Here is a 288,358-nt window from a genome sequence, read left to right as displayed (position 1 = left end):
ATGGTAGTAGCATAGGTATATATAAATATTCATGACATGCTCTTCATGGAGGTTGTAACTCCAGAACACCATGAAGATTGTAATTCCACAACAGGCTTTGCCTATATGTGAAGGGAAGAGGAGTGTGGTGAAATAGGAAAATTTCTTGGTTGAGGCAAATGCATTCAAAGGGTGTTGCCTTTCTCTCCCAATTTACTGGAAAAAGGTTTCCAAGGCCCCATTTTTTCTTATTGCCAAACACTATAAAGTGCAGATGTCTATTATCTTATAAAAGAAAATGACTTGTCATATAATAAAGATTCCATTTCTGGTCTGCTGATTGAAAGTTGCTTTCCAGGTATAATCTTTCAGATCCTCTCTCCTGCTTGCCTTCCTTCTTTGTGCCTTTTACCTTTGATGAGGAGCTGTGCTGTGTTCCTGCGATGGAAATTTCCTCGATACTGGAAACATGGTAGAAGCCCTTCAGTAAACCACTGTTAGATGACTGGTTAAACACTGGCATTGCAGACCACAGTTGAGTTACGGTTTGGATCTACAGAATTATATAAAGCAAAGGAGTGAACAAGTGGAAGAAATATTATAGGGTCTATAAGTCCTTTTCATCATGGTCCTGAGGAACCAAGTGAACCAAACATATGGTGCCTTAGAAAATGAAGAGGAATCAGCTTTAAACTAAGTCATTTTGGTACAGAAATTTCTCAAGAACAGAGGTCGGTTTCATTTTATGGAGCTTCTCAGCATACTGTGGTCAATATAAGACAGTGTAAATGAGATTAAAGGGGACACCAGGGCCAAGAATATGGCTCAGTGGCAGAGCACTCACCTGGCAAGTGCCTTGTGTTGTATTCACATCAGGACAAAAAAAATGTAAATAAAAAGCAAAATAGAACCCAAATGTTTCCACAATAATTTCATGCAGAAGCTGACTTTTTACTTGGAAAGGTGTTGATGTTAGTGGATACTTTTTTCTATAACTTTTAGGAATGTAAGTTCTTATTTTTCTGTACTTTATGAATTCTAAAAGAAAGAAAGAAAGAAAGAAATGAGCAGCTTAACAGCTTGTCTTGTTGTTCAACTTCTTTCTCATGTAAGACTCTAAAAGACCTTTTATCAGAGAAAACATGAATTTTTAGGTATCCTGGTTAACATTCAGAAATCTGAAGTCATAGGGGAGGGGAATAGAGTGAAAGTGGGAGGGAGGGCAGAATGAGAGTATACAAGGGATAGGATAACAATTAAGATGTAATATAAATGAATTAATTTTTAAAATTCTAAAAAAAAGAAATCTGAATGTCTTATACCTCTTTGATATTACTAAACAAACACACAGAGAATATAATCTAGGTAAATTATTAAGACTATTAAATATCAAAAAAAAAAAATTATTCAGCTATCAAAAGTCCACTAAACCTGGTAACACATACCTGGTACTGTGGCATTTGAAAGGTGAAGGCAGTAAGATCAGGAATTCAAAATCACCCTCTTCTACATAGCAAGTGCAAGGCTAACCTTCTACCTCAAAGAAACCTAAACAAAACCTAAAATAAATAGTTACAGTCATTGTTAAAGCAAAGTTGTACTTTGTGATGATTGTAGAATTTTATTTTTTAATAGTGTCGGGTTTCGTAGAAAAGTCTCTATATCAGCAGAAATATAGAGACACACTGACTTGTGAAGGGAATGGCAATGCTCTAGAAGCAGATATCCATTTGACCCCTTTCCCCGAATATGTTGACTAGGTTTACAGACAGGTGTACATGCATCATCATGTCAACAATAATGACTGAGCATGTGTGTACACAATTAAAGGGAGTACTTAACACATCAGGCATCATGCTTCTTTCTTTATGTTCAATTGATTATAAGACACTTGAGTAAATATAAAGTTATCAAAATCAAAATCCTGGGCTTCTCCTTTTCTGAAAAAAAATCATTTGTAAACTCTTCTGTGCAACACCTTATACTTTTTCAAATACATACTCGTCAGGTAATACTTCGGCCAATGATTTGTTTTCCCTTACTTCAAACCAATCTAAACTGACCAATCATAAGAAAACAAGTCAAGTTTCAAATAACAAGAATTATTTTCTTCCTAGTCTTTGTTGACTACCCTTTTAAAAATCATAAAATAGCTTTGAAATATAATGTGCTCAAGGTATAAATATGTCATATTGTAACAATCATTCTTAGCATAAAAATAACTATAGCATTCTCTTTGGTTCAAATAATTTTTCCCAGAGGTGGTGTTAATCAGTACCTCTATGCTGGTGATATATCTGCAGCACTGAAGGAACAATGTTGTCTCACAAGTATGCAGCATCGTCTGTTGGTTAAATGAAATAGTGCTCAAATCATGTACATAGTATCTGCAAACTTAAAAAAATGTAGTTTCTCCGTAAATAGAGCTATAACATTGGATCTATAAAAAAAAGAAAGAGAGAGGAGAAAGAAAAGAAAAGAAAAGAAAAGAAGAGAAAAGAAAAGAAAACCACAAGGTCCTTGGAATTCTTCCAAGACTGAGTTAGAATCCAGATCCTTCCTGGATTCAGTTCCTTTTTACATTGCACATTAGACCTTTAGTTGATGTTGTTTCCCTAAAGATAGAAGCTTTGTTTTTATAATTCATTCCCAGTTTGGCCTGGAATAAGAAAATTTACCTCCACATTCCTGGCAAGAAACACTTCTTTGCTGAAAGAAATGTTCACCTCTTAACTGAATATTTGGCTGAAGATCAGGGGAAAATAAGCTCAGATTTCTTTTCCATGTGACTTCCTTTTCCATGTGAGCCTTGTGTAGAATTGTCTTTATTCTTTACCCTGTCAGCTGGAATATGATAAATTATGCCAGTGTCTGTTGATGTACACCATTGGGAATTCTTCATGCAGTCCCTAACTAATGTAACTTTCAACTTATTGAAATCTAGCTATTGGAGTATTCATTTGCCTGCGACAAAGGATGTGCATTGTGCCTTCCTCACTTCCTTAGAGTCCCAGTGGCTGAGTGTAGCGGTTAGTTTTCCAGGCTTCTTGATAACAGCAGCCCTTGCTCTGGAGAGTATTGCTGAGTTCTGAGTTTTCAGTTCTAGCCTCTTTTGCCTGCTAAGCACACAGTTTTTTCTTCCAGTTTTCAGATTGCTGTTGCTTTGCTTATACAAATGAATTTTCCTGCCTGCTCTTCTTCCTTTCCCAATGCCCACTGCCATAGCCTGAGCAACAGAAAGTGGCAAGGATAAAGGAAGGAGACAGAGCTCTGCTTCCTGAGTACACTTGAGTGAAGAGAATACGATATTCCAGTCAGTGCAACAGTAAGCGTTTACTGTGAGAGTATACAAGTGATAAATAACTGCTCAAATAAACAAAGATGACACTCATATTTATAGATTAAATGAAGACTATATCATTTTTATCTTATGATTAAATAAAAAAGCATACTATGAAGGAAAGGGATAACATTTACTAATTGTGAAATGATATAAGTGGTTTGTTGGTTGAGAGTGTAAAATACTAAAGCATATGTTATATGGTTATCATATACTCAGGTTGAGGGGGTAAAGAAGAAACACTTCTTACCACTAGACCCATTATGTGTGCCCTATGCTAGCTATATCTAGTGTTCTATTGAACATAGCAGTCTCTCCGGTAGTAATTTATTTTATTTGAGATGAGTTTTTATCTGAGGAAAATTCCAACAAGCCAAAAAGATTTTTTGCCTTTACAAAGCCATGGCATTTAGCTCAAACTTGTTCTAGATATTCTTTTTTTTTTAATTGTTGAAAATAGATTTTATATAAAATATTCTGATGACAGTTTCTCCTCCCAGATCATCTCTACTTCCCCATCTGCCCAAATCTACACCCTTTCTTTCTTTCATTCATTAGGATATAAACAGGCATCTAAAAAAAATAATATGAATAATATAAAATGAGGTAAAATGAACACAAACAAACCAGAATTGGAGTAAACAAACAAACAAACAAAAGAGTAAGAACCAAGGAAGAAGTACAAGGAGCACATATGGATGCTGAGACACACACATTTGCACAAACAGAAAGCCTACAAAAGCAAAATTGGAAACCATAGTATATACATATATGCCCAGAAATAATATTGTGAGCCAACAAATTTCCAAATATACAATTGAACTTATTTTGTCTTGGCCATGGGGGTTCATATGTGCATCGGTCCTATTGGTCTAGAAGACCTTGTTTTCTTGTGTTCTCCATTCCCTCCTGCTCTTACAATTGTTCAGCTTCTTTTCTACAGAGTTCCTTGTGCCTGATCTTAAAGGTGCTTTCTTCTAGAAAAGTCATCAATGGCCTACCCACAGTCAGAAATTCAAGTGCTAGGCTCTCCTGTCCACACCCTTCATTATACAGCTCCGTCTTTTATTTCCCACCTTTCCTTATCTGCTTCAGAAATATATTGTCTAGTAGCTATATACCACTATTTGCCTGGATGTTAAACCTAGGGATACTTGCAGTACATTTATCACTTCTCTGGCCAATACTCTCTAATCTGTCATTGAAAACAGAAGTAAATTGTGCCTTGCAAATGTCTATCAAAGATGGCCAGTTCAGACTCAATATCTTAAGTTGTTCTCTGAAAACTGACAGCAGAGCCCCATTGCCAAGGAAAATATCTGTATAGCTCAGTGAACATAGGAGTTCGAGCAGGTCCCTGCATGGGACTTCAACCATATGTTCTAGTCTCTTTGGTGTGGGTAGGTACTCCATGGGCTACAGAAAGAGAAACCTGGATGCAAACCCAGCCACAAAAACTCTCAACATACAGTCTGTCCTTCCTGTAAGATGTGCTGGGGTAATGATGGCATAGAACCTGTGGGAATGACCAACCAATGTTTGGTTTAATTTGACACCCAAAGAATAAGAAGGAGGTCATGCCCAACACTGCCTGAATGGGCAAGATCCAGAGACTACATATCTCAGAGACCTATGGTAAAGTAAAACAAAGCTGCAGAAGAAGAAGAAGAAGAAGAAGAAGAAGAAGAAGGAGGAGGAGGAGGAGGAGGAGGAGGAGGAGGAGGAGGAAAGAAAGAAAGGGAAGGAGGACTCTTAATGATATGCTGCTATACTCACAGATTAGTGCCTCAGCTAGCTGTCATCAGAGAGGCTTCCTCTGGCAGCAGATGAGAGCAGATGCAGAGAGCCATAGCCAGACATTATGTGGCCTAAATTGCCAGTCTTCATTGGGTTCCTCCCCTCAGAGATCCAGGAACCCAAGGAAGAGGAAGATGATTGTAGCAAGTAGAGGTATGGAAGATATCAGGAGGACATGGGCTTACAGAGACTGAAAAGGAAAGCATGGGGCCTGCATGGGTGTGTACCAGGTCCACTGTGCATATGCTATGGCTGTTTGCTTGGTCTTTTTGTAGGACTGTAAGAGTGTGATCTGGTGTGTCTTTAACACTTTTGCCTGCTCTTGACAATCTTCTTCTCTTATTGGGCTCCCCTGTCCAGTCTCAATATGAGGGCTTTTGCCTTCTTTTATTGTTTTGTCCTGTTCAAGAATCATCTCTTGGAGACCTTTTCTGAAGAGCAAAGAGCTGGTGAGTGGATCTGGCAGGGAGGAGGAAAGGTAACGGGGGAGCTGGGAGGAGTAGAGGGAAGAGAAACTGTAGTCAAGATGTATTGTGCTAGAGAAAAATCTAATTTCAATAAAAAATAAAAAACTATTGATAGAAAACAGGATGAAATAAATCTATAAATTCAAATGATCATTATCATAACTAAATAGTTAAAGTTATATCCTGCCTGTATGTCATTTATGCAGTCTTTATGCTCTGTACTGCTTTACTTTGGTTGCTCTCACATCTGTAATAGTGTAATTATTATATAATACTTTGCTATATATTATTTCTGTTTCCTTCATCTATTTAAGTTCACTGCTTAGGAGAATGATAAAAGTTTCTGAAGCATCAGATGTAAAAGCATCTCAGCAGTATTTATGTGAGATGTTACATTGTCTATGAATAAATTCTTCCTTAAGAATAAGAAACAGAGACTGCAAGATGGTGGCACCCAGTGCATAGGGTATCTGGGAAGTAGGACCATGGTAACTAAGAAGCAAGCCAGTGGCTGTGCTGCAGACTCAAAAAAAAAAGACAGAATCTGTGGGTGTTTTTGTTTGTTTGTTTTGCTGAGAGGAAAGCTCCTGGGTTCTGAGGGTGTGTGGTTCTAGCCAAGCAACTCTTTCAGCCTCCCAGAGGATGGTTGCCAGGAACCATGAAAATGGCCCAGGCTCCAGTCCACAGCTGTACTCATCTCCTTGAGGAGACCTTCCAGACCTCATGGCAGTGCCCAGAACACACTGTGTCTCAATAGCAGGAGCTCACTGACTGAGGAAGGAGGTAGTGACAGGGATGTTGACTGTGAAAATTCCCCTAAATGAAGAGCACTCGAGGTTCCTTAGGTCCTTACGACCCTATATGTAAGACACTGCCACACAAGTTCCCTGGCTGAGACATAGCCACCAGAGAAGAGCTGTGGGATATACTCTAAATCCAGGCACCAGTCCATGACCCTACTCACCCTCACGAGGAGGGCTGCCAGCATCCAGGAACATACAGCCTCCAGTCCAGGCCTCTTCCTGAACTCTGGAGAAATCCAGTGGGTACCAGGAACAACCAAACTACACTGGGGACAACTGGATGGCTAAAGGCCAATATAAGAACACAAGCAACAAAAGATAGGGCAGCATGGTACCACCAGAACCCAGTTATCCTAAAGCAAGCAGCCCCAGATACCCTAACACTTTAGAGTTACTTTATAGAGAATTTAATAGAGAACTTTATAGATTATAGAGAACTTTAAAGAGGAAATGAATAAGTTACTTGAAGAAATATAGACTAATACAATCAAACAGATAGAGGTCTTTAAAGGGGAAATGAATTAATCACTTAAAGAAATATGGAAAAATACAAACAAATGGTTGTAGGAAATGAACAAAACAGCTCAAGAGCTGAAAATGGAAATAGAAACAATAAAGAAAATGTAAACTGAAGCAATTCTGGGATGAAAAACTTAGGGAAGAAAACAGGAACTACAGAGATAAGTATTACCAACAGAATACAAGGCATGGAGGAAAGAATCTCAGGTGTAGGAAACATAATTGAAGAAATATATATCTGTGTATGTGTCAAAAATGTTAAATATAAGAAGGTACTGACACAAAACATGCAAGAAATTAAGGACACTATGAAAATATGAAGCCTGAGAATAATAGTAATAGAAGAAAGAGAAGATTCCAGGCTCCAAGACCCACAAAAGATTTTCAAGAAAATCATAGAAGAAAACTTTCTCAATCTAAAGAGATGGCTATAAACATACAAGAGGCTTACAGAACACTAAATAGATTAGACCAGAAAAGAAAATCCTCCCACCACATAATAATAAAAACACTAAATGTACAGAATAAAGAAAAATATTAAAAGCTACAAGGGAAAACAGCCAAGTAACATATAAAGGCAAACCAATCAGAATTCTCAGTACATCCTCTAAAAGCCAGAAGGACCTGGGCAGACATACTACACACCCTAAGAGACCACAGTAGTATGCACAGACTACAATACCCATCAAAAATTTCAATTACCATAGATAAAAAAAACAAGATATTTTGTGACAAAACCAATTTTTTAAAAATTTATGCACAAAATCAGGCATACAGAAAATACTAGAAGGAAAATCCCAACCAAAAGAGGTTACTACGCCCAAGAAAACACAGAAAACAAATAACTTCACCACAGCAAAACCAAAAGAAGAGAAATATAGAAACACAGGACAACTACCAACACCAAAATAACCAGAACTAACAATCATTGGTCATTAACATCTCTCAAAATAAATAGAGTTAATTCCCTAATAAAAAAACAGTCTAACAAAATGGGTGCATAAACAGGACACATTATTCAGCTGCATACAAGAAACTCACCTCCACAGCTGAGATAGACATTATCTCAGAGTAAAGGACTATGAAAACTTTTCCAAGCAAACAGACTGAAGAAGAAAGATGAAGTAGCCATGCTAATGTCTAACAAAATAGATGTTCATCCAAAATGAATCAAAAGAGATTAGGAAGGACACTTCTCATCACAGCAAAAAAAAATTCACCAAAATGACTTCTATTAACTGCTGAGCCTTCTGTAGAGTGCTCAAGATGACATCTCAATTTGGTACCTCCATGTCCCAAATAAAAGAGTACCCACATTTGTAAAATAAATATTATTAAAGCTTAAATTACACATTGATCCTCACACATTAATAGTGGGAGACTTCAACACTCCACTCTCACCAAAGGACAGGTCATTGAGACAGAAACAAAACAAAGAAACATGAGACTAACAGATGCCATAAATGAAATTGACCTAAGAGATATCACTTCACAAAACCTTCTCCAAAATTGACAATATAGTCAGTCACAAATAAAGCCTCAACCAATACAAGAAAATTGAAATAACCCCATGTATTTTATCAGATCACCACAGATTTAAGCTAGACTTCAACAAAAGCAGATATACCAACAACAACAATCATAGTAATAATAATAACAACAAAAACCCTGCACTTTTATGGAAACGTAATAACTATTCAATGATCACTGGCTCAGGGAACAAATAAAGAAATAAATTAAATATTTCCTAAAATTCAATGAAAATGAAGACACAACATACCCAGACATATGAGACACAATGGAAGTTGTGCTAAGAGGAAAGTTCATAGCACTGAGTTCCTTCGTAAAGAAATTGGAGAGATTTCATACTAGCAACCTAACAGTACACTTTAAATCCCTAGAGAGAAAAGAAGCAGACACACCCAAGAGGAGTAGATGGCTGGAAATAATAATTAAACTCAGGGCTGAAGTTAATAAGTTAGAAAAAGGGAACAATACAAAAATTCAGTGAAATCAAGAGTCGGTTCTCTGAGAACATCAATAAGATAGACAAACCTTTAGCTAAACTAACTAAAAGGCAGAGAGACAATATCTAAGTCAATAAAATCAGAAATGGAAAGAGGAACATAACAACAGATAATGAAGAAATCCAAAGAATCATTAAGTCTTACTTCAGAAAAGCCTGTACTCAACAAAATTGGAAAATCAAAATAAAGTTAACAATTGTCTTGATAGAGGCTCACTTAACAATATTAAATCACGATGAGGTCAAATACGTTAAATAGTCCCATAACCCCTCAACAATGTTTTATAAACAAGTCAGAATGAAGACAACATCAGCTGGCATGTCAGCATGAATGATCCAAGATTGCTGTGTCACGGGACCACAACTCACACAAGCTTAAAGAGAAAGGTCACCTTTTCCTTCCAGTCTTCTCTTTCTCTTACACACATGAAATCTTTTTCTAACTGAATGATAGCTGGGGATTCAGCTCAGTCAGTAAAAAGCTTACAATGTAAGCATGAAGATGTGAGTTTAATCTCTTGCACCCATGTCAAATGCCAGGTATGGTGATGCACCTGTAACCCAGCATGGGGAAGTAGAGACGAGAAGATGGATGGAGCTCAGTGACAGCCTGAATTTTCCCACTAGGTGATCTCCTGGCCAAAAAGGCATAGTCCTTAAACTGAAGTGGTGGACCCAGAAAGACACATATAGTATACACTCACTTCTAAGTGTATATTAGCCTAATGTAAATGCTTTCTGAGAGACTTCACCCAGTGAGAGCTCAGGACAGATGCTGGAACTCCCTGATAGATTCCTGATGGAGTGATGAAAGATGTATGGAGGAATGAAGGCCATGGAAGGTCTCAGAGGATTCAGGATCCCCACAAGGAGATCATTAGGGCAGGACCCATGGCTCTGGACCCAGAGGGGTCTGCACAAATTGTTGCATCAAGGACAATGCATGCAGTAAATCTGTTCAGCTATAGCTAATGAACAGCTCCTTCTCCATGGTGTGGGTGTGGGAGAACAGGTATTGCCTCTAATATGAACTCTGGTGCCCCCGATTTGATCACTTCCCCGCCTTGGTGGGGAGGCTTGGTTGCACACAGAAGAAGGGAAAGCAGGCGATCCAGATGAGACTTGATAGGCTGTCATCATATAGTCCAGGAGGAGGTCCCCTTCTGTCAGAAGTCAAGGGGAAGGAAACAGAGCAGAAGAAGGAGAAATTGTAGTAATGGGAAAACACAACCAAGGGGATAACATTCAAGATGTAATCTAAATAAATTATAATAATTTTTAAAAATGAGATGGATTGCTCCTGTGACACCTGACATTACCTTCTGGAACACACACACACAAACACTCGCACTTGCACATGCACGTACACATGTACACATGTGCACACATGTCTTTGTTCAAATATGAGTACACAGACAAAAGATACCCAGAATGCCCCCATGTGTACCTAAACGTTGATTCTCTGAGTAAATTTCACCATGATACCTCTAAAAAACTGCCAGCATAAACAAGTAAAGCTTACCACCCAGCAGAAAGTAAATAAGGCTTCTGTTAAATCCTCAGCTTTGGGTAAAAAAAAAAAAAAAAACTGCAAAACAATTTTCAGGTCACTTGAGAATTGATGGTCTGTAACTTGAAGCTGAATAAAGACCTGTTGTGTTTCTGCCTTCCCTGAGTAACAAGGCTGGTTTGCATAAAGGCACACACTTCATTTGGCCTAGCATAAACTAACATTCTTACACCCCAGTTTAAATCACTTTTACATTTTTTAATTTTTTAATGAAAATAGATTCTTTTCTCATACAATATATCCTGATTACAGCTTCCCTGCCATCTACTCCTTCCAGTCTCTTCCCCACCTCCCCTCCAGATTCATTTCCTTTCTGTCTTTCATTAGAAAAGAAAGAACTTCTAAGAGATAACAACCAAACATGGCCAAATAAAATATATGATAAAACAAAAACCCATTACTTTGAGGCTGGTCAAGGCAACCCAACAGAAAGAAAAATGCCCCAAAGCAGGCACAACAAGAATCAGAGACCAACTTATTCATACTCTCAGGAGCCCCATAAAAATACTAAGCTGAAAGATATAATGTATATGAATAGGACCTGGTGTAGACCCACTCAGGCCCCATGCTTGCTGCTTACATCTCTGTGAGTTTGTATGAGCTTTGCTCAGTTGATCAGATAGACTTGTTCTCTTGGTGTCCTCCATCTTCTCTGGCTCTTATACTTTTTCTCCCTCCTCTTCTGATAATTCCATAATCTCTGAAAAGGGAAGGGCTGGATTTGATAAAGACATTTCATTCAGAACTGTGTGATCCAAGGTCTTACTCTCAGCCTAATAGCTGGCTTTGGGTATTGTATTTGTTCCCATCCACTGCAGGAGGAAGCTACTCTGAAGATGGCGAAATAAGACACCAACATATTAGTGTAGCAGAATATCGCTAGGAGTCATTTTACTGGTTTTGGTTTTGTTTTGTTTTAGATTAGTAGTTTTTGGTGTTACCCTAGATCTCTGAACTATCAAGTGTCTGGTTCTTGGTCACCCGAACAGAATTAGATATGAGTTCCATCTCATGGAGTGGGCTTCAAGTCATGTCAGACAATGGTTGGGTACTCCCACAAGTTCTGTGCCATCATGTAGTGGATATAAACATGTTTTTGTTTGATCCCTAGTGTGATAGGTATTGAATGTAAACATGTTTTTGTTTTGATGCCAAGTATGGGATGGAGAACAGACTTCTGAGAGGGCAGTGATGTTTATCCACTTAAAAGTCGAACCACTTCGTGGGTGGGGGTAGGGGGCTTGGGTTTTGCCAGCTGAAAAACATCCTAGAACAGACTCTGAGAGGTGATACACACACACACACACACACACACACACACACACACACACACACACACACACACACACACACGTCCCAAAACAGGAAGCTGGGCTTTTTGGGTCTTTGTATTGGTTGGCTGTTCATTGCTCCACTTCAAGACACCCAAAGAGAGAACCATTCCTGTGAGGGCTTCAAGGCTTTAGGCTCTGGCTGAGGCTCAGGGTTCCAGTTGCTCCAGGTTCCAGCAAAAACTTTGGTGGAATTGCCTGTCTGCTGAAATCCTGCCAACTATGCCAGGGAAATCGTTCCCAGGAACTGAACCCAACAAGGTCTACTTCCCCTGTTTCTATAAGCCTCCCTTCTGTAGAGTAGGTAGGTTGGAAGGGAGGTATAAGCATTAAAGAACCTCAAATAAAGTAAGTTTGGAAAAGTTGGAGCCTACACCATCACTACCCTATCATATCTTTTACAGAGGATATATTGTAGGTCAAAGATTTTGTGGCTGGCTTGGTGTTTGTTTCTCTTTTTGGTAGCCTGCCGAGTACCTTCCAACACCAAATGCAATAGAACACAGGTTGAATGATATAGCTCAACTTCTCCATGTTCAGGGAGTTTTGTGGGTATTGTCCTGGGCAATAGGCCCTTTACAGAGAAAATCCATTATCTTAGCAACACCCTGGGTTGTTTGGTGATTTCCTTGGAACTCTCTTTTTTAATATTTTATTAATTTATTCATATTACATCTCAATTGTTATCACATCCCTTGTATCCTCCCCTTCCTCCCTCCATCCTGCTTTCCCCCTACTCCCCTCACCTATATCTGTAACTGCGGGGGACCCTCTCCCCCTGTATATGTTCATAGGGTATCAAGTCTCTTCTTGGTATCCTTCCTCTGAGTGCCACCAGGCCTCCCCATCAACGGGATGTGGCCAAAAATGGGGCACCAGAGTTTGCATGAAAGTCAGACCCCACTCTCCATTCAACTGTGAAGAATGTCCTTCCATTGGCTAGATCTGGGTAGGGGTTCGAAGTTTACTGCACATATTGTCCTTGGCTGGTGCCATAGTTTGAGCAGGACCCCTGGACCCAGATCCGCACATCAAAATGTTCTTCTTGTAGGTTTCTAGGACCATCTGAATTCTTCTATTTCCCTATTCTCCCATGCTTCTCTCACCTAAAGACCCAATAGGATGTCATCCCTTCTGACCCACTTTCCTGGTAAGTGAAGACTTTCATGGGACATGCCCCTTGGGCTAGCGTCTGGATATAAGTGAGTATATACCATTTGACCCTTTTTGTTTCTGGGTGAACTCACTCATTATGATAATTTCTAGTTCAATCCATTTGTCCACAAATTTAGGGAAATCATTGTTTTTAATAGCTGAGTAGTATCCCATAGTGTAAACGTACCACAGTTTCTTTATCCATTCTTCTACTGAGGGACACTTAGGCTGTTTCCATGTTCTGGCTATTATGAATAAGGCCACTATAAACATGGTTGAGCATATGTCCCTGTTGTGTGGTGGAATATTTTCTGGGTATATCCCAAGGAGTGGAATAGCTGGGTCTTGAGGAAGCCCTATTCCCATTTTTCTGAGAAAATGCCAGATAGATTTCCAAAGTGGTTGGAACTCTCTTGACTATAACTAAGTTGAATGAAGCGCAGTCCCAGTACTAGAAGGCAATTTTGGTGACAAGAGATGGCCAATTGGGGGCTCTGTCAACCTATTATTATGAGACCAAATTAGAATTATATATTTTAGGGCATTTCCACTGAAATTGGTTTCCATATCATCTCTCAAATTCCCCACAATTCTGTCTGCCTCTCCTCACATTCTCTCCCTCAACCCTATCTTCTCTCCCACTCCTGAACTGGTCCCATCCTGCCCACAGCTCACCCATAAAGTCCATTCTATTTCCTCCAAGGGAGATCCATATGTCCTCATTTAGGCCCTTCCACGCTAACTATCCTCTCTGGTTCTATTGACTGTACTTTTGTCATCATTTACTTAAGGGCCAATATCCACTTATAAGTGAATACATGACCTAGCTCTCTTTCTGAGTTTGGGTTACATCACTCAGGGTGAGATTTTTTCATGTTCTATACATTTGCCTGCAAATTTCATGATGTCACTGTTTTTAACAGTTGAGTAATACTCCATTGTGTAAATGTACCATGTTTTCTTTATCTATTCTTCTGTCAAGGAACATCTAGATTTTTTCTGATTTCTGGCTATTATGAATAGAGTAGCAATGAACATGGTTTGTGGTACAATGAAACATCCTTTGATGTTCCCAAATTTCTGAATTTCTCAGAAATTCAGATGTTCCCAAATTTCTGAGGAACTACTGCTCTATTGTACAGTGGTTGTACAAGTTTGCATTCCCACCAGCAATGGAGGAGTGATCCCCTTGCTCTACATCCTAGCCAGCATGAACCTTCACTTTTGTTAGCCATTCTGACAAATATTATATGGAATTTCAAATTAGTTTTGCCTTGCATTTCTCTGATTACTAAGGACATTGAACATTTTTAAAGGTTTTTCAATATTTAAGATTCTTCAATTGAGAATACTCTGTTTTGATCTGTTCTCCATTTTCAATTAGTTTATGTATTTTTTTGATATCTAGTTTCTTGGATTCTTTATATATTTTGGATATTAGTCCTCTGTTGGATGTGGAGTTGGTAAAAAAAAAAATCTTTTCTCATTCTGTATGTTTCTGTTTTGTCCTTTGCCTTACAGAAGCTTTTCAGGTTCATGAATTTTTTGTCTTAATGGCTGAACTATTGGTGTTCTGTTCAGAAAATAGTCTCCTGTGCCAATACATTCAAAGTTATTCCCCTCTTTCTCTTCTATAAAGTTCAGTGTATGTGGTGTTTTCTTCAAATCTTTGATCAACTTGGACTTAAGTATCGTGCAGGATGAGAGACATAGATCTATTGCGTTCTTCTACATTACCACCATTCCTATTGATGAGCACCATTTGTTGAAGATACTGTCAGTCTCCAGTGTGTATTTCTGTCTTTTTTTAATAAAAATTCAGGTGTTTATATGTGTGTGGATTTATGTCTTGAGTTTTCAATTTAATTCTATTTATCAATGTGTCAGTTTTTATGCCATTATCATGTGGTTTTTACTACTATAGCTCTATAGTACAAAAAGAAGTCAAGGATAGTGATATAGCCAGAGTTCCTTCATTGTTCAAGGTTGTTTTAAATATCCTGAGATTTTTTTTCCATATGAGTTGATAATTGTCCGCTCAACCTCTGTAATGAACTTTTTGCTTCATTGATTTTTTTTGTGTTGTTCTCTTTGTTTCTGTTTTATTGATTTCAGCCCTCAGTTTGATTATTTCTCGTTGCCTATTCCTCTTGGGAATGCTTACTTATTTTTGTTCTAGAGCTTTCAGGTGTGCTCTTAAGTTGCTAGTATGAGACCTTTCCAACTTTTTCATAAAAACTCTTACTGTTTTGACCCTCCTCTTGCATTGTTTCCATTGAGTCCCATAAGTATGGGTATAATGTGTGTTCATTTTCACTGAATTCTGGAAAGTATTTAATTCTTTCTTTATTTTGTTCCTTATGCATTTTTATATTAAGTGGAGAGTTGTTCAGTTTCCATGTGTGTGTAAGCTTTCTGTTGTTTGTTTATGTTGTAGTTGATATCCAGCTTTAGTACATATTGGTCTGATAGCATGAAAGGAGTTGTAATTTTCTTGTATCTGTTGACACTTGCTCTGTAACCAAGAATGTGTCAATTTTGCAGAAAGTTCCATGAGGTGTAGAGAAGAAGGTATATTCTTTTGTGTTGGGGAAAAATGTTCTACAAATGCCTGTTAGGTACATTTGGTTGATAATGTCTGTTAGGTTCAGCAATTCCCTGTGTATTTTTTGTTTAGATGACAGGTCTGTTGGTGAGATTGGGATACTGAGGTCTCCCATTGTCAGTGTGTGAGGGTCAGTATGTGGTTTGAGCTATAGTAGTATGTCTTTTACCAACTTGGTGTCCTTGTGTCTGGATCATCGATGCTAAGACTTTTTGAAATTTCTTTCTCAGGAATTTCTCATAATAGTTTACAGTATTAGTTGTGTGTGTGTGTGTGTGTGTGTTCATGTGTGTGTATACCTATGTGTGTTTATATGTATAACATGTATTATGTAGGCATCTGCAAAGGCCAGAAGAGCACACCAAATCCTCTAAAACTGGAATTATAGGCAGTTAAAAGCTGGCTGGTGTGGGTACTATAAACTAAATACAGGTCCTCTGCAGAAAAAGTTAAGTACTCTTTGTCACCGAGCCACCTCTCTAGGGCTTGGTGTTCTTTTCTTCTTCCTTGTGTCACTTCTGAGACATTGGATATATTGTGACCTTCATGCTTCTTTGGGGTAAGTCCTCTTCTGGCCTTTCCTTCACATTTCACTGTCTGCAGTGCTGCTTTGATAAGCATAAGTGCAGTGTGTTTGGCTTTGTCCTGCTTGCTGTCATCTGAACTGCCTGCAGCTGAGCTTTGCTTTCTGTTGTTAGTTTGAGAAAGTTCTGAGTTGTTGTCTCAAATATCTCCTCTCTGTCTCTCTGTCTCTGTCTGTCTCTCTCTCTCTCTGTGTCTCTCTGTCTCTGTCTCTCTCTCTCTCTCTCTCTCTGTCTCTCTCTGTCTCTCTCTCTCTCCCCCCATGCTACCCTCTCTCCCTCCCTCTTTGTTTTGTTTGTCTAGTTTTCTCTTCATTCCTATTTTATCGCCTTTGTAAAGTTTCTATAGTTTCTGGATATCCTGTTCCTCTCCCTTTTCCCCCTCTTTTTTTCTTTTTCCATTTTAGAAGATCCTAGCATCACATCCTCTGCTGAGAGATTCTCAGAAGTGAACTACTTACTGACGATCATCTCAAACCCTTTTTTTATTTTTATATATTGAATTTCCTCTAGCATTTTATAAAGATTTTCCAAAAAATGGGGAAAAAGTCAGGTATTGATAGAAGAGAAAGTGTGGAGTAGCCGTGAAGTTATTGACACTGGAAAAGACCTTCTGAACTGAATACTGAGAGTACAATGAACGAGAACTCATAAAACTGAAAAAGGTCAGCCTGGTCTACAGAGTAAGTTCTAAGACAGCCAAGGCTACACCGAGAAACCCTGTATAAACAAACAAACAAAATACCTGAAAAACTTTTATGTGGCAAAAGACATTGCTTTCGGACAAAGAAGCAGCCTACAGAATGGGAAGTGATTTTTTTTTTATCAGTTACATATGTGATAGAAGGCTAATGTACAAATTTTATGAAGAATTTGAAAAACAGTATATCAAGAAAACTTCCCCACAGAAATGTAAGGCAGTATATTTTTAATTATTCCTTTATTATTTTTTATTATTTATTTATTTATTTATTTATTTATTTATTTATTTATTTTGGTTTTTTGAGACAGGGTTTCTCTGTGTAGCCTTGGCTGTCCTGGACTCGCTTTGTAGACCAGGCTGGCCTTGAACTCACAGCGATTCGCCTGCCTCTGCCTCCCAAGTGCTGGGATTAAAGGCATATTTTATAACTGTTGTTACTTTTCAGACATGCAGGCTCTTTTATAGGGCTGTTTTGCCCTATACTGCCAAAAGTATATTTAAGAAAGCCATTAAGCTATCACATAAATAGTGCTATAACTTCACTTTAGGCCTTCACTCTGTACAATTGTTTCTTCTAACATGAAAGAACTTTTATACTAAGGTCTAACTTCATCTTGATTACATTGAAAATAAAGATATGTGTGTGCCTTTACACACAGAAAGGTAAGAAATGTCTTTTTATTTCAAAATTATCATGATATCAAAAGAAAGAGATACAAATGATTGTAGAAATGTGTCCGAAAACTACAGGAAGAGCTGACATAGTAGCACTTTTGTCAATAGATGAACATCTTCACCACAATGATGGAATTGTGTGAGTGCATGATGCAATAAATTAAATAATATGTCAAGTAAGTAGCATTAAATCACATTTAAATATACTACCCTTGATTGCTAGAGTGGAGCTCCAAGTGTACGCCTGGGAAATCAAGTTGTTTTGAACTTAGTTATCTGGCCCTTAAGTCAATTATGCTTTGGTAATGCATTTGCTTTTGAACAAATTTCAGTCTAGACAAAAGAGGATACTAATATAAATCTCCTATGTAAAATAAGATTACCAAGATTTGTCCTTATCATAATGAGAAATGTAACCATCTTCTAGGTCGGAAACATGATCTTGATAGTATTCAATTAATAAGAGGAGAATAGTTGGGGTAAAAATGGCATCACATTTTATTACAAAAAATAAATTATAGAGTGGTCTTGGCCATTAATGTGACTTTGGGCTAATCGGATATGTTTTCCAGACTTCGGTTTCCCAATGCCATAAATGACAGCGTTGTCACTAATTCTAAGATGTCTGATCTTCATATTAAGTACTGTCTAGAAAGAGCTCATATGGGCTAAACAATGTAGTAGCCTTCTGATATTTTCTACCACAACCGTTAGTAATAGAAGTGTCATCATCATCTACAGATGGAAAGGCAGAAGTTGAAGTGGTTAAGGACTGTATTTATAGCTGACGGTTAGTTGATATGTAGGCAGAGTAAGAGACCTTCTGGCAGAATTCTTGTTGCATAGTGAAAGCTGAATATAACCTAATTCATTCTGTAGAAGACCCTGTGACTCTTCTCCACTTCCAGTCACCTCTTTCAGTACAGAGACATATGCCATTGGCTTTAAAGGATCAATATATCTCCATGAAAAATAAAGGAAATAGCTGTTAACATTTTTAATGCATTACTTCCTCACAGTTCCGTGTATGGGAATACAATATGCCCTCATAACAGGCCATTCCTGGGACCCTCTTACACCTTTCTAGTGAAATGATATTTCCATTTGTGAGACCAAATATTTCTCTACATTTAGCCCTCTTTTTTTTTTCTTTAGTCTTTAACTCCTTCCTCTGTGTATTGTCCTCATTTTCCAATAGTTCCTCACAGGTTCGTAAATGCTGCTTTAAAATAATTACTTCCATGCTACCGCTTATTCTCGGCTCCCCTCAGCCAGCTATGAGCTTGAGCATTCTGCCTCTCACTGTAGCATTTGTTTGGCTTGTGAAAGCCAGGAACAAAGGAGGCTGGCTGGTAAGCTGTGTGTGCAAGGAAACGAAATCCTCTTTGATGAGCATCTCAACCTCCCTCAGACTGGTATAAAATATCAGTCAATTGTTGGAGGTGTCATAACCATTCTTCCAGATGTCCCTTGTTTTCCTTAACAGGTACTCCTACCTTTTAATGTACTTTCCTGACTAACCCACAGAATGCTCCCGCCTCCAAAATTATATCGTAGTGTGGTGACGCCACTCTGCTTCCTGTCCTCCCTACCATTCCAACTTCCAGTGTCAAGACCGAGACCCAACTGCACATCTTCACAAAGAAGATTCGCCAAAAGTTGTTCTTACCTTTTCCTTTGACTCAAGCACTTGTAGCAACTGTGATAAAATATAAACAAATAAAGGAAAATGCTTTGACTGTGTACTGCTTTAAGCCAGACACTGAACTTAACTATTGGCATATATTTTTAGTAATCCATATATAACCTCAAAAAATGAATAATACTGCAACTTTCTAGTACACACAGGGGAGGGAAATAAGACAGTACAAATGTAAGTAGCGTGCTGTGTTTATACATACATTTTAAAATTGTTGCTACAGGATTTTATAACTAGAAAATACCTTAAACTTTAGAGACACTGTGGTGTCCATGAAAGCACATGGAAGATTATCTTTGCATATGCAAATATAGATGCAAATATAGTTCTTTCCAGTTAAAAGATCTATATCTGTACAGAAGGGTTTTTTTTTTTAATGTTGTTCTCTAAAAACAGTTACAAAAGAACGGTTGTTTTCTTCTCATCAATAACTGTGTTGATCAGATTTTTAACTCTTTACAGTATACATGAAGGTGTAAGTGGTGGTAAGTGAGATAACCCAGAAGAAATTAATGAAATTACTGTGCACTCATTACTCACGTCTGTATAGTGGTGTATGGGGTGTGGAAATCCAAAGGCATACAGCAGTATTTCTCTCAAGGCAATGATGAGATTGTATTTCTCAAAGGATAAATGATAGTAAAACAATGATCAAGGTCACTCTACGGAATCAGCATTGTAAAAATTGGCATATGGAAATGTAAGGGTCACTCTTCACCTTTAAAATTGAAATGTTTTTAATAATTTCTACAGAATACATATAATAATGGTTATATATTTGTTTGGAGTTATTTTAAAAGGCATTTAAGTGCCTTCTGTAATAATATTTGAGCTCTTTTTCTTATAATATTGCTTTGGCTCAAGGTTGGCACCTCAACAACTGTCCTTTAGATTCTTGAGGTCCTAAGAGCTCTACTACAGACTCGTATACACTTTTAAAACTTCTAATTTGTCACCACTTCTCAGTTCTGGCGTTACAAGCGTGCGCAGTCATGCACCAAGAATTCACACTCAGGGCCTCATGCTTAGAAAACAAGAACTCTTATGCACTGAGCCACCACCCAAGCCCCTCAAAAGACACACTAGTGGCTGATAAATATTAAATAAGCATTCTATGATGATGCTATCTTTCCAATAATATTCCCAATATTGATATTCATTTACTTTGCAAATGACTTATCTGATAACATGTCTGTCTTAGAGTATCTGGAAATCTGAAGCGGATCCTTTAAAACAAAGAAGGCCCCAGGTGTGAAACCTGTAGGGAAAGATTATAGTCCTCAGAGGGCATTGGACATAGTTTATGTTTTGAGTTCAAGGCACATTTGCCTTGAAAATCACCTGTTTGCAGCCCTCTGCCATTTTCCAGTCCTGTGTCATCATGATAAAAAGGCAAGAGGATTTTAACATTCATTATAACTGAAATGCAGTGTCCTGCAAAGACCTGTAGGCTCCTAAAATATTTGCTGCTTGTGTTTACGTGTACTCTTACTTCTTAGGGCATTGCCTGCTCAGTGATCAGTGAGTATTACATCTGAGGTCTGAAACATGGCTGGCTCTTTGGAAATTTAGTGGGTATCTGGCCCCCAGTCTCACCTTCATCTTAGAGATGTAGAAAGAATTTCTTCTAAATTTGGAAATGCTCCAAAGTTTATTCTGTAAACACAGGAAATTCATGCATAGAATAAGAAAAAGCCTAAACATAAATACTTCATTTTTGCAAATAAACCCAAAAATTTCCTCTTGGCCCTGTCCCTCTAAAGTCTTCTCATGAATTATTGCTCAGGGCAGCTAGGACCTGCTTCTTCTGTGTCAGGTGATGTCACAGCCAGTCTGAGTTGGACTGAGTCTCATACATGATAGAAATACCACCTGAATAAGAGAAAATAGTTGGAATAAAGTATTCTATGTTTTTTAAAGCAAGAATGAGGAGAAGTTGTATTTTAAAACCTTAGGAAGTATCACAAAGATCAAAAAGATGAACTTGCATCTTTCAGTGTGTTGGAATGATTAGGATCTGGGACTAGAAAAATGGCAAGAATTAAGAAAAGTTAGGAAAATTATAGGCAATTGAAAAGCTCTTTCAAAGCATCAGCATAAATTAATGTCAGCATAAAACAACCAGTAAATTTAATTAGGAGCAAAGTGATCTGTAGTTTGTCATAAAACACAGTAAGTGCTCATCATTTTGTTGTGTTCCACACAATATAGTCAGATTCCCAAGAACAACCGCCACATTTGTACTACAAGATTAATCTCAAGCCTTGGACAGTGTTCAGCACATGGTGGCTGTGAATTAAACATCTGCAAAATTAAGTTATATTTGTCATTCTTGCCCAGAAATAAAACCAAGGAAAAACTGAAGAGACAATTATATTTCATTAGAGTAAAATAATCTCTTGTTATGGTTTTGGCCACCTGAAAAAGGCTGCAGAATGAAAATATAAAGTATAAATATTACATAAAATGAAAACAGGAAGTGTTGATGAGTTGTTAGAGAGCCCTACATTATAGCCGCAGTGTCTCCTCCCCGCTTAATATTAATTTGAAGGTGATTTAAATACATAGCTATATCCTTACCACAAATTTTCTTCTTGCTACTATATCTTTTATTTTCATGTCACAAAACAAATACATTTTAATTCATTACACAGTCAACACTGAACATGGAACAGAATGTTACAAGTCACCAATTACAAATATATTTATATTTGTAATGTAATTACAGCGTTCCAAATTTCTGGAATATTTATTCACACAGCAAGTAATTCTCCCGCCACTACCAAGTGGCTATCTTAACTCAGCTGAACTCTATCATTAGCAGCTGATAGTTAAAGTCACATCCCACAGGTTAAGGGCTCAATACCCTAGAAATGTCTCCCTCTTCAGATTCTACCTGCAAATAGTGGATTGCTACCTCTACTTCTGATAGGGTGAATGTAAATTGGAGTTGCCATGACAACCTTCTCAAATTTGATTAATATGCTAGCACAGATCAGAGAGCATGGGTAGTCACATACTGGTTTATTGTATCGGTCAATGCTGTAGTAAAGGAGATAGCCGTGCAGCCACGTGAAAAGACTTATGGAGGGAGGTTAAGTTCCATCAGAGTGAACCTACATGCTCACCTCCACTCAAGGCACTTGATTCAAAACAACGCAATTGTCATGAGTCTCCCGATTCAAAGAATACTGTTGAACACTTAAATTCATCTCTGAAGTACTTTGTGACCCTAGTTAGTCAACAGTTGCAAAAGCGTATGCTGATTGTCTGCTATGTGCCCAGCCCATGCCGGTCCTTAAAATCCTAATGGGCACAAGCAGGGCCTTTCATTTATACACAGGACCTGGATATGAAAAGTTTAATTCTGACAGTAGAGTTTTAGCTTTTATAATTATTAAGTTAACACTTCAATTAGGTATCTTCTTTAAATGTCTGAGTCTTCTGACTTTATCAGCAGATGATATTTGGCATACATAAAATGCTAGCCATCACCATTGATGTAAGCACCATTGAAGGCTCTGACATAATTGCAGCACTCAGCTTGCTTGATAAATAGAAACAGGCCTTACTCATTTATATACACTTAAGTAAGCAAAAGTACTTTTAGATAAAATCTCTTTATTATCATAAGCCCACTAATTAAAAAAATCACTCAACTAGATTAAGGTAACCCCTTGAACACTTCAGAACAGCCATTCTGAGGCAAGGAAGCTTTGCTTAGGGTTTTACACGTTCGCTATCAAGCTATACACAAATATTGGGAAAAAAGATTGGGAACAAAGAATAATCTCCCGATACTATAATGACAGCTGAGATGCTGTGGGGTTTCATCAGCTCCTCTTACTACCGATGTCTTTTTCAGGTTTGGGACATAGCTTAGTAGCATGTGTATGTCCTTGAGTTGGTTAACCAGTCAAAGGAAAAAGGAATTCTTTCCTTTTAGCTATCAGCTCTTGTATCTAGATTAAGAGTTTGGCTACCAAGAAGAGACTTGATACCCTATGAGCATATAAAGGGGGAGGAAGTCCTCCTCAGGCACAGTCATAGGGGAGGGGAGTAAGGGGAAAATGGGAGGGAGGGAGGAATGGGAGGATACAAGGGATGGGATAACCATTGATATGTAACAAGAATAAATTAATAAAAAAAAGAAACTATTGAAAAAAAAGAGTTTGGTAGATTCTATTTTTTTCTGCACTTTTATAAAAACCCCCTTATCTAAATGTTTATTCTAATATTCTGTATAGAAGAGTAAACAAATAGTTTTAATTTTGTTTCAATTGGGGTTGGATTTTTCCAGTAGCTAAAGTTTGCTGACATGGTGGTTTTAGTTCTCTTTTGGCTTTTAAAATCTTTATAAATCATCCTGATCTCTAAATGTCTGATATATAAGACAAATATAACATCTCAATGTGGCATGTATGTACTTAAGCTGTGTGACTATGTGAAGTGTTTTTTGGTACAGATTTTTCAATACATTTAGTTCAAAGCTGAGGAAAGTCTCTGCAGGGGTAGAAACAATTCAGATTCAACAGTTATTCTGCTTCTAGTAACTCCCCTTCATTCTTCAGTGTACTAGGGAGAGCTTGAATAGATATTTAATCAAAAGCAATTCAGACAGCAGGAAACATTAAGCAGATGCAGCTCAGATACAAAGGCACAATTCAGGTGGGTCGGAGACACTTCCTGAACTCAGAAAAGTGTTTTGATTGGGAGTGAGGTTACAAGATGGGAAACAGATGTCAGTGCAGACACGAGCGATGGAAATGTGGTGAATCTAAGTGGCAAAGGCCATGGAAGATTTCACTTGCTCTCTGGAGGTTGTTCGTTAGGGCGATGCCTCTTACACAGCAGTATGTTTCAACATCGCCCTCTATCTCATTAAAAACTGTACCTGCAGCTTTATTCCAAATCGAGAACCATTGGATTAGAAAATAAGGTGTAAGAGCAAAGGACAAATAGAAAAATAATCAAGAGTATCATTGAAAAGAAAGGGATTAGGAGCTGCTGACATGGCTCAATAGGCAAGAACATTGGCAGTGCATGTTTGATAACATGAGTTTGATCCGTAGATCACGCAGCGGAATGAGAAAGCTTTTGAGACTCTTTTTTTGTTTTGTTTCTATACACTTGCTGTTGCATGCATGCTCCCATATGTACATATATACACATAGACATACAATAATAATAATAGTAATAATAATAGTAAATAACAACAACAACAACAACAATAATAATAATAATAATAAAATAATAAATTTAAAAGGAATCAACTGAAGAAGAGAATTGATATATTGAGATGTATATGAAAGCCAAATCTACAAAATAACATACTAAAAAGTATTGGCTTCAGCCTCCCTGACATACAAAAAGGCTCAGAGTGCAACTCAAAATTTTAAGAAGAAGAACAACAGAATGTGTAAGAAATATCTATACCAACTTTCCATGGTTTGTACCTCGGAAGGAGGATGTTTGTAATGGCTTTTGTGAACTGATATTAATTTATGAATTTATTTATAAAACAATAATATGTTTATATATAGTTATTATTAAAGTAATTCACTTTATATTTTAAAATAACTTTGAGATATCTAGGCTTTAGTAAAATTTACTACAAATTTATTAAAAGGCAGGAATGTCACAGTCTTAAAATTACTTAATTTCTTTTAGCTTTAGGGATGCAGCCGTCCTCTTCCAATGCTCCATAACTTTCCACAAGAACTGAGAGCAGGCATCAGAAAAAGCAAGTGCCAACAAAACAAAAAGCAAGTGCCATCACTTCTTTCCCTGTGAAAGCTCAGGCTTTCCTTTGTTCTTTCTTGAGCTTACCTGGCTTCCAGATATTGAGTATCCCTCGGGCATTTAAGCACAAGCACAGGTTCAGTGTGAGCAGAAGCACGTGTGTCCATTACCTCTTCCCCACAGCATGCCATCATTTTCCAATGATGATATTGAGAATCTCTGGTTAGCACGCAAGAAATGGCACATGTAAGCAACCACCCTCGTCAAACTCAAACTAACATGTTGTCTTGGGTTTCTAAATATCCAATAAGTACAAGTAAGACACAGTTCTAAATGAGTGACATGTTCACACCCAAAGAGAAAATTAAATATGTACAAAGAATTTGTAATGGCAAATTCTTCTTGAATGTATTACTATCCATCCTCTATAGTTTAGTAGCACAATCTTGATCAGCATATGCCTCCTGATCTCACTTATCAACAAAGAGAGATTAAACATAGTCCCAGTTTGCTTTTTATCATTGTGATAAAGACCATGATGTAAACAAGCTTAGTAGAAAAGGGTTTATTTGTCTTACATATCACAATCGTGTCCATCAGTAGTGAAAGCCAGGGAAGCAACTCAAGGTAGAAACCCAGTAGCAGGAACTGAAAAAGCAGCAGCCATAGAAGGATGCTGCTTGCTGGCTTGCTCCCCTCCCCCCATGGATTGTTCAACTTGCTTTAAAAAAAAAAAAAAAAAAAAAAACCTGGAACTCCCAGTCCAGGAATGGTACATCCTACAGTAGGCTACATCAATCAACATCAAGAAAATGCTCCATGAACTTGCCAATAGACAATGGAATGGAGGTAATCTGCCTGACTTTCCCTCTTTCTGTTTAAGTCTTGCTTGTGTCAAGCTGACAAAATAACCATGTCAAACCAAGTTAAAAGGAAACAAGATAAAAATTAATAAAAAATCATATAAGTTATGAATGACTATGGGCACCTTAGCCATGTAAATAAGGTACATTATAAAGAACTCCATCAGCAGAGAACTCAAGTAAGAGAAGGCTCAGTGAGTCTTTTTCAAGAGGTAATTACGAACAATGCAGATCTCTATATTGCTCACCATGTTACTACCTAATTATGAAATTAAAATGGACAACTCTTTTTTTTTTTTTAAGTCTGCAAAATGGTTATACCTTTAGAACTTTAGTTTGGTGTTTGGGATGGTATTGGAATTCCTTTTGTTAACTTGTAACTGCATGCTTTTCAATATTCACATTGTTTGAAATCCCTACCTAAATAAATAGAACTTTAGTGTAGCTGTAGTTCCATATGTGAAGTTACAGGGTAAACTCAGGCTTTCTCAAATGTTCCTTAACGAAACATAAATACTCAACTTTCCAACTTTTGTAAAATGGGTAAAAATTAAACTTCAAGAGTAAGATGTTTCCTTAATGTTTCCTTAAATGAACTGTTGACATGACTTTGGAACATTGCAAGATTAAATTTGGCTTCCCTCACAATAAACCTTCTTCTGTCTGGATTGTTAAAACCTAGTCACTGCACAACCATAGCTCCAGAATTCTCATTCTTGTTCCAAAATGTCACTGGAAAGGATTTTTTGTCCTTGCGAAGTGCATAAAATTTACAATAGCATATTTGTAAAAGCGGCATGCTGAAATAGATCTGCTCTGATTCCTTGGTAAAGAGAAAGGAAGGGCAGAAATCCACAGCTTCTATTTACCCTGGCATTAGCTCAAGATAAGCCTGAAAATTACTTTTTGGTGTACAAACAGTGTGGTTTTTCCATCAAAAGGTTATTTTTTTATAAAAGGGCTTTACTCTGTAAGACATTGGGTACATTCACTTTTTAATTAGAGCTGCCCAGCCTCAGGCCAGTGTGAGGTCAAAATCATGTCTTTTTGTGATACACTTTTTCCTGATTATAAAGTTAGAACAAGTACAAAAGAACCAATTCCTTTCTCTGAGGAGGATTCTCCCAAGTTAACTTTGCCAAGTTAACTGTGCCATATGTATACACACACACACACACACACACACACACACACACCCTCATCCTGTACTTTCAATGTCCTCAAACCTTTTTACAGGAGGATGTATTAGAGAGTCTGGCTTAAGGAAGAGATTATGCTGCCATTGTTATTGCTGTAGCTCTGTTTATGTTCACCTAACCTGCATGGATGAGTAAATGAATAAATAAGCGAATGAGGTTCTATATGAGACAGGAGGTGTTGCTTTCCTCTGCTTGGCCAAATGAGCAAGCAAAAGACAGCAGAGGTAATCAAATACCAATTGTATGCTGCTTTAGTGTTCACTGCTGAGAGTGGTGGTGCCATAGCAAAACTCAGTGACTAACTGTGGGAGGCTTTCCATTCAGTGTTAATAATGAGCTTTGATTGTCTACCTGCTATAATTTCAAGTTTCCATGCTTCTCCATCTATTTATTTCTTTAATTCTTTCTTCCACTTACGAAAGGTGAATATTTTCAAATAAGTGATTATTATTTAAATTTTAGATTCAAATGCTTCCACTGAGAAATGAAAGTTTGGAACATTAGGTAATGTTCAGAGACAATCTTGTTTTCAGTTCACAACTGAAGTAATTCTATTGGCCAGCAGGCAGAGTTTTCCTAAAGGAGCTGCAGGAGAGAGAAGGTAAATAAAGTTGTGTAATTCAAATGGAAATGACCAACTTTGAGCATCATGATGGATGCAAGTTCCTCCTCCCCAGTACTCAGGGAATGATGAAAGAGAAGACTGTACATTCTGGTGTAGGTGTACACTGATAAAACAGAGGGAAGACCAAGTAGGCTTACACCAAGGCCCTGTTCCTGCCTGAATGCTTAGTATCAAGTGTCCCTCCACAATACCATCATGATTCAGCTGAAGCTGCAGGTGAGGGTTCAAGCTATCAGACAGAAGTCAGTTTGTCTTTACATATGTGGCACACTGAGTGTGTGTATGGGGGGGGTGGTTCTAGATAACAGAACAAGAGGACATGGAGATGATGAGAAGTCTGGCAGGCCCAGATCATCTGAGTGACCTAATTTTTATTGCTAGTGACACGAAGGCTTCAGAAACAACTCCATGGAGAAAAGTCAGTGCACCCTGTGTAAAAAGCAACACCCTGGTAGCCTTTCTACCCTAGAAGAGAGTGTAAGAGTTGATGCCTTGATTGTATAGTACCATGCTGTCATGGAAAGGATCCTTGCAGGCAACATGAAGTTTGAAATGACTAACAACAGAAATAAGTATTGGTTAAGACATGAAGGTCTTATATTTCCCTTTTCCTTTACTTAATCACTGGGAAAATGTGTTTGAGATCAAAGTGAAATCAGTTATAGAAAACAAATCATTGACATATTAATGTATCTCAGTTATAGTGTATAAACTCAGACCATAGGGAAGTGATTCCATCACACACACACACACACACACACACACACACACACACACACAGCCTCCATTTATTGCCTAGAAATTTCAGTAAGGTAACATTACCAACCTTGGATTAATGGTCAATTTGGGACAGGAAAAATACAGTTTGTTCATTGTGAATAAAACCTCTGAGTTGTAAAAATACACAACATTTCCTCACATATAAAAAAGCATATGGTCCAATTTATTCCAGTAATATTGATTATAATTTTAATAACAGTTTTATAAAAGTAAACTAAAAGCAATTTCCTAAAATGTATAAGTGTACATATTTGGAAATAGTTCAGAAGACTATAAAAATTAATATTTTTACAATGGAATTTTAACTTAAAATACATTATAAAAACATCTTCAAACACACATTACATAAAACAATGGTATTAGAATTCCTTCGTTTCATACTTGAAGCCCAAAGCAGAGGTAACATGAGCTGGTTCTCAAGAGAGTTAATTCTTCATGTCTTTGTAGTCAGTATCCTCCAGGGGGTGAGAGTGCCATGCACTTGTTTTTGACACCATACAGGCAGCTTTAGATGGTGTCCTTTGAGAAGTCAACATATTTCTGAGTCCCAAAGCAGCCCAAGTAGTACTTTGAAACATTCTAATCTGTATAGCTTGCACACACTTTTCAGTGCTCAGGAGAGGATGGCTGTTTCAAGGCAATCCATTCTTTACTGAACAAAGAAAGCAAAGGCCCTTGTATGAGGGACAAACCCTGCACTGCTATCAGCTATGTGTGGAAGAGCAAAAAGATGCTGATGATCTTCAGTGAGCATGTCTACCACCAGCATCTGTATTCCCAGCACCATGTCCTCATTTTCCAGTGAAGCAGGTGCTTAATTTTGGCTATTACTTATGTATTAATCAGAGAGTAGAGATGTGGTGCAGAAGGAAAGGGATAGATAAGATTGTTTTGCTTAAAACTGCAGCCTTATTGGGCAAAAGAAGAACCAATGAAGAGAACAAATAGCCAACGATTTGATTTTATTTCTAGAATATTTTACGTTTTCAAAAGTTTTCATAGCACTATACGTGAGGACTGGAAGAGACTGCTTTAAATGCTGTTTGTGCTTAAAACATACAGCAAAAGCCAGACGTGGTGGCGCACGCCTTTAATCCCAGTACTTGGGAAGCAGAGGCAGGCAGATCGCTGTGAGTTCGAGGCTAGCCTGGTCTACAAAGCGAGTCCAGGATAGTCAAGGCTACACAGAGAAACCCTGTCTCAAAAAAACAAACCAAAACAAACAAACAAACAAAAAACGTACAGCCAAGGTGTTCCCTATCTAGTCTTAAGAGGACAAGGTCAGTTTCTAGCTTCCCAAAGCTTCCATTGAAGAGCTGCAAACTGACCGAAGAGGGATATGTCTTTCCTTGGAAAGACTATAAAGGAAGACCATTCTGCCTTAGAGGTGCTAATTCTTCAAGTTAGAGAACTATCCTTTTCCAATTATAAAGTCAATATAAATATAAATGCTTCTATTAAAGGCACTGACTCAGTTATTGTTGGAAGGGCTAAGGAGGCATGAGAGATGGGAAAGAAGGGCCTATGCTCTCAGAGTGGAAACTTCTAAGGTTTTTGTTGGTTGGTTGGCTGGTTTTTAATTTTGTTTTTGTTTGTTTGCTTTTCAACCATGAGTTCTCAGACTTCTAGTAGCAGCGTTCAGGCACTGACAATACAACTTTCATTGAGTTAGTTCAAGGTTGAATGACTTCAAAAGCCCCAGACTCAAGAGAGATCAGCCTTCATATTGACATAGTGGTTCACCTGAAATCACGAGATCTTCAGATTAACAGAAGTCCAAAATGCTCTGTCTTCAATCATGAGATTCTTGATATACTTGAGGCTACATCTCGATCTAGATCTACACTGTAAAATCTTTATCCATGTGTGAAATGTCCACAAATGTTATTGAAATGGAAACTTTATGCCATACTGTTTTTACTTGTTTGCTTTTTGGTCTTAAAAGGAAGCCTACTTTAAAAAAAAAAAAAAAGCAGCACTGGAGAGAGTTGTGATACTCTTATTTTGGTTACTTCTTATGGTAGCATGAAAATAATATATTTAAGTCTATTATGTTCCAGAGGAAAATACACTGTTAAAATGTAAACAACAAAAATGTTTCAGACTTGTTTTACTGATTGTCCTTATAAATATACTATTGGAATAAAGGCAGAGTGTATGGCGTGACTTCTGGAATAATGTAAGAGAGTGACATTTTTATTTGGGGGGACAGTGTTACTGGTCCTTTGGTGCCCTTTTTCTAGTATGTCTGAACTCTCTTGATAATGCTCTTTAACTTTGCCAGGGAAAATACCAAATAGTAGAACAGGGCACATATTTCAGATGTCATGTTCTTATCATGCAAAGTTAGGAGTGTAGACAAAATTACAGGTACAAATGTCAAGGTTTCAAAGTTCTTTTGATTGGGGATTATTTAAAATTCATCCATGCTGATTTTATTATCTACAACAAAATCAGTAGAAATAGTAATGCACACACTAGTCCTGTCTGTTTTGTATTCATATTTAGTTATTTCGAGTTTCTGTAAAAATGTATAAAGAATTACTTAAGTCTTCTTTAAGGGGAAAGAGAAGAATAACCAAAAACCTAAATTAAACTCCTCAATGAAGACAGGGCCCATATAGCCACCTGGTGGCTACTTAGAAAAATGCACTCATGCATTTTGATACAAATCACAAAAAGGTGTATTTGAAAAAGAAACCTATTCCCACCCTAATATAGCATTTGTTTGTTTCCAAAAAGCATGTCAGATATTTTAATTCCTCATACATGTATATTTGCTATTAGAAATTTTTAAATGTAAGGACTGTGTACGTGTTTGTGCAGCATGTCACTAGGAAACACGCGGTGTGTTTGACAGCCTCTGTAAAGGGTGTCATCATCATGGCTCAAAGGTAATAGCCTTTAGGTAAACGCCAGACATGAATTTGTATATTCATAGGTGGGTGTTTCTGAGTGTTCACATTATGTCTGTGTGTTTGAATGTATGTGTTGTGTATAACTGAAGTGAGTTAATACTCATCACCATGCACTGATGACGTCTCTATTCAGTCAGTGAGCATTTGTATTATATACCTATATAGATATATCATAAACAAAATCAGCATAAAGATCTTACACATGCCATACTGGAATATGTGCATGGCTTTTTCTCTAAAACCACACTTTAGATATAGCAATACAGCTGCATATTAAATAGCACTGTCATTGAATTGTTTGCTAAAGCTATGAAGAGGACATCAAGAAGAAAATCTTCAGGTTACAAACCATTATCAAAAATAAATTTTAAAATCGCTTTTTCCTAAATTGATTAAGTTGAACATCTTTGATGACTGTGCATGGTGATCCCTAAGACACACATCCAGGAGCATGACTGATGGGTTGCACATACCTTGTATATAAGTTCCACTTCTAGAAGGGAGAATTTTTCTTCCAAGGTAGTTATTACAATGTACAGTTACCTCTGTAGTTAAAAGTGCTTCTTTCACTTCAAACCATTTCAAATGCTTTATAATTGAAATTTACAAGTCTTATCTATTATCCAATGACACCACATTAATGCTGTATTATACATTCTTGATTACAAATAGCCTCAATTGTCCTTTTACTTGTATGTTGCCATTTGTATTTCTCATTTTATAAAGTGTATGTTCAAGACTTGATACCCTATGAGCATATACAGGGGGGAGGAAGTCCCCCTCAGTCACAGTCATAGGGGAGAGGAGTAAGGGGAAAATGAGAGGGAGGAAGGAATGGGAGGATACAAGGAATGGGATAACCATTGAGATGTAATATGAATAAATTAATAAAATAAAATTAAAAAAATAAAGTGTATCTTCAATTCTTAGTGGTAGATTGTTTATATAGTTAAATACTGCAGTTGTATAGGGTACTGGCATGGCAGTACTTGCCTTTGATGATTCTCTTCAGTGTCTCTTACCAAACAAAAATTTAGTTTTATTCAGATGTAATGCATATATGGTGAAGTGCTCCTTTTCTTTATTCTTCAGGAGAATTTACACACATTGAATATTGTACTAGTTACATTGCCCCTGTGACCAAATTAGTGGAAAAAAAAATCTTTTGTTTTATTTAGTATGTGTAATCTATTAGTTTAATGGAATTGTTGCCATTACTTAATCTTGGTCTTCATTTCTTTTCCTTTTCCGGTGGATCACTTGGTTTTTGCTTCCTTTTTATCTTTTTAAAAATTACTATCCGTAAAGAAAGAAAAATTTTGTTGGGCAGAAATTCAAATGACACTTTTGTCCTCACTAGGTTTCTATTGCTGTCATAAAATACAATGATCAAAAGCAACTTTGGCGGGGAAGAATTTATTTTGCCTCACTGCTTATAGTTTACCACCAAGGGAATTCAGGATAGGAAGCTGCAGGCAGGACCTGATAGGAAGGCCACAGAGGAGTGTTTCTTACTGGTTCGCTTCTTCATGACTTTCCCAGCCTGCTTTCTTACAGAACCATCACTCCAGGTGTGGTACCACCCAGAATGGACTGAAATCTCATACGTTAGTTATCAATCAAGACTGTGCACCACAAGATTGCCTACAGGCCTATTTTATGGAAGTTTCTACCTAAATGAGAGTCTCTCTTCCCAAATGACGATAGCCTGTGTTACATTAGCATAAAACTAGGCAGCACACTCTTGTTACTGACTATTACAACTTTAGGTATAATAGTTATGTCATTAGCATCATGTAAATGTTATGTGTGTGAGTGGGAAAGGGAAATATTAAGGCCTAGACATCAAGGCCAACATTTCAAGGGCTTTAGGACCTACTGCTGCTTCTTGAAGACTGCTTCCCTGCCTATTCAGATTCATCCTTCTCAGATCTTAGGACTGAGCTAGTCAAGTGAGAGACAGAACACTTGGTCTCTGTATATACAAATGCCACGCTCTACCAAAAGGAAGACTGGGAGCAACACAGGTGAAAATGCAACATCTGTGCTGAAGAGTCCACATTCTAATTGACTGGTTAGAATTTTGTGACTTTGGAAAATTGGAATGTTGCAAGTTGAAAGGCAAAATTATCTTGAGCTACATTATAAACCCTTTTCAACTTTCTGGTTTGCTCTAGGATACTTTTGAATATCGGTTTATAGCTTTCGATGGTCCTGACTTAACCATGAACTCCTATCAAACCCAAAGCTCAGAATATCATCAGGTAGCACCTGAAGCTAGAAATGTCCCTGCCTTGTTGGAAGCCACCCCTGGGATGTTCCCAGCAAGGAATTATGTAACTGCAGGTATTCGTGGCTTTTAACTTGATGACTATAAAAAATCATTTTTATGCAGAATTTTCCATGTACTTAAATTACTGTTATAGGCTGCACTTTTGAGAGGTTCCAGATTTCATGGATCTGAGGCAGAGCTATTCTGCATCATTTTCAGGACCTTGAACCACCAATGTGACTACACGTTGGCTGACGTTAAAGCAGAAAGCAGCACAGCAGACAGCCTCTTAGAGTGTGCAGGGTTAACAGCCCCAAACTCCACAGGCAAGCAAACTGACAAAACCAAGAGTCACACGAAAGGTCTCTAAGCATCAACTGAGGAAGAGAAGCAGCCGAGCAGATGATTGGATCAGTGTTTCTCTCCACATCTAGACATTTTTGTTCGTGTGCACACTAGCCAGTGGTTGTGGACAACCATATACTTGGTGTAAAGAACTTAATATCAGTATAAACTGGCATTGTTGATCCTGAGCTGTAGCCTCTATAATAATGAACATTAACTGAGGGAGTGAAACATCAAAGTTAACTAAATGTCTGAGAAGCAAATTGGTGGAGAAATAGTGCATGTGCCGGTTTTGTTGTTGTTGTTGTTTTGTTTTATTTTGTTTTTTGTTAAAACTTTTTGTTTTGAACTATAATGCTTTGAGATCTCATTTCAGAAGAACAACGTGGTTGTAAATATTCACAACTGTGTTTTCTTAGGACTTTCCATTACTGCAGTTTACAAGTTCTTAACTTAACCCTTTATGTGGCTGGCTTCTTGTATACAAGCCAGCTGCTATGGTAGCAACCGAAGATTCCAGCGTTTGAGCATGTGAAGACTCAGCCTGCTTACCTATGCTAAAAATAACAGCTTCTAAAGTGAAGACAGAAGCAAACACACAGTGACTCCTAGATTATCCTTAGTACACTGCATTAACTCTATAATGTTCTTGCTATAAAATAAATTTTATGTCATGGGAATTCAGCTACCCTCTTTCAACTGAGCATGGATGTGTGTTGCTTAGCTAAATGTAATCATTGTAAACATTTATCTGATCTGGGACTTCGTTTTTATTTTGAAATAGGAGCTTTTTGTTTACTAGTTAATAAAAAACTAAAAACTGAGAGAACACTTCATAAGGCCTCTTTCACAGTAGGGCACATCATTCCAGAGATTGTGAATCCAGTTCTCCAGGCCATAAGTACTCATGCTTGGCTCAAATGAAAACCCCTTTGGGGAAAGTGGGTGAGAATGTACAAAACAGCTGTCTTATCACTTCATTTTTTGTCTCTTTACTGGATTTTTGACTATACTTATCTATCTTCAGTGAGCTTTCCAAGGATGACAGTGTTCATGCCTAATAAACTTCTTTGAGTTATGATCTTACACATTAACTCAACTTTGAAAACTTAAAACACTGTAAACCTTTTTTTTTAATCCTGCCTTCACCTTCTGTTAATATTGTACATATTTTGCTTCTATCCATAACATATGTCAATATAAAGCCTAAAGTTCAAATCTATCTGTTGAGTCAGAAGGAGGTCACATAGAATAGGCATCATGGAAGGGACATCCTTCGGGGCACACAGTTCCGTGTAGAATCCTAGCACCTCATCAGACAGATCACTGTCTTTTATTTCTTTATTATTCTTTGTCTTAAGGTGTCCTGGGTTTTAATGATGGCTGTTGGGAAAATGTATAGTAATTCTGAGATTTGGTGAACATCACAAACAAGTTTGCCAGAAGAAATTAGAAGTCTAATTTCTCTTTGTTCGCACAGTGCACTGTAGCTACACCCTACTCTAAAACCTCTAATGAGGGTCTATATAAATCCTAGACATTTTTCTGTAGCTAAGGCTATGAGTTCTGTGATTTGAGCTGATGTAGTCCCAGGAAAATGAGCTCTACAGGCTGGATCAAGAGTGAAAGTAAATGCCTAGCCTCCGTGGACACATCCTTGTTCAACATATCCAGACATGTGAGGACATGAAAGCAAAAGCAGCTCATGAGTTGAGTCTGCCAGTACACTGTGTAATGCTGCCTGTGGTGTGGGTGTAGCAGTTCCACAGAGTGGGGTCATGCATGCTGAGAGGAGACCCTAAGGTTCACCTCTCATCTGTCCTTAGCAGTGCAGTAATGGCAAAGATGGTCCTTAAGCAGAGTGGATGTCCTCTGGCTGTTGAGTCTAATAGCTGACAGTGCTCAGAGTCCATGGCTTCCTATCATTAAGTCTCTACTCCTAATGCATTTCTTCCTCCTCTTGAACAAAAGGAAAAAGGAGAGATTTTAAGTAGGAGCCCCTAAAGTCAGAATTTTGTTTACTACTGTGCTGAAAGGGTTAGTCACTGTTTCTTCTTCTAGGATTGGCTGTACAGTCTCTGGTAAGTTTTCTTTTAGTTTATTGTATAATGGTGGGATACTAGCACATAATTTGGCTTCCAACTTCAACAATAACCAGTTAGAACTAGAAATGCTGCTTTCCTGGAACATGTAGGAGAATGGGAGCTAAGAACATTCCTAATGGCTGATGTAAGCTCACCATTCACTGACAGTACAGAGGAGTCACCATGGAATCTGCCACTTAAGTTCCTGGTGACAAAGCTGCAGTTTTTGTCCTTGGATCCTTTGATACTTCCTGGTCCTTCTTGGCTAGACATAATAAGGAAATCGTGCTGTGGGTGTCCTGGGGAGTTTCCTCTAGGAGGCAGAGAATTTCTAGCTACAGGGGCCAAGTTTGCACTAACCAAGCAAAAGAGACAGAAAAGTGGGAGGAACACATAGCATGTTCCCAAAGGAAATAAGCAACAGTTGCTTCTGAGCCAAATAAGTGACCATCTCCAGAGCCAAAAACAATTTTGGTGCCTTGAATGACATCTTCCACTACGAATGAGGTGCCAGGCCTATTCTAGTCACAGAAGATGCAAACGTCATAAATCAGTACATTTACCAAACAGCTTGACAAAGACAACATGTAAACGAGGTGCAGCAAGCACACAGAAATCTCTGCCATAGGTTTCTGATATTGCCTAATGGAATTAACTTGGGAATTATTGAAAGCCACTGAGTGGTCTCCTAAATTAAAGCATTACAAAGAGTTGACTTGCTAAGCAAAAGAATATCATGTTAGATCCAGAGGTTTGGGTAAGTTGTCACCGTCTATATAACCCTCAGGGTGATGAGGGTAAGTTAGAGGAAACATGCAGCCAAGACCAAAGTTAAGATCAAAGAACAAAGAAACCACAATTGGTTAAATCAAAGATCACAAATACTGTAGCAGTGGGCACATCTCAGGAGAAGCACATGTGAACCCTTCGCTGCTCAGTGTTTGGACACAGAAATACTGGAAAGGTGAAGGGAGTGGAGGTGGGCAGGATTCTGATTAAGAAATTTATCCTTAATTGACTAAGGTTAACTTTCTGTCACAGAAAGCATTAGAGAGTCAACACTGGCAATAACTTGAGTCTCAGAAAATCAATTTGCAACTGATGTTGTAAACAGAGCCATAATTGACCATTTTGAAAAGCAAAATTGTTTAAGAATCAGCTAAAAAGATAGTTAGGTTTCTGAACCTTGAGAGGTTTTATTATTCTGAGAATGACTTGGAACACAGGGAATACACTGCAGCGCTTCCTCAGAAAGGGGCTCAGATCTTCATGTGATGCAGACATGCCTAGGTCTGCATGGCTGTTGGGGAGCCCGAAACTTCTGCCTGGGAAGATGCCTTACTCATCATATCCTGGAGTGTGGAAGGGAACGATGGAAAAGGCCCCTCAAAAGTTCACCCTGAAGAAAACAGAGTCACAATCTTCCTTGAAGAAACAGGTTGCTGGAGAAGTCTGATGACCTTCTGCATAGGATATTTTTTTTGGCTCAGGATGGATACAAGAGGCTGAAAGGAGGTGATACTGTCTGGTCTGGCTGGTGGGGGAGAATGTCCTTCCTCATGACCACATGTTGTTCCAGCCTCTGTTTCAAAGAACAATGACCATTACGGCCAGTAAAAAAAAAAAACACAGTGACTTATGGGAGAGTTCTACAGGGAAAAGAAAGTGAAAACTAGCCGTTATGACACATGCTACAGATATTCTTTTACAATAAACACTTTGGGCAAGAAAATGAAAATGGACATATAGAAAAAATGTAATGGAAGCTGGGTGTGGTGGCACGTGCCTTTAATCCCAGCACTCAGGAGACAGAGGCAGGTGGATTGCTGTGAGTTCGAGGCCAGCCTGGTCTATAAAGTGAGTCCAGGACAACCAAGGCTACATAGAGAAACCCTGTCTTGGAAAATCAAAAATGAATAAATAAATAAACAAACAAACAAATGGAAAATGCATTTTGAATGTTCAAGCTATGTGTTGATTTCTGCCACCTGTTATGGGGAGAGGGAGGGTACCATGTCGTCACTGATCCACTCACTGAAAGGCTAAAGAAATAGACCTGTGAAGAAATGTCAGCAATGCTTCCAGAGAGCAGTAGCTAGTTACAGAGACCATGCCTATAGACAAAGATTGAGCAAGAGCTGAAGGCACACTTAGCCTTTCCATGGTGATGCATCACTTTTCCTATACTTCAGATAACTGTCTCTGTGAATTAATTTTATTCATTTTAATTCCATGGCCTTTCATGGAATTGTGAAATGATTATTATTTGTAGGTTGGATTCATTAGCAAAAGAAACGGACAGAGGTAAATGATGTGCATTTTATATCAGGGAGCTCAAATGCTGAAAGAAGTCAGCATCTAAATGTAGTTTAATAATGACTCAAGGATTTCTTTATACACTTTATGAAATCAATGCAATCTTGAATTTTATTTTTTCTAAAGTGAAACATTGGATGTTACTGTGAATGTGACTGTGAATTCAATTAACAAGGTCAAAATTAAATACAACATTTGTATTGATAATTGAAAATACCATATTTTTGTGAGTCTCAACATCCTGACAATATAATGTAATTTCAAATTGGAAAACTAATGAACCACAGATAGACTTTGAATAACTGTAGTGTAAACATGATTCATAACTGCACCTACATTCATTTCCATCTTGGCTATATCAAATTGCCACAAACTTAGTGACTTCAGATACACATGCTATCATAGATTTCAGCAGGTCAGAACTGCAACCTCGTTTCTCTCATTCACTGCAGTCCAAATACATAAGCCATATACACATTCAAACATAGCAGAAACACACTTACACACACAATATGCACCACACATGCATACATCATGCACATTCCAGCACCCAAGAAACATACACACAACACATGTTTCCGTAAACACACCTCCTTCCATATTCCACAACACAAATACCTCCTGCACATATACACATATACTTCTATACAACACCACACATATATTGCACAACAAAAACCACCGTACATACAAACACATCTCCTGTCACATATAGACAAATACCACACACATACCTGCACCACCATACTACACACATACATATCGCATAGCATACTGTACATGTTCCAACCCATAACCATTAACACACACTCTTTCTCTCTCTTTTACACACACACACACAGCCAACTGCACATACAAACACTGCCTGTGAGCCTCACCACTGCACTGTTTCCTCCGGCGCCTGATGGTTTTCTGTTTCCAGAGACCCCCTCAACCCCAAGCTCCATCAGTCTCTATCTCTTTTTTCAGGTACTTTGCTTAGTGTCTCTGTGCAGAATGTTTCTCTCTGTCTGGTTCTAGTTCAACCACAGATAAAGAAATATTTCTTCAAGAAAATGCCTTTCCATTTGTTAACTTCCTTGGTTGTTCCCAAACCCAGATGAAGCTGATTGCACTTCCCCAATTCTAAGCATAATCTAGTTTAAGAGTTCTGTCACTACTGTCTCACAGATGGAAACAGCTACATCACCAAACAGGTAATGGTTTCAGGCTTATTCTCAACAAGATCATAAACCTAAATAATAATACCATCTAAAGAAGGATGAATATCAATATATTTTCTTTAAACATGATTCAGTGTAAGTGGTTATTGGTTATCCTCCACGTAGACAGTTGATAGATGAAAATTCATAATCAGAATTTCCAAAGCATAGGCAGTGCTCCCATGAAGACATGCCACGTATACAAGTGAATGTCTGGGAACAAGGAAATGGGTGACCCTGTGACTGTGGAAGACTGGAAGGACTCTTACAAGCTGTACTCTCATGGGAAAAATCACAACACAGTTAGTAAGTGTGTGTATGGGAGTGTGTGTGTTATTTTTGCAACATTACACCTTAACAGGCAAAAGAAGATGTTCTCATAAGGCCAAACTTCTGCTCTTGAAGAAGGAAGGTGGGGTGTTTTACTGAGGCAGCTTACAGGACTTTGAGTTCACTTTTCAAACCCTGTGATGTATTAAAAAGCAAAAAAGCCCAGTTTGCAAAGCTCTCACTCTATCAGCCTTCATACCACTAAAGTCAGTTTTTCTTTTCCACTTTAACAGCTAGGGATGTTACCACTTACACTGAAGTCACACAAAGGGGAATGGTGAGCTTGGTGATGCCAATGCAAAGGTACACTGGTGACAAGCGTTAGCTGCATAGTCACCACACAATGACCAATGTCTGCTCTACTGATACTGCCAGAGAATGGAGGCGAGAGAGCCAGCATTCTGTGCATTGTGTACGGCAGGGGATGGCTGTGTAATGGCTATAACACTACAATATGAGCAATGCTGTGTAGTGGGTGACATTTGCATGACTGTTTTGGCCATAAATAAAGAGGAATTAAAAAAAAAAAAAAAAAACAAGAAAAGCTTTCTGAACTTAGCTTATCTAGGTCCTGCTTGAAAAGAGACCCTATAACAACAACCAGTTTAAAGAGCTTTAAACTTATTTTGTATATTTGCACTTCAAAACCTTGGACCCTGCATTGTTTTATTACTTTATGTTATTTTATTTTGAGACATATAAATCAGGCTAGCCAGGGATTAGCCAAGCCCAATCCTCCTGCCTCTACCTCCCAAGTGCTGGCTTTACAGATATCCATTATTGTGTTCCATGTTGGCTGGTAGCTATTTTTACTCGACTGAATTTAACATTACAAAGTAAGAATAGTTACATTACTTCTAAGCACAAGCATCAATTTGACTTTATTTGTCTGTCGGTATATAACTGCATTCTAAAGCTTATCCTCATACTTTCAGATAATATAAGCTCTTACCTCTCATCAAAAAAGCTTCTCTTTACGAAGGAGACCATATGGAAAGCCCAATAGCTGATAATGCAAAGATCAATAGATTGCGTGAGTCCAGCCCAAAATGATACATCACAACACATAGTATGCACCCAACCCTTGTGGAACATCTTGAAAGGGGGGGTGAACAGGTGATAAGAATAAATGGACCAGAAAACCTGAATAGGGAAACTCCACCTGTGATACCTCAGCATTATGGCTGCATAGTTAAGACTTAGAAATGGTACTATCAAGAGCCATGCTAACACAGTAGGAGGAACTCTCACAGGGGCCCACCTCTAGACAAAGAAACTACAGGCAACTAAGGACTGCTAAAAGAAAAATTTAGCCTCATATTCCTTTCTCCCGCCATGGCTTCCTGAGTGCTGGGGTCCTGAATGGCTGCCCTTCCCCTCAGCTCTGTATTGTACTTTATAACCCTCAGCATAGTAGATTCTTTATGTCAGCATTGCCTTAAACATGTGAGCTACCTGTTATGACTCTAGGTCAAATATAAGGTCTCCAGGGAAGGGGATATATCATGTCACTTCCGGTGTCATTCTCTGTGACCACCCTATCCACCATGATGGCTTATACTGTCTGACCTAAATGTCATTATGCAGTACATGGCTGTTTTCATTGATGGTTAACAGCCTGTCCTCTCTCATTGTCCTTCCACAGGGTGAATATGACCTAATGGTAGTGAGTGAACTCACATAAGTTTCTGGTCACATGTTCTTCAACTACATGTACCATTCACCTATCTTCCATAACATTGTCCTTCATGAGGTCACTTCCCAGGTCACATCTGTTAAAAACTTTAGCAGTCATTCTGCCGCTACCATACCCCTGCACTGGGATAGAGGCCAGTTCACAGGCTGGGTAGGAAATATATATTTTTAGATTCTGGAGTTAAGTTCTATAATCTTCTAACTTAACAAGTCCCTTAAATGTTCTAATTCTCTGTCCTCTCAAATTATATATCGCCATTTTCTTTCTTGTAGTTTTCTTGTCAAAGAAAGGCAGTAACAAAAATCAATGTTGCTGATGTCTGAATTTTAAGTGTGTTTCCTAGAGCTGAGCTTACCTAGCTATGGAATACAGACAGTACTATCAGCAGTTTACCAAGCAGTCCCTTGACACTCTATTCCATAAACTCTGCCTTGAGGATACAGCTTTCCTAAGCACACATGCATATCAATGTCCTTTACCCCTTGTCACATGCTTTAAAGGGTTTAGTGTCCTTTAAGGAGGATCCAACTTCCCTCTTATGCTGAAACTCGATAGCTTAACCTGGCAGTGGTGGCTCATACCTCTAATCCTAGCACTCTTGCAACTGAGGCAGGAAATTTTTCATGTGTCTAAGGTCAACCTGGACTAACTAGGGAGTTTGAGGCCAGCCTCTACTATCTAGTGAAATTCTGTCTCAAAAACAAAACAAAACAGAATAGCTGTGTTATGTAACATTATCAAACAAAGTCACACATTTCAGCTTTGAAATTGCTTTTCTTTTCCTCTCTCATGAAAATATCCCTAGCAGTACAGGTGGAAACTCTTCTATACTCTCCTCTCTACGTTCTCCTCACTTTTGCAAGCCAAGTTAATGACCACTTTCTGGATCACGAGTATATGGACCAACTTCTTGCATATCCAATAGCCAATTCCTCCTAGGCTCCACCAGCCACCATCAAGATGACCAGGTGTAAATACAACTTATCCTAGTTGATACACCATCATTGTTTTGCCTCCCCAGATAACAATCGAGCTTCTAATTTTTCCTGTGGCCCTAAGTCCTCAGTAACACAGTGTGCTCAAAGACTCTCAAAGGGAATAGAAAACATTAAATATGTGTTGAGAAGTAATTGACTATGAACAAAATATTGGAAAAAATTTAAAAAGTGGTTAGTTAGGTGTGTAGTTCAGTGGTAGAGCACTAGGGTTGCCTGCACTAGGACACTGGATTTCATTACCCAGTTATGTAAAAGAAAAAAATAAGTTTTGATAGAAGAGGGTTTTTGAAAATGGTGACTGTAAATTACTTGTAAAAATAGAGACTAGTATTTAGAAGACAATTAGTAGCCAAAATTTGTGTAATAATGACACTTAGGAGAAAGCTTTAAGTTTGAAAATAAAAGAGAACCAACTGGCAATTTTTTTTGGTAAGAATGCATGGAATTGCCAGAAAGAATGAAAAAAAAAAAAAAAATTAGGCAGTGCCAGTTGTTATGAGTTGGCTGGAGGCAAGAAGAAGTAAGGAACACAGACAAAAGATGGTTAGGAAAGCTAAACATCCACTCGGGGGAGCTTAATAGGAGGATTGCACATGTCCTTGTTGGATTTACCAATGAGGAGCCACTCAGGCCTTTTCGGAGAGCAGACAGAGTCTGTGGAGTGGAACTAGCTAAATCCGGATTATGGTGGGTAGAGGAGTGAATGGGAGGTGCCGATAAGGAGAACAGACTGAGCCTTGCCTTGTGACTCTTGGCTGCTGAGGATGACACAAAACAAGGTAACACGAGAGGGGTGCCTCAGCAGAGACAGCAAATTTTATTCCTGCTTTTTAAACACTTTTGGGGTTGTTGGTAAGACTTGAACTTATTTATAGCCTTCAGGGAAGATGCTATTGAAGAGAGAGCATTTGAAGATATAAGAAAAAGAAATAATTGATAGAACAGGGCCAAGCATGGCAGGAAGAGGCAGGATCAAGAACACAGGTGGAGGGATTAACCTTAAACAGGCGTTGAATCTCCTCTTCCTGTGAAAGCGTCAATATTTCTTCCTGCAAAGGGGAAGGTACACTTAGATCTACATGGATACACAGGAGAGATACAAAGAGCCTGACTGCTGTAGTCTTTGCTTTTATCTGCTGTCTGATCTTGATTGGAGGGAGGGAGGAGATCCGGAAGGCAGAACTGGTAGGTTCACCCAGGAATATTAAACCATGGCAGGAATCCTAAGGCAGCTACAGGCTCTACTCTTAAATCAATTCCAACAAAGCACAGTGCTTCCTAACAGCAAATGTGTTTAATGCGTGTTGAAACAAAGGGAAGCAAACAAACAAACAAACAAACAAACAAACAAAAGACCTTTTGTTATTGACCAATCCCTCACCTTCTATTTCAAAACTTATCAGTGTCCCAGGTGGAGGGCACTGCCTCCCAAGGCAAAGAAAGTAAAATCAAATTCATGGAGTGTTAATTATAGTTAAGTTTTTAAAATGTCTAACTTACTTATATTTATAAAGTAATTGTTCTTTTAAAAGGAGTATATCTTGTACATAGAATAGAAAACTGTTTACAACATACACACATCTTGAAAATGAAGCCTGAAATTAGAATGAAAGGATAAGAGGAAGTAATTGAGCTGAATTCAAGAAAAAACCTTTGAGATCTCAGAATTTTCAAGATCTATGTAAATAAATTCATTGTAATGGAAGCAAAAGTGGGTATGGACTATAGGAGTAATCTATGATAAAAAAAAAAAATTACACTGCGTTTGCCAAAACTTGTACTGACACACAGGCTGACTGAAGATGTCTTCCAATATGTGTGATTGGTACTGGATTTTAAGAACTTGGATTAGCTTTAGTTTTAGTTAGGTAGCTAATAGCTTGCAAGCGGTGTGCCTTTAAGCAAATCAAAAGTTACTGTTGGAGCATCGAGTCTCTGTTTCCTCCCATAACATGAAAGGAATGGGTGTCCCCCCCCCTGCCCCCCCCCCTGCCTTTACTCTGTGGGAAGCGGCATCAATAGAAGAGTCTTGCATGCCTTGATCTGGAAGCTCATCAGCTCTGAGCTTCCCAGCTTCAGCTCTCAGGATCTTCACCTAATAAATGGTGTTAATGATGCAAATTTTCTAGGGGTGTTGTAACTACTTAACGTGTTAGCTAATTAAAACCTCAGGAGCAAGCCTTTGCATATGGCGCCTCACTAATGGGAGATGAAGAGGTGAGCTATCACTAACATGGAGTAGATTTTAAAAAGCTGTTGAATTCTGCAAACCTTCCTACATGTGCCAATGGGAACTTAAGAAAAATCACGTTGCCATACCACCTAGGTTTGAACCTGCTTTTGCTATTTAAGCCGGTTAAATTAGGGAGGAAAAGAATACAACAAGACTCCAGAAGTCATTGGGTTTGCAGGCTCACACCTGTAATCTTAGGCACCTGAGAAGTTGGCATAAGGAGAACTGCCAAGCTCTGTTTCAGTCTTGGCTATAGGGAAAATTCAAGATCAGCTTTCTGTCTCAAACAGCAAACAGGCTAGTGTGTTTCTGCTTTGTGCCTATTGTCAGAGCACATGAGAGACTGAGGCAGGTGGATCACAATGAGTTCCAGCTCAGTCTTAGCTACAAGTATCAAGACCAAGCCCAAACAAACAACAAGAAAAATGAAAGAAAAGGGGGAAAAAAGTTTGTAAGTGAATGGAACTAATTCTCTTCTGAAAGTAGGGGTGGTGATGGTGTGGTGTGGTGTGCTTAATTTCTCAGTTCAAGCAGAAAGAACAAATCAGCTTCCCTTTAAAAATTCCATGGTGGGCTGGAGAGATGGCTCAGTCTGCTCTTCTAAAGGACCCGGGTTCAATCCCCAACATACACATGGCAGCTTACAACTGTCAGGAACTTCCGTTCCAGGTGATCTGACACCCTCACACTAATAATGCACATATGATTAAATAAATTACTTTTTTAAAATTCCATGGCAACAGGACTGAAACTGAATTTAATCTAAAAGAAGCTAAACAGGACAAAATGTATACATTGAGGCTTATGCAGAAGAAAAAGTAGTGTAATAGCAAATGGATTATCTGAGTGAAGATGGACCATTAGTGTTTTCTAAACACAGAAGGAAAAATGACAACTCATTGTAAAAACCTTTCACATCTATATTTAGTTCCTTTGTCTTAGCTTTAAATGTTTTTTTGTTTTGTTTTGTTTTAAATATTATTTCTTAGATTGATTGATAAAAAGGAAGACAGCTGGATGCACGCTTGATGTCTGGCGTGGGCGTTTCCTCTTGTGCCCACTAGATGGCAGGAGGAGGATTTGGAATACCTCGCTGCAGCTGCAGCTGCAGCTGCCTTGGTCCCATCTGCAGTAGCCCCTGGTGAGCAGCAAATCCACTAGGGCGAAAACAGGAAATGTTAGAAGCAGTCCTTTTCCTTTTCCTCATCATCTATCCCCTCCTCTTATGCATAGTTGTTTATTTTTCTTTTAGAGAAAAAATAAAGGAAAGAAAACCCATTAAAACTGGTAAAAGCATGAAAGGTTTCAAGCAAGGTATTTCGGTTCTATGTAGAACTATACTGCAAAAGAGGAACTGTGCCTTCACTGTCCCTGTTTTGTTTTGCTTTGTTTTGTTTTTAAGAAAAAGGTGAAACTACAATCCTGAAACAAAACCTTAAATAGTCACGTGTTCTCCTGGGAAACATTTCAGGTGTTTCCTTCCTTCCTTCTTTTCCTCTGAACATATATAGCCCAAAAATAGCGTGTTGCCTCAGTGTAAAATCAGTGATTTTATTTTCTCACAGTTGAAGGCAAAGGAACTGGGTTTTCTGTTTCGAAGGGTGTGTCCCTTTCCAATAAGGGGCCAAGGCTCTGGAAATGTAAAGGGCCAATCTTTGTTACAGAGGGGCTCATTGCAGAGAAGGGTGTGTTCTGTAAAGACAAACAGGTCTTGCAGATAGTTGCCAAGGGCACCAAATACATCTTTGCATTACACCTTGAACTAGCGTGCTCATATCACCTCTTTTATTGCAGGCACCATAAATGACTGTAAAAGTTTGCAAATCTTGCAGAGACCTTGGAAATCAATACTTCATAGGAAATTTACAAAGAGGAGGGGGAGGGGTCCATCCCAGTAATTTGCTTTTTTGGCACAAGAACCATGTGCTGACATTGAGAATTATTAAGTGTTCGATTTTCACAGGGTCTCTGTCAGACACATAGCATAGTCAGAGTGGTTTCCATTTAGATGCTCAATTTGAAATCTTGCCTTTGCATTTTTATGAACAGGTAGGAGAGCTTGGAAACTGGCTGGTGGTCTTCCTCATATAAACTGGTCCTCCTGAGCTGTGACTTGAGTTCCAAACATAAAGCCATTTTAATCTGGGTCAGAGCTGAGCTAAGTTGGATCGTAGCCTGGTCCCTAATGTGATGGCTACAGCTTTAATGTGTTTAAGTGTCTGATCCATCCTGCCACCCAAACGACTAGGAAAATACCTGGATCCTTTTTATTTTCGGTAGGATGATGAGAGAGAACTAATCAGTCAGTGTGCTGAGATTCGACCTGTCTGCTGGACTGATTTTCTTTTCTTACTTAGACTCTCTCTTCTTTTTATTCTGTTCCGTTTCTTTCTTGTCTTGTTGTACCACTTTAAATTGTGGAAAGATGGGGACCAAGTGGAAGCTCAACTAGACAAACATCCCAGCCGGTGAGGGTGCCAGAGATGAAACATTTGTTCGCTACTGCCTCAGGCCCAGGGACCTACCTCTTCGCAGGTTACTACCCAGAGTCAGCAGAAATGAATAGGCCTCATGCTGGCAGGCTGTGGGCTAGCTTTAGGCTGCACTAGGGAACTAAAGGATCGTGAATTCCCTAAGAGTTATGGGATCACATAAGAGAGTGTGATGTATGGGACCTGCAATTCAGACTGTTGGGCCTGTATTTACCCTTATCTTCACCCTGTAGCTCCGCCCTTCTCTTTCCCTCAGGCCTTGTGACCTGAATCTTGGTTTTTTTCCTACCAATGCATAAAACATTCAAGGGTCTCCACAGAGGTTTAGAAATATCAGTGGAGGCTGTTTTATCCCGATGCTTTGCCCTGGGGTCAAACACAACAGCTTCCTCAGTCCTCAGTCGAATGTCCTCATAAACCTAGCACAGCTCAGGACTAATTTCAGAGAGGTCTTTTACAGGCAAGTGGCTTTTAAGATGTTACTAGGCTTTGCCAAATCTAGAAGGTGGAGGGGTGTGTGTGTGTGTGTGTGTGTGTGTATGTGTGTAAGTGTTTAAGCTTCATACTTTTCATTTTATGTCCTCTTCCTGCAGGTAAACACAAGTGACCTTGGGTTGTTACTCCCCTCCACTGAGCCCCGCAGCAGCGATGGCCAACTGAAGCCTGGGTACCACAGAAAGCGCTCAAAGAAGAATCACCGTTTTACCAGGGTTAGCAAAGGTGGCTGCAGTGTCAGCTGGCATTGGTGAGGATCGTGTTTTCTGCCCATCACATGGTAAGAGGTGTTTAAGCTCCCCTGCAAGAAAGGCAGGATTGCCCCCCCCCCCCCCCCCCCCCCAACAACCAGCTTTGGTCCTGGGGACAACTCATGGTTTGGTGCGCACAAGGAGACCGCATTCCCCCCCCCCCCCCAAGCTTCCTCACTTCAGCGCGTTCCACAAGTCATCAACTCTGTGAATAGCAGCATCTGAATTCTTTCTGGGATAACTGATCTTTGGGAATCACAATGGTATAAAGAAGGAAGAGTGCGTTCAGACTGAAGGAGACCTTCGATAAGAAAGAGAAGGGACAAGGGTTTTGAAGCCACGTTTTTTGAGCGTTCAATGTTAGTAGGTTAAAGGGGCAGAGGAGACCATAAACACGCGTGTACCATTTTCCGTCTCCCAGGAGCTAGCGGAAAAGAAGCTTTACATATCTTCCAAAGCCTTTCCCTGAAAAAGTCTCCCGATCTCTTCCTGTCCTTCTTGGGCCCACGCCCCACCCCATGCATCAGGAAACAGCATAACGGGTATTTTTCATCTTAAGCAACTAAACCAGGTTCAGTAACAATATACATGAGCCTCCATCCTTCGGCTTACCTGGTAAAACTGCTAAGCTCCGGAGCTAGGGCGACCTCTTCATGTCATCTCTTAATAGTTGCATTCATACATTTATCTAAAACCACACCCTTCCGGTTCTTGACCCAAAAGGTCGTCCGTTCAGTGAGTTTTCCACTGAACAAAATCCAATAATTCTCTCTCATGGTTTCTAAGACCTCACACTCTTTTCCTGAGTATTCATATTGGCTGTTCATTAGCCACAAAGCTGGTGATTAAATTCTGTGTCCAAGGTTCTACAATTTGTCCGTACACTTTTGAACAAGATCCCAAAATTATTTCTTGGTAGATCGGAGACTTTCCCACACAGCCAGCAGACATTGATCACGCAGAACCAAACCTACCTACTGATATTGTGGGTCCACAGCGAGATAGAGTCTTTTCAAGGCAAATATGATTTCATTGCTGGCAACAAGTGTCCGGCCTTTGTGATCAGAAATGGGGAAGCTCATCCGCAACATTGCAGGGTTTTATATTTACACCTAGCGTCTTACCAGACAGTCTGCGCTATCTGAAAACTTTGTACACAGGAAGCTGTAAACAACAAACCTGTGGGCGATTTGCATAATAAATGTTACCCATTGACTCTAACTCTATGACCATCCCTGACTGGTTGGTATTCTGAGATGGCCTGGATAGAAGCCACTTTCCTCACACTGTTTGTAAGGTCTCGTGGGCAGTGAGCACCTAAAGAATGTGTTTTGCTCTAAAAACTCCGTTTAAAGAAAATTATATGTGATCTGTCTCCTTTGTTCTGATTTCTAAAACAGCTAACTCCTTGTTTTTAAAGGACCCATTCAACGAGCTATTCAAAAGAGGAAACTGAGAAACTTTAGTAAATCCTATCTAAAAAGAAAAAAGAAACACACACACACACACACACACACACACCCGTAGCTCTTTGATCTCTCTGGCATTATTACAGTACTGAAGTAACAGCCAACCCCCTCATTAGAAAAAAAAAAAAATCCTGTGGATTAAGTAACTGTTTATCTCCTGAGCATAATTACTTGCTGGACCTGAAGCCTTTCATTCCTGTGAACGTGATGTTAAACCGATGAGATTAAAAAAGAATATCACAGCTCTGACTGTTCCTGTCACAAACTCCTGGCAAAAATGACCAGCTGTAGCAGGGATGTGTCAGGTATCATTTCATAAGGAAGAAGGTTCTGGGAGGCGCCGATATGTAAAAAGGTTTTTTTTTTTTTGTTTTTTTTTTTTTTTTGTTTTTTTGTTTTTTTTTTTTATTGACTAGAAACCACCGGCATCTGGAAGGGAAATGCCTTCTGCCTTCCTTGCCCAGAACTCTTGCAGAACAGAGCAACCACTCACAGGCCCAAGGCGCAATTTTAAGAAGTAGCCTTTGGGTCCTCTAGCGGTGTGGCTGCAGTCCTGCTCTCAGCAACCCATTTAATTCCCTTTAATGATACTTCCGCCCCTTTTCTGAACCTCTTGGGCAATGAATTAGATTCGCATCCTAGGATCACAGGCTTCTTCCTGTCACTTGTTCTGAAGCACTTCCTAGCCTGAGTAAATGCAGCCCCCAAGAGGTGATGAGGTGTTGCTCCGAGGGGAGGGGAAGGTGCCTGGTTTCAGATGGGACGTGCACCTCGACTCAACCTGGCTGGGCTGGTGGTGCCAGGGAGATGCAAGAGTTGCTAGCTCCAGTTGGAGGCATCAAGCCACAGGGGTCCTTGCCCTGCTGATCTCAGAATGCGGCCTGTGGCAGTCACTGAGGGATGGCTGCTAAGGCCCGACGGTCGCAGCGGTCCAGCCAGAAAGCTCTGGGACTCGCTGGCCCGCAAGCCACACGGCCTGGGAACCGGGAAATTGCTCCCAGGCGGAGGCTCTCTCGCTGCTTTCAGTTTTCATTGAGACTCGCTGGTTACTGTTTAACATCCCCACCCACGATTCAGTTTGTTTAGTAAATCGATCTCACTGTGAGAGTCTGGTCCCGGCCCCGTCGCCATTGAGCAAAGCTAATATTCTCCCGGCATATGGTCCCCAAAAATCTTTGCTAGAGATCCAGGAAAAAAACAAACAAACAAACAAACAAACAAAACAACAAAATCCCAGTGCTACCTTTCCTGGAGCCCCACCCCATCTCCTGGCTGGCTGCAAACTTCCTGGCCCCCGGGGACGGTGCACCGCGGGACACCGCTGTCAGGGCCGGTGGGGACCTGCCGATGAGATGCAGCGCAAACCGCGCAGCTGAGTGCTTCGCGGGAGCTCCGGAGCTGCTGGCCTGGGTGAGTCGCTCCGCCCGCGCCTGGTGCCAGGGGAATGATCGGCTCCACGCCTCCCCCACCCCCGCTGTCCTGCACCGGGAGTCTCAGTTCCCCTAAGTAGGAGGTTGAGAGGCTGAGCACCCTGATCCCTAGGCCTGATATTAAGAGGCAGATCACCCCCAGGCCTCCTCCAGCCCAGGTGGGCTGAAGAAAGGGTGGAGGCTGCTGGAGTTTGAGATTGTTCAAGCCCTTTCTTCTTCTCCCTGGAAAAAGAGAACAGAAACTGCATTTGTTTGAGTGTCTTGGAAAGCTTTGGGGGCTGTTGTCGCTGGTCACGTGATTCTAAGATTTCTTGGTGTTGGGGGGGTTCCCTGGAAGTTGGGGGGGTGGGTCCAAGCTAGGACACGTGACTGAATATTAAGGGACAATAGAAGTGTGAGGGTTGGTGCTTGGTGCAGAAGCATCCCCGCTATGGCCTATAGTCAAATGTGATCCATATATTTTTCAGACATTTGGGGCTTAGGTGCCTTCTGGTGATGCTGTTGGAGGCAATTGTGAAAATTGTGTATTTTAGTAAAAGGACTTTGTGAAGAAGATTTGGCCTATTGGATGTTGAGGTAATCCACATTTGGATTAAATGACAGTCATGCAGTGTCTAAGAGGAATAAACGAGTAGGTGATAAGATCTAAGAAGTGCCTATGATGATCCCTACCTTAGGGGATGTGTTTTTAAGGGTGTCTGCAAATGGAACTAAAGTTTGCAAAACAACCTTAGTTTTCATTTGAGGACGAGGGCTGGAAAAATATAAGCACAGGAGCCCTAAACGTTGTGGGATAGCCTGCAAATAGGGAAGCTCAGTGATGGTAGCATTTCCTGTTCGCGCTTTAGTTACTTTATCTCACTTATTTTACACATGACTTGTTTCTTGTCACAGGCAGGTACTATTCCTCCACTTTGACTATCACCATTCATAGTCATCTTCCTGCCCCTCCCCTTAGCAGCCTCCCTCAGATCTCACACTTCTGACTCAGGCCACCTGATCTTCGGTGTCTGAAGGAAACCCTTGACCAAGTCAATGTGGAAATTGACAGCAATTGGCTTTCTCCTTGCTAGTCCCTTTCTCTTCACTTATAAGTCTGCAAATACGGGAATGTCAGCAAGCTTTAGGAAGGCACCCTTAACTAAAACATCCCTGTAAAGATTTCAAGAGACGTTTTATTCTGCAATTTTGGCTATAAGCTTATGGGACAACACAAATTAATTTTAGGGATTTTTAAAATACTCACCATGGAAATAATAACTATAGTCTCAGTGCTCCATTTTTAAACTTCAAAACCGACAAGGAGATTTTCAACAAGAAGTTGACAACATTTTAAACACTGGCCTACATACCATGTTGCAAGCTCAGTAAGTATATATTCATTAGAATGCTTCATTACTTTCAAAATCCTTGTTATTTCTATAAGTTCCAGAAGTAATTCTAGTTTGTAAAGAAACATGCAAATTTTAGTACAAACGTAAAGAAAATGGCGGTCTACTTGTGTGTAAAGCCTTTGTTGAAATTTGGGTTTGTATCTTCACAATCTTCAAGTGTATAGCTCATGAGGGTTCAATGGCTTCAAAAGCTGAATAATGACTCATATTATATCAAAGTATCCACTCTAAACTAACTATGCTTATGCCAGACACACTGAATGCCAATTTTTAAAATATTGCCACTCTAAGGAGCCTTGCTAGTGCAGTAGGTAGTGTGTCAGTCTCATAAAATGTTGCTACTCTCTAGTTGAACAGTGCTGTCCAGTTTGGAGAGCACTATGTGAGGATTGTACAAGTCATCCCTGGGCGAGTGAGTTTGGGTAGCTGAGAGTTTTGCTTTGCAGGTGTTAACAAATCTTTGGAATGCTATCAAAGGGCTGGGGATGTAGCAATTGCCTAGCATGTACTGTGCTCCCAACATCACCATAAAAGATGTTCCTGTATTTATTACCACTTGTCCAGGGATGGCTGCAGATACTGGTTCCTGGTGAGAATTTCAATATTCTAAGTGTCACTGGTGGCCTCACAGTAGTTGTGATCTGTGTAGCTATTGATTAATATGGTTGTCATCTTCCTAAAGTAGGATTCTCATCCTAGGGCCAAGATCAGCTTGAAAGAAAGAGTTATCGTTATGGGCTGTGGATCCTTTATCTTTGTCTTCTTTGTCTACTTTGCCATCACCATTTTCTTTCTTTCTTTTTCCTTTACCAGTTCTTCCCTCTCCTTCTCCCCCGTCCTCCTTCTCCTCCTTCTTCTCCTTCAAGAAGGGTTCTTTTTTGTCCTACACTGGCCTGGCTTTGAGATTGCTATGACTTAATGGACGATCTTGACTTTATTACCTCTTCTACCTCTCCAGTTCTGAGATTACAGGTACGCATCTGTCATACCTGACTTAGGTGATGATAGAGAAAAACCTCAGGGGTTTGGACATGGTAGATAAACACTCTCCAGAGTGAGCTGTATTCTCAGCTCTCTCTTTTTTTTTTTTTTTTTTTCACACAGGGTAGACCAGGTTCACAGGGATTTTCCTGTGATGGGATGCAGGGGTTAGCCACCATACCCTGCTGGGTTCTTTACAGTTATCCAATTTTCCAAATAAGGAAGTCTCACATCTGGCATATTGAATGTCTGTGAAAACCGTATTCCAGGAGGTAGTGGTAAGAGGAGCTAAGCCCTAGGCTTACTCCCCCAACCAACCATGGAATACCATCTCTGATGACCTCAGCAGAACATATATATTGACATTATTTTTACCTTTTCTATAAATTGCACCACAACATCTACTTAAGTTATCGAATTTGTACCATTCCTTTAAATAAATAAATGTGGGGGTTTAGGAGACAGCTCCATTGGTAAAGGGCTTGCCACACAAGCATAAGAATATGAATTTGCTCTCTAGAACCAATCTTGGAAAACCAGGCGCAGACTCTTATAAGCTCAAGACATGAAGGCAAACATGGATACCTTGCATTTATGTGCTAGCCAGTCAATCCTAATCTATGAGCCCCAGGCTGAAGAGACACCCTGTCTCAAAATCTCAAGGTGGATTGTGCCTGAGGTGCAACACCCGTGTTTCTCCTCTTACCTCCACTCACTCACATGTGTGGATACACACATTCATATACATGAACTTCTGTATATAATAAGCACACAAAGAAATTCAGTACAAAAGATAAGACTTACTTTCATACCTATGCCAGTGTGTACAAACTCTCTCTCTCTCTCTCTCTCTCTCTCTCTCTCTCTCTCTCTCTCTCTCTATCTCTCTCATACACACACACACACACACACACACACTTAATATGTAGTTGTATTATCCTAAGCAATTTTCAAGTCTTTATAATAGTTCTACATAGTATTAAGCTCTTTATTTTACAAATAGCACAAATGAAACAGAAAGAAAGAAATTATGAGCAACATTCACAAGAGTCAAAGCTGGGGATTCCAGGACTGCCATGTGGCTCTGAGACAGAAAAGAAACCATGGATGCCTCGTGCATACAGTTATTCAAGCCACAGCTGTCCCCAAATGAGGGGGTGTGAGGGCTGAGACCTTGGCACTGCAGGCAAAGCCATGTTCCTTTGCTGTTGGTCTGGAGAGGTATTTCTAGGTCACAAAGTGGATGTGGGAACTAGTTCCTGATGTGTCCTGTGCAGAGTTCCATTCTCACGGATCTGGCACTGATGCAAGTATCTTAATAGTCTCTTGCCCATTCACTTTAAGGGCACCTTAAAGAGTAGCTATGCCTAGCCCTCCCAGCCTGTAGCTTAAGACGTTGGGGTAGACTGTGTTGTTTAGGTGGTAGAATCAGCCGATGGCATGGAATGCCACACTCTTGTTCCTACCCTTCATTCATAGTGGTTTTCTGTAAAATGCACAAGTAGTTCAAAATGTATTACAAATGTATCTTAATATGTAGGATGAAATGATTATTTGTAATTTATTTTCTGAGACAAGGTTTCTCTGGTTTGGCCTGGTTGTCTTGGAACTTGCTCTGTTTGCCAGGCTGGCCTGGAACTCAAGAGATCCTCCTGCTTCTGCCTCCCAAACACTAAGATTCAAAGTGTGTGACACTGTTGCCTGGCAATTTGTAATACTTTTTAAAATATTTGTTTTTAGTTTTGGCTATACATATTCGTGCATGTGGAAGCCAGAAAAGGGTATGAGATTCCCTGGAGAAGGAGGTACTGGTGTTGTGAGCCTACTTATACGGGTGATAGTTTTATTTGCTCTTACGTCAAAGATTGTCATATGCATGCAATCAAACAAAGGGCATATGACTTTTAAGAATCTATGAACACCATAGCAACCTGGCCTAAGCCTGTGACTGGCCCTGGGTCCCCATTGATGCCTCCGTAGACTGTCCCAGTTTTCACAGAATCTTTGGCTTTTGTGTGTGAAAGAAACTCATCCCAGCTTGCTCATTGGCTTAGTACATTGTTTGGGCTTTGGCAAGACTCATGTGTCAATCTCAGTTTTGTTGAGAGCAAGCGCATCAGTTTAATCAGCTATTAGGTGAAGACCATATTCCCACATACTACAAACGATGTGGGACTTCTTACATTCTTTATATGAGACACACTCGTTGTTGAGGAGCCATACTTAGATATGACATACTGAAATATGACAGCAAAAGTTGGCACAAACATCTAGATAGTGTATATCTCCATCTTCTCTGTGTTGGCTGAGATCACTTGGACCTGGTGGCTTAACTTTTAAAAGCATTTGACAACTTCTGTGTTTACATACGTCTTAGGGTTTTATTACTGTGAAGAGACACAATGGCCAACTCTTATAAGAGAACTCTTATAAGGCAACTTTTATAAGGGAAAACATTTAATTGGGGTTGGCCTATAGTTTCATAGGTTTAGTTCATTATTATGGCAGGAAACAGGACAGAGTGTAGGCAGACATGGTGCTGGAGAAGGGGCTGAGAGTTCTACATCTTGATGTAAGGGCAGCAGAAGGAACCTATGTACCACATCGGGTGTAGCTTGAGCATAGGAGACCTCAAAGCCCTCCCCTAGAACGACACACTTCCTTCAACAAAGCCACACCTCCTAACAGTACCTCCCTCTGTGCCAAGCATTCAAACACATGAGTCTATGACAGCCATCCCTATTCAAAACACACGCATACTATACTGGACTTTGTAGGTTCTGGTCTTTTTTGTTTGAGATTTGTAGAATCTGTAACTTAAAAATATTATATTTCTTGAGCTGGAAAGATAGCTTGGTGATTAAGAGCACTGCTTGCTCTTACAAATGACCTGGGTTTAATTTCCTGCACCCACTTGGCAGCTGACAACTCTCTGTAACTCCAGCTCCAGGGGATTTGACACCCTCATACAGACATACAAGTAGGCAAAACACCAATGCACATAAAATAACAATAAATAAGTCAAACTATTTAGAAAGTATTATACTTTTTATTTCAGATACCATGGTTATAGCTTGCAAATGAAGACAATTTATATTAACTTAGAAATAAGTTATAAGGATAGTACTAATGCATAGAAGTGCCTAGAAAGCAAACAGAATTCAGAATCCCCACCTTCAAACATAAATAATCTACTGGGAAGACAAACACACACAGTAGTCAGGACGGAATACAGGGTTTGTAATTGCCATAATGCTGTGGAGAAACGGAAGCACAAAAGTGCATTTAGCTTAGATCACCCAGAGAGATTTCACGGAAGAATTAATTCTGTTCTGATTAGGATGTGTTGGGGAGACTCAGAAGGATGTTAGAAGCAGTTGGAGTTCACCTGGAGGAGGAGTCCTGGCAGGAAGCGAAGTAGGGAGGAGCCCAGGACCACAAGGTGGCTACAGTGGATGTAGGTGACAACAGTTGCAACTAGTTGGCTAGTCAAAAGGAAGGCATCCAACCCTAAGTAGACTGACCTATGACTAGTTTTTAGATTTACAGAATTTTGGGCTATGGACTTAAAAGGGTGAGATAAGCAACAGAGTAAAGGGTAGGCAGCTTCACCCAGATGTAAAATGGTATATTCATGATGAAGAGCTAAGGATGGAATTTAGACAGTGAGAGAGTAGGAGAGGCTGAAGCCCACTGGTATCCCATTCTCTAAGCTTATGTAGGGATAGGACACCATTTGCTTTCTAGGCACCTAGTCTTTTTGCTTCCCTTCTGTGCTGTTCTGTGGCTACAACTTAATGGTTCCTAAATTGGAATGGGCCTGTCTCCAGTGCAATGAAACCTTTGATTTGGTCACAGTTATGATTTTGAGTTTTTTCAACTATTGTCTTTCTACATGGGTTCATGTTAAAATTTGATCTGTTCGGTAGAGCTAAAATTTATTAGGTCATTCAGGAAAACTGTTTTATAAATACAAAGAATACTGTTACCTACTTTTGGTTAATTTCCAGCTGGGTAATTTTTTATTTCCAACAAGAGTTGTTATAACTGACAATATTCTTTTTTCTTAACCTCAGCAGCCCAATCTCTTGTAAGGCAAGAGAGCCTTATGCAGGAATGAAATGTGATCATATGTTAATTTTCTAATGTGCTCCCTGAAAAGGCTGTTCTTTTACTAACAGAGCCCTCGTAATGTGACATATGACCACCACAAGCTTAACCCTCTCTGTGTGATATCACTTGGCTGAGGAGAAATGCCATGTGTAGTTCCTCAAATGCACTATGCTAGCTCTATGCCATCAGATATGACATTTCCACCAGTTGGAACACTCTTCGTCAGAGTCATCACTGCTTTCACCTGCTTCAACCTTCCAAGCCAATTTCTACTTATGCTGCAAACCTTCACTTACATGCCACTTATATTTTTTCCCAACCTTTTATCCCTACATGTCATTTTAATTGAGTTTTGTTCTTTCTCTGTGAATTTTTAACTTCATCAAACATGGTGGTTAAAGACTTGATGACGGTCAACCAAATATTAAGGTCTATTAATAGTAAGGTCTATTAGGAGTGCCTACGCTCTGGGATAACTTCAGGAGCATGTGTCTACCTGCTGAATATGTAACTGTAATGGCGAGTGAAGGGACATGCTGATAGCAGGATTATGCCATGTATTAAGAGCCTTATTTTAAAGTTCTGCCTTCTCTGTTGCAAATTAAGCCATGCTATGGTCTTAAGTTTCTCATGTTTGAGGGAGATGGATTTAAGAGAATTACTGTTCACTGAGATGCACTTAGCTACTGAGTACTGGAAAAGTATTATAGATATCTGGAGAGAGGCCCATTAATTTTTCTTAAATGAACTCAAGAAGATAACATCATTTTTATTAACATATTCCTTTTGGTTTTGTTTTGTTTTGTTTTGTTTTAGATTTTTAACAATTTATGGTGTCAGCAAACCTATATTTCCTTAATATTTTACAGTCATTCATTGAAAATAATGGGCTGCTCCTCTTTGTTTTTTAAAAGCCTTTTTTTATTAATTTATTCATATTACATCTCAATGGTTATCCCATCCCTGTATCCTCCCATTCCTCCCTCCCTCCCATTTTCCCCTTACTCCCCTCCCCTATGTCACTTACCAGGAAATTGGGACAGAGGGGAGGATATCCTATTGGGACTCTAGATGAGAGAAGCATGGGAGAATAGCAAAGTAGAAGGATCCAGAGGGTCCTAGAAACCTACAAGAACATTATGATAGGCAGATTTAGGCCCAGGGGTCCCGCTCAAATTATGGCACGAGCCAAGGACAATACAAGCTGTAAACTTCAAACCCCTACCTAGATCTAGCCAATGGACAGGACATTCTCCACAGTTGAGTGGAGAGTGGGGTATGACTTTCACACGTACTCTGGTGCCTCATATTTGACTACGTCCCCTGGATGGGGAGACCTGGTGGCACTCAGAGGAAGAATAGCAGGCTACCAAGAAGAGACTTGATACCCTATGAGCATATAAAGGGAGGAAGTTCCCCTCAGTCATAGTCTTTTTTTTTTTTTTTTTTTTTTTTTTTTTTTTTGAGACATAGCTTCTTTGTGTAGCCTTGGCTGTCCTGGAACTCACTTTGTAGACCAGGATTGCCTCAAATTCACAGAGAACCTCTTGTTTCTGCCTCTGTGAGTGCTGGAATTAAAGCTGTGTGCCACCTCCACCTGGCTTATAAACACATACATTTCTATGACTGTGACAAATATACACAGCTGTGTAACCACTCATACAAGGAAGGTAACAAAGATTTCTTCATCCATACCCTTCATATCTGTTCCCTGGGCTCCACGGCAGTCAGCTTCCTCTGCCACTCCCAGGCAAACTAATCTGACCTCAGCCCACAGTGCCACCTATTCCAGACTACCAGAGAAAGGGAACCAAACAGTCTGTAGACTTCTGTGGTTGTCTGTTTGAATTTTGTACAATTTCTTTGAGATTCATTCATGTTGTTAAACCTGGCAATATTTTCTTCCTTTGGGGGGGAAATCCCAGATTTATGGGGTATAATTGAGATGTAAAAAGGATATATATTTAAAGTACGTAACTTGAAAAACCTCGTCACTTATACGTATACATCCAAAACAACCCTTACAATAAAGATAATATACCTAACACACTGAAAGCTTCTTCATACCATTTCTTACATAAATTTTCACTGCTGTTCCTTTCCTGGTTGATCTACTTTCTGTCCCTTAAACTGGTTTGCGTGGGCGAGGACCTCACACTCATGGGACACTACAGCATTGCCTGTACCTTGCTTCCTTCATTCACTTCAGCAGGCTTACTACTACTTTATTACAGATGTGAACAGTTCACTTTTAAATGTTTTGCTGAAGAGTAGGACAGCCTGTGGAAATGTCACAATTTGTTTACTCTCCTGCTGATGGACCTTGGCTCCTTTCCAGTAATTGGTTACTTCAAATAAAGCCACTATAAACATTCTTGTACAAAGTCTTTGTGTGCACAAATGCTGTTGTTTGTCTCATAAAACTAGCCAGGAGTAGAATGGTGGTTGGGACAGAGCAAATCATTCACCGGGCGTTAGAGTGCATGCACTGTTTTATGTTTCAAAGGGCAGTGGGGAGGATTTACACTTTTTTCATATCCTTACCAAGCATGAGTGTGGGAAGCCTTGCTTGTAGATGTTCTAAAAGCATGGGGTGATGCCAAATGCAGTCTTAATTGTTGTTTCCCATGTGGCTAATGAGTCTGGGAATCTCTTCAAGAGTTGGTCTCAAAACTGAATTTCTCTGGTACAACTGTTCTTCAAATTTGATGCATCCTCTCCACTTTTTAAATTGAGTTGTCTTGTTAAGTTGTAAAAAAAATCTGTCTATCTATCTATCTATCTATCTATCTATCTATCTATCTATCTATCTACCTACCTACCTATTTTGCAGATAGGCCACTTGTAAGATAGAGCTTCTGAAAATATTTTCTGTTCACATGGATTTATTCCTATACAAATGTAGAATTTCACCTAAACAAAAGAGAGCAGAGAGTATTAACATCAGGAGTGTGAATAACACATACAAGTGGAAAAAATAAAGTCTGATCTATGAAGCTATAAGATGCAGTAAAGTGAGAAATAGTAACAGGTGGCATGTTTACAAATATATGAACACTGAATACCAAGACCTTTGTATGTCATCCTGTAGAGTCTAGACTTGTTTTAGTGGGTAGTGATACAAAAACAAATCAATATTATAGTAATGATGGCAGTAATTGAGCTTGAAACTACAGAAGTCTTTCAAATGCTCAGTCAATATTAAACAGGTTTTTGATCCAGTGTTCTCTCTGTCTCTGTTTGTCCCTCTATCTGTCTGTGTCTCTGTCTTTCTGTGTTTCACTATGTCTCTGTCTGCCTCCCCATGTGTGTGTGTGTGTGTGTCTGTCTGTCTGTCTCTGTCTCTGTCTCTCTCTGTCTCTCTGTCTCTCTCTCTCTCTCTCTCTCTCTCTGTGTGTGTGTTTGTGTGTGTGTGTGTGTGTGTGTGTGTGTGTGTGTGTGCGTGTGTCTTTAAACATTTAAGAATATGTGAGGAAGAATGACATGGCTTAGTTTGCCCATGCTCTAGAATTTGCACTGCTGTATTTGGAAAATGAAAACTCACAGTTATAGAATGGTTAGAAAAAAAAGTCCCCAAACACCAGAGATGTTCTCTGTGTGTGCTGTGAATTTTCTTTTTGTTGTTCTTTGTTAACTGACCATTGATGAACAAAGTGAAATTAAATGTTTGTTAATTGGTGAAGAGGAAAAAAGCATCAGCAGGACCACATCTTTTGTTCATAGAGCACTATTCATATGAGCATCTCACAGAGAATTTGAAGAGCTCACTTTTTCAAACAGTTTGAATCAATTCATTTTGTTGATACTTTGCTGCTTGGGGACCCGAGTTCTTTTTCATAATGGGCTACTATTCAACTTGTACCTCATACGGATGACTTCATAAACATGAAAATGTATATGCAGTTTGGAAACCAGCTTCTCCTTTCTCTCTCTCTCTCTCTCTCTCTCTCTCTCTCTCTCTCTCTCTCTCTCTCTCTCTCTCTCTCTCTCTCTCTCTCTCATTCCTCCCTCCTTTTCTCCCCCATTCTTCCCTCTTCTTTCCATCCCCCTCTGCTGTTATCTCCTTGGAAGTTTTGAAGGCTTCTTCTCATTTGCTACTTAACTTTTTTTTTTCTTCATGCTTTTTCCATAGATTCTTTTCATAGTAAAGTAACAAGGAGGTTGTAATCTAGAATATATGAAGTAATTGCTCTCAAGTGCAGGAGTTACACAATCAAAATAGATTAGAGAGATGCCTAGTCTTTAAGAGCACTGCCTGTTCTTCAAAAAGACCTGGGTTAGAGTCCCAGCACTCACATGGCAGTTCACAGCTGTCTGTAACTCCAGGTTCAGGGGGGTCAGATACCCTTTCTGGCCTCTCAAGGCTTCAAGGACAGAAGTACTGGCCAGGCATACATGCAGGCAAAATACTCATACCTGTAAAAAGGGCCAGAAATGGTAATGCGCACCTCTAATCCCAGCACTCAGGAGGCAGAGGCAGAGGCAGGCAGAGTGCTGTGAGTTTGAGGCCAGCCTGGTTAATAAAGCGAGTCCAGGACAGCCAAAGCTAACACAGAAAGACTGCGTCTGGGGAAGAAGGAGGAGGAGGAGGGGGAGGAGAAGGAGGAGAAGAAGACATTAATGTTATTTTGCTACCAAAAATATAATAATTATATAATTGATATGTACAGTATGTCGGCTGTGTTATACTAAATTTTGGGGGGAGGTAAAATCATTTAGTGTACACATGTTAAATCTGGTCACGGATTAAATTCATATTACTTAGATGGTTTGGGACCATGTAGACAATAGAATCAACTAGACTTGATTTAGACTTGATTTAGACTGTGCTCAACAACTGATTTACCTGAACACAGTGTGATGAGATGTACCAGGCATTTAGAACACCTAGTATGTCTTGGCTCAAAGAAAACACACTCAACCAGTATTGAGACTGTTTGCTATCTTGATTCCTCATATTAATATTCCCATATACGTGTACCTCTATTTCCATTGACTGGATATACAAACACACTACTGTAATTAGCAACTACTGTGACTAATTACTTTCTGTATGTCATGCAGTAAAACCTGTACTTATGTGCTCTCATGTAATCCTTAGGTCAAGTTTACATGGAATAAATGGTTACTTTCTCCATTTTACAAATATGGAAACTGAGTCAGAGATAGGCTCAGTTGCCTTTTGAGACCTCTTACCGAGTATCAGTATAAACATGAGTGAGGACCCTTCAGCTCCAGGTCTCATGAAATTCTTCTGATGATTTTATAACCTAAGATGTTCTGAATTGTTAAGCTACTTTCACTTTTCAACAGTATCTTTTAAAGCTAAGAATGAAATAAGCTAATTTCATTTTCTGACTCTCTGTGTCCTATCACTATTTATTTAAAATATAAATGATTTTACTGTTCCCATTTGAAAGTACATTATTTTTATGTCTCTCCCTTTATACAGGATCTTGCTATGTTCGAACTTACTGCAATCCACAATCTTTTTGCCCCAACCTCCCAAGTGTTGGCACTTATGGCAAGATCATCCATGCATGGACTTTCAATTTCATTTACAAAAAAAAATTGTGTAAGACTGACTTCCGAGATGTGTTACATGGACTGCACACATCACAGTTAAGATTTCAGTAGAGGATGCTGGGCATGGTGGCACTGCCTATAATCCTAGCACTCTGGGAAGCAAAGGCAGATAGATCTCTGTGAGTTTGAGGCCAGTCTGGTCTACAAAGTGAGTCCAGGACAGCCAAGGCTACATAGAGAAACCATATGTTGAAAAACAAACAGCAACATTAACAATGAAGAGATCTTAATGGAAACTAATTTATTATATTAAGAATAAAAGTTATACTAGTTGTGTGCTTGATGAAATAAAACTTGATGCTTATGGTATTAAAACTTGCCTATTAATAGTTTTATACAATGAGTTGAAACATTTTGAATATTCATTTAATTATAAATGTGTACACACTGTGATCACCTCCTCAGGGATCACAATGATTAGTTTAAATTTTCTTTGATTAGTAACTACTTAATCAAGAAACTTCTTGGGAAACAATTTAAGATGTCTATGTATATTGAAAGCTGTTTTATTTTCTTCATTTGGGTAGTCAGCTCCTTTCCAGACAAAGAATACAGCTATCTGAACTATTGTCATTATTCAGACACAGTGAGAAACATGAATGTCTTTGTGTGCACTGAACACACAAGGGTTACAGAGTCACCTTTTATTACCAGGTAGAGAATGGCATAAACTCAATCTCTTCACAGTCCTGGAATCTGGAGGTTCAAGGTCAAGGCAACTGTGGGTTTAATTTATGCTTTTTGTGAGGCCCCCACTCCTGGCCTTGAAGATAACTCCCTTACTTTGTGTCTTCACAAGGTTGCCCCTGGATCTGTGTGTCTGTGTCCTAATCTTTTATAAAGACAACAGGACCCACTCGAATTACCTCCTCTTACCTTAGTTTCCTCTTTAAAGCTCCTATCTCCACAGACAGCCATTATCTAAAGAAAGAGGCCATGACTTCAGCATATGAATGCTGCCCAATCACCCTCAGGTGTCCCACCCTCAGGTGACTCAGGAGAGAAGAAATTCTACCTATACCCACAGGACCACCACATGTGAGTTAGTCTTTGTGTGACTTCAGATATTTTAGCACTTCTTAGGCTGTATGCACTATTTGTTTTAGAATATAAATTAAATCAACCTAATCTAAATATTTAAATCCCAAATCAGTTATATTGACCTCTGGAAGGTTTTCCTGTGCTTCTATCCCCTCCCAGACCCTCTTCTTTCACTGCTTGAACTCTGTACCCTCCTTTTTGTTTTGTTGTTCTATGGGTTTTTGAGACAGGGTTTCTCTGTGTAGCCTTGGCTATCCTGGACTCGCTTTGTAGGAACGCAACAGAGATCTGCCTATGCCTCACAGAGTTCTGGGATTACAGGCACGTACTCTCCTTTTGGGACAGTACCTCTGGCTAGGTCTTAGGGCAGACCTAACTAAGTAGCTTAAGGATGGCACGCAAAGTTGGTCATTATTAAGATATAAAACAAAAACCCTCCAGTGAACAACCCACCGGCATCTGCTACCTTTACCTAAACTAGTTCTCCTGACTGCTACTTCTGTGTAGCAACTCTTCGCCATGCTGGCCTCCGTGTGGAGGGTGCAGTGTTTAATCAAGAGGTGGCAGAAGGAAGTTCTGTAGTAGGTGTGTTTGTGTCACTGACCAGAAACCAAGCTGAATGCCAACTCAGGGTTGGCAGGCTGCTTCTTGAAAAGCAGATTAAATGTGTCTTTCTTTCAGGCTCCGGTCCTTAGACAGGCCTTTAATCATCTCCTCAATCTAAAGAGATGTGCTTAAGTAAGAAATATTGGATTAAAGTATGCAAAAATTTCCAGACTGCTATACTGTCTTACTCTTGAGTTAATGAGAAGTAGACCCACAGCAGACCATCATCTGTGGTGAGAGAAGAGGCAAGGTGACACACTCATTGGAAGAGGAAGGTCCCATAGTGGCCATACTTCTGTTCTGGTTAAAAGAGATAAAGGAATAAAGTTATAACAGTACACAAGATATTTTCTGTACTCAAAGTTGGGGGTGAAACAGCTTGCTCCAGGGTTTTCAAGTAGGATTCTGACAGCTCAGGTAGCGTGACAACTCCCCAACTCACAAGTCATTCAACACTTTAATGTTGTTAAAAGTAAATGTAACTGCAAATCCCATGTGTTTGGAACCCTGTGCTCACTCTTATGAGTGTGTTTGAAAGGCAGATGATGACTTGGGTAAGTGTGTCTTTAGGGAGCTTGAAAGAAATGGTTATGAACACTAGTTAATATATCTAGAGCTAAGTGTCAAGTCTTAACCTATTGCTTTTACTTTTGTCTTAACTGAAGATTTTCTTTTGTAAGGTGAGACTAAAATCCAGAGCCTTGTACTTGTAAGTACATGGATATCACCAAGCTATCCCCCAACTCTACATTTAAAGAAAAATACATTCGTGTGTGTGTGTGTGTGTGTACACATAAGTGTGGGTCTTCACAGAGATCAGAAAAAGGCACTAGATCTCTTAGAATTGGAATTAAAGGTGTTTTCATATTGCCCATACTGTCAGACACAAGAACAACCTGTGCTCTTAACCATTGACCTGTCTCTTATGCTCCTAAATGAAAATGTTTTACAATTGAACTATGTGGGCTGGAGAGATGGCTCAGTGGTTAAGAGCACTGTCTGCTCTTCCAGAGGTTCTGAGTTCGATTCCCAGCAACTACATGGAGGCTCACAACCATCTGTAATGAGATCTGGTGCCCTCTTTTGGTGTTCAGGTGTACATACAAGCAGAACACTGTATGTGTAATAAATAAATCTTTAGAAAAGAGTAGAACTATGTCAAATATTTTAGACACTAATATTTCACCCATGGATATAACTCATATTGACATATTGCACCAAATGCCCTCTTCTTCTTCTTCTTCTTCTTCTTCTTCTTCTTCTTCTTCTTCTTCTTCTTCTTTTTCTTTTTCTTCTTCTCTCTCTTTTGTTTTTTTTTTGTTTTTTTTTTTGTTTGTTTGTTTTGTTTTAGGTTTTTCGAGACAGGGTTTCTCTGTGTAGCCCTGGCTCTCCTAGACTCACTTTGTAGACCAGGCTAGCCTTCAACTCAGAGTGATCCACCAGCTTCTGCCTCCTGAGTGCTGGGATTAAAGGGATGTGCCACCATACCTAGCCAAATGCCCAATTTCTAAGAGATGCCACTGGGCTAGTGTCCAGACAGATTAGCCAGTTGTACTATGTATTACAGCTTCTTAATTTTCCTTGTTCTGTGACTATATAAGAGATAATTTACCAAACCCACTGTTGATGATCATTGATGTTGTTATAAATAAAACTGTCCTGAACATAAATTACCGTATTTCAATAGACCAAGGCTCATTATGTTTTGAAGAGTAGAATTTCTAGGTCCTACTGAGATACATATATTTAGTCAATGTTAATTTGTTAAGATTTAAGAGCAAATATGAAGTATGTTTCTATTTTGTGAGCTAGTAAGAATATTATGCCATCATTCAAAAGGGGCGAAAGTTATTTAGGAAGGTGATGCTGAAGTTAAGTTTGGAAACTCAAGACTAATTTTAAACATGAATGTAAATATTTTGTTTTATGAATTTATAACAAACATACTACTGACCAATGGAGACTGAAGGGTTAAGGAGGGAGAACCAGAGTTGAGCCTAGAAAAAGAAAGAATGTACTTTTCATGTTTTGATAGTGATATTTTAATTTTTGTTGGAATTTACTATGCAACCTAACTATGTAATATGTACTCACATAACTCTATTCCTGAAGTGCTTGATTTCTGTTATCATATCCCTATTTTGGCTGTTGGTGCCTTTCACCTGCATTTCTCATGCCTTTCTTTATAACACTGTTTCTGCCTGAAATCATGTTCTTTGCTGGTTTCTTTCCTTAACTTCCCACCCCAGCTCTGTACCATTTCTCACTTAGTGACCGCTGAGCACACATGACTCATTGACAAATAGGCATTTATACTAAGAAAGGAAGTTAGAACATGCCCTGCCAAGATGGTTACTATCCCATTCATGCCAATATCCAACTAAGCACACTATGCTAATCCTGTGCATGATTCTTTTTTAAAAATCAGTTACCAAGAAGAGTAAATGTTAAGGAATTTGAGCTGTTCCTGTAAGGTCATCTTTCAGATCATCCTAGTATAATTTTCTTTACACTAATCTGATGCTTCTTTCATATCCTGTCCTGTGCTTCTGAACCAGGAAGTGAGTTCAAAATAAATTCCTTCAGCAGGCTGTCATGCATAGTCATTAAGCAGCTTTTATTTGTCAAGGTGTGTCAGCATTTCACTGGGATACCTACATTATAGTGAAGGTGTGAAACATAAGAGTATACCGGAAAGGTAGAAGGGACAGTGTTTCCATTATTGCAGCTCTTATTGAGTGGAGGATAGAAGGCCTTTTTAGTGGAGAGTAGGTGAGCAGAGAATGTTTGACTGTGTTTTGGGGAACTCCCTGGCTGCTAGAACCCCCATAGTGTTTATCATAGTCCTTGAGGGCCTTAGAGGAAAGTTAGCAGCATGCTTTTTCCAGGGATCATGGGAGAAAGAAGCAGAATGATTTATGTTCTCAATGTTAGACAATGATCACATTTTAGAAATGTAATATTATTGTTTTAGAGATTATATTTTATAATTTTAAAATTATTTTTTATGTGTATGGGTACTTAGCCTAAGTTTATCTCTGTACATCGCGTGTGTGCCTGGTGCCCATGGAAGCCAGAAGAGGGCACCGAGTCCTTTGTAATTATAGAGAGTTGTGAGCTGCCATATGAGTGCTGGGAATGGAAACTGGCTTTTTCAAAATTGGACAGTTTAATTGTATTGAATTTCAGTCCTGGAGATTAGGGAGCCAATGACCTTATATCCTGGGCAGGCACTCTACTACTAAACTATATCCCCCCACTATTCCATCTGGATTTTTGTTTTTAAAATATTCAGATAGTTTTCAGTTTTTGAAGATTATTAGGTGAGCTTTGATGTTGAACATCTAGCATTCATCTGAACTCTAATCAACTGTTGGAGTAAAGGTATATGAAACTGAACATATTTTGGTACTCAGTATAGCTCCTAACGCACATATGATTATTTGATAAGGAGTTGTTGAGTGAATATATGCATTAAGGAAGTAGGTTGAATGGTTAAAGTGTACACTTTTTTGCATAGGTAATGGCAAGGTGTATGAATAAAAGTGGAAAATAATGATATATAGTAGTTCAGTAATTATAAACACAGATGTTTATAATAATACTATAGCTTCTACTTTAATAATTTAACTGATCTATAAGAGTTTGCACCTTTTAAGTGAGCAGTTCTTTTGCAAAGTGTGTTCTCTAGGTAGGGTCTGGAACATGAATGGGAGGAGACGTGTTCTGTGCATCAGCCAGGGTGTGAGTATTTATAACAGGAAACTGGCAGACTTCAGCATTGTCCATCAGCTGTTGGAAGAGGAAAATATTTTTCTACAGAAATGCACTGGAGTAAATCCTTGAAGCAAAAAGAAGTGAGTTGACAGTATAGTCACCAACACTGCTGAAGCTCAGAGAAACTATCAGATGACAGGAATGAATCATAGAAAGAAGTAGTCAGTGTGAGGAGTGAGACTGCTTTCATACAATTTAAATAGCTAGGAAGTAGAGATACTTTGTTTATGTAATTAGTAAATATTATGTGCTTTAAAATCTATTGATTTATTTACTTATTTAGTGTGCGTGCATGCCCATGTGTGTGTACACACATGAAGCCAGAAGACAACCTTTCTCTCCTTCTACTACCTGTGTTCTGGCAGAGGAACTCAGAACAGTGGAACTCTTAAAGGCAAGTTCCTTTACCTGATGACTAATCTGGTCAGCCCTATTATTTACATTTTATAAAGGGAAGAGGAGATACAGCCCAGCATGATGGTTCAGTGGATAAAAGTGCTTGTCACTTGCCATAAAAGCCTCGTGTTCTGAGTTTGTGCTTCAGAGTCCATGTAAGGGTGTAAGGCGATGACTAACAAAAACAAACTTGTGCTATGCCAAATCAACACTGCCACCACCACACATGGCAAATACACAGTTTTACTAAATAAATAGATAGATGGAGAGATATATAAATAAGTAAATAAATAAAGATTGATAGATATAGATGATAGATAGATAGATAGATAGAGAGATAGAGAGACAGACAGATAGACAGACAGACAGACAGACAGACAGACCGAAATACAGACAGAGCAAGAGGCTAGAGAGATGCCCTACGGGCTAAGAATACTTGCTGCTCTTATAGAGGACTATAGCTAAGTTTCATGAACCTAAGTTAGGCAGCACCCACACAGAAACTTCACCCCCTTCTGCCCATTGCAAATACCTGCATCTGTGTGTGTGTGAGTGAGTGAGTGTGTGTGTGTGTGTGTGTGTGTGTGTGCAAGCATGTGCATACATACACCACACATGCATACATACACATAATTAAAAACAAAGTACAAAATTGAAAAATAAAGAGTAAGAATAATAAAGATAGCAACTTTATACTAATGCTGCATGTTTTGATACACTCTTGGCATGTGTATGTAGTTGGAAAAATACATAAATGGGGCTTGCATCACTTGCATTGATCTTTCTTCACTTGGGTAAGGCTCCGTGGTGTTTCATTTATTGTGCAACATGCATATGCTTCCATGTTTACAGTTAGAATGTTAATAAGGTATTTATTAGGACACATATAGATGTCTTAGGGAATAACCTTGTGTTCATGGAGACTTCAGCGAGGGTAAATCCTGTCAGTAACTGCAATTACCCCAGCCTACTGAATGGAACGTCTGTGATGCCATGAGACTAGCATCAGGTGATCCGATCTGACTCAGACAGGGCAGAGGAGCATCACCTAGAATGTTAGACCTGAGCTGCTATCCAAGTGAAAGGCTGGAAATCAGTGTGGGAAATAAGAAGTGAGGAGGAACATGCCACCAGGGAACCTGATATCCCCATGGCCTTCGGTACGTGAACAGGGACAGAAGAAAAGAAAGCAAGACAACATAGCTGTGAAAAGACAAGAAGAAATGCTTTGAAAAGCACTACCTGAGACATAGCAGAGGTCAAAATGTGAATCTTACAGATAATATTCTGGCTGTGTCTTCCCAGAGACTAATCAGAAGTTCCTGAGATAGTGTAAGGAGGGATGTGTTGTGAGCAGGTTCTGTCCTCAGGGTTGGGAAGGAAGGTCTGGGCAGTGTTTTTGACAGTCAAGGAAGCGTAATGGGAGCTCAGATGAAGGTGCAGTTAGAGGAGCTGAGAAGAGGGAGACTGGCAACTGAAAATTTAAAGGGAGAATGACAGGGATTTGGTAGTATAAAAGATACAATGAAAGTTAAAAATATTCCTCAGGAGTGACTTTGGGGACAGAGTGATGGCTAAACATGTAGAGGTGCTGTTACCAAACATGAGTTCAGTTCCCAGAACCAACATGGTGAAAGGAGAGAACTAATTCTGAAAATTGTCCTCTGACCTTCATATTCACACCATGAGACACACATGTTCATACACATGGCAAGAGGACAGTTTGAGGTTCTTTTTAAAGTCAAGGGATATTGTGAGATCACAGGTCAAAGGTTTTGACTGAGTATGTTGCCTATTTGATTCAGACAGTGATCATTTGTATATTTCAGGTTTATGAGAGCACACACTGACTTGTATCAATTTTTTGCCTCTATCTATCTATCTATCTATCTATCTATCTATCTATGTATGTATCTATCCTCTCTCTCTCTCTCCCTCCCTCCCTCTCTCCTTGCAGCTAACTACCTATCTATCCATTCATCTAACTATGTATCTATCCTTCTCTGAATGTGGTATGCAGCTGTGTTTGGCCTTGACATTCTGATCCTCCTGCCTCTAAGTGTTAGGATTAGGTATGTAGCACCACCCAGCCCTGGCTCTTCAAAGCTTTGTTTTAGTAGTTGTTTGTATTGTTTATCTCGAACTGAGTCACTCATAGAATATGAAACCATGGTTTCCATTATATTGTTTTTGGACAACAGGCTGTAAAGGCAGCCTTTTCTGTCTCTTTAATTTTCTTTTTCATTTTAGTTTCTCATGTTCATCTTTTCCATCCACCAAAGAAATCTATAGCTTAAAATCAACATGTCAGATGAGGACTGGCTCTTTACTCTCCATGGTTAAAATATTAATCTCATAATGACGAGACATAACTGTTAAAGTTGTTGCAAGATTCATGAAGGGTTCTCTTTGTTTTGTGTTCTTTAAGGAGGGGAGACTGACGAAGGCCAACATCTGAAGTCTTAGAATAAAATCTAGAAGTTTGGCATTGTATTGGCTTACTCCAGTTAGGCCCATGACTAACTCTGCCTCTGATGGCATAACAGGGTTACATCTAAAGAAGCCTCCTGTGTGTGAGCAAGACCCTAAAAAGACAGGATGGAACGCGTTCATTTAAAGGTTAATTCCCTTGCTGACTTGGCAGGAAAACAAAAGATTCCAGAGTTTGTCTTCAGCATAACATCACTCCAAGGAAGTAAGCTTCCTTCTCACTGGAGAGACCTGGCCGTTCTTCGTGGCACACAGTCTAGAATTTTAGACACATTTATTTTTAAACAGAGCTTTTGGCTGGCTATGAGACCCATCATGAAAACAAGATCCTTGCAAGGGATCAGAGAAATAGGAGTGAGGAGAAGAGAAAGAGGAGAAGGAGGAGGAATGTTGCCGAGAAGATGAATGCTGGCAGGTTAGCTGCCTAGTTGTAGTCACCTTAACATAAACTGGAGTCATCTCACAGGAGGGGACCTCCAAAAGGCAGGACAGTAGCTAAGTCTGCAGGGCAGTTTCTCCAGTCGAACACTCACAGCTGAGCTATTTAGGACTTTTAATGAGCTATCTTAATAAGTGATTGATGTAGGAGAACCCAGGCTGCGGTGGGTGGGGCCACTTGCAGACTGATGGCCGGCAGGCCTAGCAAGCAGTGAGTACAAATCAGTGAGCAGCACTCCTTCATGACCTGTGCCATCAGCTCCTACCTAACAGTTGCTACCCTGCTGGAGCTCCTACTCTGACCTCCCTCAGTGATAAGCTGTAACCTAGAAGTGTAAACACAATAAAAACCTTTCTTCCCTGACTTGCCTTGGGTCATGGTGTTTTGTCACAGCAGTGAAAACCCTGTTATGCTTCTCCAGATGTATAGGTTCACCCTATGAGAAGAGCTTAAAAACATCCAAATGGTAAAAGTTCAATTTTAAGTGAAATCTGCTTGATAATTTTACCAAATACCCTGCGAAGAAAAAAACCCTACAAAGGCATTGCTTTCATTCTTGCCCTTGTCCTTTATTTATTCATTTTGGGTGGCTCTATCATCTGAACCCAAGGCTAGTTGGCATTCTACCACTTAGCTACATTTCTAGCTCCCAAGAAGAACACTTTAAGTTAAAATCTTATGTAATTTTCAAAAGACATTGCTTGAAGCCAACATATCTTGAAGCCATTTGTTATACAGTATCTAACGAGTACACTGAAGGCAGATTTTCAAATCAACTAGAAAATACAATTTTATATAATTATGCACATTTCAAAATGTGCTATGCAATTTTAGGATTTTTTTCTTTCTTTCTTTTTTCTTTTTCTTTCTTTTTTTTTTTTTTTTTTTTTTGGTTGGTTTATTGGTTTGTTTTCTTCAAGACAGGGTTTCTCTGTACAGCGTGGGTGTCCTGGGCTTCCTTTGTACACCAGGCTGCCTGATCACAGAGATCTGCCTGGTTCTGCCTCTCTGAGTGCTGGAGCTACAAGTACGTGCCATCATGCCTGGTCATTTTAAGAAAATTTAATATATCATTTTATTAGATAAGTATATCAGCAAATCTGTTATTAATCTTCAAAAATCCAAGTAGATGTAAAGATAGAGATGATCTTATAAAATTTGAATGCTTAATTAGTGTACAACCATATTTCCTGACCATCTCATTTCAAATAGAATTCAGTTATAAAATAAAGAAGGAAAATCAAAAATTCACTTAAGTAAGTAATGTTTTATGAAGAAATCAAAACAGAAATTAAAAATATTTAAAAACGAATTATGAAAATGCCACACCCTAAAACTAGAATCTAGAATGTAGCTGAGAAAAACAAAGGGGAAGGGTTGAAGAGATAGCTCACCAGTTAAGAGCACTTACAGTTCTTGTAAAGGACTGCTAGCACCCACGTGGTGGCTCATAACCTATAAATCTAGTTCCAGGAAATCCAACTTTTCTAACCTCTGAGGATTCCTGCACGCATGTAGTGTAGATATATATAGTATATACATACCTATTCAGGCAATGCACATACATATGAAATATAATAGGTAAATTTCTTAAAATTTTAAAGGGAAATTTAATATAATATGCTTACAGCAAATAAGTAAATACAGTGACAGAGGTGAAATTAAATATCCACGTAAGGACTAAGAAATAGAACACAAAATAAATTAAGATAAAAGAAAAAAGACTTAAGAAATTAATGAAGAAGGAATAATTATAACATAACATAAAGAACACAATGAAAAATAAAGCTTAGGAAATTGAAATCTCCCAACCAAATGCCTCAAGGAAGTGAATAATGTCATCATTACATACACATATGCATACATAAAAGTTCACATACACAATAAAAGTCGAATATAATGATGTTGCCTCAGATCAATGGGAAAATACATTTTTTAAAATGTGGAAAATAAACTTATTTTGAAAAACTCAGATAGACAAATAAATTGATAGCCCTAATATAGCCAAGCAGACATTTTAAAAAGAACTTTTTGTTTCTCAAGTGGCTCATGACTGTATCTATTAAATCTCCTGAAGAAGATTCCAAAAGGACAATTGGCTCATTTTAACAGCATCTTACAGGTCAAGTGCATGAGAATTTAACTCCTGGGGGACGAGGGGGTGGAATAAAGTCTTCTTGCCTGGGCATGTACTGAGATGTGCTTTAAGCTCATTCTTCTCATTACGGAGGTTGTTAGTGTTGAACCAGCGGGCATGCGGTGGCTGAGCCTGCAATCTCAAAGCTTGGGAGGCTGAAACAGTAGAGCTTCTTGGAACAGATCTTCACTATGTAGGCCAGGTTGGTCTGGAATTCCATGTGTAGAGCAGGCTGGGCCACATAGTGAAGATCTGCTCCCAGAAACAAAAACAAGTGACAGATTGCTGGGACAAAATACTTAGCTTATAAGGTATACATGTTCTCTCAAGCAGTCTGGAAGGAAGATGGGGAAGATATGGGTTCCTTGGATGAAAGGTGTTGGGGACACTGAAAATAAAGAAAAGATGGGGAAACTGAACCTTACTTCAGATTTATCATTTGTCTGGGAACAGTGACTGAGAGCAAATCCTGGTTTTCAAACATGTCAGTCAAATGTTGCCTACACTGACCACATTCTCTAGCTCAACATGAGAGTCAAAGAAAATTGAATTTATAAATCAATACAATAAATAGAAGAGGACATAAGAAATATATCTTTCTGATTTCTCCATGAAGGGATTTCTTTTCAAAAAGAAGTATCACCACAAGGAGATAGGTTGGTTGATACTTCATTAAAATGAAGATTTTCCTTCATGGAAAGTCACCATAATAAGAGTAAATGGTAAGCCCAAGGCTGGGAAAGAAAGTTTCTTGGAGTCACTAAGCAGAACAGCCAACCAATAGAAAGGCATAACAGCTCTCTCCTAGAGATGAAATTAGTCAAAACCACTCGCAAGCACCTTGCACTAATCTGTAGTAAGTATAAGATAAACTTAGGCTACAATAAATATTGGATGGTGTTCATCATATTTAAGCATTAAGTATGAGAGTTCTCAGAGGAATTCATCCAACAGAATACTGCAGTCCAAGGCTGATGGCATCTACATTCAGAGCTTGCAGAGTCTGGAGTGTGGGGGTTCTAAACAACAGCAACAAGAAAGTGTAGCTTAGTTAAGAACTGACCTTGCATGCTCTATTCCACCTGCATCAGGATCACTCTGTTCAGTTCAGGGTAGGTCTTTCTATGGTTTGTATAATCATCAATGTATCTTTGGCAGGTTGGCTAGTTGACAAGGATTACACATAATTTTCTATACAGTGAACCATGCACATTTAAGGAATGAGTCTCAGTAACTCTCCCTATTCCCCTCTTGGTGGAGTCTCTCAGAGGACATCTATGTTGAGCTAAAATCCACATGTAAGTGAGTATATAGCATGCGTGTCTTTTTGGGTCTGGGTTATCTCACTTAAGATGATCATTTCTAGTTCCATCCATTTGCCTGCAAAATTCAAGATTTCGTTGTTTTTAAATAGCCAAATAGCATTCCATTGTGTAGATGTACCAGGATTTCTTTATCCATTCTTAAGTTGAGGGACATCCTTGTTGTTTCCAGATTCTGGAATAAAGCTGCTATGGACATAGTTAAGTAAATGTCCTTGTTGTTTAGTGGAGCATCTTTTGGGTATATTCTCAGAAGTGGTATGGCTGGGTCCTGAGGTAGAATTATTCCCAATTCCCTGAGAAAGCACCAGATTGATTTCCAAAGTGGTTGAACACATTTTCATTTCCACCAGCAATGGAGTAGTATTCCCCTTTCTCCACATCCTTGACAGCATGTATTGTCACCTGAGTTTTTGGTCTTAGCCATTCAGACAGGTGTAAGATGGAATCTCAGAGCCATTTTAATTTGCATTTCCCTGATAACAAGAGATGTTGAACATTTGTTTAAGTGTTTTTTGGCCATTAAATATTTCTCTGTTGAAAATTCTGTTTAGTTCTGTACTCCACTTCTTAATTGGGTTATTTGGTTTTATGGTGTTTAATTTCTTGAGTTCTTTATATATTTTGGATATTAACCCTTTGTCAGATGTAGGGTTGGTGAAGATCTTTTCCCAGTCTATATGTTGTCATTTTCTTCTGTTGACAGTGTCCTTCATCTTATCAATGCTTTTCAGTTTCATAAGGTCCCATTTATTAATGATTAATCCTAGGTCATGAGCTGTTGGTGTTCTGGTCCAGAAGTTGTCTCCTGTGCCAATGAGTTCAAGACTCTTCCCCAATTTTTCTTCTAACATATTTAGTGTGTCTCATTTTATTTTGAGGTCTTTGATCCGTTTGGACTTCAGTTTTGTGCAGGGTGATAAATACAGATCTATTTTCATTTTTCTACGTGTAACCATCCAGTTAGACTAGCACCATTTGTTGAAGATATTATCTTTTTTCCATTATACGGATTTGGCTTCTTTGTCAACAATCAAGTGTCCATAGGTATGTGGGTTTATTTCTGGGTCTTCAATTTACTTTCGTTGATCAACCAGCCTATCTCTATGCCAGTACCATGCTGTTTTTATTACTGTTGCTTTATAGTACAGTTTGAGATCAAGGATGGAGATTTCTCTACAAGACGAGATAGTTTAGTTTTACAATCAAGATTTTTTGGTTAGGAGATAAGATCTTTTTAGATCAAAATAAAGGATTTAAGTGAACAGATATTGAATTTCATTCAGAAATTTAGACCCAACAAGATAGCAAAGATGTGTACTTCAAGTTTGACAAATACAAGTAGCCAAATCACTATAAATGTAACATTTATATAACTAATGATTATCTCATGGTTCTCTCTGATGTATGTAGTTTGTTTTATTCATGTGTAATAAAATAAATGTATATGTTTTTTAAAAAGGAATGAGTCTTCTCTCATGGCCATTCTCTCAAGGATCTTACTTCCCTTACCCATCCCTTTCTTTCTTCTTTAACCAGAACCCCGACTCCAGCATCTCAAACCATTCATTCATTCATTCATTCATTCATTCATTCATTCATTCATGTAGACCTATGTTAACATTAAAATTGCATCTGAATGGCTCCCAAACAATGTTCCACTGTTTTATCATGCCCCCGAATTTATCTGCTCATTTGTTGATGGATAACTAGGTTAGTTCCCATCCTGCCTATTGTAAATCATGCCTTAATGATACACATAGGGTGTGGGTGTCTCTTTAGTACACTGGTCACATCTTGCAACTACATATTTGACATTTGACATGGGATAAAGCTGTTTCATATGTGCATCCACTTCTCAGGGGGGGGGAGATTCTTCCTGGTTTTTCAGTGGCTATAAAAATTTGCATTCCTGTCAGCAGTGTACAAGAAGTTCAATGACTGTATCTTGTAACCTTCCTACAGTGTATTTTGTTTGGTTGTTTCTTCTTCTTCCTCTTCTTTCTCTTCTTCCTCATCCTCCTCTTCCTCCTCCTCCTCCTCCTCCTCCTCCTCTTCTTCTTCTTCTTCTTCTTCTTCTTCTTCTTCTTCTTCTTCTTCTTCTTCTTCTTCTTCCTCTTTAGTAATTTGCTTCCTATTATAATGGTAGTTATTTTTTCTGCTTCTGACTCTCAGATTGTTTCCATAGATATATTATGTTTTCAAAATTAAATGTTATATACAGAATTACAGTAGATATAGCACTGCAACTCTTCCATTCTATAACTCTTTCATTTGTTTAATTAATTTCCCAGGAAATGTTCTGCAGTGATGATTAGCCATAAATATATTAATAAGTGTGTTAAATGTATATATTTATAGCCATAAATATATGTACTTACTCTTATTTCTTTACCTAGATAGGAGTTATTCTGGGTATACTTTCTTCACCTTGGTTTTCCTTATTTTGTTCGTAGCTCCTAGAATTATGTCATACCAGTTTAAAAGCACTGACACTGTGCTTCCTGAGGTTACATAGTATTCTATGTATGTGTACATATAATAATGCATTTCAATCACCATGCCAGGCTCAGATGCTTGTGAAGTTTCAATAATTCATCATTGAAAAGTAATCCTTTCAGGGGCCAATGAGATGTCTCAGAGTGTACAAGCTCTTGTCACTAAGAAATTATCATTTGCTTTGGATTCTTGAAGTCCACAACAGAAGAAAAGAGATTGTGGCTAAAGGTGCCCTCTTACTGCCATACATGCACTGCTGTGGCACGTGTACACCCCACAATAACAGTAATAGTAGCAACAATAATAACTCCCACAATGATAATAATAGTAATAGTAGTAGTAATATAGTTTCTAAAAGTAATCCTTTCATTAACAACATCATATACGTAATGGAGATGTATCCTCAGAATAAATTCACAAAAGCCTAAGTAGAAAATGAAAGTATACTCATTAGCTTTTATATAAATTGAACCCAGTCCCTTAGCACTACGGAATTTATTTCAAATCATCAGTTCATTTTATGATTTATTGCTGCTGTTGCTGATGCTTCTTCTTCCTCCTCCTTTTCTTCTTCCTTCTTCACATGGTTTTGTCCTCTTCCCCAGAAGTGAGAACTGAATTCTCTTGCATTTCTGAGTTCTGCCTTAAGTGTGAGACACTATGCCTAACCTTTGTCAGCCCCTCTATTTCGTGTGTGTGTGTGTGTGTGTGTGTGTGTGTTGTTGTTGTTGTTGTTGTTGTTGTTGTTGTTGTTGTTGTTTGACAAAATATCACTCATCTGGTTTTACCAATGAAGACTTGGGAGCCAGATGCTGAGGTGAAAGCCTGCTTTGTCAGAGAAGCAGACTAAGTACCCAGCTGACCTTTCTTCTTAGCCAACTTCTCAAAAGGAAGCTCTTCTTCATGATGTCTCAAAATCCCTGAAACTTAATGTCCCTCCCTTCTACTTCCTATCCATTCTCCTGACTTCCTCTTATCTCTTTATGTTTTTTTCCTATGTTCACTCCCTGTCAACTGGTTGCTTGCTCAACCTCTTAAGCTATGGTTGATTTTATTTAATCCTGTCTTGGATTAAGGGTGTGTTCTAAGGCTGAGCCACGCCACAACTAGGGGCAGGTTTTTCCAGTAAATAATATAATCTTGGGGTTTACAGTATGATCACATATCTTGCAAGATACCCTTATCTATCTATCTATCTATCTATCTATCTATCTAACTATCTATCTATGTGTAAATGATCTATTTTTAAATTATGTGTCTTTTTCTGTGTTGGAATATGTGCATGTGTGTGCAGGTGCCAGTGTAAGCCCAAGGAGGGCTTCTGTTTGAGTTATGGTTATTTGGTGGTGGTGAGCTGTCTATTGTGCTATGAACTGAGGAAGAGCAGTGCCAGCTGAGCAATCTCTCCAGCATTGGTAGCTGTATATTTTTGATGGAAAGCAAATTGTAAAGTATTATTTTTAACTCTTTGGACTCAGTGATAATGTGTCATTGTAATATCCAGATTTTTTTCTTCTTTGCTGATAGTGGATTTAAAGTATAGAAAATCAAAGGTTTTACTTTAGCATTTCTGGCATCATGATAACCACGGCTGATTCTTCAGCCCCAGCCAACCAGAACCACAAACTATTAACTCAAAATAGCAAATGGCCCCTACAGAATCTTTAAGCTTACCTCTGAAATTTCACAAGGTAGACTCCCATCTTCTAAGTTGTCATCAATATTCTTATCTTCCATGTTCTTACAGGAAAGCTCACCAAGCATTGATCACCCAATGGCTTTTCCTGCACAAAGTTGCAAAGTCCGTCTTCCACAATCCTCCCCAAAACACATGGCTGGGTCTTTCACATCAATACACCACCAACTTGTCTTCCTTAGGTAGGGTTTCTACTGCTGCAAGGAAACACCATGACAAAAAAGCAAGTTGGGGAGGAAAGGGTGTACTTGTCTTATATTTCCATCTATCATTAATTAAAGAAAATGCCCTACAAGCTGGCCTACAACCCTATCTTCGGAAGGCATTTTTAAACTGAGATTCCCTCTTCTTAGATGACTTTAGCTTGTGTCAACTTGACAAAACTATCCAGCCCACCTGCTTGCTCCTTTTTGATTCAGACATTTTACATTACAATAAATTTTCAGCTATTGTTTATAGTCTATAAATCTTACAGCATAGAATATTTCTTTTAAAAGTCAGTGAACTGCTGAGAACATGGTGCCCAGGCCAGTTAAGGTTGTATGCTAAGACATATCTTTTAACAGTTTGAAATATTAATAATTAAGTTAAAAACATTTAATATGTGTAGTTTCATAAGTCACCACCAATTATAGCTAAAGACTTAAGTCAAATAAGTGAGAAGCAGTAAGTCTGAGTAAAACTTAAAAGACTGGGTCTTCATTTATTTAAAATTGTCTTACTTTCATTATTTGGCTTCTTGTCACTATAATTCTGAAAGTGTATGTTCTATGTTTATACACTATAAAATACTGTGACCACTAGAATCTACTCAGCGATTTCAGAGTGAGCAATAAAGCAGTTTAAGTAGCTTTAAGTATAAATAGAAAACTACAGATAGACCAGTTTTAAAACTTATTCAGGTACAGCCGGATATTTTTATTTTTTAGTGCATACAATATATGTGGAAGGTAACCCACGACTTCATAGAGTACTCATTGTTGAGGAAGAACACAGCATTCACTTCATTTTTATTACAGCATAGTTACAGGGTATGGTGACTCAGATCTGCAGTCCTAGAGCTTGGGAGGAAGAGGCAGTAAGTTCAAATTCAAGTGGCTTCATAATAAGTTTCAGCCTGGGCTATCCTGACTGTGACTCTCAAGGAAAAAAAAAAAAAAAAAAGAACAAACAATCCAGCAACATATTATCATTAATTATAGTCACCATATAAGATATTAACCCATACAAATCATATAGAGTCTTCGACACTTACATGTACACCTACCTGTAGTTTTATATTTTGGGGTACAGCCACTGTCTGGTTTGAGAAATATCCCAGGATGCTATAGCACATGCCTTGTGTGTGCTTTCTGCTTGGTTTCACTTTGCAACAGGCTCCACTCTGTCTTTTAGTCGGCTGTGCTCCTCCTTTCTCAGCTCCTGGAGTGCTGGGATTATATCCATGTACCTGGCCTATTATTTCTATAATTTCTTTCTTATGGTAAGATTGCCTAGATGAGACTGACAAGTAGGTTGCACATTCCAAGAGTTTAACTCAGTATTATTAACTGCGCAAACCACTTATACTGTACACCTTGAGACCTGGAGATTGTCATAGTGTGACTCACCACAAGTTTGCCACCACCAACCAAACTTGTAAATACTTCACAAGTGAAGCAACTGACAGGCTCTGTGAAGAACAAAATCATTGTCAAAACCTCTAAGTCTATAGCCTCCAACTTTCTACTCAAGCCATGACAAATCTATAATTAACAGCTTAGGAACTGGTTGAAATACGCAGACGGTGTGTTGTTACGAATACCTGGAATATACACAATTCTACTTGCAGAAACATCATTTGTAAAATCAGAATCTGGAAATGCTCCAAATATACATTGATAGGAGAATATATAAAGAAATTATTGTGGTATATTCGTGGGATGCCTTACTATAGCACACATAAAAGGAATAAACATTCTATATGCATTAGTTATAGATTAATCTTCTAAACACAATATTCAGAAAGAAAATATCACTATAGTATGTTTATTTATATCAAGATGCCCCCCGAAACAATTGAATGACACATATTATGTAGTAGTATTCAAAGAAGTAAAAATCATTGCTGTTATATGATAACTCTAAGAGTGGGGATTCAGACACGAAAACATCCTCATCACCTTCAGCAATGATTTCTTATGTTATACTCCATAAATCAGGAGTAGCTACTACTAGTGATTGTTGCATTGTTAGTAAATTGAAAAGATAGTATGCCGATTTTGATTATGCAATTCAGTGGATAGCAAAGTTACTGAATTATATATAGACAGGATTTAAAAGCTTAAGAATTTTTGAAAAGCCAGGTGTGGTGCCTCATGCCTGAGGATCGCTGTGAGTTTGAGGCCAGGCCAGCCTGGTCTACAAAGTGAGTCCAGGACAGCCAAGGTACACAGAAAAATCTTGTCTCAAAACAAAACAAAACAAAACAAAACACCCAAAAAACAAAACAAATAAATGAACCCAGAATTTAAAAGCCTTATAATAATTTTGAATGAACTGATTTTTTGTGTGTGATATAGCACAGAATTATAAAGCTGTGAGTTCATGCAAACAGATATATTTTATATAGTTTCAGTAATAGAAATAATAAAGAAAATTTAAAAAATTAACTCCCATAAATATTCCCAAGATTTTCAAAAAGTACAGTCATTCTACATTGGCTTCCAATGTAAGTGTTTGATCATAACAGCATGTAACATTCACTACTATACATAGCAGAATGCACATGATGCCAGGGACATTTCACAACCAACACCTGAATGACGGTGCTTGGATGGAATGAAGAGAAGAAGGACCCAGTGTTAGTGTCTGCTTCTTCTTCTATATGCGACCTTGTGCCCATTGTACGTTCTAATGCTGAATCTTAACACCAAACAAACAAACAAACAAACAAACCGAAAGGTGCTAGGAGGTCACTATCCCTGGGACATGATTCAGTGGTGAGTTTTTGTACCTCATGAATGGGATTGGCTCCTTGATAAGAAAAGCCCAGTGTTTACTGCACTAAAGGCAGTGGGACGTGGGAGAGGGAAACCTAAAAATGAGGCGGAGTAAGGTAAGTAAAGTAAGGTGTCATGCAGTAGTCAACTTTATTTAAAGCACTGAAGGTGAAGAGGAGTCACCTGAATAAAGTGTATAATCACAAAGGCAAGCTGCACAATGCACAGCAATGCTTTTACACAGTCATATAAACAGATAGTAATATTCAGTAAGGAGCAATCTGTAGTAAACCCATTGCTGTCTGCTATACCTGGGAGGACCACTAAAACATATTCCAAGATGTTTTGAAAAAACTGAAGTGACAAGACTCTTATCTTGTTTTTTTGTTTTGTTTTGGTTTGCTTTGCTTTTTGTTTTTCTTTTGCTCTCTTGTTAGTTCGTTCGTTCGATTTTTGTGGTTGTGTGTGTGTGTATGTGTGTGTGTGTGAATTTTCTTACAAGTACTCAGAATTCTTCTCACAGAATTTCATTTTGGACTGTGTTCCAATAGCTCAGGGAGCTAGAGAATAAATTCTTAATCCAGGGGAGGCCATTGAAGGTACCGTTAGGAACCAAACCTTGGCCAAACACAAGATGGCTCAGGTCTGTAATCCCAGCACTCAGGGAGGCAGCAGCAGGAGGATCTCTGTGAGTTTGAGACCAGCCTCATCTACAAAGCAAATCCAGGACAGCCAAGGATACACCAAGAAACCCTGTCTGGAAACAACAAAAACCAAAAGTTGACTTTACTACCCATTGAATTTGCCAGTGCTTTCATCAACGACTTCCCAGTCCTTAGAATTGTGAATAAAAAGAAAATTTTCCTTGTTTTTTTTTTTTTATTAATTTATTCTTGTTACATCTCAATGGTTATCCCATCACCTTGTATCCTCCCATTCTTTCCCTCCCTCCACATTTTCCCCTTATTCCCCTCCCCTATGACTGTTCCTGAGGGGGATTACCTCCCCCTGTATATGCTCATAGGGTATCAAGTCTCTTCTTGTAACCTGCTGTCCTTCCTCTGAGTGCCACCAGGTCTCCCCCTCCAGGGGACATGGTCAAATGTGAGGCACCAGAGTACATGAGAAAGTCATATCCCACTCTCCACTCAACTGTGGAGAATGTTCTGACCATTGGCTAGATCTGGGTAGGGGTTTAAAGTTTACCACCTGCATTGTCCTTGGCTGGTGCCTTAGTTTGAGCGGGACCCCTGGGCCCAAATCTGCCTATCATAATGTTCTACTTGTAGGTTTCTAGGACCCTCTGGATCCTTCTACTTTGCTATTCTCCCATGCTTCTCTCATCTAGAGTCCCAATAGGATGTCCTCCCCTCTGTCCCAGTTTCCTGGTAAGTGAAAGCTTTCGTGGGACATGCCTCTTGGGCTAGTATGCAGATATAAGTGAGTATATACCATTTGATTCTTTCTGCTTCTGGGTTAACTCACTCATCATGATCATTTCTAGCTCAATCATTTATCCACAAATTTTGGGAATTCCTTGTTTTTAATAGCTGAGTAGTATTCCATAGTGTATATGTACCACAGTTTCTTTATCCATTCTTCTACTGATGGACACTTAGGCTGTTTCCATGTTCTGGCAATTATGAATAAGGCTGCTATGAACATGGTTGAGCAAATTTTCTTGTTGTGTGCTGGAGCATCTTCTGGGTATATTCCTAGGAGTGGAATAGCTGGGTCTTGAGGAAGCCCTATTCCCATTTTTCTGAGATAGCACCAGATAGATTTCCAAAGTGGCTGTACTAGTTTGCATTCCCACCAGCAATGAAGGAGAGTTCCTTTCTCCCCACATCCTTGTTTTTTTATAGGTTGCTTTATGGTGTTTTCTTGATAATGTCAAAAATCAAGGGTCTGACTTTTTTGTGATTATAATCAAGAAACTTAATTGTATTATCTAATTTTTCAGCCTGAAAAACCACAAAAGTATAAATAATTGTATGAGAGTGTATATTTAAAATACCACTTATGTGAAAACAATACATATTAAACGTGTAGTAACTCCTGCATTACATCATGACAATTGCACATTATATTATTGTAACTAAGAAGTTCTACAGTTTTTTCTGGTTTCCTATGGAAATTGGAACTGAATTGTATCGCCAATTTGTCTTGCTTACTGTGTATCAGAAATGTCTGTCATAGAACATGTCAGTCTTCCTTTGTAATTATGATAAATTCAACAAATAATTTTGACTCATATGTTTAACTCGATTTATACAACATGTATTAGTCCCTTAAAAGTAAGCTGTAAGTATGGATGGAATGATAAGTCACAGTGGATAAGAGTCTTGAATTCTAAACTACACTCTTGGTACAGCTGGATAATACTCATTTGTAAAACAAAGAATAGATTAAATGGAATACTCTGAAAGCTATGAAATAGATATAAATGTTTATATATTTATAATATGTGATTATGTGCTATTAATGTGAACATATTCATGAGTGTTATAATTTATATCACATTAATGAAAAAATAGTAAGAAATGAATTTATGGAATATTCATTTAGAATAAAAGATTGAGTGAGATATAAAGAATTTAAAAAACAAATATTTCATTTGAACTATGGGAATCATTTAAAATCAGTGTAATAATTATAAGAAGTAATGACAAGTTCTATTGGAAGATGCAACAAAAATATAATTTAAACAAGTTATGGACATTTTTTTCCATGTATATTTCAGACATGTTCAAATATCAAGCAAAATTAATAAAAAATACATTTGCAGGCCACATTAAAAATAACAAGAATGGAGTGCCAGGGTCTGCACTGAAAGATGGCAGAGGTTGGGTATAAGGCAGTACACCTTGTGTGTCTTCACAACATTTGCTGGTCACCCATTGCAGAAGAAGTTTACAGAAGATTGGTACTGATGAATACGTTTAAATAGTTGGAGGATAGACAAGAAGCTGCTTCCACCCCCTCCCTGACTATCGACAGCAGAGGCACATAAGAACTCATGGCATCACCATGTATCATGTTGCATGACAGATTGCAAGAGGAGACTTTACCATATGTGATTATATACTATATGTGAATAAAAGCAATCTTAGAGATTTTAATAGAAAAGGTAATTCACTTAAAAACTGCAAAGCTAAAATTGAATTACTTGGGAGCTGTGATCCACAGAAACAACCCAATTATGGTGGATAGTTCCACTGTATTGTATGATAATCTTTAGTTTTTGATGCTTCTCCACACTATTTTCCATAGTGGCTGTGCTAATTTCCATGCCCAGCAACAATGTACAATGTACAAGAGTTCCTTTTCTCCACATCCTGGTCAATGCTTACTTTTCTTCCTTTCGTCGTGGTGTTTTACTGTGTTCCCTTGATAATTTGTGAAGTTGGAAATTCATATGCCTAAATTCACATGTCTGCTGATGGTTTTCATTTTTTCTTTAGAGCAATGTCTATTCAGGTCCTTGGTCTATTTTTAAATTAAGTTACTGCAATATTTGAATTTCTTATCTAGATCTGATAATATCCTTTCCTAAGATGTTTACAGTTTACAATGTGTGCTCCCATCCTATGGGATTCTGTCTTTTCTGTGGTCAATTCTTTACAGCTAGAAACCTTCTGCATAGATATCATCCCACTTGTCTATTTTTGGGTTTTGTTAGCCATGATTTCAGGCCATATACTAAAATTATTATTAGACTTATACTATGAAGCTTTTTTCCCAACAAAATGCTTTTAGAAGGTTTATAATTGAAGATTTTATATTTATGTCTATAGTCCAGGTTGAGTGAGTTTTAGCATATGCTGTCAGCTGAGGGGCTAATTTTTTCTTCTGCATGAATATCTAGGCTCCCATGACTGTTTTTCTGAAGAGATCATCATTTCCTCATGTGTCTTCTTGGAACCTCTGTCAAAAAATCAACACCTCTCAATGGTGTAGACTAATTTCTGAGTTCTTCATGTATTCTTCTTCTGTATTATTTTTTAAATTCAAGTCCCTGCTATTTTGATTATGGTGGCTTTCTAGTAAATGTTGAAATGATTTCATATGTTTTCAGATTAATATTCATCCATATCAGCTGGCAGATCTAATCCTAGGATTAGGTCCTTAGTTGACATCTATTATTCTGGATATCTGCTCTTATTATTATTATTAATTTTGCATCATTTTTATGTGAAGAAAGAGGTATCAGATAGAATAATTGTTATAGACTGCCCTGGTCCCAACATGCTAGATTTAGAGATGGTATATAGGAGGTAATTAGGATTGGATTGGGTGGTAAGAAAAGAGCTCGCAGAAGACAGAAGAGGCCTTTAGAGGAGGGCAGAATCCTTGCTTCCTCTCTGCTTCTCCAGATCTCCCTAACAGGCACCGATGGTTTTCAACCTAAGGGTTTTGACCCTCTGGGCTTGAATATCAGACATCCTGCATATCAGACATTTACATTACAATTTATAACAGTAGTAAAATTACAATTATGAAAGAGCAACCAAATAATTTTATGAGGAGTTGGATTAAGGGGAGGGCAGCATTAGGAGAGCTGACAACCATTGCAATATATTATATCCATCTAATTCTGGAGAAAGGTGTTTTAAGAAACCAGCTAGAAAACAGGTATCTGCAGCCTGGTAGCCCACTCCACAGGAATGCAGGCATGGTAGCACCTTGACCTCAGACTTGTAGTCTCTGGAATACAGAAAACTGTCACTTCAGTCGTATCCATCCAAGCCGATAAGATGGGTGCTCAAATAATCTAATTACTTAATGTCAACGTAAGTAAATCAAGATAATTATAAAATGTCTAGTAGATTTCCATGTACATAATGAGTGCTAAATACATGATTATGTCCTGTTATTATTGTATATGTTAGAGCATATACTTCATAGTGTACACATGGCTGTTATAGCACAGCTTGTGGAGTTGGTTCTCTTCTTCCACTTTTTAAAAATTTTATTAATTTATTCAGATTACAACTCAATTGTTATTCCATTACTTGTATCCTCCCATTCTTCCCTCCCTCCCGCTTTCACCCTATTCCCCACCCCTAGGTCTATGACCGTGGGGGACCTCCTCCCCCGCTATAAGGTCATAGGCTATTAAGTCTCATCTTGGTATCCTGCTTATTCCTTCTTTGAGTGCCATCAGGCCTCCCCACAAAGAGGAGGTGGTCAAATATGGAGCACCAGAGTTCATGTCAAAGTCAGGACATTCTCTACAGTTATGTGGAGAGTGGGGACTGTCTACTTCCACTTTTATCTGGGTTCACAGAAGAGACCAAGATCAGAATGCCAGGTTGGCACAGAAACAGCTCTGACCTGCTGATGCATCTTGCCCATCCCTTATTTTTTGAGGCAGACTCTTTTTATGTAGATCAATCTGGTCTCCATTGTTTGGTCACTACATACGATTATGGCATATATGACCATACCATCATATGTATAAGCCATATGCAGTTTAAATGTATGTGCTTATTATCTGTAGAGTCTCCTAGAAACACATAGTGGGCCATTTGTTACTGTTCTGCCTCATCTGCAGAGCAAAGTGGAAGCCTAAACTACTTACAAGTATATTCATAGAAGTGTAAATGTCCCCATTTTGTTTTGTATTTGCTTTTTTTTTTTTTTTTGTTTGTTTGTTTTTGATGAAGGATCTCACTGTGTGGCTTTGGCTGGCTTGAAACTTGCTGCATAGATGGACTGGCCTTGAACTAACAGAGAACTATGTGCCTCTCCCTCTTGAGTCCTGAAATTAAAGGCATGAGTCACTATGTCCCACTGACATAGCTTTTAGATGTTTTACATCTAGAGAGGTTTTACTGATTTTCAATGATTTAATTACATGTCTTTTTGGACAGCTAGGAAATGACTAATGATCCAAAGTTTAGTATCATAAGGTGTTAATATCTTTATTTATACATTTGTTCAACAATGGTAATCAATATTGAATTCTATCTATGCTCCAGAAAGCAACTAGATCAGTTACTGGAACCTGCTTCTTTCTGTCTTGCATAAATATAGGTAATTATATATTTCTGGAACATTCAACCTGGTAGTGGTGGTGCTTCTTTTCAATTTCAATCCCAGCACTTACAAGGCAGAGGCAGGTGTTTGAGGCCATCCTTGTCTACAGAAAGAGTGTTCCAGGGCAACCAGGGCTACACAGAGAGACTGGAAAAAAATTCTGGAAGACTCAAACTTAAGCTAAGTGAAGTGTACAAAAAAAAATGACAATTTACTTTTTGCTAATACTTAGCCTGATGAGCTGTGTCTGCTGATTTTTTTAGACATCTTCAAATTTTTCTTGAAGCAAAATATCTCTGAAATAATGCACAGAAGTGACAATTCCCCCATATGTTTAATAGGATGTCAAAAAATACGAAAACAAAATTCACCAACAGTAAGGTGCTATGAACATAATGTCTTTTATAAATTACCTTTGCCGTCTTTAAAATAAAGGAAGATGCAATGTTTTTATACATTATATATGAAGGAGAGTGATTCTGTCTCATCCTTTTCAGATAAAAGCAAACTTAATCAATCAAACAAACAAAAACAAGTGCTTCCAGAACAAATCAACCAAAGCTAATCTAAAGGTTTTACCTACATACAATAATCATCCTATGAAATTAGTTTTTTTAACTTGTTTGAACTTTGCTGTTATCAGGAATTACTAAGTCATCATGAGAGCTATAAAATATATTCCTTATCTAAATATTGCTGGGAACGTCTTTATTCAGAAGTGTGCACCATTGTATAAGCCTCTCTAGAGCTTCATATAGCTGAAAGGTTCATTACCACTTATCTGAGGCCTTGTTCTCTGTCTGAAACTGTAACTGAATCATTCAAAACCCAAGGCATTTGTTGTATTGCTACAGAAGCAAACCAAGAAGTAGAGGATGGATTTCAAAACATTTGAAGGTCACGTGGGGGTTGAGATACAAAGAGAGCGTCATGAAAATGTGACACCCTCTAGCTGATTTGGACACTTGGGACAATATAAGCAATCCCTACTGTATTTTTCAGAAAATACAGTCCTTAAAAAATTTGAATCTTTTTCTGAGTGTGGGTTTAGTTATTTAGTTTTTATTTTGAGTTCATATATAACGTATCTTGTCTAAGCAAATATTGCCTAAGTCCTCTTATTTTTAAAAGTTGAATGTAATAAATGTACTCAGCAATAGCTCCTTAGGAAGTGGATTACTTACTTCTTTCTGTCTGTGACAAAATTCTATGAGCAAAAGCAACGTAAGAAAAAGAGTGTTTATTTTAACTTATGTTTCTGAGTGATAAGGTTCATCATAGTGGGGCCGTGGGGAAGGCATGGCATAACAGCAGAAGCCGGGTGCTGACTGACCACATTTTAACTCCATTCAGGAAGCAGAGACCTGAAACAAGAAGTGGAGCAAAACTGTAAATCCTCAAAGGCAACCCCCAAGTGAAATACTTCCTCCAGTAAGGCTGTACCTCCCCAAAGTGTGCCTACAGCTCAGGACCAAGTGTTCATGTACATGAGTCGCCCGTGCCGTGGGGGGTGGGGGTTGAGAGTGGGGTAGGGGGTGTTTCTCATTTAAACAACCACAGGAAGTATACAAAGGATGGTAACTAAAATCTATTGTTAGTTCACAGACGTCCATACAAAAGCCTGTCTATATAAAAACATCAGAGTATTCTAATATTCTGATTAGATAATATTCTAATCATCTGATTTGCTTACATATTTGCCGAGTCCCTGATGTGCCTAGAGCGCACCTGCTGACATATTGATTCAGTATCTTACTAGTCATCAGAAGCCTTCAGAGCACGGCTGAAGGCTCTGTGTTGTGGCCATGTGTCGGGCTGCAGGCCTGTGGTAAAGACAACTTGTGTTCATTGGTTTTCGTGATGAAATAAAGTCAGCTGCCACCACCACCACGAAGAGCATGTGAGGATGTGGGTATTGATGCTCTGGATCCTTGCTTACTTACTTGGCACCATGAGGTGCTTCCTGGTCAAGTAGCTGTGTTTTTCCTCTATCTTGGCCTTAAACCAGAGACGTCACGTCTTGGCCATCAGTCACATAGCGGACATTTCATGTTTGCCAGCTGTACGACCCTGAGGTAAATCTTCTTATAATCATTGTTCACATTAATGGAATGCTGCGATCCAGAATGGAACAGGAGATAGCAGAGCCAGAATTCAAACTTTAATTTTAGTATGAGCTATTTGAGAAATGATGAAGTGATGTAATAATTTCCTAAGTGCCACATCTATTGATTGACTCTTTTGTTAGATGTCGTAGAAAAAAACATCTGAAAAGACAAGTGGGCCAGAATGAGGCAGTATTAGTCATTATTTAGAATTAAATGAAGACGATAAAATCTTGCTACTCATTAGAATTATAAAATTAGAGAATATGTGGTATAGCATACACAATGAAATAATGATTGTACTTTAAAACACATGCACATATAAATGTAAATATGCACATAATCTTTATACGTCTAAGTACACATGCATGTGTATAATGCATACGTACATGTAAATAGTGATCAGCTTTTGCAGTAGAATATAAAGAAAATGCCTAATTAGAAGAAAATATATGACATTAAATTATGTTTTAAGACCAGTTGTCTCTGGGTTGCACAGATAAATCAGTATGTAATACGCTTGCTGGGAGACTGAGAACCCCTGTGTGGTTTACATCTGTAGTACCCTTGCTGGAGGGGCTGAGACAGGAGGATCCCTGCAGTCAGCCCTAATAGCCGAATCAGTGAGCCCCAAGTTCAGTAAGAGACACTGTACCAAACAGGGTAGAATGCAACTGAGGAAGATACCCAACATCAGCCTCTTCTTACCTTAGCATACATTTGTACACACATGCAGGGGCATCCACATATACACAGGCACATACCTGTGCCTGCACAACAGATGAATCTGTTCATTAGTAGGTGAGTAAGTAATATGACTTAAATCTCCTATGGGCTAGAAGATGCCTGAGTTTGAGTTTTTATAAGTAACTGAGGTAGTTAGACACCAAGGTTTACAGTAAGGATGGCAAGAAACCTGAAGTCCACTAAGGAGAAAGGAAAGGAAGAAAGCAATCAAGAGAAAGATACCAACTCTGCATTCATACTTAAGACTTCAAACTTTCATTTATGTAGCACAGAAGAAAAGTTGTCAAAAAGAAGGAAACTCTGAGCAAGCACAGAGGTTGATTTTTAAAGGCTTCCTAACTCCCCATAAAGCAGAGATTTCATAATTTTCCCTCAAACAATAATACCAAATAAGCAGAAACCTCTGAGCATGTAAAACAAAAAAAGAACATATGACCCTTCTGTCTTGTGAGCTCCTGGGAAACAGGTACTATGTTATTTTCTCTGTTTCTTACGTGCCCAATACACGTGGCCTGTTTACGGAATTGATCTGACACCTATGGGAAGGAGCCGTAATCTTCACTTGCGTGTTGGCTTTCAGGGCAGAGTTCATGTTGCTTCAGCACTGGAAATAGGTCAAAGTTAAGAACTCTGTTTTCATCTCCTGCAGGCTTTCTAAATAAAAAGCAAAAACCGTGGACTCTAACAGCCCCCTCTGCTCTTTCATGTTTTGCTAAGGATCTGTTGGGATTGTAACTATTATTTTTGTAGGTAGAATAGTAAGGAACACGTGGCATTTTTCATTAAGTATAAATATTCTTAAGGGCAACAATGGCTTTTTTTCCAATGCTAAGAGTCATAAAACAAACTTTTATAAATGCACTCAAAATGATGTTATAAAATCTTAGGGACTTTATGATTTACTTGTCTTCATATACAGTGAAGGAATTCACCATGTCTGCATTGAGAAAATCTGTTTCTCTCTGTCTTTCCTTCTAGCTATCTATCTCACCCTTCAAAACAGGGAAGGCTAATATAAAATATAGGACTCCAAGAGAGAGTTTCCTACCCTGGGAGATTTACACATGTGGAACTGAATAGAATATGGTACACAGTATCCCCAAATGTGCCTGGAGCAGGGAATGACTGCCTTGAGGCAACATAGTATTCAATGTCATGAGTTCCTAGAAAGAAGACACCACCACAACCTGACAGGCACAAGAGGTGAATTTTAAAGTTACAGCAGAAATTTCCCATTACATAAAAAACTCCTTTTAATTTCCATGCAAAATAAACTACATATTTCCATGAGATAAAGAGCCTGAAAAAAAGAACAGGAACTTTCTGAGTAATGAGCTACTGGACTTTTCAAGACTTTACCTCTTATGTTGCTTGTAAATTGCTATTCATAAATACCATGTATACTGTCTTGGTTCTCCTGTGAAACACAGGTAAACACACACATATACACATGAGCACGTAGGTACATTTTGGAAATGTTTGTTCTCTTAGGCATTTCACCATAGAGCCATCTGTCCACTCCTCCTAGTGCTGGTCATAGGTCATGGAGGTCCACTTGACTGTTGAAGAGTTGCCACTTAAGTCACTGTCCATTTGTAAATTGTTCCCAGGGTCCAAAAAAAAAAAAAAAAAAAAAAAAAAGGCGATTTTCAATAACAAAAGTTGTGTTTCAAAAGCAATTCACAGAGGGAGAATTACATAGTAGATCCTTTCCTTTCTTAGTCGTGTGTGTGTGTGTGTGTGTGTGTGTGTGTGTGTGTGTGTGTGTGTGTGAGAGAGAGACACAATCAAGTATATCCCAGACTGGGCTTGAACTACATATCTTCCTTCCTCTGGCTCCCAAATGCTGGGATTATGCATGTGTACCACTATGCCTGGCTTTTCCTTTGTCAAATTTTAAACCATGTAATGAAACTTCATGGGTTATAATTGATACATTCTGTGCTGTGATCCTGCATACAGAAAATATAAGTCAATATATAGATTCTCAATAAGAAGAATATGTACTAAAAAACAATATACTCAAAGAGTTTTTGAAAACATCTAGTAACTAAATGCTTTCAAGGTGCTAATTAGTCCCCCACAGGCCTAAATAATGAAGACAGGAACTACTTCTGCAGTGAAAAAGAACATTTACAGTCCTGTTTCATGTCACTTCACGTGGAGACACGGGTGACAGAAACGCTGATTTTAATTTACTTTGCCATTTAATCTATAAGTGAAAACTATGTTAGTTTAAAGATGCATGGAAAACAGATAAACCTGAGAGTAAACATTACTATCTCAAAGCAGCTGAAGGGACTTAAAAGACACAAAAGGCAAAATTTCATTATGTATGCTTCAGGTGGGATTTTTCGAAAACCCGTAGCCTTTCCAACTAAAATGATGAATGCTTCTCTGATTCTAATTGACAAGTGTTATATATAAAAGAGTTCTGGCCTTAGTTCTTATCAAAACTGTGGGGATTTCCAATGATAGGGCAATGTTATGTGGGTGGAAACTTCTCAGAAGAATAGGGAACTTATCAGTATTTACTTAGGTTCTATTACATTCAGAGCCATAAAAGCAACTACACTCATAAATTTATAGCCAGTCAAGGATATTGCCTCTTCCCCCAAAGAGGCTCGATATTAAAGGAGTGCAGTGAATAAGCTCAAATCATGAAGTGCTTTCAATACTGGAACCATTTCCCTTCATATTTCAACTTGTAGACAATACGTTATAAAGAATCACTGGCTAGCCTTTAAGTTGGAGAAGCAAAAATAATAAAAATAGTGATAAGCATTAGTAGTTTTTCTTACAGATGTTATCCTATTTTGCTTTTCATTATTAAAGCACCTCATGATAATAATACCTACCGTTAATGAGCTTGGCTGCAGGTTAATGATCACCACAGTTGTGTCAATAGATAATTTTATGATTTCACCTTTGTAGATAAAGAAACAGAAACTAGTGGAGGTCATGAATCCTCGCCTAAATCATACAGCAGAAATAAGACTTAAGTTTATATCATTCCAATTCCAAAGGAGATTTTTGTACTAGTTTGCTATTTCAGCTGTGACAAATTGCACCACAACTGAGTTGTCCTGAAATCACAGAAATTCATCATTTTATAGCTCTGGAGGTCAAAAGTCCAAAAGGGGTCTCCCTGGGCTAAAATCACTGTCAGCAGGGCTGCCTTTTTGTGTAGATGAGGGGAAAAACCTTCTCTGTTTTGTTTTTGCTTTTGTTTTTTCTGGCTACATGAGCCTTTCTTCCTTCTATCCTCAACTTGGACTCCAACATCTCATTCCCCTTCCTGACTCTTCTGCCTCTCCTCCAGATGTTAAGTGTTCTCATCATTATGCGGAGCATGCCCAGATAAAAGAACATCCTTAATCACAGCTGTAAAATCACTTTTGACATATAAAGTCACCAATCATAGGATGTCTTTGGAAGCCTTTATTCTACTGACCTAGACATTAAAGATCTGGCTTAATAAAATGTAGCTAGTTGTGTATGTATTTCAATACTAATACTGATAATTTTGTGGACTGAAAAATATAAACACTATGATTAAGCATTAATAAAGTGATAACAGTAAAATTAAGAAAATTTCTTGCTCGCTGAATATGGATGGCTATCTATGTAAAGAGATACATCTCTCACCATGATCTCTTTTGAGTGGACACTGGCGTGAGTTATATCAAATCTTGAATCGTACAAGTGGGACCATATGCACTTAACAAACACTATTCACTAAATGCATGTTTCTTTTTATTCATATTTTTAATGGTCTTTCTTTTGAAAATATTTTATTAATTTATTCATATTACATCTCAATTGTTATCCCATTCCTTGTATCCTCCCCTTCTTCCCTCCCTCCTGCTTTCACCCTATCCCCTCCCCTATGACTGTGACTGAGGGGAACCTCCTCCTACTGTATTTACTCACTTTTCTTTCATATTTTATAAAATACAAGAAAAGCTTGATAAAGTAGTGTAGAGTGCATTGAATTAGTACTGCCGACAAAGTTTCTAAAGTGTTTTTTAAATATGGGAAATACTCTGTAGGTCTTGCTTTTATTTTCCACATTATATACATTATATATATAATGTCTTATTTGTTGATCAAGCTAGCTTCAAACTCTTCAGTTCTCCTCCCTCAGCTCCTGAGACCTAGGGCTATGCGTGTGTACCACTGGTTATACAATCGCTTATGCTTAAGCATTTTGATAATTCATTAGTCTGATGAAGGCCTTTGCCATTTGGCGGCCCTCATGTTTCATTTAGTGTTATATGTTATTTTTAATAACATCGGTGTACACCTATTTTACTTTTTAATGACAAACTGATTTTATAGGAAAGGTGTGCTGTACTGTAGGATGAATTTCTGCCTCATTTTACACTACTCTTACCCCATGGTCAGAGGCAACTTGCCACTGTAATTTAAAAATTTTTAAATCTCTTTCCCTGGGAATGTTCCTCTGCAATTCCGGTCACATGCCTGTCTACTTGGTCTTGTGTTCATGTCATAAAGTTTTGTTTTTATCTTGAAATTTTAAACTGCTTTATTTGTTTGTGTCCTGACTAAATTTGTCTGTACAGTCATCTCCTCTTGTTCTTTCTCTTGCTGAGTATTACATTATGTGTAAATAGGAAGAAAAGAACTGGGTGGGAAAGAAAAAGGAATTCTATACAGATATGTACGGAGTTTATCTTCTAATCCCTGGCTGGGCTAGGGAACAAGAGGACAGTCCAGTTTCCCAATGTTTTCCAAGAAATCTGAGAATAAAAAAGACAGCTCCTTTACTTATCCTAAGTAGGATTTTAGTATTTGATATACCTTAGATCACATGGTATATGTGCAGTTGTGCAGGTATGTATATGTTGACATGTGTGTGGTTCATATACATGCGTATTAACTATTAAAAATCTCAAAACTAAATAAAGATGGTGTCAACAGGCAAACACACAAACACACATCATGGTAATGAATTAGATTGCTCAATATCTCAAGGTCATCAGCTTTTTACAGATCAGTCAACCAAAAGGGAATATTTCCAATGAAAACCAAATAGCTTAGTTGACGCTGGTAAACTCTTCCAAACACCTTTTAAAATAGCCAAAGGATAAAAATAGCAAAGAAGCATTGTGGAGATGGCCGATCTGGTAAAGTTGCAGCCATGACATCATGAAGACCTGAGTTTGGACACTCAGAACCCACACAAAAAACTGGGCCTAACTGGGTGTGCTTGTAGGCCTGGTGCTGGTGGTGGTGGTGGGTGGCAGAGCCTAGGTAAATCCATGGGCTTCAGGTCCAGTAAGAGACACTGTTTCAAAAAACAAACACAGAAAGAGACTGAGGAGACATTCTCCATGTAAATCTCTGCCTCCACAAATACAAACCCACTTGTGCACCAACATGAGCACACACCAATGCTTAGAAGTACACATATGACACACAAACATCATAACACACACACACCCCAAAACCAAAATTAGCCCAAGAAGTTTTCATGATAATATTGAATAATGTATACTGTGTTTGATAGCTTTTATAACTTTTAAACAAATAAGTATAGAACTAGAATGTATTAGCACCTAAAAATGTAATAACCAGAATAAAACCCACTGGGAAGTCTGAAAACTAAGCAATGAAAATACTTCCTTTGTGAGAAAAACAGAATGAGAATGAAACCATGATTAACGACCAAAGGTAAAGACAGCTGTCCAGGAGCTTCAGCAAACCAGACTGTAAAAGTGAAGGAAGGAAAGAGACTGGAAAACACCACGCCCCAAACAAAGCAGGACTCAGGTGTGAAACAGACTTTTCCTTTCTAGCACTGACTTTGCTCCTATCCCCTTCGGGATGCCCCATCTTAGTGGGACCAGAGAAAGAAGCCCAAGACAGCTGAGGCAGGTTGCCTGCGTTCTTGTCCCTTCCCGGCCAGCGTGTGCAGCACGTGCTGCCCAGGAAGTAGTGTAGTGCGCGCAGAATGAGCTTGCTCACAGATCACAGAACAGCCAGTGTGCATTGGCTAATTTCATCTTTTGCTGGGTTTAAAAAGTTCATTATGTAGTAAATTTAAAGAGATTTCAAGTGACACTTATATTAAATAGTTAAATAGGTTCTTAAGATTTTTTTTATGTTCTAGTATCATTTTCTACCCAGGTTTCAAGCCCAAGCTAGACTTCTGTGTGACAATAGCGTAGCTTGGTTCTTTACTTAATTTTTTTTTTTTTTTTAATAACAAGAGTGTCGGTCTGTCTGCCTGTCTGTCTGTCTGTCTCTGTCTCTCTGCCTCTCTCTGTGTGTCTCTGTCTCTGTCTCTCTGTCTCTCTCTCTCTCTCTCTCTCTCTCTGTGTGTGTGTGTGTGTGTGTGTGTGTGTGTGTGTGTGTGTGTGTGTGTTGAGATTTTAAATACTAAACTAACTCTTCTTTGCTAGATTTTAGATATATGGTCCTTTATACTTAAGTCAACATTTTCTTTTTACAGGAATTGTGTTCCTACTGTCTCTCTTCTGTATATCTTCCAAGAAACAACTATTTTTTTTGTTTGTTTTTTTGTTTTGTTTGTTCTATTAACTCCTTTTTTCTGAGTCAAGTGGTTTTCAGCTTAACTATCTCCTAATAAAATCAGATACACACAATTGTATTTAGTCACTCACTTTACTAGGCTGTAGACCCTTCAGGTGAACTTTACCTAGAATGGAATTCTTTTGGTGAAAATATGCTCTTTTTCTTTTTTTGGGTGAGGAGTATCATCACAGTGCCATCTTTTGTTTTCACTGAGCATGAATGTTACCTTGGGTATACATACATGAGATTGCATTTGTTTCTTTAGGTTGCTTATTTTACACACACACACACACACACACACACACACACACACACGCACACACACAAACACAAACACAAATACACATAGATTTCATATATTTAATGTGTATATTCTTACTTCTATGATTACTTTGTCTTATCTTTCTTTACAAAAATTTGTTTGCATATGAGTCTAAATATAATCATATGCTTCTATATGGCCTGGAAGATACTTTACATATTTATGTGAATGTATGTTATACAGTTTATATTTATATATACTTAATATTTATGTTTATTTATAAATACCGTAGAGTACTGCCGTTAGATGAGGTCATCATTCATAATTAGCCCAACACTGAAAATAAAAGAAGCTTCATTTCTCACACATTAGAATGTTCAGGCCCTGTGCCTAGCTTGCTGCCTGTCTTCTCTATTGTCTCTTGTTGTGGTATGTATATTTTGTGTCACACACACATACTGTTCCAGAACATTATTCTCTATGTTTTCATTAAGATGGTCCTTAGAAGAAAACATTTTCAGAGTTCCTAGTCTTAGCTTAACAAGCCTCTTGGAGCCATGGCCAGATATCTCTTATACTTACTCATAAAATGCATCTCAGTGCTTCTTATGTAGTAAATGTCTTAATAAAGACATAGTCTCCATTCCATTTTTTTTTTTTTTAAACAAGGTTTTTCTATGTTATCCTGAGCGTGGCTTTGTAGACTAGGCAGGCCTTGAGCTCACATTGATCCTCCCAAATGCTGGGATTAGAAGCAGCATGAGCTGCCAAGCCAGGCTATCTTCCACACTCTTAATCCATTACCTTCCTTGGTTGTATTGGGACAGTCAGGTCACATCCTGGCCTATGGTCACTCAGTGCTTACTGGGACTTTTTTCAACAATGTTTAATTAGGAAACAGCAATTGTTATGATAATCTTTTCTCCTCATATGTTCTCCCTCTTTCATTTCTTCCTCTCTCCCTCTTTCACCCCACCTCTCCCTCCCTTCCTTCCTTCTTTCTTTTCTTCTTCTTCTTTCTTTTTATCCCCAATATTGAAGATTGAATCAAAAGAAGGGTTATCTCATATAGTTACTATGTGTATGATATGAAATATATATCATAAAGAGAAAGGGAACAAAAAACCTTAAGGCAATGATATGGACACAGGATCTTCTATCTGCTGGGGGAGACTTTGGGAGGTTTCTCCTATTGAGTTATAACCCTAGCCTCCTTCCCTCTTCTTGAGTAGGAGGAGAGACAAATTAGGAAGACAAAAGTGATCAAGGGCACGAGAGATGGAACTGGGGAGTTACAAATGGCCCAAATGTACATGTATGAAAATGTCACAATAAATTCAATAATATATAATTGGTATATATCATAATAGAGAAGACCAAAAATATCAATGTTTTTTGAAATGGGTCACCTTCATTTACTTTTGTTAGATCCATGCCTGTGTGCCATAAGAATTCAGCTAAACAGAAAGTAAAAACAATGATAGCTCTTCTAAAGGATCTTGATTTGATCCCCAGCACCCGCAAGGCAGTTCACAGACATCAGTAATTCCAGTTCCAGGTGGTCTGACGCCCTCTTCTGCCCTCCGTAGGTAGTGCACATATACGTAGTGCACATGCATAATGATCTAATGAAGACAAAACATCCACATATATTAAAAAAGAAATTGAGCTGGGAGTCTAACTGAGCAGTGAGTGCCTGTTGCCTAGTGTATGTGCAGCTCCAGGTTCAACTCTCAGCCCTGGGGAAGAAAACAGAACAAAGAAAATGAAAAGCATAGCCAATTTTTTGAGTCACATTCTACTAAATTTGGGTTGCTAGAAAAATTTTTAGAATCCATATTAATAATGAATGCTTGAGAGGATGTACATTCACACTATGCTTGGAATACCTTGCTATTGGGTAGTTTCTTTTCTTGAAATAAAAATGCTGTTATATATATTTCTATGTGAGTATGCATACAATAATCTATAATGTTTAATAGTCATGTCATTTACAATATAGTATAATAATAAAATTATATTAATATTGTATATAACTATATGTTAAAATAGTGCATATTATATAGTATAATAAATATCTTTTTGCTAGTGATAATTAAGTCTTTGGTCAGGTTCCTGGGGTGGGATAGTTTAGAATAGCATTTACTATTCCACCTGTTTACTTCATTCTCTTAAATATTCTGTACATTTAATTATATAATAAACTGAGGATTCCTTGGTTGTGCTGGCATTCCTTGTGACCACTTCTCTTCCACCTTATACACTGGCTCCTTTCCTACAAACTGGTTATTGCTGTTGTCTTCTCTGAAGGGTCCCTCTTGCTCCTTTTCACCTATGGTGAAAGAGGAGATTTGGTTTTCTGAAGAACTCTGTTGTAACTGGCATGTCCCAGGTTATGTAGATCTTACAGCTAAACATGGCAACATAAACTGTACTGCATTTCAATGTTAAAACTATTTGAAGGGAAAGTGCTTTTCACTTTCACCATGTAATTTTGTCAGAGGTGAGCAGCCCTTCCCACTTGTCACTTCTCTGTCATTGAGCTGGGTAGGTGTGGCTTTATAGAAAGCTACTATCATAAGAAGAATACTTTTATTCTGAGAACTACAGAAGCCAAGTATTACTATATAGTGCCATTTATTTTTATTTTTAATGAACATAAACATTTTAGTGTTTTACTGTATTTTATTCAGTTTTATACTCACAGAGCTGTAATCTCGTTATTTGAGGCTAGGCTCTTTCGGACTCTAATTAAAGCGCAGAGTCAGAGTTCTGATTGGATGTCAGATTTATATGCAGGCGGCTGAAGGAGCAGAAAAAAAAAAAAAAAAACAGTAAATTCTCAGGTGCACAAGAAGGCCTGGCAAGTCACTCCTGTCATTACCTCACATTGAGTGCTGGTCAATGCGGTTGCCTGGTCCGGAGAACTGTGCCCCACCCATCACAGCAGCACTGTAAACTCCAGCCCAGGGTGTGCAGATGGAGTCCACCCACATGGAACTGAACAGCTGAGAAGACCATGAAATCTCTATGGGAAGGACAGTAGGGGATGGCCTAGAGTGTGGTTGCAGTACAAGGTGGTGCTGTTTTGTTTGTTTATTGGGCCATTGTCGGAAACTGTCTTAAACGTTTTAAAGCAGTTTCCATTATAAAAGTCAGAAAGTTACTCATCCACTAGCTGTGCTTCCTCTGCAATATCTTACCTTATCAGAGACAGAAGAGGAGACATGACCACAGTCTCTCCTTAGATATCAGACCTGTGATTCATACTTGCCGTTGAACATTCCAGAGGCACGTGATTCCCAACAAACACCAGTCATTTCTTGGATTCTTTCTTTAGTAAAACTGGCTTTTCCTTAATGTCCCATTATCAATGCTCCTTGGATTACCCGACCCTCCCTTTCTTCTTCTTAATCCCTAAACCATTGTGTGTTACTATAGTGGGACTGAGCCTAGGGCCTGTGTGCTGAGCAAGGCCTTTGCCTCTGAGTTCGAGACTTTCTCTTCTTCTCACCTTCATGTTGGAGCATGAGGTCTGTGTGAGTCTCAATGTGGCCTCAAATATTTTTGTAACCCAAGCTGACTTAAAGTATATGCTCCACCTGCCCCAACCTCCCAACAACCAGGGATGACAGATTTAGGAAGATTCTCTTAAATCCAACTTAACTGGCCATTCAAACTTCCTTACATCATTTTATTTAAATAAAGAGACATCACTTTTACCTACACCTTTTTCTTACAAAACCCTGGAGGCAGAAGCATCTTATTTAAGAGGGAAATCTGAGGGCGCCTGTGCTTAGAGACTTCAGATGTTAAGTTCTGGCTTCCCCTGACTAGAGGACAAAACCCCAATATCTTTAGGTAAGTAACATCCAACTACTTTATGATTCTGCTGCATTGTTTCCTTACCTGAGGAACCTGGAATGTCCCAGCCGGCAGGACAAACTGAACCAGGGTTCACCTGAAAGAGGGAGTGGGGGTTGAAAGTGGGGTACAGAGATGGTAGAAATAATGAAGAGTTTGAATGACCAAGATAATATACCCTAGAGGCTTGTCATAATCTATATAGGTTGTAAATTGATTGGAGATAGCCTTTTCCACTAACTCCAAGGCTTTCCTAGCTTCAGCTGTAAGCTCCCAGGGTGAATTTGGAGAACAATCTCCTTGTAAGATTTTGAATAAGGGCCACAAATCCCCAGTAGTTAATTTTAAATAAGGTCTAAGCCAATTTATATCACCAAGAAACTTTTGAAAATCATTTAAAGCCTTTAAATGACCTACTCTCAATGTGATACTTTGGTGCTTTATCTGAGAAGGAAAAAGCTGAAATCCCAAATATGAATATGGATCTATCCTTTGAACTTTTTCAGGGGCTATTTGTAGAGTAAACTGAAATAATTGGGTTTCCGTAAAATCTTAAATGTTCCCATAAGTTGCATAGTCTCGTTAATTAAAACTTACATCTTTGTAAGTAACTTAGCTTATCAGTAGATCATGTCCTGTGGAGATCAGGTTGGAACTCAAGTTTTCTGCCTGTGTTAACCCCCAAATCCTGGGATTAAAGGCATGTGCCACCATGCCCTATATAATTATTTTATCTCAATTTTAGTAAAAAAAAAAAAAATCTTTAAACATCTCAAACAAAAATTAATCAAGGAAACAAGAAAATTCTAAATTCTAGGTAGGTAACTATATTCCCTAGGCTAGTTTAGAAAACTAACAGCCTCTGAGTTCCGCCTTTCCAACTGGTCACTTGTCTGTACCCATCTTTGTTCTATTAGAGTCCAGCCCACAGATAACTAGGAGCAGTGTCTGTAAAACTACAGGACATTCTAGACCTGGGCTGGTTTAGATAATTTGATCTAAGCTGGAAACTCCCAGCTGTAAATGTTTTAAGGACAAAGCTAGTTTATCTCTCTTTTTTTGAGAATCTAATAATTTTTAGAAATATCTCAACTAAAAATTAAGCAAAGAAACAAGAAAATTATGAACACCTTGTAGCTAAGGAGTTTGGAATTAACTCCATTCCTTAGACAAGTTTGGAAAACTGTTAGTCTCTTACAAGCAAAAATTAAGCAAGAAAATTGTAAGTTTTAGGTAATAAGTTCTGTTCCTTAGACTAGACTTCTCTAACCAGCCATGTGTTCGCAGCCATCCCTGTTCTGTAAGAGCCAAGCCCAATAGGCAGCCAGGAACAGTACCTGTAAAACATTTTGGCCCACAGGCACTCCATCTCTGGGCTTGTTCCCCGCGGGTGGTGATGCGCCTGGGTCCAGGCCTCATGAAGGGCAGGCCTGCTGCTGGCTGGTGCTGTGGAGGCAGTACTCTTTCTACCTCATGGGCTGTGTATACCACGTTGGGGCACATAATTGTTTAGAAAATTGGCCAGCGAGTAAAACTTGGCCCTCTCTCAAAACATAGAAAAATGAAACAATATTTATACAATTAAACAAATTTACAGACATAGACATAAAATTTGACATGAGGGTCATAAAACAAACAAACAATCTCATACGCAAGAGAAAAGAAGCAGTTTCAAAACCTTGACAATAAATGGCATATCTATGGTTTAAACTATCTTTAGCTAAAGCCAACAAACTATATATACAGATATATATATATATCTAAAAGCATAATATAGTGTTTCTGTAATTTTTTTTACCAACTCTATCTCACATTTTTAAATTAATCCATTTTTTTTCAAGAAACCATGCACATACGTCATTGACAAAATCTAGAAACTTATCCACTTCTTTATTATTTACTTTTATTCCTTGCATTTGAAGCTTATTTTCCAATGTCTCTCTGAAAAAATCTTTGCTGTTGCTCTGTCCCATGTTTGTGTTGCTCACCTTGGTGTTTCTCTGCGAAGGAGGTGAGGGAAACCATCCACTTGTCTTTTCATGGGGCCCCCTCCATGCAGCGTCCTTCAGTCACTTAATCCCTAGTTTCTAGGTCCCTTTTGTTCAGGCACCAAATGATATGTCCCAGCCTGCAAAAGAAATCGAAACAAAATTCACCTGAAAGAGGGAATGGGGATTGAAAGTGGGGTACAGAGATGCGAGAAATAATGAGTGATGTCTGGAAATTTCTGATCAAGACTCACTTTAATGCGGACAAGTAAGACTTTATATACCAAGGTCAATAGGATCCATTCTAATCCCACTCTCCCTATCCCCCAGGCAAGAATACAATTACCTGAATAGCTCCCTGTAAGAACCTCCTTAATCCTCTAGATGGTTCCCTGTAGGAACTTCCCTATTTCTCTGTGTAGCTCCCTGTAAGAACTTCCCTATTTCTCTGGATGGATAATCCAAAAATAGCCTAAAACACAAGGCGTCCTTCAGCAAGGGTCAGCAACTGGAAGGTCACAGCATGCAGCCTAAAGACTGGATTTCTAACATGACAGAATTTAACATGGCTCCCCACAGGAACCTCCAATTTTCAGCTTCCTTTCCCCATGCAACATTCAATGTTTTTAGAACACACACTTCAAAACTTACTCATGACTGGGTATTGGGGCTACATATAATCCTATTATTCAAAGACTAAGACAGGACGATTATGAGTTTAGGACCAGCCCTTTCTACCTAGCAAGATGCTGATTTAAAAATCAAAATGAACATTCTCCCATTACACTTTAGATGATTTACTCACTCACTGTATCTAGAGGGTCATGAACTATCTTCTTTATTCAACAAACCTAGGAATGTCTTCAAGAACCAGATCAAGTGTTAACTTTGATCTTAGGCCTTATCTGTCTCATATATGGAGTTCGTGACCTTCCTTTGCAGATTTCAAAGCATGCCCAACTATATCTCAAAGAATTTATTCCATGGTGAAGGGATGTGTCTCTGTGATAAAGCCCCTTCCCTTTTTTCTTTCTTTTTTCTTCTCTCTCTTTTTTTTAAATAACACAAATAAGACATGAGCAATATCTTTGGTAAATTTCCAGCACCTTACCCAATATGTGCATAGGTGTGTGTGTCTGTGTGTGTGTGTCCTATAAACATGTATATGTAAACATGCATGTTATGAAAACTTTATTTTTATTATAAAAACATCACAAGACTTGTACAATGTTTAGAATGTTAAGAACTGTGAGAAAGAAAACACATGTATCATAAATTCTGTTTTCCCTTGCTTATAAGAATTCTGATACTATTCTGTGATTGTTTCTTGAAATATTATTATCTCCTTTGGCCATATGCCATGGTATTATTTTAAAATACATTTTAATTGTAGAAATCCATTTCCTTGCTTCACTATCCCTCTAGAGCTTGCACTCATTCAGAACTCATCTTTTCTTACCTTATTCCTTGCCCAACAAAGAGAAATCATTTAATAAAGTTTTATGTATCTTAAAAATGAATTTTAAGTTGAAATTAATCAGTGAAGCAGGAAATTATAACTGCTGTCCATGAACAACCACACAACAGGTTGTGTTTTGCTAATATCATTACATAATGTCCATTTAAAGGGTATTAAAGTAGTACTGTCTTAACTGTCCCAATGTCAAGACAGCAGTTACACTGTCATTCTATATATAAACTCTGTTTTCTTCTATTTTTCTCTTTGTAAGCTATTTGCTGCAGGGAATCCAATACCAAAAGCCCATACACATCAATTAAATAATGCTACAGTGCTTGCACTGTACAGGTTTACAAGGGGTTAAATCACTTTAGTCTTTTTTTTTTTTTTTTTTTTTTTTTCTTTTCTCTTTCTCTTAAAGGCATGTAACTTCTTGTCTGATCTCCTTATGGTCCTTGTCACAACTCCATGGCTTTTAATCACTCATCCAGTCCATGACTTACAGCACTGCAGGCACCATAATAATGCTCTGGCTTGTTTGGGTGCTCTTCCTGATAAAGTCCTGACAATCTCTCAATATAATGGGAAGACAATCAAAATAAAAAATGCTTGAAGGGTTCAGGTAGTGGGGCATCTATTTATTTTTCACTACGTGCAAGGATATTAAAATACTGACTTTCATACTTTGGATTGAGTTCTTGATGAAATCCAAGAAAAATTGAAAATTTGAATTATTCCACTGCCAGTAGTGCCCATATATCATGAAGAGAAAGCCAGCCCGAGTAACCACCTTTATAGCACGACCTTAACAGTGTCTGGCTGTCCTCCTTTTGTTTCGGTTTCTGTAGGGCATCTAAGCAATTAGTTAACTCTATGCTTTGTTTTAAATTTCCAATCACATGTGGAACTACATAAAGATAAGTGATGTCGTCTTCAATGCTTTTGAATGGCTAATAATGATGCTTGATGTTGGGGTGGTTCAACTTTTTAAAGGTACTTTCCGAGAAATTATCTCACTAGATTCATTAGCCCTTAGAAGTAAGCAGAATTCTGAGAATTCCCCCACTGGCCCCACACCCTACCACCTCTGCTTCTGACATTTCACTACTCCCCTTTCCTTGTGGAGAGGAGGCAATTTGGAGCGGATGAAAGAGCACAGAGTGAATCCAGGTATTTAATTCCTTCTTGTCTTGTTGAATTAACTTGGCTTGAGGATCATTTTTTCCCTTCTATGAATCTTGGCTTTCTAATTGGCAAGTAGGAATAATGTTACAATCCATTCCCCAAGCTGCAAGCATTAGGTCAGGTACAACCTGAAACAATGAACAGGACAGAGAGACCTGTTAGCTTCTCTCAAGGGAAGCTAGGTGATTAGAAAGAAAACAGACTTTGATACCTCAATTTCTTAGTTGTAGATTTCATGAATACAGTCAAGTTTTCTGTTTCATTTTCTCATATGGAAAATGGGCACAATACTGCATATCTTTTGTAGCTGTTGAAAATGATACATTTGCATTTGGTACATACACATAAAAAAAGGCTCTAAACTATCTTCCTTATTTTCTTACCCCTCCCCCATTTCTTCTTTATATTTTGAACTTGTGTGGCATAAAAGGTGGACATTAAATCCAAAATTGAAGACTATTATGATTTTATGATTTATAAAGCATTCAGGGCTCCCAAGATGAAATGTCTTAGGAGGACTCGAGTTTAAATTCCCTGCACTCACATAAAGAGGCAAGCATGGTTTTCTGTTCCTGTAACCCCAGCATTGGCTGGGTGGGTAAAGGCACATAGGTCTTATGACTATGATAAACAGCCCACCTAGGTTAAATGGCAACATTCAGAGTCAGCAAGAGATTCCATTTCAGGACATAAGATGGAGCGCAATAAAGATCCCAAACATCTTCCTCTGGCCTCCACAGGCATGAGTGTGGATGCTCACATTCAGCATTGAGAATTTTTTTGCTTCGAGCCATATATTGGCTGTAATTGTGGGGACCTAAGGAACTTCTCACTTGAGAGAGGAGCTCTTCATGTTAGAGAGCACACTGGATTACCCCTCCCATCTGGTAGAACGTGAGCATCACTTTCACAGCTCAATTCTTTCCTTCCACAGAGGAGAAAACTGAATTTGAGAGAAGTGAAGAGACTTGCGTGCCTGACTTCACAAAGCTGGTGAGTAGACAGCCCTGAATGGAGCTCAGCTGGGTTTGCATTTATAGTTTCCTTGAAAAACTGAAGGCATATAGTGCAATTGTGGACACTTAAGATTCCAGGCCTGAAAATAAGCATGGCACATTTTAGTATATTGAACACTTAAAAGACAAGGGCAGGAAAAGGGGCCTAGAAGAGCTGTGAAATAAGTAGAAATGACTTACCCTTTGAGAGGGGCAAAGTGACCTCTGATAGAGAATAGTATTTTGTGACTTTCCTGGGGGAATAAGTGAAGAAAACTTTGTTCATCCAAGATAAGACATTGACCACACCAACTCAGACAAAAGTGGATATCACATTTTGAAGTATATGAATAATTTGCAAAAACAAAATCTATCCCCAAGCATGGTAAGTTTTCCATTATTCTACCTAAGTCTAGCTTTGTGAACCAGTGAGTATATTGAGGCTAGTTACAGGAGTATGGGTGAGGAGTATAAGAGTATAGGTGCCTCCAAGGCAGCTACATGGATGAAAAACCCTTTTGCCAACATGGGAGACCACTCACAAAACTTGCCTCTTTGGAATTCTCTTTACATTTTGTAAGCAACATGATTACTAGAGAGTTGCCTCTCTTGAGCAATTGCTACTACTTATATAGCATTGGGTAAAGCCTTTATGAATTGTGTACCTTTCAGGAGGTTCTTGATTCTTGTGAGGTTTATGTACTTCCTGAGTCCTGAGAATAAAATGGTGCACAAAGAGAGTGCACAGAGGAAACCCCAAGAAGGTAGCAACTTGCTTCCTCTGCTCCTGGTTCTTTTAGGAAAAAGAAGTGCCTGACTTTCAATATAGAATTTACTTTTATTTTACTAGTTTTTAAAAACTTAATTGAGCAAAACAGTAGCTAAATGAGGCATATAATTGGAATAGTCCCAGAAAAAAGAGCAAAATCTTAGAAGAAATAGATAATATTTAAAATACTTACCATGTTGGAGATGAAACAGAGTCAGTAGATCATGATTTGAGGACAGAGTCAGTGTTATTATATCCTGGAAATTATTTACATTTATGTAATAATATCAGAAAACCCTCAAATGAGCATACTTAAATATAAACTTGATCAATTTAATTATGTCTCAACACAGGTCACGCTTTAAAATTTCAGGGCATATTGTTTTAGATGAAAAGAAACTACTAAATCTTAAGACACGTATATGAATACTTTGCAGAAAAAAAATAAGCTTACTGATTTTGTCTAAATTGGAATTTAAGAAGACAGTGAAGGGAAAGTGAAGTCCACTTGGGAGAAGTCGCCATTTGTTTTTTCTCATGAAGTAATTGTTGATAATCCCGTTGGTCCTCTCCCCTACCCCATCTCGCCCCTGCACACTAAGGAAAGCTAATGAATCATGTTAGGGAGATTTTTTTTTTATCACATTAACCTGCCAGGTACAGATAGACTGGATTGGAATTGAGAAGATGGGAAAGAACCTTGAGGATATTTTAGCCTCTAATTTGTACTTAACGTGTTTCTCTGTGAGCATGGATGTGGGTAGAGGCCATGAAACTAGAAAATGACTCATGTTGGGAATGCATGATCTTTAAGGAAGGAGCATGTAGAAGGTAATAAACACACATCTTCTTCAAGTGGGGAGTAGTTACAAGGAGCAGACGCATACTGGGGATGAGGCTAGAAAAGAGTAAAGGTGTGGGTCAGCCAAGTAAGGTATATATCAAAATGCCTAATTGTGCTGCCTAATTGTGTGTCAACTTGACACATGCTAGAGATATCTCAAAAGAGGGGAAATGCCTCCTTTATATTCAGCTGTAAGACGTCTACTTAATTGGTGATTGATGGAGAGGAGCTCAGCCCATTGTGTGGGGTGGTCTGGCTTCCATAAGAAGGGAAGCTGAGCAAGCCATGATGAGAAAACAGCAGGCACCACTCCTCCATGGCCTCTGCATCATCTCCTGCCTCCAGGTTCTGTCCCTGTTTGAGTTCCTGTCCTGACTTACTTTGATGATGATGAACAACAATATAGAACTATAAGCCGAATAAACTCCGTTCTCTTGGTCATGGTGAATCACTGCAGCAATAGTGACTCTCACTAAGACAATATGCTAACTAAAAATTGTATAAACTTTTGAAAAAGAGATTACTCAGTTTGAGGGAGAAATGTTTAGTGGATAGGAAAAATGTAGGAGTTAGGACAAATTTTGTGTGTGTGTGTGTGTGTGTGTGTGTGTGTGTGTGTGTGTGTGTGTGTGTGTGTGTAAGACTAGGAGGAGGGGAGAATTTTTGTAAGGAAAAGGATCTGGCAGCAAAGATGAGTAAATATAGATAGACAAGAGCGGAATCTTGTGAAGGCATCAACTTACTTGTAGAAAAAGCATCCCCTTTAAGAAAAGACGTCCCTTGGGAAGATCAGAGTAGGGGTTCGATGTTCACTACTTGTATCGTCTTTGATTAGTGCAATAGTTTGAGCAGACCCCCTTGACCATGTAGTGGGGGAGGAGGTCCCCCTCAGTCTTAGACCTAGGGGAAGGGGATAGGGTGAAAGCAGGAGGGAGGGAGGAATGGGAGGATACAAGTGATGGGATAACAAATTAGTTGTAATCTGAATAAATTAATAAAAATAAATTAAAAGAAAAAGAAAAAAAGAAAAAACAAAAGCTGTCTTTTTCCCTACGGATGAGATCAAAGCCTGCATGGAATGAACCTGGCATTGCCCGTCCATAACAGCACTTTGCATCATTAAATTGAAGACTGAAATCTTAGCTCTCATGAGCAAAGTGCATTTACCGAATGACTTTTGTGTGTAAAACATTCACTTCGACATGAAAGGAGAATATTCTTTACTGACCATAACTATTTTTAATATACTACTTTTTGCTTGAAAAACTTTAAAAATTGTACCATTTCTGATTTTATAGATAATTTCAAAAATTAGAAGATTGAATATTGAATGAAATATTAGATTCATGTTGTTAATCTACTTAAAATAAGTTGGATAATGGTAAGACCTGTTTAGGAAGTTAGAAATCTAACTGCAAAGGGTTGATGTCCATATACAAATCAAGATTTTTTTTTTTTAGTTTGTGTTTACTCAATATTCATAGTAAATTGAGAAAGAAGTTAAGGACTATAAAAATTATACCTGTTAACTTAAGAAAATATGGATTAAGTTATTTACTTTTAAAAGTTTACTAAATAACACTTTTTTCTGCTTATTGAAGGAAACCTGTGACATCAAACATTAAAAATGTCACAAGAGTATTTATATGTAAGTCCATAGAATGAAGAGCAAAATATGAGTCTCTGTGTGTATGTCTGTGTTTGTGCACTCCCGCGCACTCACACATGCAAAATAAACTCTCTGTTTCTAGGCATGGTCTGGTACAAAGGTCCCTCATTTAAGTCTTAGAGCAAAATAAACATGCGAGATTATAATTATTTTATTGAGCTTTCCTATTTTATGACCCGCTAATGGGTCATGGATTAGCATGCTAAAAACCTACCGCTTCAATGAGGTAGATTTTTAAAATATACTCATTTATTGTTTTTGCTTTTAAATGCCAAGGAAATGCTCTGTTCCCAGTCTTTTTTTCATTTACAGTAAACCACAAAAGTATAATTATTTTTATTATGGAGAAAAAATTAAAATATGTTGTGCATATTCAACTGGCAGCATGTATATAATTTTTAAAGTTTCTATTAATTTCTAATGTAAATAGTTGAGCTTATCAGCTTGAGTGTATATTTTACTACTAGCAACTGTATCAGGTTTATTTGACTTCCTTCACTTTTTAGGATGAAATTACTAGAAACGTAACCTGATGGAATCAGTTATCATTTTGGTGAGCAAATATAATTCAAGGCACACTTTTAAAAGTTGATATTCCATATACTTTAATTTTGGTATGCATCATGATTTATTTGCATCATATTCTATGTTGCAGACAGTTACATGTTAAGGATTCCTTTCTTTTCCACCATTTTTGCATGCAGCTTCATCTCCAAATAACAGGGTTTGGATCGAAGTCTATATCTCTGTTTAATCTTCCCAAATTTTCCAAGTAGGTTAAATGTCTTCACCTTCTCTGGGTCTAAGCAATAAATGAGTGGATAGAGTCAAAGAATATTCCCAGTTCCACGAGCAAAAAGTACCCAAGTGCGAATAAGTGCCCTATCACCGAGTGTTAGCATTTCTACTGTTCATGAGTAAATTCAATTTGGAAAGTAAGAACAAAGATTGTTTTGTTTTATTTTATTTATTTTGTTTTAACAAGGCACTTGACTCAGCAACTCAAGAGGCTGTGGTGGACATGGACCACTTAAGCGTATAGCTCAAGTTCAGTTTTGGCAACAAGAAAGTGTCAAAGGAGCCCAACAAAGACCCAGTAGAGTGCTCAATAATCTGGCCTACCTAGGTTTACCTAGGTTTAAAGTACGGGTAAAATCTAGAGTACTAAAATGAACGTAGGCCCTTAAAACTCCCTGTTTTATCAATGCCTTATTTGCTTGATAGCACTTTCAGTAGAGCTTATGTCAGTGAAAAGTAGCATTTGTCAGTGTTACTTGAAGACTCTTAAGTATTTTAAAAAGTCATTCTATTATGAAAGAGTAAACTATCTGACATGTCTGTGTTGCTCACTTAAATCAATATCTTTACACAGTGGGATTTCTATTAAACACATTTTTCTATGAAGACAATAAAATGTGTATCACTTTCAGAGGTAGGTGCTTGAATGTGGAAGCAGGAATTGTGAGCCCACCCTGAATATTAAGGAAAGTAATGTATTCCATTCTAAAATGGGATGTGATCAAAAGAGAAATGTGTGTTGGTAGCATGTGTCCTTGCTCAAGTTGCTATAGAATTTTAAACCTCAGTGTTCTCTGTTTTAAAATATATTTCTCCTAAGATAGTTAAGTGAGGAAAGCTGAAGTTGTTGCACAAAGTTCCTGGCAAAGACGGTGTTCTCAATGTTTGTTAAGCGCAGTGTTTTTCTTTTCTATAGAATTCTTAAGATTACTGACGAAGTCAAAACCTTTGTTAGGAGTGCCATTATCTTCTTTGACTATATAAGCTTAGCTACTGAACTGTAGAAAATTAATTGCTTAACATAAGTAAAAATAATTTCTCCTGAATAGTCCAAGGATATTGCACCTAAAGGTGGCCTTCATATAACACACATCAAACCTTTTATTTCTTGAATGTTTCTCCAACAATGTGATTATCAGATTCAGATTGACCAGATGGAAGCAGTTCTGTGTCTTTGGGGAAGGATTAGGTTTTCATGGTCCCCTGGGAGACAATTCAGCAGAGAGAGAGTCGGAAGTGGGAAACACTCTCTTTGGTGTTGTGCCCCCATTCACAACATAGCAAAAGTCAGAGGTAAAAGTAGCACGGGAATAATTAATAGGCTGAATTATCAACAAAATTCTGAATTGGATGCAAGTGACTTTGTGTGTGTGTGTGTGTGTGTGTGTGTGTGTGTGTGTGTGTGTGTGTGTGTGTGTAGCAAACAAAAGAAATAAAATAAAAAATCTGGTAAAAGAAAAGAAAAGAAAAGAAAACTCTCCTAATTCTGATTCTTTTGCATTGAGTTTTTGCTTAATAATGTGAGTCTTGAAGTTTACCTTTTGCTGTATTTTCAAATTTATTTATATCATTTTCAGCAAAATTATTTTAATGGTAGTTTTGATTGATTAGGGTGTACATTGTACTACCTGAAAAAGAAAAAACAAGATGACGTGAAGATTAACAACCTTTAATTTTTAGATGGTTTTTGTATTTATATGTTTTTTATGGGAAACATCCTGCATACAATTGTACATTTATTTATGGGAAACATCCTGCATACAATTGTATATTTATTAAGAATTGTACAATTCTTAATGATATCTAATATATGCAGTGAAATTAATCCAAATTTTGAGAATAATCAGCTATCTGATCCTTAATTTTCAATTAAACCAAAATTTATTATGTAATCTAACACTGAATTGTAAAGATGCCAGTTAAAATAAAATCAAATTAGACAATTTAAAAACCTATTACTGATCATTTTACATCAAAGTATAACATCCACAATTTCTTGTTTTTTTCCTGCCTCTGGAATCTTGATATAAAATATAGCTAAGGCAACTTGTACTATTTCATAGTTTACTACAAAGAAAGTAGGTGAAGGACAACATTTCTAGTCCTCATCATGATCTCTAATAGGTAACTGTTTCCTTGCTTTCCTTCTTCCTATCAGAGGATAGACTTAGTTCATTGATTTTCAAGCAGTGTTTTAAGGATCCTTACAGATCAAGGCTGATTTAGTCTTCCATATAACTATAATTTGGGTTATGTTCTTGAATATTTCTTAAATGTTTGAAAGACTCCTGACCTCAATTACTTATAAAATTCCCTCACCCCTGGTATTTCTCTGATACCTGTGCTTCAGCCAGAAGCAGGAGTTGCCACCCAGGTCTGTTTTCCATTTCTGAAACTGTTTGATCTTGAGGAGTTTTGTAGCTCACCATCTGCTCACTCTTAGTTGACATCCCATTCTTTTCTAAAGCTTAATTCTGTGTCTACCTCAGCTATAAATAGACATAAACTGGGTGGGAAGGACTGTCCTTCAGTGCAGTTGTAATGCAACAGTGTGTGTCAGTATTTCCTATGAAGTGCTTACTGATGTTCACTATCCTTGCTTGGTGTGTTTGAGAAGTTGCCATTTCTCATTCTTCCGGACTCTAACCATGGGATGAAGAGAAAATGACAGTGGTAGGACTCTGAGGTATCCATCAAGAGGAAACACAGTCTTCACAGACTAACCATAGAGGAATTTAAGATCAACATTGACCAATTTTATTTCAGTAAAAATTACACACCACAAATTTTAAATGAAAAGAACCTACAAACTATCAACACAAACAAAAAAACACAAATAATGCAAAATCAATAGGTGCTTCTGTACAGTTCTTGACTTTCCAAGCCATGCATGCCTTTGTTCTCTAACAGGAACAAAATCTCTGCAATCTGTTTTTATGCCGCAAAAATTGGTGAGTCTTACTAGACATTACAGATAGACACTTTATACAACTTTGAATAAAGTCATTCCAGTTCATTTGAAACAATAATACAAAGTTGACTACGACTAGGAGGAATGTGGCAATGTTCTCAACGTGACAACATTGTAAGTGACTCATTCTCATGGCTTGTTTTTGTTGTTGTTGTTGTTTTGTTTTGCTTTTTATTTCTTCACCTTGGGTAATACTTAGGTCTTGGCAGTGTACTATAGAAACCTCCCTGAACAAAAATGCAATTGAGGAATATGTCACCCCTCCTCAGTTACTTAAGCAACAAATAAATGAGCTGATCACCAACAGCTTGTTTGGAAAGCTTAGAGGCTCTCTTGGGTAGATTTTGAGTTTGTTTTAGTCTTTTCTTTAGATGCTGTTCTGAAGACATATATAGTTTTCACCACCCTGGAAAACAGCAGTTAATATGCTCGTAAATATTGTTGTGGTATATCATTTCTTTTAGTTTACCCACTGAGATCAGGCTTTAATTTTAAACTGTAGGATCAACAAAGGAAGCACTCATGTTTTGATTCTATATGAAATAAGAGTTGTCTTTCAACCATATTCATTATATCATCATCTTATACTTGTTTGCTCTGTGAAGTAATTACTAATACATTTTTTTTTTTGGTTCAGGTTTAAACATAACCTTTCATTCTACCTGACACAAAGTGGTAGTATTAAGGAATACTGAATATCTGAGCACTGTTACCTTCAATGGCATGAATGTTGAACATGCATAGACATCTCAAAGTTAGAAAGGATGTGTTTATGATCCAACAGGCAAGTTCCAAGTTATGAGGCAATAGCCAATAGCTTACCATGTTACATTTTTCTAAAATACATAATTGATAATGTTTCTGAGAAATAAGTGTTGATCTTAAGATGTTTATTCATTCATTTCAAATAGCTCATATAAAAAGTTTCTTAATTGTATTTTCCCACATCAGTGGAGAGAACAGAAAGAGACTGAATCTTAAGTAGTTTTGCTGTCCCTAAACTGGTCCCTCTCCTTACATAGCCTGTTACATAAACCTGGGAGGGGGCATTACCTTGTTAAAAAGTGATCCATCCCCCTATTCTGCATGAGAAGTGGCCTGGGGCCTGCCCCTGGGCATGTTTGCTTTCATGAAACCATTCCCTCAGCCTTTATTACACTGCCCCCTGGACCTCACCAGGTGACTTTGCAGTCTAAAGCCCTGAGGCAGTGCCTTGATTTTTCTCTATAGGAACATCTTCTGTGCCAGTCTTCACTGAAGTTCAGTGTGATTTCTTTCAAGTGTGATTTATATAATGAATCGTATGGTTGTTCCTTTTAAAATTAAAATAAAAGATGGAATTTAAAAGAAAGCATAGATAACATTGAGTTATTTCTAAAGCTTATTATAACATCTGCTAAAGATTTTTTCTTAACAAATATTAATTTTTTCTTACAGTTACCCTTTCTCTGTTAAAGTCTGTGAGGAAGAAACCACTGCTGTAGTGATACAAGTGACTTGTAGTGCAATTTCATATATACCAGGATGCTTTCTCAGCAACAACCCACATACATTCAAATCATGAGGACCCTTTTTGTTATCACTTTACATTTAAAATTAAAGTTTGGTAGTATTCAAGTTAGGAAAGTCAACTGGGTGGCTACTTTTTGCAACATAAATTGTTATTGCTTTAGTGAAATAAAATTTTGCAAAACTGACAATATTTTTCTTTTCTGACCTGTGGATGTAAAACCACAGCTTGAGTCTTACAGGGTATAAGTGATAGCTTATTTTGAGGCCCTTTGGACAGACCATGGCTTGGGAATACAGATTACTCAGAAGTTCGCGTTCCAGAATTTTCATAAACTTATATAGTTTTACAGAACAAGAAAAGCCATAAGTCAAGGCAACTTTAAAATACAGGGGTGGTACATCAGAGAGGTGGTCATAGCAATATGAGAGAAGAGAAGCTTTTCAGAAGTCTGAGACGGTAGGATAATATTCTTAGCCTCTGGTTTGGTGGACCGTAGTGGTCTTCTAACTTAAAAGATTTCCAAAAGTTTTTACTTATTAGTCACAGAACTACCTGGCTAGATGGTTCTCTAGGGGTAAAGTCAATTCAAGATGAGATAATTCACCCTGGACCTGCAACAGTCCAACCACCCCAAATCACTACACTTTTAATCAATCAGTCTTTGCAGACACAGCTTCAGGAAACATCTCTGGTGGGCAAAGCAGTGTCACACTTCCTCAGAATTCTCTCTCTGTGATTCTCTTCTTGCATTTTTGCCTTGGCTTGATGGCACTTCCAAGGTTTGGCTCCAGTGTCCTTTCTTAGGAAAGCCCTCATGGGTCGCATAGACTAGGTTCTACCCCCAGCATCCTTTTCTCATTGTGTTATCATTGAATGCTAGCTGTCAGGCTCCTCACACCTCTGCAGAGTTAGGATGCTGAGGACACTGATCAGACACTCTGCAAAGCACAGAGAACTACCTGGAGGCCCCGAGGGAATCTCACAATTGGTGTAGCCCAAGCTTCAGGTAGCCTGTCTTTACTGAGGGGCTGTGAGGCAATCGCATTTCTTCCACACTGTCTCCAAATGTGAGGGTCTAAGCGGCAAACAACGGAACAGTGGGAAAGGTAACGGGCCCTGGAGCTGCATCTCAGGTCTCCGATTAGAAGGCAAGTGTTTCTATACCCCTAGTGGTTCCACAAGTCATCATTCTCCTGTGGCAATGAGCATTCAGAGGTGTTTATAACTATAGAACATGCTGGAATGCCCTAGAACTCAGGTGCAGTTCCATCTTCCCATTGAAAAGATCCAAGTCACATAGGCAATGCTGTAAAGACAAGTTAGAAAGAAGCAAAGCCATTAACTTCTTTTGTGCAGGGCAGGAGGCACATGTGCTAGCACATTTGTGAGGAGGGCAGAGGACAGCTTGCTAGAGTCTATTCTTTCCTTCTATCATATGGGGTCCAGGGCTGAACTTCAGCTGTGAGGCATGATAGCAAAGAGCCTTTGCACACTGAATCATCTTGCTGGCCCAAAAGGCTACTTGTAAACCTGCCTCCATGCTTGCAATTTAGGACCCTTTCTTGTGGCTCACCTCGGGGTCTGCCTGTTGCATTTTGCCTACCACGTATTTAATGAAATATTTACTGTGCTAATTATATAGTGTTAGGGCCATGTTTGAAGTTTCAACCCCTGGCATGTTTCTCACTGGGTACACGCCTGCGTATGTACAAAGGGGGCAGTCTATATTGCTCATTAGTGTTCTGAGAGCAGACCACCTTTTCAGCTGGTAACTGTCAAAGAAGCTAACCAGTAAATCTAAGTAGTTAGTTTTCTCAATATTGTGATTGCTCTCCTGGTAGCTAGGTAGTATATGTCTTTCATGTCCACATCTCATGGAAGCATGTTTGAGTGGTTCTTGCGATATCAATAGGGTTTTCTTCAGTACAAACCATTCCCAGATCAGAAGGTTATTGCCACTTGCTTTGTTCTCAGGTCACGCTGTATTCCTTTTGGGCTACTGGTCTTTCAACATGCAGGGAGGGGATTAAAGTAAATCATGTAATCCATGCAACATGTCACTCAATAGTATACTTTTGGAAATTGTTTCCACAAGACAACAGTGAAAGCAGCCAGTCTGAGATATTGACACTAGAGAAAAACCCCTGACAGCTCTCTCCTCCTATTGATCCACCTATTCTCTACAAACACAGGCTCTGCTCCCTACTACAGCCTGTAAGTGGTGCCTGCTGAGGTTGCTAAAGTGCTGGGTAAATTATTTATTACCTGGACACCTTGTAAAGATCTTACTTCTTCTTGTTGGACTTAGTTGTGCTTTCTAGGGTCTCACATATATTGAAAGGTTTCAAAAGATATACTGGCCACCATAGCCTGGGTCCCTTTGCTTCCTAGCCTACGGATGCAATCGGCCTCTTGAGCATTATGCTTGCATCACAATCAAAATCTCAGTTTGGAAAGATCATTGCCCATAGGAATCATCAACATTGCATCACAATCAAAATCTCAGTTTGGAAAGATGATTGCCCATAGGAATCATCAACATATGTATGCACAGAGGCCAGATGGGACGAGACAGTACGAGGCAATTAGCACACTTTAAAAGTAAATGATGTCAAGTACTGGAAGACTATTTATTTAGTAACAGAGGTGGGAGCAGTTCCTGTTGACAGTGTTTATCAAAGAAAATATACCCACTTAATCCTCCTGAGCTAACAGAGCATCAATACTTAGAAAAAATTATAACTATCTTCTGCTATGAATATTCTTTTTCCTTTAGGGTTTTTGGTGATGTTTTTATGGCCCGGAAAGTTTATGGTATTCATAATTATTATAGCAAGAAACAAGCTTTTCTGTCCAGGCATACTCTTCTATCAGCTTTTCCCATTGGTAGCTCAGGATGAATGCAACTTTGTGAGTTTCAGCTGAAGTTGTTATTTTAGTGACCGTTAAAACTTGAAAACGCAAAAAAGTATCTTTGTATCTGTCCTCACAACTGATGTATGGGCCAGGGCAATGGCTCAGCCAGTGTTTTGCCTGTGGGTCAAGCCTAAACACCTGAGTTCTCGGAGCACCCATATCACTGGCCAGCAAACCTAGCAGAATCAAGGAGCTTAACTTTCAGTGAAACCGTCACTCCAAAGGACAAAGTGGAAATGCTTGCAAAATGACTTCATGAGTAAAGACGTCTACCATCAAGCCTGACAACCTGAGCTCAATCCCTGGCACATTCTTGGTGCACATTCTCCCTCATGCACATGTACCCACAAGTAAATGCATGTACATAACCCCCTAAAAAACACCAACTTACTTGAATGTGCTTTCATAGTGTGAGAGTGTTTTTTGGCTTTTGTTTTGTTTTGTTTTGTTTTTGTTTTTGTTTTTGTTTTTGTTTTTGAAACAGGGTTCTCTGTGTAGCGCTGGCTGACCTGGACTCCCTTTATAGACCAGGCTGGTTTTGAACTCACAGAGATCCACTTTCCTCTGCCTACCTGAGTGCTGGGATCACACAGGTTTGCGCCACTGTGCCCAGCTACTATGAGATTCTTAATCTATTCTCTGCCATGAGGACTCCGGCTTTAGATAAGAATGCATTTTTTTCTTACTATAAAGTGAAGTTATAGTGAGATATAGTGATCATTATATTATCTACATAACCGATGAGTGGAAGCATGTCTGTGCTGATGAACTGGAGGCCTAGCATAGATTAATAACTATCTCTCCCCCCCCCCCTTTATATGATGGGAGTCAATCTCAGGATCTCTTACGATTATCTCCGTATCTAGATTTTTGTGTTTGTTACAGAAGCAAACCATTCACTTCCTTTTTCTTAAAAACATTTAGACAAAATCTGCTCATGTACTGAATGTTGAAAAGTGCTATTACACAAAATGATGCTAATCATAATTAAAGATGCGTAAAACTAATAACATTGTTAATTGTAAAAACAGATTCATATTATAAAGTCTAATTTATAAACTAGGAACCATGTGTCTATAACTGTGACATGTTGCTGATATTTAATGACAGTAAGTACATAATAATAATAAAATAGCACAGTTAGCTATCGTAAATTAATATTATAGTTTTTAATTGTAAAATTTGGCTCCTTAAAACATGATCCTTGTTATTTCCAATGAAAAGGAAGATACCTAGGTGTTATGGACAGGGGTTTGCATCATAATGGTTTATAAATAGAGGGCAGATAGCTATTTCTAGACAGTCTGTGCATAAGACATGGGCATGAGAAAAGTATATTGGAAACAAACATGTGGTTTTCAAATGACTTTACTACATATTTTGATATCAGCTCCTGGCATGTAGTATGTGGTTTTTTCCCCTCACTTTTCTTTATTTTTAATTTTAAAAATACACATGTCTATATTTATTGGGGTGGAGTTCAGAGGACAATTTATAGGAGTAAATTCTCTGCTTCTACCTGTGCCTCCTGAGTTAGTGAAACTTAGGTCATCAGGTTTGACATCAAGTGCCTTTACCTACTGAGCTGTCTTGCCAGCCTCTTTTAATTTTTTGAGGCAGGCTACAGAGCAGCTCAAGCTGCACTGAAGTTGGTTTTGTAGCTATGGCTTGTGAACCCCTTGCCAGTCTTTCCATTGCTGGGACTGTGGGAAAGCACCATCTTGCCAGGAGAATGCAAATTCTTACCTTTATCCCTATGTCACAGGGACCAAGTAAAGTCTTCTTCTTTTACCCCGTCTTTCTGTATTGCTTTCACCAAGTAGCTTTCTGCTCTTCTTACCCAGGGCCTAATGGCTGTGACTGAGAGCAGTGTTTGCTGTCTTATGATTGTCTCCTCTGAAGGGTATCTAGCTAGAAACATTTGAGATAGGAAAGATTCTTTCACAGTCAAGTCCTTTCAATAGCCACCTAATGACAGAGGGAAGGGGAATTTTTGTGATCTGGAAAACAGAGAAGTTTTGTTCTTACGAATAGTAAATATATTCACTACATCCTTTTCTAGACTACATGTTTTTTTTTTTTATGTTACACAGATCTCATGTACCTCACAAGAGCATCATGGGGTGGGTTTTGTATCCTATTTTGTTGAGGAGAACCAAAGTCTGTAATTGGAAGCAATTTGCCCCATGCCATACCAAAGTCCATTGAGTTTGCATCCACTCCAGATGACATAGCTCCTTCTGCTCACTCAGTAGCCACAAGATGCCCTAAAAGATATTTTTTGAATTTTTTTATTTAATTAATTTATTCAGATTACATCTCAATTATTATCCCATCCCTTGTATCCTCCCATTCCCCCCTCCCTCCTGCTTTCACCTTATTCCCTAGCCCTATGTCTGTGATGGAGGGGGACCTCCTCCCCAACTATATGATCATAGGCTATCAAGTCTCATCAAGCCTGCTTATTCTTTCTCTGAGTGCCACCACGCCTCCCCACGACAGGGATGTGGTCAAATATGGGGCACCAGAGTTCATGTCCAAGTCAGTCCCCGCTCTCCACCTACTGTACCAATCAAGGACAATACTTACAGTAAACATCAGACCCCTTCTCAGATCTAGCCAATGGATAAGACATTCTCCAAAGAGATATTTTTAATATTGGCTTATAAGCAATAAGAGTAACTTCACTTGAGAAAAAAAAATCATATAGAAAGCAACAGGTAACTTAGCAGGCACTGTGTATTCTCTTTCACTGGAGAGATAGGGAGAGTCTCCCAACAGCAAAGGTGTGTTATGCCAGAAACTAACTAATGTCTACAGACCAAGGGATGCATAGGGTCTCTCTCTCTCTCTCTCATTTACACACACACACACACACACACACACACACACACACACACACTATGCTAATGCACTGTGGAGAGCTATGGTCCAGCACTTGGCGTGGTTTCCCATTACTTTTATGTTCACTGCTGGGAAAAAGGTCAAAGTTCAAAACCAAAGGGTTGCCTCCACTGAAAAGTTATCACTTTTGTGCCTTTACAGATCAGGAAACTGAGGGTCATTTGTCAGGACAGAGCTAGACTTAAGTAGACTGAATTTCAGGTTTTTCTCTACTTTGAAGACTTTCTGGTAAATTTTCTCCTTCCATTCTAATGAAATGAATCATGGAAATATTATAAAGTTGTATCTTGAAATTTTATTTTGCAAATGTTGGTCACTAATGAATACTTATAAGAAAGATATAAGATTATACATTCTATTGTATCCTTATAAGTTTGGAGTGTATAAAAATGAAAAATAAAATGCTAAATTGAAAAATAAAAAATATAATATTCTGTCTCAAGAAAATAATTTATATACATATTTAATTTTTTCAAGAGTCATGTATCTACTGTTTTATTTAGGGAATGGTGTTTTAAAATTATCTTCTGTAACCTTCATACTGATTTTTACCTCTTGCCTGTTCATACATTTGATAGGCACATTTCTGTTCATACATACAAGAATTGGAACGTTTATTTGAAATTCTTATTTCATTAGGATGTGTTATGAGATTTAAAAGAAATTTACTTCTACTTATTAGTGTAGTAGCACATGCATATGCAAGATGTGTGGAGGGTTCACATGTAGAAGTGAACATAGCTGTGTGGAGTCAGCTCTCCCCTCCTACCTTTACTTGCTTGCTTCCTGAGGATGGATGTTTGCAGGGTTTGCCTCACCTGCTGAGCCATCGCATTAATTATTCAATTATTCAAATGTTTTTATAATTAACTCTGTGTTTGTGTGTGTGTGTGTGCGCGCTCACGTGCATGTGCGTGCGTGCCTGTGCTTCTGCAGGCACTTGGCTGTAGTTCCCATGTGGAGGTAAGAAGTCAGCTTTCAAGCATGGGCTCCCCTTTTCCACTTTAGATTCTGAGGATGAACATGAGTCATCAGGTTCGTGCAGCAAGTGTTTTTACACTGAGCAGCCTTTGCTTGGGTTCTGTTTTTACCTTGATTCATACTTTAAAAAGTTTCAAGTTTGGAGAATGTCCTGTCCATTGGCTAGATCTGGGTAGGGGTTTGAAGTTTACTGCACATATTGTCCTTGGCTGGTGCCATAGTTTGAGCCGGACCCCCGGGTCCAAATCTGCCTATTACAATGTTCTTCTTGTGGTTTCTAGGATTCTCTGGATCCTTCTATTTCCCCAGTCTCCCATGCTTCTCTCATCTAGAGTCCCAATAGGATGTCCTCCCCTCTGTCCCAGTTTCCTGGTAAGTGAAGACTTTCATGGGACATGCCCCTTTAGCTAGTGTGCAGATATAAGTGAGTATATACCATTTGACTCTTTCTGCTTCTGGGTTAACTCACTCCGTGCCCCATATTTGACCACATCCCCTGGATGGGGAGACCTGGTGGCACATAGAGGAAGCATAGCAGGCTACCAAGAAGAGACTTCATACCCTATGAGCATATACAGGGGGAGGAGGTCCCCCTCAGTCACAGTCATAGGGGGGGGGGAGTAAGGGGAAAATGGGAGGGAGGGAGGAATGGGAGGAAACAAGGGATGGGATAACCATTGAGATGTAATATGAAAAAATTAATAAAATATTTTTAAAAATTTCAAGTTTGTCCCAAGTAAGTTGCCATACATTTTTCTTCCTTTTTTTTTTTTTTGTTGCTGTATTTTTCCACTACAAGCCAAATTTTCAAGTATCATATGCCTAATGATCGTTGCATTAATAGTGAAATAAGAATGTACAAGAATATAAACAAGCACACTAGACAATTATGAACCTGCTTTTCATGAAAACTATGGCTCCATACTTTGCTAAAAGTGTGGGAAAATCTGAGTGACAGGAACGTTAAACCTTCCTGCAGAAGGCAAAGATGTAATGTGCTTTACAAACTTGTGCTCAGTAATTCAAAAGAAAACATGAAACGTGTAGTATAGGAAGACACAGGTGTGGAAAATGGAGGAAAGGAAGACTGGAGAGATGGGTCACTGTTTAAGAGTACACGTTGCTCTCCCAGAGGACCCAGGTTCAGTTCCCAGTACCCACACGGAGACTAACAACTATCTATCTACAGTTTCAGAGTATCTTTTCCTGGCTACTGGGGGTATGAGGCATGCATGTGGTATACATATAAATCACCTATATGGTTAATAAAATAAAAGAAAATATTTTAAATATGGTTAAAAAAAATTGCCTCCCAGCTCCCACATTGCTGTGCTAAAAATGTAGAAGGTGTCCAAGGAAAATGCATGTAGGAGATAAGTGAAAATTTAAGTAATTTTTATTACCTGAAAGAATGAGCTGTGCACTCACAGGATCTTCTAGGATAGTTGCACAAATTAGGATTTAATTTGAGAATACAGTTCCTGACCAGAGATCAATCTGTTTTTATTGAATATAATAAATAAAAATAGCACATTAAAACACCATGAACCATGTACCCTTAGAAACATTCTTATCAAGTGCGGGTGCTGTGGCGTATTACCCCTTGAGACTATTACCTCGATTGCTGCTTTGGACACAAGCCGTCATTATTCCTTTTTTGAATGAATGAATTTTAGTTAAAAGTCATCTTTAAAACACTCAATGTCACACAAATCTCCAAGCTCAGCATATGCATAAATAAACATATATTAAAATGCAAAATAATAAAAAAAATTTATTTAATAATAAATGATTTAAATTATGGCCTGCCAGTTGTATGCACAGTAACACTTTGGGGTCTAAAGAGATGACTTAGTTTTCAAGGAGGAATTTATGCCACTAATAAGCTGTTTATCTCATTAAGTAATAAAAAGTGCAGTAAGAAAATGGGGAAGACTATAGAAGGAAAAAATGAGAGTTCTGAGCAAAAAGAATGCATTGCTTACTCTGTTGTTTTAATAACAATTTCAATTTTAATATAAAGTGATCAAATAAAGCCTTTCTACCCCTACCCTTTTCATCATGCCTTGGTATTGGGACTCATGACAGTGGTGCATTTCTTTTCATGCAGTTAACTTCTGTACAGTTGTAACATGTGTATATTCTACATTTGGAAAACACTCATGTGTTTGCATATGCCCCTATTATTTTTAAATGCAGTAGAAAAAGATGAGAAGAAATTCAGAAACAGGGCTTTCATTTAGCAGGGTCAATGTTACCACAGTCCTCAGAATTCTCTGTGCATGGCAGCTCTTGAGATCTTGGTATTCAATAGTTTTTTCCTCAACAGTTGTGAATTTGTCAAGTGTACAAAAGCCTGTGCATTTTCAATTTGTCATATAAAATTTAGCACTTAGTAAATATATAGTGTCAAGAGAGACTCTCCAATAATTATATATAACTGCCACCCGATTGAAATGGCAAACAATATCAATACTTCATTATGTTTCTGCCTCATTAATTACCAGTCACATATCTCATTCCTTTCCAACAAAATCTTTGGCTTTTGTGAACTACACATCTGGAAGGCTGTATTTCTGATGATCATTTAAAGACCCGTGGAACCTCAAAGGAGAAAGGGCATAATGCTGAAACTAGTATCAAAGGCCTATTGCTTCTTCGATAACATTTTAGTATTATAATCCAGTTTTTTATATTTACTTTTTACATGTATAGATATTTTGACTGCGTTTATGTCTGAGCACCACGTGGATGCCTTTTGAATCTGGACACTACAGAGGAGGGCTTCAGAAATCATAGATCTAGAGTCAGAGATGGCTATGAGCCTTCGTGTAGGCACTGGAAATTGACCGTAGGCCCCCTAGAGGAGCAAACTATGCTCTTAATTGATTAGCCATGTCTCAAGCACTTTAATCCAGTTTATAATAGCATGAACACTTTCGAAGGATATAGAACAATCATTCACAAAGTAAAACAAAATTTATTGTAAAATGAAGTTCTCTTTCTTTGGTTTCTGAAGACAGGGTCTTGCTAAATGTATTCGCTCTGGTCTGTACTTTGCATCCATGGTGCTGCCTCAGCCTCCTGATGTTGGTACTGCAGGCATAAACCAGCACTCTTGCCGCTATGATGCTCTTCTTAAAGGGTATTGATAAATTTTAAAGCATCGTTCTAACTCCTTCCTCCTCTTCCTCCTTCTCCTCCTCCTGCTCTTCTTCTTCTTCTTCTTCTTCTTCTTCTTCTTCTTCTTCTTCTTCTTCTTCTTCTTCTTCTTCTTCTTCTTCTTCTTCTTCTTCTTCTGCCATGAAGCTCAGCTGACACCTGCCTTTTTGAATATGTCTAAACGTTTTAAATGATTTTCACCTCAGCCCTTGAATATAGACTTCCTAAGGCTTGGATATTTTTATTCTTATCTTTGTATACAGTGTACCTTCACTGTAGAACTCCTTGCATAGATGCTTTCCATGTTAAAGTTTTTCTCAAGGAGTTTGGGGCCTGGTAGTTGTTTAGATGGCTTGCATTAGATTGCGTTTTCCAGTTGGTGCATTCCTTTAATCCCAGCACTCGGTGAGGCAGAAGCAGGAGGATCACTGTGAGTTTGAGGCCAGCCTGGTCTACAAAGTGAGTCCAGGATAGCCATGGCTACACAGAGAACCCTGTCTCTTAAAAAAAAAAAAAAAAAAAAAAAAAAAAAAAAAAAAAATCACAAAAGGAATTCTTCTCTCTCCCACTTCCCCTCCCCCGACTCATCTTTTGCCCATGCCACTATCTTGGGGCTTTGTGCACTCTAGGCAAGCTCTCTACCTGCAAGCTATATCCCCAACTCATAATTTACTATGTCACAAGAGAATATGTTTCTAGTGTTGGAATTCATGATGAATCCCGCATCTACGCAATTTAATTTATTAAGAGAAAATGCCTCTGCCAACTGCAAACACCTGTAGTTCTTGTCAAGAAAGAAGTCATAAAACATTGATGTTTTCATTCCATGAATGTCCACAATGTAAATGTCGATCCAGTCAGAGAGCAAGAAAATGACACAGGAAGCAGAAATGACCCCTCTGTGATGGAGTGCCCCAAAGCTCCTCTTATTTGTATAATAATACAAAAATAAAGAATGCTTTGGCTATGCTTCAGATAACCCAGACAAACTTTTCCAACTCTGTAAATTGCTGTTTTAGGGGAAATCAAAATCAGCAAAATCAAAACTATCTTATTAGCTTGTGTTTGAATACAAACTGTGTGTGTGTTTGTGTGTATATTATGTAAGTTTGTTTGTGTTTGTCTATGTATGTGTGTGTCTGTGTGTTTGAGTTTGTATCTGTGTGAATTTGTGTGTCTGCATGTGTGTGCGTGGGCCTTTCTCTCTCCCTCTGTCTCTCTCTCTCTCTCTCTCTCTCTCTCTCTCTCTCTCTCTCTCTCTCTCTCTCTCTCTCTGTGTGTGTGTGTGTGTACACTAACCTGTATGGTGCTCTAGATAGAAACTTAGGCCTATGTATGCTAAGCAAGCCTCTTGCCTCAAAAGTACATTTCCATCCTGGCAGAGCATCGGTAAATTCTTGAATATCATTTATTTTATTAAATAGCTGATATATGGCCGTTTTCATGAAAATACACAAAGTATTTCGAGCATGTCTTCCCATTCCTTGCTGCTCTCTCCTTTCTTGTCTCTTCCATTTCATGTTATTTCCTTAGCAGTTTGCTTCTATTTTAATGTCATCTGTCCATGTATGATATATATATATATATATATATATATATATGTATTCTAGGACCCACAAAAAGAAAGTATGTGATATCTGTTTTTCTGAGTCTATATTTATTTGCTTGATATGATTATTTCCAATTGCATCCATTTTCTTCCAAATGTCATATTTTACCCTTCTTTGTGTTCAGGAAAAATAATTTGTGCATATATACCAAATTATACTTATCCATTTCTCTATTGATAGACAATTGTTGTTGCTGAACACATGTTTTGAAAGTAGACCTACATTCTAAAGTGGTAGAAAAGTTGTCAGTCATCAAAACATGGTCTAAGTTCACAAGGCCAAGGATTTCACACTGTCTATTTGTAGAAGGAAGCGCTAAGTGATAGACATAGCATACAGTAGGAAAGGACTTTAACAGTGGAGACATTACAGAGGTATAAATCACAGTAATAATAAAGTGATAAATTACTCCCTATAAAAATATTAATGTTGTTGTATAGCTACTGAAGAGAAAAAAATTACTGTCAACTTGTTCATCTTAATTGCTATTTTCATTTCTTTTCCTTCGTGAGTTTTCTCTGGTCACTTTTAGATATCTCTTTATGCCAACCTTTCATTGCTTTCCATTGAAATTATTACACAATTATTACATTAGAGTTATCCTTAGAATACTTAGGACACTTTAAGGCACACGTTATCAAAATGTACTCAGGAAGTTTCTGTAAATCAGATGCATAATAAGTAAAATGATTCACTTAACTTGGAAGTCTTAGCATTAAAAGCCTTGAATTTTAAAATCACTGTTAACTCATAGTAAATATTTTAAAGATGGATGAATCCTTTGAGATATCTTGAAACACTTTAAGAAAAGGGTGCACTTTTGTTATTCAGTGCTGTATTACAACCACCGACCAGTGCCATTACAAACATAGATGCAAAGCCCTTAAACTCCAGTAAACCAAACGCAACATGTACAAGGACTATGGCTGGATGTGGTGGTGAATGGCTCCGGAGCCACAGGCACCTGCATGGCTGTGAGTTTGAGACAAGCCTGGTCAGCACACTGAATTCCAGGAGAGCCAAGGCTACATAGTGAGACATTGTTTCAAAACAAGAACAACAACCAAAGACTCCACCAGACAAGAAAGGATTATGCAATGTAACCAGGTAGGTAGGCTTTTTTTTTTTTTCTCACATAAATGAAACGAACGTATACTGAGAGAATAAATCTGAGTAAACATAAAAACACTTGGCAAATAGCACAGTTTCATGTTAAAATGATATTAACTAGACACAGGTGTTCAACCATATAAAGCTCAACTATTAGGAAATATCTACCTGAAAACATGTTAACACTGAATATTGGAAGCATTCCTCAAAGATTAGGAACAAGATATAAAAATACCTGCATTTGCAAAGTTGATTTAACAGTTTTTTTTTTTTTAAAGTTCTAGACAGCACATACAGGAAAGAGAGAAAATTCAGTTGTCAAAGAAAGGTATAAAATTGTTTCCATTTGCAGATAATAATATATAGTATTTATTATATTGAAAACTTATAAAAAAACCAGAAAATTATGACAACTGACAAATACGTTCAACAGACTTGGGAATTAAAAGCCAGTAGAAAAATCATGTGCATTCTTATATATTAATAAAGAATTATTAGGTGTATATCACTAACATAAAAATAGATACATAGGTGAATAAGAATGACTAGAACCCAGTCACTTACGGTTAATTTGTTTTGATAAGGTAAAGACTATTACTCCATACAGAAATGATAGCCTCTTCCAAAATCCATGTTAGGAAAACCAGCAAATGGCAAGCAAAAGACAGAAGCTAAATCCTTGCCCAAACCATGTAAAAATAACTCAAAACAATCAATGCTGCAAGCACTGAGGCTGGAGCTATCATGCAGAAAGTAGAAAACAGCTTTACAGCTCTGTAACCTCAAAGTAAGTAGATGATCCTTACTTAGCTGGAAAGGTCAAAGGATACCAACAAAAGAAAACTATGAATTACACCAAAAGAATTATAAATAACTATGCTTTGAAGGACATCAAGAAATTAAGACAATTCACAAACTTGGAGGTGCCACTTTCAAATCATATATCAAAGGAAGAAATATCATTGTACTGCTCCATTTGGTGGGATTATGAGTAAACTTCTATTCTGTTAGAACATTCTATTACTAAATAATGTGTATGTATATTGGTAAATCACTTTAAAGCAATTTGATATAGAAAAAAAATAAAGTCAATATCTCGTTACTCCAGGATTCTAACTTTCACACTCACACATTGTCAGCAAAGATATCTGTAGGCTATTCATGACTTCGTATGCAACAGCAAATTCCTGGACATGACGCAATTGTCTATTAGAAGAAATAAAAAATTCACTGTTCAATAATATATAAATATTTATTGGGTATATATGCAAGTCAAAAATGCAGGTTGATACAGTTTATACTTTAGAAGCACAAAACAAATATATTCATACGTTTTACATACAGAGTAAAGAAACACATATGTCTTAGGCTTTCTATTGCTGTAAAGATACACCATGAACACAGTAACAACTTAACGAAAGCATTAAACTGGAGCTGGCTCACAGTTTCAGAGTTTTAGTCCATTGTTAACATAGTGGGAAACATGGCAGCATCCAGGCAGACAAGGTGCTGGGGAAGAAGCCAAGAATTCTACATCTTGATCTGAAGTCAGCAGAAGGCGATCTACGCCACACTGGGCATAGCTTGAGCACAGGAGATCTCAAAGTGACACACTTCCTCTAACAAGGTCATGGATACTCCTTGGTCATACCTCCCAATCGGGAACTCCCTAGGGGCCAAGCATTCAAACATATAGGCTATGGAGGCTACTGCTATTTAAACTACCACAACATACATAACACCGTTTTTGCACATATAGACATTCTCGGGACAGAAGCATGCATAGCAACTGGAAATCAGTGAGGCTTTAAAAAATGTGCCCCTAGAAATGATTCCCTAGAGTCTTAGATACAGGCATGTTTCCTAAGTGTTTTTAAGAAAGTTTCTGAGTTAAAGAGAACTGTTAGCCAAGAGACTTGGGTGTCAGATGTCAGAATTTGCGTTTGGGTTTGTTGTTTACCACACCTTGGGCAATCACCTAAACTTTCTAAGTCTTAGTTTCATTTCTGTAAAATAAAGAAAAAAAGTAGTGTTGACCTTTAGATATGCTAATGCTAAAAAGCCCAGGAACCTGCCAGGTAGCATAAGGCTTGGCATAGAGGGGCCATTTAATTGATAACATATACTGAGTTCACAAGTGCTAAGGATGACTGAATGCGTGATGTTCTCGGATGCCTATAAAAGGCACCGGCATGATTTTCTAGTAGTGACTGCTTGTCCTAATGACAACTTCCTGTCCCTGGGTCCCTGAGAACAAATGTGTCATGATCACTGTTTGCTCTGTGAGTAACTTGCTGCATTCTAAGCCTTTACTAAAGTTTGGGGGTTGTTTCTCCTATGTTAGAGCTGAATCAGTACTGTTCCTATAAAATTTGCTTCCTCTTTTAAATTGCGGAATTCTCATTTTGTTTTTTGAGCTGGAGAGAGACGACTGGAGCCACTTATAGCAATAATGTTGAGGGCTGTGGAGTGTTTGGGAGTGCCAGTGGGAGTGGGTCACCTATGACGAATGGCACAGTAACAGCTATAATCCCTTGCTAAGGATGAGAAATAGTATAGAGTCAGTCAACAGGAAATTCTGTGTCACTTAAGGGCCAAGAAATTACTATAGACTGTTTTCAGAATACGTGTATATAAATTGCCTCCATAATCCTAAAAGCCAATAAAATTCTGGGCATGATCAGGAAAGAAAGCAAAAATACAATCTTCACCTTTGTATTATAAACAGTATTTCTGCCTTTAAAATACCACTGCTACTTATGGATATTAAATCTTTTTTCCTTTTTTTATTAATTCATTCATATTAAATCTCAATTGTTATACCATCCCTTCTAACCTCCCATTCTTCCCTCCCTCCCACTTTCACCCTATTCCCCTCCCCTATGACTGTGACTGAGGGGAACCTCGTCCCCCTGTATATGATCATAGGGTATAAAGTTTCCTCTTGGTAGCCTGCTATCCTTCCTCATAGTGCCACCGGGTCTCCCTATCAAGGTGACATGGTCAAATATGGGGCACCAGAGTTCATGTGAAAGTCAGTGATCATGATGAGTGACTTAACCCAAAAGCAGAAAGACTCAAATGGTATATACTCACTTATAACTGGACACTAGCCTGAGGGGCATGCCCCATGAAAGTCTTCAGCCACCAGGAAAGTGGGATAGATATGAGGACATCCTATTGGGACTCTAGGTGAGAGAAGTATGGGAGAATGGGGAAATACAAGGATCCAGAGGGTCTTAGAAACCTACAAGAACATTATGATGGGAATATCTGGGCCCAGGGGTTCTGCTGAAACTATGGTACCAGCCAAGTAAATATCGAACCCCTACCCAGATCTAACAAATGGGGGATATTAAATCTTAAGGAAGATGCATTCTTAGAACTGGAATTAGAATGCTAAGAGTTGTGACTGTTTTATCAGCTCACTGCAATCGCATGTAAGCCCTGCTTTGCCCAATACATGCTTTTGAGAAGGGCCATTTCCATTACCACCATCCCTGTATAAATTATTTTTATTATCTATAGGCAATGATATCCGTATATGACATCATTTACAAATGAGTGATTTTAAAGGCACTAAGTTATATTTTGAGATTAATATAATTATTACAAAATGAGTGTTTTTTCAGTGTTGGATTTTGATTTGTAATTCTCTAAGTTGTGTATTTTTGTTCGTCTGCTGGTGGTAATTAGTTTGTCATGGTTTTGCTACTTTTATTAGCAATTAAATAATGGGTTTCCCTTACAAGAAATCTGGGGATTTTGTAGTGTGATGTATGAGATTACAAAAGCTAGTTCGAACATATCTGTCATCATAGGTCACAAAATCCCTGTTGTTACAAGTTTCTGATCTTATCTGTTCTCTTTTGAGAACAGACCAGAAGGCAATCTGTTTGGCACCAGGGTAGAAAGTTGGAGATCTTGGCTGATGCTGGGAGGAGGAAGAGAAGAGAGAAGGAAGACAGTGTGATTTCTGAGCTTGAACTTAGAAGTGAGTAGGTCTGAGAGCTACTTCCTGGAAAAAGGCTTTGGCACAGGTCTCATTATGGGTGCACTTAGTAACTCCTCCCCTTTTCTCATCATCTTGTATAACATTTCCCTATGCCTTTAGGATTTTGGTTACAACCTAAGACATTAGGTAGTAAAACTAAATTTCCCCTTTAAGGCATTTCTCTTACATTGTCTAGACTAGTAGAACATTTGCTGTCTATATCAAAAGAACATTTATTACCTACCATTGACCAAGCCACTTATAAAGGGCAACAGTGGATGTTAATACACTGGTATTTATATGTCCCAAAGGAGAACCCCAACATCAGAGTCTCCCACTGTGGACCTTAGAAAGAGCATTATTTACCACTGACTTTGCCTTTGTGACAAAAGATGCTGCCATTGATGTTTGAATTTCTCAAGGAGCGTTGGGATCCCACAGCTGCAAATGGCCTTTCATTTTCTTTCTCTCTACCTAGTGTCTCTTATCATGTCCCATCCTTCAAGGAATATGGACCCTTAAATCTTATTAGGAAGGACAGAGGTCATTCTTTTTCATCTCCTTCCATCTGGGGAGGACTGTAGTCTCTATGGATAGGCACACTCATTGCTAACTAAGGAATGTAGCCACTGCCGTGCAAAGGCTTCGAGCTTGCTGCTGGCTTCAAATGTCCTGGCCAATGAGATTTTCTTCTGGTGGAATTGTCTAGAGTCTCTTGATGCATCATCACTGGAAGTGGAAATTTTAGGCTCTGGAAGGAAGAAACTTTACTTTATTATCTTGCGTCTCAGAAAGAAACACCTAGAACATAGTGACCAGAGATATGCAGACCAGGAAGTGCCAAGTAAAATTAAAACTGAAGTTCTAGCAGACAAATTATAACTGGGATCATGTGCCTGGCTATGTTTCTCAAGGTATGTCCTGGATTACGAATATGAAGGTCTGTCTCTATTGTTCGTAAGTTGTTTACATTAGCAGAAGAAGTTATTTTTGTTTATGTTTTTGCTTTGAGACAAGGTTAACACTGTAGCCATTCCTAGCCTAGTACTTACTATGTAGACCAGGCTAGCCTCAAACTCAAAGAAAACCACTTGCCTCCATCTTCAGAGTGCTGGAATTATAGATATGTGCTACTACACCCATCCTAAAACATTTTGTTAACAAAAGCAAAGACTGTAATTTGCTCTGCTGATTGGTAATGTAAAACTAACTGATTGTCTGATATGCTACTGGTTGGTGATTCAATGTAGGTGTTTTTAAGCTCATATGACCATCGTAGTGAACAAAACCAAAGTGACTATATATTTGTGGGGTTTTATGAGGTGACTTCATGAAAAATGAACCTATTCAGGGAGGCTGTGGATTCCCACCAAAATTAATTCAATCTTCTTCTTTTTATGACAGGAGTGGTATGCATAGAAATCAAAGAGTTGTGTGTCCCAAAGAATGGCTTCCTCAGTGATGATGATAATCATCACACTAGAAACTTGAAGCCAGGTTACTTAGAAATAGGATTGATAGAAAGGTCCATCCCATAAGAGCACCAAGAGGTAATGCTTTCTCAGAAGAAAGCAGGCAAAGTAAGTATTGAGCCCAGGGAAAAGAAAGATAAACCTGGAGTTTGGCATAAGGGGGCCTGTGGGATTTTCTTGACTCAATGGAATCTTTCTGCACAGGTTAGTCTAAGAATAATGTCTGATGAGGGCATTTTTTGCCTAAATAAGATCAACTGGGTAGATAGATCCAGAAATTACCATTGGTGGGACAACAGTGGCCTAGAACACAGTTAACAATGGCTGCAAAATTATCTATTGGACTGAAAGATTAGAATGAATTTGCAAAGTCCGTGGTTCATGAGGGAGAAGGGAGATAGGAGTGATGGTGCAATCACTCTAGTGCCTTGGCTTTGCTACCAAAAGAGATAGACAAAGCTTGGAATTAGTAATATCTGGAGAAAGGGAAAGAAGGCAGATCTAAACATGGCAAAATAGTATGCTTCAGTTGTCCCATGATGCCATGGAGATCCCTTGGGGCTTGAGACTCGTGGAAGGAGTTAAAGGGTATGTAGGGAAAATGGAGTGAAAATAGAGTCAGTATAGTTTAGTCTTGAGGATAAATACAGCAGATCAAACCCTGATGGGGTGTCTTCAGCCAGCTGGAACAGTGGAGTTGATGAATAGAATTGGGCTCCCATTTCCAGGCAGACAAATGTATCGTGACAGAGAATTAGCTTGCCTTTAAAGGTAAGCCCTGTCACTGTTAGGAGCCCATCGAGAGAGTAAGTCTAAATATAGCACTTTGAATTGTGGCCCTTAGGTGTACTTATACAAAGGTTAGTCTTTTGAGTATTTTTTGGAAAGAAACTCAGATTTTCAGCTGGTTTCAGCTCCTAGTAGAATTCTCTCATATTCCATCTAGAACACTTTAGAAAAGGAGCTTTTAATTTGGGAAGGGTTATTTAGCTAAGAATGTCCTTTTATGGACTCTTCCCTGGATAAAGTCCAGTGCATGAACAAGTGGATGGATGACTTAACCAGAGATAAAAGACCTTTTTAGAAAGACCCTTTTAGAGGCAACTCACTATCTACCTGGGACCTAACATGGGCCTGGGGTAAGGGTCAAGGAAAAGTGTATTGCTGCCTCTCTTTGGATTTTTATATTCATTGACTTTGGCTTCTTTGTCTAGTTGTTGAACACCCAGGAGTCAGAGCCAAAGGAAATAAAGAATTTCAAGTTTAGCTTTTATAATGCATTTAGATACACTTAGCAATTTGATACATTTAGCTCTCAGATGTGTGTTCATTTTTAATCACAAACACAGAACATTAAATTACTTTGATGACCTAAAATAATTGCTATGCTGATTCTTTTTTTGTTGTTGTTGTTTTGTTTGTTATTTGTTTTTCAAGACAGGGTTTCTCTGTGTAATCTTGGCTGTCCTGGACTAGACTAGAATAGCCTTGAACTCACAGAGATCTGTTTTCCTCTAGTTCCTCAAATGCTGGTATCATAAGTGTGTGCCTGCACACCAGCACTGATTTGCCTTGATATTTTAATTACAAATTAAACTATTTCTTATAGCTAAGCAACCCTTGGGTCTTATAGTTATTTCTGTAGCAAACTAGTTTTAGCCTCTTATTTACATAATTCTATAATTTATGGTGGGGCATACTAATTATCCAAAATGGAAGATGGGGAATTTTTTTAGTTCTATTCAGTAATATAGATGATTATTGAAAATTTTAACCAAAATCTGCATTATATTCATCTCTTAACACTTTTTTTCTGATATTGAGAAATTTTCTTTTGGAAATATTTTATGGCTGGTTTATTTAAGTTTTGAGAGGATTTTCACTCTCCTTTGTTTTGTAATCATGTTTTAGATTTTGAAGACAAGCATTAACTTGAGCAGCTAAATATTTGAGGTAGTTACTGATTTGTAAGCCCACTGCTTCTGCTAACTCGGTGGTGGACTTTTGACAAGTCATCTCCTCTCTTGGTTTCCTCAATCACAAGCTGCACTGTAGCTCCTCAGTGTCTCTAAGCTTCTGTCTGGCCTTCTTGATTGCTTTGTCCTCAGTGTTCCAGGTCGACCTTTAGAATATGCAAATGAGTCTGGATGCTTCAATCTCATCTCCTATCCTTTACCATCTTCCTACTTCATTCTTCAACATTTTCCAACTAAAGATAAATTTACCAAGGTTAAAAGCTAGGACGTTTTGAGTATTCATTCATTCACTAAAATGAAAACAAAGCTACAACAAAATGCTGAAAACCACTGCTTTGTTTTTCAGTTCTTAAAGTCTTCCTCTCTGTGTCCTGGTGTCAGGAAATGATAGGAGCCACGTTGCAGATCTCATGGGAACTGCAAAGTACACCCAGACACTGGGACACAAGTACACCCACTTGGTAGTTCTCTCCACTTTTTAAAAGGCTTGAGATTTTTGTTGTTGTTGAGGAAGAGTGTGATGGATCCATTTAACTATCCAAGAGTTTAAGTACTTTGTGGAAACACAAGCTCTGAATAATTAACCTGCCTACCACTGGGTGATTGAAGGTGGAATGACCCTTGACAGTCTGTTTGTAATAAATAGCAAAGCACATTTTAATTAATTATTTTATTAGGGAAAATCTGTCCCCAAGAATTTTTCTTGGAGGTAAAATTAAAATTAGTTTAGTGATTACTTTTTCTTGATGAAAATATGTTTTACCTTTAAGCAATTCTGTATGTGACTTTAAGAGGATTATATAACTATTTCATATATATATATATATATGTATATATATAATATGGTGCATAATGAATATGTAAGGAAGAGGAGGTGATGAAGTTGAAAGAGAGAGTAGAGGGAGACACAGGAGGAGAGGAGCTGAAGTGGGGAAGAGCATGTGGTAGACATGGCTAATACAGGTCTCATGTAAGAAATTCTCAAAAAATAATGAACTAGAGGGTTAAAAATGTGGGTTTGAAAGTTCTGTGATGATACTAGAAGTCATACAGAGTACTAGCTAATTTTAAAAATTAATATGGTATTTAAAATGCTTAAGTTTTCTACAATAAACCTTTACCATTCCTAACAGTAAAAAAAAAAAAGTTCATCTGACAGGCTAATATGATATAAAAACATAAATGTGCCTTTAAAGATAATAAAAACAAGGCTGTCTCCCCCATTCTGAGAGGTTTTATGAGGAGGTCACAAGCAGGAGCCCTGCTCCTCTATTCTCCGTGGCTGTTTGTCTCATGCTTGAACTCTTCCCGCATGTCATCCTCTTGAATAATACTGCACTAGAGTGAATCTCTGATTAATATTTAAATGCACACAGGGTGAAATAGGTAACCTAATCAGAGGAAATAATTAACAAACCGGCTCATTCTCATTCGTTTTAATTCCTACAAGGAAGCATGTGTCTTGATTGCTACAATATTGTTCCCTTTGACCTCCTTTCCAAGTCACAGCCTAATAAAGCTGCGGTTTGAACGGTCTCAGTGACAGTTCATCCCAACTTTGAACTCTTTCTTGAATGCGCTGCTTATGCCCTCATGTTTCTCTATTCTAAGTTTTATCTTTGCTCTTATAATATCAAGAAGTCACCTGTAGAGACTATTTGTCCTCTTCTGGGAAGTTTGTGACTGTGTTCAAAGACAGAGTCCCCTAACTTAGGTGGGAACCAGGGAAAAAAGATTGTTGGTGTTGTTGGCAAGAAAAATGAAAAGGTTTTATGCCACGCCCAAAATGTGTAGTGTCTCCTTAATAAGGTAGGATAGAATGACAGTTGGGTTCTGATGTTGAGCATTAAATTTTTTTAGAAGAAAGTTTGTGTATATATATGAAAAGAATATGTATATACATGTATTGCATATAAATGTCTATGTGACTATATAGTATATATGATATGTATTCATATATTAGTAATCATAGATTATAATCCGCTCCTATATACCAATCTGTCTACTTATATTCTTGCCTAATTTTGCCATATTCTCTACTCATGTGTTCTGTCACTGGAGAGCAGCGTGGGAAAGGGAGAAAAACTCTATTTTCAATATTAAGGGTTAAACTAGGCTTCACATGTCCTAAGGAAGAGCTCTACCACTGAGCTGTATATTACTTGCTTTAAATTTTAGCTACAAATATTGCAAGGTTGGCTTTTAAACATACTGGGATTATAGTGAGTTTGCTTTGTTTTAATCCTTATTTTTTTTTTTAGATAAGATCTTGCTGTGCAACCCACGCTAGATCCTCATATCTCAGCTTCCTGATCAGTGAGATGCTGTGTGGCATAGCCAGTATCATACTATTTCGACAATATTAATCTTAAAATTAATACTGGAGGAAGGAGATATTTTGAAATGCAGTGCAGTAAAATATATTTAAAACTCTTTATAGAGTCTGGAGAGAGAACCTCGCAGTTAAGAGGGCCTACTGCTCTTTCAGAAGAACTTGGTTCACTTCCCAGCCTCAGATAGCAGCTCAGAGCTCCCTGTCATTCTACTTCCAGGTGTCCTCCTTTTGCCTCCTTGAACTCCTGCACACACGCGGTGCACATCAACTCAAGCACACAAACACACACGTGAATAGCAAGAAGAAAATTTAAAAGTCTTTAAAAGTACCGGGAATTAAATATTAATCATTATACACACTAGGTGTACATAATAATAGTGAGTGGTTAAATGATCAGTGATTACTATAATCATTAACTAATAGCAGTAATTGATCCATCTTAGAGACGAATATTATAGTAAATATTCTCAAAGACCTTGCTGATCTCAAAAGTTGGGGTCAGTTGAAAGCTCTGATCAGAGATATATTTATACTCTTCATCTGTGACAATAATTTGATATAATTTTACTTGCCAGTTTCCTTTTGAAACTTATTGTACATTACTTGGTCAATTACAGTGATTTCAGAGGCCTGTGAATAGATGAAAACATAAGAAATGTATCTCAGATGTAAACTTTGTATCAAAGGTCCACTGTAGTGACTGAGAGATGGCTCTGTCAGTACTAGCAGCCTTGGGAGATTAAAGGCTTGAGTTCAGATCCCCAGTACAACATAAAAGGCATGGGGACACATCTGTAATGAAGACATAAACAGCAAGGTTCCACAGCCTCGATGTTCTGCCAGACTGGTCTAGTCAGTAAGATCCATATTAGTGAGGGCACTGCATGAAAACTACAGTAGCTAAAGAAAGCACCAGGACACACACATGCACACATATCCTCATGTGCACTGGGAGGCCCCCATCACTTGTCAAAAAAATATCTCTATATTCTCCAGTATTCCCTGGGGAGCAGTTGGGGATCAAGGTCACTTCTTGTTGACAACCAACGATTCAGTTTGGTGTTTTTCCTAATTTATCATAAAAACTTTGATTGATTTTGTTTCATATGTTAATATAAAGCAGAATCATAGCATGTATTTATTCCCCTGGGATTTGATAATTTTGATATCACTACAGAACAAAGCCTTTGCCATTAGAAGAGCTCTTTTGAGTTATTGCTCTGTGTATGACTATGCGTTTCTCCTCCCTGCTGTTTGTCCAAGATGCATAAATATTATATATATATTTATATGCTAATAGAATGGAAATCTCAATACTGTGGTTAATATGATTCTTCTGAAATTTTTTCAATTATTTAAAACATTTTCTTCTTTCCCCAGCTATACATATGAAATATTTTGAGATATATACTAAAGTAGCTATTTTAATATATTTTGGAGCTCAGCAGCGAGCAATACATAGGTAAGGAAAGTTTCTGTAAAACCCCCCTGTAATGATAGATACAGGTCACACAATTGGAACACATTAGTAGAAGATGTTTCACACGCGCTGCCTCTCGTGCTAGAGATATTTCTTTAACATAGAGTCTCACAATAGATTAATATTTTTAACTTTTTATTGAATATAATATAGATATAGAAGAGCCATAAGCCTATAGATTGTTAAAATTTCACAACTCGACACACCCACATATCTTACAATTAGGATTTAAATATAGAGATATGAATGTCCTTTAAAGACCTCTATGAATGTGCATCTTTAAATAGTTATTGGCAACATTTAGCCAATAATTTTGAACTGTTGCGTGTTTTAGGATGTCTTTTTCAGTAGGAAGCACAGGAAAAATTGCTACCATAATCTGACTAACATAGAACTCACGAGAAATAGGGTATCTTTCGTTTTCTATCATGCATAGATCTGAAAATCTGCCCTATCAGTCTCCATAATGCATGTTTTTCATTTGTGGTTAATTTTTCTTTTATAAAATCATGCCATTAGAAAGGAACTGTTTTAGGGGCTGGGGAGATGGATCAGCAATTAAGAGCATTGCTCTTCCAATGGACCCAGGTCTGGTTCCCAGCACCCACATGGAGCTTCCCAACAATCTGTAACTCTAGTCCCAAGGAGTCCAACAACCATTCTGCTCTCCTTATTTCATGTTTCTTCAGAAACAATTGCTACCATTTCCAAACCATCTCTGGTACCCAGGAAAAGATGGGTTTTACCACTAAATACCATGGCCTCTAGTCTCACCACTTAGCCATGCTGCCTCGTGCCATTTTATTAACTGAAAATAAAAGAGATAATTTAAAAATTGCTTTTGTCTGCACTTGTGTTACTATGGAATAATGTGTGGAAAAAAAGATATTCTAAGGTGAGAAAATATAAACTCAACAACTGAGGTGCAGTAGAGACATTTCTATGATAAATATTGGAACTCATCTTCAAAACAAAAATATTTTAAGCATTCGATACATCAAGGGAAGAGACCAACAGCAAGCTGAAGAGGTAGGCTTTAGGGGGTCCAGGCCCATGGCAATGAGGAATATGGGAAGGAGCTGTAGAGGAAGAATGAAGATAGCATGAGTTTACAGGAAGTCACTGAAAGAAATCAGAGTGTAAATTCAAGGAAGGCGTCAGTGCTGACTCTTCCCGCCCGCCTTCTCTTTGAACACCTCTAAGTCCCTACATGATACTGGCATTCTCACACTCAGGCCTCTTTAAGAGGACAATCAGGCTCATACAAGTTTTCACTCTGAGGAAACTACATGAGCAACTAAAAGCACTTTAGTTTTATACTTCTTCTTATTTATTTATTTTTTTTTACTCATTTCTATTTTAAAATCTAGCAATGTCGTGAAAATTGTCATTTGTGGTGCTCTCTGTTCTTTCTCCTTTGGAGCAGGAAGGGTCCTGGGGATAAAGCCAGAATGTAGTTGGTACAATGTTTTCCTGGTGCTTATTACAGATATGTTCTGTACATTTTAGAAAAATATTTTTGTCTTTAATATTTTGGCACACATCGTACTGAACTTATTTTTATTCTATGTATTTGTGGCTTAAACTGTTCCAAAGCTCAGTATTCATGACCCAATATATACATTTTCATTCTTCCTTTTTTTCCATTTCCTTTCGTTCTTTCTCTCTTACCTGTCCTCCCTCTTCCTTTCCTCCTGCCCTTTCTCCTTCCTGCCTCCCATTCCTCTGTCTTCCTTGCTTCCTCTGTTACTTCCTCACACACAAGTTTTCTCCCTTTTCCGTAACTGAAAGAAGAACAGTTAGGACGTGCTATCTGCTATCACATGTATATTTATCACTGAAAATTAAATTGCCCCAATGAATGTGGGTGTAACTGAGTGACTGAACAAACATCTTGTACTGCCACAATGTCACAACGCAGTGTTACAATTACAGTACTATTTGCCCTGGGATTTCTATGGGGTATTTTTGTTTGTTTGTTTGTTTTTCCTTTTATTTTTTTAGACCAAGTCTCATTCTGTCACTATGAAGCTCAGGATGGCTTTGAACTTCCAATCCTTCTGCCTCTGATTTTAAAATGCTGAGATTAAAGGCATGAGTCGTCAAGTCCAGCCCAGTGTGTGTGTGTGTGTGTGTGTGTGTGTGTGTGTACTACCTCTTTCTCTCTCTCTTTCTACACACACACACACACACACACACACACGAGAGGAACAACTGTTCAAACTTTCTTACATAGCTAACTATGAACAGAAGGCACTTTCAATAGTCTATGTTTGGTTTTGCAACATATTTCACTATCTCTGCTATTAAGAAATAAAATTCCGTATAGTTTGAAGTCCACTTTGTGGAGAAAAGGTCCTTTAATTCTAAGGTCACTCAAACATATCACAAAAATATGCCTTTGAACGCTGCAACTTATGGCTAAAGTGGGCAAGAACTAAGAGAATCTACTACTGCTGCTTTCTTTTGCCAGTATAACTTCTCACCACATTCTAAATACTTATACCCACAGCAAGTGTAAGTATCTCTTTCAACCCTCATCAAAGAAGCTTCTTTTTACAAGAAAGACCTGTTAGAGAAAGCCATAACTGGTCAAAACGCAGAATAACAAACCATGGGATGCCAGCCCAAATTGATAAATCTATATCACATCTCCTATCTCTGCAATATTGAACACTGAGGAGGAGGGCTGAGGAGCGAATGAATGAATGAGCCAGAGGACCATGATGTCCACTGACAGACTGTCTTCACTACAGGAAAGGAAAGCAGCATCTATGAAATCTGAACAGCACTGCCACCTTTAAAAAACAAAAACAAAAACAAAAACCTGAGAAATACCAACACCAATGATATGCCAACATGGATGGTGCAAATGTCATAAGACCCCACCCCAGATGAAAAGATGGAGGTGTATTTATAAATATGTAGCAATAATACTAAAAGAATAGGAGGCTGTGAATTGGGGAAGGTTGGGCATCGGGACATGGGAAGAGTTCAGGGAAGGAAAGGAGAAATGGTGTAAATACAGTACTGCTGTGACATTTTCAAAGAAGGGATTGTTCCAACGCAGAGCCATAGAACCCTCAAGGGAGGGTCTGCATAGGGTACTCATATGGGCCATGATCTTTGCTCCCTGTATATGTTTCTCAACTTTGATATGGAGTGATGTTGGAGAGGGAAGGGCTTAAACATCTCCTTAGGCTGTACTCATGCATTTTTCACTGCACACAAAGCAGAAGGGTCAGTACTGTTACGTGCAGAAACTTTCTTTTTCTTGGGTTTTAATTATAAAGGGCCATCCTACTAAAAACATAAAGTTGGTGGATTGGATGGTGGAGGTTTAGCATCATTGTCTACTGCTATGGAGATGGTCTTTTACCTGTCATATTAGTTGATTGTTGATTGTACAAAGTAGATACTAGTCAATCCCTTAATTACATATGTAAAGATTCCACTGAAATAGTTTGTGAGAGAACTATCAGTGGGGTCCACTTTATATTGGGTATGAATGGCTTTTTAAATTAGACTATTAAGTATATGCGAGAACTTATGGGTACTTAAATACTGATTACAGCAATATTCTTTCTTCTTCAAGGCAAACATGAATTTGGCTTTGCATAGTCTTTCTCTTTGCAGTATTTATTTCCTTCATTGATTTGTTTTAGATGTGTTTTAAGGATTATTATTATTATTATTATTATTATTATTATTATTATTTATTCATGTATTTATTTATTTAGTTAGTTAGTTAGTTTCTCCAGACAGGGTTTCTCTGTGTAGCCCTGACTGTCCTGAAATAGCTTTGTGGACCAAGCTGGCCTTGAACTCACAGCAATCTGCCTGCCTCTCCCTCCTGAGTGCTGGGATTAATGGCATGTACCACCATGCCCAGATATTTAAAGATTATTTTGTATTCTCTCTCCACCTCTCTGTCTCTGTCTCTGTCTGTTTGTCTATCTGTCTCTCGTGTGTCTGTTTGTCTATCTGTCTCTCGTGTGTGTGTGTGTGTGTGTGTGTGTGTGTGTGTGTGTGTGTGTGTGTGTGTGTGTTATGCATTAGTTTCCATATCTGCGGAAGTGATAAGTGTTGACTACCCCGGAGTTGGAGTTACAAGTAATAGTTGCTGGACATACATGTTGGAAATTAAACTGGATGCTCTCCAAGAGCAAAGTAATCTTTCGATTCCCCTAACTTTAAGTTTTTTTCCAGACGGATGTTGGAAAAGGCTCCACAGATCTTCTCTAAGCTGTGATTCAATCATGTATGGGGTCTTTTTCCTTTTCCTCTACTCTTTCCAATGAGGCATTTGTTTGTTGTTTGTTTTTTCATTTCTTTTTTTTTTTTTTTGTGGGTGGCATTGGGATCTCACTCTGATTTGTGATTTTCCTGCCTCAGTCTCTAAATACAGGAAATATGGGGGTGTAAATCACAACAATACCTAGTAGCATGAAGTTTTTTAATCCATCACATATTCTTTGCTCATGCTATCTTTCATTTCCTGTATGTTTTGATTTCCTACTTTTTCTTCTTTACATCTCAGTTTATTGCCTTGACTTCCACCATGTTATGCTTTTACCTCAAATCATATTTTTGACTGTTTAGGGTATCTTTATTTATCCTTGTCTTTTTTTCCACTTTAAACAATATTTTGGTATATGCGTGAAACATAACAATTTGCAAGGAAACTTAGTATTTATTGTCCAATTTAGTAACTTATCATGAACTCTAAGTGACACAAGTATCATCGAGCATGATTTACTCCATCCTGCTAGCTGAGGTCCTTGATGGAGTCTCTCTCTCTTTCCCCTCCCGACTTCAATCTCGTCTGCATTTGCCTTTCTTATAAGGAAATTGCCAAGAGTAGTTGGCAGCACGGTCAGCAGGGTGTGAACAGAACATAGCAGAGAGAGTCTGCAGAGGCCATCCTGTCCCTGATCTAGATATGAGCCTGGGGACCTGTGCCAGACAGTGCTGGGGCAGCAGAGTGCTGACCAAGATATCTGGACCAACCCCGCTGCTTTCAAGGATAGGGTGTGCCAACCTAAATGGGTTGTCATCTGAACAGCTCTGATAATCTAGGCCTCTTAGGAAAATGGCAGATCTGCAGTGTGAAGCTAAGTGTCCCAACCCCCAAGGCCCCACAGCAGCTCTGAGACTTCAGATCGAGTAAAACAGTGAATAATAATAGTAGTAACGAACACATTTAGTAAAACCCAGAGGCCAGAGATAGTCAACAGAAGAACTGTCCCAACAGAAACAAGCGCCTGGCAAGGACCGTCTGCAGCTGACAGTTGAGCACCAGAAGAATTAGATAGATTGAATTTCAAGTTTTTTCATGTAGTTTTGAGTTAAAATTTAAAAGAAAAATTCGCTGAAAGTGTAGTCTGTTTGGAGATTCAGATCATGGGGAGGAACATGTATTACAGAGTCAATTTCTGACTCAAGAACCCAAACAGAGAGACATGGAAGCCACGAAGACATGCCTGGTGTTTTCCCATGTGCTTTCAGCTTCTTGATCCTTCAGATTCCTTGATCCTTTAAGGTGGAAATGTTAAAGGGACCTCACAGAGCAGCACAAGACTTGGAAGGAGAATGAAAGGCAGGAGTATCATAAAGATGTAGTCTTTCATGGAACCTGTCTCCTCTCTCTCTTCATTGAGAAGGAATTAACAAGTGCTCACCAAGTTCCATAAAGAACTAAATACAGAAGGTAGATTAAGGAACTAACAAATTGAAGTATCACCCAAAATATGCATTTCAATAAGTGCAGGCAAAACACATAAAATAATAATTTTTTTAAATTAAAGAGTTTTAATATGTATCCTAGGTTTGCATTTTACATTCTGTATAACCCAGATTGGCAATGAGTCACCTAGTCTTCCAACTCACATATTCCAGATGAGGCTACCACACCCAGTTATAGACAATATATTAGACATCTTTCCTTCTCTTCATTTAAGATATAGTTTACTGATTACAACAAAAACAAGGTATTTTCTGCTCAGTTTTCTGTAACTGTTTTTTGTTGTTGTTTGTTTTGTTTGTTTGTTTGTTTTTGATTTTCAAGACAGGGTTTCTCTGTGTAGCCTTGGCTGACTTGGACTCACTCTGTAGACCAGGCTGGCCTCAAACTCACAGCGATCCACTTGCTTCTGCCTGCCAAGTGCTGGGATTAAAGGCGTGCGCAACTGTTTTGTCAACTTGTTTGGTTGTTGTTTTTCAAACAGGGTAATATTCTATAACCAAGACCAGCCTTCATCCAGCAGCAAGACTCCTGCCTCAGTTTCCTAAATGCTAATGTCTAAGCTACAATGTCATTGTTTGTTGCTGTTATTTAAATATATGTGGAATTTAATTTCACACGTAATGTTATATATAAAATCAGCTTTGCTTTTACTCAAGAGATTCAAGAAACTGCAAGTATTTTGGTGTATGTATAATAAATGATTTTGTTTTCTCTTTTTAACTACCTGGTTTATTTATATATTAACAAGCTATCATATGTTTTAAAATTGTGATTGCATCCTACCTATGTTTCTATCGCTATGATGAAATACCATGACAGAGAGCAACATAGTGAGAATAGAGACTTACTCAGCTTACAGGTCAAAGTTACAGACCACCATCTGTGGAGAAGCCAGCAGTTTCATTGCACCCAAATTCAGGAGCAGAGGAAAATGAGTGTGGACAAGCAGAGCTTCTGCAGTTCAAGGCTACTTCTGCCTAAGGGGCGGTGCTACCTACGCCAGTCTTCTCATGTCGTTTAGACATACTTCTTAAGGCAGTCCTCCACAGGCATGGCCACATGGTGACAATCCTTCACTGAGATTGTATCACTAGGTTATCCAGGTTATTTCAAGTTGGCAGTTAATGTTAACCACCACAGATGGCTTTATATTATATTTATGCTTCATGTAGATTATCCTTGATTTTCATTAATTTACTATATTTAGCGTTTTTCATGCATTTTTACTGTTTACTGCATTTGTTGATATGGTCTCTAAAATCTTTCCACATTCATCAGAGGTATATAAAACCCATAAACGCCTCACCTGCTAATCAGAATTGCCAAAGTTATTTCTAAAGAATTTAAGTTTTCATGAAAATAATTTTTCATAAATATAATTTTTATGATTGGATTTACCCCTCACTATCCTAAAAGATCATTTGCATATCATTTTATAAAATTTATAGCAAGTATTTAATTTCTTTAACTAGTGCAAATGATAGAATGTAAAGAAAAATGTTAACTAATACTAGAGAGCTTGGAAACTCCTATAATAATCTGAGGTTTGCGGGAATAGTCTTAATGATTTTTACTTATGAATGTCAGTAATCTTTCTTTTAAAAGAAAATTTTAATACACTTTAATTTTTATGTATATACATGTGTGTTTGTGTATGGGCTGATATATTTGTAGGTCAGAGGACAACTTCTGGGAGTTAGGTCACACATTCCACCATGTGGGTCCTGGGGATAAAAGGCAAGCCATTAACACTTGGCTTTAGACACCGTTATTTCTGAGCCACCTTTCCAGCCCTCAATAAACTTTCTTTGCCATATTATATAGGTATTTTCTTATGCTTCATGAATTATATTCACCAAAATGTTACTTCCGATTCTATTTCTAACACCCCTATGTACTTCTTATCAGTAAATCAGCTGTTTCAGAATTCTGCACAGTAGGTTGTTAGTAATATTTTTGTCATCCATTTTCTTAGATGCTCTGGAAGAACAATGGTCTGTCTGTCTGTTTATCTATCTGTCTGTCTATCTATCTGTCTGTCTATCTATCTGTCTGTCTGTCTGTCTGTCTACCTATCTATCTATCTATCTTTCTATCTTTTTACCTATCTGTCTATCTGTCATCCAGCACTGTCTGCCTGGCTCACTCTTACAGAGGTCTTGATGATGATGGTGATGACCAGGACGATGACCACTAGGAAGCCGACTACTTGATAGATCTATGAAGAAAGATACTTTGCGTTTCTTTATGTAGAAATATCTAGAGATTGAAAAATTTTCAACCCGTGAAATTTATTCAGGTACTTAACGTAAATGCTATACGTTGTCAAAGTAATTATTTGTGTGGGTCTTTTACCCACACTTCAATATTTATGGAGTTTATCAAGTAACGTGCTACAAGCCGCCGAGTCACAATTAGTAGAAAACAGAAAGTCATTTCCCTAATCACACTCAGAAAACCGTCATTTTCAAGACCTTTTATGAATTACATAAAGTTCTTTTTAAGACACCAGTACCATCCCCTTCTCATTAGAAAATATATTTTAAAAGATATGTTTTGTTTGTAATTATGCAATTATGCATGTGTGTGTGAGAGAGAGACAGAGACAGAGAGAGAGAAGAGAGAAGAGAGAGAGAAGAGAGAAGAGAGAGACAGAGAGACAGAGAGAGAGAGAGAGAGAGAGAGAGAGAGAGAGAGAGAGAGAGAGAGAGAGAGATGGAGGTGCAGGTGCCTGTGAAGTCCAGAAGAGCAGAAGAGACTGTCAGGCCCCTTCGAACTGGACTTACAGAGTGCCATGAGTCACCTCTTTCCGGGTGTTGGGAACTGTGGTCTCTGCAAGGGTAGTTAAGTGCAAAGCCATTTCTCTAGCTCCACTATCCTAATTTTATCTGTTGTATCTTGGAGCTGAGGCCTTTAAGATTCTCTTTATGATTCTACCATGTAGCAGAATCTATCATCCAATAGATTGAGATGGAAGTTAGGCACTAGGTTTCCAAATAACTTAAAAAGTGATACCTTGGGCAGAAGTCACCACCTCACTTGCTTAGTACATGTTAGATGAATATATTTGTTCTTAAAATCACTATAATTATGCCTTGCATATTTATTCAAAATACTGGCTAACCCTTTTACAATATTTAACAAAAGAGAAATGCAATATTAATATTTCCACTGGGAGTAAAGTCTATACCTATCTTTATTAAATGCAGAGACAAATACTGCTTAGTTTTATCCAAATTAAATGTCACATTAAAGTATTGTTCTCTTTTGGTTACCTAATAAAGCTTCATCAAGGAATATTGGGCAGTTCTTCCCTGTCTGACCACACACACAGTATGGTATTCTGTTTTAAAAGAAAAGTTGTAACTCTTTCTTACTTACTAATTTAATGTCCAGATACAAAAGTTCGTGCTTGTTACAGCAAAATTGTTTGCAAGGTGTTCAAACTAGAATTTGCTCTCAGCATTGTAAAACTGCTGCTAGTTTTTTTTTTTTTTTTTTCTTAAACTCCACACTTCATTGGAATTTATCTGAAACAAGTACTTGGACAAACGGATGGTTCCCTTCCCTTTCTTTTGTATAATGCAGCAGGTTTGCCTTGGCGTGCCACCGTAATCTTAATCACTCTGAAGAGGTTTGCTGAGGTTGCAGCAGCAGCAGTGATAATACTCATTATAAAAAAAAAAAAAAAAAAAAAGGCCCAAAGCACTGCCTGCCTTTGCTAGCCTGCGCCTTAGACCCACATTACTTTATTTTCCCTGCCACTGTAATCTGTATCCCAGTTAATAATTTAGTGCTAATCATCTTCTTATCTTCAGAAAAGGAGAGTCTATTTTGAATCACAAGGCCAACTGACCTTGAAAGCAAGTTTAATATACGCAGATTTTGTATCTCAACCGAACCTTTCCCTCAGTGGATTTCTCAGGGCATGGTGCTACCTGGGTCTCAGTGTGCGATCCTCGATTCTCTCACCTTCTTTAATCATGATACAAATTTAGTATTTCTTAGTCATGACTTTTATCTCTATTTGTATATTTTGTTACAAATAATAATCTTATGGTTATGAGCAAGTTAGAAAATATGTAAACTTGGGAGGCTAAGGCAGGGGAATCAAGAATCCAAGGCTAGCTTGGGCTACAAAGAAAGATCCATTCCATAAGCAAACACATAAAATATCTAGTTAAATAAAACATCTGCCTCATAGCACTACTGACATAGAGAATACTCTCTCCATCAATTCTGTTGTTTCTCAAAGTACCTGTGTGTCCCCATTCTGTTTTGCTAAACACTATCAACTGACATCTTCTAGAAGAGTGTGAATTATACACTTGGTCCAGAGACAAAACTATGAATTAAGTGCAAAAGCAAAAGGTTTAAGTTAGTTCCTGAGGCCAAAGTTTGTGCGCTGGAACACATTAGTTGAGGAATGACCTCTGAATTAATTTTAATTTTAAAAGAATTTAAACTATATTTAAGCAGTTATGAAAGTTTACTTTAGATTTACAAAACTTCACCAGTGCTAGGGCAGACATTGTCAATATGTAACACATGATTAATAACAACAACAACAACAACAATGACACAATTTTGTAATGTTAGGAGAGATTTCGGTATATGTGCCCTAATGAGTTGATGCATGTGATTCTGATGAAGCCTACAGGGGTCTACTAGAACAAGAAAATAAGAAGGAAAAGGTGCTTTTGCTCACCTAAAAATGATATGTAATATGAACTTTATAAAATATTAAGCTTTTTGAAAATTAATGCTATCATTATAGCTAATGTCAAACTTGTTTGTGTATCTGTAGCAGCAATTTACTTTGAAGAAGAACATTCAAGTATTTGTTTGTCTTGTCTCTTTTGTAATTTCCTATTTTCTTTTCTTCAAACTTAAGAAGAGACAAACTTTTCATTTCAAAAGCAGAATGATTTTAGTTAGTGGAACAATAGCAAGAAAGTATAGTGATTTTATTGATTTTTTATGAGAAGTGAAAGTTAAGCGTTGTTTTGCTTTTAATTAATACATCATTTTGTTGAATAGACTTTATCAACTCATGGTTTCTTGATTACAAAGAAAAATTACTCTGTTTGTATGGGTTATTACTCAAGCTCACTTCACTTTTACTGATTATATTTGTGTAGTTTTCATACTGGTAAAATAAAATATGGAAATAATGAAAATTACAGATATACTTTGGGGAATAAATTTAGAAAACAAATTTTACTAACTATACTTGAAAATAAAGTACTTTTATATAGATATTAGTGTCAAAATTGCTTTCATGAAAATGTTCTAATGAAAATAACCTTGATTTTTATTAGCCTGTTTTCTTTTTTAAATCACACTATGAAGGAATGATTAAATCGAATATAAAGTATAGAACAATTTAACAGGTTTAATAGTCTTACAGATAAGATAGAAATGCTTCTGGTATTATCTTGAGAGTTGGTTGTGAACTGAGTTTTCTTCTTTAAGCACTATGCTATTTTCACCTCATTATGTTTCTCTACAGCATGTTAAATAATGTAATTTTGAAGACAGTTCATAGAATCATTGCTTTGAGAAAAGCATTTCGAAAAACCCTTGATTGCACTAATTAAGTAGACATTTCTCTATCTTCATCATTCCCCAGAGTGACTGGCCTGACCAGTGCTCAGTGAATACACATTTTAGCTGTCAGAACAGTAGGGGCAAGAGTATATTTCTCAAAGTTTGAACAGGTACTGAAAAGTGGTCTCCTTTAAGAGGAATTTTCAGGCCAAGTGTAGTGGTGCACACCTTTGAATCCAGCATTCAGAAGCAGAATCAAAAGGATTTCTGTGAGATTGAGGTCATCTTGTTGACTTAGTGAGCTCTCAGGCAGCTGGGGTGTCAGTCTCAAAGACGGAGAAGGGGAGGGGGCTCAGAGACACAGTCATTTCTCTCTCTCTCTCTCTCTCTCTCTCTCATGGCAGGTAAAGCTTATATAGTTCTAGTTTACAAAATGTTACCTACTCTTTTTTCTTTTCTTTTTGTTATTTTTCTTTTTTTTACATATACATTTATATTATTACACAAATATTCAATAAACTACCTACAGCAAGAAAAGCCACGAAAAAAATCAGGAATTATATAAATGTTGCATTGGCTATTTGTATTTGACAGCCTTGAAGAAGGCATCTTTCCTATCTTGGTGCGTCTAAAATTCTGAATGTAAATCAACAGCTATTGTTTCTCATCTTTATCAACTTAAGAAGTCTATCTAGACCTAAAAACATTTAACCCCTAAACAACTAAGCTTAATTGTAAAAATAAACTATCTGGTCTTCAGCCCCATCAGAGACTTGAGACTCTCAGTGGCATCATCTGTGTGTGAAAGGGGTGCTGAAACTGGCAAGGCTAAGCCACTGTGTTTGCTCATTCACTTAGCTGAATGGAGGGTTCAGTACCGTGCATCCCATCTCCTCAAAGATAAGGCAGGGTTTTTAAAATCTTTATCAAACCTTGAAAAAAAATCTAATGTAGCCTTGATGATTTCCTTCTATTACCTCTCTTAAAAACAAATGACTTTTAACATGAAAACATGTAAACAAACAGTTCACTTTTCTTATATCTATATAAACTTTATTTTATACTTTTATTTTACCAACTAATGCCATTAGTATATGTTCTAAATTATGTTGAACTTCATACTCACTTTTGAATGGAAAATAAAAATAAAACCACCCTGCTAGAGGTCTAGGGGAGGGGAATAGGGCAGAAGAGGGAGGGAAGGTGGGGGCAAGAAGAATAAGTGAGGGGCTAACAGTGGGGATGTAAGATGAATAAATTATAATAAATAAGTGAATAAAATTAACACACACACAAGTAAAACCAAGGAGTATGATACTTATTTTGATTATGACACATAGTTAACAGCTAAGCTGATACCTTTTAAAAATCTTTCTTTCTCTTGGACCTTTCCTCCTCCTCCTTTTTTATCCTTGTCTCATTCATCCAGAAATCCATAGTCACTGTTGGGTGGAAAAATACAAGGACAGCCTGAGTGCAATGCCCTCGGTTATGATTCACAAGCATCAGCTCCAAATTAACAACTTTTTCTGCCATTTAGTCCTTTCAATTAGTCCCTTTTCCCTCACACATGCATCCCCTTCCTGCTTCCCTCCACCTCTTCTAAGAAATAAAAGTGTTAGGAATAGGATCAAATAAACTTTAGAAATAGAGGAAAAGGCCTGTTTGTGAAGATAATTTTAAGATAACTTGTAGGTACAAAGAATCTCATTTTAAAACAAAGTAAATGCTTCCATTTGGTTAACTCCTATGAGTAACACAGTTTCTATTAGAGAACATAATAATTAGTTATATGTTATATATAATATTTAATATATAACTATATAATATAATATATAACTATAATATATGTTATATATAGGTTTTTAAATAATAATTTAGTTTCTGCTAGATAACATCATTACTAACCAGTGTGGCCATATCTCACAGTTTCACACACCTATACAGAGTTGGTTGTATTTGTTATCTAGCCTGTTTCTCTCATTTCTTGTTGTTGAATCATTTTCTAAGGTATTACTGCAACTTTTGTATGTAATAGCACAGTAAATTTTCCACAACCTAGTGCAAAATGAGTTTAATAAGTGTTTTTCCTTTTCTCCATAATAAACCAAGAGAAATGCTATGGAATTGAGTAAAAGTAAGTCAAATTAAATATACTAAATATATTTTAAAACTGTAAAACTGTAGAGGCATCCATATTGGAATTACCTCATAGGCAGGTTTTGCTTTTATCTCTATTTATAAGAATACTGGGGATTGAGGACTGTGAGTGGGATTGTACAAGTAGAATCCTTAGCAATGGGGTAGTGCTCAGTGTGTCTTGAGTCTACAAACAAACAGCAGCCCATCCACCCGTGTAAGTCAAAAAGGAAGCCGTGTTCATATACCACTCTCATGATTCTCTAGTCTAGTTACTTGTTTGATTAGTTGAGAAAGTGTTAAGTTCAGAAATTACAAAAAGAAGGATTTTATTGTACCTTTTAATCTAAGAAAAATGGCTGGTTACGCCTTCCTTTTGTAAGTTGAGGCTGGCTGGATTCAGTGTTTCCACCTCTGACGTCACGAGGCTGGCAACCTGCACCTGAGGAGATATGGCTGCCATTTTACATCAGCTAAAGCTCTTAGGTCTTCCTCTGTGCAATGCAGAGGATAATTTACAGTTTAGTGGGAGGGAAACACTTGTCTTGTAAACCAGCTCTGACTAATGTAGACAATTCCTTGAAGACCTGTGCTCAGACACTTCTACCCTGAACAGGAATACCCTGGTCTGATTGTCACATTCACCATGGAAAGAGGATAGTGAGGAATAATAATAAAACTATAGGATTACTCTACTGAGCTATAATTGTTGGTTTTAGAATTGGCTGTGTTATAAGCAAGGATTGTACTGATATCCCTCTGTGTTGGTTAGTTACTATGTAGATGAGAAAGGATGAGGGCTGTGTGCACAGCCTTTTGGTTTCCATGGGAACACAGCCTTATTATTACCACAAAAGAGAACCACTTCATATAAATAAAAAGAATAGTATTCACTTGCTGCCACATCTTCAAAACTAGAATAACTATGCTTAAACTCCATGAAAATTTGTTAAACTTAAAATAATTATTATTTGGAAATATACTGATTATAAGGACAAAAAGACAAACTCAATGATCAGTCTAAATTGGTATATTTGGTGAATATGACTCATATTTTCTTCACAATACTTCACATGTTTTGAGTTTGTCTTAATATTCTATAATTCTGTGAGGGAAATGCAATTATATGTAGGAGTAGTCACAGGAGTAGGAGTATTTTACTATACTCTTTAGCAAATATGGAAAATAAAGGTTTAAACTTAAAAATAATGAAATAGTATTTTTTTTTCAGAAAATAAAATCAATAAGCAGATTGCTTGACATTGAATACTAACTTCTAAATGGAACCCAGAATGTTTCTTCACAAAGACACATAAAACTTATGCTGTGTCAGACATGGTGAGCTTGATCAGATTCTATAAGTTCATACATTAGGAGTACTTTTACTTGGTTAATGTCTAGCATGTAATTATATAAAGCCAAAATAAACAAATCCTTCTTATTCCATGGGTTGCAGCATACTTGCCACGTTTCTGGTTCTGCCCACCCGAAATATGCAATTGTGGAGTGATATGGATAGCAAGTTGATAGTTTGAGAGGGTATTACACAGGTCACGTTGAGTCTCTGCCTGTGTCCTTTTAGAACACATCATAAATCCCAACCTCACAAATTATAAATCTGTTCCACTCCAAAATAAACAAAGGCAGTTTTATTGTACATTACAGGTACATTACAAGTAGCCTGAGCCTGGGAAGTGTTTGGGGTGTTAAATAGCACGTTGCAGTTCTAACTTACCTATGTAAAAGAGTAATAGAAACTTGACTTTTAAAAATATGTTTTAGGTGCTCTGAGGCTCCTCATGGGATCAACATTGCTGGTTAAATTCTGACAGTGACTCCTGTCTGTGTTTAACCCTTCTTTAAGTGACGTCATTTGCACTGTGCTGGAAATCAATTTAGAAGATCGCGCTAGTCTACTAAGCACTTCAGATAAGGCAATTCCATGAAGCATTCCAAGATTATCACAAGGAATTGCTCTCATATGCCATAAAAGAAAAATGACACGGCCTGCTGAGGGAGTTACAGTTTGACAGCCCCTCCCACAGGAGCACTAAAATCACCCTGTGACAGTTAGGTCTGGTTAGCACTCACAGGTTGAAAGTGTTACACTTGCCACACTCTGACCGTGTGGAGCCATTCGTATGTGTGTCTCCCAGCCGATGATGAGGGTTTCAGAGCCGATGCTAGACATGGACATGGGAAATTACAGTGAAGTTTTGGATCCAACTTACTCAAGTTTGGAGTTTGACACTATGCAGATCCTGTATAATCCCAACGGTGAGTTCTCATATGCTTATATGTAAGAGAAAGAGCACAGGAGAAGGAAATGGAGCTCTCTTAGGGTCTGGATTAGCTTCATTGCCGGGGAATTCAAGAGTTTGTTTAAGGTCACAAATCTGAAGCATTATGCCTCATCACGTGTTAAATCCATGTTGCCACAGCTGTTTAATATTAGAGGTAGAATAAATTATATTTGTATTATAAAGTAACCTTAGAATTGTATATAGGCCAGTTGGGGTACAAAGCATAGTTCACGGGGCTATTTTATCTGCTGTACATCATAGTGATAAATAATTTTGACAGAGTGGCTTTGAAAATACATTTTTTATACAGTATGTAGAGTGACTATAGACAACTTAATATAGGGTGCTGGGGGGTTTACTGCTTCCTTCTTCATCTCATCATCCCAGTACTCCATTGCTGTTGATGAGAAACTACACTTAAGATTATTTTGTGGTCTCTTCTCTGGACACAGATATAAAAAGAAATAAAGGTTTATATTATAACCTCAGGTGACGGGCTAATGTTTAGCTTCTTAGAACTCAGGGCATTTAGCTACTGTAACATTTTAACTTTAAATTAGACACAGATTATTTGGGGCTTGGGTCTTTATGTAATATAGTTTACTGTTCACTCAGAATGTAGATTGAGTTCTTTTTTTAAGTAGAGAGCTTATTCAAGACAGGTTGTAACTGTTATAACTTGCAATTATATTTGTGATGGCAAAAGTGTGTACTTGTGTATGTGTCTGTGTGTCTTTGTGTATGCATTTTTAGGTCAAGAATGGGAAATCATTTTTAGATTATCTTAAATCCTGCTGAACTGTGAAATTCATTTATATTTTCAATAATCAATATTCAGTAAGTAATAGGTTAATAGTGGGAGACTTTTAGAAATTGAAAACCCATTTCTGTAATTTAACACAAATATAGAATGAAGCTACAGAGTAATTCTTAGGAAGACATAGTTTTGATAAATGATATTCAGTATTTATTTCAATAAACTCAGACCTTTAACAAGAGACCACTGATTCATAAGCAGTAGGTCCAGGTGTACAATATATATGTATTGTGTTTATGAGTGTATGCTAAAATAATTCACACTCAGAGCTGTGTGTACGGTAAGGTCTAACTTGTTTGCTTATAACAATATTGTCCATTGCAAATAAGTATGGCATTAAACATGAAGCCAGACTTAAATTTGTTTTGTTTATAGTATTTTAGTGTTATCCAACACAGCACAATTTATTCCAGACACTTCTTTTAAAAAAAGTTTTACTTCTTAAAACAACTTTTGAATTTAAATTAATTTTGATGATAGTCTTCTCCTTTCGCAAGTCCTTCCACATCCTCTCCTTCTCCCATACACCCAACTTTAAATTCTCTCACAAAGAAGAAACAAAAACCCAATATAACAATAAGAATCCTCAAAATCAAGAAATAAAAATATAACAACACCCAGAAAATAAAACAAGCTACAAAAACAACCCCACCACCACCAGCAAACTGTAACCAAAGAAAAACACACAAGAGTACTGTGGAGCCCATTATATGGGTCAACTACTGCTGAACCTGAGGTCGTCCCAGGAGTGGTTTCTATACTCCCACTCCACTAGAGACAACTGATTTTCCTCTCCCAGAAGGTATAAATGACAGCTCAGTTGTTAAGTTTTATGCTAATGGCTAAGTTTTCATGCATGCATTCTTTCATTATTTTGAATATTGCAAAGTAAAACATAACAAAATAAAGCAAAACTATCACATGGAAGTCGGACAAGACAAAGAACAGAAGGAAAAGAACCCCAAGAGAAGGGACAAAAATCAGAGACCCACTCATGCACATACTCAGGAATTCCAAAACGATATGAATCTGGAAGCCATAATATATATGCAGAAGACCTGGTGCAGACCCATGGAGGCCCTGTGCTTTCTGCTTCTGTCCCTTTGAGTTCATTTGAGCTTTTACCAGTTGATTCCAGGGTGCCCTGTTTTGGTGTCCTTCATTCCATCTGGCTCTTACATTCTTTTCACTTCCTCTTCTAAGGATTTCCCATGCTCTGAGGGGAAGGATTCAGTGGAGAACCCATTTAGGAATGAGTGTTCCATGGTTTCTCACTCTGCATAGTAGCTGGCTGTGATTTTAGATACTTCTAAATTCCACATTACTAATTCCTTGTCAACATTATGTAAATTCTCCAGCATTTATAATCTACATTTTATGTCACGTGATTCATTTTCAATGTTTTGTTAATGTTTTCTATCTATGAAATTACATACCACAATGTTTGTCTATATTGCATATTCATAAGGAGAGTATGTGTAACATCACATAATATAATTAGTAATGCCAACTTTTAATTTTATCCATTTTTATTAGAGATACAGTAGTAATTTTTTATTATAAATATAGTATGTATTCAGTTTATTTTCAATTAATATTTTGTGTCATTAAATCTATGGTCTCGTGCCTAGGAGGCAAGTGCTTTGTTATTAAGCAATATCCCTAGCTTATCAAGTTCAAGTTTTATGATAGTACTTCATGCATTTAATGTCTCTGAGTACATTGGGATTCATAACATATTTTAGACAGTAGCAAATAATTGAAGAAAATTTTATATAGTAAAAACATCTACATTTACATTGTCTTTTCTCTTAAAACCGTATTAGATGTCCCACTGTGTCTGGTAGGTAGGAAACAGATGAATCCTCTGAAATCATGGTATTGATAGTCTAAGTGTAAAGATGGATTTGTGAGCCACCCATTTGAAGTAAAAGTACAAGCAACAATAATGTAACCTGAAATAGTGGTAGTTTGTCGAAGTCTAGGCTCTGCTTAAAGGGCAGTTGAGGGATGACTGTCTTTGAAGTCTCAAAGAAGATTCCTGTGAGACGTAATCAAAAATCTTGGGAGTAACTTTAATACAGGCTTGGAAAACTCCAGGAGACTTTGGAAAGTACAGTTGATGAAATCAGGTTTTAAAGAACCCAAAAAAGGCAATAGGGGAGTAGAACAGTCAACACGATGGAGATTTAATGGGCAGTGGGGCTGTGAGAGGTGGAAAGTGCCAGGGCAGGGGACTTCAGAGTGCAGATCATTACATGTAGTGGTAAAATAAATAATTGGCTGTACGCTTCCTGTGAGTCATAGTTGTATTGGATAGAGGAAGAGGTTGCGACATTGGTGTCTGGTAGAAAATAGGCAAAAGAGGAGTACAGAGGACAGTAAGCAAATTAGAAAATAACCCTTGAAAGGATGATGGTGTTGGATTACAGAAGATTATGCTGAAGGAGAAAAGTGGGATAAATAGTTAACTTAAGTATGGGGTTAGGGTAAATGTAAATAGTGATAGAAGGAATTCATAAGAGACACCTAAAACTTTATCTCTGGTGACTTTTTTTTGAGGATGACTGAATGAAGCAGAAGGTCTACTGGGAAGAAAGTCCAAGTTCTCTTTTCAACTATTATGCTTACTAGGCTTCAAATAAAATTTACACCTAGGTCCCTAAGTCTTTAAAACAGCATTCCATGATGTTATCAAGGCAGAAAAAAAAAATCTGGGGATTTTTAAAAATTATATAGCTGGTATCTGATCTCATGAGATTGCGTGAGCTTCCCTTGAGGAACGTCATAGTTAAAGGATTGATCCCAGTTGTGATCCAAAATTAAATGTCCAGAAATAGGGGATAGATGCTGAGGAGGATGCTCCCAGCATTTGAAAGGAGAGCGACTATAAGAGAGGCCCTGCAAAACAAAGAATGGCCTGCAAGTCAAAAGTAGATCACTGCCATAAAGATTTAGCCACACTAACCCTTTTCTTCTTTCTTCAACAGACAGTTCTGCCCCTGAAACCACAAGTATGAATACCACGGACAGTGGCGTCAACTGTCTATGTGCCATATGTGGTGACAGAGCAACAGGAAAGCACTATGGGGCCTCCAGCTGTGATGGCTGCAAGGGCTTTTTCAGGCGCAGCATTCGGAAGAGTCACGTTTATTCCTGCAGGTAGTGGGATGCTCATCTTAGCAAAGTTTACTCATTCAGTGTATAAAGATGGTGTGGGTGATGTGGGGAAGGCAAACCAGGAGCTTTCCTGTCTCTGTAACCCTAACAAAATTGCCAAGCTTCCAAAAATGTATGGTTGTATGTGCAGTTCACATCATACTGGTAGTTCCATCTTAGAAACAATTCGAGAGCTGTAAATGTGCGTAAAGAAATCGACATACCTACCACCCAGTTAAGAGCAATAGAGTTGAACACTCCAGTGCACACCTCCCTGGCCACTTTGTCATTGTCGTCAGTGTCATAGGGGGAACTACCATCTAGAATTTAGTGTTAATCTTTTCCTTGTGTCTCTTTATTGTTTTATCACATGATCACATGCCACTAAATATTGTTTTAAATCTATTTAAATGGTTTCTTAAGATGTGTAGAATTCTTTCTTTAAATTTAACATCAGGGTCAACACATCCTGGGTCTTTAACAAGAAAATTTTGTTGTTTTTAACATATGAATTTCCAAAGGTGAAATTTAATTTTCACTTCAAAGCAATTCTCAGAGTAAATTTTACATAAGCATCAGGCTTTTTAATCTAAATCTTATTTAATTACTTTATGTGCTCATACATTTCTCCAGTTCTTTCTGGTATTACCTAGTCAACATGATTAGCTCAGTTTAAGTTTAGGTATTTATTCTAATTGATTGCTATGATAGTTCTGGAATGTACCTGGTTTAGTTTGAATGTGGTCTGTTGACATCAGTCACTGATTTTAAGAAAAGAAACAAAAACCTATTTTTGTTCTATCAGCAATAGATATTTTCACTTGTTGTTATTGTTACTATTTGCTTGGACAGGTGGGTTCAGTCTGCAATGAGTAAGCTGGGCATTTGAGGATTCCCAGTCAGGTAACATATGACTTTTCAAGGTGCAATAAGGGTTAATCCATAACTCCATTAATGGCTACTCAGTGTTAACTTATAATATTTGCATGGGAGTTTGATGTAGATTTATAAAAATAAAAATCATCCACTTAAAAAGAATCTGACAAAGAAAAGAACACTGGGGCGGTGTTGTGTATGTACACATGCACATCCCGTTGCTGAAAATGGCTCTTCTCGTCTACAAACACATTCCTTCTGTGGTCACCTGACACACTGGGAGTTCTTCACATTAACACCTACAGCAACAAAGTGACACAGAGGTTCCATTGTTTGGAGTCACGTACACTGTGGAAAACGAAACACATCTACATGAAAAGTGACGGTTCTTAGAGTGGAATCTGACAACTTGACTTGTGCCTTTCCTTTATGGAGGGAATAGGGAAGAATCACTCCCATGGCAAGCTTTCGAGGTTCACTCGTGCCCAGGAACAGGGGCAGTGGAGATTCTGCACAGCCACGCCATGTGTGTGTGCTGCCAGCTATCCAGGCTGCTTTTTGTCTTTGATATCAAGCAACGTGTGTAATTTTTTTTCTAGAAGATAGTTACTATATGCATGCAAATTGACAGGCCGTGTTTTAAAAGTCAGGATTAGTGGCCTCAGGTGTATCAATTTCTTGGACTGGTAAATTCTCATTGGACTTTACAGTTCCAAGAAACTGAGGCTGGCCTTAAGTACTTAGCTCTTCTACATTAATACTATGTATAGTTTGCTTTCTATAACTATAACATTTGTCATTATTTCTGTATGCTTGTTACATCGTAACGTCTTCTAATGGAAAGTGTAGGCAGCATTTGTCTATCCCGTTATCCATTCTGCGCCTAGATCAAGATCTTGACCATCATGGGAGGGTAATGATGTTTGTGTCTTCCCTTTTTGTTGTTCAATTGATGTTAATTAGATTCACTCTCCTTGCATATTTGGACATCTGATCTGCCCTTCCGTGTCTCTTCATCCTCCTTTTCAGAACAAGTGATTGTCCTTTCTTCACTCTGAGAGTATAACTCGCTTGTAGCTTAATCTCATCTAGTGTTAAATTCTGGCCATAGATATGGACAACACACATTTAATTCTCACCTGTGAGAATGAGGTGACAGCGACATGTGTAACTAGGAGTTCAGATATTAGCATATGCAAAATCGTGTGACTACTGCTGCCATCAATTAAGAACAGCATTAAAATACTCTGTAAAGACATCTCTCGAAGAGTATCCCCCATTTCCCCCGACTCTATTACAGTGTGAGGAAACTGGTAATCTGCTTTCTGTTTCTATAGATTTATCTCTTTGGACACTGCACAATCTGCCCTTTGGTCTCACCTTTATTTGGAGGTGTTTTCAAGGTCCATCCACAATGTAGCATGGGTGTCATTGCTTTAGTATTACTTACTAACAGATAGGACTATTCTGTTGTGTGGGATTTTTAAAAAATCTGCTCATCACTTCCATCATTTTGCTTACAAAGGAAATGCTATTCCAGCGATAGGTTTTCATTTCTCTTGGGTATATACATAGCTGAGAATAGCTTGGTCCTACCTGTAGCTCTGTGTTTAACTTTCTGAAAAACTACCAAGCATATTTCTAAAGTAGCAGCAACATTTAATATTCTAAATCACGGGGTATAAGAGTTTCAATTTTTTATATCTTCACCAACACATATCCTACCCTCTCTAGGTCTCTTGAAGGGTGTATAGAGGTACATCATTAAGAAGCAGTTGCACTCTTGCTGCATTTCTCAAGAGTATAGAATTCGGTATTTACGGTACATCCCAATCCAATGTGAAGTCATTAAAATTAATTAAATAGAAACATTTAAAAATAGAAAACTATACAAGTGTAAAGGCATGAATCATGAAACATTGTCCACCATGTTGAAATTACGTAGTCATAAATACCAAAAATTTATATGACAAAGGTTTTAAAAGCTAGGTTCGACTTTTGTGACTCACAATTATATACGGTGTCCCAAAATGATGTGGTCATTCAGTTTTATTTTATTATCAAGACAATCTGAGAAGTGATAGCCATGTATGTGCCAATCATGAGGTGTTCAATTTCTTAGGAAATCATATTTATATCTGCTTCATATTGAGCCTGATTTGACTCTAATTACTTAAAATCTCATTGTTTCCTTCTCTGCTCTTTTGATAAATGATAGTTTTCTGCGAACTAATGTGTGCTTTCTGTTACAGATTCAGTCGCCAGTGTGTTGTTGACAAGGACAAAAGAAATCAATGTAGATACTGTCGATTAAGAAAGTGTTTTAGGGCAGGAATGAAAAAAGAAGGTAATAGTAATGATGATGATAATTACCATTATTGATGTAAAGTGATAACAATGTGCAAAACATTCACATTAATCACAACAGCCTATTTAATAAGCTCTGATTTCCCTCAGTATTGTGATGGGGAATCTGTCAAAGACTTCTTAAGTTAAGGAATTTAGCCCAAGTAGGTGCAGTTAGTCAGTGCTGGAACTAGTGTTTTATCCACTCTGATATCTAATGCCATCCTCTCCACAGGTGAAATCTGTGAATAGATTAAAGCTATAAATGTACTGTATACACAATTTTCATTCTTAGGACACCTGGGTATCTTTAGCGATTTAACAAACATCAGCTATGTATCATTGTTTTATGCATTCCTCTGAAACATCCATTGGACATTGCTGTTTCCCAAACACTGTCTCACATACTGATTTTTTTCTTTTCTTTTTCTTTTTTCTTTTTCCTCTTTTTTTTTTTTTTTTTTTTTTTGAGACAGGGTTTCTCTGTGTAGCCTTGGCTGTCCTACACTTGCTTTGTAGACCAGGCTGGGCTCGAATTCACAGTGATCCACCTGTCTCTGCCTCCTGGGTGCTGAGATTAAAGGCATGCCCGGCCACCACGCCCAGCTCACATACTGAGTTTTGATATGTGAACATGATAAACAAGATAATTCTCCATCTTGAGAAGCTCACATTCTGTTTAGTAATAGTACAGATAGGGTATTTGGTATTTATTGGTTTTATTTTTATCATGTTTAGTCGTCTCTTTGTATCTTTCCTCATTCTGATATGATCAGAGACAACTGTTACACATCCCAAACATCTAGCAGGTTTAGCAGCTGCAAGCATTTATACCTGGATTTCATTCTGTGCCCGTATTTGTCATCTACAAAGAACTGTTTTTGACAAGTATACTACAAACTTAAAAATAAAGTAAAGTCAAATCATGATACTGTAGACGTATAAAATATATTAGATAGCCATTTCTATAAACTCAATAATTTAAAGTTATGGAAATTTTGTTAGTTTCTACTGAGTTGTTAGTCTTAAAAGAATATTAACAAAAGCAAAGTTCACTAAATTAAAGAGGCAATTTCTGCTTTCACAAATGACATAGCCAATTTTCTAAAAGCTCCATTAGGTATTTGAGAGGAAGAACTAAATAATTTATCAAATGCTTTTTTTCTTTATTACCCAAAGATCACTTCTTACCCTTATAAAATTGTAAATAATTTCCCTTTAGAGTCTGACAATTTTTGAAATAATATTACCTTTGAAAACAGTAAAATTACATCTTCTACTGTTTAAATATAATGGTTTGATTTTACAAAATCGATTGGAAAGAAACTTTTGAGTTTAAAAATTGAATAGACGTTAATATCATTATTAATTAAGTGAAAATATAAACATGAATTTATGTAAAAATTGAAAGTAGTGAAGATTTTGTAAATCTTATGATATACCTCAGGATTTTTATAAAGTTTGATCATAAGAAAGAAATGTATAAAAACAGAGGGACCTTTTAGTTTTCATTTTTTGTATTTATTTCAACATAAATGGAAAATAATTTTTAAAATTCTACTAGTATGACTATTAATATAAAATGTTAACTATTTAATTCATCATAAAGATTTTTTTTCTTTAGATAAAAGGTCACTATTTTTCTATAGCTAAGTTAACAGAGTTGTTAAATTTAGGTCTCTGCGACATTGGTGTAGAAATTGGTGGATTTCTTTTCTGGAGAAAAACTGTGATAATTTGATATCATCATATTTTCAGCAGAACTGATTAGAACATTAATCTAAATAATTGAGGACTTATAGGTCTTGTTTCTTGTTTCTGTTAATGAAAAATCATTTTCAGTCTTTATTTTTGAAATTTACATGAATATTTATACAAATTTATGGAATAAAACATGCCCTTTTTAAAAATTATGCTTAAAAGCATGTTTTTCAATTAGTGTTTAGGACAGGGGAATCATTTTGTCTTTGTCCTCTGAATCAAAGAAGCAGATCTACATCTCTCTTGTAGACATATCATATAATGTAAGGAATAATTTTATCTTTCTGAAAAGCAAGTATTCAGGCCTCTGTCTTCTAAGATACCTCAGATTATGCAATGATTTCTGAATCTAACATTTGTAAAAATTGCTTTACAAAAGGTCACAGGTTTACTTAAAACCATCTTAGCTAAAATAAGTTTACTTTTCATGTTGGTAGTATTTTATAGTTAAAAGAAAATAGGAATCTAAAATTCCATGACTCACATATTCTGACAGTGACTACATTACTATCTTTGACCTGGGCAACCTGACAGGCAGTGTTCTTCCTCTAGTTACCTTACTGTTTTATCAACTATGAGAAAAATAGGAAACCATCTTATTAAAAACACAGCATGTCAAAACTGGGTGACCCGACAGTTTCCAGCACACATCCCATTACAAAATCCAAGCAACAACCAAATGTGGTTCAGGAAGGCGGGGGGGGGGAAGCAGTCTTAATTTCTACAATTTGAAATGCCATCCTTTGAACTTCTGTAACTTTTCTTATTTCCAACTCTATATTCTAGGCAACGTTAGAGATCTAACTAAGAAATAACTGTGGTTTTCTCCCTTAGCTGTGCAAAATGAACGGGACAGAATAAGTACCAGAAGAAGCACGTTTGATGGCAGCAACATCCCCTCCATAAATACTCTGGCACAAGCTGAAGTTAGGTCTCGTCAGGTATGCATCACAACCCAGCCTTGGCTCTTTCCAAGAGGATCCAGTGTCTGCTGGTGCCGAGTTCTAGACTCTGAGTCGCAAGCTCAAACGTGTCACTTTGAAAGTAGTAGAATTGTTGTCTCAGTTTTGGATGTTTTGAACAAGACCCTATCTTTAAAGGAAACAAAATGAAATTAATTCCAGTGTAAGATGGTTTAGAAGTTTATTTATGAGGCCAAGTAAAAATGAAACATATCATGATGCTCTAGCAGCCATATTTTATCGGTTACATTTGTGGAATCATCTACTACAATTTGGAGGGAATTTGTCTTCAAGTTTTTTTCCCTTTATGTCTGAACTCCAGAAGTCAACTCCCCATAACCTTAGGGAACAGGTGATTTGATGAGAAATAAAAGCAGAACTCATAAAGTAGAGAAGAAAGTAAATTTCATTATTTAAAACTTTTAGACTAAGAACATAAGGATGGGCACTGGTGGTGCATGCCTTTAATCCCAGTGCTTGAGGCATGGGCAGGTGGATCTCTCTGAGTCAGAGGCCAGCCTACAGAGAGAGAAAGTTTCAGGACAGCGAGAACTATACAGAGAAACCTCTGTCTTGAAAAACAAAACACAAAACAACAACAAAAGAATAAGAACATCAGGTGTAAGGGTAAAAGGATAAGTCATTCACTTTACATAAAAACAAACATTAAGTCTGAAATGCAGTCTTCTACTGAGAGCTTATTTTAGCATTGCCTATATTGGAAATGCTCAGGGTGTATGACAAAGCAAGTTATGAAATAGCTAAGCAGTTAATCAGGCCCTCTACGGAGGCAGTGAGTCTACTTTCGTTCTTGATAACACAGGAATAATATGATGAGGTTAACATCCCATTATCATCATTATTACTTAAAGATTACTTGATGGTCCAATAAAGCGTTTAAAGAATGACTTAAAGGGGCGCTTTGAGGAAACGTCTGGGTGCGCATGACAAATGCACGTATGCACACACACTTTGACACATGAAACTATGGTTAAATTAGTTTTACAAAACTTTAATTAGCTAGAAAACATTTTTAAAGTACCATTTATATTTTCATAAAGTCAAAATTATTATCATTGTGTTAAGCATTTCAACAGTGCCGCGTTTGTTTCTTAAATTTGCTTTCTTTCTTAATTTCATTCTTATGGCCTTGTGTTTAATGTAGCATCATAAATATTGCTAGTTTCTTCCCTAAACATTTTCCACCTTTATAAATTTTATCTCTTAGCTATTTTTCATAAAAATCAACAAATTAAAGATGGGCTTCCTTAATGAAAATATGAGTTTTAACTAAATATTAAATCTCAGAATTTATTTATTGTGGTTACACTCCGTTTCTTTATGTATCCAGTTTGAACTATGAAATTCCTCCAAAAGCCTAACCTGGTCTACAGGTTTGCTGTGTAAAATAAAATTTTGCTCTTAGAGTATGTTTTTATATGCTCATTTTTCAATTTAGCTTTAAAACAATAAGGATTTTATTTCTCAAGTTAAAAATGCTTAACATATATGAAAGTGCTCTGGTAAGATTGCTTTCACGCTGTTTACACTATGAATATAGTCATAGAAAAAGAGGAATTCATGGTTATTCAGTAGTTCCAGTGACAAAGTTCATGCAATGGTCTGTTAATCTTAGATCTCAGCCCCAAGCCCCAGTGCAAGCAGTGACATAAACGTTAAGAAAATCGCTAGCATCAGTGACGTTTGTGAGTCTATGAAGCAGCAGCTCTTAGTCTTGGTGGAGTGGGCCAAGTACATCCCTGCCTTTTGTGAACTGCCTTTGGATGACCAGGTATGACATAAAAGAAATCACGACTCCCTGAGAAAGGGGTTTTCATGTTTGCTATGCTCTTGTGCTCTCTGATTTATATTTGTAATGCATTTGGTATATTAGATACTGGCTGAATGTGACTTAAACAGAGATGAGGTTTTGTTCATCCTTTTAACTTTTCACTCTGTAAAGAGATAGAACTGTCTAATGTTTGTTGTCAGGATCTAACAAAGTTATTGGTTGGTTAAGAGTTGACCAAGACAGTATAATGCAATTTGGGAGTTTAAAAATTTACATGAGGAAAAAAGATAAACAGCAAATAACCACAGTCATGAGGTTTTGTGGGTATTAGAGGAGTAAATGATTGGCAAATTAGAGGAGGTAAGTGGTGAGCTGTGGTATCTTGAGTTTCCTGAAGAGACTGAATGAGATTATTCAGAAGTGCCTGGCAACTTCTTGACAGAAACCAAGTAGGATGTGCTGGTGTTGCTGTGGATCCTTTATAAAATTAACATTTTTTTGTGCTATCAATTTTATTCTGATATATATTGTATTGAAATATAGATGTGGCAAAAATATCCATAGGTTTGAGATCTGAAAACTACAAAAGAAGAATATGGTTTTCTTTTCCTAATATATGCATTTTAAACTGCATATTAATAGAAAATTTTAAATAATAATTAAAAACTTGAATTGTCTCATTAGTATATGAAAATGTATTTGGATTTTATTACTTTGAGTCTTTTTTCCTAAAGAGGGTATTCCTTTTGAAGATGAAAATAATCTTAAAATTTCCATTTCTTTCACCCTAAAAGAATTAGCCAAACTAACAGTTCAACCCAGTGTGTATACATTCTCTGACCAGTGTGGTGACTAACACAAAACCCATGCCAAAGTGTGATCATGTAAAAATTAAGGAAAAGAGAAATATACACACACCAGAAAGGAGAAGAATCAGTATAGGAAGATGTCAGTTATTTTTGTAAGAAAGTATTTTACTTGGTTCATGAAACTGAAATCACCCTCACAGGGTTTTGTAACTCTCTTCCTGGAGTGAGTCACAGTTATTGACATGCCATAAAGATAGCTTTTTCCAGTAGATTGTGCCACAGTGAATAACACTACAATGCTGAAACCTGCCAGTCTCACCTCAAGCAATATAAGTTGGGCTGTGCTATTCATCAGCTTTATATTTTTATTATCATTCATCTTTAAAACCTGCTGACTTATATATAAAGACAATAGTTGAAATAGTGAGAAATTAGAGATTAGCAACTAGTTTAAAAAGTGTTAACTTTTCATTGATATTAACATCTATTAACAATTAATAGTTATGGTTAGCGAAGGCCTGTTATGGGGAAGATATTGAGGAATGAACTCTCAAATGTATGATCAATTATGTTATTCCATTTAATTCCTTTAGGAGCTCTGTGGTGTAGGTGTTATCTCTGTTTTACAGTTCATGAAACTGTACCCCAGCTCGGTTTATTCCATCCATAAATTCATGAGATGACTATTTATTAGGAGACTACTGGTTTCAGTTAGGATCTGAGGGGATCCTGCAGTAAAAGTGCAGATTGCTTCACTGGTATTATAAACTTTGTGGTCTATTTGGGAGAGACTGACGATAATACACGCACACACACACACACACACACACACACACACACACACACACACACACACACAAAGTTGACTAGGTTGGGATAAGCTCCATGAAATCCCATGAAATGGAAAGGATGCACTGGAGGATGACTAGGGGTGGATGAAAAGACTTTATGATGGGATCAGAGAAGCGATCTCCCAAAGCCAGAATGGCAGGGGCCAAGGTGGATGGAGAAGAATTCTGAGTGTGTGAACACTGTGCTCAAAGGCTTGCAGCAGGCGATGCAGCATGACCCTGCAAGATAAAGCAGGGACAAGGGGCAGGGGATGAGGGAGGTTGTGTTTACTCACCTCATGGCACACGCGAGGCCACATCTGAGGGATCTGGGTTTGACTTTAAGTACAAAAAGTGTTTAGCAGAGATCTGATATGTGTGTATTAGAAGCTTTATGAAGATGCTGCAGGACTGGGCAAGTAACAAAGAAAGCCAAAGTTGCAACTGTGTGTGCTGCAGTGGTCCAGGAAGCAAGTGACAACCTGGGTCAGGGTGGAAGCCACTGAGACAAAAAGCCATAGGGATTTGGCTTACACTTTAATAACCATCACTAGGTCACTAGGTAGTTGAAGAACACTCCGAACAGACTTCTGTTGGATGCAGTCATAGTTGCATGATGGCACCAATTGCTGCAGTGCAGAAGACATAGGAGAAGTAATCATTTTGGCTGTGTTACACTTGGCTTGATTCCTCTGGGTTGTTCATGATGAGGCCCAGAGTGCAAATGAGTGTAAGCATGAAATTCAGTTGAATGTTTGCTGTTGCAAATCAGATGCCCAATCTAGAAACAGGCAGAAGCCAATCAGTTTTCCTTTTTCCCTAGAAGCCTGTGGCTTGCTTTGTTTACTTAACTTATTATTTGCCCAAATTTTTGTTAATACGTATTTCATTATTTAGTTCTCAGGAGTACATTTTCATTTTCATATTTTTATATTGAAAACAAATGAAATGCAAACCTATTGATAAACATATGCAAGGTTAGAGAGGGAAGCAAGCAGCAGGCCACGATGCTGAGGTGTAAACTCAAGCCTGCTCCATTTCCTTGCCTTGAAAACAGAAGGTCTGCTTTTCTCTGCTGCCCTGTAAGCAAACACTTCTGATGCACTAAGACAGAAACCTGGGAAGCCTAATCATTATAAGTATGTATGGATATTATAGGTCAGGTCAAAGCAAAACAGAAAAGGACTCAGGCTTTAGGAACACTGTAAGTTAGTCAGACTAACCTTGTACTATCTTTTAATTGCTATCTTTATAATCAATTGTTAAACTTGGTACCTTTCGTTAAGGTGGCCCTGTTGAGAGCGCACGCAGGAGAACACTTACTGCTTGGAGCTACAAAGAGATCCATGATGTACAAAGATCTTTTGCTTTTGGGTAAGACTAAAAAAAAAAAAAAAAGAACGTATGTATAGTTTATCCTTGTAATATGTGGGACCTATTCAGCATGACAAAGTATCCAGTTATTAGGAAATGGAGCTCTGGTTTTCCACTGTGTATGCCATTCATTGTCCTTAGCTCTACTGTGTTGTGTTGTGTGTGTGCTGCTTGCACACATCTGTGGAGGTCCGAGAGCAGATTGCTAGACTCCATTCTCTCCTTTGAGAGATGGGATTAGGCTCCCTGCTTGGCTGCAAGCATCTTTCTTACTACACTGAGCAGTCTCACTGGCCCTATTTTCTCTTTGTTTTGATTGAATAAGTTTAGAGTCCTGTGAGATGACTGGGGGAACTTTGAAAAATTTAAATGTAGTGGAGATTATGTGCCATAATCCTCGGGTTGACTTTTGTTTAAGTCTTATCAAGACAAAGAATAACCACTTAAACAACGAACTATAGGATCCCAAAGTACTTTTATGCTTTTACAGAGACTGCGTAGTAAGCAGTTTATACTCTGTCAAGGAAACATTTAATTCCTATGCTCTTGTTGTTCATAATATACTACACAATTATTGCATTAAAATGGTGGCAGAGTATGAAACATTCTGGTAGGTAGAGTTGTAAGAAGCAGCAAAAGTCAGGTAGAGTTATAGGGGCAAAAAGACGAGAGGATGACTGTTTTCACTAAACATCGTCTCATGCTTGTCCTGGCTAACACAAAAGATTAGGTTCTGAGTGGTACTTTGGTCCCAAATGTAAACAGTCAGGACTCAGTGTGGGAGTAGCTAATATTTATTGAAGCCTAATGTTTATCAAATGCTCTGCTTAAACTGCATTGTATTAACACACACTCTCTCAGTCACTGAAAATAAAACCTTACTGCCTGGTTAATTCTGCAGTGGAGGGGATTGGTTTTTTTGTTTTTTGTTTTTTGTTTTTTTTTTTTGTTTGTTTGTTTTTTTGCTTTGTTTGTTTGTTTATTTTTTTAGTGTGCCTTGAAGTTATGTTCATTTTATTGCAGCAAAGAGTCATAATTTCACCCTTTGAAATTCTCCTTATAATAATATACAGTAGAAGGGAAACAGCAAGTTTTGAACTGGCATGCATCGTTTAATAGGATTTTGCGAGATCCAGGATTTTGCCTGGAAATTGTTTAAAGGTGGAAGAGTATTAGAATAAGGACCGGCAGGCTTCTTGGGGTAGGAGGCTTTCCGACGTAGTCGATCCGATGCCCAGAACCTGGCAGGGATAGATCCAAAATCAGACCTCACAATGTGCCTGTTACAAACAAAACCTCACAACCCTTCTAACAGTCAGTTCTCCCGTTGGTAAAGCAGCAATATCTTGGGGTTTTAAGGGAGTAACAGAATTAGTGCACGCTACACCTGACACAGTGCCTGCGCATGCTTGCTAACTAGCTACAGTAATCACATGCCCAATGAACTTTCAGGAACTAACACATGATTTCCTGACTGAAAGCCAGGCAGGTCAGGGACCTGCTGTGGGAGTAGTGGTCTTGGGTGGGGTTGGGTGCTGTGGGGTGGAGTGGGGTGGAGTAAAGAGTCAAAAAGAGAAGTTGCCAGTTAATAGGTGGGAATCATTTAAGGAAGTGGAAAGTTTCCTTGCACACAGTGAGGTTTGGGTGACTATTCAGGTAGAAAACTGTCTCTGTCCTCTTCTGGAAAGCCACTAACCTGCACTCCCGGTATACTCAGGTAATCAAGTTTACTCCTTCTCAAGTCTCTGATGGAGTTCAAAACCAGGCAGCTTAGTTTTACAATGAATTTTAGTTGTTTAGGGGTTAAGATGTTTTTAGGTCTAGATAGATGTTTTAAGTTGATAATAGCAAGATGTGATGGAGATTGACTTACATTCAGAATTTTAGACGCACCAAGATTGGAAAGATGTTTTTTTCAAGGCTGTCAAATACAAATAGTCAAAACATTATGAATGTAACATTAATATAATTCCTGATTGTGTCATGGTTCTTCTTGCTATAGGTAGTCTATTGTATATATGTGTAATAATATAAATGTATATGTAAAAATTAAAAGTGTTTCATTAATAGAAAAGTACGTTAAAAAAAGATTTTGCAATCTGTGCTAGAAGGGGATGTTTTGATCATGATAGAAAGCCAGGCAGCCAAGACCTGGAATCTAAACTATAATGGTATCACAGAAGGGGTCCTGGACTTCAGCTAAACATCTCCATTGCCTTTCTCCCAAACACTGCAAATAATGCCTACTATAAATCTTTTTCAAATATACCTTGAAGAAGAGTGTGTCCTATACCTCATTTTTGCTCCTTTTTTCTTTGATAACTAGGTCAGCTGTTTTCACATGACAATGTATGACACGTAGATATGAAGATAATTACATATAATGATAGATGTGTTAGTTTGTGTGGCTGTGCTAATCATTTCTCTCTCCATGCCTGTGTATATACAGGCACCACACTTGTACTCTTTAAATGTATGCAATATTTCTTCCTGAGGGCAAGTGCTTTTATTTCATTTTCCCCCTTTATAAATTTAATTTATTTACTTTACATCCCATTCCTAGACCCATCCCTTGTCTCTTTCTGGTCCCACCTAGCCCCCCTCTTGCTTCCATCCCCTAGAGTGAGCACAGCTCCCTTACCAACTGATCACAGACTATCAAGTCTCTTCAGGACTGCCTGCATCCTCTTCCTTGGTGGCCTGGCAAAGGTCCCTTGCCTGGGGGAAGTTATCAAAGAGCAGGCAACAGAGTCCATGCAGAGACAGCCCCTGATCCCCATACTAGGTAACCTACATGGAGACTGAGAAGCCTATTGGCTACATTTGAGTCTGGGGCCTGGGACCTCTCCATGCTGGTGAAGTTGTGGAGAAAGAGGAACACTCTTCCATTGTTGGGGGGGGGGGGAGTGCAGACTTTCACCACCACTTTGGAAATCAAGCTGGTGCTTTCCCCCAAAAATGGGAACAGCTCTACCTGCTCTATTACCTCTGGGCATATGCCCAAAGGATGCTCCACCATAGAGCAAGGACATTTGCTCAACTATGTATATAGCAGCTTTATTTGTGATAGCCATAATCTGGAAACAACCCAAATGTCCCTCAAGAGAAGTAGGTATACAATATTTTAGTCCCTTACATATCAAGAAAGCTGAGATGCAAGCTCGGAGAGAGATTATCACTCCGTGAGTACCTTTTGACATGGGGTGACCTCACCTTGAAGATTCTTGTGCTAACTCTCCAGACTTATAACAAAATACCAGAACTAATCAACTTGAGAAGGTAAAAGGTATATGTGGCTTCCAGTTTCAGAGGTGTCAGTTCGTAGGTGCTTGGCCCTGTTGCTTTGGGCCAGTGATAGCACAGAACACCATGCTTGGAGTGTTTGGAAGAGAGCACTTCTCATTTCAGAGAGAGACAGAGAGAGAGAGAGAGAGAGAGAGAGAGAGAGTAGTAGAGATAGAGAGAAAGGCTAGTGTCCACACATTTCCTACAAGAGCACACCTTCAGGGCCAGAGAGACGGTTCAGTGGTTACGAATATTGTCTCTTCTTCCAGAAGACTAGGATTGGAATCCAAGTACTCACACAGTGGCTCACAACCATCTGTAACTCCAGTTCTAGGAGATCTGACACCCCTTTTTAGCTTCTGTGGGTAGCAGGCACACATGTCCTGCACAGAAAGACATGCATGCCAAAAATTCATGTATATAAATTAAAATTAAAATTAAGAAAGCAGCACACTTTCAATGACATAATTCCCTCCCTCTGAGTCCCAATTTAAAGGCCTCACCATTTACTAGTGACGCTGTACTTTGCAGTTCAGGAATAAGCCTTTGGGAGGTCTTCGCGATCCATTAGACCACCTGCAGTGGAGGAATTGCGGTATACTTTTTCATATAACATCAGGAAATAGTCTAGTTTATTTTAGAAACCATGGTAAATATTTACAATATTCTAGCCAGAGAATGTCTAAGATAGAAAAATCTAGTGAATTTAGTTGATCCTACTCTATTAAATTTCTGAGCTCCCATCAATTCAGTTCAGTAAAATTTTCAAGCCATCTCCCCTTAAAGAAACCAAGTGTCTTAGTGAGAATTTCCATATCTGTGATAAAAACACTGGCCGAGAGCAATTTGAGGAGGGAAGGGTATATTTTGCTTTTACATCCATATCCCTGTTCATCACTGAAGGAAGTCTAGCCAGGAACTCAAGCACGGGAGAAACCTGGAAGCAGCAGCTAGTTCAGAAGCCACGGAGGAGTGCTGCTCGCTGGCTTTCTTCACATGGCTTGCCCGATCTGTTTTCTTATAGGACTCAGAACCACCATCCCAGGAGCTGCACCTCCCACAAAGGCCTGGGCCCTCCCACAACAGTCACTAATTGCCTAATGGGCTTGCCTAAAGCCAGAGCTTATGGAGATCATTCCTCAATTGAGATTCCTTCTTCTCAGGGGACGCTGGCTTGAGTCAAGTTGACATAAAAATCCAGGTGGCACATCAATGAAAAGTGGGCAGGGAAGATGGTTGAATTGTGGGAAATGTAATTCAGATCCCCAAGCCCCATGCTAAGCGAGGTGCTATAGTGCGCATCTATACATTCAGTACTTCCACCAGGAGGTGGCAGGCAGAAGAAGGAAACTCCTTGGATGCTCATGGGCCCACTAGCCTGGCCCACAGCATGAAGCAACAAAGATACCTGTGTTAAACAAGCTGGGCCTCTCATAGGTCTGGACTCATGCACCCCCCAATAGGAAAGGAAGAACACAGGAAAACGTACTATACTATCTACAACTCATGACAATGGACGTGTTAATCTCTCCCCCTGCAATACTTAAGCTTATTTAAAGTGCATCTGATGGGTTCTTACTCGAAGAGCGCCATCGCATGCTGGGTTTAGTCCACTGTTAGCAAGGAGGGTTCTTTAGGATTTGTGTTAACGCCCATTAATGAGTGAGGCACTAATAGGGCCCTGACACAGAGGAAGACTAATCATTGTGGGTCGATTCTTCCCTGTCAATTATTAGCTGGTCATGAGTCTGTACTTTTTTGTTATCACCAGTGACTGAGGCTGTTAAAAACGCCACGTGGGCCACATTATCATTATCGATTAAGTGTTCTGACATTCTCGCCTCACTAACTCAGTTCTACAGGAAGGTGCAATCCCTGACACAGTCCCTTCCAGAAGCCACCATTTTGAACACTGATACGTAAAAAGGCAAAGAATGCCCAACTGTCCAGCAGAGAAGGTGGCTAATTCTTCTTTTTCTCCCAGGAAACAACTACGTTATTCATCGTAACAGCTGTGAAGTTGAAGTCAGCCGCGTGGCCAATCGGGTTCTTGATGAGCTGGTTAGACCATTCCAAGAAATCCAGATAGATGACAACGAGTACGCGTGTTTGAAAGCCATTGTGTTTTTTGACCCAGGTTTGTTTTCAAAATTGAAAATCAATATCATGAAACTTAAACTTACTCCTTTCCATCTTAGAGCCTTCACTCCCACACTCCAGTCCCATGGCCTAAGTGTCCCCCATGTTTATTCCCTCATCAGATGCAAAGGGACTGAGTGACCCTGTGAAAATTAAGAACATGCGGTTCCAGGTTCAGATCAGCCTGGAGGACTACATCAACGACCGGCAGTACGACTCCCGTGGCAGGTTTGGAGAGCTCCTGTTGCTGCTGCCGACACTGCAAAGCATCACCTGGCAGATGATCGAGCAAATTCAGTTTGTTAAGCTCTTCGGCATGGTCAAAATTGACAACCTCCTTCAGGAGATGTTGCTGGGTGGTGAGTGCACTGGGGCGATTTTTCTTACAACTTAACTTTACTCCCTTATGTTAGCACAAGGCACCGCGCTATTTCCTTTGGCGCAGTACTATTTTGAAGCTCCCATTGCTCCCTCCTTTCCAACTTCCAGCAGGACACAGAAAACCTAATTTGTTCCATTTAGAAAGTCTACACAGCTGGAAGGAGATAGACGGTCCCGAACAGATTCAAATGCCCATTCTTAGCAGTGCTTGGCGTCGTGTGTGGGTACAGCCCTTTGACTTCAACACTTAGGTGCTTCCATGTGTGGTAAATGGAATGTAGTCCCTGCTTTGGGGGCAGTGAGAAATACAGTTTTTTCTTTAAAACTCTGAGAACAGAGAAATTGCTGCATAGCCCGAATATGAATCAAATGGACTTAAAATAAAACATTTTGCTCTTGAAGGAATTGACACAAACTAGTAGAAGAAAGGGAGGGGGTCAGGGTTGTAATAAATGTCAGGAATAAGTTAAGGAATTATTATTTTATCTTCTGATTTAGATTAAATTTCCTTGTAAAGTCACTGTATTTAGTTTTAGTTTTCTGGTGCTTAATGTGTTTCTAATGATATCTTTGTGAATTAAAAGTTGTTCATGTTATTAGGATGATTCCAAATTCTATAAATTTGAGGTAAGTGATTCTTGGAATTGCCTTAACAACAGGCAGAAAACCTAATGATTCCAGGAAACAGCATACAAGGCCTCTTATTAATACTCAATGTTATGATACAGCGTTCATCTCTCCAATGCACCATGAGAGCTGACATTGTCTTTAACATGGAGTACTTCTCTCCATTTGTTTTTGAATTTTCAAAACGTACTTTGGAAAATAGCAATATTGAAACTGTCCTTGGAAATGTGCATCAAAGTAAATCCATGGTTCCTACAAATATACCAATGCAAGCATCTGTGTCTTCTCTAGGTGCAGCCAACGATGGCAGCCATCTCCATCACCCAATGCACCCACATCTGTCTCAAGATCCACTAACTGGGCAAACTATACTTTTAGGGCCCATGTCCACACTGGTTCACACAGACCAGATCTGTAAGTATCTGTGAAAATCTCCTGCTGTAACTAACATCTCTCAAGTTTAATTATCTGTGCAAAATTATAACTTAGGAGAGGAAACTGTTAGTTCCCAGAAACTGCAAGCCTTGGATAGAATTTCCTCTACTAAGCTTCGTGAGACTGACATACTCAGTTCACTACTTACTCTCCCTAGGTGTGAATTTGCATCACAAACTGAAGGTGGAAAAACTTAATTTTTTTCTTTTCTATAAGTGTGGGAGGCATAACGCATATGCCTTTGCTACTGCTTTGGTGTTGGTGTAGAGCCATATAAACAGCCATAAGTGTTGATACCAAATCAATAAATTGTAATGGACATCAGGATAATTATATTTGCTGATCACCTTTAAAATTGGTGAAATATTAAGAACACTTTATTATAGATTAAAATATGTAGAGGATTTGAAAAAATAAACTTGTGATGCTGATTTATGTAGGTTTGGGCATCAGAAGCAGTGAGAACTAGCACATTTTAGTTTTGTTGTTAATAATATAACAGAGAACTCTGAACAGGCCTTGTTGTCTTTTTGCCTTAGAATGTGTCACCACTCTAGGTTGGTGGTGGAACTTGGAAGAATGAAGCCAATGAATGAGGTGGACCAAAGTCTCACTCAATAGCCAGCTTCATTTAGAGCCTCTTGTGATTTGTTCTCTGAGGGTTAAAAAAAGTCACCTGAGTAAAATTCTCATGAGTTCAAGATGAATACAATTATAAGGACATTTTCTTCATAGAGGCATATAAAATATAGTCTAAATATTTAATTGATAACAGCATCAAGCAGTAACAAGTAATCTGAAGTCAACAGACTCCCATTGAATATACCTAGAAGAAGCACAAAAGCATCCTCTAAGAAAAATTCCAGGCTTTGAGGAAACCTGGGACCCTTGTGTTGTTTTCTTGAAGTTTTCTCTCAGGCTCCCAGTGTTCTCCTCACATGACTCCATTCCTGGACTACCAACAGAAAGGGAACATTTTTTCCATGCAGTGGTCAGTTTTACCTCTTCAAAGGCTCAAATTAGTTTCCCACGTCAAATGTTCTGAAGTAGCTGTGGCAATCTGTGATGACATTTCACCCCCTTTGCTGATTTCACTTCTGTTGTTCTTTTTTAAATCATTAATGTTTCCCCACTTCCCTGAACAAGCATTTCCTCCTAAGTTCCAAGATGTATTTTTCAGCCCTGAACAGCGACAGTGGCTGCTGAGCTACTTCTGCTGTGGCCCCATGTAGACTTGATTTGTTTCCAGCGTTGTATCTTTTCGTTCCTTCACTGCTTTTCGTCTCTGTTTGTCAATACTCCTCTTGCTTATTCATTACTGTAAGTGATTGCCTAAGCTCATCAATGGGAGACAAGTGGACAACTTCATCTACCTGAACTAAACAAAAGATGTCAGTGGTCCATCACAGACAGAAAGATAAACTGTGATCAGTGGCTCATCATAAAGGTGCCTGTTATTTATGTAGTGGTTTCTAGAAGAAAGGTTGAGAGTTACGTTTTGCTTATGTAGGTATTCACAGATAATTGTAAGTTATCATGGTAGCCACAGTTGAAATACAGTTGTTGAAAGACTGTATGAAAGTGCATATTAACTAAGCCATGGTAACAAGAATCTTTGCACACCATAATTGTTCAAAATAAGGCTACTTATGAAAACTCTTTAGATTTTCAAACAACTCAAGTATTGTTGGTGACTATGCTAAGTACACATTAGTGGGCATTTAATGCAGGCTCTACTTTTCTAAGATACTTTGGAGTTAGAAGTTCTACTTGAAAAGGTATCCAGAATTGATTGTTTAATCAGGTGCTAGTCAAATTTTATCACTGTGGCAGAACTGGAGAGGAACCCTTCAGAAGCAAAGCTTCGTTTTGGTGCATAGTTTCAGCGCTTCCATCATATGCTTGCTAACTTTCACTTCGTAGAGCTTATGCCAGAACAACATAATGGACAGGGCTTTGTACAGCAAAGCCTCTCATTTCACAGTAGCCAGGAAACAAAGAACACGGGGGAGGGCCAAACTACCTTCCAGAGACAGTCACCAGAGCTATATTTCACAGCTGAAGTTTACACCACGCCCCAAGCACCACTAGTTCTAGACTAACATGCGGTCTGAGAGAAATGCTTCATATAAAAAACATAAAAAGAATTCTTATGAGCTTGTACCTACTAATACCAAATTTACCTTTTATCTGTTGCCTTCGAACACTAAACCAGATAATTCACTGCACTGACTTTAATTATTGTGAAATAATTTTATGTATATTTGCACTGCTTATTGCATATACAAAAGTCATTAATGACTATACTGTGGGTTAACTCAGATCCTCCTTGGAACCATGGAGTTCTACTAGATTGTCAGTCTATGGCAGGGAATGCTGAGGTCACAGAATGGCCTATTATCATTCTACCCTTTAGAAATAAGCACTGGTGTACAGTTTATTGTGTGTCAGAGATAAAAAAAATTTGTCAGAAATATCTATATATTTTAGAAATAATTCAGCATGTTTATTACTTTCTATTAGGTAATATTAATTGAACAAAATAAAGGATTTATTTAAATGCATGTGTATAAAGAATTTTAATAATATTGATCCATACTTTTTATCCTCCCTTATAATGCTATGTTTCATTTCATAAATGCCCTACACCAAGCCAGAAAGGCTGGATAGTTCTGTCTTAGAAACTGCTTATTTATAAACGCAGAAATCACAACACAGTTGCCATTATATACCTTAATAGGTAGAGTTTGATAAGTTGACTGGATCTACATTCCTTTACCTTTAAAATGCTAGTGTTTCGCATTTAAAAAGTACATCATCCTAATCCAAGATGCATGGGAAGGCTTTGTTCAAGGAAAGATGAGACCAAAACATATACTTCCGTTTCTATCATGTTCGAGGGAAGAGGAAGTTGTCTCCACCATGTACGGCTGGAGTAGTGCAGGAAGAGGACACACAAGTGGTTTCCAATTATGTGAGAAAATTCATGTCTTAGAAATTCACAGTTGTGTTTATCCAGTTATTACAGTCCACAATTGTTCCAACAACTGTTTCCAAAGTTGAGGACTCTGAGACAGACACTCAAATGAGAGGCAGAGTTTTTTGAAAGTGATGAGAAGCTCCCTAATATAAAAGGCACCATGCAAACTGCTGTCATAGACAGAGAACCTTTATTTAATGATATCATTTCTATTAAACTATGGAGCAATTGGATACACATCAGACAGTCCAAGGTGAGGGAGACTTCTGAGAAGGTTTGTTATGGGTTAGGAGAATTTATTTCAAGTGCTCCTTCAGATCTGAACACTTTTCACCTCTCCTTGTTCAATCAGTGGTACTTAGTGGACTGATGATGGTTCCTCAGACCCAAGGAACCCTCCCAGAGAGTCCTAGGTTTCGTGAAACCTACAGGAGAACTTTAAGCAGCTCATGTTTGCCCAGTGGACTGAGTATCTGGCAAGAGACAGGCGTTTAATACATATATGTGGAATAGTGTAAATGCATGTGTGAATGTCCCAAAAAATGAACAAAAATGTTAAAGTTCAACACACACACACACGAGACAGACAGACAGAGAGAGTGAGAGAGAGAAAGAGACAGACAGACAGAGACAGAGAGAGAGACAGACAGACAGACACACACACACACACACAGAGAAAGAGAGAGAGAGAGAGAGAGAGAGAGAGAGAGAGAGAGAGAGAGAGAGAGAGAGAGAGAGAGAAGAGAGAGAGAGAAACACATACACAGATGCATCACTCATCATTCTTTTTCTCTGTTCAGAAATACATTTATGAGACCTGCTAGTAAAGAGAAACTGATTCATTTGTCTTCCATTGAAACTGTTAGGATTATATGCAAAGCAAGATGTTAAACAATCAACTAAACAGTTCAGGGATTTCTTGGTCTTTGAGAAAGACTTCTAAACTTTTAAATCTTTCCTAAATGTCAATGAATAATTTAAGCAGAAAATTTCCATATTTATGTTCAACCAAGCTACACTAAAAATGTCATTTTCGAAGTCACTGCTTATCCATACTTAGCAATAATATAAAGTGCTTATGGGTACCAGCCAAGAGAATATTGTTCCTGTTTTTATAGGCATTCTTTTAAAAGTGAATAATCTATAAAGTTTATAATGTGAACAAAATACTTTCTGCAATTTCTATCAAATGTGTTGTTTCCTAAAATTAAAGAATCTCTCATAGATTATTTTATAATATGGTAAAAATTTCACATAGGAAAAGTAGGTATATTTTTCCTAGACAATAAAGTATTCAAACTACATTTAAAATTTTTTTCCAATTTAATTTTTAGTATTCAATCTCTTTCTATTGAATTACGTAGGTTTGCTCTTAGCATTGACGGGGAAGGACTAGGGCAGCTCAATTGTAATAGAATTGTGAAGCAATAGACCTGCATGTGGCAGAAGCTACTGACCGCAGCTTAGATCTCAAAAGCCCTGTAAAGTAACTCTTAGGTCATCTAATATATATGAACTATGAAACGCAAACAAAGTATATTTTCATTTTATGTATAGCTTGACTACAGTTGTTTGTGAGGATTGTTACTATTTGAGAGAAATCAACATGTTAATTTCTCTTCACTAACTTCTTTCTTCTGGGTGTGATGGAGAACTTAGTATTCGTAAATGCTATTATGAAAGGGAGGAAACATCCTGACATGAAAACAGGTTGTTAAGCATGATCATCTATCATTGTTTAGCTGTGTCTGGGAAGGGAGGGTGAGAGCGCCCCGCCATTAGTATGTCAGTGGCCTGATAATTCATTATACAAATCAATACTTTACACGTGACCTTTTATTCAAAATATAACAGGGCATAGTGACGTTATGGAGGACTTTGTGTAGCGATGCAGGGTGACTGCTACTAACATACATTATTCTCTGCTTCCTTTTCAGCGACTCCAGAAACCCCACTCCCTTCCCCACCCCAAGGCTCTGGACAAGAACAGTACAAAATCACTGCAAACCAAGCTTCTGTCATTTCACACCAGCCCCTCTCTAAGCAAAAGCAGTTGTGAGAATGTGTGTTGCTTCTGAATGGCACTGCATTAATGTGAAACACATTGGTCTTGAGATGTCTCAGGATGGTAGCTTTGACTACTTTTAGTCCAGGCTTCTTCATGGCGCTGTTGTAAGATGGTAATCCTATTTTCTTGTTTGTAAACACATCTTGTTTATTGTTTCTGTAGAGTAAAGCTTTCCCATTCAACCTATGTATATTTCAGTTTGAAGTTGTTTTGTAGTGTATTGTTTCCGGTTGTCCCTGCACTGTGCCTGAACCACTGGGATCTTATGTACAACTTCCTTTTTTCCTTAATAATAATTTAAATCTGTAAATAATTGCTTTGTTGTGGTGTGATACAGAGCCCAGTGTTCTTTTTGGTTAGGAGTAGATCAAAATACCAGCTAATATAAAAATCAACCATATTTTTTAAAAAAAAAATAAACTGTAAACTTAAAGATTAGAAAAAGAAAAGAGTAGCTGTAGAATAGAGTGTTTCTATGAAGGAGAATATAACAGGGCTGCAGCCACTGGTAAATGATCCTCTGCAAAATGCGGAGAACTTACATCACTGTAAAGATGACTAGATAGTCTCTGCAGTGTGACTGCACTTGAAGAGATCTGCGAAGGGAAGACATGTTGCTTCTTTCAGTTAGCCAAAGTAAAACAAAGAAATATTAAGCCATGCCTCAGCCAAAAGGGACACTCATTTCTTACTCCTCGGAAATCTGGAACGTTAACCATTCTTTAGAACTTAGCATGTCCCCAGCCCTGCTCTTTGGGAACTTAGGAGAGTCTTTTTATAGGGATTCATGTCTATTTAAATTATACAAGTCTGGGAGAAAGGACGCTAGGGAACAAGGCATTGAGGACATTCGTTCAAACCCAGCTTGGGTTGGCTTGAATGAGGTTGTGTCACTAAAGAACACATGAAATTCTTGCGGTATGGTTTTGAAAATATACTATGGGTGATAGTGGAATATTATCTCTCATGGTACTCCTAAATGTAAGCAACAAAGACACAGTTGTTTACAGTATTCCCAGTGAGCATAAGAGACCAGTTTGGTATCTTTTGCAATCCTCACGTCTTCCCCTAAAATACCAAAGGAGACCAAAAGTATACTAGATTGATTTTGATGACACAAATTATTACAACATAGGAATATGCTAAACACCTAATTGTAGACCCAGATGTAGTCCCAGCTGCTTGAGATCACCACATCTGGCACTTACGTTGAAAATATTAATTATAGGAAACTTCAGGAAGCAGTATTGTATCTCTCTCTGATATCTTCCTGCATGTTTTGCATTCCCTCTCTTATGTTTACTGAAGTAGTAAAAAAGTAGTTGAATATATAGATGCCAAAATTATATAAAAATATAAAATTGAACATACATCAAAGGGAAAATATTGGAAGCTATAAGATTTTGAAATGAACTTTTCTGGGATTTTCATAGAATTGACTGTACTTATTCAAATGCTATTATCCTTGTGAAACTGACATGTAACATTGATGGAGGGAAGAAGAGAAAAAAGTTCCCTAATTCTTAATATTTTGAAAATTAGCTCTTAATTGTTTCATGAAATAATCAAATTACTAAATTTAACGAACACAAATATCATCTGTAGGCTTTTGTTTATTTCTTTAATGTCATTCTTCTAAAAACCAGAAAACTTAGTCTATCTGGGCCACTATAACAAAACTCTGAACTGGGAAGAATAAACAACTGAAATGTATACTCATAGCTGGCCATGTCAGGAAGCCCAAGATAAAGAACTATCAGATTTCCTCTCTGATTTGTAGATGGTGATTGGTGAGACAGATCTCAGGGGGCCTCTTTTATAGGAATGTGATTCTCACTCATGTAGGCAACATGACCTTGACTTACGAGAATCCTCACCTTTGCATCTCATGTTATTTGTGACTCCATCTCAACATAAATGAGGAGGCATAGGGCATTCAGACCATAGCAATTAATTTCAAAATACGAAACATAAAAGCTATTTTTTTGGTGAATGATGTATCCATAATGATTTACTAAACTGGTATGTTTTTAAAACTATTGCTAATAATTTTGTTTGAAAAACTATGGTCAGGGAATTTGTAATATAGTATTTTATATACTAAACTGCCAGAAATGGTAGACAAAGAAAAACTGATGTTTTCAGCATACTATCAAGATATTGTTAAGAAAAGTTTTGCTTTTATATAATACATTTCAGGTGATAGATATAAATAATTTATTGTAAAATAACAATTCATTTTATAAATGCAAAATTATTTTTATAAATTGTATTGTTGAAAATCAGAAATTAATAGTTTTTTAAATGTTGAATTACAGTGAGATTAAAATATTTCTAAACTGTGATATTTGTTTTACTGAGCTTTATAAATAAAATCTGAGAAAAATTAGCTAAATGGGGTGTTTCATTAGTATTTAAAACTAGTTTTATAATTTTGGAAAAACACCATTCATATTGTCATTGTATTATATTGATATGGATGATCTTTAGACACTGCTAGTAGAGGCAGAAAAGATGAATTTTTAACACATAATCAAGCAATCACAGATTTTTGATTTGGTACTAGTAATTGACATATATGGTCTAAGATGGTCTAAACATCCTGTGCAAATATCTCAATACATAAATTGCTGACCTGGTATATCAGTTTCTTTCCTATTTCTGTGATAAACCACAAAATCCAATGCAATTTATAAGAGAAAATGTTTATTTGTCCTTATGGTTCCAGAGGAGTAAGTGACCATCACCATGATGGCAGGAAGCAGTAGGCACAGTGACAATCATGGCTCTTGTAGTAGCAAGCTGGGAGCTTGCGTCCTGAACTGCAAGCATGGAACAGAATGCACAAAAACTGAGGAAACTGAGCATACAATAAATCCTTATACATTAAAAAAAAATCATATAGTCAGTCTTATCACAGCATGGTACAACTTTTGTCTTGTCAAACTTCCCCGCTAGTGACAAGCTTCCTCCAGCAAGGCCACATTTCCAAAATCTACCCAAACTGCACCACCAATTTGGGACCAATTATTCAAAATCCCAACTCAGGAGATGGGGGCATCTAATTCAAAACCACCATATCTATGTGTTTACATTTAGGGATTCTGACTATAGAATTTGTAAATTATAAGGACCAAGGTGATAGTTAATTTAATATTGATTATAAAATTTAACAGCATCTAGAATTCACCACAGAGGGATTACATAGATTTTGTTAGCTTCTGGAAATACCTGTGAGGAATCATCTAGATTAGACTAACTGAGGTGAAAATTTCAACCCTGAAGGTAGTCAGCTCAATTTTGTAGGTTCCTGTTTCAAACTACATTAAAAATTGCTTGCTGAGGAGCACAGATATTTTTTGCTCTATCTTTAGTGACTGTAGATGCCATGTAAAGGGCTGCCTCAAACTCCTGACGCTTGTGGCTTTCCTAGCAAGATGACCTAGCCACAAACTATGAGCCACAGCGAATCTTTCCTTCTTAAAGTTGTTACTGAAAAAATATGTTAGCACAGCAATGAGGCATTGACTAATACAGAAAAGTTGTACCATGCTGTGATAATACTGACTATATGATTATTTTTTAATGTATCAGGATTTATTATATGCTCAGTTTTTAAAATTATAAATTATTCATATTATGTCCAGATTGTTATCGCCTTGCTTGTATCTTCCCATTCCCACCCTTCCTTCCTCTTCTGTTGTATTCCCTTCCCCTAGGCCTCTGATGGTGGTGGGGGAGCTTCTTTTCCCACCACCATTTGACCATAACCTATCAGGTCTCATCTAGATAGACTGCAACCCCTTTTTCTTCGTGCTCACGTGGTCTCCCTGCCAAGAGGAGCTCATTAAATCAGGGGCACCAGAGTTCATGTCAAAGGCAGTTCTACTCCCAAGCCATGGAGAATGAGCTGCCCATTGGCTATATAGGAACAGCAGGTCTAGTTTTGCTGCCTGCGTTGTCCTTGCTTGGTGCAGCAGTTTGTGTAGGCCCGCTCAGGTGCATATCTGCCAGTCTTGGTGGTCTCCTTGTAGAGTTCCTGAACCCTTTGGGTCCTTCCATACCCACATTCTTCCATACCACTCTCAGAGCTACTCCCAGAGTCTGGCTGTGAATTCCAGCACGTGTCTAGATTGGAAATCTATCTGGCTGGTGCTTTCTCAGAAAATATTCAATAGTTCTACCTCAAGACTCAGCTATTCCACTCCTGGGTGTATACCCAAAAGATGTTCCACCATACAACAAGGACATTTCTCAACTATGTTCATAGCCGCTTTTTTTTTTTATAATAGCCAGAATTTGGAAATGACCTAGATGTCCCTCTACTGAAGAATGGATAAAGAAGCTGGTACATTTATACAATGGAATACTACTCAGCCATTAAGAGCAAGGAAACCTTGAAATTTGCAGGCAACTAGACTTCCAGGAACTAGAAAGGATCATCCTGAGTGATGTAACCCAAACCCAGAAAGACATGCATAGTATATACTTACTTATAAGTGGATATTAGCTCAACATTGATGTCATCTGAGAGACTCTATGATTCTTAAGCCTTTTGAAAGAATTTGGGATGCCAGAATTCATAGCTAGTTTTATGTCAACTTGACATAGCTAGCATCACTGCAGAAAAGAGAACCTCATTGACCAGAAGACCAGAAATGAAACAAAAACCAAGGAATAAACACACACTCAACAAAGACAAATACAGAAATCATCACCTAGACCTATAATCACCCAAAACCCAGATGCCTACAGGCCAACATAAGGGCACATTCAACAACAGCCAAGGCAATATGTCACCACCAGAACTTAGTTATTTTTCTACAAGAAACCAAAAAACAAAAAACGAAACAAACAAACAAAAACTTTGCAGCACAGCTAAAGCACAAGCAAAATACCTTAAAACCAACTTTATGAAGATAATATAGAACCTTAAAGAAGAAAAGAATAAATCCCTTCAGGAAATCTAGGAAATAGCAAACAAAATATTGTAGGAAATGATTAAATCTTTTCAAAGAAATCCAAGAAAATTAAGAAAAAACAAGCAAACACTTAAAGGAACCAAATAAAATTGTAAAAGACCTAAAAATGGAAAAAGAAACAATAAAGAAAATATGGAGAGAAATCTGAAAATGAAAACTTCAGGTGAGTGAACAGGTACTACAGACACAAGCAGCACCAACGGAATACAAGAGATGGAAGAGAAAATCTCAGTCATTGAAGGTAAGATAAAAGAAAAAGTATGTCAGTCTAAGAAAATATCAAATCTAAAAAGTTCTTGATACAAGCATCCAGGAAGTCTGGGACACTATGTATAGTCCAAACCAAAGAATAATAGAAATAAAAGGAGTCAAATCTTAGCTTAAAAGCCCATAAAAATTTTCCCAGCAAAATCATAATTGGGACCTCATGAAATTAAAAAGCTTCTGTAAAGCCAAGGACACTGAATTGGACAAATTACAGCCTATAGAAAGGTAAAAGAGCCAGGCACGGTGTTACACACCTGTAATACGAGCACTTGGGAGGCAGAGGCAGGCCAATCTCTGCAAGTTTGAGGTCAGCCTGATCTGCAAAGTGAGTCTAGAACAGCCAAGGGTACACAGAGAAACCCTATCTCAAAAAACAAACAGAAAAAGGAAAAGATCTCCACAAATCCACATCTGACAGAGTGCTAGTTTCCCAAATATATGAAGAACTCAAGAAACTAGGTATAAAGAAAACAAATAATCCATTTGGTTTAAAAAAATTCTCAATAAAGGAAACTCATATGGATGAGAAACACAATAAGAAATGTTCAGCACTCTAGCCATGAGGGAAATGCAAATCAAAACTACTTTGAGATTCCATCTTAGATTTGTCAGAATGGCTATTATCAATAACACACATGAGAGCTCGTGCTGGTGAGGATATGGAACAAGAGAAATATTCCTGTTGCTGGGGGAAGTGCAAACTTGTATAGCAACTATGGAAATCAATATAGTGGTTTCTCAGAAACTGAGAATTGATGTACCAGATCCAGCTATATTACTCTTGGCCGTAAACCCAAAGTATGCTCCATCCTACCACAAAGACACTTGATTAACTTCATTCAAAAAGCCTTAATTCATAGCAGCCAGAATCTTGAAGCACCCTAGATGCCCCACAGCTGAATAGTGGATAAAAAAGTGGCACATTTACAAAATTATGTATTGCTCAGCTGTTCAAAAGGATATCACAATGTTTTCAAAAATGGATGGAACTATTAAAAAAAAGGTAATTATCCTATGTGAGGTGAAAGACAAACACGAAGTCTCCTCACTTATAAGTGGATATTTGGATGTTGATTTTTAAGTAAATGATAATTATGCAATAATTCACAGACAAAGAAAGATGAAGTAACAAGAAAGACACTAATGAGCACATGTGGATCTCCTTTAGAAGGGGATATGGAATAAGGTTTTGCTAGTAAACTGGTGGTGGGCGGCGGGAATGAGAACAGTATAGATCAAGTGTGTACGGGAGAATGAAGGGAGGGAATGTTGAAGAGATTAAGGGAATTAGAGGGTGTTTTGTGGGGATGCAATGTGGAAACCTACTGTAGTATAAACTCCCAGGATCCAGGAGGATGACCCTAGTGAGGAATGCTAGTAATGAAGGATTCAGAGGCTGAATCGGCCATCCTATGTAACCATGTAAGGCTTCCAGTTGGTGGATTGAGAGCCCCCAACCAAGCCACAAGGCCTTCAACGACAGTCTATCAAGATGTGCTGGAGCAATGGATTCACAGACCTTGTAAGAGTATTTAACCGATGTCTGGTCTGCTTTGAGTGCCATGCCACTAGAGGAATTCCATATGAGACACTGTTTGGATGACAAGGAACCAGAGGCTGGAGAGATAGAAAAAAGTTAATAAATGATTCCTGTAGATATTGCTATATACTCATAAGAGTGGTGTCTAGCCCAGTCGTCATCAGAGAGGCTCCCGTTGGCAGCTGATAGCAGCAGTACAGAGACCCACATCCAAACATTAGCCAAAGAGACCCCAAATTGGAAATCTCCATTGAGTTCCTCACATTGGAGCCTTTGGAAACTCATGGAAGAGGGGTAGGAGGAATTGTAGGTTCCAGAGGGATCAAAGATAATAAGAGAACAAAGCCCAGAGACCCCAACTAACTAGGGCTCAGGAGCTCACAGAGACTGAAGCAGCAATCATGAAGCCTACAAATATCTGTGTTAGGTCCTTAGCATATATGTTATGGCTGTTAGTTTTAGTTTTTTTGTGGGACTCCTAACAGTGGAAGAGTTGTTGTCTCTGACTTCTTTGCCTGCTCTTAGGACCCTTTTTCTCCTAGTGGCTTGCCTTGCCCAGCCTTGACATGAGGGTTTGTGTCTAGTCATATTATATCTTGTTATGCCATGTTTGGTGGATATCTCAGGGAGGACTTTTGGGGTGATTTTTTTCTGCACCATGTAAATGTTGTCTTCATAAAGTTCAAATGCCTATTTCTTGGTCAGAAGAGAGCTGAATAGGACTTTAGTATTGTTATTTTTTTTAAGCATTGCCTGTCTCAATGTTTTGTAAGCATCTTCTTCATCACATTCTGATTAGTTTAATAAAGAGCTAAATGGCCTGTAGCAAAATAGGAGAGGGTAGGCACGGTTTCCAACTCTGGGGAAAAAAATTAGGTGTGTGTGTGGGAGTGGGGGGTGCTGGTTCATCAGCCATACATGGAGGAAAAAAAAAAAAAAAAAACAAGTGTTGGTAGTGAGAGGTAACAATCCATTAGGTAGAATGTAGATTAGTATAAACAGGGTAATTTAAGCTCTATGAGCTAGTTGGGAACAAGCCTAAGCTGTGGGTCAAGACATACAGGCCAGTAATAACTGGCTCCCAACATCAGTAGAGGACTGCTTCTCTCTAAAGGGAAATGAAGGAAGAATGGATCTGGGGTGGGGGGGGAGGTGAGTAGTGGGGCGACCTGGGAGGAGTGGAGGGGTAAGAAATTTTGGCTGGGATGTATTTAAAAACAAAACATTAATTAAGTAATTAACAAAAACTAACTCACAAAAATCAGTAGCCCTCCTATATACAAATGACAAAAGGACTGAGAAAGATATCACGGAAACACCTTTTACAATAGCCTCAACTAATGTAAACTATCTTGGGATAACTCTACCAAAGCAAGTGAAAGACTTGTATAACCAAAACTTGAAAACTTTGGTGAAAGAAATTGAAGAAGATATCAGAAGATCTTATGATAATGGATTAATAGGATTAATATAATAAAAATGGCCATCCTATCAAAAGAAATCTAGAAATTCAATGCAACCCTCGTCAAAATTCCAACCCAAAACCTCACAGAGAAAGGACATTTTCAGCTTCATATAGAAACAAAACTCCCTCTCTCTCTCTCTCTCTCTCTCTCTCTCTCTCTCTCTCTCTCTCTCTCTCTCTCTCTCTCTCTCTCCCCCCCAGGATAGCTAAAACAATCCTGAATAATATAAGAACTGTGAGATGTATCTCTATCCCTGATTTCAAGTTGTACTACAAAAGTACAGCGAAGTGGATGTTTCTGGGTTTTGTTTTTGTTTTTGTTTCTTAGACTCAGTTGTGTCATGCGAATGTGTTTTTTGTTTTGGTTCCAAGTATGGGATGTGGAAGTGTTCTTCCACCATGACCTTTCTTCTTGGAAAACAGACCCATGAGAAAGCACATGATGCTGTGCTGGAAGCTGTCTTGTGAGAGGGCACATGATGTTGTTTTGTGAAAGAGGCATAGTTTTTTTTCCAGTTGCAAAAACCTTATGTGGATTCAGAGAGGAGATAACTAGAAACCCACAGACGAAAAAACAACACGTTTGAATCAGTATGTCTTGTAATGGTTTACATAGCTTCAATGGTCTTCATTTTTTCATACTTCACTTTGCAGAGAGAAACTCTCTAAAGAACTATTCACGGCACTCTGGCTGAGTCTACTGACTCATGCCAAACAGTATAATTTTGCTATTTCTACTGGATTATGACACTGTGACTGATTCATGATGCTGTTTGGTGTTTGCTATTTGACTGGACTGTTGGTATCCAGACAAGAAAGAGTAGAATCAGCCTAAGTAACTATGTCTAAAAAGGCCCATATCCGCTGCCTCTATTAACCTTTGTTCTCCCTTACCTCTGGTTTGTGGGAGGTAGAAGCATTTAAGAACCCTAAATGAAGCAGATTTTTGAAATAAATCTAAGCCTACAATACAGTAATAAAAATAGCATGTATTGTCACAAAAAGAGACATGTTGATCAATGGAACTGAAGACTCAGATATAATACCACACCTATATATACCTGATTTTCTAAATAAAGAAGCCAGAAACACACATTGGAAAAAAAAAGACAACTTCAACAAATGGTGCCATACAAACATGATGGCTGTATGTAGAAGAATCAAAATAGAGCCATACTTATCACTATGAAGAAATAGAGCCATACTTATCACTATGAAGAAATAGAGCCATACTTATCACTATGAAGAAATAGAGCCATACTTATCACTATGAAGAAATAGGAGGATCCAAGATGGCGGCGAGCAGTGTGGACCGCGTTTGGAGGCTCCAGTGAACAATTCAGGGAATTGCACAGATTTCTGAGCCAGGAACACCGAGGTCCGAACATCACGGCAGCGGGAGTGCTCCACGGTTCGGAGGGACCAGGGTGCGGAGGACCTGCGTGCCCCTGCACCCGGGAGGAGCGTGGTTTTTCTCTGATCGGAGCGGCAGCGGTAGAGGCGGCAGCACCAGCGGCACCAGCAGTGGCGGCTGAGGTTTGCAGCTCATAGCCTTCCGGTGGAGGCGATTGGTGTGGTGGCTGGTGGGAATTGCTGCGGGAGAGGGGACTCGGGGCAGGATTTGGGTCGCGTGGAGCCTTTGGACCCAGATTGGACTCGGCGGACAGTTCGGCCCCAGAGTCCTGGGTATTGGCCCGGCCCAGCAAACAATTCTGCCTGAGGCACTAACTCAGCGTGGCCATAGCTCCCCTGCTGTGGCGCAGGCTTAGTTGAGCACGCTGCTCCACACTAGGCACCACCTCAGCTCAGCGGCAGCTCCCCTGCGGTGACACAGTCTGGGCGGAGCACTTGGTTTCACCACAGGCGCTAACTCAGAGCAGCCGCAGTTCTCCTGCTGTGGCGCAGGCTCGGTGACGTGCTCGGTTCCATCCTAGGCACCACCTCAGCTCAGCGGCAGCTCCCCTGCGGGGACATAGTCCGGGTGGAGCACTTGTTCCACCACTGGCGCTAACTCAGAGCAGCCACAGTTCTCCTGCTGTGGCGCAGGCTTGGTGACGTGCTCGGTTCCATCCTAGGCACCACCTCAGCTCAGCGGCAGCTCCCCTGCGGGGACACAGTCGGGCAGAGCACTTGTCCCACACTGGCGCTAACTCATAGCCGCCGCAGTTCTCCTGCTGTGGCGCAGGCTTGGTGACGTGCTCGTTCCATCCTAGGCACCACCTCAGCTCAGCGGCACCTCCCCTGCGGGGACACAGTGCGGGGCGGAGCACTTGTTGCCACCACCACTGGCGCTAACGCAGAGCAGCCGCAGTGTCTCCTGCTGTGGCGCAGGCTTGGTGACGTGCTCGGTTCATCCTAGGCACCACCTCAGCTCAGCTAGGCAGCTCCCTGCGGTGACACAGTCCGGGCGGAGCACTTGTCCACCACTGCGCTAACTCAGAGCATCCGCAGTTCTCCTGCTGTGGCCACAGGCTTGGACAGAGCTCTCGGTTCCACCATGCTCTAAGACTCTGGTTGGACACAGTGTACAGTTTGAATCCAGAATTCCTGGCTGAGATTGTGGACAGTTCGGGCCCTGAGTCAATAACTGACCACAGCACGCACTTTTGCCAAAAGGCCCTAGTGGAGCTGGTTGCGTAGTCCCAGCCCAAAAATTCTGGCTGTGCCCTGTGTGCATTTTGGGCCAAAATCCTAGCTGAGCTTGGCAGACGGTTCCTGGCCCTGAGAATCTAGCTGAGTGTCTGCCCGTGGTTCGGTCCCAGTGCTCCTGGCTGGACTTGGCAGGGAAAACAGAAGGCTGTGGATACCTTGGACTGACCCAACGCTCATTCAGAGACCAGAACAATTGCAGGATCCACAGCAGAGAGGGACTGAGATCACTGGCTGTGAGAGACCAGAACAACAGGGCTACCCTCCTAACATCCCACACCAGTGAGCTTTGAGCTCGCAGCCTAGGAAATCGTAAGAAACAAGTGAATCTATCATCAGACACCCTCCATTCAACTCTGGAAGCTACCCAACAAAACAAGACGGCAAGATGTCTAAGGACAACGAAAAAGCATACGCAAAAAACCCCCAAAACAACATGGCGTCTCCAGTTTCCAGCTATCCCAAAGAAAACCACCCAGAGAACTCAAATACAACGGAAATACAAGAAAATGACCTCAGATCCTTAGTAATGAGGATGATAATGGAGGAAACAAATAAAATTCGTAATCAAATGCAGGAAGACCAGACAAACAGGTGAGAGACATAAAAGAAGCACATAGAGTGGAACTGGAAAAATTGCAGGAAAATGCAAACAACCAGATGAAAGAATAACTAAAACGTTCAAGCTCTGAAGACCTATAAAGAGGCATGGAAGAAACTCAGGAATATACAAAAAATCAGATGAAAGAAATCAAAAATCAGTTCAAGATCTGAAAATGAAATGGATTCAATGAATAAACACACAGACAGAAGAAAACGAGAACGTGAGACCTCAGAGAAGAAGGCGAGCAACACAGAGGTGAGCTTTTCTAACAGAATCCAAGAGATGGAAGAACGAATCTCAGGGCTAGAAGATACCATCACAGATATGAATCAACCATTAAAGAAAATGCAAATCTGGAAAACTCCTGACACAAACATCCAAGAAATTAAGGACAACCATGAAAAGAAGAAATTTTGCGGATAATAGGCATTGAAGAAAGAGAAGACATCAGACTCCAGGGCCCAGAAACTATCTCAACAAAATCATAGAAGAAATTTCCCCAATCTAAAGAAAGAGATGCCTATAAACATACAAGAGGCCTACAGAACACCAAATAGAATTGACAAGAAAGAAAAACTGCTCGCCACATAATAATCAAAACACAAAACATGCAGAACAAAGAAAAAATATTAAAAGCTGCAAGGGAAAAGGGCCAAATAACATTTAATGTAACCTATCAGAATTACACCTGACTTCTCAGCAGAGACCATAAAAAGCCAGAAGGCCCTGGACAGAGATCCTGCAAACCTAAGAGAACACAGATGCCAGGCCAGACTACTTTACCCAGCAAAATTATCAATAACCATTGATGAGAAAACAAATATTCCATGACAAAACAAATTCAAACAGTACCTATCCACAAACCCAGCTTTACAGAAGGTACTAGAAGGAAACTCCATCCCAAGGGTCAAGCTACAACCAAAACTACCCAGGAAAATAGATAACTATCCCATGGCAAAAACACAACTACACAAACGCTCGACTGGAAACAACATCAAATTAAGACTCTTAACAGTCACTGGTCATTAATATCTCTCAACATCAATGGCCTCAATTCTCCAATAAAAAGACACAGACTAACCGAATGGGTACATAACAAGACCCAACATTCTTCTGCATCCAAGAACACATCTCACCCATAATGAAAGGCATTACCTCAGGGTAAAAGGTTGGGAAAAAATATTCCAAGCAATGGTCACAAGAAGCAAGCAGGTGTAGCCATTTTAGTATCGAACAAATAGACTTTCAACCAAAATTAATCAAAAGGGATGAGGAAGGACACTTCATACTCATCAAAGGTAAAGTCAACCAAGATGACATCACATTCTGAACATCTATGCTCCCAATACAAGGGCACCCACATATGTAAAGATCTCCTAAAAAAGCTTAAACCACACATCGATCCCCCCACAATAATAGTGGGAGACTTCAACACCCCACTCTCACTGAAGGATAAGTCATTGAACAGAAACTAAGCCGAGAAATAACATCATTAACCAATGCCATGGGTCAAATGGATCTACAGATATCTATAGAACCTTTCACCCAAACAAGAAAGAATACAACCTTCTTCTCTGCACCCCATGGAACCTTCTCCAAATTGATCACATCGTAGGTCACAAAGCAAGCCTCAACAGATACAAGAGGATGAAATAATACCTTGTATCCTATCAGATCACCATGCCTCTTAGGCGCAATTCAACAACAACAGAATAACAAAAAGCCTACACGTTTGTGGAAACTAAACAACTCTCTGCTAAATGACACCTGGGTCAGGGAAGAAATAAAGAAAGAAATCAAGAGTTTCTGAAATTCAATGAAAATGAAGAAACAACATACCCAAATTTGTGGGATACATTGAAGCAGTGCTAAGAGAAAATTCATAGCACTAAGTGCCTTTAAAAAGAAATTGGAAACATCGCACATAAGCATCTTAACAACACAAACTGGAAGCCCTAGAAAAAAAAGAAGCAAAGAAACACCCAAGAGGAGTAGACGCCTGGAATTATCAAACTCAGGGCTGAAATTAACAAATTAGAAACTAAGAAAACAGTCCAAAGAATCAACAAAACCAAAGCTGGTTCTTTGAGAAAATCAACAAGATAGACAGACCATTTGCCAAACTAACTAAAAGGCAGAGAGACAGTATTGAAATGAACAAAAATCATAAATGAAAAGGAGACATAACACAGACACTGAAGAAATTCAAAGAATCATAAGATCCTACTTTGAAGGCATATACGCCACAAAATTTGAAAATCTAAGGGAATGGACGATTTTCTTGATCAAGTTCACTTGCCAAAGTTGAGTGAAGAACAGATAACAAGTTTAAATAGTCCCATTTCCCCTACAGAAATAGAAGCAATCATCGATGGTCTCCCAACCAAAAAAAGCCCAGGGCCAGATGGTTTCAGTGCAGAATTCTACCAGACCTTTAAGGGCGAGCTAATACCGATACTCTTCAAGCTACTCCAAAAGATAGAAATGGATGGAAAATTACCAAATTCATTCTATGAGGCCATAGTCTCATTGATACCTAAACCTCACAAAGACTCAACAAAGAAAGAGAATTTCAGACCAATTTCTCTTATGAACATAGATGCAAAAATACTAATAAAATACTTGCAAAACGAATACAGGAGCACATCAAAGATATCATTCATCATGACCAAGTAGCTTCATTCCAGGCATGCAGGGATGGTTAATATACGGAAATCCATCAATGTAATCCACATATAAACAAACTGAAAATAAAAAAACCACATGATTATCTCCTTGGATGCAGAGAAGCATTTGATAAAATTCAACACCCATTCATGTTTAAAGTTCTGGAGAGATCGGGGATACAAGGCACTTTCCTCAACATAATAAAGGCTATATACAGCAAGCCAATAGCCAAAATCAAAGTAAATGGTGATATACTCAAGGAAATTCCTCTCAAATCGGGAACAAGGCAAGGCTGCCCACTCTCTCCATATCTCTTCAATATAGTACTCGAAGTTCTAGCCAGAGCAATAAGACAACAAAGGAGATCAAGGGTATCCAAATGGGAAAGGAGGAAGTCAAATTATCCCTCTTTGCAGATGATATGATAGTGTACATAAGTGACCCTCAAAACTCCACCAGAGAACTCCTAAAGCTGATAAACACCTTCAGCAAATTGGCTGGATACAAAATTAACTCAAAAAAGTCTGTAGCCTTCCTATACCAAATGACAAGCTTGACAGAGGAAGAAATTAGGAAAACCACACCCTTCACATTAGCCACAGCAATATAAAATATCTAGGAGTTACCCTAACTAAGCAAGTGAAGGACTTGTATGAAAAAAATTTCAAAACTCTGAAGAAAGAGATTGAAGATGACCTGAGAAGATGGCGTGATCTTCCTTGCTCATGGATCGGAGAATTAACATAGTAAAAATGGCCATCCTACCAAAAGCAATCTACAGATTCAATGCAATCCCTATCAAAATAACTACACAATTTTTAAAGACATTGAAAGTTCAATTCTGAACTTCATATGGAAAAACAAAAAACCCAGAATAGCTAAAACAATCTTGTACAATAAAAGATGCTCCGGAGGAATCTCCATACCTGATCTCAACTGTACTATAAAGCAATAGTACTTAAAACAGCATGGTACTGGCACAGCAACAGCTGGTTGATCAGTGGAATCGAATCGAAGACCCAGATATGAATCCACACACATATGGTCACTTGATTTTTGACAAAGAAGCCAAATCCATTCAATGGAAAAGGATAGCATCTTCAACAAATGGTGCTGGTCTAACTGGAGGTCTATGTGTAAAAAAATGAAACTGGACCCATATTTGTCACCTTGCACAAAACTCAAATCCAAGTGGATTAAAGACCTCAACATAAAAACCAGAGACACTAACTCACTTAGAAGAAAAAGTGGGAAAGAGCCTGGAACATATTGGCACAGGAGACAACTTCCTGAACAGAACACCAACGGCCCAGGCCTTAATGTCAACCATTAATAAATGGGACTCATGAGGCTGAGAAGGCTTCTGTAAGGCAGGAGACACTGTCAAGAGAACAAAGCGCCAGCCTACAGACTGGGAAAAAATCTTCACCAACCCTACATCTGACAAAGGTCTAATATCCAAAATATATAAGAACCTCAAGAAATTAAACACCACCAACCGAATAACCCAATTGAGAAATGGGGCTTGGAACTAAACAGAGAATTCTCAACAGAGGAGTATCAAATGGCTGAGAAACACTTAAAGAAATGCTCAACCTCCTTAGTCATCAGGAAATGCAAATCAAAACAACTCTGAGATTCCATCTTACACACCCATCAGAATGGCTAAGATCAAAAATTCAAGCGACAACCACATGCTGGCGAGGATGTGGGGAGAGAGAACACTCCTTCATTGCTGGTGGGAAATGCAAACTAGTACAGCCACTTTGGAAATCTATCTGGTGCTATCCTCAGAAAATGGGAATAGGGCTTCCTCAAGACCCAGCTATTCCACTCCTTGGAATATACCCAGAAGTGCTCCAGCACACACAAGAAAATTTGCTCAACCATGTTCATAGCAGCCTTATTCATAATAGCCAGAACATGGAAACAGCCTAAGTGTCCCTCAGTAGAAGAGTGGATAAAGAAACTGTGGTACATATACACTATGGAATACTACTCAGCTATTAAAAACAAGGAATTCCCGAAATTTGTGGATAAATGGATTGAGCTAGAAATGATCATAATGAGTGAGTTAACCCAGAAGCAGAAAGAATCAAATGGTATATACTCACTTATATCTGCATACTAGCCCAAGGGGCATGTCCCACGAAAGCCTTCACTTACCAGGAAACTGGGACAGAGGGGAAGGCATCCTATTGGGGACTCTAAATGAGAGACGCATGGGAGAACAGCAAAATAAAAGGATCCAGAGGGTCTAGAAATCTACAAGTAGAACAATAGGATAGGCAGATTGGGCCCAGGGGTCCCGCTCAAACTAAGGCACCAGCCAAGGACAATACAGGAGGTAAACTTTAAACCCCTTCCCAGATCTAGCCAATGGTCAGAATATTCTCCACAGTTGAGTGGAGAGTGTGATACGACTTTCTCACATACTCTGGTGCCTCACATTTGACCATGTCCCCTGGAGGGGGAGACCTGGTGGCACTCAGAGGAAGGACAGCAAGTAGCCAAGAAGAGACTTGATACCCTATGAGAATATATAGGGGAACGTAATCCCCCTCAGGAACAGTCATAGGGGAGGGGAATAATGGGAAAATGGGGGGGGGGGAGGAATGGGAGGATACAAGGGATGGGATAAACATTGAGATGTACAAGAATAAATTAATAAAAAAAATAAAATAAAAGCAAAAAAAAAAACAAAAAAAAACAAACAAAACAAACAAAAAACAAAAAACAAAAAAACAAAAAAAAAAAAAGAAATAGAGCCATACTTATCACTATGAAGAAATAGAGCCATACTTATCACTATGAAGAAATAGAGCCATACTTATCACTATGAAGAAATAGAGCCATACTTATCACTATGAAGAAATAGCCATACTTATCACAATAGAGCCATACTTATCACTATGAAGAAATAGAGCCATACTTACCACTATGAAGAAATAGAGCCATACTTATCACTATGAAGAAACAGAGCCATACTTATCACTATGAAGAAATAGAGCCATACTTATCACTATGAAGAAATAGAGCCATACTTATCACTATGAAGAAATAGAGCCATACTTATCACTATGAAGAAATAGAGCCATACTTATCACTATGAAGAAACTCGACTCCTAATGGATCAATAATTACAACACAATATCAGATACTCTGAGCCTGATAGAAGGAAAAGTGGGAAATATTCTTGAACTCATTGGCAGGAAAAGACTTTCAGAACAGAACACTGTTATCACAGGTACTAAGCTCAACAGTTAATAAGTGGGACCTCATGAAACTGAAAAAAGTATATAAAGCAAAAGGCACCTTCATATGGACAAAGTGGCAGTCTACCAAAAAAAAAAAAAAAAAGATTTTACACACTATAAATCTAATATTAATCATATAACATTAAATCATTTAAAGAAGTAGACAAAACTACATACCAAGAAAACAAATAACCAAATTAAAAATAGGGTGCTGGTCCTCAGGATCATATGGATAGACAATCCCACTCCAATCCCCTGCCTGTGGGTCTAACTGGGACATAACCACTGGAGAAGAACAACAGGCTATTCACCGGGATTCAGTAGCCAGTCCACCATCACACCCACCATCCCGAAGATAGTTGCACAAGGAACATCCAGCCTCCTGCCCAGGGATCTTCCCACACCTCTGCAAAATCCATCAGCCACCAGGAACAACCAATTTATTTTTCATAGAAAAGTGTTCCCCATCCTAAAGAGATGCCTATAAATGTACAAGAAATCTATAGAAGACCAAAAAGATTAGACAAGAAAATAAAATCCCCTCCCACATAGTAATCAATATACTAAATGTACAGAAGGAAGAAAAAATTTAAAAGATGCAAGTAACATAAAGGCATACTTAATCAGAATCATAACTGACTTCTCAACAGAAACTCTAAAAGCCAGAAGGGCATGGACAGATGTCTTGCAGACCCTAAGATACCACATATATCAGTCCATACTGTACCCAGAAAAACTTTCAATCACCATAGATGAAGAAAAGAAGATATTCCATGACAAATCCAAATTTAAACAATATCTGTACACAGACCCATCCCTACAGAAGATACTAGAAGGAGAGTTTAACACCCTATTCTCACCAAAGGACAGATCATCCCTAAACAAACTAACTGGAGAAATAATGAAACTCTCAGATGTCATGTATCAAATAGGCCTAATGGATATCTACAGAGCTTTTCACTCAAACAGAAAATAATATATTTTCTTCTCAGCACTTCATGGAACCATCTCTAAAGTTGGCCATATACTCAGTCACAATGCAAGCCTCAACTGATAAGAGAAAATTGAAATAACTCCTTGTATCTTATTAGATCACCATGGATTAAAACTGTAATTAAAATCAGAAACAACAGAAAGCCTACAAACTCATGGAAACTGAACAACTCTTTACTCAGTGACCACTGGGTCAGTGAAAAAATAAAGCAAAAAAATTGAAGACTTCCAAAAATTCAATGAAAATGAAGGCAAAACATACCCAAACTTATGGGACACCATAAAAGCAGTACTAAAAGCAAAGTTCATAGCACTGAGCACCTTCATTAAAAACTTAAAGAGATCTTATACTAGCAACTTAACAACACACCTGAAAACCCTAGGGCCAAAAAAAAAAAAACCAAAACAAAACAAAAAAACAAACAACAACAACAACAACAAAAAAAAAAAACAGAAGCAAACACACTGAAGAGGAAACTTCTGGATAATAAAACTGAGGGCTAAAATGAATATATTAGAAACAAAGAGAACAATACAAATAATCAGAGAAACCCAGAGCTGGCTCTTCGAGAAAATCAACAAAGTAGATAAACTCTTTTTTTTTTTATTTTTTATTTTATTTTATTTATTTATTTATTTATTTATTTATTTATTTATTTATTTATTTTTTATTAATTTATTCTTGTTACATCTCAATGTTTATCCCATCCCTTGTATCCTCCCATTCCTCCCCCCCCCCCAAGGAATTCCCAAAATTTGTGGATAAATGGATTGAGCTAGAAATGATCATAATGAGTGAGTTAACCCAGAAGCAGAAAGAATCAAATGGTATATACTTACTTATATCTGCATACTAGCCCAAGGGGCATGTCCCACAAAAGCCTTCACTTACCAGGAAACTGGGACAGAGGGGAAGGCATCCTATTGGGACTCTAAATGAGAGACGCATGGGAGAACAGCAAAATAAAAGGATCCAGAGGGTCCTAGAAATCTACAAGTAGAACAATATGATAGGCAGATTTGGGCCCAGGGGTCCCGCTCAAACTAAGGCACCAGCCAAGGACGATAAACTCTTATCCAAACTAATAACAGTCAGAGAGAGACAGTATTCAAATGAATAAAATCAGAAATGAAAAGTGGGACATAACAACAGACACTGAGGAAATCCAAAGAAGAATTCTGTTTTGGCATATACCCAAAAGATCCTCCATTTTACCATAAGGATTTTTGCTCAACTATGTTCATAGCAGCTTTATTCATAATAGACAGAAATGGGAAACAACCTAGATGTCCCTCAACTGAAGAATGGATAAAGAAATTATGGTAATTTGCACAATGGAATACTACTCAGCTATTAAAAACAAGGAAATCATGAAATTTATAGGCAAATGGATAGAACTAGAAGGTAACCCAGACCCAGAAAGACACACATGGTATATACTCACTTACAAGCGCAAAATAGCCATATATTACAGGATAGCCATACTACAATTCACAGACCCGAAGAAACTAAATAACAAGGAAGACCTAAGGGAAGCCTTTCTTGAATCCCTCTTAGATGGGGATATATATTAGAAGTGGAAGTAGAGAGGGAACAAGGTAGGAGTTGGTGTGGAGGCAAAAGGAGGGTAGGGGATCTGATATGGGGGGAGTATAGATGGGAGATGAGATGACTTGAAAAGAAAAGGGAAACCAAGGGCCAGGGTATCACTGACACAATCTGGAGGTCTGTGAATGAGTAGGCCAAGAGGAGAATATGGGGATGTCTCTGGCTGGGCCTGCTGGCATCTGGGGACATGAAGATTGAGGAGGCCACCTCCTAGGCAGGCAGGACTTACAGTGGTGGGAGGGGAACGGAAATCCACCTACAGAAACTTCAACCCAAGGTTTGTCTTGCCTGCAGGATGTGCAGTATTAAGGATGGAGTCGACAGTGAGGGAATGCCCAAGAGATGGGACCTACTCTATGGGAGATAAACAACCTGTGAGGCGAGCGGTGGACTACAACTGACATGTAAAGTGAATATATAATTTGTTTAAAAATTAAAAATGAACATTTCTATAGCAGTACATAGGCTTTGAAATAAATTTTGAAAGGTGTTTAGTGTTATAGTTTATGTATCCTTCCCTTTACTGCTTAGTCTACTCTGCTTTCCTATTCTGTATCCAAGTTTAATCCTTCCTTTCCCATGATTCTCTTCAAGTCTTTATACTATTGTGCTCTATATTTCCTCCTGTAATCCCCTCATCATGGCCTCTTACTGATTTCTTGATTTTTATGGGTATTCAATAGAAGCAAATATTTCTAAAGATTCAAAACTAACATCTACGAATGAAAGAAATCCTTTTGGGGGGATCTGTATTATCCCACTTAATGTCACTGCCTTCAGATCCAAATATTTACCCTTGAATATCATGGCATTGTTTTACTTTGGGACTGAATAACATTCCATTGTGTATAAATATACCACAGTTTTCATTATCTGTTCATTAGTTGATGAACATTTAAACTATGTCCATTTCCTGTCTATTGTGAAAAAAGCGGCAATGAGGAAAATGGAACAGGTATCTCTGAAGTAGTATATAGAGCCATTTAGGCATTTTCAAAGTGTGGTATAGCTGTATCATGTGGGAGATCTATTTCTAGATTTTTGAGGACCCTCTATATGGACTTCCATATTGGCACCACCCGATTATATTATCACTAGGAAGAAAAAACGTATTCCTCTTTTCTCACATCCACACAAGTATTTTTTAACATTTTCTGACTGGGGTAAAATGAAACCCCAATGTATTTTTAATTTGCATTTTCCTGATTGTTAAGGATGTTGATATTTTAAAAATACTTTTTAGTATTACTTTCTCTTCTAAAAACTTGTTGTTTAGTTCTATGAATTAAGAAATGGGGTTCAATATGATAGGCAGATTTGGGCCCAGGGGTCCCGCTCAAACTAAGGCACCAGCCAAGGACAATACAGGAGGTAAACCTTAAACCCCTTCCCAGATCTAGCCAATGGTCAGAATATTCTCCACAGTTGAGTGGAGAGTGTGATATGACTTTCTCACGTACTATGGTGCCTCACATTTGACCATGTCCCCTGGAGGGGGAGACCTGGTGGCACTCAGAGGAAGGACAGCAGGTAGCCAAGAAGAGACTTGATACCCTATGAGAATATATAAGGGGAGGTGATCACCCTCAGGCACAGTCATAGGGGAGGGGAATAATGGGAAAATGGGGGGTGGGGAGGAATGGGAGGATACAAGGGATGGGATAAACATTGAGATGTAACAAGAATAAATTAATTAAAAAATTAAAAAAAAAAAAGAAATGGGGTTCAGAGCTAAACAGAATTCTCAACAGAAGTATATCGAATGGCTGAGCAACACTTAAAGAAACACTCAACATCCTTAGTCATCAGAGAAATGCAAATAAAAACAACTCTGAGATTCCATTTTACAACCATCAGAATGGCTAAAGCCTTCACTTACCAGGAAACTGGGACAGAGGGGAAGGCATCCTATTGGGACTCTAAATGAGAGACGCATGGGAGAACAGCAAAATAAAAGGATCCAGAGGGTCCTAGAAATCTACAAGTAGAACAATATGATAGGCAGATTTGGGCCCAGGGGTCCCGCTCAAACTAAGGCACCAGCCAAGGACAATACAGGAGGTAAACCTTAAACCCCTTCCCAGATCTAGCCAATGGTCAGAATATTCTCCACAGTTGAGTGGAGAGTGTGATATGACTTTCTCACGTACTATGGTGCCTCACATTTGACCATGTCCTCTGGAGGGGGAGACCTGGTGGCACTCAGAGGAAGGACAGCAGGTAGCCAAGAAGAGACTTGATACCCTATGAGAATATATAAGGGGAGGTGATCCCCCTCGGAAACAGTCATAGGGGAGGGGAATAATGGGAAAATGGGGGGTGGGGAGGAATGGGAGGATACAAGGGACGGGATAAACATTGAGATGTAACAAGAATAAATTAATAAAAAAATTAAAAAAAAAAAAAGAAATGGGGTTCAGAGCTAAACAGAATTCTCAACAGAAGTATATCGAATGGCTGAGCAACACTTAAAGAAACACTCAACATCTTTAGTCATCAGAGAAATGCAAATAAAAACAACTCTGAGATTCCATTTTACAACCATCAGAATGGCTAAGATCAAAAACTCAAGTAACTGCACATGCTGGCAAGGATACGGAGAAAAGGGACTGCCTTAATTCCTGGTGGGAGTGCAAACTTATATAACCACTTTGGAAATCAATCTGGTGTTTTCTCAGAAAATTGGGAATACTGCTACCTCAAGATTCAGCTATATCACTCCTGGGCATATACCCAAAAGATGTTCTACCACACAACAAAGACATTTGCTCAACTATGTTCATAGCAGCTTTATTCATAATAGCTATGAATCATAAGCAAGAAACAAACTAGATGTCCCTCAAATGATGGATAAAAAGCTCATACAGCTACACTATTGAATACTACTCAGCTATTTAAAGAAAAGAAATCTTGAAATTTGCAGGCAAATGGATGGAACTAGAAATGATCATCCTGAGTGAGTTAATCCAGACCAAGAAAGATACACATGGTATAGACTCACTTATAGTTGGAGACTAGCCCAACATTGATGTCCATTGAGAGTCTTCACTCTGGGGGATTGGGACAGATGCTTGGACTTGCTATTGAGATTCCAGGTGGAATAGGGAGAATAGGGAGATAGAAGGACCCAGAGTCTCCTGGAACCTACAAGAAGACCATCAAGGCTGGCAGATCTGGACCTAGGGTGGTCTGCTCAAACTACTGTAGCAAACAAGGACATGCAGTAAACCTGGACTTCCTATTCAGATCTAGGCAATGGACAGCACATTCTCCACAGTTGTGTGGAGAGCAGAGACTGACTCTGACATGAACTCTGGTTCCCCCTATTTGACCACTTTCCCTTGATGGGGAGGCCTGATGGTACTGAGAGGAAGGGGAAGCAGGCTATCCAGATGGGATCTGATAGGCTGTGTTCATATAGTAGGAGAGGAGGTCTCCTTCTGTCACAGGCATAGAGGAGGGGAATAGGGTAAAAGAGGGAGGGAGGGGGAAGATACAAGTGAGGGGATAACAATCAGTATGTAATCCTAATAAATTATTTAAATAAAAAAGGCAAAACAAAACAAGGCAAAACCTTTGTTAGTTTCATGATGTCCCAGTTATTGATTCTTAGTCTTAATGCTTTTTCTACTGAGGTTCAGTGAAAGAGCCTGGCTCAAAACACAAGGTGGAAAACCATAAAGGAAGGTATCCAATGTAACCTTCTAGCATGCACAGTGACGTGTATGAGCAAGTACACCTACACATACACAGAAACACATAGCAAGCACCAAACACACATGTATACAGTGAATACAGCTGTTATGGAAATTTCTCAAATAACCATTAACACTAAAAATATTCAACCTCTCCACAGATGGAGCACTGTCAACAATCCCTAATTATATTACTTTATTTTTCTCATAGGCATAAATCAATTCCAAACTTAAATTCCTCATGTAAAAACATAAACAAAAGTGAGATAATGTTAATTATTGGATATTTCATCATAAATCATTTTTGTCTTAGTAACTATCTAGAAATTCACTTAAATAAAAATGAACAGACAGCAAACAGGTAAAAATGATTTGGTGTGACAAAGTCTGTAGTGACATTTGCTTCAACAAATATTGGTCTTCTCCTAGAGTTTAGTTGCTTTTGCAAGAAAAGAAGTTACATTGTTGTTTCATTGCTGGGAGTCTATCCATGGCATTAAAGGAGGAAATTCTGAAATGCCTTCTCATTGTGTGAGTTCAAGGCCAGCCTGTTTGGCACGGTGAGTTCTAAGAGAGCCAGAGCTATATAGTAAGACTATGTCTTGAAAAATAAATGAATCTATAAAATTTCTGGAACCAGAAAAAAGGACACACTAAATAACCTTTCAGGAGCATAAGATTCCCTGTTATTGAAGCTCCCCAGAATTGACTCTATATTTCTCTATAATATACAGGAAGAAAACCTACAGGAGATCGGGGGGATACAAACTGTAAAGGAAGAAGTCAAAGTATCCCTGTTCTCCGATGATATGACACTATACATACATGACCCCCAAAATTCTACGAGAGAGCTCCTACAGCTGATAAACACCTTCAGTAAAGTGTCTAGATACAATACAAAACTCAGGATACCAAAAACAATTCTGTACAATGAAGTAATCTCTGGAGGTATCATCATGACTGATATCGAGCTGTACTACAAAGCAATAAAAAACTGCATGGTATTGGCATAAAAAATAGACAGGTTGACTAATGGAATCAAACCAAAGACCCATAAATAAAGCCACACACCTGGGGATGCCTGATTTTTGACAAAGAAGCCAAAACCATACAATGGAAAAGGACAGCATTTTTAACAAATGATGCTGGTCTGCCAAGATGTCTGCATGTGGAAGAATATAAATAAACCCATATTTATCACCCTGCACAAAACTCAGCTCCAAGTGGATCAAAGACCTCAACACAAAGCCAGGTACACTAAGTCTAATAGATGAGAAAGTGGAGCCTAGTCTTGAAATCACTGGTACAGGAGACAACTTCCTGGGCACAATTCCAACAGCTCAGGCTCTAAGATCAGCAATTAATAAATGGGACTTCATGAAATTAAAAAGCTTCCATGTGTCAAAGGATAGTGACAATAGAACAGGTTGGTGAAGTCAAAAGGAGCTAATGTCCACAATATTTAAAGAACTCAAGAAACAAAAACCAACAAACCAAATAATCCAGTTAAAAATGGGGTCAAAGCCCATGTCCCCTGGAGGGGGGGACCTGATGGCACTCAGAGGAAGGACAGCAGGTTACCAAGAAGAGACTTGATACCCTATGAGCATATACAGGGGGAGGTACTCCCCCTCAGGAACAGTCACAGGGGAGGGGAATAAGGGGAAAATGGGAGGGAGGGAAGAATGGAAGGATACAAGGGATGGGATAACCATTGAGATGTAACAAGAATAAATTAATTTTAAAAAATTAAAAAGAAACAGGTCAGAGCTAAACTGAGAAGCCTCAACAGAGGAGTCTCAATGTCTGAGAAACACTTAAATGCTTAACATCCTTAGTCATCAGGGAAATGCAAATCAAACGACTCTGAGATTCCATCTTACACCCATCAGAATGACTAAGACCAAAACCTCAAGTGACAGCACATGCTGCTGAGGATTTAGAGCAAGAGGAACATGCCTCCATGGCTAGTGGGAGTGCAAACTTATATAACCACTGTGAAATATTTTGGTACTTTCTCAGAAAATTGGGAATAGATCTCCCTCAAGACCCAGGTATATAAATCCTGGGTATGTACCCAAGAGATGCTCCATCATATCACAAGGACACTTGTTCAACTATGTTCATAGCAGTTTTATTCATAATAGCTGGAAACTGGAATCAACCTAGATGTACCTCAATCAAATAATGGATAAAAAATGTGTACCTTTACACAATGGAATACTACTCAGCCATTAAAAACAAAGACATCAGGCAAATGGATGATCTAAAAATGATCATCCTGAGTGAGGTAACTCAGACCCAGAATAACACTCATGCTATAATCCATAGACTCAAAGAAGCCAAGGAAGGCCCAAAAGAGCATACTTGGATATCACTCAGAAAAGTACATAAAATATACATCTGAAGTAGATGGTTTTTTTGTTTTGTTTTGTTTTTTGGTTTTGTTTTTTTTTTTTTTTTTTTGTTTTTTTTTTTTTTTTTTTGGTTTTTTTTTTTGTTTTTCGAGACAGGGTTTCTCTGTGTAGTCCTGGCTGTCCTGGGCTTGCTTTGTAGACCAGGCTGGCCTCGAACTCACAGTGATCTGCCTGCCTCTGCCTCCGGAGTGCTGGGATTAAAGGCGTGCGCCACCACGTCCGGCTCATCTGAAGTAGATGGAGGGAGGGAACTGAGTAGAAGAGGTGGTGAGAAGTCAACAGGGACTGGGATTAGATGTGGGGAGAGGGGACAACCAGGAGAGAGAATGGAAACCATTTGGGGGCATCTCTATGTCAGGGTAGGCTCCCCGGAGTCTATGAGAGTGAATTTAGCTGAGACTCTTAGCATGGGGTTAAGGAGCCTAAAATCACCACTTCCTGTAGCCAGATGGGACTTCCAATGGTGAGAGGGGGAAACCAACCCACCCATAAAGTTTTTGACCCCAAATATGACTTGCTTTCAAGAGGAGCAGGGATTAAAATATAGTAGAGATTGAGAGAATCTTACATAAGGGGGGGAGGAAGGGTTGTAAGAGCCAGAGGAATCAAAGACACCAAGAGAAAACTTGCAGCATAAACCAATCTGGACCCATTGGGGGCACACAACAATTGAACCACCAACCAAAGAGCAAGCATGAGCTGGACCTAGACCCCTTACACGTATGTAGCAGATGTGCAGCTTGGTCAGCATATGGGTCCCCTAACGAAGGGAGCTAGGGCTCTCTCTGACTCTGTTGCCTGCCTATGCATCTGTTTTTTCTAGCTGAGCTGTCTTGTCAGGCCTCAGTGGGAGAAGATGCTCTTAGTCCTACTGCTACCTGAGGTGTCATGGTGGGGGGTCTCCCTTTCTCTGAGAAGAAGGAGAGGGGGAATAAGGGAAGGGGTGTGCAAGGGTAGGATTAGGAGGAGAGGAGGGAGGGCGCTTGGATCAGGCTGTAAAGTATTAAGTAAATAAGTTTGTTGGAAAAAAAGATATAATGGTAATTCTAGAAGAAATATGCCACCAAGAATACTTTAACTATTCAAGCATAATTAATACTTCACAAATATTTATTTTTGTACATGTTAGGGCAAGAAATAAATTAAGGAGATAAACGCAGGAGCACAAAGACACATTTTTATTTATTTTAAGTTCAAAACCTAGTGAGAAATGCTCACCAGTCATTAATATTTATAAGACAGAATGTGAGATGCGTCAGGACGTGCTATGCCACAGAAATTGAGACTGCAGTCAGTCTAGACCCCAGTGTGGGTTCTGCTGTGCAGTAGTTATAAAACTGTTGCAAGCTTCTCCTGAATGTTCACTTTCAAAATAAAACAAAAGAATACATTTGGTACTTACACAAACTACATTATAATTAGGACAAACTGAGAACATTGATAAAATATGCTTGGAATCTGGAGATAAGTGAGCACTCAGAAATGATGTTTGAAACTATTAGTAATGGTCTGAGCAATAGGGCATGAGAGAAAAGGGACAAGAATAGAATATTTTAAAAAAATGAATACCTCAATCAGGCATTGATCAAAACTGAAAAACATAGAAAGAATCTCTAAACTCATTGTATAAGCTTTTCATATGTGGCTGAGTATAAAAATATTATTTGTATAGTGTGGAGATGCATTGCAAACTTTGCATAATCTCGCTGAAGACCTATGGGCCCACATCTTATAAACATGACTAAGACATGATAACTACTGGAGTATGAAATGGAAAACAAATACCTCTATCCTGTGAAGGATAAATCTTTTAAACATATAAATAATAATTTCAAATTGATGTGAAATATCTATTTCCATTCAATTTGTATTGAATAAGAAATGCTTGGCTGGGGAGGAAATCAAGATCAATGAAGTGGTTAATCCTGTCCAGAAGTGGTGGTGCACCGCAGCCAGCAACTGGAAAGAGCCCTGGACAAAAGCAGATGACTAAGCTCTATGTGACAATGTTGCAGATCAAGGCTGACACAGTCTGCATTGTTGCCAACTAAACAGCACAAATAATTAAAGAGATGTAATTGCCTGGGCGCTATACACAGGTGTCGATCCATTTGTGCAGTCTGAGACTTCAGAGAGCTTAGAGGACTCCTTGTTGAGGATTCCCAGAATTCCAATGGAATCGAAACGGTGTGCAGACTCCCAGGTACTTCTAGATGAAACCACATGATGAAATAAGCCCTCCTTAGAGAGAGAGTCATAAAACTGTGAAACAATTTCCTCCTTTTTGTATTCTAACCATTTAACCTTCATGGCATTTTTGTACCAATGAATATGAAAGTGAAGATATTAGCTTAAACTAAATACTTATTTATAGTATGTTATTAAATTTACAATATTTTGGGTTTTTAAAAAATTAAACATAATTTTCTTTATTTAGTACAGAAGATGCTTTGACAATCCTGTAGAATTAGAGTAAGATATTGTGATAGAAGAAGGATAAGTGCTCTGCTGAAAATTACCTTGGCCCTTTTAAGAAACCTTCGTTACTCTTACTGTCCAATGCAGATGGTGTAATGCCACACCAAGGTCTTAATGATGCCTGAAAGGAAAATATCGGCTCAGGACCGCCATGATCAAGTTCCCAGCACAAAGGAGAGTTATTTGCCCCAGAGAGACAGAGGACAGGAAATAAGAGACAGAGACAGGAATAAAAATATGAGGGAGAACAGGAATGGAACAAGAGAGAGAAAGAGAGGGAAGGGGTATTTGTCCTCTGGGACAAAGGACTGCCTCTGGATCGAGAGGAGACAAATGTGTCACGTGGGAAAGTGGCTGTTTATAAAGGTACAAAGAGAAACCCTGTGTTAGGAAGAGGTGTTTAATTTTAATTGGGCATGTTAATTGGGTGAGCTGAAGAGGGATTTTGATTGCTGGACTTCAATAGTTTGATAGCTAGACCTTGGTAGTCAGCCTCATGAGGAGGAAGTGGACAAATAAGGCAACAGACCTTGGTGGCCTAGCTTTAGGGATGTAATAATCTAACAGGTTTAGCAAGGCAGAAGGAATGGAGGGAAAGGACTGGCAGAGCCACATGCTCAAGTGGGCTAATGTCCCTCCAATGTTTTCATCCTATTTCTCCATCCTCACCACTTGTTGGAGTACCTTCACTCACAACACCGGGCTTTTGTTATTGCCATCCTCATCAATATTCTTCCTATTGTAGGAGAAAAATGCAGGCATGACCTGGCCAGCAGCCTACCTGGGACACTGTGTTTCTAAATAAGAACCATGTCATGCCATGCTGCCGAAGTCAGAACACTGAAGTAGAATGAGTGGCTGGTAGCTGTCCTGTAGACAAGTCTGCGCTCTCCACATCACATCTCCCTCAGTGTGCGCCTTCCGCATAAAGACCCTGCTGGTATTAGCATTCACGGTCTAAGCCAAGTTAAAGTGCTAACTAATCACAGTCTATAGGCTTCCACTATATAACTGGTTGCTTGTGTGCAATAAAGCAGACCCTGTTCGCTGAAAGCATTGGAGAATGTTTTATTTGCCCACCTAGTATACGCACAGACTTTGTGGTCCAGCTAAGGGACACCTCAGTTACAACATTATTTGTTGTTATCATTCGCTCGATTATTTTGGTCATGGAAACCTTGAACTCTTCACAATGCTACTTTTTTTTTTCTCCAAGTACTTCCATGAAGTTAACATGTGATAACTTCTCACCTTGTTTACTTACTCTTCTGTCACCACTTCAGAGAGGGGTCAGGACTCTCTGACTGTTTCCTGAGGTTTTACTACTGCTTTGATGCTGTAGGGTGACACTGAGACCATCTGTGTTGTGCATTGCTGTACCACTCAGGTACACCCCACCTCTCACTGTTTGTTCTTAACCACTAATTTTGCCATAATTTGTAATGCAAGGACAAGAAGCTAGAACTGTAATCAGAAGCATGCAAGTCACTGTCCCTTCTTTATTTTATTTATATGGATTTGTATGATTCTATATGTATACCACATATGGAAGATTGACCATGGAGGCCAGAAGACAGTAATATAAGATGCCCTGGAGCTGAATGTAGAAGTAGTTGTGAGTCTCCTGACATGGATTTTGGAAGCCAAACTTGGGACCTCTTGAAAATCCATTAAGTGCTTTTTATCTGCTGAACTATCGCTCCTGTCTTTGTCATCTGTTCTTTTTACTTTCAGCATATAAACAAATATAAAGTACAAGAAATAAGGGTTGATAATTCTGATGGATATACCTTTTCTAAAAAAATGTGGTAATTTCTATGATGTTTTTATTTAGTTAACTCTCTTTAGTAAATATGTTATTTTTTCAACTCTTACTTATTGAGTATTTCTTTGGTAGTATTGATCAAATAAAGTTTACAGACTAGCACAACTTTAAATCATAAATATTTAATGCTTTCTAGTTTTTCTATCAAGGGTATGCAAAGCCTGAATCCATCTTTATATTCTAACCAACTAAAAACCCAAATAAACTGAAAAACAACTCATCCCACATGTTAGCTGATGTGGTCGCCTCCAGCATTCAAGCAACAAGACAAGGTAATACATTGCACAGTGGAGTCAAAACCTATGTGGAGACCTTCTACAGGATGCAGGAAAGAGTGAGGAAAACCAAAGTGTAAGGGATGAATTGCAGAAGCCTCCTACTGGGCAAGTCTGAGATACACAACTTCCAAGCAGAACTTTCTTGAGGGAAGTGGACACCAAATCTCTATAAGTTCTACTTCCAGGAAATTTAACACTCCCACAGTGAAAATAAGGGAAAACAGGACCATCTTTTCAGCAGATGTTAGGGAGAGTAAGATATTTTGAAACACCAACTTCAATATTTTTTCTTAAGAAGACTTGCCCTGCCAAAGCCAAAGTTTCAAAGGCTTCATCAGAGCCTAATTGACCTTAGGGAAATAATGCCCACATCAGTCTGTTACGTGCTTCTAGTGTGAGATGGAAGTGCGGCCCCTGAGATGCTGCTGTCCACCTCACACCTTCTACATGGGCAGGTACCACTTGAGAAGTTCAAGCCCAAAGCTGCAGTCCCACTAAGAGACTAGGATAAAATCAGAGAATTATGGACAGGTTTTACCATCTTCTACCACCCACTGCATTCTCCACTGCATTTCTAAAAGGACAATTGCTGCATGTTTTTAAGATGATAAATCTCTACTGTTTCCCAATAAAAATACTTTACAAGACAAAACTTGAAAAATAATCTAAAGTTGGGAATGGATAGCCATGTTGGAGATAATTAAGTATAATTCTAAAACAAATATGAAAAGTTTGCTAAGGGTGCTGGTTAAAAGAAAGAAAGAAACAAACAAAAAAGGCAGATAATTCAGAACATCTGGATAGCCAAAGAAAGACATTCTCTCAGAGTCTGAAATAAGTTTTAGAGATGAAAACTAAGCCAGGAATAGCAGCTAAGATGTGTTTTCCATCATATTTCTTCTTATTTATTTGGGATTTAGTATAATGCATCCTGATCAAACTTGTTTGCCATTTCTCCCAACTCCCCACTCTCCACTCTTGTGTGCCCCGTTGCAACAAACAAACAAAACCCAGAAGTCCAATTTGTGTTGCCTATATACTGACTTGAGCAAGGTTAAACTCCCACTGGTCATTCACTTAAAGAGAACTGAGTTCTCTCCCCTGACCCTACCCCCACTGTAAATGATCACATTTTTAAATGACTCTTGTAAAAGTAACTTTTATTCTCCTGGCTCAATTGTTGTCTGGGAGGCTTACGGCCTCCTTCTGCTAACCGAGACCTAGTCCTGGAAGCTTCTAGCCTCTGTACAATCTAACCTAAGCCTAGAATGTTTTCAGTCTCTGAGACTTGCTGCTGAATAAGCTCACCTTTACTTATTCTTTCTGTATTCTTGGCTGGCTGGATCAACTCAACTGTTCCGCACCTCTTTCCTGGCAAGCCAGTGTTGTAGTGTGTGAGGTCAACCATTGATGACTTTTTCTTCTCCACAGACCTTCTAGGAATATGAAAACTAGCCAGAAGAGAGAAAGCTCCAGGTTAATTTCAGTTTGATATCTCTATGTTCTGCTACCAAAGTTTGCATTTGCAGTGATAAGGTCTTATCACCTATCAACAGTAGTGATCTGAGAGCAATGGCAGTAGCGTGGGCTGTTTGGTGGGCCTCTGTAGCATCCCGGCCAACAACTTTTAGGGAGGTAGCCTATGCCTGGCACTGAGATTTTGTGTAGTAACTCGAACCTTCATGTAGGGTATCAATGTTTTTTTTTTTTTATTATTAATTTATTCTTGTTACATCTCAATGGTTATCCCATCCCTTGTATCTTCCCATTCTTCCCTCCCTCCCATTTCCCCCTTATTACCCTCCCCTATGACTGTTCCTGAGGGGGACTTCCTCCCCCTGTATATGCTCATAGGGTATCAAGTTTCTTCTAAATTATATTTTAAATTAGTGTATGAAGCAGTGGGTTTCAATAAGAGATTTTATACATCTATATTTGTTTAACTTATCCCCATGTCTTCATTCCCCCATCAATGCTTAAAATTTTAAAAATATTTATTTATTTTTATTATGGATATAATGCTTTGCCTGCATGTACACCTGCTTGTCAGAAGAGGGCACCAATTCTTATTATAGATGGTTGTGGTTGCTGGGAGTTGAACTCAGGACCTCTGGAAGAACAGTCTTCGTTGCCCTGGACTTATTTTTTTATTTTATTTTTATGATTTCTGAATACACACTACTATTGCTTACATATCTGAGTGTGTTAACAAATCTTCTGTAACTAGAAGCTACCTATCTGGAGGCTGGGGATAGTACTTGGTCATCATGCACAAAATGCTGGGATTGATCCCAACCAAAATCAGGTGAGGTGATACATGCTGGCAATTCCTAGGTGGTAGAGGCTGGAGAATTATAAGTTCAAAAAGTTCATAATAAGCTTATCTGGTTGAACTGGAGTTGAGCCCAGGGATTCATAAATGTTAGGCAATAGATTTTTGTATTTCAGATATTAGACTACATAGCAATCCCTTTAAGAAATATAAGACTCTATTTAAGAAAATCTATTTATACAAAAATATCTCTTAATTTTCACTCTATTAAGTCTAATGAACCTGAATAAACAGAATTGAACCTCTTACTTCTGATGGGGCATTAAATTCTAACAACCTTTATAGCTTATTTTACTACATATTTTAAAATATTGTTCAAATATTGATGTTCAGATCTCCCTTTCAGCCATACTTTCTATTTCACTCACTTGTTTCTTGTTTTTTTCTAAATCATACTTTCATTTAAAAAGTATGTTTAATGATATGTCATGGTCTTAGTTTAGCTTATTTATGGATAACATTTTTGGTTGGAATAACTTATCCTGGATTTTAACTGGAGTTTGATTCGTCAAGCAGGGATCCTTATATCCACACAATTAAATCTAGTTTTTTGTTAGAATTCCTTGGGAAACTTCAGAGGTTAGGGCTTTCAAGATGCTAAGTAGGAATCTTGAAAATAACATGATTGCCCTTGGTAGACTCAATAAACCTCTTCTAAACCATGGAGTATAGTTTTCTTTTCTCCAGAGATGATGCTTTTAACATTTTCATTGGCATTTATATACCAATGATGAAATATTCTGAATGTTATAATCTAGAAAGCTTTTTGAAATAAGATTTTAGGCTGCCAGATGTTACTACCATTTAGATATAAAGGGTTCCCCAAAACTCATGTGTTGATGTTTTGATATCCAACTTGAGGGATGATAGCCAACTTGAAGATCCAATCACTGGGAAGTTACAGATCATGAAAGCGGTTGTAAGCAATAGATTTACAAACTGCATGATTTATAATTTTATAGCAGTGTTCATGGAAGGTAATCCTACAGAAAAGGGGCTGGTTTGGGACAAATAATACCCTTATAGGTGCCCAGATAAAATTGAGAAAAAATGGTTAAACAAGCCAGGAATAGCATTTGTGGTCCAGCTTCTAAATGGTGAGAGATTCCAGGCTTAATAGAAGTCCTATGTGGGACAGTCTGCAATGCTGGATCAATTGGGATCAGAAGCTTTCTTCAAAGTGGTATTGTTCTGATGGGTAATAGCAACTGAGTGCCTACAGCTGGAACATTAAAGATTCAGGATATCAGCATCCAGCATGCTGAGAGAAATGAATCCTTTCAGGTCTGATCCAACGTAAGTGTCTGGTTCTTTTGCTCTGAAAACCTATAATTTCTCACAAGCATATACAGTCCTAAAATTATAATTGTATGAGGTGTGTGGGATGCACAGGACAATTAAGGCTGGTTCTCTGCTTTTTGTATGAGAAGAAGTAAGATATCTGCAAATCTTCATTCATGCCATTCAAAGAATGGCATCTGGCAGGTGTGGGTTCGTGCCATGGGCATTGGTCCACAGGGTTCGAAAGATGAGGTCCTCAATGCATTCTTAAGAGGATGATTGTGTTCCAGAGCTACACAGAAATGTTCACCCTTGAGAGTGGCCTGGTTGTGAGGAAACACGTAGTGCAATATTAGAAATACTTAAGTGGAGATCATCCAAGATAGTGTCGATAACACTGTGTCTGATCTGCAGAACAGCAGTGACTGCACAGCAACCAAAGAACCATACTGAGAGCTCCAAATCACAGTACTGGTGTTTCTCGTAAAGAAGGAAATTCTGTCATGTGGATCGTCCATGCCCTCTCACCGCAGGACCATGGAACCATGTCCAGTGAGTGCCCAGGGACCTCGGGCCATAGTGTGGGCCAAGGAGATGGCACTGGAGGAGGCAAAGCTGTTTGAGTCCAGCCTGAGCGAGGACTGCACTGCCCAGACCACAGGCTTCATGGACTTCCTGTCATGGGCCAGGGCCATTCTCAGTGCAAAGAGCTGGATCATGCAAAAGTGGATACTAGGAGCAGCACCAAGGCATGGGCGCATGGCAGATGGAGCACACAATGGATCCAGAGGCTCGAGAGGCACAAATCAGCAGAGCCACAAATTCTCAGGGACAAAAAGCTGAGCTGGGGCAGGATCAGTGGTTTCTGCAAGCTACTCAATGAAGACTTTGAGGGGCTTCCACTTGCCACCTGCTTGATATCCCACAGGATTCAGTACCCATAGGAGTAGGAGGCCAACCAGGCCTCGACGGCCAACAACAATCGGTGAACTGAACAGGAACAGGAGAGCTGACCCTGAGGACACAAGAACATTTAAGCCAGCCTTGGGGACATGGGAGACTGACAGCTATCCCTACCTTGAGGACACAGGCGCTGGGGAGCTGGCCCTGCCCTGATGACCTGGGAACAGGTGAGTCGGCCCTGACCTGAGGACATGGGAGCAGAAGAACAGGCCCTGTTCTGAAGACACAAGAGAGGGTGAGCCTGCCCTGCCTGAGGACATGGGAGCAGAAGAACTGGCCCTGCCCCAAGGACAGGGGAGCAGGAGTGGGCCCCAGCCTGAGGACAAGGGCCCTGATCCACCCTGAGTGGACCTCACCTCAATATCTACCCCATGCATGAAGTGCTGGAACACATGAAGTGGCTGTACCTGCAGATTCAAACATTAAGAATCCTCTTGACACATGGCAACAACAGGATTCCAGTGAGGATCCGGTAATGATAGTGTAGGCCTCAAATCAGACCCGTGACTCATAACAATGAACATTTGAAAGTAAACATATATAGACAAAAAAAAATGACATCTAGTCATAAGGCACAGGGATTCTATCACCAACACAAAAGCCTTTTCTATTCATAGAGTTTCTATTCTCAGAGTTTTTTCCCATGTAGTTGGGTTAACAATATGTTACCTGCATGTTCTGCTGTTTAAATTTTTTGCATCTCAATAGTAGCCCCTTCCCTCATCACCTATCAATCTTACCACCTCCTTCATCCCCTCTCTCTCCCTCCCCTAGTCCCCAGAAAGGGGAGCCCTCCTCCCCTAACATCTGACCTCAGCCTATCCAGTGTCATCTGTCCTACCTGTGGTCTAGCAAGGCTACCCTGCCAGGGGGAAGAGATCAACACCAAGAAGCCCGAGTCCATCTCAAGTGTAGTCCTACTCCCCATATTGTGGGACCCACAAGGAGACTGTGCAGTCTATCTACTACGTCTGAGCAGAATGTCTAGGTCCACATCATATATGGACCTTGGTTGGTGCATCCGTTTCTGTACGCAATCTGGTTATCCTGTATGAAGTGGCTAATATCTGCTTATGAGTGAGTATATGCCATGCATTTTTTTCTGGGTCTGGGTTATGTTATTCATGATGATTGTCTCTAGTTCCATCGATTTGCCTGTGAATTTCAAGATTTCCTTGATTTTGATATCTGAATAATATTCCATTGTGTAAATGAACCATAGTTTCTTATTCGATTCTTCAGTTGAGGGATACATTACAAGGCATATCTTTTCATTGTTACCCTAAGCAGCCTGAGGAGGGCTTTAGGGACTTTTCACACAGGCAAAAACAAGATTTGTGGTTTGATGATAAAAAGAATTTCAGGACCTTCCAGGTTATTAAGCAGTATTGGGAACTAATGTAACCTTGAGCATGTGACTGAGGAGTAAAAACAAATAGTGCTTCTACTTTTCAGAAGAAAGTAAAGCATACTCCCATCACAGATATGGACTTCTCAAAGAGCAGTAGCAGCTCCTCATTTTATGACAGTCATATATAAGATTTTACTTCTGTTTGAAGTTGCTAACTTATCAGTGGGTGGCTCCTGAGAGTATTTGACTGGCAAAAGTTTTTTTAGGTTCTCAGGCAATGGCTATGGAAAGAATTGAGGCCCTATTCCAAGTAATAAAGATCCAGATCCTAAAATTGGGTCACAACACAAAATAGCTATGGATGAAAGGGATGTTTAAGTAGGTGGCAGAAGTCTTGATAGCAGACATTAATTGTGCTGGAGTCTTTGCTTCTCAGCTATCAAAGTCTGGGGTAAAGGGATCATTTCTTCTTTTATGTCCCAATAGTTTTTTTGTCATGTTACCCTGCCTTACTGAGATTACATGAGAAAAGAAAGAATGAAAGATACATCATGCAAATACTAAAACACAGAGTGATGCTTTATATTATGGTACCATTTAAGCATAATTTATGGTATAAAACAGACACAGGGGAGACTTCAAATGAAGAAGGTCTCAGTTTATCAGAATGATCAAATCTATATTTCTAGCTTAAGAAATAAGTTTGGAGTCACAAAGAAAGAGACCACCACTTCAATCAAAGCAAATAATCATAAAGAGAAAAGCATATACAAGGAGGGGAAGGACAGTCTTATCTGGACTTGTCAATACTAGAAGGACTCATTTTTTTTTAACAAGTCAGAAGTCTACAGGATGTGATAAGGACCAGGGAGTCAGCAGTATGTATAGTCATCAACAGCAGGACCTCATAAACAGGATCTGGGACCATGCTGAAAAGGACTTCAAACCATGAGCTTGACCACATCCACAGTCATCAAAGCTGAGGATAAAGATGTGCATACATCACACCCATCTCAAGCCATGCCCTGACAGGCGAGACAACATCCTAGATGCCAGATTGAGAGCTGAAGGACATCTAGAAGATTCCTGAAAGCTAAAACTCAAACATTCTTTAATTTTGCACTAGGCATGTGTGCCCTCTCTTATACTCTGTAGCCCTCACCAACCCTTGATTACAACTTGGATCTTAAGTGCCACTGCATCTGGATGGGTGGTACTCAATATGTCTCATCAAGGGCCACCTGGTACCTGGCTCCTTAATTTTTTTACTTTGATCTGTGTGACTTAGTGGGTGACTTAGGGACTTAGATTTGGATATGCCCTCAGGGTCCCCTGCTCTCGTCTAGCATGAGGTTGTAGTCCATGCCACATGCTCAGCAAGGCATAGATGCTGTGTACCATGACAATAGGGCAAATTAGCCAACACATAATTTTATGTATGCTCAGGGAAAGAGTCCTACAACTGTAGGTTACTACAGGAAATTTTTTTTTGTGCAGACTTGGGCTGTGAAACCAGTGCTCCTGAGTAACAGACAGGTCTAAAGATTTAATTATAGTCTTCAGATGGACAGCCAAGAGAAAATGGTTGGCCTGTCCATGTAATCTGATCTGTGTATTACTCAAGCTCCTTGTCAAACAGACCAATTGGAAAATGGAAAAGACTTGGGGACTTCACCTATATGTTCCAGGGTATGATAATGGCCTCCTATTTGCCATACAGAGATTTATCCAGTATGCCAACGCAATGGTACATATAGGGCTCAATGTTCTAATTAATCCACTTCAGGTACTTCTGACCATTGGACCAGAAATGGTTAACACCTCTATTGATCACGCAGGACTCTATCAGGGCCCAGTCATGACTGACAGTCTGATGATAGGATTAAGTCCAGGCCTAAAGCGTTTAAGGCCACCTGTGCTTTTTTAAACTCATCCCAGCATAACCTCACCTTGTCAGGCTGGCTTTGTTTAGACATCCAGGCCCCATATTATGAAGGAATTGCTATAACATGGCCCTAAAATAGTATGGCTGACTCTCACAGATGTAACTGGGGGAAACACACCCAGACTGACACTGGGGGCAGTACAGGGCATCGGCACTTGCATATGTTCAGCAAATATCATACTCTCAAGGGCTTCTATAACCATATTTACATAATTAACTCTACTGATGAGCACAAATACTTGGTGCCTCCCAGAGACACATGGTAGGCATGTTCTACAGGGCCCATGCCTTGAACACATACTAAATAAAGGGGGACTTTGTGTTATGGTTCAAGACCTCCTGTCAATTATGTACTTCTCAGATCTGAGCATTTGGGATATTTTCCCACTTCTTTCCCCGAATATCAGATGGAAATAATAACAAGCCTTTAGCTCCCCACCTTGGTAGGATAGTGATTGCTGGAGCTGCCAGAGTTGGAAATGCAGCTCTTATCCTTCAAGAAAGTAATTACAAACCCTTGAGTATAGCCATTTGACACAGACTTAGAAGCATTAGAAAAGTGTGTGTCCCATCTCGAACAGTCTCTTGATTCCTTAGCTGAGGCGGGCCTACAAAACCAGAGAGGCTTGGACTTCCTATTCCTATGGCAAGTGGGTGGGGGTGGTCTTTGCTTAACTCTGGGAGAACAATGTTGCTTCTATGCTAATCATTCAGGTATAATTAAATATTCTCTTGGTAAGCGTAAGAAGAAGGCTCCAGGACTGAAAACAACAGTTCACAACAGGAAAATTGGTTCCATTCCAGGGTTTCCTGATACCCAGGGCAACAACTTTGATTAATTCTCCCAAAGGCCTGTCCTGTTATTTGTCATAACCCTAACCTGTGGGCCCTCTGTTATAAATACCTTACTCAAGTTTGTTCATAACAGGGTGTTCACTGTTAAATGTATAGTTTTAAGAACCCAATACAATGCTTTGCCCCACAGAGAAATAGAATCAAGGATCTCATTCAGGAAAAACTCCCAGGGGCAAAGTGAAAGGATTAACAACCCTGACTCCATCGTAGACCTGTCCTCCATCTTTATACACACAGGCCTTCAGTTCTGGGAGAACAAAGGGAGTGCCTATTAACTACGGAGAGACCAATGCTCCCAGTCCCAAGATAGATTGCTGTTACTGACTCTACACATTGCTGACTCCCTGGTCCTTATCACATCCTGCTGACTTCTGCCTTGTTAAAAAAACAAAACAAAACAAAACAAAAAAACAGTGAGTCCTTCTGCTACTGACCAGCCCAGATAAGACTACCTTACCCTTTCTGTACATGCTTTGCAGCTTATAATTTTTCACTATAAAAAGACTATACCAACTTGCTTTTTGTTATGGTTTCACTCCCCAGATTTAGACCATGTCCCTGGCTGTCAGTAAATGTGGCCTGGATAATAAACTTTTGATCCACTACAGGGTGTCCTTCGTGTTTCATTTTCATGACTCCAGACCCACCAGGTCCATGGTTCTGCCCAACTCCCTGTGGGGACCTCCCAGACAATAGGTGCTTACAGGGTCTGAGTATAAGAGGTCAGAGCCCAGTGTGCAGGGAATCTTAGTACCGACTGGAGGATCAGGAACTGGGAGTGGCCACACTGCTGACCCAAAAGCACGAGCATTGGTTCATGTAGCTCCAGCCTCAGTCCTTGCAGCTGAGCCTTCCACCCTGGGGATGACCCTGGATTCCAGCCTGCGGTTCACAGTTCTACCATCTGTCCTAACTAGTCCTACCAGACCTCAGGTACACACAAGGTAATCACCCATACCCTAATTCCCTTGTCTATAGGACCAAGTGGGACACTACCAGAAAAGAAAAGATCTCACAGAGATCTAGCCCCAAGCACATAAGCCAAACAAGGCTTCTCCTGTAAGCCTGAGAATTCCAACTGGCTCCAGGAAAAGACATCCAATGCTAGAGACAAACCATGCCTAAAGGTGAACATAAGAACAAAATCAGCAAAAACAAGGGCAATATGGCTCCATCAAAATGCCCTGCAAACACTAAATATCTTAGGGCAGGTAAAGTCATTTAAATGACTTTAAATCTATGTTTATGAAGATGATAGAGGCTTCTGAATAGGAAAGAACTAAATCCATCAAAGAGAAACAGGAAATATAATCAAGAAAATAGGAACCTTCAAAGACATACAGGAAAATACAACCAAACAGGTGAAGGAAAAGACTTGAAAATGGAAATGGAACCGATAAAGAAAACACAAACCAAAAAGATTCTGGATATGGAAAACTTGGAGAAGAGAACAGGAAGCACAGAAGTAATCATTATCAAAAGAACATAAGAGATGGAGTAAAGGATTTCTGTCAAAAAAAAAAAAAAAAAAAAAGGATTTCTGTCACAGAAGATACAATTGAAGAAATTGATACATCTGTGAAGAAAAATATTAAATCAAAAAACTTCCTGACACAAAACATCCAGGAAATCAAGGACATCATGAAAAGACAAAAATCTAAGGATAATAGAACTAGAAGAAAAAGAAGACTCCTGGCTCCTAGGACTAGAACATATTTTCAACAAAACCATAAAAGAAAATTCCCCAACCTATAGGAAGAAATTACCTTAAACATACAAGAGGCTTATAAAACACTAAATAGATTAGACCAAAAAGGAAAAAAAATCCTGCAACATAATAATCAAACCTTAAATGTACATAACAAAGAAAAAATATTAAAAACTGCAAGAAAAAAAAGATCAAGTAACATTTAAATGCAGATTGATCAGAATCACACCTAACTTCTCAGAAGAGACTATGAAAGGCAGAAGGGTGTGGAGAGATGTCTTGGTGACCCTAAAAGAACACAGACATCAGCCCAGGCTACTATATCTAGCAAAACTTTCAATCACTACGGAGGAGAAAACAAGATATTCCACGACAAAATCAAATTTGAACAATATCTGTCCACAAACCCAGCACTTCATAAGACATTGGAAGGAAAACTCCAATTCAAGAAGGTTATCTACACTCAAGAAAACAAAGGATATGGATAACTTCACTGCAACAACACCAAAAGAAGACAACACAGAAAAACTACTACCACCAACGTTAAAATAAGCAGAACTAAAAATCATTAGACATTACTATCTCCCAACATCAATAGAATCAACTCTCTATTAAAAAGACAGACTGACCTATGGATGCATAAAAAGGACCCAACATTCTGTTGTATACAAGAAACACACCTTGACAACAAACATAGATGTTACCACAGAGTATAGGGCAGAAAAAAGGTTTTCTAAGAAAATGGACGCAAGAAGGAAGCTGAAGTAGCCATTCTTATATCTAATAAAATATATGTTCAATCAAAATTAATCAAAAGAGATGGGGAAGGTCATTTCATTCTCATTAAAGGAAAAATCCACCAAGATGACTTCTCAATTCTGAACATCCATGCTCATATACAAGGGTACCCACATTTATTCCATTCAACCAATATAAGAATATTCATCAAACCCATTGTATTTATTAACACTTAAAATGACACATTGATCCCCACATATTAATAGTAAGAGACTTTAACACCCCTCTCTCATCAATGAGCAGAACATTGAGACAGAAACTAAATAGAGAAATAACAAAACTAAGAGAGATCATGAACCAAATGGACTTAGTGGATATCTATGGAACATTTCACCCAAACACAAAAGAATATTTTACTTCTCAGAACCTCGTGGAACCTTCTCCAAAATCATCCACATAAATGATCACAAAGCAAACCTCAACCAATATAAGAAAATTGACCAAACCCATTGTATCTTATCAGGTCACCATGGATTAAAGTTGGACTTCAATGACAATAGAAATAACAAAAATCCTACACAATCATGGAAACTAAACAACTCCCTACTCAATGACCACTGGGTCAAGAAAGAAATAAAAATATTATAGACTGGCTAAAATTAAATGAAAATGAATGCACAACATACGGGACTAAGAGGAAACTTCACATCATTAGTATCTTTATAAAGAAATTGTAAAGAGCTTATACTAGCAACTTAACAGCTCACCTGAAACATCTAGAAAAAATGAAGCAAATTCACACAAGAGGAGTAGACATCAGTAAACAATCAAACTCTGGGCTGAAATCAATAAACTGGAAATAAAGAGAATAATACAAAGAATCAGTGAAACCCAGAACTAGTTCTTTGAGAAAAATCAACAAAATATACAATCTGTTAACCAAACTAATTAAAAGGCAGAGAGATAGTTTCCAAATTAACAAAATCAGAAATGAAAATGGAGACAAAACAACAGACTCATCTGGTCTTACTTCAAAAGTCTGTGTTCCACAAAATTGGATAATCTAAATGAAATGGACAATTTTCTTGATAGATTTCATTTACCAAGTTAAATCAAGATCTGGTAAAGTGCTTAAATACCCTTATATCCCTTAAGGAAATAGAAGCAGTCATTAAAAGTAGCCCATCAAAAAAAAAAAAAAAAAAAAAAAAAAAAAAAAAAAAAAGCCTAAGGCTAGATGGTTTCCATGCAGAATTAATTAATTAATTCTACCAGACTTTAAGAAAAGTAATACCAATACTCCTCAAATTATTCCACAAAATACACACAGAAGCAATATTGTCACATGGCCACAATCACCCTGATACTGAAACCGCACTAAGACATCCCTGCAGAAAAGAGAATTTCAAGTCAATTTCCATTATGAACATTTACTCAAAAATATTCAATAAAGTACTGAGAAACTGAACTCAAGAAGAGATTAAAACATATCACCTACTATGGTCATCGCAGGCATGCAGAGGTGGTTCAACATATGGAAATCCAACTAACATAATGCACCAATTAAATGACCTGAAAAAATAAACATGACAATAGCAATATATAACATGTCTATAGCCAACACCAAATTAAATGGTGATAACCTTAAATAATTCCACTGAAATCATGGAAAAGAAAAACCTGCCCACTCTCTCCACAACATAGTACTTGAATTTCAAGGTAGACTAATAAACAAAAAGATATCAAGGGGATACAATAAAGAAACTTCTGACGGTATCTCTATCCCTGACTTCAAGTTGTACTACAAAGAAATATTAATAAAAACTGCAGGGTACTTATATAGAAGAGCCTGGTTTATCAACGGAATAAAATTGAAGACCTAGTAATAAACCCACACATGTACATTCGATTTTTTTTTGGGGGGTACATTCGATTTTTGACAAAGGAGTCAAAACCGTACAATAGAAAAAAGAAAGCATTGCAGCCGGGCGTGGTGGCACACGCCTTTAATCCCAGCACTCGGGAGGCAGAGGCAGGCGAATCGCTGTGAGTTCGAGGCCAGCCTGGTCTACAAAGTGAGTCCAGGATGGCCAAGGCTACACAGAGAGACCCTGTCTCAAAAAACCAAAAAAAAAAAAAAAAAAAAAAAAAAAGAAAAAAGAAAGCATCTTCAAAAAATTGTGATGGTCTAACTGGATGACTACATGTAGAAAAGTGCCACTAAATCCATATTTATTGCCCTGCACAAGAACTCAAGTTTAAGTGGATCAAAGACCTCATCATAAAAGCAGATACACTAAAACAATTAGAAGACAAAGTAGGTCAGAGTCAGTCCCCACTCTGCACATAACTGTGGAGAATGCCCTGTCCATTGGGTAGATCAGAGTAGGGGTTCAATGTTTACTACTTGTATTGCCCTTGGTTAGTGAAATAGTTCAAGCAGACCCCCTGGGCTCTGACCCACTTGTCACAATGTTCTTGTAGGTTTCTAGGATCCTCTGGATCCATGGAGAATGGGGACTGACTCTGACATGAACTCTGGTGCCCCATATTTGACTACCTCCCCTTGGTGGGGAGGCCTGGTGGCACTCAAAGAAAGAATAATCAGGCTGCCAAGATGAGATTTGATAGCCTAAGACCATATAGCGGGGGAGGAGTTCCCCCTCAGTCATAGACCTAGGGGAGGGGAATAGGATGAAAGCAAGAGGGAGGGAGGAACGGGAGGATACAAGTGATGGGATAACAAATGAGTTGTAATGTGAATAAATTAATTAAATAAAAATAGAAGAGGAAGTGGGGAAGAGTCTTGAACTCATTGGCACAGGAGGAAACTTCCTGAACAGAACACCAGAAGCTCAGGCTCTAAGATCATTAATTAATAAATGGGGCTACCTGAAGCTGAAAATCTTCCATAATGCAAAGGACAATAGAACAAAATGCTCTTCTACAGATTGGGAAAAGATCTTCACTAATCCTACATCTGAAAAAGGGCTAATATCTGAAATATATAAAGAACTCCAAAAATTAAACACCAGCAAACAAAATAACGCAATTAAATAATGTGGAACAGAGCTAAACAGAGAATTTCAATGGAGAAAGCAGGCATGACCTAGAAGCACATAAAGAAATTCTCAATGTACTTAGTTATCAGGGAAATGCAAATCAAAATGACTCTGAGGTTTCATCTTACATACTTCAGAATGGCTAAGATCAAAAATACAAGTGACAACACATGCTTGCAAGGGTGTGGAGAAAGAGGAACATTCCTCCATTGTTGGTCGATGTGCAAACTTGTACAACCACTCTTGAAATCAATCCAGAGGTTTCTTAGGACACTGGCAAAAGCTCTACCTCAAGACCCAGCTATCCAACTTCTGACCATATACCCAAAAGATGCTCCACCATACAATAAGGACATTCGATCAACTATGTTCATAGCCACTTTATTTGTAATAGCCAGAAAATGGATTCAACTTAGATGTCCCTCAATATACACAATTGAATATCACTCAGCCATTACAGAAAAGAAATCATGAAATTTGCAGGTAAATGGGTGGTACTAGAAAAGATCATTCTGAGTGAGGTAACCCAGACCCAGAAAGACACACATGGTATATACTCACTTATAAATACAGGATAACCATACTACAATTCACAGACCCAAAGAAGATAAGTAACAAAAAAGACCCATGGGAGGATGCTTAAATCTTAGTTAGAAATGAAAATAGAAAAATAGGGCAAGTGGTTAAGAGAGGGAACAGGGTAAGTTAGGGAGCAATGAAAGAAATGAAGGTGGATATTAGTCATATGGAGAGTGGGTGTGAAAGGACAGAGGGCTTGCAGAGAGAAGAGAAACCTTGGGTGTGGGCTCTCTGTGTCAAGCTGGATACCTAAGATAGGGTAGGCTCCTGAGAGGATATGAGGGCGACTCCACCTGAGACTCCTAGTAGTAGGGCTCTTGGAGACTGAGGAGGCCACCCGCAAATACTTGGACACAAAACTTACCCTGCCTACATGATGTGCAGGGACTCACACACACACACACACACACACACACACACACACACACACACACACACACACACAGAAAAAAAAAAGAAAAAAGAAAGAAAGAAAGAAAAAGAAAAAAGCAAGCAGATAATCAATGCTTGGCCTAACCTGAGACTAACCCTATGGGAGACAGCCAACCCCCGACACTATTAATAATGCTCTGCTATGCTTATAGACTAGGGGCTCGCACACCTGTCATCTGAGAGGCTCCACCAAGAAGTTGATAGAAACTGGTGCAGAGACCCACAGCCAAACATTGGGTGGAGTGCAGAGTCTTATGGAAGAGTGTGTGTGGTGGGGATAGAAAGCCTCAGAGGGGACGATAACTTCATTAGAAGACCAGTAGAGCCAACTAACCAGGGCCCAGGGAGCCTGTGATGACTAAGGTAGCAACCAAGGGACTATTCATGGACTGGACATAGGCCTCCTATAGAGATGTCACAGATGGGCAGCTCACTGCTCATATGGGTTCCCTAGTAGGGGAACCTGGGCTATCTCTGACATGGGCTCTGTTGTCTGCTTTTCAATCACTTCCCCCTGGTTGGACTACCTTGCTAGGCCACAAGGAAAGAGGGTATGCTTAGTCTTGACTCCCCTGGTTTGGGGGGCTCCCGTTCTCTGAGGAATAGAGGAGGTGGGTACAGGAAGCAGGCAGCAAGGGAAGGTAGACCTGTGAGGAGAGGAGAGAGGGGCTATGACTGGGATGTAAAATGAATAATTAATAATAATAAAAAACATTCTTTTCAGAGTGAGTTGATTGGACATTGGTATACATAAAATGAACCACACCATTTGGCATGTAAGATATGTGTTTGAGAATATGAAAAGCAAAGCTTCAAAGCTACGGGAGTGGTACAAAATATGGCCAGAGCATTAGGTCATTTTATGGGGGTGAGGCAAACCAGGGCAAGAGCATTATTATTAGGTCAGTTTAAATGAAAAGATTTTCATCAAAAGTAGTGAAGCAATAATCATCTGTTGTAAGATATCTATAATGATTTCATTTTGGAGTTGTTTATTAAAACATAAAAAGAATGGGAGCAAATCAAGTAAAATGTGGACAAGTTAATATGAAGTGGAAAACTATTATAGAGACCCTTTACAAGAAGAGATGTCTATAAGCCTGTGAACATAAAAAGCTCAAATTCTTAGTTCCCAGGAAAGTGGAATTTAACAATATCTTACAATATAAGTGCAGATGGACATGCGCAGTTGTAATAAAAGGGCTTAAATTGTCTTGTGTGCCTGATGATGTAGATCAGGTTGAAAGATGATATACTGTCAGTGGACTTGCTGAAAAATTACTTTGGAAAATATTTTTCAGGATGACTTTCTAATGAATATATATGTAGATATAAAGACCTTTAATGTGATAATTTAACTTCTAGATAGATAACCTAACAGAATGTGCACAAATGTTTTTCAACAAACATATGGAACTATTTATAGAAACACCATTAGCAATAGTTTCAAACCACGGACTGGCCCCCACTGTGATATATATACGCAATATAATAGACGAAAGCATTCTACAGCAATAAGATGAATGAGCCATGCCTGGCTACACATTTATCACAGAGGCATGGTTTTGAGCAAAACATACAAAGCACAAAAGGATATATACTATACAGAAGAGAGTTAAAAAATAGTCAAAACTCATTAGTAATGTTAGAAGTCAAAATAGAGGTTGCCGTATTGAAAATAGTGCTTTGGAGCATAAAAATATTTTATTTCTTGATATGCCTATTTTATTTATGACCATTAATCTGTGTGCTTCAGACACTTTTACATATGAGGTTTGTAATTCAATTTAAAAGTTTACAACCCAAAAACAAGTGCCTGGATTTCGTCATTAGGGAGTCAATGGAAATGGTCTAGTTTCCCATTCTAAAGAACCACAACACTGGCAAATGCATAGAAGCACTCTTTGAGATCTTGGACTGCAGCAACCATAGAATGACATAACTTGGAAAAGGAAATCAGGTGACCTGAGGTTTTTTTGTTGTTGTTGTTTGTTTGTTTGTTTGTTTGTTTTTTTTTTTACCTGAGTCTTGTAATCACTGAGAAATTTGTCTGGATGAACAGTTCAGGCTTGTAGATCATGATATAGGAAGGAAAATCCAAAACAGAGCATGGTCTTCTTTAAATTAAGAGACCAGAAGATATATCAGAGGGAAAGATGGTAGGGGGTGGACATTTAATAATCTTTCTTATTTCTCTTATATCATATTTAAAAGCATTGCTATTTTATACAGATTACTTCATCCATGGTAAAAGTCCAGCATTCAATACACATGCAGATCATTCAACATATGCACACTATGTATCATAAAATTATTTTCTCTTATCAATAAATAAAATTGTTAAATACTAAAAATATATTCTGCTTTGGACTTACATAGGAATATGGTATTGGTACCTGAAACTGATTTGATATTTTAAGGATTTTTTTCCAACATCTCTAAACGTCATAAACCAGACAAATCACCCCCTCTCTGTCCACTGTATCCCATGAGTGTTACAAAGCAGTAGCTTTAATTTAGGGTCAGCACCACCTGTAACATATGAATTAGCTGAGCTTCACAGAGGCCCTGTGTTGACCTCAGTCATTTTGTTCTGTAATTCTTCAAAGCAGGCCAGGGGCTCACTGGTGAGCATGTTTGCAATACTGATGTTTGTGTGATGGAAAACTTTCGGAAGGGAATTCTATTTCCCTGAGCGAGTTTCTAAGCACTGAACTCTCTTTCAAATAATAAAAGAGGTTAGAGACCAACTTAGGAAACAAATTCAATTTCTCAATGTGGCATTAATAGAGGTAAAACAAAGAGATAGATTGCATGGACAAGGAAACCAAAATGGATAATGGATTTAATAGCTTGTGTTCTAATGGAAAAAATAACATTCTCCATAAGAGGGTGGCATTTTTAAAATATGTCGCTACCATTAATAGGTCATACATGGACAAAAAGTGAGCTATGTGGTGGTATATAAATCATTAAAAAGCTTTCAGTAAAATGACATAGACAAGTATTTTTGTTTCCCTCTATTGTCACCGTGCATCTTCAGTATTCTTGTGTACTCAGTGTCATTATAGAGATAGCTACGCTGAGTAAGAAAATGTACTTCAGTCTCCTGCCAGTTACAGCAACAACAAACAACCCATAAGCAACCATGTGAAACATACTCAATTGTTAGGACAGATGCTTTTACACTATTAGTGAGTACATATGACAATTTTTTTAGAGTATTAGATCAGTTGGGTAAAACGTTCACAATCTTATTAATATTTTCTGTCTTTTATATGAGATTTCAGAAAGCATAAACCACATAAAAGTTTTTAACATTTCATGAAATTGGTAGACCACATAATAATGAATGTGTGTTTGGCAAAAAAAAAAAAAAAAAAAAAAAAAAAAAAAAAAAAAAAAAAAACCCACACAAAATATTGGATCTAACAGGTCATCAAATAAAGCTTGAAAATATCACATTCAAATTTTATGATTTAAAGCATAAACAATTAAGTAACTCCATAGGATGACAAAAAATATACTAAAGACTAAAGGTATAGCTAAAATTTTTATTTCTCTAACAACACAAAGGAAAAATACACCCCAAGTATCACAATTGGTCCTAGCACACAAAAAGCCATCTATGACTCAGTTGAAGATTTGTTTCTGAATTCAGTTTAATCAGTGTGAAGCAGTAGCTGGGTTTGATGTGGGAAGGAAAAAGGGAAGATTAAAAGGAAGGTGGAAAGTAAAAGAACAGAAAGCTTGACATGGGAAAAAAGTAAAAAAAAAAAATTAATGCTAAAATTAGGAATAATCAGAGACACAAAGGAAAAGTACAAAATTGCAAATGACTTTCATACTAATTTGTAAATATTTGTTGACATACAAGTACTATTTTTTGAAAGAAGAGTCTGTCAGTTGTTCCTATGACTAGCATTCTGGTTATTTCCTTCTGAGCAACCGAATAAAGTGATAGGGGTCTCATCTGACGTATAAGAATCAGAAAAACAACAACAACAACAACAAGCAACAACAACCATTTCATGGTAGGTATGTGCTGAATATTAACCGAGAAGTATTACAGTGTCTGATTCTTATGTAAGTGGCATTGCTAGGGCTGGTGTCAGCTCACTGTGGTTGGATCTTATAGATGTTCACTTAAGGGTTACATGGGCTAACCACTGTCAGAAGAAACATTACAGATGGTTAGTTTATCATGTTTAGTCATAGAAGCCATTTGTATCTTAACATACCATGAATTCACAGGCAAGTTTTGTGGCTTCTAAATCTTGGGTCCAACTCCTGCTATTGGCACTAGCTCACAGAAATCAAGGCGCTTATCCTTTATAAGGATCCCGAAAGATGTTCCAAACTTCACCAAAACAAAACAATACAACCAAATGAGATTCTTTCAATAGGAACATTTAAAGGTGAAGATAGTAGCAGCTTGGCTACAACTTTTGGGTGGAAAGCAAGTGCCAATAATGAGAAATGTGCGAGTAATTTGGATCCTGAAATACGTTTTCATTAGTTATTTTCTCCCAAGGTTTATAGTGTCAAAAATAACTTTATTTGGGGTATGAACAATTCACAAAAGGACAGTCATGTACTTAACTTTCAAACCCTCTGACTTTTTTCAACCTTATGCATATGGGTATCTTACCTGCATGTATGCCTGTGTGCAGTGCATATGCTTAGCATTCCAGTGGGCCAGAAGAGGGTGTCGGATCTCTTGCATCTGGAATTACAGGCAATTTTCTCCACATGGGTGCTAGGAGTTAAACATGGGTCCTTCGAAAGAGCAGCTAGTGCTCTTAACAGGTGCTCCCAATCCTCTACTTTTATGTTTAATATTTGTACTTTATTATAATACTGACAGGTTTTCCATTAGTGACAAAATATACGTTAATCTTTGCTATTCAGAGGTATGTATAAGGATAACTTTGACTCTGAATTCCTCTGTCTAGCTGTGCTTTTGGCTTTATAAAATACACATTTGTTTATCCATGCTCAATCATTAGTTTCAACGGGCTATTGTTTAGACAACATTTTCTAGTATAATTTTTCACCATCCTAAATTTTTGACTAATTTAGAAAAAAAAAAACAAAAAACAAAACAGACAACAAAAGACCCTCACCCATGAAGAATGGGGAGAATAATAAAGAATATAAGTGGAAATGTACTAAATGCCGAGCATATTGCTGACACAGGCCAGGAAAAGCATACGAGCTCACTGTTGAGTTGGAATAAGGTTGTTCGACACTGTTCTGTAGCTACTATCAATTTCACAGAGGCTACACAAAGATGAGAGACAGTATATTTATCATCTCTAAGAGGTACAAGCTACTGTTGTAACACAGACCATGCCCGATTATGTCATCTAGCTGCAGAACCATAGGCAACCAGCACCATTCTGTATGAAGAAAACTCTTCAAGTGGATCCACATGCCCCTGAGAAGTTCAGAGTTGAGCCTCCTAGAGGACCTCATAGTTTCCCCATCCAAACTGGGCATGCTTAGCATTCCACTTGGTAGCCATCTTGTTGTACCTTCTGGTCTACTGTGCTTGCCTTGGTTGTCGTCCTCATGAGTACAGTTTCTAAGTGCCAGGAATTCTAAGTTGTCCTGCATCTTCCAAGAACAGACCCATGAATGAAACACATAGCTTCAACTCACCTCTTCTCATCTCACAAGTGTCAGATTCCACACCCCAGTCTATACTATACCAGTTGGAGATTTTTTAAATTGTTTCCAGTTTTTGGCTTTTTGTTTTTACTCTTCAAACTATTCACTTTGTGAGGTTTATTATCTTCCACTGCTTCAGAAATACATATTGTCTTTTCAAGTGAAATAAGTGACACACAAGCCACTGAGTAGGGTTGAGATCGTGTTACAATGTATCAAGAAAATGATCTTTTTAGATATGTGTTCAAATATCCTGCCAGCATTAATGGAAAAGTAAAAAGAGTGGAATTCCTCTCAAAGAGCAGAAATCTAAATAGTTAGGGTTTAGTGGCAAATCAATGTGCAAAGTGAAGTTTAAAAACATCAGCAATACTGTTTAAAGATGAATTAAGAAAGATAAAAGGCAAGAATGAAAACAAATAACTACAAAAGAGAATCTGGGCCAGTTGAGGAGGCGTGCATATATAATCCTAGAATTGTGGATGCTGACTACCGGCAAGCTCAAGATTAGGCTGAGCTGTCTCTGACTCAAGAACACTGGGCTAGGACACAGAGTTCAGTGGTTGAGAAGAAACTGAGTGTGTACTTTGTCCGTGATCTGATCAACACTGCAAAAATAAATAATGTATTTTATTCACCCAAGATAGAGATGACAAAATGAACTGATGTGGTCTACAAAGACCCCAAGAAGGAGAAATAGTTAAATGCGGTTGCCTTTCTTTTTATGGGTGATGAATATGGCTATGCTATATTTAACCTAGAGTTCTAAAAACAAGATGTTTTACACTGGTGTATTGGCCATTTGTATTCAATCTTCTGAGGATGATGACCACTTCATTTGTCCAGTTATTGTTTGCTAATTTTGTTTTCTATGTTTAAATTTTAAATTATGTATGTGTTCTAGATACTACTTGTTAGATGTACACACCTAGAAGATTATCATATACACTCTTCATTCAGTTAATTAGTGTCGTTGCTGTAAACATTATTTTAAAATTTTGTCTTCACTTGTAAGCCCTTCATATTATTTCTTGTGCTCCTGAGATTCTTTTCAAGAGGTCTTGCCCATATTCACATCTTAGTGTCTCCACCGTCTCATACACCAAGACTAATATGAAGGTTAACATTTGTCCATTTGGAACTGATTTGGGAGGATGAGAGATGAGCATCTGGTTTCATTCTTCCACAAGTGGAAACTTTCCCAGCATCCTTTGTTGAAGAGACTGTCTTTCCCCATTGTGTGCCTTTGCCATCACTGTCAAAATCAAGCTCTGTAGCTCTGTGGGTTTATTTCTGTGTCCTCAATGTATTCCATTGGTCTCTCTGTTTCCATGCCAGTATATAAATCTCAGTGTTATATTTTTGAAATCACGCCTGTGATATTTCCACCATTTTTTTTTAAAAAAGAAATTTAGTCTTTGCTAGGGATTGCTTAGGTTTTATGAGGCCTTATTGCTTCTGTATGAATTTTATGATTGTTTTTACTTCTATGGAGAATGTCACCGGAATTTTGATGGATACTGTGTTGAGTCTGTGGATTACTTTTAGTCTGATATCAATTTTGTGATATTAATTCGGCTGATCCGTATGCCAGTCAATCTTTTTCATCTTCTAGTGCCTTTTTCAATCTTTTTCTTCATTATTTTAAAATTTTCACTGTGAAAGACTTTCACTTCCTGGGTTATGTTCATTCCGAGACATTGTTAAAGCTACTGCGAATGAGATTACTTGATTTTTTTTCTCAGCATATTCATCATTGGTTTGTAAGAAAAATGCTGATTTTTATATATTGGCTTTGTATCCTGCTCCTTTGCTGAACTTGAACGTGTTTATCAATGTTAAGAGTTTTCTGGTAACATTTTTGTATTTCTTAATATAGGATCATATTGTCTACAAATAGATGATTTTACTTGTCTTCCTATTTATTTAATTTCTCTTTTTTCTTTTTTTTCCTTTTTTTTTTTTTTTTTTTTGCCCTGCTTATTATTCAACCAATGTTTTGAAGAACAGTGAAGAGTGAATACCTATGCCCTGTTCCTGTTTTACATGCTTTGCATTTTCCACACTTAGTAATATAATATTGCTACAGGTTTGTTATATATATATGTGTGTGTGCGCTCGTTCGCGCACGGGCACACACGCATGCGTGTATGTATGTATGTGTGCATATATATATGTATATGTACAACAAATAGATATAGATGTATTTAATTTTAATTTTATTATTTTCAGCCCCAGTAGTAGGGCAAATTTTTATTACTTTTATTTTTTGAGGTTATAATATAATTACTTCATTTCTCCTTTTTTGTTCTTTCTTCCAAACATTCCCATATACTTCTCCTTGCTCTCTTTGAATTAATGGCTTCTTGTAAATATTCCCTTATTATGTTAGGATAATTTTCTCTCATTTTACTTCCTTCAGGATTTTTAATATGAAGAGGTGATAGACTTTATTAGAGGCACTTTCTGTTTCTGTTGATATGAAAATGCCATTTTCCCCCTTGAGTATATTTATGTGCTGCTTAAAAAATAATTTGTATATGTTGAACCATCTTGACAGCCCAGAATGGAGTCCCATTCATTACAGTGAGTGATGCCCCTAACGTGTTGCTAAATTTGGCTTGAAAGTATTTTGAGAATTTTTGCACACATTATTTGTCTTTATCGGTATTCTATTGCTGTGAAAAGACAACATGACCATGGTAACTCTTTTAATTAAAGCAGATAACTGGGACTTGCTTACATTTTTAGAAGTTTATTCTATTGTCATCATGGTGGGAAGCATGAAGGCATGCAGATAGGCATAGTGCTGGAGCAGTAGCTGGAATTCTACATCTGAATCTGAAGGCAGCAAGATGAAAGAAACACTGGGCCTGGCTTGAGCATTTGAAACATCAAAGCCCACCTGGGGTAACATACTTCTTCCAACAATACCATATATTGTCCAAGAAGACCACACCCCTAATACTGCTGCTCCTTGGTGACCAAGCATTCAAGTCTGTGAGCCTATGGGAGCCATTTTTATTTAAACCACCGCAGTGGTGACACTCATGGAGAGTTTGGTCTGTTCTTTACTTTGGTTATGATCTTTTTTATGTTTCATATCAGAGTAATACTGACTGTATAAGAGATTGTAGCATAGAGAACCATAATTTTTTAAAAAATTCTCTAAAGTTTCTGTAAAATATTGAAGCAAATCTACCCAGACATGTTTTGATTGAAAGTATTTTACTTTAATTCCATTACTCATTATCAACATAGTGAAATCATTTGTATTTTCTTGTAACTATTGCAGTAATAGGTATCCATTTCTTCTGGATTTTCCAATTTTTTAAAACATAGGTTTTAAAAAATCATGTGCTAGTGATGTTGTGAATATCATTGGCATCTGTTGTAATACCTCCCCTTTCATCTCTAGTTTTATTAATGTCAGTCATCTCTTTGTAATGGTCAATTTAGGCAAGCATTTGTTTGTATTGTGTATTTCTTTTAAAGAACCAACTCTCCAGGTCATTGACATTTTTGTTTTATTCTGTTTTTTTTCTGTTTTATTAATTTTGCTCCTATCTTTATTATGTCTTTTGAGAACTTGCTTTGGTTTGGTTTGTTATTGTTTTACAAGGCCTCGAAGATGCATCAAATATTCATGCGAAGACTTTCTAATTTGCCATGCAGACATATAAAGGTATAAACTTTACCTTCTAGACATTTTTATTGTACTCCACAAATCTCAATATGTTCTATTTTTGGGTTTTGTTCTGGAAATTTTAACTTATTATTTCTTCTATCTTTAATAACCCATTCTCTACTTAATAGCGTATTGTTTAATTTCCTACAATTCGTATATTTTGCGAATTTTCTCTTGCTTCTAATTTCTGGTTTTATTACACTGTAATAAGCATTCAGGGAAATGTTAATGAAAGCTACATTAATGGACCATCTGACCTCAGAAGTGCTGGCTATTATAAAGAAAGTAAATAACAACAAATACTGGCAAAAATGTAGGGAAAGGTGAATCCTTATATGTTTCTTGTTTGTAGGAATGTGATTTAGTTCAGATACCATGGAAGTCAATTGTTGAGACATCTTAGAAGCCTAAAAATTAACAAGTATAAGAAGTACACATAACTACCTCTAGCATTTGGTGAAAGGATTATAGGTGAGCATTCTCCCGTGGAGATCCCTACTCACTCATGCTTGTTGTAACATTATTTGTATTAGCCATGTTATGGAAAAGCATAGGTGCTTATCAATAGATACATGGATAAACATGTGTGGTATATATACAAAACGGAATTTTAGTCTGGTATAAAGTGAAAGAAATGACGCCATTTACAGGAAAGTGGATGGAATTGAACATTATCTTATATGAAATAAAACAAATTCAGAAAAAATATTGGCCGTTTCTATCACCATGTATCTTATATTTTTATATAAATAAAATCAGTTCTGTATCTGTGAGAGGAAAGTAAAAGTAAAGCTATAGGGGCTGGAGAGGTGGCTCAGTGGTTAAGAGCACTGCCTGCTCTTCCAAAGGACCCGGGTTCAATTCCCAGCACCCACATGGCAGCTCACAACTGTCTATAACTCTAAGATCTGACAGCCTCACACCAATGCACATTAAAAATTAAATAAAATATTTAAAAAAAAAGAAAGTGGAAGAGCATTATAGGAGGGAAGGGAATAGGGGGAAGGGAAAAAGGGAAGGGTGTAGGGACCAAATATGGCTGAAATACATGGTATACTTGAATGAAAATCCTTTTGTGATAACTATCACTAGCAAGATGAATAACAATGGGGCTAGAGAGATGGCTCAAGTCCATAAGAGAACTTGCTGCTCGCCAAGAGGATAAGGATTCAATTTCCAGAACCCACATGGAGGCTCACAACTGTCTGTAACCCCGGTTTCAAGGGACTTTATGCCCTCTTCTAGCATCCGTGGACACCAGATACAAAAAGGGCACACAGACATGCAGGCAGGCAAAACACCCATACATGTAAAATAAAAATTTAAAAAACAGATGAACCAGTGCAAAAACCTTTTTACATAGATAAAAATAGGACTTGAAGTGCATCTCATGTCCACTTAGGCACTACAGAAAGAAAAAGTTGCTCTATAGGCTTCATATTTCAAACTTGTCTGTTGGACAGACTCCGAAAGAAGGCCAAACAAATAGCTGTCCCTTGAGCTGCATCTTCCATTCCTCTCCTGAAAGATATGGTTAAAACTAGTCAAAGAGCTTCTAGAGACATTTTTTAAAGGCTACCATTTTACCTAACTCAAGGTAATTTATAAAATATATATCCAAATATTTCCCCATTTAAACAGTAAAACACCCTTTTAGCAAGAGCCATCAAAGCAACCCTTATTATTTACATTTCACATAACTATATGTTCAAAAGTATTTCTTTGGATGCACACACTTTAAGTAGAGGCCATATTATCATTGACTATCCAATAAGCTGTAAAGTATATTATTTGTGCAACTGAATAACACTGAAAAAGCAATATCAATATGGTCGCCACACAATCTAGATTACTACTTTCTTCCCACCCCCTGCCCTATGTTGTCCTTGGTGACAGTATGAAGTCATAGAATTTGAGAGCTCTGCACATTTAAAGGGAAGAAGGAATAGGAGGGCACCGAGCGCATCATGCACACAAAGAGGTAAAGGGAATCTGAAGGGAGAGCATCACAGAAATGTTATGAGGAAATTACTTACATGAAGAAAAACAGCAAATTTAGAAAATGGTTCCCTCCTCTCCTCTTTGGATATCTTATGTGTTCACATCTGCATGTGCAAATATGTAAAAGTAAAAACAGGTGAAAGGACTGTAGGTTGGATGTGCATTTGAGGTAATGGTGAATACTTAAGAGATTTATAGTTACTAATATTCAACTTCCCACTCTTTTCTTTTGAATTAGGTTTTCTTTTAGAAATTAGTATGCAAAGCACTAGGTGCCATTATGTATTTCAAGCGAAGTGTGTCACAGGAGGCTCACCTCTCCACTCCTCTCTCCTGTAGCCTTTTCTCTACTCTCTTTGCTTCCCTCCTCAGTCTGTTTTCTCTTTTACCTTTTTATTCTTATCAGACTTTCCATTTTCACCTTTTTCATTAGATATACTTGAAAGAAAATTCCTACTTGAACACTGATTGTTTTTCTACAATCACCTTTTAAACTCAAAGAAAGCAGAGTTACAGATGGAAAATTAGTCCTCACTTGTCACACTGGCTGTTAGACCATCAGACGAAGCCTGATCTTGGGAAGGGTGTAATTGGTGAATGTCACCTGAACTCACTTATCATCGCTGGCACACACATCGGCCTTCAGTGTCAAAACTGGGTTAACAAATAATTTTATGCTAGAAGCATGAGCTAACAGCAAACATATAAAACCCGGGTCAGAGTGGCTTTGCTTCACTGCTATGGATAAGATTACAGCAACTCACTTTCTCTGGTACAGGTTCTGAATATCTATAAAATGAGTCTGTGCTATGTTTCCTGGAAAATGTGCATCTAAGAGTTTAAATTTTTAATTTTAAGTAAATGTATAAATATATTCTTCAAACCTTCTCTGCTTCCTCTAACTTATATCTAGATTTTACATAGTCTAGAAATGAGTTGAATTTAACAGATCATTAATAATCATTAACTCTATAAGAGTTATAATTTTAAAACTAATGTGAGAAACTATAAATATTCCTTGAACATGAAATATAATATGCCAAGAATATGCCAAACAAAACTACTAGTGTGTTACTGACTTGTTTAGGCAAAAACATTGTATTCAAATAAAGTTCTTTATTTAGAAAGTTAATTTATCCTATCACTATAAACTGTGAGGATAGTTTGCCATATAGGCAATTTATTTTAAATGAAATATTTAAATATGAGATGAAATGAAATCACTATCTTCTTTTATTTCTTATTGTTGCAGAAACTCTAGAAAATTGATGATTTTAGACCAAGTGCTGATCACATACAAATATAGCGTGCACTCAGCTAAGAATTTAACAATTGCTAAACAGACATCGCTCTGGTTGGTTCCTACAACACTGCCATTTTACAAACATATTTTTCTTGCTAATGGAACAGCTTGACAATTTTTAGAAACCAAGTGCACTTGAGTGAGAATTCAGTAAGTTAAGAATACAAATGGTAACCAGGCCTTGGGGAAGCTAAGGAATTGAAACACAACTTTTTTTTTTTTTTTTTTTTTTTTTTTTTGACAGTTTGTAGTGTAGCTCTGCTGGTCTGTTTCAAAATCTGTCAAAGAAAATGATAACTGGAGTTAAGAGTTTAGTTTGATGCTTAAACCAAATAATCAGACAGGCTGTCTGGCTTTACTGCCTTTGGCCATCAAGGAAAAAAAAAAGTTTGTGTTCGAAAAGCAAAAACACTAAAATCATAAGATTTCTGCTTTATCCCAGCAGAATCATTTTCAAAGTTTCATGCTATGAACACACAGGCAGGGAAAACAGATAATGAAGGCATCTTCCCTGATGGCAGTTGGACTCTGCAGCAAATGTTCCTCCGCCCAAAAGAATGCTCTTTCCTACTCATGTCATCTGAAGTGCTGGGAACCATTAGCCTTCTGTATTTTAGCGGTGACTTTAATCTCACTTTCTCAACATCGAAAAAAAAAAAATTGAAGCTACCCACACTTGTTGTATTATACCTCCAACTTACACTGAAGGAACTGGCGGGGAGAGTTTTGCTGGTATTTAGTTCTATAAGATTGCTACCAGAGATCAACGAAGAATCGGGGAAACAGAAATTACACTCTAAGTTCGCACAAAGAATGGTTTGTGTCTGAATATATTCAAAAGCACAGGTCATAATGATATGATTTTAATGCATCTTAAATGTAGTTTTTACTTCTTTTTATTCACTATTTGTATATAATTTCTATGTGTAGCCATGAAACAAATGTAGTTACATTAATTGTTGCTTGGAACAAATAACAAGATATGATATTTAATATTTCTTACATTTCCTCTTTGTGCCACACATTGTACAAAGTTATTTGCATTCTCATTTGATTCTCAAACCTCTTGTATGAAGTAGCTTCTATTAAGATCTATATTTTATAACATGCAGATTAAGGGACAGACACTTACTGACTTTATATATATGTATATATATATATACACATAGAGCATTAAGGACTTTCATAGGTTATTGAATAATAGCTTACCTGGACAATACAGAAATCTTTTGTAGATGTATGGAAGAATCACATAAAGAAGTATTTGCAAGATTTCTAACTGATGTTTTTTTTGTTTTGTTTTGTTTTTTGTTTTTCCTAACTGATGTTTTAGAAAATATCTGAAGTGATTATCTTCTTGTAATATTTTTTAAAAAGTAAAAAGATTCTTTGTTTTCTTTGAAATTTATATAAATTTAATAATATAAACAAATTACCAAGTAAATCATGTGCCTCCCATTGTGTCATCTCTCATCAGTTCTGTGGCTATCATTCTGAAGGCACATGACACTCAAAGGAGGAAGACAAGAGTGTGATAAACCTTACCTCGAGGATGAGCATGCAGAGCTAAGCCAGCAGAAGCCGTTCACATGTGTTCTTTTTGCAAATGGGTGAAAAGGAACACTGTAGTAAGGGGACTATAAAGCAAGATCAGAGAGCCCCCCCCCCAGGAAGAAAATGCACTTGTTTTTCTCATGACTGACAACACTTCTCTCTCTACTGTCTGTATTCTTTATATACCCATTTGGATAATGAGGAAATAAGGAAACTCAAGAAAATCATGTGTGTTATCTCAAAATTCAGACAGTTGAGATCAACGGAAAATATCAGACTGGGATGCCATTGAGAGGCCAGTGTGGACATTTCTCAGACTTCTGTCAGCAGGCAAACACCACCAGAAATACTAGCTGAGGAAATCATGACTCCTGGAACTCTGCCTGTGGAGTTCCATTCGTAGGAAGACATGCTACAAATGAGCTTTGTTTCCTATCATCACCTGTCAATTTCATTCTTCCTTAGAGGAAATTCTAGTCTTGTGCTCATGAGAAAATTTCAAGTTTGGACCCTGAGGTTCTGCTAAAGAATGGAGCATCACCCCTGTAACACTTCTTGTAGATCACTATGATAGCTTAATTCAGAAACAATGCTCACTACACATCCATTTGTAACATCTGTTACATCCATTTGTAAGCTCTGGCTTCCGGGGCCGAGCTAAAATGTCAGCAGAATCAGAGATTCGAAGGTTTCAGCTGAATTCTTATTCTATCTGCTGTCTCCTAGCTGCTTCCTGACCCTGCCACTCTTCAAACATGCTGAGACACACTCCTGTTACCATAGCCTAAGCCAACCTTCTCAGCTTTCCCTGGGGTGACAGCCTGCAAACCTCTGAAACTGTGAGCCCAGACAAAGTCTTCTTCTCTGAAGCTGTTTCTCTCAGTATTTGGATCATGGTGATGGAAAAATATTTACTAAAGATCCAGGATCCTCTATGCTTGATAGTTATGTTTGAACAGTATCTGGGTTCATGTATCTTAATGAAGCCATCATTATTAATGACTTGGAAAGGACTGGAAAATATACTATGGTTTTGGTAACTATAAATATATTTTGTATATATTATTTATATGTAATATAATCTATATAAAGTTTATAAACTTAAATATACTGTAATATAATGAAATGTTGAACATAAGCAACACAAAGCAGCAAGATAAGTCTTCAAACGTTATTCACTTTCCTTGATATATTGCCCATTATATCTTTTTGTAGCAGATAAACACTCACTAAGTGAAAGCTATTGCTTCAGCTGGATAAAGTTAAGTCTATGACAAAATTTGTTACCTTCTTAAAGTAACTGAATGTATTCTGTCAGTCTGTATATTACTGCTTCTAATGTTCTTATACTAACGAAAGAGGTTTATATGGTCTGGATAACAAACTATTTATGTTTGGCCTCTATTTTTATATCATTAAATATTTAAAGCAAAATCTTCAAGTCTTATTTGTGGCATTTTTAAGAACTATCATCAGGGCTAGAGAGAAGGCCCAGTGGTTAAGAGCACTGTCTGTTCTTTCACAGGACCCATGTTCATTTCCTAGCACATAGATGGAAGCTTGCGGCAGTTCACGTTTAGTGTGTGTATGTGTGTGTGTGTGTGTGTGTGTGTGTGTAAACATACACATAAAAATTTAAAAATTAAAAATAATTATAGGCCATGTAAAGAGTGTTATTGATGTAATCCAAATGTAACTGTAAGATACGTACTCTTAAGCAATGTTTTCTCAGATAGTAGCAGTAGTACATATAAGTATTTATACTGTGACCAGTAGCAGGGGCTCTACAGTGCCCTGTTACTGACAGAACACCTCAAATCCATCTTACCCTAGCACCCCTCAGTATCACAGCTGTCACCTGTGGTGAGGGGCCTGGGACTGTCTGAATCTGTCTGATGTGTCCAGTCTTAAGAAAAAACCAGATAGAACATTTAAAAAACACTACACACATAGTATTTAAATCAAAAGATTTATGATAAGATCTTACTTTAAAATTATGTCTAAACATTTGCAGGCATAGGAAATGTGTAAACTTAATATTGGTATTATTGACAGATAATGCAAGCCGAGATCAGCATAGGCTGGTAGCAAGAATAACAGCAGAGGGCACCCCACCTCAAAATTAGACCAGAGACTGAAGATACTACTAAGTTCTATAAGACTTAGCAGTTAACATCAGCTCAGCAAATTGATTCCACAAACAATTTAAGTCTATTGGTATATTATATGTACTCATTTTTATATCTATGCTTAGATAGTCTTAATAGAAAATGTTGTATATTGCAGCTAAGATTTCATCAAAAAAATCTGCGTTTAAAAGAGTATCATGGCAAATAAGTGATAGAAGATTCAGATTTTTAAAGTGATTATCTAAAAAATCTTAGAAATAGAAATATAGGAAATGTTTTCCACAGGCTATAATGAAAAAGTATTATATTGCATATATATATATTGAAGAGACAGTATTACGCTTGGCTACAATGTTAGACCTTCTGGCCACTTTATGTTTCAATATTAAGATTAAGAGTCATCCTTTCCATTTATTATTCAGTGTTTAGGTAACATTTTAACTGTTACAAACATACAAAAGAAGCTTCTGTTTTCCCAAGGAATCAGCTTGGCTATTGTGAACAGGCAAGGGACTTCCTTCAGAGTGGGAACCAGGATACTGGTGCCAGTGTAAGACTGGTGATGACTCGCACTGGTTCCACTTAGGTTGCTGAACCTTGACCTAGAAAGTGACTGTAACAAGGGCAAAGGTGTAGCTATTCTAGAGCTTAGGGTGTGGTTTTCTTCCTGCAGAGACTGTGGCAGTGGTTAGGTAACAAACTCCACTTCCCTTCTCTGCTCTGCTCCCTACACTCTGACTTTCAGATCTTAGTAGGATTTCATTTTGTACTTTTCTCAAACCATACTCATAAATTTCACCCTGCCAAAGATGAAAACAGTAATTTATGTACCTTAGAGAGTGTGCCCGTGAATGGCAATGAGCTGTTATGTTGTTTTAAGGGGTGTTGTTACAAAGGACCAGTCCTGACATGTGTAGTTGGCAGGTTAAGAAAAATGAAAATTTTCTAAAATTCTATTTTTTTTAAAACAACTACCAGAATTTTGCTGACATTAATCCAACTATCTTTTCTTTTCTTTTTTCTTTTTTTTAACCAGAAGTTCATTTTATTCTAATTTACTCCAGTCAAATTTCATTAATCTACAAGCTATCTTTCTTTTCCTTACCCCCAGGCTTTCCCATCATGTATATTTGCACATGTATACACATTTAAGAAGTCTCAGACATACAGTTCTTCTGATCCGGTCCCAGGTCAGGACATGCCCCAAAGCCACTCCCTGAGTGACACCTCTAGCTGCCCTCTGTTCCACACCTTAGACTGTTTACACCACCTGCCTAACGCAGATTCACATAGGCAGTTAGTTACCTTACCGTGAATCTTCCACTGAGGAGTGAGTTTATTTAAAAACTTCTGACTAAGACTTGCTTTGTTCTTCCAATCTATTTTTTCACTAACTTAAATGATTTTAATATCTATGTTAATAATGCATCTATCAAAAATGGCTTTTCCTCATTTACCTAAATATGGATATTCTGTGAATGTTTTCAACTATTTCAATTACTCATCAGATTAGATAGAAATGAGGTGTCAGGAACATTAAGAATGGCTCTTCCCTCACATGGCTCAAGAGACATTTTTACTTTATCTACTGTTTCTATAATTTTGGAGCCCTCTTTACAGGATCATTTTCTGAATAAAATAAAAATGTATATACATGTATAAGTACACTCTGATAGTTTTAATTCTTATTTTATAATTATATTAGCTTTCTTAAAAATCATATGAAGGGCTGGGGAGATTGTTCAATGGCTAGAGTAAAAGTGTTCGCTGCTCTACTACAGGGTCAGTTTATATTCCAGCACTCACAAACCTCTAGCAACTCTAACTCCAACCAGGCAAATGTCTGGCTTCTGATTTCCATGAGCAGGCACACACACACACACACACACACACACACACACACACACACACACACAAGACTGTGCATGTGCCCCCAAAATATAAAAGTCATATGCTAGTAGAATAGAAGTTACTTTTTTTTAATTACATTTCTTACACACTCAAACTTATTTTCACAATCCCTGCATCATTCTTTCAAGTCCGCGTGTCAATCACATAGTGCCTTCTTCTGCACAGCTTTTGTTAGAGATGACATCTGAGGACTGTGCAGAGTGATGATGTGTAGACTCCGTTAAACAGTGTATAAATCGGGTGTGCTTTTCACTAGTCCCACAGTAGACTTTTTCTTTACTTTTTTTAAATTAAAAATTATTATAACTCAGTTAAATTTTCCCTTCCTAGCCTTCCCTCCAAGTTGACGCATATACCCCTCCCTGCTCTCCTTTGAATTCATGGCCTCTTTTTTTTTTTTAAACCTAATTGTTATTGCATCTACACAGATTTCTAAATATAACCTGTTCAGTCTGTATAATGCTACTTGCACGTCTGTTTTCAAGGCTGACCTCTTTTAGCATTGAACAAGTGATTGATGTACTCTTCCCTGGGGAAGACCACGTTTTGTTTCAAGATTTCCTCAGTTGCCTACAGTTCTTTGTGTAATGCTGAAGCCTCACATGCCGTTCTCCATCCAGCTCAGCATGTTCACTGGTGTTATTTACAGATTATATTCAATAGTTTATTACACAGTTCAGATTTTGGTAAGTATGAGTCACTCCCAAGTGTCTTTCTATCTCTTCTGTCTCTTCCATTGTCTTTTCTTTCATGATTTGAATCTTTTGATGAAGTGTGGATCTTAGAGCAGTGTAGGAGCTCTTTTCACAATGGCATTTATTTTTTGAATTTTTATTTATTTTTGGGGGGATATGCATATGAACATTTAAGTCCTATGGAGTGCTTGTAGAGGTCAGATTACAACTTGGAGTTGGTACTCTTCCCACCATGTGGGCCCAGGGATCAAACTCAGGTTGCCAGGGTTAGTGGAAACAGCCTCTATTAGCTTAGCCATCCAGTGGGGTCCAGAATGAAGTATTTAATGTAGTTACACTATATTATGTTTTATCTTCTGGTAGTTATGCTTAAATAGTAAGCAAAATTTGATTACTGACATAGTTACCTTAATGCTTTAATAACTTATTCTGCATTACTATTAATTTTAACTATTGTTAAACTGATTTTATAAGTTATATTTTTCTAGAAAATTGATTGACATATTATAGGCAATTGCTTTCTCTAAATTTTTTTTCTGAATTTTTCCTCTTGTACAACTCTTTAGTCACTTGTATGTGACTAAACTAATAGCAAAGAACCAGTTTCAAATGGGTATAATCATATTTTTCTCAACTTTATATTTTATCATACTTTTTCATGTTTTCTTGTATCATATCAGCAATTTCTCTAATATCTTAAAAAACTTAGGACATTAATATTCAATGTTATATTAGTTTTCAAAATAAATGTTATGTTTATATTCTTAGACTTTAAGATTTTCAATTTTAGTTATGCATGGGTGTATGTATGTATATATATATATATATATATATATATATGTTGATATTGTCCTTTAATGACAAATAGTTTATAATTCTCATCACTAATTTCTTTTCCTGTAGTAGAATTCATTATTGCCAGAATGCAGTCCAAGAATGGAATAGTGCAAGGGGAATTCTGGGTCCTTGTGAGAAAATTCCAAGAAAACAAGATAAAAAAAAAAAAACTCTTGAGACCTCAGTTCCTTCAACACACAGACTTGTTCTTGGAATGTGTTTTCATGTTCCTGCCAGGTGTAGAGAAAAGGAGTGAATTTCAGCTCTTGTTATTCATACGCCTCTGTGGAAAAACATGTGTTTGCCACTTGTGGCTTGTTCTTGTGATTGAAAACCTTACTCATGTGATTCTTCTAACCCTCAGAGTATAAATTGCCGGATGCACAGAATTAGGTTGGCTATTGCATGAGACTTTATTTAGGCCCTGCTCTCCCTCCCACGTTCATACCACCATCTAGAGGGGCAAACAGGTGGACCCACGAATTAGAGACTTGAAGTCAGCCAGGAGCTAAGAGAGTGGGTAACCTCAAACAGGAAAAACTTTACCTCATGTTGAACGTTTGTAAAACAAGAAGGAACACACATATCAAAATCACAACTCTCGCCTTTAATCCTAGCACCCAGGGAGGCAGAGGCAGGTGGATTGCTGTGAGTTTGAGGCCAACCTGGCCTACAAAGCAAGTCCAGGACAGCCAAGGCTACACAAAGAAACCCTGTCTCGAAAAACAAAACAAAAACAAACAAAAAAAATCACAACTCTCAGACTGCTTACAAGTTCGTGATTATAATTGCTGGTTTTCAGAAGAAGGGACATTAGAAAAACTCAGTCTGAAAGACTATTGGAAAGTAGTATAAACAAGGATCCAGTTCAATCTTGGGTCACCTGGGCCTTGATTTCAACTTACTAAGATACTTTAGGAAGAGTAAAGAAGGTATGAATCAGGAGAAAGAGATGGCTAATTTTTTGAATGAACACAAAGTGGACAATCAAACTCTAAAATTGGTATTTGCAATGCAATTTCAGCAAAGGCAAAAAAAAAAAAAAAAAAAAAAAAAAAAAAAAAAAAAAAAAAAAAAAAGAGATTTTTCTCCATTCAGGCAAAATAGAAAGTAAAAACAGTGCCACCAACACCTATGCTGCCCTCAGCTCCCATACTGGAGCCTCCTGTAGATATGTGTCCTCCATTGCCTGAAAATGACCATAAAGTATGGAGTGGGGGAATTTGATAATCAATCTAATCTTGATTGCTCTCTCCTAACTTTACAACCTATATAAGCTCAGCCATGGCAGGGAAAAGAAATTTGTTTTTCAATTCCTCCTTGGTCTCATGAGCTGTGCATGGTATTTTTAGTGCAATTTCAGCAAGATCAAAATGTTTACCCAATTATGCACGAATCAACCTACTTCAAACTCTAGATGGAGAGAGGGCACTGGGTCATCCTTACATATTACATCAAGAAGCAAGAAAAGAATCACAGCTATTCAAAACCAGACATTTGTGGATTCTTCGCAGCCTTTAAACTTACTCATTCTCCACATTAAATTGTCTCCCACAGGTATTACAGCACAAGAGGATAAACTTATAGAATGGACGTATTTATACCATAAGAGTTAACTGTTTACCTTACTTTTCTTGCTCAATTCATAAATCAGGAGAGGACCCTTAGCTAACAATTACATGCATTTGATCCTTGCTGTATTCTATTAACAGGCTAACAATTTTTACGAGTATTATAGAGTTTTATGAATTTTCAGATTTCAACTGCAGATTCCATGGAAGGATAGGAAATCGTTACCTACCTGTTAAGCTATGGGATTTTTCTCATACACACTGAATCTGTGATTACAAAAGTTGTATAACATTCCTATTCCACAGGCAGATACTTATTTTATTTAGGGAGAAATTCAAGGCCCAGATATTCATCAATCTATGAATACTTTTTCTTCAGCCCAACAGGTGGAACTGGTTTCTTCGATTCATTCATTACAGTTAATTTATGAATCCTTAACCCTTAATCACTTCAGATTCTGCTTACGTTACAGGAGTATTTTCCAGCAATAGCCTCATACTCATGAATACTCCAACCTCCTTGATTTTATTGCATGAGGAAATAAGCAGCTAGTGCATTAACTTGCCTCATTGTTACTTCTCCAGAAGTCAGTAGGGGAGAGGTGTGCACCTGCCACTGCAGGTAGACCCACTGAGACCTTATGGATTCCTCTTCATCTTCTCCAGCTCTGGGACATTAAGGACAATAGCAGAGGGTGGGGAAAGAGGAGAAGATTGCAAACCTCCAGCTAAGGGATTATAGGAGATGTTAACCATGTCAGAAGTCAAGTCTACCCTGGGACAATCTAAGGCCCTATGCAGAAAAGGGAAGGCCACTTTGCTGAAGACTGTGTTATGACTGGTCCGTGAGACCATAGTGGACTCATTTATTCATCTAAAGAAGAAGCTGCGTTCAAGTTTTCCTTTGGATTTGAGTCATTTCTTATTTGCATAATACATCAAAACTTTTCTTTAAAGGCAAATATGGGCTTATGTTCTATAAGATAGTAAAATTATTAATCATGTGCGTCTCTTTTCAAGGGAGTCCCTAGATTTCTCTGACCAATATAATAATGTGACTAATAGTCTGGACGTTGTTGAACCACCTCTGCAATGACCATGGTAGGTGATATGTTTTAATCCCTGTTTGTGGTGGCAGAACAATGCGCATGATGCTTCACTGTTCTGATAACACAATGTGCTCCCTTGTAGGGCAATTAGATTTATCTCTCTCTACAATCTCAAGTGAAAAGCACTCTGGATACCCTGCTATTAAAAAATAAAAGTGAGATGTCAGAACACAGTTTATGAATGGAGTTAAACGATAGAGACATGAAAATAAAGCTCAGATTTTGAATTTATTATTCACCTCCATTATTAATCAAATTTTCCTTACAATTCATCATTTGTTTTCAGTATTTTATACAATCTTTTGAACGTGTACAGATTTGTAAGTACCCACAGTCATACAGTCACTTTTCTTTCCCATCATGCAACAGCCCATGTTCCCCAAATGTTTGTCCTTTCTATCCCAGTTCCGGATGGTTCTGTGGCTCTTTGAGTCATTCTATGGTTTTACTCACGCAGCCTCTGTGTTTATTGAAATGTCATTAAGTGTTAAACATTTACTATGCTTCTCTCAAAGTGGGGATTAATGGTTTTTAAAATGAAAAGTAACTTTTTAAAAGAGTTGTTGCGATGCTTAAAGTTTTGCATCACTGCCTCAGTAATTATTACACTTACATTTCATACTATCCCTAGTAAAACTATAGCATTGAACTCACTTGCATGAGCGAAGCCACAAAGAAGTTGAGCCTAGGAGCTCCATACCACATTCTATCCTTTATGCTGTCTAGCCTTTCTTTGATTTTTTATATTCTTCCTAAAACATTTTTTTCTTGTTTGTGTGGCTAATATATGTTTGGAGAACTAATATACATTTTTAGAATTTCTGTTTCTTCCTTAACAAGTTGATGCTTAATATCCCAGTGTCAAAAATTTATGTTACTTTAGGCTGTCTCTGAAATATCTTCATTTTTCCACTTTCCTTAATACTCTTTTAAATGAATATTAAATTTTTTGGTTGATATTTCTTTCCTCAGTATTTGAAATATTAATTAGTTAAGGGCCAGACATCTTTTTGTTTATAAGAATTATACTTAGTCTAAGTTTCATGGACATTTTCTATAAAACTGGTGTTTCTTTCTGGTTGAAATTGCATTGAGTTTTAAAGCTGTTAAAGTAAACAGTCCACTAAACATTAGTATAAAACTCAAACATATTCACATTTTTGAAATGTCTGTTATTTTTTGTTTTCATATATAACCACACTATATTTTAAAGTCATCACTCTAAGAATTGGAATATACAATCTCTACTTAAGAAATATTCCCTGGTGATATTATAGTTATATCCAATGTTTTTGGGTCATATTCTGCTCTCCTCCAAATCCTCCCAGAATCCTGTCTATATTGTTCTATCAGTTTCCTCTGTCTCTGTTTCTGTCTCTGTCTCTGTCTTTTTCTCTTTCTCTCTAATACACTGAGACCAATTAGTGCTGTCTGCACATATGTATGTAAGGCCAGCTACCGAAGCATAAATAATATGCTAGGGGCAACACCCATGAAATAACCTGAGTCTCTTCACCCACCAATCATCAACTGATGTTAGCTCCTCAGATAGAGATGAGGCACTCAGAGGCCCTTCCAATTAATTCTCACATATGGATTGGCTTGATTATCTGCCGTAGTGAGATCATGCTTGCAATAGCCTTGCCTTGTTGCTCTATTTTTAACTTTATATTGAATGGTAATACTATATGGCCTCTTTTCCAAAGGAAAGGTCTCTTGCCACCCTGTAGGTTCCTCATACCCCTGCAACACAACTGTTCTTACTTTAGGTGTCTCTTAAGTCTACAGGAACTTAAAAGGACAATGATACTAAGCTCCAAATAGTTTGTTGCAACTTTGTCTTCATGCTTGCTGATCCAAGTTAAATTCTCAATAATAATCTTCTTTGGCTTTAGAAGTTACCTGTTATGCAACCAATGACAGATGCTCTTGACATTATCTAAAGATATTTTGTTTTATATTAAATTAAATTCTGGGAATGTTTTTCTTCTTATGTTTTGGCCTTTTCAGTTTACAGTAATGTGTTCATAATTAATTTAATTTAATTGCAAGTTCCTTGTTTGTGATATTTCACTTGGCTTTGTTTTCTTTCAAGATTTTTCTTCCCAATTGGCTGTTAGCAGATTGACCATGAAATGTCCAGTTATGATTTACTTTGAATGATGTTTATATATTTATATATGTTTATATAAGTGTGTGTGTGGTTGTGTGTATCCAAAGCCTTTTACAACTGTCCCACAGCCAGTGCAGTTCCCTCTTACCTTTAAATGCTTCTTTTCTCTGCATTTATATTTCAATTAATGAGATTTTTATTGGTTTGTTTTCAAATTTTCTTGCTTTATGTATATCATATCTATTTGGCTATTAAACTTATAGAGTGTATTCTAGAACATTGTTACATTGTGCTGTAATTATTTAGAATATGTATTTTTCTTTTAAACCCATGTAGACATGTTTTCTCAGCTACTGTTACATTGCTATGAAGAGACACCATGAAACAGGCAATATATAACGAAAAACATTTCATCAGGACTTACCTATAGTTACAGGAGTTTGGCCCATGATCATCATGGTGGCAAGCATGGCACCATGCATGTCTCTGACATCTCCAACACTGTAGAATCTGTAACAAAATCTAGGTTTCATTGTCATAGATTTATGCAGTGGTATGTTGGAGCCTTCATACATACCTGGATTCCGAGGCTTTACTTAATCTTGGAGGACTATCTCACAAGCATTTTAATTGTGTGTCCTTCTTGATGAAGCAGAATCATGAGATCAAGGCTGCCTGCTAGGACTAGAACCCTCACCCCACACTCCAAATTACATCGATTGCTGTTGTTTGAGTCTTTTCCTTTCAGTTTGCAGGATTACCTGTATGAGATCTCACCCTGAGAACTCCACTTCCTTTATTCCATGTAGTCAGAAGCAGACTGTCTTGAAGTCTTCTCTGTCAAAAATAGTAGCCCAAAACTCTTTTATTTAACCTCTGGAAGATTTTTTTTTTTTTTTTTTTTTTGGATGAGAACAGAATGAAGCAATATTTTCTTTTCTTTTCTTTTATCTTTTTTTTTTTTCCCAAAATGTCACAAGAGTGGTTTCTAACCCAACTGGTAAAATTGTGCCCCTCTGACACCTCCTGAGGTAGACCTCTACATTCCTGCTATCCTTCCTCTGAGTGCCACCAGGCTTCCCCATCCAGGGGACATGGTCAAATATGGGGCAACAGAGTTCATGTGAAAGTGGGACAGAGGAGAAGACTTCCTATTGGGACTCTAGGTGAGAGAATCAAGGGAGAATGGGGAAATAGAAGGACCCAGAGGGTCCTGGAAACCTACAAGTAGATTATTATGACGGGCAGATCTGGGCCCAGGGGTCCTGCTCAAACTATGGCACCAGCGAAGGACAATACATGCAGTAAACTTCGAACCCCTACCCAGGTCTCCCCAGTGGACAGGACATTCTTCCCAGTTGATCGGAGAGTAGTGCTTTAATTTTTAAATGTTGCATTGTATTTGGCTGTTTTCTCTAAGCCACCATAGCAGGTTATGGCAAAGTGAGTGCCTTAAAAAGAAATGTTTTCTTTTCCACCCTTTAGGTTGGGAATGTGAAGTCAAGGATTCCAAGGGCTAGGCTCCTCTATTGATAAGGAAGCCTTCTTGGACTCTTTCAGCTTCTTAAGATTGCAGGTGTTTGAGCTTCAGGCCTTCACAACATTTTTACCTGAATCTTCCACTGGCACTTTTCTACATCTTAATCTTTGCATAAGGATACCAGCAATTTCATTTAAAATTTCCCTGAACTCAGTAATTTTAGGTAACATGACTTCATTTTATTGAGTTACATCTGCAGAAGCTGAATTCACGTCCACAGAATTGGGGCATAGTACTTTATCATACCATTCTGGTGACACAATTCTGTACATAATTAATTTTTTTTCTGTTGAGAATTTCCCATCTTTTTCTTGGTTACTAAACTACTTTCCTTTACATTGTTGAACAGTTTGTCACAAAGGAGAAGGCAGTACTTACTCAAGTTCAGCTTGAGTTCTTGCATTAGCTGGACATCCACTGATTAGGCAGAACTGAGCAGAATTTATGGTCCAAAGTCACACTCCATTGTCCTAACCCACTTTTTGGCCTCTTGGGCACTCTTATTCCCTTTTTCCTGGTGTCAGGGTTAGCAAATTTACATAGGAGCTCAATCAATCAAGTTCCAGGCTGTTAATTGTCTGCCCTCAGGCCAAGCCACACTGACAAAATCTTCACCTCTTGTAGTTTCTAGATGTTGTTGTCTATTCTCATCAAAAATAAGCTGCTTAAGCCTATGCTTCTACTCCATGGGTAAATTGTTTTCTAGATCAGAATTCATAATGTTAAGTATGATGGGTTGAATGAGAATGGCCCCCATAGGTTTATATATTTGAGTGCTTAGTCCCCAGATGATGGAATTCTTTAGGAAGAATTATAAGATATGGCCTTGTTGGAGCAAATGTGTAACTGGGAATAGACATTGACATTTCAAAAGTTCACACTATTCACACCTCTCTGTCTCAAGTTTGTGTCTCAGGATTTGAACTCAGCACGATGACTGTCTCATTTGCTGCCATATTTCTTTTCATGATGGCCATGGACTCTAACTCTCTGAAACTATAAGGTCCAAATAAACACTTTCATTGATAAGTCTCATTGGTCATAGTGTCTTATAATATCAATAAAAAAGCAATAAGTGTGTTGATATACTGTCCTTTCTCTAATGAACCAAGAAAAAAGCAATCATGAACAAAGCCTTGTAGATCGATGGAACTTTTATTTCCTCCCTTTATCTCTAGATGTCCTTTTAAAAAATTTATTCATCTCTATTTCTCCGTAATCCACTCAGTGAAATATATTCTATAAAAATTCACTTTTAAAATTCAAGTTGCATGGGAGATTTTTCCATCTTCTGATATCTTCTTCAGTTTATTTCTTTGGATGATTGAAGGTTTTTTCATACAAGTCTTTCACTTGCCTTGTTAGAGTTACACCAAATACTTTATGGTTTTTGTGACTATTGTGAAGGATGTAGTTTCCCTCATTTGTTTCTTAGCCCATTTGTCATTTGTATACAGGAGGGCTACTAATTTTTTGAATTGACTTTGTATCCAGCCACATTGCTTAAGATATTTATCAATAGTAGGAGTTCCTTGGTAGAATTTTGGGGTCACTTATGTATTCTGTCATATCATCCACAAATAGTGATACTTTTTCTTCCTTTCCAATGTGTATCCCCTTGACCCCCTATAGTTTTCTTATTGCTCTAGCTAGAATTTCAAGTACTATATTGAAGAGATATGGAGAGAGTGAACAGCCTTGTCTTATCCCTGATTTCAGTGGAATTGATTTAAGTTGCTCTCCATTTAGTTTAATGTTGGCTACAGGCTTGCTGTATATTGCCTTTATTATGTTTAGTTATGTGCCTTGTTTCCCTGATTACTCCAAGACTTTTAGTATGCGTGGGTGTTGGATTTTGTCAAATGCTTTTTTAGCATCTAGAGAGATGATCGTGTGGGTTTTTTCTTTCAGTTTGTTTATATGATGGATCACATTGATGGATTTCTGTACATTGAACCACCTCTGCATGCCAGGGTTAAGGCCTACTTGGTCACGGTGAAGGATATCTTTGATGTGTTTGTTTATGATTGGTCTGATAAGATGAAAAGGATTATTTTGATCTTCTTGTGTTGGTTGAGGTTTGCTTTGTGACCAAGCATATGTCAATTTTGGAAAAGGTTCCTTGAGCTGTGGAGAAGAGGGTATATTATTTTGTGTTCAGATGAAATGTAGTATAGATATTAGTTAAGTCTATTTTGCTTAATTGTTTCTCCATTTATTTTTTGTCTTGATGGTCAGTCTATTGGTGATAGTGGGGTGTTGAAGTCTCCCACTCTTAATCTGTAGGGTTCAATGTGTGATTTAAGATTTTGTAATGTTTCTTATAAGAAGTGGGTGCTCCTGTGTTTGGGGCTAGATGTTCAGGATTGAGACATCATCTTGGTGTATTTTATTTAATGATTATGAAGTATCTGTCCCCATATCTTTTGATTACTTTTGGTTTAAAGTCTATTTTATTAGCTACTAGAATGGCTACTCTAGACTTCTTTTTGCTTGGAATACATTTTCCAACCCTTTACTATCAGGTAATGTCTATCTTTATTCCTGAGGGGTGTTTCTTGTATGTAGCAGAGTCATGGGTCTTGTTTTCACATCCATTCTGCTAATCTGTGTCTTTTTATTGAAAAATTGGGACCATTGATGTTGAGCAATAATAATGACAACTGGCTGTTGGCTCTTGTTTTCTTGATGTTGATGGTGGTAGGGTATGTGTATGTGTGTGTGTGTTTCTCTTCTTTTGGTTTTGTGGCTGTGGGGTTATTTATTTCATTTGTGTTTTCTTGGGTAAAGTTAGTCTCTTTGGGTTGGATTTTTCCTTCTAGTATCTTTCTGGATTTGTGGCTAGTTACTCTTTAAACTTGGTTTTTGCCGTGAGATGTCTTATTTTTCTCCATCTACAGTGATTGAAAGTTTTGCTGGGTATTGTAGTCTGGGTTGGCATCTGTGATCTCTTAGTGTCTGCATGACATCCATCCAGGCACTTCTGGCTTTTATAGTCTCTGTAGAGTAGGCAGGTATAATGTAATTCTGATAGGTTTGCTTTTATATGTGACTTGGACTGTTTCTCTTCCAGCTTTTAATATTTTTTCTTTGTTCTGTACATTAATGTTTTGATTATTATGTGGTGAGAGCATTTTATTTTCTGGTGCAATTTATTTGGAGCTCTGTATGCTTCTTTTATATTTATAGGCATTACTTTCTTTATGTTAGGAAAGGTTTCTTCTGTGATTTTGTTGAAAATACTTTCCAGCCTTGGAGCTGGAAGTCCTCTTTTTCTTCTCTTCCTGATATTCTTAGTTTTGGTCTTTTCATAAGGCTACAGATTTCTTGTATTTTCTGTGTCAGGAGCTTTTTTAGAATTAACATTTTTCAGTCTGTTATATTGATTTCCTCAATCATATCTTCTATCCCTGAGATTCTCTCTTCCATTTCTTGTATCATGTTGCTGATGCTCGTGTCTGTAGTTCCTGTCCTTTTCTCTAGGTTTTCTATTTCTTTTTTATTTTTATTTTAATTTTATTTTTATTTTTTTATTTTTTTAAGTTTTTTTTAAATATTTTTATTTATTTTTTTATTAATTTATTCTTGTTACATCTCAATGTTTATCCCATCCCTTGTATCCTCCCATTCCTCCCCCCACCCCATTTTCCCATTATTCCCCTCCCCTATGACTGTTCCTGAGGGGGATTACCTCCCCCTATATATTCTCATAGGGTATCAAGTCTCTTCTTGGCTACCTGCTGTCCTTCCTCTGAGTGCCACCAGGTCTCCCCCTCCAGGGGACATGGTCAAATGTGAGGCACCATAGTACGTGAGAAAGTCATATCACACTCTCCACTCAACTGTGGGGAATATTCTGACCATTGGCTAGATCTGGGAAGGGGTTTAAAGTTTACCTCCTGTATTGTCCTTGGCTGGTGCCTTAGTTTGAAGGGGACCCCTGGGCCCAAATCTGCCTATCATATTGTTCTACTTGTAGATTTCTAGGACCCTCTGTATCCTTTTATTTTGCTATTCTCCCATGCGTCTCTCAATTTAGAGTCCCAATAGGATGCCTTCCCCTTTGTCCCAGTTTCCTGGTAAGTGAAGGCTTTCATGGGACATGCCCCTTGGGCTAGTATGCAGATATAAGTGAGTATATACCATTTGATTCTTTCTGCTTCTGGGTTAACTCACTTATTATGATCATTTCTAGCTCAATCCATTTATCCACAAATTTCGGGAATTCCTTGTTTTTAGTAGCTGAGTAGCAGCTTTTTTTTTTTTTTTTTTTTTTTCATTGATTCTATCTCCATTCTTAAGTCTTGGATACGTTTATTCATTTCCTTCTCTTGATCGATTGTAGTTTCCTGTCCTTCACTAATTTATTTAAGCGATTTGTTCAATTCTTTCTCCTCTTTCATTGTATATTCCTGTTCTAGTTTGAGAGATTTATTTTCCTCCTTTAAGGCCTCTATTATTTTCATAACCTCAGATTTGAAATCTTTCTCTTGTGCATTGGGTGTGATATGGTAGGACTGTTAGTTTTTGATGGTATCAAATGGCCCTAGAAATTGTTCCTTGTCTTCTTATGTGGACCTCTTTTCATTGTTATGTCTCTGATGTGAAAGGATAGTCATTTAACCAGAGCACTTTCCCCCCCCCCTCTTTTTTTTTCTCCCTTAGGTGGGACTGGCTGTGGAGGAGCAGGCAGAAAGATAGCTGAGCAGAGATCTGTGCCAGGCCAGTCTCCCTGAGGCAGAGGACAATGAGACTTTGCTCTTGAACCCAAATCACCTCCTCTGGGTTTACTATTTCTATTTGTTCACTGTTCCTGGTACAGGTAGGCCAGACAGTTGGGGAAAAGGCAGAAAGATATCAGAACAGAGAACTACTCCAGTGATCCAGTTAGCCTCCTCTGGGCAGGGGACAATGGGGGTTTTGGACCTTTGCCCAAGTCACTTCAGTCTCCTACTCCCTTTGTGTTTTTCTGGTATTTAGAATAGAATCATATGTCTCTATTAATTTTAACTAACAGGAAGTAAGTATGCCATTTGTGAAAAATAAAACAAAAAATATTAAGGATGGAAATTTAAAAGTGAACTTACTTTTCTATTCTTTTTTTTTTTTTTTACTTATTTATTTCTTAAAATGTATTAGTTAATGTACTTACTTTCCACCCTGATTTCAGCTTCCCCTCTGTCCTCTCTTCCCAGTCCCTCTCTCTCCCCTTTTCCCCCCCTCATTCTCCTGTCCTCCATTTCTTCTCAGAAAACAGGAGGCCTCCCATGGATATCAATCCATCTTGCCATATCAAGTTGCAGTAGGACTAGGTGTGTCCTATTGTGTCTAGGAAAGACAGCCCAGGTAAGGGAAAGAGATCTAAAGGCAGGCAACAAAGTCAGAGACAGCCTCAGCTCCTACTGTTAGGAGTCCCACATGAAGACAGACCAAACTGCACAACTGTTACACATGTCCAGAGGACCTAGTTCTACCCATTTATGCTCTCTGTTTAGCGCTTTAGTTTCTGTGAGCCCCTATAGCCCAGATTAGTTGACTCTGTGGGTTTTCTTGTGGTGTCCTTGAGCTCTCTTGCTCCTTCAATCCTTCCTCCCCTTCTGCAAGATCTTCAAAGCTCTGTTTAATGTTTGATTATGGTGGTCTGCATCTGTTCCTATCAGTTGCTGAGGGAAGCGTCTCAGATGACAGTTATTCTAGGCACCTGTCTGCAAGTATGGAAGAATATCAGTAATGGTGTCATATAACATGGATCTCAACATGGGCCAGTCATTGGAAAATTACTTTCCTATTCTTATTTCCCTTCTTGTACCACATTTGGAAAATATAACATCTTTTGATTTTCTTGGAAGGTTTCGTTTATTTTTTAGTAAAATAATTTTTTATTTAGTATTTTTTAGGAAAAGAGACAAAAAAAATCAAGCTTAATTTTTATTACATCCTTTCCTCCCCTGGAGTCTAATGCTTCAGTTTATAATGGAACTATTGTAAAACTAAACCCATGTTAAATGTTTGGCTGCTTCTCTCCTTTCTCAGGCAAGTGTCCTACTCACGTAGGGGATATTTTCTCCTTTCCTTTGAGCTCTTCACCATTTCGCCAGTGTTGCACATCATGTGTGAGGTTTAGATTCTGTGTGGGGTGTTTTTGCCTTTAATAAAGGGGGTCTGGATTTGGCAGCATTAATATTTACCTTTCAGCTGTTGTTGTTTAATATTCATTAATTCACTTAATATTCACAGTGTTCCTACCACTAGCCAAGAATTTGATAGTTGAAAAATACCCACTTTTCTGCTCTTAATCACAGACACAGGTGACCAAGATAAATACTGATTATATTTAAGTCAACTGTTAAGACCCAGGTACACCACAGGAAGCTCATTGTCACTGACTGTTGCTAACTAAAAGTCTAGTGTGAGCCTAAGTCAGGTGGAGGGCTGTCAGGAACCATTGTTCACATCATGGAAGTTATCACTTCCACAGCTCTTCAAATTCTGTGTTTTCTCACTGGCTGGAAATTATGTAAATTGTTTCCCCATATGCTTGAAATGTAAGGATGATTGTTTCTCACATAAATTTTTAAACTTGTATGAGCAGTGTAAACAGCGTGAAAGGTGAGGAGTGGGAACGTCATGTGTCACAGCGTATCAGGGTGATGAGATGTCTAACACAGCCTCATAGACACACAGCCTGGGAAGCCTTTCTTCATATTCATGTTCTTAATAACCACACATTTGTAACATAGCAGACACAAGGCAAAGTAGTTCTTTCAGTAGACTTGTGGGTCAACTCAAGGTAAACCATTATTCTACAAAACCAGGGTTCGAAATAACCTAATTAGGTCTTATAACCACATTTCAAAGGGTACTGTTCTGTTATTGTGTGTAAGATATAGAATCCGTACGCAATAAAACAAAATGAGAAAAAATGATGTGAAATATATGGGCATATGCTAACAATCTTCTAGACAACAGAGTTATATTTTTGCATTATTTTTTTTTCTGAAGACTCCTATAGCTTTGATTCCTTGGAATTGCTTTTTTTCCTTTCTTTCTCTCTCTCTCTTTTTGTTCCTTGTTCTTCGTAGCAATGCTTCAGAGTTAATTTTACCAGTATGAGAAATATGAAGCTGGGGAATTTAATAATTGTTTCGCTAGCTAAGGGATGAAGCAAATTCCATTGCCTTTCGTTTGATTACAATCTTCCCCGCTGGTTTAATTAAAAACATCCATGTGAGAAGGAAAGAAACATGGGTGAGGATCTAATTGTTTTATTGTATTGGATGTGGAGTAGGAACAATGACACCAAGGCTTATAGTTGTAAAACTTAAATGTTTCATGTAAATCTAAATTGCAGACATAGGTCAGCTACAGACAAATGTCAGTCTACTGGATTCTAAATGCAGTGCAGGCAGCAAAGATGACACTTATCAGTCATCCATACATCAGTAACTAAAACAATTTTAGGGTTGTCTAGACAGGCATGTATTATGTCTTAAATTTAAATCTTTAGTAGAAGGACAACAGCAGGCTCAGGATCTATATTTAGTTTTGTCAGAAATGAGAAAAGCCTAAGGAAAAAAACCGTAAGAATATTTTCAGGGCTCTGCATGGAGAGAAGCCTGGTATTGCTGCTCTCTGAGCAGATTAGCTTTCTCACTAACTGTGACACGGGTTTGCAATTTAGACTAAATTCTGGTATATGTGATCCAATTTTCTGATTTTTAGATAAAGTTTCAATCATGCTATGAAAAAAAAAAAAGGAAAAATGTAAATCTTCACCACTGGCTTTACAATTCTTTGTCCTTTAAAAAAATTATTGAATTAAAAATGTGTGTTTAATTGACAACCTGGGCATGAGAAGGAGCCTACATTTACAAGCCCCATGAACTAGATGAGCAGTCTCCTAAAGAGGGACAGCCATGGAGTAAGACGGAACCAGGGAACTGGTTACCACACAGAAACTGTAAAGTAACCCTCAGTCCCAGAGCAAATAACCTGAGAGAGAATTTTACTTAACTTCAATTTGAAATTGGTTTAGTATACTCATCTAAAACAGCAACAGCCATCACAAAATTTCTGAAGGCAAGGACTTGTAAAATACTATGTTTTTCATGTCTGATAAGCTAAAAACGACAAAAGGAACATCATCAAAGAGTGAAAATACAAGCAAAAGAGTAACAGCACAGAGTTGTTGCTACTGTTTCAGGATTTCTCCCCTTGATGCTATTTATTTAATTACTTACTAGCACCTGTAGTTTTTAGTAGTTTTTTTCTTTATTTGTTTGGTTCATATGAATACACTTTTCTACACAGGTAGCCTCTAGTCATTAAATTACAAGTTTTCTATGGGTCTATTATTTGGCTTTATTTAAATTAGTTAAAAATGTAGCTTGACTTTAAATATGATTGATATTTAAAATCATTCTCAAATTGACTCCAATAGCTAAAAAGAAAACTGCCTGGCCCTGGCTTCCTAGTAGTGGGTTATTCTAAAGTATATCTGTGACTATGAGTTAGGGAGTGGGGTCTCCTCGTTGGCTCTGTGGGGTGCATCTTTCACCCTTGCCCGGCACATACCCCACATATACATCTTTGTGATGAACACCATCTTCCTAAATATATTACAAGGCACAGATTACTTCAGTCCACTGCTTCTAGCCCTTGTGGCTGTAAATCACAGCTTTTAAATATTTATAACATTCCTTTGAACACTTAAAGGGAGAAAGACAAAATAAAAATTTTCATTTCCTCTTAGGGAGAAAATGCCTGCACTGTAACAAACAAACAAACAAACAAACAAACCCCTACTGTTTGCTTTAAGAACTTAAATCATGTGTGGTGACCTCTATCCAACCACTGGTATTAATGGGGTTTACTTTAGTACCCAGATTTCCACCCAGTGACATTAGAATAACTATGAATAGTAGATTTTTCCATAGAATCTAAGATGTATTTTTATCTTCTACTATGCTTTATTTGTAATTCATTTTCATCTCTTCGGTAACTATCAATATCTTTTATTTTCTTTATTCAGAATTTTAATAAATGTCATGCTAATACCTATCAAACCAAATAAATCAATTTCAATATTAATTTTAAAATCCATATCATCCTATAAGACACAGTATAATTCACAGTTTTAAAAAAAATGCACTGCTGTTCAGTATTAGGTACATAGAGAACAATATCATCTTGTGTAAAAATATTCACAGGGTCATATTATCATTTTAAGATATCATAAATACGTAGGGTTTTTTTCTCTCAAAATTTCATGACAATCATGTTTTGCTGTTTTTTAGTATTGAGAATTTCTTCAGTTTTACTTTCTGCACCTGCTCTACCGTCCATATCCACTAGGTGGAGATATAATTATATTTTTGGCTTGAACATTCATGCTGTTCTGTGGAACGAATATTCATCTTTACAATTTGAGCAAGTGTCATTTAATCGGTGTTTAGTAAATACTCTGATATCAGCTGTATTATTTTTATATCAGATGGCACTTCCTTTTGTCTCCACTTTATTAGAGAGTCTGAAATCTAGACAATGATGCATTGGCTTCACTTGTGTAATTTCTATGGGCTTGTGGGAATGAAAAAGTGGATCGAGGAGTCTCAGTTCCAAAGTATAGTTAATGTAATCCCCAGCATTATGTAGAGACGCTTTGCAACTAAGTGCAGGTGGTTGGCAGAGATTTAATTGGAGGGTTAGCGAAGAAGGAGAGGTAGGAGATTTTCCTTTTTTCTCTAAGCCAGGTAAGAGCGATCCACTCAGCGGCAGGGCTGCCAGGAAGCAGAGGATGTGAAAGCAAATGAAGTGGTTTTATGTCCTGCAAGGTCTGCTCTTTGTAAAAACCTGCCTCTGCTCTCCTGCCCGCTTCTTCTCTTTTCTCTTTCCTTCCAGTCTCTTCAATTTTTAAAAAGTCTGTCTTGTTTCCAGGCTTGTTTATCTGTCTATCATCTACCATTCGTCTATTGATCTACCGTCCGTCTGTGAGAGATACACATACAATTACATACTAGGTTTTTACTATGTTTTTATATAACACAAAATGTATGATACATATAAAATATTCACACACTTTAGCACTTTACAGTCATGATAATAGCTATAAGTAGCATTCATTGTAAAGAGATTCTGCTCGCTCTCTTGCTCTTTCTCTGTCTCTCTCTCTCTCTCTCTCTCTCTCTCTCTGGTAGTACTTGTTTTATGGACACTATTTGCCAATGGTTACTTATTTCCAGACAGCTGAACATTTGACTTCTGAGTTCCTCCTTTGAAAGAGGACAAAGTGTTTCTCATAATTTTTGTTCCCATGCTATTTGGAAAGTCAAGGTCCTAAAGCTCTCTGGAGACAGCAGGACAGAAAAACTGTCTACTGTACATAACATCAGGCTAGATGCAAATCTAAGGGTGTAAAGAAGTTTCTGAAATTTCAGAGTATCCAGTTTCATGAGTGAGTTGTGTACAAAACTCTGGTTTTCAGAGACAGTAACAAACATTTAGCCAACACCTCACCCTCTCTCTTCCCAAGAAACACAGTCCTAAAGTTTAAGGCAAAATAAAATGGGAATCTTTTTAACAAAATTACTCTTTATACGATTTTCTGAAGATAAGGTGGGCTGTCTTGACCAATTTCTTTCTTTGTTTCTTTCTTTGTTTCTTTCTTTCTTTTTAAATAAAAATAAGCCATCAGAAACAGAAATGTCTTGTTTGAGCTGCTGTGCACATTAACTGCAGGTAAACAAACCAGATGCGTTTAAAGTTTAAGGAAGAGTTATACTCGTCCCATTTGTCTTTTGTTTGGCTATTTATGCCAGGAATCTTTTAACTTCAAGTATCTATGCTCACAATGACATTAGCTGTGTTACAGATTTTTTTTTTTCTAAAAATAGTACTTAATAGCACTGATCAGTGAAACACAACATTCCTCAGTTTGGGTCTTTGACTAATCCATGTTGTTGAAGTCAGTATATTAGCTGCCCTTAGAATCTAAAGCTTCCTGAGCCCAAGAAATTTAAAACAAGTTAAAGTTTCTCAAAATTCTCAATTATTTCCATTTGGCAACATTACAATGATAATGCTTGATGGGTTTAGACTTCTCATTTAGTGCCAGGCTAGAATAGAAACAAATGTTACAGATTATATATGTTACATTCTATGACCATAGAAGTAAATCATAGTGCAACTGGCCCTCTTGTGTAATAACAAATAAGAACAGTAGGCTGCTGTTCCTTTAAAAGACAATGCATGGGCTTTGCCATAAGCATTTCTTTATAATATTTTCCTCAAAGATTTTATAGCATAATTAAAATAAATGAACAAAAATCTCATGAAATCACAGCCCAGCGTGATGGCCCAAGCTTGCAGCCACAGCACTTCTGTGCTAGGAGACAAACAGGAAGGTGGGAGTTTGAGGCCAACCTGGGCTATATAGTAAGACCATCCAAAAAACAACAATAAGCCAAAACAAAAAACAAAGACCAACCAGAACACACACACACACACACACACACACACACACACACACACACACACCAAACAAACAAAAAACAGGGCTTAGCCTTATGGCACAGGCCTTTAATCCTAGCAACTTGGGAGGCAGAGGCAGAAGGATCTTTCCAATGTTCTGGGTCAGCTTGGTCTACGTACTATGTCCCAGATCACCCGGGATTCCAGAGTGAGACAACCTCACAAAAATAAATCAATAAAACCAAGCACAGCAAATGGCCCAAAGAAACAAGGGAAGAACACATCTACCTGACTCATTTATGCTTTTTTAAAAATTATACTCTGATATTGGAAGTATCTTTCAGGTGCTCATGTGCGTCCTGGTCCTGACGGCAGTTGCAAGAGTAGGGTCCACAGGGTGGGAGCAGGAGCATCCCTTCTCCACAGGAGGTAGGAACTCAAGAGGATGCACCTCCATTTGTCTTACAGCTTCAGGAAGCACCATGAGCTTGGAACTTTCCTGGTTTCATTCGTGTTCCTGCAGCTTCATGTTGCCCTGTGCATGTTTTCTATACCCATCAGCACCCACCCATCTCTCACCTCCTGCTACCTCTTTCTTTTGGGTTAGTGACTAATCCTTACCTTGATGGCAATCCTTTCAGGACAGGATATTTGACACTCAGAATTGCTGAGTGTGAGCTAAATCGTGAACTCCGTGAATGAGTCCATGCCTCACAAAGGTGATGTTGAGAAAATTATCTAACTGGGTTCTTAATTAATTTTTACCACTAAGATTCAAAAGTCCACATTATCAATTGAAAAAAAAATGAAATTATATAAGTATATTGTCTTTAAGAAGTGTGGAACATACTTGGAAAATATTACCCATTCTTCTTGCTTTAGGGAATGTAGAGAATCTGGTAAAGTTTAGATATTACTTGGTACTTGTGTGTGTGTGTGTGTGTGTGTGTGTGTGTGTGTGTGTGTGTGTGTTTGTAATATTCCTCCATAGTAAGTGATACCCTTATATTAATACTCATTTTTGTCCTTAACAAAATGTGGTTTTTAAATTTATTTTTAAATTTTTATTTATTTCCTTGAGACATTGCAAGCTAAGGGCAAAATATAATATGGCTTTCCCAGTTTTATCTAGTGGCTACAATAGAGTTTAAATCAGCACATGATATGCCAGGCTTCTTTACTATGGATCTCACCTAACCTATATGATGAAAAAGAGAATATTCTCTATTCCTAATTACAATAAAAATAACAGCACTACTATAATTATCAGATGTACAGAATGACCTTGGATATACATGCTTTCCACTTGCTTTTTTTTTTTTTAATTTTGAACTCTACAACAACTGTCTGAAGAAAGCATCATTAATCCCAAACCACAAAAGAAAAGAAAAAAAAAAAAAAAAAAAAAGAGAGAGAGAGAGAGAGAGGCAGAAAGAAAAGGAAAAAAAAAAAAAAAAAAAAAGAAAGAAAGAAAGAAAACAAAATAAGTCAGTGGAAGCTTCAAGACCTAAATAACCCGCCAAGACTCACTTAGCAGGAAATAGAGGAAGTGTATCTGGGAAGCAGGCTCCTCTCTGCAGAGCTCTGACTCCTAATAGATCATTAAGACTTCAATGGGCCTTCACATTCTCTCGTCTAAGTTGTTTATTCAATGAGAAAAATGGAATACAGAGAAGAGAAAGGCAGGCAATGTGATGAAGAGGCAGGTTTGGAACTGACAGTCTTCTGTACTTTTAAAGCCAGTGGCCTTTTCATATGCCACATTGCCCCATAACTAGCATTTTAAGTAGTTTTTAAAGTCAACTTTGTGGTTGTGAAAATTTTAAAGTAAAAAAAAGAAAAATCCTGGCATGGAGGTGAATGCCTTTAATCCCAGCACTCAGGAGAAAGAGGAAGGCAGATTGCTGTGAGTTCAAGGCCAACCTGGTCTACAAAGTGAGTCCAGGACAGTCAAGGCTTCCCAGAGAAACCCTGTCTCAAAAAAAAACCAAACAAATAAACAACAACACAACAAAAAAATGATATCACTACTTTAATTATTCTATCACTACTTTAATTATTCTTAGTTGGCTTAACCCTTTGAGTAAAAACCAAAAGATGTATTTCATAACTATCAGGACTGTGTCAGCAAGGGCAACTGTGACTCTGTGTGGATCCTGCCCACTGTTCAGTATCTGATGATGATCAGGAGTTCTTCTACAACCAGAATAAAAAAACAGAACTCTGAAGGAGATCCCAGGAGATGATGGAGAGAAGACAGAGCTTCCTAACATAGAACCAGACACCAGCTTCAGTTCTCCACAGAACACATTTATTCTTGGTTAATACCTAGGAACTTATTCTCAGACCGTGAGTATGTGAGTGCAGTAGAAAATGTTTTTGGTTCATATCATCTTCCTTGAAATGCCACATTTATATGCTTTCCACTAAACTTGAAGCAATTACTGCTGATCTCAGTTTTCTGGAATATGAGGCCACTTGACAAAAGCTTTAAAAATAAACAGGATAGATTAAGCCCAAAGAGAAGAACCCAGCAGAATCAAATGTCTCATAGACCACTACTATTTCTTTTAAAAAATCGATTCATTGTATTCACTCATTTAACAGTACCTTAATTTATTAAGAGTCTCGTAAATATCTAACTTTTTGCTGGGTGCAACTAAGGAATAAACACATGAGTGAATGTAGTGTGCTACTGTAGGTATCCATGAGTGGACACATATCCATAAAATTAATTACATGACAAAACTGAAGATGGGAAGTTATGGTAGTTCTTTGTAACATAGGTGCAGGAGCGGGGAGAAGACGTAATTGTATGATAATATAATGAATAGAAAATGGTTGATGAAGAGATGGATTTTGTTTAAGAAGGATACGTTTGGCTTGGGTTTTATTTCAGTTGGAAGAGTGCTTGCCTAACAAGAACTAAGTCCTGGGATTGATCCTCAGCTCTCCGGAAATTGGTCAAGTAATCTATCAAAGAAGATTTAAAAAAAATGCAAGGTCATTCTCATCATTAACCTGGGACACACAACACCATGCCTCCAGAAACACCACCACCAACACCAACAATAACAACAACAAAATAAAATGAGTTTGTTAAGTCGATGACTAACCCTTTAAAGAGAACAACAGAAAGTGAAAGTTGAAAGAAAAGCAGACAAATAAATATTAGAAATGAAGACTAATAAGTTATCAATTCTCTTTAGAACATGAAATTAAACATCAACAAAAAGTGTGTGTCCATGTGTATTTTTTTGTACAATGTGTCTGTGTTTGTGTGTATTTTTAAATTTTTAAACAATTTTATGCCTAGTGAATTACCTTGCACACATAAATTCTCATGAACAATGACATATGTAGAGATTGTCTATTGCAGTAATGTGGTAATGTTTGAAATACCTAGGCGCTCTTGTAGAGTGTGCTGTGCCCTGATCACCAGTTCTACTCGCAAATTCTAGTATTCACATATAACTACAGAGTAGCAATTAAAACAAAAATGTCAGCTTTCAATCAATGGAACAAAAATAAATGCAGCCCATTTCATACGGACTAACACTGCATCCTGTATCCCTGCATATCCTAACCGATGCTAACATTAATGCATAGAGCACTATGCATTGCACATAATTGTGTAAAATATGCAGACTAAGCAGTATGCTTAGACCTACTCGATAAGAATGTATAGGGATGACAGCTGTTACGTCTGGGAAACCAATCTGCACTTCTAGTGGATCTTGGAGGAAGTATTCTCTTCCACTAAGTGTCATTTAATATATATATATATATATATTTAAATCATCTTATAGAGCATATTAAAAATATCGAGAAAGCCCAGCTTAGATTGTACAGTCTAAACTCTTTAAAATACAGTGGAAGAAAAAATGAAATATACACTATTTGGAAGTTACAGTGTCTTTTTCGTTTTAATAGTGAATGTCGTGGGTATGCTTGGAGGCAGAAGTGTGGAGATAGATGGATGGAGTGGAAATGAAATAGAAAGTAAGTGAAAATTATAGGATTTAGGGCAGAAGTGGAAAGGCTGGGATCTTAGAAGACAAATGTCCTTTCCAAGAGGCATCTAAACAGAGGTACTGAATCCCATCTTTTGGAGAGAAGTTGACAGGCTATTCTTTTGTTTTTGTATCAATAGCAATGATTGGGAAAAGTGTGTTGGGTGAGATGTACAGCTGGTTCTCAGGGCAGGGCAGGGCCTCGGGGGCTGATTCCCCGGTGACTCCTTGTCTAGAGAAATATCTGTTTATGTGCCGAGGAGAAGAGGTCCATCGTCATGATGGGAAGGTCTGGGATGCAGTGGGAAGCAGTGTTGCTTGGCAGGCTTCAGTTTCACCTCTTCTCATCAGTGCACTGATGAGCTGGGACAGACCATGCTGCTTATTCAGATGATTTGTTTGTTGTGAGGATGGAGTTAGGTGATGTGGAAACAATGTTTTAGAAAAATTAGAGACATAGTACCAAGAAAGTTACTATTTTCATAAGAATAAGCTGCAATGATGAAATTTGCAGCTAAATTGTGGTCTTCAGCATAAACTAGACACAGGTATGGTATAATCGTGGGCATTTTACTGCATTGACTGCAAAGACAGGTAAGTAGAAAATACAGTTGAAGCCTGTTCTAAACGAAGATTCATTTCTTTTTTCCCCATCTATGTTTAATTTGAAAAAATATGTTTGATAAACTCTTACTGAGCGAAAACTCTCATTGTTCAGAAGAGGGAGTAGGTAGCCATGCCCTTTATGCTCTGCAGAGAACCAAGAATGACCATGTTCTATTCTGTTTTCTTCTTTTTCTGTTTCATACAGTCTAGAATTATGGCCCATAGGAGGACCTGCTCACACGGGAGGATTTCTTTCCTTAGTGAAGTGTCTCTGGGAATGCCCTCACAGACATGCCTAGAGGTGACTCTCCTAGATAATTTTAAATCCTGTGACATTAATAACATATATTGACCATAATCTAAGATGACTCAGTCATCGTGTATGATAGCACTTGGCATTTTGATGTATGCAGATAGACAGAAAACCAGAATTTTTCAAAGAGAAGCACGCCTCCTTTGTGTGTTGAAAGATCAATGAAACTTTGGATTCTAAGCATCCCAAAATTTATTTTTTCTAGAGAAGGAGTGAAGTGAGGAAAAATGGATTTGGGCAGGACACATAATGAGCTTCAGAGTATAGATAGGGGTCAGAGCAGATTTATTTTAATTGTTTTAAATTACATGTATGTTTGTGTGTGTGCATGTGTGTGTGTGTGTGTGTGTGTGTGTGTGTGTGTATTTGCACACTTGAGTACAAACCCTTAGAGACCAGGGGCCTAATATCCAATGAAGCTGGAGATACAGGCAATTGTAAGTCATCCAACCTGGGTTCTGGGTACTGAACTTGGGTCCTCTGCAAGAGCAGTACACACTCAACCTCTCACACCTCTGCATCCCTGGTCAGATAATATTGTGACAATGGATTACATCTCTCATGAGTATTGAAACTCCTTGAGGTTATGATGCAAACTACACTTAACAGCTACTATAGACCTATAATATAATATGTGTGTGTGTTTAAAAGTATTCAATAATACTACTAGAAGAGATGAGGATCGAAAAGTTTCATTCCTGTTCTATCTGATAGAATTAATTGACTCATTCTATTAATAGTCGTAAATCAAACCAACGAATCCAGGGCCATGTAAAATTAAGCTGTGCTATGTTTACCTATACATACATATATATGTACATGTATATGTGTACATAATTAAGCAATTTAATTATTTCTCTTTGAGATATTGAAATGTGCTAAATTATGACGTGGATATTCAAGGAGGAGAAATGTACAAAATGTACTTGTTCTCAAATTCTTAATTCTGGACTAATAGCTTTAATTGGACATGTTCTTGGTAGAAAGAAAGCATCCATAACATAGTATAGAAGATGTTCTCACAGGTAAATACTGTTCCAGGTTATGTCTTAGTAAATTTTTTATCTTGAAGTTCCTGCATTTCTCAGTGTTAGGCTACACATTAGCAATATCTAGGTTCCCTTCTTAGAAATCATATCTGGTGAACACATGGCCAAAGATAATTATTTCAGAGATTCCTCAGATAAACATCTTTTTAGTGATAAAGGGCACAAACTAAGGCATATTATTTTTCATACATGCAATTATTCATAATTGTCTTGGTCAGATTAACAGAATTTCTCTTGAAAAATGAAAAGGGAAGGATGCCTCACTCACTCACAGTCCAGGCAGGATTTCCTGTCACCAAGGACTCTCAACCCTCTATCTTTCTCCTATCCCTCTTTTGGTGAATCACCTTCTACTATCCTTCACTGCTTTAATTCAAATTAATAAAACTCTTAATAAAACTCCTAGTACCTTCAACATTCTCTGAAATGATTGAGAAGTTTTACAAGTCACAATAACATATTTTGGGGCCTTTTATACTCTTGCCTAGACTTTACTGACACTATGAAGTTTCACACAATTTCCAGTCTACATCTCATCAAATACTGGCAAAATTTATTCAATTCAAATTAAATAGATGTAGCACAGCGTAATCTTTCTCTATTAAATATGTCACTTTCTGCAATTGTTTCTTAATATCCCTCACAGCTTCCATCTAAGATTAGCACTTTCGTTGCTGCCAGAGTTTCACTAACCCACTGAATTATTCAATGAAGCATAACCTTCAGATAGCAGGTTAGAAAGACCTTGATTATGGCAGGAAGTGAACTGGAGAAACCATTTTTCTTTAAAAGAAAATTTCTCAGCATAGCAGCGTCTGAAATGAGATAAGTATTAAATGTGTGTAAAAATTAAGTTGATAATTGGTAGAAATTTAGGCAACTGCAACATCCATGTGTTTTGTTTATTATAATGCAGATTACCCAGTTTGAGCACCGAAAATAGCATAAAGCATTGTCATCAGGCTTATTTCGCCTAAGAACACACCAGCCTAATGCATACTTAGGAAACAAAATTGTTGTAAGTCAACTATATGAGGTCTTACAAAGGTTATGAATATTCAGATTATTTTTAAATGCATCCACTCTTTACTCCTTCCTCACTTTTGTTCCCTCCTTTCCAGCTTTGTTTCTGTGTCTTCCAGAGGTAGAGTTCATAGTATAGTCAGCAATTCACCATGGGCACCCCTGCAGCAAATGCTATTAGTGGCGTCTCCTGCTTTATCTCAATTCAGTGTTGAAAGGTCATTAGAATACCGACTGAGGAGACAACACTCCTGGAACACCTTTGCTATTGTTGAAATCAGAAAACTCACCACTAACAAACCAGGCACTTCATGACAGATTCACTGGGTACTCAATAGCAAGGCGCAACCCTGATTCACAGCAGGGTGTGTTCATTTCTGTTTTCTTTTGTTTTCTACCACATGAAAAGACATGCACCGAGACAGAATTCTAGCCTACATTTATTTATATTTACTCTATAAGCCATTGAGAGAGTTTTGTTCTCTGCTATCATCTACTTGACTTCAGACACCAAATGATGTTCCAAATCCTCAAGTGGGGTACATGCATAGATTAAACAGCAGTCCACTTATTACTGCTAGCCTTCTCCTACCATTACTGCTACTGTAAAGTCAACACTGCTTAAGAAAGATGAAGCATTATTGAAAAATTGCTTCGATCACGTTTTTGACACAAATATGCTATTTAGATGGAAGCAATAAAATAAGAAATATTTTTTCATCATGAATCATTTTAAGTGGTTTAGACAACATTAACCACTTTTTTAATACTGCCCATCCTACCCACCAGTGAATGTAGAGCCAACTCTATTTCCTCCTACATTTTTAATCTTGTTGAATGATTATTTGAAAGGCTTTTTATAAGCACTTAGGGAAATACTACATAAACACATGAGATGACAAGTTACTCAGAACAGTGTACTAGGAGAGGCAGACCTAAGAAATGTGTTCACCAAGAGATTTGTGACAAAAATCCTTCCCAAGAGGAAATCTGTTATGAACAGTAGGATAAGAGTCCAGGAACAAAATTAAATTATCTTGTTTTTCCAAATAAAAATATAAAAGCACCAGAAATTAGGGTTTTATAAGTAGTTGCATGTGGTTTGTTACTGGAACAATGTATTTTTTTATTTCCTTTTGCTTCATATAGTCAACTTTTTATTAATTTATCTTAGTGTATAGAGGTTTCTCTGTATGTCTGAATGTTCACTGTGTAAGAGCCTATTGCCCAAGGCAGACAGAAGAGTGCTCCAGAGTTCCTAATACTAGAGTTACAAGTAGTTCTGAGCTGCCATGGGGGTTCTGGGAATTGAACTCTTGTCCTTTAGAAGACCAGCTGGTGCTTTTAGCTACTCTCTCCGGCCATTTCATCATAGAATTTCATCCACCAAAATCTTTGATTATTAAGAGTTTATAGTCAATGAATGAACAGGAAATCTTACCTGGTTTTTATTAGATGCATGGAATACTTTGCCAGTTCATGTGCCATATTAGTAATACCACTGATATGCTTTCTAAGAGGACTGAGAACTTAACAGGTAGTTACCTCAGGGATAGAAACATGTTTCAAAGACTGAGAGCACTTGCTGCTCAGATAAAACCCAGAGCTCAACTCTTATCATGCAGATTAGGTTGTTCCCACCTACCTGCACTGCCAGCTCTAGAAAATCCAATACTTTCTTCTGGTTTCTATGGGATAATGCATCAAGTACACCTATCACCCTAACATATTCACATAATTAAATAGAATTCTAAAAAGCTCAAGAAGAAGATTGTGGCTGGAAACGATCATGAAATGTATATGGAGGTGTGCTAAGATGGCTCGTGCCCATGCTTCCGACATTCTGGGGACTGAGGCAGGACAGTGTCATGTGACCAATCTGTGATGCACAATGAGTTTCAGGTAAGTTTGGGCTGCTGAATGTTCTTCCTTATCCATCCATCCATCCATCCATCCATCCATCCATCCATCCATCCACCCATCCATCCACCCATCCATCAAGCAACAAATCAGTGTCAGGAAAAGAAGGAAGGAAAGAAGAAATATATAAATCTGAAAAGCACAATGTGGCTGCGGAAATGATGGAAAAGATGGTAGATCATTCTTTAAGTAATTTCTCAACCTATTTAGAAAATATGAACTATAGAAAATGTGTGAGAGAGATTAATTAAAAGGGAGAAATTCTCTGGAAAAGTCTATGCAAATTACACTTTCTTTACGAATATAAAATCCCTATAAGTGCACATATGATCATGACATTTTTTTTAGATGTCAGTGAACTAACTTGCCCAAAAGGATCTCAGGCTAGACACAGAGGATGTGCTCCTGGAAGACAGGTGGCAAATGAAGTGATTTTTTTCTTCTTATACCACACCATGAATATTTTTATAGGCTTCTTTTCCTGGATTGAAAGCATGACTCTAGATATATTTTCAATGATGGATAGATTGATTTTTGAGTATAAACTACTCAGACATTCTTCATTTAGGGACTAGTCCTTGTTATATTGTACTTCTCCTGTGTGGGAGGCTATGTGTTCATGATTTATATGGGTACATATATTTAGTATGTCAAAAAAGTTTCAAAGTAGATTGTCTAAATGACAAAGGTTTGGTCACCCCCGTCTATATGAAAGTTGGGGAATATACTAGTATTAATTGTAATTCAGGGGAAAGTCTTCAGTTAGATTCTTCCTCAAGTCTCTTTCAAATTTAAATAAGTCATATTTCTTTGCTAATCTTGGGCATAGTAAAATAAGCTCCAAGTACATTGTAATTTTCATTACCTCTATTTTATATTATGCCTTCTGTTGTCTGAGGCCAGGGTAAATGTGTCCTCCTCACTGCTTTCTGTATAATATAATAAAAGCTGATACTTTGCAGATTTTAAATGTTCAATGACTATTTAGTAAGTAAAAGCATTAAGGGAATAGTTTCCTAATGGGTACTAAACATATGAAAGCACTAACATCCCAGAGATAAGATGATTGATGATGATATTACCTGAGTGGTTTGGACGATGTCTTGTCTTATCTAAGTTTTTTAGGATTACTAAGGATACTGTCCTTTGATACTGTCCTCAAAATGACTCAATATTTACAACATAGGTTTGATTAAAGTTTTTCTTGTGTTGTTTGATCACAGGATCTTGTACATGATAGACAAGTGTTCTATGAATTATTGGCACTGCTAGCCTTCAAACCACCCAGTTCCTAAGCAAATTCATGTTGGAGAAGGAGAAGAGACTAGACATTGGCAGAGGTAGATGTCACAGGAAGTTAATAACCAGGTTAATTGGTCATGTATTTTCTTATGTTTTGGACTGGAGAAGGTATGAAGAAAAGACAGTAAGAACAAGTATCCTAGAGTTCTCTTGGATATATGGTCTGTGGCATTGTTTAAGGTAAAGAGCCATGGTCTCCTTTAGAGTATTTCATATCCACTACGTAGCAGTATACTAAGAGCACATGGTGAAGAAAATCCAACGTAAATGCTATTTGTTGGTGGCACTGAGATTACTCATAAAAAAAAAAAAACAAAAACAAAAACAAAAAACAAAAAACAAGTGCCCCTTCACTCGTGATTCTATATTTAAAGCATATCTAAAAGAGATTTTATGTTTTATATATTGGACATCACCCTAACAATTTGAGCAAATAATCCTCCTTCCCAAACAATTTGTCCTCATTGACAACCTTCACAAAGTTGATGACTAAGGTTATCTTAGAGTTGTTTTATTTTCCATCCGTTTCTAGTCCTCTGGATACAGAGTTTACTATGCTATAGAAACAGTAGTGGTTACCGGCATCCTGGAACTCATTAGGAGCTTTTCTGGAGCTGAAGATTGCTATTAATTGAGGCATCTTCTGCCTCCGTCCCTATGTATCTTTTGTCAGGAGTGAGAACTACACCTGTGCTACATAGCAAACAACGAGTCGCCCTCAAACACAGACCACAGGGACGGTAAATGGAACTCCTGCTCCCTGCCATTTTTCAGCACTTGCTTCAAATCACACATAGGAAATTTGAGTGGTGTTCCCAAGCCACACCGCAAAGTAGGTCAAATCACTCTTAGAACAATTACTCATTTCTGTGGTCCCCTTATCGCTTCCTTGACTAGCCAAGTGAATATTCCACTGGTGGGCTATTCATGGAAACCCAATCAAGATTAGTGGCAGGGTGATAATTTATTTCAAATTTATGACTGTATTCCCAGTATATATTAAAGGAAGTAGTTTGCCCTAACTTTCCCATCTCAGGCCACATGATGAGGATTGTCTGTGTCAGGTGACAATTTCATGATTAAGTCCAGGCTTCCCCGTAGACAGAGTGAGCAGCCTCGTGAGGATGATTTATAGATTTTCAAAAGCATTGTCATGTTGATGTTTTTGTCCTCTTGTGGATTACTATCATGGCCGAAATTTTCACAAAACTCCTCCTTACAATCTCTCAGGACAAAGCTCTTAGATGCTTAGAGCAGTCTGCTTTGCTACTTACCAAATGCCAGAATTTTCCAGAACTGTGTGCTTAGACTGTTGCTCCTTTATGCTTCCAATCAGAACACACTTACCTAAGCAATACACTAAGTCAACGTCATATGGAAAGAATTGCATCTTGCTCTAACGACCTACTGGGCTCTACTACTTGCCTTGTAACTTCCTGGTGACAAACTTCTCTCAGTTCTCCATGCAGGGCCACAAATCTCAAAGCAAGTTCACCTCTCGTCCTTCATGCTGGCAAATGACACACCATATTCCCTGTCATCCAAGGCCAGGCATAGGTGTTGTTGGAGCATTTGTCTGTTTTACTTGTCTGTCTCATTGATGATTTTTGTTCTTCATATAGGAAATATATGTCCATTATCTGCATCTTACCCAGAATAAGATTATGAAAATTTAAACTGAATAAGGACATATGTCCCCTTACATTTACCAAATATTGCTTTTTAGGAACAGAATTTAACATGCAGTTCTAGCTGCCAACTGTCTGCCATCATCTCTCACTGCTCTCTCCAGGTTCTCTAGACGTTGGTGGTCAATTACCTTAGACTTCTTTCTATTCCTTAAAACAGTAACATCTTTTATGCCAAGACCTTCTGTTTACAAAGTGTGGGCTTGTTTCTTTATTAACTCAAAGACAAAAAAGCTTCCCTTAGTTACCAAATGATCCCCTCACAGTTTTTAGTGTTATAATAATAATAATAATGTCATCATGGCACTTATGAATTGTTCATTTAACTAATCTTTTTACTAGTTAGTTAAGCTAATTAGTAGGTAGGCTAATACCTACTACTCTATCTTGTTTACAGATATGAATCCATTATTAAAATAATTGCATAAGACCATTATGATTATCACTTGGAAGAATAGAGAAAGGAGAGCAGCAATGTCCCATTCTCTTAATGTATGGTCCATGTGTTCTTTCCAGTCTCCATTTGTGGAGTGCTAGCTAACATATCCACCAACCACTAATTAAGAAAATAATTACAGCCGGGTCTTATGAAAGCATTTTATCCACTCTGGATCCCCCCTTTCAGATAACTCTAGCTTGTATCAAGTTGACATAAAACTAGCCAGCACAATATACACGCTGCTATTTTACCTTGAGAATACATTTCCAATTTTGTATCCAGCCAATTTGCTGAAGGAGACCTGGTGGCACTCAGAGGAAGGACAGCAGGTAGCCAAGAAGAGACTTGATACCCTATGAGAATATATAGGGGGAGGTGATCCCCCTTAGGAACAGTCATAGGGGAGGGGAATAATGGGAAAATGGGGGGGGGGAGGAATGGGAGGATACAAGGGATGCGATAAACATTGAGATGTAACAAGAATAAATTAATAAAAAAAAAAAAGAAAAAAAAAAAAAGAATACATTTCCAAGTAACTGTGTTTGTACTCTACCACTGCTTGATAGAGTAATTGGTTAGTTTTCATGGGACCTTCCTTATTATGAAAACTAGTTCTAAGATTTACTTGATTCCTTCTCCTGCAGTGTCCAAAGTGTACGGTTTCTTCAGAAATAAAATAAGTTGTTTCTATATATTAGCATGACTGGAACAAGTCTACTGTGAATGAGGCTAGGCTATTTATGGGATCTCATAGTGTATTTTGTAGGTAGTGTTGATTCTAACATAATAGTATGCTATAAAATGTAGAAGTGTATAAAAAGGAGTAAAAATAATGATTAAAAATTAACTAGAAATAAAACAAAGAGAAAAATTAATCTGAAATATACCAGTGGTGTTTTCTTCACAATAAGCACACTAACTCAAGCCTAGCAGTAATCTCGATATGTATATGGGGATTATATAAATATTATATAATGTGTGTTTGTATCTAAGTATATATTCATGCACTATTGTATCAAGGTATGTGTCTATGTATTTATATGTATTAAATATCACCTATCTCTCTTTTTATGTATTTACCTTTTGTCTACTATTCCCATTTGGTTTGCAGCTGTTGCTAACACCATTTCCATCTCTGGGCTTTATTTGAAAGGTTGCCTCTTAAACTCGTGTTCTTCTTGATTCTTTTGCTCTAAGGCATCTTTCCACCCTCAGATCACTCCACCTCAGGCTTGCCTTTGTGTTCCACTTCACAGCTAATCATCTTAGATTAATACCAGAGGCACTTTTGCCTAATGGAGTTTTAGCTAGAAAGAGAGAGAAAATGCAAAGAAAGCTCCTGCTAAGTGAATATGTCTACTCATTTTCTCCTGTGTTTTACATGCTCTCTGGTATAAAAGAAATCACAGAAGTCAATGGATTAAATATAAATGTGAAGTGAGGGACTATGTGATAAAAAAAAGAGAGATGGATAAAATGTACTTGAGGCCAATGGGCAGACGCTAGGGTGAGCTGATATAATACTTTAATTCTGGCATCCCTGTGGCTAGCCCAGGTTGACAGCATTTCAAAGATGACAATTATTTGGAATAAATCCAAGATTATACTTTAAATAAAAATGTTCATAAATCATAGCTCTTACACTATGAATAGGATGAGCATGCAAACAATCACGGAGAACAGCAGTCTTATCTGGCAACTCAAGCTGCTTCTTAAGGTGATTTGACTAAAAGCTTATTTTCCCCCTCAAAGTGAAAAATGAAAACATTCAACTTGTTTTATGCTACACATGAAGTTCAATTAGAAGAATCATTTCTTCTATTAAAAAGCTATATGAATGAAAACTGTGAGCTGAAAAAAAGAAGAGAGGAAACAAAACCAATGTTAGTTACAGAGGGAAGGGGCTTAGGTCAGCCGCTGCAAACAGTTGGTTAAAAAGGATCAGTGCCTGTCTGACTCAATGGAACCTTGGTCCGAGTGTTACAGTGACTTTGTAAAGAATTACTCTTTTGGCTGGTATGGTGGCTATTGCCTCAGCACTGGGGAGGCAGAGGCAGGCAGATCTTTGTGAGTTCAAGGCTAGCTTGGTCTACAAAGCCAATCCAGGATAGCCAAGGCCACATAAGAGAAACCCTGTCTCACAAAACTAAAACACACAAAAAAACCTCTTTTGTTTCTTGGTCCCCAAACTAACACAGCTGATCCAACAACTCCTTTCCTTCTCATCAGGCCACGAAGATTTTGTCTCTTAAGGGCCAGCAAAGGCACCTTCCTTATCCAGAGCATGCGGTGCCCAGACTTGTTTTTTTGTGGGGAGGGGTGAGTTTCTAGACTCGTGTCAATTTCATAATTCCCACAATTAATATTAAGATTTTACATGATTAACACAAATAAGATAACGTACTTGGGTCATGTAGCAAAATGCGAGATGATAAATGTGGATTTGAAGTTTTGTCATTGCTTAGAATAATCTCATGAGTGTCTGAGTATGTGTATGTACGTGTGTGAGTGTGAGTGTGTTCGTGTGTGAATTATATACCTTGGTGATACTTCAGTTGCTTGCTAGAAGAAATGACACCTATATATCATTCAGAGGGATGAAAGAAGAAATCACAGAAGATAATTCCATATTAGTTCCAAAATTATGTTTTTATTTTTTCTTTTTCTTTCTTTTTTTTTTTTTTCTGAGACAGCATTTCTCTTTGTAGCCTTGGCTGTCATGGATTCGATTTGTAGACCAGGTTGGCCTTGAACTCACAGTGATCCACCCGCCTCTGCCTCCTGAGTGCTGGGATTAAAGGCGTGCACCACCCCTCACAGCCTAATGTTTTTATTATTATGGCATAATAATAAAATAAGATAAAAAGCCTAACCTAACATCTGACAGAAAAAACAAACACCAAGAAGTAAAAGAGCTCACAAGAAGCCACAATAAACAGAAACCCACTCATTTGCATACTCAGGAATGACACAAAAACGCTAAATTTGAAGCCATAATAAATGCACAATGGTCTTGTAGAGTAAAAGAGAGAGAGAAATATAAATGAATTGAAATAAGAATTAAAAAAATAAGATAATGCATGTGTGTGTGTGTATGTGTGTGTGTGTGTGTGTGTTAAAGAAGAATTTTGACATTGCATTATGAGACAAAGAATATCCAAAGATGTCATTGACTTCCTTTTGTTTGGCCATCTACTGCTGGGCATGCAACCTACCTTTAAGAGTAGTTTGTTTCCCCAGTGACACTCCCTTGGAGGAAACTAAATTTTCATTTGCAAGTGGTTATTAATTGGAGATAGCTTCTGGATTAGGGATGGAGGCATGTTTCCTCTTCTTCTTTCAGATCTAGGACCCCATCTAGCGAAGACCCACCTCTTTGTGAGTTCATATGTGTGTTGATCATGTTGGTTAAGAGGATGTTGTCTCATTTATCCATCTACTCTGGTTCTTACACACCTCTTCCTCAGGAATCCTTGAGGCCTGAGGGGAGGGATTTTATGGAAACAATTGCTTTAGGTCTGAATACTCTAAGGGCCCTCACTCTCTGAATAATATCTGCCCATGGATCTCTGTATTTGTTCCCATCTGCTGCAGGAAGAAGCTTCTCTCATGATGAATCAACAAGGCCAGCCATGTCTGTGTATAAAAATATCATTGGTAATCATTATATTGCTATGTTCCTTTAGTAGAACAATAATACTTGAGTTTACCATAGGTACCTGGGCTATGAAGTGTCAAGCTCTTGGTCATCTAAGCAGCATCGGATATGAGTTTCCATGTTGTAGGGTAAGCCTTCAGTCAAATCAGATATTGGTCGGTTACTCCCATAAACTTTGTGCCACCATTGCACTAGCACGTAACTTGTACTCAGGACACCTTGTGGACCTTAGGAATTGTGGTTGGGTTAGTATTTACATTTCTCCAGAAAGTGACAGCAACTTGCCGCCTTGGTAACACCTGGATGTTCATATGGGATCTCTTTGGCCAATAATCATTTAGGTGTAAACTAATTCTGGGACTGGGAACTTTTTTTTTTTTTTTTTTTTTAATAACAAGAGATGGACAATTGGGTCTCTATATCCTTCATTTTTGGGCCATTTCATTTAGATCAGCTTCATTTACGTATATATTTTAAGAAGCTTCTGCCATATTCGGCTTCCATATTACCCTTCAAATAGTCCTAAATTCTAGCTGCGTCTCTCTGTAACCTCTCCCTCACCCCCTCCTCCCTCAGTGTTTCTACTTGATTCTCCCGTTCCAGTTTCATATACCCATGCACCTATAACTGTCTACTTCTCTTTCCTAGAGAGAGGTAGCTGCTCTGCACCTCTGAGTCCTTTACTCTCCCTATAAAACATATCTTACTCTGTGGACTGCAGCTTGCTGACTGTTAACAGCTAACATCCATACAGGTGAGAATGCATATTATATTTGTTTTTCTAGACTGATCGTTTCATTCAGGACGGTTTTTTTTTTTTCAGTTCTGTCCATTTGCCTGAGAATTTCATTTTTTTTTTAAGCAACTGAGTAATGCTCCATTGTGTAAATATACTATATTTTCTTTAGCCATTCATCCAGATTGCTTCCAATTTCTAGTTATGAATACGACAGCAATGAAGATGGTTAAGTAAGTTCTTCTGTGATAGGACGAAGCATCATTTGGGTATAGTCCCAGGAGTGACATATCTGGAGCCTGAGGTAGATCCATTCCCATCTTTCTGAGGAACCACCACACTGATTTCTATAGTGGCTATGAAAGAGTTATTTAACATCTTGGGAACATTTAAATACTAAGTCTGTAGACTTTTTGAACAAAAATTACTTTTTAAAATGGAAAAAGATGGTGATGTTTTATATAATACCAATGAAGAGTCTCAAGAAAAAGATTTGGTAAGGGTATTAAAACTTGTAATAATTGTTCTAATGTTACTTGAGTGAATGACTAGGATATAATGGTATGATATTTTAGAAATTATGATACTCCCTCTAATGTACTTTTATAATTAAAATTCAGTCCACTCAACTCAAACATATATACACACATAAAACAAGAATGTGAATTTAAGTAAAGTAACATTTACATTAAATAACTGAAATAAAATACAATATTTTTATTGTCTTTCAGGTACTTGCCATATGCCCATGATATAATCTTTAGAGCAGCACATGGACTATGACTCACATAAACTTTAAACCCATTGTATTATCTACTACTTAATTTCTTAAATATAAGACTTGGAAGTGAGTATCTTTCTTCTATTTTCTTATGATAAAGAGCTATAGGCATATGGTTAAAATATAAATCACTAAATTATTCCTTAATTCATAAAGTAAATTCATATACAATAATGACACACACATTTGTTATAAATTCAAACAGTACAAAGTACATTTTAGTATAAGCTTAACATTTTCAAATTATCATATGCACATTATTATGCAATATATATCTACAGCCGTACACTTATAATAGAGACATAACTATAAAGGTCAAAACTACAAACATGTTAGGTGAATATGAACAGTGTCTAATTTGGAGCTGCCAAGGACTTTTCCAAGCCTGGCATGGTGGCAGACACCATTAATCCCAGCACTCAGGGGGCAGAGGCAGGCAGATAGTTCTGAGTTTGAGGCCAGCCTGGTCTGTAAAGTGAGTCCAGAACAGCCATGGCTGTTACACAGAGAAGTCCTGTGTTGAAAAACCAACGCCCCCCCCCCCAAAAAAAAGGGGTGGTGGTGGTGGTGGTGGTGGTGGAGGCTTTTTCAAATTGATCATGAAGAGAATTAAAATCCAAAAGGCAGCCCAAAGATAAGGAGAAACACGGAGTGGTCAGCCTCTACCTCGGCTGTGTGCTTCCACCGTGCTGAAGTACTATGACAATGAGCATGGTGCAAACAGAGTGTAAACCCAAGTCACAGCAAAAAAAAAAAAAAAAAAAAATCAAACCGTTGCTTAAAAAAGCCCAGGATTAAGAAATAGCAATAATTTTGTAGCTTATCAATTCAGAAGAATAAACGGTTTTAGAGATGTGCTACCAGGGTTTCCTAGCTGGTATTTGTTGTTTCTATGTCTCAGCACTGTTTGAAGCATGCAATATCCTGTTTAATCTTTCTTTTAAAACCTCACAAGTAGACATACGACTGTTACTTCTACTTACAGAACTTGTGTTTCTAGTCTGAGATAGGTCGTCTTTCCTTATACAGTTAATAAATAATTGAATCATGTTTTGAAGCCAGAAAAATCTGGCCTCCAAGCCGAATTTTTAATCAAGATTTGCGTTTGCTTTTATTTACAGGATTTGCACAAATGGGAAAAAGCACTTTAGAAGAAGTATAAAATAGTACCATATTTCTAGAGAGTGTTTTTACCAACCACCACTGGAAAATGAAAATTATGCAATCCCATTTCTACAAACTAACTCAAGATGCAGCATCAAACCTGTGCAAACAGCAGGTTACATGGGTTCCATAAAACCTTTTCAAAGCAGAAGATGAACATGAAATTAGATTGAATATTTACTAGCTGAATACATTATCTGTGGCATGTTTGTATAATGGAATGCCTTTCAGAAATTGAAGCACTGCTTTTGAGTTACTGATAATGTAATAAATATAAAAACAAGATATAAAATGGTAAATATAACATGGGTTTTGCTAGATATTGTTGCTTTTACAACTAGATGCAGTCTCCTGTTTTTCCTACTGTTTCCCCTCTCCACAGAGCACAGATTCCATGATCATGTTTTTATTTTTATCATCTTGGATTTGAAGAATTTTAAACCTTTTTCCTCAAAGGAAGAAAGCTTCCTTAGGGAATGTGGACAGATCCTAATAAATTCTATATTTCACTTGCATCCTAAAAATGAAAATAAAGCAATATCATAAGACTCAGTAGAAGACTGTGTGGTCTTTTCATTGGCCTTAATATTTGATTTTAACTTCTGGGAAAAGAAATTGGTCTGCAATTACATAACAGAAGCAAGGAAGAAATTTCTTATATATTATTCCTTCATTTATCTGTCTGTGCATGCACATGTGCCATGACATCTGTATGAAGGTCAGAGATAAACATGAGGTGTCAATTCTTTCTTTCCACCATGTGGGATTAAACCCACATTGTCAAGTCTTAGAAGGAAGGTCCTTTTGCTCCCATTTTGTGATTCTGCCAGCCCAGAAGAATCGCTTTATGGTCTCAGAATTTTACAGAAGCATCTGAAGATAGTCACTTCCTCAAGAAATTAATTCAATAGAATCGCAGTCAAGAAAATAAATGCATTGATGTGATAGGAAAGCATAAGGAAAACTATCTGGCTTCTAGACTTGGTGTGAGGTGTACTACTAGCATGCGAGATCCTCCAGGACAGATAGCATAGACTAGGACACCTCAACTTCCAGAGTAATATGTTTTGAAGTAAGCAAATTATTTTCTTGAAGCACCAGAAGAAGTTAATAAACCTTTTTCTTGATATTTTAAAAAATCTGAACTAAAGCACATATTAAAAACTACCAGGTGATGGTGTCTGAAAATGTTGATTTTTCTTGAGGTGTTCGGGAGAAAATTTCCTCAAGGAACATTTAGGTAAGGCAATTATTTACATTGAAAAGGGTGATCCATCAAAGATAAAAGTCTATGGTGCAGGCATTCTGTGGGTCTTCTTCTCACATGGATTAAATCAATAATGTCCGTGTGATGAGTTTTGATTTAAGGAGAGATCAAGAGAGTAGCTTCTAGAAGGTTCTATAAGACATCTCGAGGTCTCCTGTCTCCTTTGCTATACCAAGCACAGCATGACAGTCCATGTCATCAGTATGTAAATCAACTTTGAGATCTGAAAGAAGCTATGCATTTTAAACAAAGATGATGATAATGATGATGATGATATTGTCTTACCACACTCTTTAGTCAAAGCCAAGTGCCCAAGATTCTTAAAGACAAAATATATTTTAGAAGGCAGCATCCATATACAATTAGACAGGTAATTTCATTTATTATTAATCTATTTAATTAAAACAGGATCCTAAAAGTAAAACAGAGCTGTGTAATAATCTTTCGTAAATGGATGTTCCAGCTTTTTGCATGACAACAATCAACATGAGTAGCATGTGCTTCTCAGTGAGAAAATAGCAGACTCAAAAGAATCACTCCTGAAATTAAGTGTCTGGCTCAACTGTCTGTTTTCAGAAAACACAGACCTGAGAGGAATGTTTTAAACTGAATTTTAAGACATCAGGAAATCAAGACTAGTAGAAATAGGATGATTACTAATAAGTTCCTCAGGAGTCCTTACCTGAAAAACATATGGGAATAAAAGGATAGAGTAAGATGCTTTCAGATTTTTTCATAAAAACCTAAAGTTGGAGACTGAGGAGGGAAGACCATGAATTCAACAGTGCTTACCTATCTGTAGGTCTGATGTCCCATGTTCCATAGACTATCTAGGAGGCTTCTGGAATCTCTCTAGACTGCTAGTATAGTAGAAATGGTGAGGAACAAATTGAGTACCAAAGAAATAAAAAAATGTATCAAAAATGATAGAATGATAGAAGAAGTCAACTAAGTCTACCCTCTCCCATTTATGTAGACATTTGTGAATCAGTGCACCCATCACAACATATGCTACACACACACCCTCACACACAGTCAAATTCTTTTTTAAATATGGGCTGTACTAGAAAGGTTCAGAAAACCTCAAAATCAGATTTTTGGAAGAAAAACAAGTCACAAAAATTACTAACAGGAGGAAACATGGTTAAAAAAAAATGGGAAGTTAGAGGAAATGGGGCAAATTGATGAACACATCTTTCATCCTTGTTTGAAATATCCCTGAATAATGTAGTACCATGTATGGCAAAGATACACAATGGAAATTAAAAACAAAACAGAACAACTAAAAGATATGTTAAGGTTAAAGGAAACTGACAAGCAGAGTACAGCAATAGAACCATACACAGTTGCAAGGTTCAAGGGCTTCCAGAAATGGTACACAAGTGAGATACTGCAGGCAACCAAGTTGTAGATTTTGTAGCTACTTGCCTTTAGTAAGTTGTGATGTTGCTTATGTTGGGTTTTTGATCTGTGTTTTATTTTGCTAAAATTTTAAAATGATTACAGTATTTAGGACTAAGATATAGATTGTAAATCAAATTTGGTAATGTGTAATTATCTACTATTATCTAATGGATAATCAGATTTTTAAAATGTAAGCCTAATCCTGGATCCCAAAAAAGAATTTGAAAATAGTTGCATGAGTACATGAATGATTTCAAGGGCCAATTGAAGTACTATTTGGTTACTTTTGAAGGTTATAGGGAATATTTAATCTAGAAACTCTTGAAATAAAGACCTTAAATGATCGATATGTTAATTATCTTGTTTCATCATCATTACATAACAAAGTGCATATATTAAGCACACATTGTGCTCCAACAAAAATATAATTATTTGTTAATAAAACTTTTAATTGAAAATACTAGGAAAATGTGAGGAATGTTAAGCATCACAGACAGTTCCCTAGCAGTAAATTAATTAATATCAAAGAGCCTCTGAATGCCAGGTGTGTTCTGTTTTGTTTCATAATTCATACAATGTAACCATAGGTAGCTGAAATCATGATGCTACCCTCAAAATATGTCTCTGTTGTAAGAGATTTGTTGGGTTTCCATTTATAGCTTTGCCTACAAATTAATAATCTTGACTTAAAATGAGAGATCCAATGCACTTACAATGGTTGGATTAGAAAGCCAGCAAAATTACAATAGCTGTGAGTGAATTTATTGCAAAAAGATTGTTAGACCTTAGGACAGATGCCAAAGCTGATACTATTAGGTTTTCATCAACAGTGTTCTGATTTGAAATAGAAAGAATAAGATACAGAAAAAGAACAATGTTAGTAGAAATAGC

General features: G+C 37.9%; 1 protein-coding gene across 3 annotated transcripts; it reads left to right on the top strand.

The window, feature by feature from the left end:
* The first annotated feature begins 50,769 nt into the window (after positions 1-50,769).
* Positions 50,770-182,949, top strand: Hnf4g (hepatocyte nuclear factor 4 gamma). Of its 3 annotated transcripts, none has more exons than XM_051158551.1 (10): positions 50,770-50,970; positions 159,706-159,877; positions 163,003-163,097; positions 165,692-165,798; positions 167,456-167,611; positions 170,537-170,624; positions 175,894-176,046; positions 176,171-176,407; positions 177,348-177,470; positions 182,409-182,949. In XM_051158551.1, the coding sequence occupies exons 2-10, from the start codon at positions 159,732-159,734 to the stop codon at positions 182,528-182,530; spliced, it is 1,227 nt and encodes a 408-aa protein (XP_051014508.1). In that variant the 5' UTR covers positions 50,770-50,970; positions 159,706-159,731; the 3' UTR covers positions 182,531-182,949. The 3 variants fall into 3 exon arrangements, with proteins under 3 accessions (XP_051014508.1, XP_051014499.1, XP_051014493.1); XM_051158542.1 differs by lacking the exon at positions 50,770-50,970 and adding an exon at positions 107,595-107,654; XM_051158536.1 differs by lacking the exon at positions 50,770-50,970 and adding an exon at positions 155,637-155,872.
* The last annotated feature ends 105,409 nt before the right edge of the window (positions 182,950-288,358 follow it).

The sequence above is a fragment of the Acomys russatus genome, chromosome 2, assembly GCF_903995435.1.
Source record: "Acomys russatus chromosome 2, mAcoRus1.1, whole genome shotgun sequence".
NCBI lineage: Eukaryota > Metazoa > Chordata > Mammalia > Rodentia > Muridae > Acomys > Acomys russatus.
The sequence above is the reverse complement of the archived record's forward strand: the minus strand, read 5'-3'. Positions and strand labels throughout refer to the sequence as shown.

Excerpts from the sequence above, each read along its gene's own strand:
- Hnf4g (XM_051158536.1), top strand. The coding sequence starts at position 155,737 with ATGTGTGTCTCCCAGCCGATGATGAGGGTTTCAGAGCCGATGCTAGAC. Across the intron at positions 165,799-167,455 it reads CTGAAGTTAGGTCTCGTCAG|ATCTCAGCCCCAAGCCCCAG; the intron begins GTATGCATCACA and ends TGTTAATCTTAG. Across the intron at positions 170,625-175,893 it reads CAAAGATCTTTTGCTTTTGG|GAAACAACTACGTTATTCAT; the intron begins GTAAGACTAAAA and ends TTTTTCTCCCAG.